The following is a 253892-nucleotide window of genomic DNA, read 5'->3' as shown; positions in this document are numbered from 1 at the left end:
AAGGGGCCTAGCACATGATCCTGTGCAAGATGACAGAAGAAAAAGATACCTCCTGTTGTCATTTTCATTGCTAGGTGTCGTATTTATTATCATTTGGTAATAATTTGGATGCCCATAAAGGCGAATTTGTTGGACCATGACTTGAACCTAAAGTCTTAGAGATTTTGTATGTTTCTAAAGATTGATTTGAAGGGCAGAGTCACAGAGATAGCCCTCTACTGGTTCACTCCCCTTATGGCCTCAATCTTATAGCTGGGCCAGCCTGGTGCCAGAAGCCCAGAACTGCACCCAGGCCTCATGTCAGTGGTAGAGGCCCAAAGACCTGGGCCATCCCCTCCTGCTTTTCCTGGCATGTTAGCAGAGTTGCATCTGGGGTAAAGCAGCCAGAATTTGAGTTGGTAGGAACTTGGGTCATCTGTTGCTACTTTTCCTGACACTTAATAGGTGGGAGCCAGAACTGAAACCCTGCTCTTAGAGATGCTGATGTGAGATGGCAGCTTAACCTCTGTACCACATCAACCCCCTTCCAAGTCTTATATGAACAACTAATGAATTAAAATTAGTGGTTAATGGGGGAGAGAGGGTCAGTTGTCCAGAATTTTCACAGAGGTTTAATTATAAAAACCAAACTGAGGGCCAGGTATGATAGCCAAGTGGCTAAATCATTGCCTTACATCTCCTGGGATCCTATATGGGTCCCCATTCATGTCCCAACTGCTCCACTTCCCTTCCAGCTCCATGCTTTTGTAGCCTGGAAAAGCAATCAAGGACATTCCAAAGCCTTGGGACTCTTACCCACATGGGAGACCTGGAAAAAGCTTCCAGCTCCTGGCTTCGGGTCAGCTCTGCTCTGGCTGTGGCAGCCACTTAGGGAGTGAGTCAGTGGATGGAAGATCTTTCTCTGTCTCTCCTTCTCTGTATTATCTATTTTCCAATTAAAAAATTAATATTTAATTTTTTAAAAAGCTTAAGTGAACCTTCCTGGCTTACCATGTGACCATGTGACTTCCCTCGGCATGTGACCTGCTGTGTCCTCCAGGCTCACAAAGTGCTGAAGCATGGAGGTCCACCTCATCTTGGACTCTGATCCTCCAAAACTGTGAGTGAAAATACACCTCTTCCTCCCCAAGTAATTCCTCTGGTATTTTAGTCGAAGTAACAGAAAGATGACTCCTAGAGAAAGCTCTTACCAGAGAAGTAAGGTGGTATCTGCTTTTTTAAAAAAAAAAAACTTATTTTTGTTTGAAAGGCAAATTTTATAGAGACAGAAGGAAAGACAGAGAGAGGTCTTCATTCACTGGTTCACTCTGTAAATGGTCATGACAGCCAGAGGTGAACCAGTGCAAAGCTGGGAGCCAGGAGCTTCTTCCAAGTCTCCCACGTGGGTGTAGGGGCCCAAGAACTTGGGTCATCCTCCACTACTTTCCCAGATTACATGCAAGGAACCAGATCGGAAGTGGAGCAGCTAGACATAAACTGATGCCATATGGGATACCCCCGCCCAAATGGAGGATTAACTTAATACACCAGCACACTGGCCCATGAGGTGCTTCCTGTTGACTGCCTGCAAAGATGAAGAGTCAGGGGCCCGGCGGCGTGGCCTAGCTGCTAAAGTCCTCGCCTTGAAAGCCCCGGGATCCCATATGGGCGCCGGTTCTTATCCCGGCAGCTCCACTTCCCATCCAGCTCCCTGCTTGTGGCCTGGGAAAGCAGTCGAGGACGGCCCAATGCTTTGGGACCCTGCACCCACGTGGGAGACCCAGAAGAGGTTCCTGGTTCCTGGCATCGGATTGGCCCGTACCGGCCCGTTGCGGCTCACTTGGGGAGTGAATCATCGATGGAAGATCTTCCTCTCTGTCTCTCCTCCTCTCTGTATATCCAGCTTTCCAATAATAATAATAATAATAATAATAATAATAAAAAAAGATGAAGAGTCAGGAGGAGAAGGACCCAGTGCTACTTGGAGTGTGGATGGTGAAGGCCTGGTTGATGAAGACTTACATGGAACTGAAACTTCTATTTGAAATGGGGACTTAGACCCCCACTCAGATGTCAGGATGTTTTGGACAAAATGGAACCCCAAGAAAGGCCATAGGGGCAGTCATTATGAAAGAGCCTCTGCTTGGATAATGCCAAGTAGAAATATGCGCTGCAGGGCAGCCACAGAGATCCCCCACCAGCACAACACCCAGTGGAACCGGAGGGGTGAGATTCTGACTTGTTGGAACCATAGTGTCAGCTACAGCCAGCAGAGCCACAAGGATAGTACTCTCAAGCTGTAGGGATGTTGGCCAGCCCAACACAGTATGGGATCTCAGGCTGGCTTCGTCTGAACTAATCCTTTTTTATTATTTATTTTTATTGCAAAGTCAGATGCACAGAGAGGAGGAGAGACAGAGAGGAAGATCTTCCATCCGATGGTTCACTCCCCAAGCAGCCGCAACAGCTGGAGCTGCGCTGAGCCAATCCGAACCCAGGATCTAGGAACTTCTTAAGGTCTCCTACGCAGTTGCAGGGTCCCAAGGCTTTGGGCCATCCTCGACTGCTTTCCCAGGCCACAGAGAGCTGGATGGGAAGCAGGACCGTCTGGATTAGAACCGGCCACCATATCGGATCCCGGCGCGTGCAAGGCAAGGACTTTAACCACTACACTATTGCGCCGGGCCCTGCCCCATCATTTTATCTTGGAAGTGCATAGCTTGTTTTTGTACAGCTGGAACAGTTTGAGCTTCAAACAGAATGATAAAGTTTGTTTAAAAGGTGAGGAAGAGGCCCAGTAGCTAAATCCTCACCTTACAAGCACCTGTGCTGTTTGGGTGCCGGTTCATGTTCCAGCTGCTGCTTTTCCTGACTTTTAGCCTAGGAAAGCAGTAGAGGATGGCCCAAGGCCTTGGGACCCTGCACCCAGGTGGGAGACCTGGAAGAAAATCACAGCTCCTGCTTCAAATCAGCTCAGCTCCAGGCATTGCAGCTATTTGGGGAGTGAACCAGGAAATGGAGGATCTTTCTGTCTCTCCTTCTGTCCCTAAATCTGATCTGCCTTTCCAATAGAAGGAAGTGAGGGAGGGATGAGGGAATAAGGGAGGGTTAGGAAACAGACACACATGGGCTATGTTCAGGTGTAGAGTGGGCCAGGCCAAGTCAGGAGAGGCACATCCTCGAAGAGGAGTCATTTGATTGACAGGTATTATATGGGGGATTTTATGGAGGAGGAGAGGTGTGGTTTTCAGCTCCTGGCTCTACTTCTCACTGCCTTACCACCTCAATGATTTCCAGCCCTTAATCTTAAAGGACTGCTTAAGGGTGTACATTCATCATACTTCTGTATCTACTTCCTGCTGCTCAAGAGCTGAAGCTTTGGAAATCTCTTGTCTAGTGTCTCCATCTTGTGAACAGGAGAATTTTCAGTCACTGTCCCCTCCATGGTCATTACTACTCTGAGAAGTTGTCAGATTCTGAAACAGACAGGTTTATCAATCAGCAAAATTGCGAAAAAAAATTCAAGTCAAATGCTCTTTAAGAAGGAAGAATATATTTTGTTTCCCAAATAGTAGGTGTTGCTACACTGTCCCTATGCGCATTATAAAACCATCTAGCCTGAACATGGGGATTTTTAATATTTCTTAGTGAATAACTGAGGTGACAGATTCCACTCATCACTGCCCATGCTCCTCTTTGCTCTGTCTAACCCTTTGGACATTTTACTGTAGAAGTTGGACTGAAATATAGACCAGGTTTTTAAAATTAGCTTCTTGCAATAACCAGAGAAAATACAGCAGCCTTGCTATGACAAAAACAAAGGCTTATTTATTTATGCCTTCGAAAAGTTATTTGAGGACTTCAGTTAGTTTACAGGAGTGGGCAGGCTTATCTTTCTTGGTGCACCTGTGAAGATTCAAGATGAGGTAGTTTACTGCCTGGCTTAGGATGCCCCTTAGCATCACTGAGTTTGACTTTTTAGAGCAATGTTGGGTATCCCCCAGTGGCTGGTGTGTTGAAGTCTTAACTCCCTAAATTCTCTTTTTTTTTTTTTTTTTTTTTTTTTTTTTTTTTTTTTTAGATTTTATTGTTATTGGAAAGTCGGATATACAGAGAGGAGGAGAGACAGAGAGGAAGATCTTCCATCCGATGTTTCACTCCCCAAGTGAGCCGCAACGGCCGGCACGCGCCAATCCGATGCCGGGACCTGGAACCTCTTCCGGGTCTCCCACGCGGGTGCAGGGTCCCAAAGCATTGGGCCGTCCTCGACTGCTTTCCCAGGCCACAAGCAGGGAGCTGGATGGGAAGTGGAGCTGCCGGGATAAGAACCAGCGCCCATATGGGATCCCGGGGCTTTCAAGGCGAGGACTTTAGCAGCTAGGCCACGCCGCCGGGCCCAACTCCCTAAATTCTTCATGGATTAAGGATGGTACTTCATGAAATGATGGTGTCTGAAGATGGAACCTTGGAAAATGATGAGGTTAAGTTGGGTTGTTGGGGTGGGGTACCTGTGGGCAGATCACTGTGGCTAGAAGGAGACTCATGGGTGTGGAGGAAGAGTGCTCCTGTGGCGTCTGTGCTTCCGGTCTCACCATGAGATTACCCTTCTAGATACACTGCACCCTCACCAAGCTCAGATGCCAGACTAATGAGGGCTTGATCTTGACCTGTGAACCTCCAAACCATGAGCCAACACTACTCCCCAAGGAGCTCCTCCCTGTCATCTCATTAAAGTAACAAAAGACTGAGCAGTACAACATTCATCTGTGGAGGTGCCTCAGAAGGAATAACCTATTTTTGAAAATGACATTGATTAATAATTTAAGAACTTGCATAAAATAGATTTGTGTGCCTGCTATAACTACAGAAATACATAAGCATGTATAATTAAAAATCATTTATAATTTAACATTTTTACCCTCATTAACATTTTCTCCTGGTAAGTCTTTGACCAGAATTTTTAACCCATAAAAAATAAATTAATTTCAGTTTCTCGTTTCTCTTACTGGTGAAGATGCGTATGAGCATTGGTTCAGTAAAAAGTCCTGAAAACTAAGAATGTGGTCAATAAATGCCTACTGTGTGCTAAAGTGTTAGACACTAATAAGGAGCAAATAGGATCCATTTGGAAAGATCGTGTATTTATTACACATCTGACAGGAAAAGAAATTACAGTCTAACAATCTACAAAATAGATTTAAGGTCAGGAAAGTAGGAAATAAGCCAGATTGTATCTGAGCTTCACCTTAAATTACAAATGGACTTGGAGTAGGAAAAAAAATAGGGGTAACAGTTTGAATAAATAAATGTATTCTATTCATAGGACATAGGAAGCAAAGACCAGCTCTAGTAACTCCGCTACATGGTCCCCAGACAAGTTCTCTCCATCTTCCATGTACCGTCAAACCAAAAAGGCACAGCATTGGGGAGAGATGAGTTTTTTGGGCTGCATCACCAGCAGTCTCAGAGATAAATTCTACTTCGTGGGGTATGGAAGATCTTAGGTAAGACAGAATACAAATTAAATCGCAATGGATTCTTACCAAAATATAATTTCCCAGTTATGTCACAGCCGTTTTCTTCTCTTTTCTGTTTGTTTATATTAGCATCGAAAGATGTGCACGGTGCCTAAGAAGTATTTTGCGATGTAATCATTCAGAGGACCCTTAAATTTGTATATGCCGACCCTAGAAACATATGCAAAATGAGTCCCAACACAATGGCAACTAGGTAGAGAGTAAACACTGGAATTGCAATAAAAAGTATAAAGTGCTAATAACATTTAATTCTAATCCTAAAATATTAAAATTATTTGTAAATGATTTTCATTTATAAATTTGATATTGTTATTTTATCTTTTCATAAAATAAGATTATTATACCTTTCATAGATAGTTTTCCTAGTATGGAAGAAAATAATGTTTTGGGGAATATTGATTTTTATTTTTTTATTTATTTACTTCAGCTGTTTTTAGTGAAAATGTATTCAAATGATGCATACATTGAGTGCTTACTTTTGAGCCCTGATGTTTTGACTGTTAGTCAATTAGAGGTTGTATGAAAAATTTTTGACTAGTGATGATATTGAAATCAAGAGTAAATATATCCCATGTTATAAAGTTTGTATCCTTAATTTTCTCATGTAAGAAAATGTTGAACCTTAAAATATCTAGAATACATGGCAATAATTTTCAAATAGTCATCTTTGTAGGGTGACTTCAAGTCATGGAAACTAGCTTTATGTGATTGTTGTTTTGTCATTAAGAAATACATTTATCAAGGCAGGGGGTTTAGACATTGTAGTTTGTTAGCTTAGCTTATAACTGTAAAATATTTAGGCAGCTAGTCGATTTTTCTCCTTTTGTACTCGAGCCCCAGACCTCAGAAGTGTTAAGGTGAGCTGACTTTCCAGGCACCAAATTTTGAGAAGATCCTCATTCCCTTTCATATTTGTGCGCAAACTGATCAGTTCTCATCATCTTGAACATCAGTTGAACTCTTGAGGATCCCAAACCAGCACTTTCGTGTTGTAACTCAGAGACCACCAATGTGATTTCTCAGTCTAACCAAGAACTTGTTGACCCAGCCAAGAGGATAGAGCTGGGAAAGCTGATTAGTACATTATTTTCCTATTTTATGGAAGAGACAATGAAACTTTTGAGTAACTGAGGTTCTGTGGTGACATCAACAGCAGAGTCAGAATCAATCCAGATGATTGGGTGAGAAGCCGTTACCCAGCACCACTGTGCTGATGGATCCAGCAGCGTGAGAAAGCAGGATGTGCTCTGAGCAGGTGCAGGGGGCGGTGTGGGGGGAACCAGGCATCAGCTCAATCTCAATCTGTGCTCAGGGACACAAGAAGCTCCCGGTGAGATCTGAGTCATGTTGCCAGTGTTCTGACCCAAGAGTTCCATGCCAGCCACATTGTCTTCTGTACATTGTTGTAAAAGGCACCAAGCAACTAAAAATCCAAATGGCTCTGGAGTTCATTTCCTCACCCTCCTAGCAAGAATCCCATTCCTGAGGTGTAAGATAGTTGAGTAGAACAGGTACTATCAGGTGCTAAGCTCCAGAGACTCGTTCATCTTTTTCATCTTCCTTAACCACGAAGCCCCATGTTTTACCCACTGAGTCTGCCCTCCCAGCTCCTCTATTCACTATAAATGTAAATATACAGGCAGTGTGAGGGCTCCCTGCCCAGGACCTGGTCCAGATGTATACAGTCCAGCCGTGTTACCCCCAGATGTGTGGAATAATGGTGCTGCTTCTCTGTTCATTTCTCCCTATGTTTAATTATATCACATGGCACCAGTACCACATGTACTCTTCATTAGAAGACATATTTATGCCACACATGTGTGTTGCCTCTAAAAATCTGCCCAGAGAAGAAAAAACAGAATATGTAACTCATCAAATAGGAAGTCCTGTATATCAGAAAGAGTTGTGAGGGGGAAACAAAGAAGTAACCAAATGTATAGTTAACTCTGAATGATTGATATGCCACCCTGGGTTTAAGTGGAGCAGTTTAAAGAATTTTTAAAATATGACAAGCATAAAGTCCAAAATCAATGATCTAGAACAGAAGTTCAAAATGATTTTAACTAACCTTGAAAGGTATGCCGTGGTGTACAGGGAGAGAGTAATTGGGCTGAAGTTCTCACTCAGTTCTGAATACTTGTAGTTGTCCCCAGTGTTCATTCTTCCTAAATATCAATAGACTTTTTAGTGGCTACCCAACTGCAAACTGATTATCACATAGGGTCCAAATCAGATCGGCGGAAGCCATACTAGGTACTTAAATGTAGAATATAGGTAATTAGGTTAACGTGTGAAGACTGAAAAATCAAAGCAGACACCTTGAGGTAAAACTGAGGTAAGAGCCGCAGGAGGTAGCCAAAACTCCTGGAACTGGGGGAACAAAGCAAAGAGATCAACATTGCAGAATCTGCAGGCCCAGCACACAGGATCCCACAGAGCCCCGATTCAGACTGCAGATCATGCAGTAAGTGCCAACTAAAGCTGATCCCTGGAGCCAAATGATGCTCCTGGGGTGCAGGACCGTGGCTGGGGCGATGTGTCAAGGACAGCCAGCAAATAGGGAAGAAATCACCCATGCCCTTGTTCCTTTTCTTTCCTTCCAGTGGCCCTTTAGAGCCCCGTGTTGATGGTACTCCCAAGTACCCCCAAACAACCAGATCTGGACCAGACCAAAGCCAGGAGCCAAGAACTCCATACAGGTCTGCCATGTGGTTGGGATAAGGAGCCCATCGGCCACCTGCAAGGAGGTTAGCCAGAAAGGGACAGGAAGAGGAGATGAGCCTCAATCCAGGTACTCCAGTATGAGATGCAGGCATCCCAGGCAGTCACTTCAATTGCTGCACCACAACTCCTGCCTCCCACTTTTGGTTTGTAGCAAAAGAATTTTGTTAATGGGCTTGCAGAAAAGTTGCTTTATCTAGTGTAGCAATGATAGAAAGTGTTAAATAAGGGGATATGGTAAGTACTGTAGGTTGAACAAGGTTTGACTCCTGAACTCATGTAGACGTTTACTCCTCCCAGAGACATAATGCTGGCTGTGTTGAGAGGATGGAGGCTTGCTATCCTTACGGTGTTCCAGAGATAGCCTTAGTGAGTGGTGCCTAAGGCCCTGGGGTGTGCCCTGACAGCTCTCACAAGAGGTTGAGCCTAGCCTCTCAACTTGCTTCCTGGCTGGCTGTGTGTCCCTCCACATGCATGTGGAGGTTCCATCTGCCAGGCACAGAGTGCTGAGCCAACAAGGACACCTGACCTTGGACTTTGAATCTCCCAAACTGTGAGTCCAAATGAACCTCTTGCCTTCCAAAGCAACTTGCCTTAAATACTTAAATGAGGAATGATGAATGCCATCAGTATCTTTAGTTTTTATAAGACTTTGACTTTGAAAGCAGGATATTTTTAGTTTAAAACAGTAGTCCAAGAATTACAGATAAAAAAACTATGACTTGGGCAAACATTCATACTTCTCTGTTATTCAAAACTTGTCTCTCTCATCATTCCAATCTCCTGATTTGTTTAAAGAGAGAGAAGGAAATACATAGACATTTCCATTTCTCTTTTAAACAAATAGAGCAAGGTAGAACACTTGAGAAATGCACTTTTCATGGACACCATGGCTGGGCGGGAGAACTGGACCTAGTAAATATTAAGATTGAACTGCATGCAGCAGGGAGCATGCTTGCTTTCTGTGTCTTTCTGACACAGGATTCAAAAGAAAGTTCAGTTCAGATTCAACTAACAAAGCACCACCTAGTGGACGTTAAAAATACTTCTAAAATGAAGAATTGGTCATATCAGCTTACTGTATCAGATCACTATAAGCAAAATATTAAAAGAGGTCACACATTTGGGGAGAGGTTGGTATATTGGTTTGATTTCATGTTGGTAACGTCAAGGAGCAGGCAGATAAAACCCTCCTACCTTATTGTCCCTTGCAACCAGCCTTCTTTTCAAAGATGTCTGCATTTGCAGTGTTCAACTGCTCATCAGCTGCTCGTTCCTTTACTATGTGGAGTCTGCTTGTGAGGGTCTCCCTGCAGCATCCACTTCACGTGGTCATTCACTTCTCACTGAAGTGACTTTGTATCCTGATGTCTAAGAAATCCCGCTTTCCTGACCTTTCCCACTGCAGGCCATGAGGTCCCTCTCAATCAGCTTGTCCATTAAACATTGGCATACCTTGGTGACCTCTGAGTGTAGCACATTCTTCTCAAAAAAAAAAAATTTTTTTTTAAGGACAGAGACAGACAACCCACCCTCATATGCTGGTTCTCATCCCAAATGCTGGGCTAGACCAAAACCAGGACTCAGGAAATCAATCCAGTTCTCCTGTGTGGGTGGCAAGGACCTCTTCTAGTTTGAGCCATCACCTGCTACATCCTGGGGTCCCAATTAGGAGGAAGTTGGGATCAACATATAGGGCTGGAACTCAAGCCCTGACAGTCTGATATGGGACATAGTTAACCAGTGCCTAAACCACCACGTTAGGCACCTGCTCCCTCCTGGATATTTAATTTACTTCCACGGCCTAATCAAATGCATGCTCTGAGGCAATCTGCAACTATTGGTGCTTGCCACATACACAGCCAACTCTTTGTAGTTCAAAGTGTTCACCATACTCTCATTGTTCACTGATACTACACCTTGTTGCAGAATGTACCTGGTATGTAACTGCCTCCAAAGCAAGAAGGTTCCACGTATTGCAATGAATGCTTGACACAAACCATCTCCTTTAATCCCCACAACAAATTCCCAAAGCAGGTTGTTTATTTTTTTTTAATTTGCAAATGAAAATGTTGAAGCTCTGAAAAAATAAAAATAATTCATTCAAGGTCACCCAGAAAGTAACAGAACAAGGCTTCTGTGACGGGGTCATGTTTTAATACTACATTTTGCAGTTGTCAGGGACTCACCTCAAGCACTAAACAGTAATGGTTCTCTAAGTGTATGACCTACAGAGGCATAACTGGAAGAGTCTATTTTGCCATTCCAAATAAACATTTTTAAAACCCCTGGTAGAAAAGTAATAACAAAAAGTCAGCTTTCTACTGTAAGAATTAAGCCCTCAAGTGAGGTGAGGGTTGTGATTTTTGTTCTTTGTTTCTGTTTTGTGCTATACCTCCAAACTCTGAGAATTAAGCATAGAAAATTCATCACAGAGTGATGAATGTAAAACTCTGGGGGGAAAAAATGCAACACGTGACATTTAGCTTCACATTTCCTGGCTGGGAGTGGATTTGGAGAGAGCTGGGAAGGCATATTTCACATGCTTGTAGGCCAGTCTTTGACGTGGCTCCCCACCCTTGGGGCCACGTGCTGGTGTAAGGAGAGGGCTGAGGACAAGCAGATGGGCCTGTTTGCTTCCCTGCTCTCCATTCCATGGCAAATCCTGGCGCGTCCCTGTGTTTGGAATGGTATCCAAACAGCACAATTCCAGGACTTGGATGACCAAGTAAACGAGAGGGCAGAATGCAGTCTCAAATGTAGCCAAGAGGTATGGGGTAGGAAAGCACGGAGAGACTCCAGAGCCTGGAAGGGCCCTAGGCTCAGGACAACGAGGCCTCGGAAAACCCCGAGCTCACAGCCGGAGATGGGCCGGTGTCGACTCCAAACCCCTGTGAGTCCTCAAAGGCCACATGAGGGCCAGCCCTCGGAGGATTCCTGCAAGGACACAACGAGAGCCTGGGGACGGAACTATCCATCCTCACTACCCTCAGCCTGGATGTGACTCAGGAAGAACACGATAAAGAAGGAGCGAAGCGCCTGCACGCAGAATACTGACACCAGGACAGCCGCGCAGGCTGAGCAGAGGCCGGAGCTTGGAGCATGAGACACGAACCCCCAGGCCATCGGTGTGTAGAGCAGTTTGTTTTTCTGTTTGTGCCTTGGAGTGACTGACTGGTCCTGCACATGTTTGGAGTGGGACTCTGACCCACAATTTCTTTAGTTTGTTTTTTGTTTGCTTGCTTGCTTTTTCTTCCTTTTCATCTTTGGTAGGTAGAGGATCAAGAATGGTTTTTGTTTTTGAGTCATAAGAAATAGTTTTGTTGCTAGTTGAAGAATTAACATACTTCTGAGAAAAAGAGTAGTAAGGAAAGTAAACAATTGGGGGTAGTAAGAAACTTGACTACTTTGTAGATATTAAGAAATAAAATCAGTTTTTCTAAAGCTCAAAATTTGATGAATTTGAGACTGGTTGTGAGTTGGTCTTTACTGAGAATTTCCAACAACCAGGGGTTCAAGTGAAAGGCACAACCCTTCTCTTGGGGACCCTTGAGCTCTGCCCCCAGAAGGCTAAGCTTCGCTCCTATTTTATGTTCTGTGATATCCTTAGAAGTGCACTTGACCAAGGTCATGGGAAAATGGAATTATGAAAGATGAGCAGAGTGGCCATTTAGCCTAGCAGTTACAATCAGCTAAGATGCTCACATCTCATGTTGGAGGACTAGGTTGGCTACCGAGTTCGGACTCCTGTCGCCTGCCTCCTACTGATGTGTGCCCTGGGAGGCAACAGGCAATGGTTCAAGTCACTGGGTTCCCACCAACTGTGTGAGACACCAGCTTGAGGCCGCAGGTTCAGCCCCAGCGATCGCAGGCCATCTCCAGCATGTCAGAAGGAACACATCCCCTTCCTCAGGTGGGAGAGCAGGCCCTGCAGGCCTCCCCTCTGTCTGGCGCTGGTTTCCTTGAGCTGTCAGGCATGTGTGTTCTTCAGAGAACACACCTAAACCAATCACTGTCACCCCAGGCCAGCTGCCAGGGATTCCTTGTCTTGCCAGCTTGACACAGAAGCACCACTCATCTGCCCAAGAACAGTTTCAAATTGGCTGACACTTCAACTGGACAGGGATGACCTGGAGAATATGTCGTGGGGAGCACTCCAACAAATAGTCACAGCTCCATGAGACCTTGGGGGCTGCATGGTGGGGAAGAGCCACTGGGCATGCGGGCAGCGTTCCCCTCCCAGTTCTCCGTGACTGCGCATTCGCCAGGTAGGGCTCACAGTTGCCGACAGCTGGCAATCAGCAGGATGGATCGCATGTGCTAAAGCTGCAGCTGGTGGTCTGAGTGAGAGCGGCAAGGGTGGGGAGTTCACCAAGAAGGCAGGTCCTGGAGCCCTCGCACGCAAGCCTGGAAGACGGGTGAGTGTTGTTTTGTGCATTAAGGTCATATGAGGAACCTCCGGGACGAGGCCTAGAATTACTTTGGTTCTGAGACTGAGAACAACCGACACCCGGGCTCTCGGGGGGCTTCACCTTACCCTGTGGTCCAAACCATGGTCCGTTGGCTGCCAGGGCTGTGGACCACTGGCAAGGCCCTCCGCGACCCGCGTGCAGCAGAGGAGAGGGTGTGCTGGTTGGCCTGCGCACGTTGCTTGTGTCCGTCACGGTTTGGCAGCGACTTCTCTTGCCTGATACATGTGTCCGAACAGCTGAATTTAATCTCCACAGCCTTTCTTCCTTTGGTTTCCCTTCTCCAGCTCAAAGTACTGGTACTCCCGTCTTTCTGCCCCTTTGGAGTTCACTTCAGGGCTTGCTGTTAGCTGTGCCCCACGATCCAGAGCTGTGCCAGGCTTGATGTGGCATGTGTAGAGGCCATTGCTTGGGGATGAAGTCGCTGCTGAGCAGATCTGTCAGCCCCTTTGTTCTTGCCGCAGACTGAGCTCCTTGGCTGGCCTTACCGCGGGTGCGTCTCCTTCCAGCAGGTTCAAGAGTGCTGGTTAGACCACAGTGCTGCCCCTGGTCCCACCGTTCTTTCACCATTCACCAGGATAAGCGGAGCTCCAAGCAGCTTTGGGGGTGGAGGGGCTGGTGTGTGTGTGTATGTGTGTACACCTAGGTTAAATACAGTAAATGTAGAACCTGGATGATTTTATAGCTGCCACCCCAATCCACATACACTCCATGTGATTGGAGCCCACGAGTTTGAGTCAATTAGAGCCACTTGCCTTGATCAGGGGCAACACCTGGGCAGTGACCCTGGACTTCAGTGCACATCCCACTCCGAACTTGTTAAGTGCAGGTCACTCCCAGGTGACGCTGATGCTGGAGGCTCAAGGACCACACCTGGAGAAGCCCTAGATCTCCAGAGAGCCAGGAAGGGTACATGGAGTAGCCCCTTGCTCACAGTCTACAGAAAGCGAGCTTATTAGTAGAAGAGCTTGAAAAGCTTTATTGAAAATGAATTGGCCACAGGTTGGACTGATGGTCTTTATATTCAGCCCCCCTGTTGTCTCACCCCAAATCCTTTAACCCAGTTGCTGCATGCAGCAGAATATGCCACAAAGTTAGACCAGGAGAGAGACGGAAGCCAATTACCAGTGAATTAACCCAGGCCTTGCACCACAGTCTGCAAGGCTGGGTAGCAGTTAAGGCCTGGGAGACTTCCAGAGTGGGAAGACCACTCTTTCCATGGTCCGAGAATTACTCAAAGGGAAATTTAACAATTATCACCTATTATCGGGGCATTTCATAGTTAAAAACAATTTTTCTGTGTTGTTTTTCAAAGATTTTTTCTATTTGAAATGCAGAAGGACCAACATTGAAGGATAGCAGGTTTTACTACAGCCTGCAGTGCCGGCATCCCTTACGGTCGGTCACTGGTTCAAGTCTTGACTGCTATACTTTTTTTTTTTAATGATTTCCTTCTTATTGCAAAGTCAGATTTACAGAGAGAAGGAGAGAGAGAGAGAAAGGTCTTCCATCTGCTAGTTCACTCCCCAGGTGGCCACAATAGCTGGAGCTGAGCTGATCCAAAGCGAGGAGCGTCTTCCAGGTCTCTCGTGCAGGTGCAGGGTCCCAAAGCTCTGAGCTGTCCTCAACTGCTTTCCCAGACCAAAAACAGGGAGCTGGGAAGTGGAGCTGCTCAACTTCCATCCAGCTCCCTGCTTAAGAATCTGGAAAGGAAGCAGGAGATGGCCTGAGTGCTTGGACCCCTGCATCCATGTGGAAGACCCCCAAAGAAGCTCTGAACTCCTGACTCCAAACTGGCCCAGCCCTGAATGCTGCAACCATTTGGTGAGCGAAGCCGAGAACGGAATCTCTCCCTCTCTCGCAATCTCACTGCCTTCCCTTCTCTCTCTCTCTCTGGATTTCCAGTAAAGAAACCTTTTTTAAGATGAAAAAAAAAATGAAATGCAGAATGAGAGAAAAAGAGAGACAGATATCTTCCATTCACTGGTTTACTCCATAGATGGCTGTATTGGTTAGAGCTGGACCAGCCTGAAGCATCTTCTGGGCCTCCCACATTGATGCAAGGACAAAACTCTATGGCCATCTCTGCTGCCTTTCCGGAGCCCTAAACAGGGAACTGGATCAGAAGTAGAGCAGCTGGGACTTGAACTGGCACTCTGATATCAGATGCCAGCATTGCAGGCAGCAGCTTAACCCCACTGTGCTATGTTAAATCTAGTACATTTGTAAGTAGCATTTCATGGGACCTTTGGACCATGTACCCACGTGGGAGCCCTGCAGGAAGTTCTTGGCTCCTGGCTTCGGTTTGGTGCAGCACCGTGCGTTGTGGTCACTTGGGAAGTGAATCATTGGACGGAAGATCTTCCTCTCTGTCTCTCCTCCACTCTGTATATCTGACTTTCCAATAAAAACAAAATAAATTTTTTAAAAATACGGAATGACACAGAAGGCATGCGACCCAGGTGTCGTGCAGGCAGGAGTCCAGACAATGTTCTGGCAGTTTTGTCCTCGGGCCATCAGCTCCAACAGCACAGGGCAAGGCGAGCATCCTCTTGGAGAGAGGGATCTGACCCTAGCCGGGCTCCTGGGGTGTCAGGTGCATGTGTGCAAACCCCCTCCCATCTTGCAGCCCAGCTCTGGCTGTCCCTCACCCTGCCCTGTGTCTTGCCAGCTTTGCTCTGTGCTTCAGATCCCACAGCGTCGCAGCCTTGCTCTACTCTGTCTCTGGTCTGGGGCCTGCTGCCAGTCCAAGGGCTCAGCAAATGCTCCTGAATGGTGAGTACCATGCCAAGGACCCCAGGATTGTCATCTCCCCCAGTCAGGTCACCACTCCTGGCAAGGCACAGTCTTTGACTTTCAGAGTTTTGTAACAGCCTCACCATTCCACTAACTCAAAATGAACATAGGGTCAGCTCATCCCAGGCCAATTCCCCAGACTCAGGATCTCAGTCACACGAACTTCTGGTAAACCATCTCATGTCCAGTTAGTTGGGCCAGAACACGGGCTTTGTTAAATGCCTGGTTGAATGGCATGAAACAGATTCTCCGGGAAGGTGAGCATTTCTTCTTAGTACCTGAGCTAGTGAGTTTAGTTTCTTGAAAGCAATCAAGGTCTTTTTCAGTCTCGACTCCTTCATGCACACAGTTAGTAGCAGGGGCTGCCTTTCGTGCAGCAGTTAATTTGCCACTTGGGATATCAAAGTGCCTGGGTCGAGTCCTGGCTACTCCACTTGTGCTCCTGCCTCCTGAAAATGCACACCCTGAGAAGGTAGCGGTGATGGCTTAAGGACAAGGGTCCCTGCCACCCACCCAGAAGACCCGGATTGAATTTGGGACTCGTGACTTTGGCCTGGTCCAGCCCTGGCTCTGGCCAGCATTTGGGAAGTCAATCAGCAAATGGAAGATCTCTCTTGCTCTCCCTTTCAAAATTTAGTTAAATAAATAAATGACTAAATTAGTGTGGCTCTAAACACACCTGTGAATACTGAAGCACACCCCAGCACTGGTAAATATGAAAATAATTAGTCAAAAACATTAAACAGTGTATAACTCAATTTATATAAAATTAAGGCAAAGTAACCTAATGATTAGATTATTAAACTAATCTTGTATACTGACAGGAAGGAAATCAATGGTTTTCTGAGAGCTGGCAGCAGCTGGAGAAAGTACAGATGAAGACATTCTGGGATGATGGATGAGTTTATTATTTTGACTGTGGTCACAGTTTTACTGTATTTGTGTCTGACGCGACAGATCATACTGCTTAAATAAGTACCACTAACCCTGAAACAACTGCACTTCTAAAAGCTGCTAAAAAGCTTCTCTATAAATTCTCTAAAGAACTGGGAAAGCGGCGATAACTCCTCTCTTCTTCCAGCCCACACCCTGTATTAAGTTATGCCTGTCTTATAAATTGTATCACAATATAGCAAGCTTGCTTATATACAAAATGTGGTTTATATCACACAGAATTATGTATGTGTTGAGACAGTTGTTGAGCTAATTTATTTTTTTTAATTATGATACACTGAAATATCTCCACCTGCTGGTTCTCTCCTCAAACACCCTCAACAGCCAGGGAACTCCATCTGGGTCTGCCACTTACATGTGTGGTAGGATCCCGCTTCCCTGAGCCCTCCTCTGTAGCTGCCCGCAGAGGGCGCTCACCTGAGGCTGGAGCAGGGATGGGGCCAATGTGGGCATCTCAGGTGGCCGCGTCCCGGAAAGGTCAATTGCCCAGCCTGGTTGATTCTTAGTTGAGTTTTGTATATAGTGGAAGACACAGGCCTACTTTGATTTGTCTGCATATGGATGGCCAACTTTTCTAGCACCATTTCTTGAAAAGATGATCTTTTATGTGTATTCTTGGCACATTTTCAAAGATCAGCACACTGGGCCTGGCATTGTGGCCTCATTGCTGAATCCTCACCTTGCCAAGTGCTGGGATCCCATATGGGATCTAATTCCGGCTGTTCCACTTCCCATCCAGCTCCCTGCCTGTGGCCTGGGAAAGCAGTGGAGGGAGACACAAAGCCTTGGGACCCTGCACCCACGTGGGAGACCCAGAGGAAACTCCTAGCTTCAGATCAGCTCAGCTCCAGCCGTTGGAACCACTTGGGCAGTGAAACAGCAAAGACTTTTCTGTCTCTCCTCCTCTCTGCATATCTGCCTTTCCAATAAAAAATAAAATTATTTTGGAAAAAAAAGATTAGCAGACTCTAGATGCTTGGCGTCATTTCTGGATTCTCTATTCAGTGAGCTTTTTGTCTTGTGTTTTCCTTCTGCCTGTTACTGTCTCTTTCTGTTGGAAGAACTCCCTTTAGTGCACCTTGCAGGTCAGGTGTGATGTTGGTAAACTCTGGAGGATTGCTTCTGTGGAAATGTCTCTCTCCCCTAAACAGAAGAACAGCTTGCTTGGCATTCCCGGCAGATTCTTCTTTCCGGAGTTGTGAAATCTTCATCGCACTCTTTCTTGGTCTGAAAGCTTTCTCTGGAGAAGTCTGCCATCAGGGGCACGGAATACCCTTGTGTGTCATTCATTCCTTTTTTCCCAGCATTTTGAGAGGCCTCTCTTTCTCTTTAAGCTCAAAAAGCTCAGTTTTCTGTCTTGGGGTCGACTTGGTTGAACTGATGTGACCTGTTTCTGGGGTTCGAAGGTTTTCAGTCACAATCGCTTTGACTAGGCTGTCACCCCATCACACTCCCAACTCCCCTGAACCCATGCAACTCAGATATTTTCTCTCTTAATGCTCTTCTAAACCCTCCCTTTGGCTTTTTCACTTCTCTTTATCTCCTCTGTGTTTTCAAAAATAGCCTGACTTCGAGCTTATTTATTATTTCTTCTGCTTTACCTTTTCTGTTGTAAATAGCTTCCATAGTGCTACGTTGTTCACTAGGTGAGGTCATTGTTCCCTGAAAGTTCCTGGTGCTTCTCGACTTGTGATGTCACGTGAGCAATGAACAATTAGGGACTTTTTTCTATTTTTCCGTCCTCTTGTTGGAGTTTGCGGACACTTCCATTATGCTACCACTAGATGGTGCTCTAAACAGAGGCTTGCTGCAAGTTGGCGTATTGGTGTATTGTCACTATTTGAGCACTAGAGGGTGCCCTACCCCAGACTAATGCCAGGTCCTCGGTTGTGTCATGGGGAAAGAACTGCCAGAGGCTTCAGGTTGGAGCCCTGACCTGGAGGTGGAGGCCTCTGAGCTTGACCCAGTGCCAGGTTATGCCAGAGACTCAGTCTTGCGCTCCAAGGCCAAGTCCTATACTGACTTTCCCAGCAGCTGCGGTCAGGCTTCTCGTCTGTTAGAGGTTGGGAGGGTTGGCCGCTTGGATAAAGAGGGTCTGAAAAACTTCCGTGTGCAGGTACTGGCTGGAAGCTTGTCTGTCATCAGATTTTTTTTAAGATTATTTTTATTACAAAGTCAAATATACAGAGAGGAGGAGAGACATAGAGGAAGATCTTCCATCTGATGATTCACTCTCCAAGTGAGCGCAACAGCCGATGCTATGCCGATCCAGAGCCAGGATCCAGGAACCTCTTCCAGGTCTCCCACGCGGGTGCAGGGTCCCAAAGCTTTGGGCCATCCTCGACTGCTTTCCCAGGCCACAAGCAGGGAGCTGGATGGGAAGTGGAGCTGCCGGGATTAGAACCGGCGCCCGTATGGGATCCCGGGGCGTTCAAGGCGAGGACTTTAGCCGCTAGGCCAGGCCGCCAGGCCCATGTCATCATGGTTTTACTGTAATGCCTGACACCGAGTTTTAAGTCTGAAGTTGGTGTTCAAGTCCTGCCCCATCCCTGCCAAGCAGGCAGCATGGAGAAGTACTGCGTGGAGCTGGGGGAGGGGACAGCATGACAGCTCTTTCTTTCCTCCCTGCTTTCCTGGAGGTGTGTTTACCAGAGACTGCCACCTGGCCCCTGAGGAGAGGGGTGGGTTCGAGCTGGTGTCTCCGCTGGCATGGCTTGCTCAGCTGGCATCTGGGTGGGTGGTTTCAGTATTAATGTGACAGAGACTGTTTGTAGTCAAGCTGTCAACATGATGATGGGTGCAAGTATGTGTGAGGAACCCCGCCACCTGCCGGGCGGCCCCTCAGATGCCCAGGACTTGGTCAACCTGAAGCTGAACTTAGCCCTTTGAGCCAATGGCTTTTTCGCCGGGGAGTTTCACACCCACGATGGCCTTGTGGTGGCTTCTGTCTCCTTGTATTTATACGTGCTCGGGAGAGCAAGCCCATTTTTCTGATTCTATCCTTTGGCTTGTTTTTCTTTTCTTTTTTTATTTGTAACAGCAAAAGGAAGACAGAATAACAGAAAACAAAAGTCAGAGAAGTCTCTGCCAGTAAGATCAATATTAGTTGGATAGCGCTGGCTGGCCAAATATTTTTCAACAATCTAGGTAAAAGGCATCTGGTTTGTTTCAACAGCAATTTGGGCACAAGCTCAACTCTTTTATTCTATTTAATTTGGGGGACAACTGGCTAACCTTTTCCCATAAAATGTAGCAGAGAAGACGATTTTTTCTTAAAAGTATACCTTACACAAAATTGATTTCAGATGTATGGAAAGTCTAAAACAAATGAGGGTTGCATTCCTTATGGCACATGCTCAGCGAATGTCTCCTGTTCCCTTTGAGAACAGCCCCGCATGGTGACCCCTGGCATCCTGCGCCTCTTGCAACAGTGCGTGTGAACATGCAGGAGCAACAAGGAGGCCCTGGACTGGCCAGCGTGCCAGAGGGCCCGAGTTCACTAGCTCCTTTTTGCAGAAAACATGGCTGGAGCACGGAGATGCTAAACCACTTGTCAGTGGTGTCTGGACTTGGGGGTGGCCACATCAGAGCCGTGTGTGTGAATAAACGACCTGTCGGATGGGGAAAGACTGGAAGAGTGAGGTGCTTGTGTAGAGAGAAGCAGAGGAGGAGGAGCAGGCCAGCTTGGAAATCGGAGGCAGAAGATGCTCCAGTGCCACATCAGCCTTTGGGTCGTGCCTCCAGGATCTCAGGTGGCTGAGCTCGATCTGTGGCAGAGGGCCTGCTGGAGGGTGAAAGTTACAAAGGTTGAAAGGCAGAGTTACGGACACAGGGGTGGGAGGTCTTCTGTGCACCAGTTCACTCCCCAAATGTCCATAACCACCAGAACTGAGCCAATCTGAAGTCAGAAGCCAGGAGCCTCTTCCGGGTCTCCCACGCAGGTGCAGGGTCCCAAGACTTTGGGTCGCCCTCGACTGCTTTCCCAGGCCACAGCAGGGAGCTGGATGGGAAGTGGAGCTGCCGGGATTAGAACCGGCACCCATGTGGAATGCTGATGCTGCAGATCCGCAGTACTGGCCCTAAGAAATTTTTTAACTTAAAGAACATCGTACCCACAGGAATTCCATGATATAGCTATAGATAATATTTTGCCAAGATGATTGTTCTCAACTAGGCTTTTTTATTTACCCAAAAATGAAGCTGGCTTAATTGAAGTAAAATTCATTAAGTATGTGAGATTTAACAATGAAACCCTGGGATTGACACTTTGGCATAGCAGGTTAAGTCAGTGCCCGCAGGCTGACATCCCATTTGGGTGCCAGTTCCAGTCCCGGCGGCTCCACTTCCCATCCAGCTCCCTGCTAATGTGCCTGGGAAAGCAGTGGAGGACAGCCCAAACCCTTGGGTCACTGCACCTGCGTGAGAGACCTCAACTGCTTTAGTGGGGGATGGCCCAAAGCCTTAGGACCCTGTAACCATGTGGGAGACCCAGAAGAAGCTCCTGGCTCCTGGCTTCAGATTGGCTCAGCTCTGGCCGTTGTGACCACTTAAGGAGTGAGTGAACCAGCGGATGGAAGATCTTTCTCTCTGTACCACTTTCTCTCAGTGAATCTGCCTTCCTAGTAGAAATAAATAAATCTTTAAACAATAGTATAAACATGAAATTAAGAGAACAACTAGGGACAGGAAGTATACATGTGATAGAGAAAAAAAGTAGTTTCAGTGTCATTGAAAATTCATAAAAGAGGTAGAGAAATCAGCAAAGATAGGTCATTCCCAATAGAAGAAAAGCAAGTAAATAATTTATATGTAAAATATCCAAATGCAAGTACACACGAATGAAATACTATATTCAGCCTACTACACAGGCAGTTTCCCACCAGACTAACCCAATTCTACTTTCACAATATAACCTTTTCGTAACCCAGCCACTAGGGGGGGCACCTTTTCTTTCTTCCTTTCCTTTTTTCCTCCCTTTTCTTTCTCCTCCAAGCTCATCTGAGAGATATCTCGCCCTCAGGGGCCCACAGTGGCTGGTTCAGGGCTGGGCAGAAGCCAGGAGCCAGGAACTCAGTCGAGGCTCCCCAGGAGGTGGCGGGCACCCAAGTATCTGAGCCATCCCCTGCTGTTTCCCAGCGAACCAGAGCCAGGAGTAGAATCCAGGAACTTGGGTGTGGAATGTGCAAGTCTTTACCACCAGGCCTGACACCCACGGGAGCACTTTTTTTTTAAAAGATGTATCACTATTTTTATTGGAAAGGCAGATACATAGAGAGGCGGAGAGACAGAGGATGGTCTTCCTTTCGATGGTTCACTCCCCAAGCAGTCGCAATGGCTGGAGCTGAGCCAATCTGAAGCCAGGAGCCTCTTGCTGGTCTCCCACACGGGTTCAGGATCCCAAGGCTTTGTGTCTCCCTCCACTGCTTTCCCAGGCCACAAGCAGGGAGCTGGATGGGATTAGAACTGGTACCCATATGGGATCCCGGTGCATTCAAGGTGAGGAGTTTAGCTGCTAGGCTACCTTGACAGGTCCAGGAGCACTTGTTAAGCCACTGGTGAGAACGCAGCACCCTGCAGGTGCCTCCATGGCCTCAGGGTGACCTCTGCCCTCCCACCTGCTCCTGCCTCAGGCAGGTTCTCCCTGCTCCTTTGCTACATTGCAGCCTCTGCTGAGAAGTCTTCAGGAGGGACTATTGTCCATCAAATGGACACTCTTCCCCCTTGCACCGCCGGCCGTGTGCCTGCCCAGCACCCACACTCTTCTTTCTGGTACGCAGTACAGGGGACTCACTTGTCTGGGTCCCATCTGTCCCTTCACCTCTGGGACATGCGCTCCGGCAAGGTCAGGATTACCTGAGAACAGGCACTCCAGCGAGAGCTTCCTTCGGTAGTACAGTTCTAGAAGTGTGAGCACTTGGTTGGTGAGGACCTCATAGCAGACAGACATATGGTGCCTGCCAAAGAAAAGTGTGTGCATGAGGAAGAGCAAGGGGAACCTCCAGCTTACCTTCTAACCACCTGTCTGGTGATGCCAACCGAGCATCGTTCTCCTTAGCCTAAGCACCAGTCAGTGGTCCTGCCAGCACTGCAGGCTGCTCTGCCGAGTGCCAAGCCACAGCATGGTTCCTGTGGGGGCAAACTGCATTCACAGTCCTAGAAGACGGTGACTTTCCGGTCCTGGAATCGGAGAGTATATCTGTGTAGAGGCTCAGAAGCATCATGTGGCATTATAATTCCAAACTCTTAAAAATATATCCCTTGGGTAACATCCATTGTTACTGCAAAAAATGGATCCTACACAAACACTTTATTAGTTACACTTCAGTTGCAAATAAGAAGCCACTTAGCTGGCTTAAGCGATAGTGGTGGAGTGGTTTATTGCGATGCATTACAAGCCATAATGCATTCTGTGCGGCGTTTGGTATTTAAGCCAAATACCGCAGTTCTGCCCCCACTGGACTTCTATCACGTCTCCCCAGGAACCTGCTGCAGACAAGCATTTGCACCGATTTGCAATGCTGTTGGAATCAACCCCTGTAAGGAAGTGAGGGGACCAGGAGTGAGGAAGGTCAGTCTGTAGGCAGCCCTGGAGTTGTTTGTTGTGGGGGAGGGAGGGCAGGGCAAGTCTGAATGCCCACAGGTCAACCAATCAGTGGTTAGATATAGGCTGTGCAAAACACGTGTGGGGGATTTTGTCCCCGCAGCTCCCTTAGGCCAGGGCAGTGCCATCAGCCACAGACTCCCCTGGCACCCAGGGGATGGGCACCCAGCACGTGTTGCACAGCATCAGCCCAACTTCCAGATGCTGGAGGAAAGGAAGGCTCCTCCAGGCCCCGGGATCATGGAAACTGACACACACGTCCTGCAGGCCTCTCTCTTGTCGATTTCCTTTCTTTTGAAAATTGTATTATTTGTTTAAAGACTTACTTGTTTGAAAGCCAGAGTTACAGAGGGACAGAGAACCTTCCATGCCCTGGTTTAGTCCCCAGGTAGCAGCAGTATCCAGGGCTGGGCATTGTTAAAGCCGGGAGCTTCTTCGAGTCTCCCACGCAGGTGCAGGGACTGAAGCCCATGGACCATCCCCAGCTGCTTTCCCAGGCCACAAGCAGGAAGCTGGGTTGGAAGTGGAGCGGCTGGGACATGAACTGGTGCCTACATGGGACGCCAGTGTTGTAGGCCCCTGTCTCTTTATGCATCTCTCTCACTCTGAACTGGTTTCTCAGTTCTTATTCCATGGAGTCATAGGTCATTTCCACGAACTTGTAGCTTCAACATTATGTCTTGATCCTCAGAAAGTAACTCTGTCTAGTCCCCCACGGGTTACTGTCCATCCTTGGCCCTGCCAAGCAGCCCCCATAGAGAAGACAACACCCACAGGCCACCTGTTATAATCGTTTCAATTCCAGGAGGAAGAGAGAGGCAAACCCATGCTTGTGTGTGTCATAGCTAAAGATCAGAGAAGACATTGCAAAGAACATAATGAAAACATTCATAGGTGCTAGTTTTTTTGAAGTGAGAGTAGCCATAGTTTTCTCTTCACAAACATATCTTTGTGAATATTTCATGTGGAATAATGGGGGAGGTTGTCTCTTTTTTCAAAAGATTTATTTTGGTCCAGTGCGGTAGCCTAGCAACTAAAGTCCTCACCTTGCAAGTGCCGGGATCCCATATAGACACAGGTTCTAATCCCAGCAGCCCCACTTCCCATCCAGCTCCCTGCTTGTAGCCTGGGAAAGCAGTTGAGGACGGCCCAAAGCCTTGGGACCCTGCACCCATGTGGAAGACCTGGAGGAAGTTCCTGACTCCTGGCTTCAGACTGACGCAGCTCCGGCCATTGCAGTCACTTGGAGAGTGAATCATCAGATGGAAGATCTTTCTCTCTGTCTCTCCTCCTCTCTGTGTATGACTTTGCAATAAGAATAAATAAATCTTTTTAAAAAAGATTTATTGGAAAGGCAGATTTACAGAGAGGACAGAAAGATCTCCTATCCACTGGTTCACTCTTTAAGTGACCAAAACAGCCTGAGCTGAGCCAACTTGAAGCCAGGAGCCAGGAGCTTCTTCCGGGTCTCCCACAAGGTTACAGGGTCCCAAGGCTTTGGCCTGTCCTCGACTACTTTCTCCGGCCACAAGCAGGGAGCTGGATGGGAAACAGGGTAGTCAGGACATAAACCAGTGCCCATTTGAGATCGTGGGCATGTAAGGTGAAGATTTAATCACTAGGCTATCATGCCAGGTAGAATAATGATTTTTTAGGAACTACAAAGAGTTTTTTAAAAAGAAAACAAAAGGTGTTTGTTTTTACCTTCTACTAAAAGGGCCATTTGCTGCAGGCTACACAAAGACCATTCATGTTAAGCAAGATGGGACATCTAACTAACGTGAAACTCACATGCAAAACAATCTCTCCTGATCTTGTAAAGCTCATTCCACAGAACAGCAAGCAAATGAAACAGGGAAAAACCAGACACTTGGCAGTTCTCACCAGCCCGCTCACAGCCCGGTCGGTGCCCTTCACACTAGGTCGTGCCTCCACACTTCAAGCAGCAGCTTCCTGCTTTTTGCCCAAATGTTGCCTGGAGCAGGGCCCAGAATGTTCTTGCTGAGTACCTGCATGCTGGGAAACAAACAAAACCACACCAGTCCCCCACTGTGACTGAGCTAAGGACCCCAACGCTAGAAATATGGAAAGTGTGTGTGTGTGTGTGTGTGCGCGCGCGCGCGCGCGCGCGCTCGCGCAAAATGTGTATTTGCACTGACAATTCAAATAATCCTGATAAAATGCATGGAGAGCCGCCCTTGATTAATTCTTAGAGTTAGAAGAAGGATGGGGTGCTTCTTCACAGTGACTTTATGGAAGGAGTATCAAGTGAAATTATTTTTTTTTTAAGATCTCAACTAAATCCTAGCATCATTTTGTGGTGTTTTAGCCATAATCTTTGTCCTGACATGGACTACCCATGCTTGGAAATTGGGAGTAAATATTGAAGGTTTCTGCCAACCTCTGGTTTTTCCAGCCCTGTGGAGCGGCGGAGTGGGGTGGGGGTGGGGGTCGGGGGTCGGGGGGCTGAGCGTGGTGCATGGAGGCTTCCAGATCAGTGATCTCTCCTGGGAGCCTCCCTACCTGATCCTGGCTGCTGGAAGCCCGGCAGCTGCCCATTCTTGCTTATGGAAAATTGAAAGCGGAGTAGCCCTCCCATCAATCATGGGATAAAAATGCGCGTTGAGCGGTAGAAGGCGTCGCCTTGACGTCATCGTTAGGAGAAGGGCTTCGGGGACTGCGGGAGGCCGGTGGAGGTGAACCGCGCGCGGAGACGGGAGGAGGGCTGGAGGGCACTGGGACAGGCAGGGCTGAGGGCAGACCGGATGCCCGGGCTCTGCACGCGCGTCTCGTGGCTTTACTTCCCCTGACTCCGGAGGTCATCTTTCTCCAGCCCCATTGTTCCTCAGAAGAAACACAGGAAGACATCCGTCAGACAGCTGGCTTCCCTCCACCGCACAGGAGGTGCCCGGCCCTCCACGTGCTGCCAGAACCCAGGAGTCACACTAAGGCGAGAGTTATGAATGGACTCATTCACGGGGACGAAGAAGCACGCCCCGGGAGATTGTGTGTTTTACCTTAGAAGGCAGCTTTAAATAATCTGACTTCTCAGTGATAAGTGTGGCATCATGTCACTCTTTTGCAGAGGAACCTATGCGTGACCGTTCTCACCCCGGGGTGAGCAGTGCCTGGCTGCTGTCTGCACTGAGGGTCCAAGGACAAGCAGGTTTGGGGGACACCCTCCCCTTCTTCCTCTCCTCTGCTGCAGAACCAGCTGTCTCCCACCAGTGGCTACTTTCCAGAGAGCTTTAGGGCTACAGCAGCTGCAGTTAACTCTTCTCTGGCATTTAATTTTTTACAAAACATACATAGACAACAACAGGTGGGAAGACACGGAGAGCTCTCCTCACCTGCTGTGTCATTCCCCAAATGCTTGCAGTGACAGACAGGGCTGGGCTGGCCTGGGTCCCGGCTGAGAGCCAGGACTGTATCCGTGACTCCCACATGCCCGGGTGTCAGGGACCCAAGGACTTGAGCCATCACCTGCTTCCCAGGGTCTGCATTCAGGGGGTGCTTCCGTCACGGCGCAGAGCCAGGCATTGAACCCACGTACTGCCAGATGGGAGCTGGGTGTCCGAACTGCCAGGCTAAGTACTCCCCAGCAGGGTTTTTTTTTTTTTTTAATTTCTCTTACTCCAGTTATCTGTGTATTTCTTTTAAAAAAAAAAAAAGATTTATTTTATTTTTACTTGAGAAAGTTATGGAGAGAAGGTGAGAGAGATCTTCCATCTGCTGGTTCACTCCCCGAATGGCCAACATAGCTTACCTAATCTTAGCTGATCTGAAGCCGGGAACAACTTCTGGCTCTCCCACGCGGGTGCAGGGTCCCAAGGCTTTTTGGCCATCCTCTACTGCTTTCCTAGGCCACATGCAGGGAGCTGGATCAGAAGTAGAATAGCCAGGAAATGAAGTCATGCCCATGTGGGAAGCCGGCACTTTTAAGTAGATTAGCCTGCTACGCCATAGTGCCAGGCCCAGATGTTTCTTTCAATTTGTTTGTCCAAAATATACATATAAACATCTTCAGGCAAAGCACTGTAAAGTATTGAGTTTGTGTTTACCATGTTTTGTAATTGAAGGTTGTTTGCTTTGTTTTTGAATTCCATTTTTCACGTATTACCTGAACACCTACTACGTTAACATCAGTGAACGTCTTAATCAAAGCACTCGAGGTTTTATTTCTAAACTGGATTCCAATGGAAGCATCAACCCTAAACTCAAGTTTGCAGCACAACACTGCTTTACAGTGATGAGCTTCCTTTTACGGTAACAGATGTGCAATGCGAACACTCTGCCAGTATGTGTGAATATGCCCATGGCCAAAATGTATCTAGGGAGAACCCCTTCCATGTGGAGAGCTGGTGGGCTTACGCTAAGCATGCCATGGTGGTTGGAGGCTGAATTTGTGGATCCCAGTCCTACCTGTAGGGTTGCTGTGAGAGTCAAATGAAAACGGTACAGTGCAAAGCATTTCTGGTACTTAGTTTCAGCTGGGGAGAAAATTTAATGGAAATTTGCCAGGACCATCTTTCTTATCATGACGTCTGTCATTTTAAAAACACCATACTTGGTGGTAGAGTGAGGTTTGTGGGCAGCGTGCCTGAGCTCCTGAGCAGGAGGAGTGGAGAGAGAAAGGTCCTTCCCTTGAAAACCCATTAGGAAATGGCAGAAGATTAGGACGGCAAACAGAAAGCCGGAAGACGAATCTCACTAATGAAACCCAGGGAGAGTGGCAGGAAAGTGACAGTGGCTGAAGGGCGACAGAGCAGGTGGGGCTTTGAGAGTGCCCTGCTCCAGGATGGTCAGGGGTGGCAGAGGAGGAAGTGTGGACCACCTGGTGTACCCACAATAATCTTTTTGAAATACAAGGAAAAGCTGTGATTCCTTTTTAACTATCTGTGTCAGCTGGACTCTTGCTCAGCATGTAATTCAATGCTGAGATCAGACCAATTATGCACATAATTAATAATTACCCACCCTGTCTATCACTGTATGTAAGCATGCGCCTATAAAGCCCAACAGTTCATCATATACAATCAGACTTGGAACCAAATGGAGTCTTCGAGGAAATCCTAAACATGTAACATTTGATTCTCCTGCTTTTGAATCCATTAGGTTTGTGAAAGACATAATTATTTTGAAATTGAAAAATGTAAGCAAAAATGATTTAAATAAAATCAGTTGGTCAAAACCCACTTTGCAAAACAAATTATAACCTTTGTTTCGGACAGGCTGTTTTGGTGGGTGATGACAGCGTAACTGAAGATACCTTGGGGAGCAAATATCTCTGAGGTTAACAGAGGAAGGCCAGGCTCTGACATTGAGAAGAAATTGCTTTTTAAAGGGCCAGCTTGTCACAATACTTGGGTCCCTACCATCAGAGAAAATTTGGCTTTTACTGACAATTGAAACAGATAATGTTCGTGGCAGAGGAAAACAAGATTCATTGCTGGAATTTTTTTTCTTTTTCATTTATATACTTGAAGGGCAGAGCACCAGCGTGGGAGGGAAAGAGAAAAGAGAGAAAAATAATCTTGCATCTGTAGGTTCATTCCCCAAATGGGTCTGGGCCAGAATGAAGCCTGGAGCCAAGAACTCCATCCGGTTCTCCCATATAGGTAGCAGGAACCCAAATATTCTAACCACAGCCTGCTGTCTCCCTTGTGCATTAGCAGGGAAGTGGGTCTGAAGGGTGGAGTAAATGGGGCTAAAACAGGTACTCCAATATGGTGCATGGGCATTCCAAGTCTGCTGGCCCACAGCACTGCCCGTCTATTGTTAAATGTCTACTCTGTATTTTACTTAATAGCCCTTAAAGGCAGTTACGTGCTAGCTAGTTGCATGTCTAGTCCTTCCTCAATCCCACGTTACTCAATGGCTGTCAGTGGGAGAATTTACTTTAACCCTGAGGCTTGAGATGATTAATCCACTCAGGCTCAGGATGACATCAGATTGGCCTGCATTCACCCCATTCCCCAGCCACAGACGTGATTCATGGATCGGCACATGGCCCGTGTCAGGCAGCGAAAGAGAGACAGGACAGGAGTGTGTCAGAGATTGATCCCAGGACTTGTGCAAGACTCTGCCCTTGGTTAGAGATGGGGCCGTGTGATATGTAGACACTGAAGTTCCTGTGCTATCACAAGGGAGGGTCTGGGGAAGCCATGAACTGGAGAGCCTGTGCTATACAAAAATAGTGACTAGAGAAAGTAGGTCCCAGTACATGCTGAATTAGCCTTCTTTAAAACTCAATATGAGTCTGAGCTTTTCCGTTACAGAGCAGGTAAGGTCCCTTTGGGTTTTTTTAAGCCTATTTAACTTTTCTACCTGTTGCAGTGAAAGGGTTGCAAACTAACTGATGGTTCCTCTTTACCACAGAGGAGAAAATGCAAAGCCAAAGGTTTTAAACCTATTCCAAGTCACATAGGTAGTGAGAGCTGAAGTTTTTCTGGTTGGGTTTTTTTCAAGATACACTGTGGCATTCTAGAAGGTCTAGGGAGGTAGCACAGAACAATGATGAACTTCATCATAAGGATTTATGGTGCTTTACGTTGTTAGCCTACAACAATAATCCAAGTGTGTGAGTGTGTGTTTGTGTATACCCAAAAAGGTTCTACTAATCAAAAATGATTTGCTGGAAAATAGAACCTTAATAACAAGTGACAGCAGAATTTGATGTGAGAAATCCACATTCCAGGCAGCCCCAAGTACTTGTAGTGAGCACTCAATGATCAGAGCACAGAGGAAGCATGTGCTACATGCTTGGTGCACAAGTCGCCTGACACTCCTTACCCATACACTAAGAAGTGACTCTCATGACCTGGTCCACACTCTGGTGGAGAGGAGCACTTGAAACAAAGGATCCATTGCATTGTTGACAATGTTTTGTTGGTTTTATACACCAGGACTTGTTTCTATGTCATCATCATGCTCGTTGCTTGAGAATAATGTGGCTTCCCATGTCACATCTGGTGTCGTTTTGGACAGGAGTAGGTCTGGGAGTGTTAAACTGATTTTCTCCTGATGTTTTCTCCTTGTATTATTTTAGGTTTTCTCAGCAGATGTCTCTTTTGAAAGTGAAGACATTAGAAAATTGACCTAATCTGCATTCACAGATTTGTGAATTATCAATGTATTTATGAGGAACTGGTACCTGCAGGGCAACAGTTTGTATAGGTTTTTTTTTTTAATTTATTTTAAAGGCATAGGTGCACATAGAAGAGAAACAGAATCTTCCATACACTGCTTCACTCTCCAAATGACTGCAAAGATTGGGGCTGGGCCAGTGGAAGCCGGGAGTCTGAAGCTTCTTCTGGATTTCCTGCGTGGATACAGGAGCCCAGGCTCTCGTGCCATCTTGCACTGCTTTTCTCAGGTTGGGAACAGGATCAGACGTGGAGTAACTGGGACTCACACTGGTGCCCATTTTGGATGTTGGCATTGCAAGCCATGGTTTAACCCAGTTGACCCACTGTGCCACAACATCAGCCCCACCCCTTGCAGGTGGCGCTTTACCTGCTATGCTACAACACAAGGCCTCCAGATTGCCGTTCATTGTGGAAATCCATTTCCCCTCTCAGCTGTTATTTAGTTAGAGACTGCATAAGTCTCACTCAGAGATCACCAATACTTTGCTGATTTTTAACTGACACTGTAATCAGCTTGAATGAGTCATCCCTATTTTGGACATGGACATTAACCAGAAATAGTACAGCCACATTAGGGAGATTTGACTTGCAGCCAAGTTCCCTTATCTCCTCTTGAAAACAAAATCTGGCAGAAATCCAACTGCTCAAGTTAAATAGGCATTTAGCCACACTGTGCATTAGGCGTGCCTGATGACCTCAGTAAATCACACTCGAACTGACGGGCTGGGTTAAAAGCACTGGAATAGGACTTTAGCTCTGAGTAAAAACTTTCCATTGCTATAACACTAATGTGTATCTGAAAACGTGTTTAAGACTTTTCCAAAAATTCTAAAAGATTATTCTTTAAAAGTACATATTCAAACCAAATTAAAAAGAGACCTTTCCGCTACTTGCCTCTTTTAATGACCACCCCAAATCAATGGCCATTTTGACATTGGTTCAAAATAAATTTATCACAAAGTTTAGAAAATCAGACTTGTGATTTTTATGAGAGTCTAACTTGGCATACGAAGTAATATCTGTGGTACCTATGAAAACCAGATTTTCTTTCTGTACTAAGCAATTAAAAAGAAATAATTATCCTAGGTCAAGGAAAACTTACTTTCCGATGTTGAGTTCCAATTTCTCTTCCCTTCACACCCAAACAATGTATCTTCTATAAACATTTCTTTTGTTTAATTGTATTGTGCAATCAGATATATAGAGAGGAGGAGAGACAGAGAGGAAGATTTACCACCTGTTGATTCACTCCCCAAGCAGCCACAATGGCCAGAGCTGCACCAATCTGAAACCAGGAGCCCAGAGACTCTTCTGGGTCTTCCAAGAGGTCCCAAGGCTTGGGGCCGTCTTCGACTGCTTTCCCAGGCCACAAGCAGGGAGTTGGAGGGGAAGCGGGGCTGCTGGGATTAGAACTGGCATCCATATGGGATCCTGGCATGTGCAAGGTGAGGACTTTAGCCACTAGGCTACCGCACTGGGCCCCTATAAACATGTCTAACAGTGTTTCCTCAGTAATATTCATTTCCATGTTTGTGTCTGATCACGTAACACCTCCCCTTTTACTATGATTTTGGTTGGAATGTCTTCTGCTACTGTAGAATGTACAGTCCTGCATGCTGTCCACAGAGGGTTGCTCCCAGAACTGACTGGGTACTAGAATCTGCAGATGCTAAGTCCCTTATATAAAAAGTAAAATATGAGTATTTGCATCCTCAAGCCAAAGGTTAAGTTTGGTTTGCTCTGGTTTTTTTCTAGTTCCTTGAGGTTCAGTGATTGGTTGCTTGAGATTCTTCTCCTTTTTTTTTCTTGAAGTAGGCACTGATTGCAATATACTTCTTTGTGCCACTTTTAGGGTATCTTGAAGGCTGTTGTATGCTGTGTTTTCCTTTTCATTCATTTCAAAAAATCTTTAAATTTATCATTTGATTTCTTCCGTGACACTTTGTTCAGAAGTAAGTTGTTCAGTTGTTTAGTTTCCATATAGTTGTATGGTTTCCAAATTGATCAGAAAAGATACTTGATATAATTTCTATTCTTTTAAACATGTTTAGACTTGCTTTGTGTCCCACCAAATTCAAAATTGGCAGAAGGAAAGAAATGGTGAAACCGGAGCACAGGTATATGATAGTTTAAAACTAAGAAAAAAAAACAATAAAATCAACAGAATTCAAAAGAGAGAGAAAAAAACCTTAATGTAATGAAGAGTATATTTCTTGAAAAGACTAATCTGAAGAAAATATAAAAGGTTCCAATACATAGAATGAGCGCTGAGAAGGAAGACATTGTGATGAACGCTGTAGAAACACAGAGGCTTGTTAGCAGTTGCTGTGAGTAATTAGATCACAGCAAGTCACCCACCTGGAAGAAATGAGCAAGTTCTTAGATTTATATACTTTGCCAAATTGAGCCATGAGGAGTTAAAATACCTAAACAAACCACTAATGAACAGTGACATTAACACAGTAATAATAATGATAACAAATCTAGCCAAAAAAAAATCCAGGATCTTATGGCTTTGCTGCTTAATTATCCCAAACTTTTTAAAGATTTATTTGTTTTTATTTGAAAGGCATATTTTTAGAGAGAGAAGGGGGAGAGGGGCGGGGGGAGATGTCCTTCTATTTCCTGGTTCACTGCCCAAATGGCTGTGATAGTCAGAGCTGAGCTGATCTAAAGCTGGAAGTTGGGAGCTTCTTCCAGATCTCCCATCTCTTGGACCTTGCAGGGGTCCACGAATATGAGCCATCCTCTGCTGCTTTCTCTGGTCATAAGCAAAGAGCTAGGTGGGAAGCGGAGCACCTTGGATAGGAGTCAGCAACCATCCGGAATGCTGGTGCTACAGGGTGAAGAATTACCCTATAGCACCACTGCAATGGCCCCACACCAAACTTGTAAGGAAGGATCAAAAAACAATTCTTAAATTGTTTCAAAAAATTGAAGAAAAGAATATTCTTCCAAATTCATTCTATAAGGCCAACATGATTCCAAGTCAGGCAAAAAAGAAAGGTATAGGTTGAAGTCCTTGATGAATATAAATACAAAAATTGTATAATAAAACTAGCAAACTGAAACTAACAGTTTCTTAAAAAGTTCACTCACCAGGATCAATTGGGATTTATCCTAGGAATACAAGGACAATCGAATGCATGTATATTGATAAATGTGATACAAGACACCAATAAAATATAAAAAAAGCAGCATGATCCTTTCAACAGAAGCCAAAAAGGCATTTGAAGAAATTCAACATCCCCTCATCTTAAAAACTCTATCCAAATAGGCAAGAAAAGAACAAATCTCAACATAACGAAAGTTACAGTTAACAAGCCAACAGCTGACCTCAGGTTGAAAGGGGGAAAATCTGGAGGCTTTCTAGTATCTGGAACAAGACAAGGTGGCCCACTTGGATAATTTTTATTCAAAATAATACTGGAAGTCCTAGGAAAGGCGACCCTGCAGGAAAGAGGGAGCATCCAACTTGGAAAGGCCAAAGTCAAAGTCACTCCTGGCAGATGACATGATGCTACTCACAGAAAACCTCAGAGACAGCACTATAAATGCGAAGAACGAACTAACAAATGCAGCAGATTTACAGGGCGCAACGTCAACATACAAAATCAGTAATGTTGTTAGCAACAGTGAATTATCTGAAGAAAGAAAATGGGGCTGGTGCTGTGGCTCAACAGGCTAATTCACCTTCAAGCACTGGCATCTCATATGAGCATTGATTTGTGCCTTGGCTGGTGACTTCCCATCCCACTTTCTGCTTGTGGCCTGGGAAAGCAATAGAGAATGGCCCAAAGCCTTGGGACCCTGCATCCACATGGGAGACATGGAAGAATCTCCTGGTTCCTGGCTTCAGACCAGCTCAGCCCAGCCCCATTGCAGCTGTTAGGGGAATGGACCAGTGGATGGAAAATCTTTCTATGTCTCTCCTCTCTCTAAGTCTGCCTTTGCAATACATATAAGCAAGTCTTTAAAAAAGAGACAAAGAAGAAAGTAATTACATCTTTAATAACTACATAATACAGTACAATATAATGGCAGGAAATAAATTTCACTGAAGTGAAAGATTTTTATAATGAAAAGTATAAATCTGAAAGAAACAAGATAGCAGAATAGGGTAAGGACACATTTAAAGAGATGGCAAATCATTGGCCAAGGTGAAGCAGAGAGGCAGTGATTCCGGGAAATAGGAGAGGACAGGCTGATGGCAGAGGAACAGCTGGGGAGATCCATGGACATGAGGAAGCAGCAGCGGTAGCAGAGTGGTGTTGCAATTACCAGATAGCCCAGCAGTGGCGAGGGACTGGCAATCAGAGCATGACCAGTGGCCAGGTGGAAGGGGAGTTCACCAGGAGCTCAGGAGGTATACCCAGGCATGCTCTGCCCCTCCTGCTGATTTGCTTAATTCGACTATGAGCAAAAGCAGAGTGGCAGAGTCCAAGCAGGGTGCAGAAAAGGGTGTATGCCCACCAGTGTCACATTGGGCACCATTTTGTGTACTAAGGGAAAGGCTGTGGTCTGGAGGGATAACAGTGAGCTACACATGCACTAAGCCAGGAGTGAGCTCATTTCCGGCTTGACACGTTGCTCGGTCCCACAGGGAAAACAGTGCAGACTTGGCATCCTACAGATAGCATTCAAGATAGATCCCAGTAGCCTTCAGAACTGATGGCCAGCAGGCCCAGACACCCACCAGTGTCACATTGGGCAGCATTTTGAGTACTGAGGAAAAGGCTGTGGAGGAGTGGTGGTGCTGGAGGACCAACAGTTAATTCCATTTGCACTAAGCTGGGAGAGAACTCACATCTGGTTCAACACGTTGTTTTGGTCTGTGAGGAAAAATAGCACCAACGTGGCATCCTATGGGTTCAAATAGGTTCAGGTGACCTTCAGACCTAACAGCCAGGAGGTTCTGTTTTCTTTTCTGTCTTTTCTTTTCTTTTTTAAGGGTTTATTTTTATTTTTATTGGAAAGTCAGATATACAGAGAGGAGGAGAGACATAGAGGAAGATCTTCCGTCCAACGATTCACTCCCCAAGTGAGCGCAACGGCCAATGCTGGGCCGATCCAGAGCCAGGATCCAGGAACTTCTTCTGGGTCTCCCACATGGGTGCAGGGTCCCAAAGCTTTGGGCCGTCCTCGACTGCTTTCCCAGGCCACAAGCAGGGAGCTGGATGGGAAGTGGAGCTGCCGGGATTAGAACCGGCGCCCATATGGGATCCTGGGGCGTTGAAGGCGAGGACTTTAGCCACTAGGCCACACCGCCGGGGCCGGGCTGGGCTGGGCTGGGCTGGGCTGGGCTGGTCTTTTCTTTCTTCCTTTCTTTTTTTTTTTTTTTCCCCACTGAGTCTGGCATGATGGTTCCATTGGCTAATCCTCTGGCTGCAGGCCCTGGGATGTATATAGGGGTTGGTCATGTTCTGGATGCTCCATTTCCCGTCAAGCACCCTGCTTGTGCTCTGGAAAGGCCGCGGAGTGTGTTCCACTACCTTGAGACCCTGTACCCGCATGGGAGATGCAGAAGAAGCTCCAGGCTACTTGCTTCAGATCAGTTCAGCTCTGGTTGTTGTGACCACCTGGGTAGTGAACCAGTAAATGGAAGATCTTTCATTGTGTGCCCCGTTCTCTCTGTACATCTGCCTTTCCAATCAAAATGATCTTAAAAATAGAAATGTATATGAGTTGAAACAATTTGCTGATTCAATGTAATCCTTATAATTCCAATGATTTTTTTTCAGAACTATAAAAAATACTACTGAAGTTTATAAGAAACCACAAAAGATCTTGAATATCTAAAGTAATCTTGAGTAAAAGAACAGAGCAGGAGGCATTGCACTACCTGACTTTAAAATGTATTACTAAGCTACACTAATCGATGCAGCATGATATTGGCATAAAAACAGATCCTTAGACTAATGGAGTAGAATAGAGACCCTAGAAGTAGACCCACACACGTACAGCAACTGATATTTGACAAAGCTGCTAAGAACATGTGCAATAAAATGGCCAGTCTTCAATAAATAGTACTAGAAAAGTTGTATACCAACATACGGAAGAATGAACTAGACAACTATCTCTCATCAGATACAAAAATCAACTCAAAATAGAGTAAGTGCCTAAATATGAGACCAGAGTCTCTGAAACTAATAGATGAAAACACAGAGGAAACACTTCAGGACATTGGAATGGACATGGATTTTCTAGACCAGACCCCAAAAGCATAGAAACTAAAAGGAAAAATAAATAAAAATTGATTCCAAAGCTATAGAACTGATGGACATATGGGTCATGTCTTGCGATGTCTTTTTATATTTTTCAAAGTGGGTATTATTTAATTTCTGAGTCCCAGTGTTACTCCTATGGATATAATTTAGGCACCCTCTGGTGGCCAATAAAACATAATTCTCCTAAATAATAATTTACACCCAAAGGCCAATTTTTTCCTAAGTAGTTTTATGGTCTAAAATCTTATGTTCAATGCAAATGTTGCTTTCGTTACTTGCATTCATATGGCTTTGTCATGTAAAAGTGCTGTTTATAAATCATCAAATGTGTTAAACTATCTGTAAGGCCTTAATTCAGAAAGTCTGAGGTAAGGGAGGAGAGAAAAAAACTCATTTAGACTCAGTGCCGAAAGAAAACATCATTAAAACAGACTAAATTCACAAATTCATACAGTAAAAACAAATACTTCAGCTGGTAAGTTGGGGGATAGAAGAAGGACACATTGTAAATAAGTAAAGAATTTTAACTTTCTCAATTGTGAAGCTGATGAGTAGAATATGATTGCAGAACATCAACAAATATGTAACTGGCTCATTTCTTCTTCAATAGCAAACTTATGTGTGTTGACAGTTGTGCTAATAACACTGATATCCTTGTGTTTAAAGCTGTGTTGACATGATAAAGCGCCATAATTTTAACTTGTTATTATGAGGCAGAAAGCACCTCATTAATTTCTGCTTCATTCAGAACTGAAGAACAAATCAATGTTTACCAATGGGAGCAAAGCTAAAGGAGCAGCAAAAAGAAAATCCAAAACACTTGTGATGAGTCATGATTTTAAATTGTAGGAAAACAATGTTTAAAGGGTTGTCTAGGCTCTATTTAGATAACAAAACTCATGTAAAAATGAGAAACTGTTTTAGCAAATTTGGACTCGTTTATTGGCTACATACTTTTCAGATCCCCTGAACCTGAAAGGGGTCGCTCTTCATATAATGCATGTAACATTAGTAGCATAACATCTTGTAGATGAAGTTGCTTTAATAAACTAGGACAGCATTACATTGGGTATTTATGAACTTCAGGTACAATAGCACATTTAATATATTTAAGATTTAAACAAAGATTTCTTTTTATCTGCAGTTAATTTAACGATTTAAAAACACCATGGAATGACAGATAAACCTACAAGGAACATTAGAAATAATTCAGTCCTTTTATTTTGCAAATGAGTTAGATAATACGCAGAAAGAGGAACACATTTGTTTAAAAACCCAACAACTAATTAGTAACAGAGCAAACAAATCTGGCTCTTCCATGCACTTGTGTAGGAAGCACAAAATTAAAGCTTTGAATGAAAACAAATGCTTTGAAAAGTGAATTCATTCTTTGCCTTTTTTTTTTATAAACAACCGAAGTCACCAGCCATAATAATCACCTCCAAGCAGTGAACGCCCTTCCTCCCATTGAATCTGTAGCTGAATGGTTATTGCTTTATTTACAGCTGAGCAGAGCAGCACACTCTCTATTCCTTAGGATAATGCAATATTCTAGAAGTCAGTGCTATTTGCAAGATCATACTCTTCTCTGTACTGGCAGGAGACATCGCTTTGTCAGAGCATCAAACCAAAGAGTCCCTTAAACACAGATGTAGCGGGGAGCCGTGTGTGTGTGTGTGTGTGTGTGTGTGTGTGTGTTTGCACTTTGGGATTTGGGAGTACCTAGGACTTTTGTACTTAAGAAGGGAAGGTTGCTATAGTTGTCACCAGGAGTAGCTCTGTGTGGTCACACCAATAGGGAATGGAAAACTGGTCCATTAGCTAAAGCCTCCTTGGACAATAGGAGGGTGAGGCCAAGCCCAGGGGCATTAATTCCTTCTGACTCCCAGGACCCAGCCCCAAGCGACGGGGGAAAAATAGCACCAAGCTGAACTGTAGCAAGCAAGCTAGCCTGGATACTCCAGTATTTCTCCCAACAGAGCTTCACTAAAACGAGAGAAAACCACGTTTGCTTTCTTAGCCCGATGGGACACTAAGTTCCTGGCAGAAGAGCAGGTGAATAATAACTCCTGGAGTCAAACGTGACTTCCTAAACCCTAAGAAGACTGAAACATATCGAAATGGCTGAGGATCAAACGCTGTGCTTCTAATAAATACTAAGCAGATTTTTCTCTTTCAAGTCAGATCACTCAAGCTGTTGATTGGGGAAATCTGGAGGGTGGGGAGGTGGTCAGGCAGAGCCTGCTGCTGATTTTGCCACTGAATAGGTGCACGGGGCTGGTGGACAGCTTTAAGCTTCTGGACCCTCAGCTTTAAATGTGTTACTTGGGGGCATTTGGTCTCTTCCTCCTGAAAATTCCACAGTTCTAGGCGAAAGGGCATTTAAAAAAAAATTATACAAGCAAAGGCTGTGTGAGACCATGAGGGGCATCTTGGGTAGGCATTTCAAGTACAGACCTGGGTTTCCTGAAGGTCCACGATGACCAAGCAGTGGTGGGGAATGGTTGTGTGTGTGTGTGTGTGTGTGTGTGTGTATGTGTACAACAGCACTTGTCTTGGAAGAGGGACACCTGTTTTCATTGTAGTCTCCAAGGCAAGCTGGATTCCTCACCCCACCGCCCATCCCCCAGGCTGAAGCCCAGGGGTTGAGATGACACATGCAGGCTTTGCTTCAGGACTTCTGTGTCCCCCCATCCCATTCCCCCGCAAAGACTGCTTGCGTTTCTCATTTATCTTCATGAACAATATGGTATCATTTTTTTATGGGCAAAAAGACTGTTCGAGTCCTTTTACATCGAAGAAAGAAAATGCTAGGAATTTCAGGATGTACTTTAATATTAGTGGCCCAAGGAAAGCCATTTTATATTGGACATTTTCAAGCACATCACACCTTGAATATTTGCCCACTCGCGTTGAATTATGTTCCCGTTTCTTCCCTTTTCGAGTTAACTGATTTGAAACAAAAGGCTTGGCTCCTCCCTCCACACCAGCCTTCTCTTCGAATGCTCGAGTCTGCGGGGAAATGATGATGAATGAACTGTGGTTCTTACTGGAGAATTCTCATTTTTCAGAACAATCTGATTCCTCAAATACATCAAAGACAAGATATCCACAGAATATCCTGATAAGACTTGGCTGAAAATTAAAAGAGAAAAATGACACTAGGGAACCTGAGGACTAAAAGATGAAAGATGCCTGTAGGAAAAAATGAGAAGCAAACAGGACAATCCACATGATTAGACACCAAAAGGTTATCAATTCCCTAAGCAGACAAAGAAAAAAGAAGGAATGTCTTAAACAGGAAACAAACAGCCACTGGAGAATACGGACTTTCTGAATAGGTTAACCGGGAGCCGCGAAGTCGGTGGCTTTCTAAGAACACCTCTTGACTGACACGCCAGGGCTGCTCACTGACTGAGGTGGAGGCAGGGCGGAGGGGGGAGCCCTGCAGAGGACAGACGGACGCTGCCAGGGACTGTCAGATCTACCCAAAAGGGGGAAAGGAGGGGCGCCCATCAGCGCGTAGTCCTGGGCATTCCTGAGACGTGGTTAGCAAACAGGTTCAATGTAGAGGAAAGCAAATTAGGGTTTAGGGAATCCTAGATGTTTTATGAGCGGCTCCCGTTTCCTCACGCAGAACCACCTGAGGAGAAATAACCGGTGGCTTGGTTCCGCCCCATGGCCAGTGGTTTCACATTATGGGTTCGTCGCTTAACCCCGAAGATGCCAGCAACTGGAATCTATCCTCAGATGAACCCGGTCCCCACACGACCCGGCCCGGGCGCTGGCATCCACAGAGCATCCTCCTGCGACGCTTCCGTTTTCGAGTAACAACTCCGTTTTTCTCCCTCTCTACGTTTCCTCTCATCCCATTCAAGAGAAAGCTGGTGGGGTGGGGGTTTGGGGGGCGTAGGGTGTTTCGGCTGAAACGCAGGGCGCCCTGCCCGGCTCCGGGTGGCCACCTTCAGCGGGGTCGCGGACGGCTCTGCGCGGCCAGGGAGGCTGAGGGCGCGCCCTCTGGCGCGCGCCCGTTGCCATGGGAACGCACTAGGCCAGGCGGCCCTTAAAGGGGAGGCGCGGCGGCCCGGCTAGTGGGAGACGCTATCGCAAGATGGCGTCGGCGAGGCCGCGGGATGCGGAGTGAACGCGCCCCGCCGGGGGCTCTGGGAGGCTGCTGCGCTCCCCGCCGCAGCCAGCGCGGCGCCGCCTCTCTGCCTGCCCTCGCGCCGCGGCCAAGCCTCCCCGCCTCGCAGGTACCGCCGCCCGCGCGCACGCTCCGCGTCGTCGCCAGATGGCAGCGACAAGTGCCGGCTCGCTGAGGGCTAGCGGGGCTGCCCTGGCCCAGGTGCGCCCAATAACGCGTCCATAACTTTTTCTTGCAGCGGCTCCCCCCGTCCCGGCCTGCAGCCTCCCCGGGCGCCGGCGCCGCCACCACGCCCCTCGGGCAGCGCACTCCAGGCGAGGTGTGAGCGCGTCGGGCCGGTGCGGTGATCTCCGGCCCGCCTGGGAGGAGCGCGTGGATTGGCGGGCGGCGGCGAGCGCCTTTACAATGGCCCTGACCCTGTTTGGTAAGTGTAGCCCGCTCCCCGCGCCGCTGCAGGTGGGCCTCGCCCCGGGAGGACTGGGGGTGAGGGGCACGGGGCGGTAACCGGGGTCCCCGGGAGGGCTAGGCGGGCGCGAGCCGCAGCCGCCGAGTTGGGGCGCCCGGAGCGCCGGGCTCGCTCGCTCGCTCGCGCCTCTTCCATTGTTTCCTCTCCAGGCAGGGCCGATGGGCGTGTGCTCCCTTGGCCAATTCTGGGCTGGGCAGAGTCTAGGCTCCCGGCGTATGTTTGCAAACGCACGACTGTTTTCTAAAATGCCAACTTAGGAGTGAACTTGGCTGATTGTTTCTAAGCCCGCCTTTCCTAAGTTGGTAAATAAAGGTCTCGGAAAGTTTATTTTCATCAGGATGTCTGCATCCCCAGCATAAGACGTCCCCTCCTAGGATTTGACATATGCGTGTGTTGCTTTCTGCTGGATTGTTGGAGATTTTTTTTTGCATTTGGCATATTCCATTGGAAATAGGAAACAATTTAAACGTAATGTTAGTTAAAATGGAAAATATTTGCTCTACCAAATGAGAACAGCCCCCTGAAAGTTTGTTCCTGGCGGATAACCAGGTGAACGTCTTTTGAGAACTGATTGATGAGGAAAGCCTGTTTCAGGGGTGAGTTAGGTGTTTTTCCTTGACGGCGATGGCGTGAGTTGGGAAGGGCTGAAAAGAAAGCTTATTTCCCTCTTTTGCAAAAGCAGACTTCGGGACACATGTACGTGCCTTGCTGCTGGAAGGCTCAGTGTGTGATTTAGCTTCTCAGAGACGCAGAGTAAATATGTAACTGGTGTCTACAGAAAGTCATGCACAGGATCAAGTTTTCAGCTGCATGTTAGTTCTGTCGTTGGATGAAGCACACGGGTGCGCACCTGAAATGTTAGATTTCTCACTGCTTCAACGTGTTGAAATAAGTACTGGAATCAGGAGGCTATTTTGATGTAACCATTCTATTTTTCGAAATTTAAGTTGGACCCAAAGAGATTCTTTCCCAAAGGTCTTCCGCCTGACCCTTTTGTTGTAAATCTTCAGTCTGGGCGGTGTTCATCCTGCCCAAATGCTCGGCTTACTAGAAGGGGCGTTTCTTACTGGATGTTGATTCTACATAGGTACTTGAAGACAGATATTTCTTCTTTGGAAAATAATACAGTGTCTGTTTTCCAGTAAATTGTATGTTATTTGTATTTAGTGGCTACATTTTTTTTCCTTAAATGGAATCTTTGCTATGAAAGTTATGGTGGATGTGCGTAGTTGATCATTTCGTTGGAGGAAGCTGTTGTAGCTGATGTGTGCATAAAGATTTTCAAAAGTAGGATGCTCTTTCACACTGTTTGACAGTTCATTTTGCTTCCTGAAAAGCTGTTCTGTTTTTCCCCAAGTAACATCTACAAGTTACCCTAGTTCAGCATACTGGCCATAAGTTGGTGAGATAATGGCCCTTTCAAAGGATTCCTCCCTTAGTAATATTTACCTGTGGAGGTGGAGATAAGGAAAGCTTGAGCTTGGAATTTAGCACCAGACACCATCCCCAACCTACAGAAGGCACAAGAGTTCACTCGTGGGGATTTGGTTTACAGGATTCATTTTGGTGAAAATGAAGTATGCGTGTGTGCAGGAGGCTGTTTAATATGTACAACAGCAGCAGCTGTTATATAAGTCTAGTTGTAGACCACTCATCAATCATTGGGCTGCCTGTTGGAAAGGCAATTTCCTTTCCTTCAACAGCGCTCCCCCGCCCCCCCTCTCCTTAATTTATTTCAGAGGCAGAAAGAGGGAGGGAAAACTCCCATCCTGGGGCTTGGTCAGCGCAGGGAGAGAACCCAGTACCCATCTGCCAGTCTCCCACCTGGGTGGTAGGAGCTGGCTACCAGAGGCAGTACCTGCTGTTTGGAGGCTAGCAATGTGTCCTCCTATTTTCTGATTTGTATTTAATCAGCTCTTTGAAAGTTCTACAATTTTTGTGCTTAAATTTACTCGAAAGCTACACATACACACACTCTTACACTGTTACACTTAGCAGCCACAGCAGGCAGGAGAAAGCCAGGTTCCTGGAATTTAGTTTAGGTCTCTCAGTTGGGTGGGAGAGGCAGCTACTGGAGCCCTCATCACCTGCCGCTTCAGGGTGTGTGTGCATTGGCAGGAGCTGGAATCCGGAGCAGGAAAGTGGGAATCTAGTGTCAGGGTAGTGCGAGACCACCAGCCTAAATATCTGCTCCTGAAATGACACTTACAATGTAAATTTGTTTAATCTTAACCAGAAGAATCAGAGCCCAGTCTTTCAGGGTAGTCTATTCTTAGGTCGGAATTGGAACTATGTATCTACAGGTTCAAGGATTTGTAACCATTTTTTCTTACCTTTCAAATGGATGGGCAGAACTTAACCCAAGGTAGCCACACTCATTGCCTTGCTCTTTGTCCAGCAAGCTTCTCCTGCTGGCCCATCGCTCCTTGTGCTCTCATTCTAATGGACTCTTTTTTTCTTTTCCAGAACTATAGCAGATGCTCTTAAGGCACTCAGTACTTCATTCCACAGAAACTGTCAGAATTTGCTAGTCAAGGAGTGCATGTCCTCTATGGATTGCTTTTTTCCAGTAAAGTCCTAGAGCTGTACAGTAAAGTCTGAGCTGTATACACGGCAGAATATCCGGATTGGCCACATCAGCAGGTGCCTAATTGGCGGAACCGGATAAATAAGCAATCTCCTAGATCATCCCTTGCATGAATTTGTCATTTAATACAGCTTAGTGGGGCTGTGGTTTGAGAATGCCTTCAGCCAACCCAGCTGAACCTTGAATGTTGCTGTCAACTTTCTGGGGTAGTTGGCTTTGGCCGTGACCCACTTCTCTTTGCTGTTACTATGTCCTGGAAAACACTGTGCTTGCATAGATCATTTCTATTTTTTAAAGACTTTATTTATGTACTTGAAAGGCAGATTGAAAGAGATGGAGACAGGTTTTTTTCATTCGGTGATTCACTCCCCCAATGGCTGTAATGGCTAAGCCTGGGCCAAGCCAAGGCCAGGAGTCAGAAACTTGTCCTGACCTCTCACTTCGATGTCAGGGACCCAGGTCCTTGGGTCGTCTTCTGTCGTCTTCCCAGGCACATTAGCTAAGTGCTCAATCTGAAGCTGACTGGCTGAGATTCAAACCAGCTCTGTGATAATTGTTGACCTTGCAAGCAGCAACTTATGCTGCACCCAGTGCCCTCCCTGGATCTTTTCTAATACTTCACAGTGGATTTTACTATAGTCTCTTACTGATTCTTTATTAGACTTTCTGCCAAAGAATCTCTCATTACCTTTGTTCAGTACCGGTCACTGCTTTGATATACCTACATTAGGGCATTTTTAAAGATTATTTATTTGAAAGATAGGGGGAGGCACAGAAATCTTGAACCTGCTGGATTACCCCCTGATGGTTGCAGTAGCTGGGGCTGGGCCAGGCTGTGGCCTCCCAACTCTCTTGTTAACCACTAAGCCAAACATCTCTCCCTCCGTTTGTTTTAAATTGGTTTCTCACTCTCTCTTCTCTTGAACAAGTCACTTTCCTGAGGGTCTGGAGTGGTAGCCTAATGGCTAGATCCTTTCCTTGAATGCTCCAGTATTTCATATGGGTGCTGGTTTGTGTCCACATTGTTGCACTTCCCATCCGCCTTCCTGCTTGTGGTCTGGAAAGGCAGTGGAGGATGGCCCAAGTGTAGAGACTGCACTGCATTGGGAAACCTGGCTCCTGACTTTGGATGGGCTCAGCTCTGGCTGTTGTGGCCACTTGGGGAGTGAACCAGCAGATAGAAGAACTCGGTATCTCCTCCTCTTTAAATCTGCCTTTCCAATAAAAATGAATGAATCTGTTAAAGTTACCCTCCTGAAACTTTTTTACATTTTTCTCCTTGTTCTAAGATTCAATGCCAGTGATACACTGTGTGCTATATGTGCACTGTGTAAGATTGCAAAAGTTCTGGGGAAAAATAGAATTAAAAGATAACTAAACATTTTTGAAGCCTGCATAGTTTTTTCCATAATGTATCTTTTCCATTTACTTTTTAAAAAAAATTTATTTTTACTGCAAAGTTAGATATACAGAGAGACAGAGAGCAAAATCTTCCGTCCGATGTTTTACACTCCCCAAGCAGCCACAACGGCCGGAGCTGAGCCAGTCCGAAGCCAGGAGCCAGGAACCTCCTCCAGGTCTCCTGGAGGAATGTATGTTTATAACCATTTTGTCAAACATGCATGATTTTTTTTCTGTTGTGTACAACTTTACAGTGTAAAATGTAGTCACACTATTCTGGTTTTGGCATTTGCTTACCTCCCCAAATGTCCACAGTAGCCAGGCTGAAGACAGGAGATCCAAATTCAAGTTTCCTATGAGGGTGGCAAGTATCTTAAGTATTTGAGCAATCACTTGCTAACTCCCAGAGTATACATGAAAGTTTAGCTGGGCCTCTAACTGGGTGCTGTGATCTGGGATGCAGGCAGGCTTAACAGCTGTGCCAAATTCCAGCCCCCTGGACTGGAATTCTTAGTAGTGGAACAGGGTAAGCATTTTCATGGGGGGCAGTTACCCCATAAAAGAAAGTGGCAGATGTTTTATTTAGTTACTGGCTCATAACTAAGAAGGGAGTATAGGAGGAAGCATAGTAATCAAATATTAAAAACACATGCTAGGGGTTGGCATTGTGGCACAGCAGGCTTAACTGCCACTTGCAATGCCAGCATCCCATATTGGAGCATCAGTTGAGTCCTGCTTGATCTAATTCCTGCTAATGTGCCTGGGAAAGCAACAGAAGATGGCTCAAGACCTTGGACCCCTGGCACCCCTGCGGGAGACCAGGATGCAGTTCTCGGTTACTGGCTGTTGTAGCCAACAGAGGAATGAACCATCAGCTGGAACATCCGTCTCTTCCTCTCTCTGTTGCTCTGAATTTCAAAGAAATAAAAAGCAAGCATTGTTGCCAAGTAGCAGCTGAGGCTTGGCTTGTGTTTTCCTATTTTGTGATTTGTTTACTTGCATGTTTGGTAAGTGTTTGTTTATATTCACTTGAAAGACAGACAAACATCTTCCATAACTAGAACTGGGCTAGGCCAAAATCAAGAGCCAAGAATTCTGTCCGGGTTTCCCACATGAGTGGCAAGAACTGAGGGACTTAAGCCGTCACCTGCTGCCTCGAAGGGCATGCATTAGTGGCAAGCTGAAATCAGGAGGAGAGCCACGACTTATTTTTTTTTTCCCTAAACAATTCTTTATTTGAACAGTGTTTATGGTGCCTGGAGTCGCTGGGTCCAGTCTGTGCTATGCTTTTGTGAAGGAGGAAGAAATTGACAGAAAGATGGGGGGAGAGGGGAACTAAAACGGAGGACAATGACAAACCTGAGCCCATAAACCCGTCTCTTACCCCTTATAAAAACGGGGAGCCCTGGCTGTCTCTGAAAACCTGTAAACTTGACAGGCACTTAGCCCCAGCCCCCACAGGGAAGGGCTTTAATCTTTGGGAAAACTGGGAGAAGGCCCATGCTGTCACTAAGTGAGGGCTTGAGGCCACACCATCCCAGCTGAGTTCCTTTGACCTCACTATGCCCCAGGCTGGGTCCCAGGAGGGGCCAGAACTAACAGTTTCATGTTTGGAATCTTCTGATAAGTAACAACGGAGAGCCAGGACTTAAACCTGGCTGCTCTGACATGGATGTGCCTGATGCAAGAGACTTTTTGAAAGACAGTTACAGAGAGACAGACCTATGATCGGGCACCTGTATGGGATCTTGGGGAGCCAGTGCCCAACACAGATGAGTATTCGTTGAGTGCCTAGTATGTGCCAGGTATATATTAGTTGTTCTCCTCCAGATATGTGTATATGCAGTGTAGGGGGATAATTATTTAAAAAGTTTGTGGGAAAATGGCATTAAGATTAGTTTGGGTACAGTTTCGGAATCTGTTTGTTTTTAAATGCTTATTTATTTAAAAGGCAAAGCTAGAAGGAAACAGATCTTCCATCTACTGATTCACTTTCCAAAGGGCTGCAGTGGCCAGAGCTGGGCTCGTCTGAATCCAGCTCATTCCAGGTCTCCCACATAGCTGTAGGGGCCCAAGCACTTGAGCTATCTTCCACAGCTTTTCTAGGCACATTATCCTGGAGCTGGACTACAGTGGATCAGCCATGGGGCTAATGCAGTGGCTCCGCAGGCCAGTTCTGCCCTGTAGCACTGGCATCCCATAGGGAAGCCAGTGTGAGTCCTGGCTGCTCTGTTTCCGATCCAGTTCTCTGTGATGGCCTGGGAAAGCAGCAGAGGATGGCTTTCTTCTGTGTGAGATCTGAAAGAAGCTCCTGGCTCTCAGCTTTGAAATCAACTCAGTCTGGTTGTTGTAGCCATTTGGGGAGTGAAGCAGTGAATGGAAGGCCTCTGTTTCTTTCTCTCTGTAAAATCTGCTTTTCAGGACCCAGCATGATGGCTCAATTGGCTAATCCTCCCCTGCTACCGGGATTCCATGTGGGCACCTGTTCGTGTCCCAGCTGCTTCACATCCCACCCAGCTCTCTGCTTGTGGCCTGGGAAATCAGAGGATGGTGCAAAGTCTTGGGACTCTGCACCCGTGTGGGAAACCTGGGAGATGATCCTGGCTCTTGGCTTTTGATCGGCTCAGCTCCGGCTGTTGTAGCCCAAGTGGAGTGAATCAGTGGATAGAAGATCTTTTTCTTTGTCTCTGCTTCTCTCTGTAAATCTGCCTTTCGAATAAAAATAAATGTTTAAAAAATAAAATCTGCCTCTCAAACAAATCTTTAAAAATGTGGACCAGCTGGGACTCGAATCATTGCTTATATGTGATGCCAGCATTGCAAACAGTGGCTTTATGTGCTATGCCACAACTCTAGCCCCTTTGTAAGCATTATTTTTCATGAACTTTTTGTTTTTAAGATCTGTTTCCTTAAACCTCAGTTACATAGAGAGGAGGTTGATCTTCCAACTGCCATGCTGAAGCCAGGAGCTTTATCCTGGTCTCACATATGGGTACAAAGGCAAGGAACTCTCCTCAAGTCTCCCAGGTGGGTGACCATCTTCTGCTACTTTCCCAGGGACATTAGCAAGGAGTTGGCACCACAGGTAGCAGTTTAACCTGTGCCACAATACTGGCTGGCCCCTTTCAATTTAAGAATTTTAATATGGATTACCTAATTGAACTTTGCATTTATTTTAATAAACCTGTTGACCCAAAAGTGCTTCTGGGGGCTAGCATTGTGGTGTAGCAGGTAAACCTGAGCTGCTCGTGCCAGCATTCATGTGGATGCTGGTTCCTGATCCAGCTGTGTACTAATGGCCTGGGAAGCAGCAGTGGGGATGACCCACGTGATTGGGCTCTGCCAGCCCAATAGCCTCTGAATAGCTTCAGGCTTCGGCCTGAATTGGACCTGGCCATTGGGGCCACTTGGGCAATGAATCAGTAGATTGAAGATTTTTATGTCTCCATCCCTTTGTAACTCTGACTTTCAAATAAATACATCTTTTAAAGAAGGGAAAGAAAAAGTTGTTCTACAGAAGTGTAAGTGGCTCTGTGTGTGCCATGTGTCATTGTTGACTGAGTGCTCTGGAGGAAGAGACCTGGTTCAGGTCACTTGGAGTGCAGAGCAATGCATGGCTGTGATAGTCCTGGCAACAATGCTGCATCCCATGGCAGGCAATACTTGTGTGTCCTTTGGGAGGTAATCCAGAATTATGACCCTTTACCCTCATGACGTGAAAATGTATTTTGAAATCTAAACTCAATGGATGGCACACAGTGGGTGCTGCACCAAGTTCGTTGAGTGAATACATGAAGGAACAAAGAATAAATTTAACTATGTCTGAGACACATAATCACTGTGTTCACACCAGCAAACAACCTTGAATCAAGTATTTGCTGTCATTGATCTTCTTCCCGCCTTTGTTTGGTGTTACTTGTTAGATGTGAATCTAGAATTGAAACCTTACCTCTCAGAAGCTAGTTAGTTTGGGATGGGCGGTTGGTGTAGCGGTTATGATACTGCCTGGGATCCCACGTGTCGTGTCAGCAGTGCTTGAGTTGGAGTCCCAACTCTACTCCTGGCTCCAGCTTTCTGCTGATGCAGTCCTTGGGAGGCAGCAGGTGGTAGCTCAAACACATGGGTTACCTGCCACGCACACGGTGTCCAGATCGAGCCCCTGTCTCCTGACCTTCGCTGGGCTCCAGGTGTTGCAGGTACCCGGGGAGTGAACCAGCGGTTGGCATCTCTCGCTCACTTGCTCTTCCCTCTTTCCCAGTCCCTCCTTGTCCTGGTCTGTTCCCTTCATCTTTTTCTCTGTGTATCTCTTTTTGAGATAAACAAGATTCAAAAAATTGCATCAGCAGTTCACTTCTCTACTTAAAAATCCTGTAATGGCCCCAGTTGCCGTTAAGTCAAATTCCCCAGCATGCGAAAGAGATGGAGAAGACAGAGCAGCTGCCTACCTGTCTGACCACCTCTCTCATCATCTCTGCCTTTGAAGCTGTACTTCAGCTGTACGAATCCCAGGCAGGATTCTGCTAAGTGTCCCTTTGCCGCCAACATTTTCTTGCCTTTTCTTTGCCCTCAGTTGACTCCATATACCCTGTGTGACAACTTCCGTGCTCACCTCTTCTAGGCAGCCTTCCTGTGTTTCTTGTCCTTTGTGTCCTTAGTTGCACGTAAGCTCTAGCCATGTCTGTCGAGTGCTTGTCACATCGTGATAATCTAATAGGTCATTTACATCCTGCTGTTTCCTCCTCGGGTGACACTGCCTAATGGGAAAGCTGCAGGTGGCTTCTCTGTATCCTGTTTAACAGCATTTACAGTGTCTGATGCAAACCAGCCACTCGGCAGATGTTCAGATGAATGTTGGATACCCCTCTCTTTAAATTCAGTGAATGTGTCCTTCTGTCTATCCTTTGCTTTGTTACTGTATTATGGAATCCCCAAATGCAAGTTCACAAAGGCTTAAATAAAATGGAAATCTTTTGGGAGCAGGTTTTTTCAGGTTTAACTATAGTATTACTCACTGCCAGCAGATGTTTCTAAATTATTTGGCATAATTAGATAAGAAATTCCACTTCATTAGACTATTGTTCATTTTCATTTCCGTAGTACAAAGGAATTGTACATAAATTAGCTTGATTTGTTCATGTTTTACCCTCCCAGTAGGGAACATAATCAAATTGAATGGCAATTCACTATGAAAATGGCTAGCATAACCTTTTAGAGGTTTGAAAATAAAGAGTACAGTCTTTCATGATAACAGATTTGTGTGCTACATGAGCATTCCTGCTAATTTTCATAGTTATCAGAAGGACAGGTACTCCTGTTAACCAAAGTGTATTAGCTATGTTTAAAATATCCAAGAAAGAAAAGGACTGTTTCAGCTCACACTTGGAGGACACAGGCTCGAGCACCACACAGTCAGGCATTTGATGGAGGCATCATGGCAGGTGCAGGGGCAGGATCACATGGAAGGGCAGAGACAAAGGAGGATAGCCTCAGCAGAACTGGAACTCACGTCGTCAGATTTCTTTCTGTCTGTCTGTCTGTTTGTTGCCCCGCTGCCTGCCTGCCTGTCCCCAGCCTGCTTTGGGATTTCCCACTTGCGGTGCCACAGAGCAATGTCTCCGCATACATTATGAGGTGTTTGTGGATGTCATTCATCTCTAGTGCATAGAGAGGTGATAGCTACCGAAGAAGAAACTTCTGCTTACTAAAACAGCAAGGGAGATGCTACCGGTGATGATTGTGAAGGTGTCAAGCCTATTGCCATAGCCGGAGAGAGAGGCTGAACTCAAGGTTGAATACAAGTAGGAATTTATACCCAGGCAGCCAATCCTGGAGTTTTGGTGGTCAAAGGTTACTAGGAGGAGACATCATGGGTATTGGGGAATTCCTGCTCACTGTGGTAATAAGATTTCTTGCTGGGGCAGGTTAGAGTGATCATATATCAAGGTTTCGGAGTGGACTTGATTGGCTATCAAGTGATCAGGTATCCGTGAGGAGTAATCCCCTCTGAATTGCCTTGGCAACTGCATGCTAACGCAACTGTCAGGCCTGCTGAGAATTGGAGTCACGGTCAAGGCCTGGTTGGGAAGAGGGTGTGGAGGATACCTTCTACAAGCAGAGCACCTTGAGTTGTGCTTCTGTTTGGGGTGTGCTGTCAGCGAACAGCCTGCATCCAGTGGCTTTTTCTCAGTTCTCACGTTTGAGCCTGCCTCACTTCTTGACATATTTGATCTTTGATCAATCTTGCTTTTATTTCCTCTTGTTTTTCAAGATCTGTTCCAGTGTTAATCCTTTCCCTGTCCCTTGTTATTCCTTAGTTTCCTCTGCTGCTGTGCTGGTGCTTGCCATGGGTGAATGTTGTCACTTGGAAGTACCAGGGCTTCAGAGTAGCTGTGTAGATGGCTCCCAGTCTGCTTCCCCAGCGCTGTCCTTCCCTGGGCTGCACATCGCTGCCAGGCTTTCCCACAGACACTGCAGACTGCACGTTCCAGCTGCTCCCAGGCCTGGTCAAACTCTTCTCGCTTCCCTTGCCTTCAGTGGCCGTTCGGCTGCTTACTCATGCAGATGGCCTTTGCAGGGACTCGAATTCAAAGTCTGCTCTATTTCCATTTCGATTGTTCTGCATTTCAGTACAACCCTCTGCCTCCACATTCTCAAACACGCACACCTGCCACGCATCAAAAAAAATTCCTTCATCTTCTGCATTCTTTGTCATTGTGTCTGTGAATCTCCGTTCCGTTCATACTCCCTACATGTGTATCTTGTCTTTTCTAGGCTGATGGTTTCTTTAAGAGTAATTTCTTATTTCTGTGTTTACAGTACTTAAAACTTAGAAAAAATTCTTCATACATACTAGGTGCTTATGGTTGATTTCTTAATAAGTATTTCTTAAATCATTCTGCTAGTTTTCAGGGCAGAAATACAAAGCATTTGTTCAGTTTTTCTATTACCTTAAGATGCTTTACCCAAGTTAGCAGTGGCTAACATCCTAGAATCTCTCATGTGCTTGTTGTGTTGCCTAGTTATCTATTTTCAGCCTTTAAAGGAGGAAATGCATATATTTCCACGTTGTTGATGCATGTCAAGCGTAGTTGGATCATTTACCTTGGGATTCTTTGCTTTTGTGAGCATAACTACTTCAAAAGTTGCTGGTTAAGTTAAGGTGGGATTTATACCCCTTTATTAACCTGTTAAAACATCCTTTTAACTGTTAAAACAGAAAAGGGACACCGACTGGAGTATGTGCAGGTAGGGCTTGTTAATCTCTGTTGATTTGCTGGCCACTGATGTTTCCAGGTGTCCAGTATTCAACTGGAGGTGAAAACCTTCTGGAGAGATCGAAAATGTGAAAAATGCTGGGGGCTGTCAGAGCTTGGCAGGTCAGCCATACTTTAGGGGTGTGTGATTGTTTCATTTAAATTAGGGGCTTGTCATTAAAAAGAATGCAGTTCGACCACTTGCAAATGGTCTAATGACTAGAGGTCATTATGCTCAGTGAAATAAGTAAATCCCAAAAGGATAAATACCATGTGTTCCCTCTGATTTGAGACTACTATATCCAGATGTGAAGATACAATGCAGTTTGAATCTGTATTTCCAAATCAAAGATGGACTCCCAATGAAGCTGTTGGATATATCTTGGCAATAGATGCTGGACTCTCTGCCATTGTCCATACCCGGAATGTCAGGATACACTTAAATGGCTGAATGATGGACTTATGATAGCTTATGAACATCTATACTTTTGTAATAATATGAGGAAAATCAATGGGGGGAGGGATTTGGGGGAAGGGGTAAGGGAAATCCCAGAGCCCATGGAATCGTATCATAAAATAGAAGGGCAAAAATTGGGGGCTTGTGTGTGTGTGTGTTTTAATTTGTTTGAAAGGCAGGATTAGAAAGGTTTGGGGAGCAGGAAGGAAAGATCTTTCATCCATTGGTTCATTCCCCAAATGGGTAGAAAGTTTGGCATTGTGCCAGTCTCAAGCCAGGAGCTTCCAGGTCTCCCACATAGGTGCAGGGGCCAGCACTTGAGTCATCTGCTGCTGCTTTCCCAGGTCACTACCAGGGAGCTAAACAGGAAGTGGAGCAGCCAGGACTTGAACCAGCACACATTTTAGATTTGTAATGCTAAGGGTGATAACTTTACCTGCTGTGTCACAATGCTGGATGCTATACTTACTGAATAGAAGTCACTGAGCAGGGGACCAAAAAGCATATGCTGGTCGTTGTTTTCCAGGAAATGCTGCAAATGTTAAACTGTGATTCTTAAAGTAGGATGCAGCAAATGAAGAAACGAACGTGAAGTCAGTGGTTTATTGGATATTTCGCTGTTTGTATTTCACTTATTTGTAGAAAAGTACTGGTAACATTGACTGTTACTCCTGTAATTGCTTTTCTGATAGTAATGCCTCTTAAGTCTGCTTAGGTTGGGATTTGTTGGTCTCAGATATGGATCTTGAACTCAGATATTAAAGATGCTGCCTATACGTGTGTATAGAATGTGTAGTTAAAGATGAGAGTCATAGAAACAGCTCATTTTTTCCGCCTTCATAATGGTTAAAATTAATCAAACTTTCAAACTGTATCCTTTGAAGTTATTTTCTGGGCTTGCCCATTGTTTCAGTGGAAGTTGAGAGATGGATTATTTCTAAAGGATGAGAAAAAGGAACAAAGTGAATCATAATGTAGTACTGAAAAGGAAGCAGGGAGCAAACAGTGCTCTGCAGTAGGGAGACGTACAGAATACTTAGAAGCTCATCCTTTGGAATTTTCCACGCAGATGGCTTTGCACATCTTTGGAGAGCTGCTGGTGTCCTGATCATGCTGTGTCCCTGTCTGCTATGCCTAGGTCTCTCCAGAGAGAGGAGCTCCTGCTCTCTGTTGGTGTTCCCGCGGCCAGCTGCCTGGCCCTTCCTCAACAACCACCACCATCAGGACGGAAGGGGGGGGTGACTGCGCCCACTGGTCCTAGATGGTCCCCCCACCCTGCCCCCCAAACTTATGCCGAGACCTCATTCAGCTCACCGGGCCACCTGGCTTCACTCTTAGAAAGTTTTTTTCCCCCTTTTGTCTGAGTGACCTTTAGGACAACAGAAGCATTTGAAAAATTTTTAACTCTTGGAGAAGATTTTTAGTTAATTGGAAGCGATAAAACTCCCTGGAAACATCCAGAGTTTTCATATCTTGTAATGGTGCTCTCCATTGTCAGGGTGAGAAGGAAGTTTGTCAAGATGTATTTTAAAAATAATACGAGATTATTTTAGGAAGTTCTGTCTCAGAGTAGGTGTTTATTTCATTAGCAGATACATTAAAAATAAATATGCAGTTTCAGGTTACAGTATACTTTTGCTGCTATAATTAAATGTCAAGGAACAATTTTTTTAAGTTGATGCATTTTATTTTGAAATGTAAATAGGCATTTGGTAACAGTTAAATTGCATTTAATTAATAATCCCTAGTTTGAGAAACCAAGACTTATTTCTTAATTTTATTTTTTATTTTATTATTATTATTATTTTATGACAGTTCCATATTTCCTTATTCCCTCCCCAATTCTCTCCCCCCCACCTAGTTCCTCTATAGCATTACTAACATATAGTTCTTCATACACAGTCATATGTCCATCATTGCGGGCATGGACAATGGCAGAGAGTCCAGCATCCTATCGTCAAGATACAATGAACAGTTTCATTGTAAGTCCATCTTTGGAAGCTGAAATACATACTACACTAAATCCTCACATCTGGATGTTAGTCTCCATTTCACAGCTACTGTACATTCCCTTAAATGAAAAGTCATAATACAAAATCAACAATAGAAAGAAAAAGAGAAATTTACAATGCCCTGAAGTTAAATGACATGTTACTGGATATGACAGTCTCCATTACACAGCTACTATACATCCCCTTAAATGAAAAGCCACAAAACAAAATCAACATCGGGGAGAAAAAAGAAATTAACAACACCAAGAAGTTAAATAACATGCTATTAAGTGACTAACGTGTAGCTGAAGAAATGAAAATCAAGAACCTTCTTGAAGAAAATGATGCCACTGTATGATCTATGAGTCATTGAATGATTTAATCAGAAGAAAGTGTTTTGAAGAGATGAAACCAACAAAAAAGAACAAAACCCATGTGATATAGTTTCCACTGATCTTTGTTGAAGTGTATCTCCTCCAGACAATAAGCAGATGGGTTTTGTTTTTTAATCCCGTCTACTAATCTGTGATGTTTGATTGAGCTTAAGCCATTTACATTCAGAGTTTAATATGTATGGGTGTTACTTTGGTCCTGTCATTTTAGGAATGAGTTGTTCATTGGTTTAGTCTTGTGTTGTCATTTTAGTGGGATGTTCTTCCCATTTGCCTTTGGTTTTGGTGGGTGCTATTCCTCTTCTCTGTCAAGAAAACATCTTGAAGTATCCTTTGTAGGGCAGGTTTGGAAAAGGCATATTATTTTAACTTTTCTTTACTGTGGAAGCATTTTATTTCATTTTCAAAGACAAAAGAAAGCTTTGCTGAATATGTTATCTAGGCTGACAATTTTTTTGCTTTTAGAATCTGGAATATGTCAGTCCATTCTCTTCTTGCCTGTTAGGGTTTCCTGTGAGAGATCTCCTGTGAGTTCAATTGGCATTCCTTTATATGTCAACTGATTTTTTTTTCACGTGCCCATTTAAGGATGTTTTCCTTGTGTTCAATTGAAGAGAGCTTGGTGATCATATGTCGTGGTGAAGATTGCTTTTGATCAAGCCTGTTGGGAGTTCTGTGCCCCTCCTGGATCTTGTTTCCCAATTCTTTCTCCAGATCAGGAAAATTTTCCTTTATTTCATTAAATACCTTTGCAAACTCAGCTTCTCCTTCTGCACCTTCTGGACTCCCATAACTCTTATATTTAGCCTCTTAATAGTGTTTTTCAATTCTTGAATACTTTTTTTGGCCTGATCCAGCTCTGCTTCCAGCTTTTTGTTTGCTTCCCTCTGATGACAGGAAATACCTTCTAATTCTGAGATTCCTTCTTCTGCTTGCTTCATTCTATTTTGGAGACTCTGCACTGTACTTTTAATTTGCTCTACTGTGTTCTTAATTTCTGATGTATCAGCCTTGATTTGCTTTATTGCTGCTATTGCTTGTGTAAATATTCCTTAAATTTTTTGAACTCTTGTATGTGTTTGGGTTCACCTCCCAAGCTCCCGGTGAAAGCCTCTTCCCACCTGGTTGCTGATGGAGTTCCAACTGCTGGTGGAGTTCAGATGGCCGTTAGCTGAATGCCACTGGAGTATCAGTCACTGCAACACTACACCGTTGTGTCCGCTGCTTTCCTGTGTCTGTTAGTTTCCAGGTACCCCTCTGCTGTTGTTTTATCCTCTCCTATTTCCTGGAATGTGTACTCTCTGATTCATCCTGGTTAAATGTTTCTCTGTGCGTTTAAACGTGTCCTTACCCTATTCCACCATCTTGATTCTCTGAGAGACCAAGACTTAAAAGGTGGTGATTTTCATCTATTAAATAAAACAGAAGCTTTTTATAGCCACAACTGAACAGTGCTTTTCAATTTAGCATATGATCTTAAGGACAACTTAGAATTTTAATGTAGGGTTGGGTGTTGTGACACAGAGCACTTGCTAGGTTCCAGTCCTAGCTACTCAACTTTCTTTTTGTTTTATTTTTTTTTTTAAGAGTTATTTTATTGGAAGTCAGATACACAGGGAGGAGGAGAGAGAGCAAGGATCTTCCATCTGATTGCTCACTCCCTAAGCTGATCTGAAGCCAGGAGCTTCTTCTGGGTCTCCCAAGTAGGTGTATGGTCCCAAGACTTTGGGCTGCCCCAGGCCGCAAGCAGCGAGCTAGATGGGAAGTGGGGCTGCTGGGACATGAACCAGTGCCCACATGGGATCCTGGCACATGCAAGGTGAGGACTTTAGCCCGCTGCTGTGCCGGGCCCGCTACTTTACTTTCTTACCCAGCTTCCTGTTAAGGTGCACACTGAGAGGCAGCAGGTGATAGGTAGCTCAAGAGCTTGAATTGTTGCCACCCTGGTGGGAGCTGAGGCTAGAGTCCCATGCTCCTGCCTTGGCCTCACCCAGTACTAGTTAGGGTGGACGTTTAAGGAATCAACTAGAAGGAAGAAGGTAGTTCTCGCACTCTGTCACTGTCGCAAATATAAACACTAATAAAATTGAGAAATCTGAAAAATACTGTGAATGAACCGAAGTTTGCTGTTTTAAATCCGAATGTTCTGTATTTCATATCTACTTCTCTGAATTATAGCTATCTGAAACTTCTAATTGTAAAAATCATACATTGTTAATGCTGAAACCTTGGCTAAACATATTTTAATGCTATATTTATCACTTTTTTATAAAGAGTTTAAATCAATGATAATGTTTAATAGGCTTAGCATTTTATCTTGCAATGCCTTAATCTAAAAATTTATAGGCCCGAGTAAGGTACTATAACATATATCTGTCATATTATCACAAGACAACTTAACATATTGTTAGTGTATTATAAATAACCACTTTTCATACATTAAGAAAAAATTATTAGTGATACTTGCAAAATGGTCTACTCTAATTCTATTGTAGCAGATGTGAGAAGTTTTAGACTGTTGATATTATAAGCAAAATTTTTTTAGTTTTTTTCATTTCAATTACAATTTTTTAGAGATTTATTTGAAAGGCAAATTTATGGAAAGAAGTGGAGGCAGAAAACTAACATTAAGTGGCTCAGCTCCCCAGATGACTACAACAGCTGGAGCTGAGCCAATCTGAAGCTAGGAGCCAGGAACCTCCTTGGTGTCTCCATTGTGCATACTGGCCAAGCGCTTGGGCCATCCTCTGCCTCTTTTCCAGGTCACAAGCCGGGAGCTGAATCAGTAGCGGAGCAGCCAGGACTAGCTAGAATCAGTTCCCACTGCACCACCAGCTCCTAGGTTTTTTTTTTTTTTTTTTTTTTTTTAATTTATTGTATTCATTTGAAAGGCACAGTTAGAGAGGTTGTGGGGAATGTGGAGAGGCAGGGAGTGGGGAAACAGATCTACCATCCACTGGTTCACTCCTCAAATGTCCATAATGTCTGAGGCTGGGCCAGGCCAAACTCGGAAGCCAGAAGCTGTTTCTGGGTCCCCTACGGAGGCACCAGAACCCAGGCACTTAGGCTGTTCTATGCTGCTTTCCCAGACTGGAACTGGAGCAGCTGGGACTCAACCAGAGACTTAATTTACAACCTCCCAGCTCCAGCCCCATGATCAAATCTTAAACCAACTTAGACCTGGCCAGAATATTTACCCCTTGTTTTCTTCCAAGTATTTGTCCTCTTTTCCCTAAAGGAAAGTGTCCAACTAGAGTGGATCTCTGTTCTTCTGATCAGAACCAAGCAAGGCAGAAAGCTCTGTCAAAGTCTGGCATTTCAGAATGCGAATGAGAGGCTGTGTTGTGGCTCTGAGGGCTGAGCCCCTGTCTGCATGCCGCGTGAGTGCCTGTTTGAGACCTGGCTGCCCTGCTTCTGATGTGGTTCCCCACTGATGTTTCTGGGAGAGCAGTGGAAGGTGGCCCAAGAGCTTGGATTCCTGCTACCCATGTAGGAGAACTGGATGGGCTTCCAGGCTCCTGGCATCAGCCCTGGCTGTTGTAGCCATTTGGGGAGAGAACCAGCAGGTGGAAAATCCTTCGGCGTCTTTCCTTTTCTCTTTGACTCTTCCTTTCAAATAAATAAAACCTCTAACTCTGCTTTTAAGATAAATAAAAATAAGTTTGTAAAACAAAACAAGAATGTAAATCAAAGCAAATGAACTGCAGGCACTTCCAGGATTGCTGCCATAGTCAGCGGCAGAAATGGGAATTTCTGAGAAAGCTGGCCAGAACCTTGGCAGTGAAATATCTCCGGATGTCATCAGGCATGGTCTTGGATGTCACAGTGTGATTGTTTTCATTTCCCTCCACCCTGGAAAAAGAGAACTTTGAAGACAAAAAAAAAAAAATCAGGGCCACCCCTGTGCTATTGAACAATAAGGAATGTTGAGGAATTTCCTGGCTGTAAATGTTGGTAGCTTAGGCTTTTAGAAAAGCTCTGGGGTGAGTGGGAGGGGGCAGGGAAAAAAAGTAATGTGTGCGAAGAAGACATAGCTTTGCAATGGAAGTAGGCAACTCCAGGCGCTGGTTGGTGGCTCTGCTGACCGGGTCCTGTTGGAGTGGTACCCAGGAGGACTGATTTGTCCTCTGGATGACACCTGAGTTGGACTGAGGAGCAGTGAGGCGGGAAGCCACGGAGCCCGAGGGCTCCAGCATGAAGACGCTGCTGGTGTCTGGAGGAGGTAGTTGACTATGGGATACTCTGCTTTCTCCATGTTTACTTGTGTGCTTTGAATAGGATGCACTGTCCTCACCCCAAGAGATACTACACAGTGACCCAGCCGGCCTCTCATCTCCTTTCACTTGGTGTCAGTGCTCACAGGCCGGTTTTACTCACTGCAAAGTTGAGTAATGTGTTGGCATATTCTTTTTAGCGTGTGCCTTGTTCTGGAGGTTTTTGTTTTGTTTTTGGTGCTGCTCAGCTGAGACCATCATCACCCTAATTACCATTTACTTTCTCTTGTCCTGATTGGATAAACTGCCGCGAACTGGATCCAGGAAACTGTTATGTGAATATGAAACTGTTACCATCAAAATACTTGTAAAAGCTGAAACATTGTCTCCGATTCTTCAACATAAAGCAGGAGGTGGAAGCAGTTCCCCTTGCTGACCGCAGTAGTGTGAGCAAGGACCTGCACTCTGAGCCTGTGACGCGTGGCCGTGCCTTGTAAATACAAAATAATGCTCAGTGAAAGAAAGCTGCACGTTCTCAAAGGCTGAACAAAGTTTGAGCATTGTGGCCCTAGGATTTTTTTTTTCCTGTTATTGGCCTTTGGGTCTTTATATCTTTAATTTGTTGGGTTTTGCTCATCGGGCACATACAAACACAGCAACTCTACAAATGTATCTTTTCCTTAGTTCCACTGTATTTTAAAGTTCTTGATAACTGTTTTGGCTTAGTTCTTAAGAAAAACGAAGTACCTTTTTCGGGGGGTGCACTGAGGTAGCCTTGATGTTATACTCCAAAATTAGGAGAATCATCCTGATTTCTCTGGTATTTAGTGCTTTTTAATTTCCCTTGGTATGTCAGATTCTCTTCATTGCTTAGTATATTTTCTAGCCTCATTCCTGAAAATCATGTGAGAATCACATGTAATGGTTTGGCCATAAGCATTTCAAGTGCTTTAGAAAGACTTGAACAAACTCATCCATGCAGTTGATTCTGATAATTGGACCCTAGAAAATCAACCATTTATTTAAAATAAACTAATATGCTTTTATTGTTGGGACTATTTCTATAATTTTTTTTCTGGAAAATGTACTGAAAGTCAAAGCATTTTCGATAGTGTCCACCAGGTGGCACTTGCCAACCTACTTCTTAAAGACATCCGGCAGCATTTAAGAAAGCGTTTAAATATTTGCTGTGTTTAAAATGCCAGAGTTTAGATTTCCAGAAACTTGACTCAGGACTCATTGCAGTCGATGAACTTCAGCGTAACATTTAAAAAAAAGTGTTCCTTTCCGGGATTGGAGCAAAGATCTTTTGTGAAAGATTGGGCAGTTGTTTTGAAAACACACTGAAATCTCTGTGCTACAAAGGACTTCTCTCCATTTCCCTTTTGAGCACTGCTGTTTGATGAATGTATGCGATTTATGAGACATGAAACCTGTGCACATGGCTGATGGACATTAACATTTATAAGGACCATGGCTATTAATCATTGTTCTGAATCAACTGTGTTATTTTCTAATGATAATAATAATAATAAACCCAAAGGAGTTATATTTGGAATGTAGTTTGAAATCTCTTACTTTGATAACTAGGAAATCTTAATTTTGTGTCTGAGGCTTAGGGGGTGGGACAGTAACGAAGGACAGAAGGAATCTCCCCAGGATGAGTTGCATAGGGCTAAAATCTGAATTTAACCTTTAGTACTATTTTTTGGCTTCACTGTTTACTTTAGGGAAAGTAAAATGTGAAGGTTATGCTGGGATTGTATTGCTTTGTAAAATCTTGTCTATTTCAGTGGGAAGAGCCACATGTTCCAAATTCGGTTTGAGTCGAGCAATAGAATAAGGTACATGTTATGGAATAAAAACAATAAAAACAAAGTTTTCTGTTAAACTGAGTCAGACTTGTAAAAATCTTTAAAAAAAATTTAAGCTTATAACCAAGTATTTTTTACAAGGTTGTGAAAATACTCATTCTAACCTCCCCCTCCCATTCTTAGGAGGTTTGGTGATGAAAGAATCTATTGTGAGTGAGGAAAGAATCAGTAAAGATTTCTTTCTTGAAACAATTCCCGCATGTGCTGGTGGCTCAGGGTGAGTGTTGTGCGGGCAGCTGCCTGGTGAGCCGAGGCTTCGTCAGCGTGCCCTCTGCCTGTGTGAGCCGTTAGTGTTTGCTTTGAGTTGCCGTCATTTGCATCACATTGTTTTGCAAAGGATCTCCTTTTCAAAGCTTGTGAAACAAAGCGTCTTTCAAGTTCACTGCTTTCCATGGAATTTGTACAAATCTTGAGTTTGAGCTAAATCAATTTCTTGTTTGTGGAAGTTCTTGAACATTGGTCAGAGAAATAAAATGCAGGCGTGGATGGAAGGGGCGTTGGTCAGACAACCCACTGGGCCGATTCTTTCCGAATCTGGACTCTGAAGACTGTGTTTTTTAAAGTGCCTATATTTTTCTGTTGATTAAAGATTTTGCTTCCAATTATACCTACTTGTGGTTATTTTTTTTCCAGAATTAAATTATACAAAGCTTCTAACAAACAAACATGCTAAATCTTTTTGCCTCAAGCAATGGAAATGCGTCCTCTTTTTTTCTTTGACATTTGTAGTCCACAGTGGAGACCAAGTGAAAGTTAATTAGTTCAAGCTGAAATTTATTCCTTGAGCTTTTCCATTACCCTTTGTGAAAATGCATGTATCTGCAGTTGTTGAGAAATGATTGGTTTTTAGTTGCCTCGTTGCTGGACCTGTTTCATGTTTTTATTTTTCTCTGAATGCATGATTCTACACTCAACATACAGTGTGTTTATTTTTTCTTCTAACCTCTGTTGTCATGTTAAAATTTGTGTAGCGACTCCTGGGCTTTTGGGCCCATGGCAAGCACTATTGTTGGGTCCGGAATTTATCCCACTGCCTTGAACAGAGGAGTTCCACACGGGTAATGCAAAAGCAGAGGAACTTATTGCTAGCACGCTAGGGTCCAAGTCTCATCCACCAAGGTGGAGTCTTGACAAGGACCCCGCCATACATTTCACATAGTTCATACAGGGTTTTGGCTGCAATTCAGGAGTGGGCCACTGATTCTATGAACAGGTATTGGCAAGATTGTGGTTGGTCAGTTTTTAATTGCCCATGACCATTCTGGTGGTTAGTCTCTTATCAGTGCCCACCCCAGTGGTCAGCCTCTATCGCCATGACCACTTGGTGACTAGGGACCTTTGAAAGCTCCTCTGATTGGTCAACTCTGTTAGGTGTGTGGCGGTCCACTTCGGGGAAGCTGGTACCTCAATTCTAGGGACTGAAACTTAGGCCTAGCCTGTCCGGGGACTGCCTGAGGCCTGTCATGGCTTTATCTTGGTTCCTCTTTGCAGCAAGTGAAGCACTTATTACAGAGGCCAAACCTATTGGTTAGCTTAGCAATTAATCAGCATCATTCTAATATTATTTATCCTATATTCTAATTACCATTACTCATCTAACTCTCTTAACCCTAATCTCTGCAATCACCTACTGTTACCTTTTAACACTTACATATTTTTGCCGTTAACTATTTTCTTTATTGTTAGGCATTCATTTATTATTGAACTATTTCCTTTTTTTTTTTTTTTAAGATTTATTTATTTTGTCACAAAGTCAGATATACAGAGAGGAGCAGAGACAGAGAAGATGATCTTCCGTCCAATGATTCACTCCTCAAATGGCCTCAATGGCCGATGCTGCGCTGATCTGAAGCCAGGAGCCAGGAACCTCTTCCAGGTCTCCCATGCAGACGCAGGGTCCCAAGGCCCTGGGCTGTCCTCGACTGCTTTGCCAGGCCACAAGCAGGGAGCTGGATGGGAAGTGGGGCTGCCGGGATTAGAATCTGCACCCATATGGGATTCCCACGTGTTCAAGGCGAGGACTTCAGTTGCTAGGCCACCACGCCGGGCCTGAACTATTTCTTAATACTACTCCCTAGTACTATTTCTTATTGTTATCATTCTAGTATGTTTACCTACTGCTTAACACACTACTCTGTTGATTCATCTATCAGCACACTTTAGTACTACTAAGCTCTTACTGTAGTTCCACAATCTCATACTATTTTGCTTTACTTCTTGGTCCAGTGTTGTACTTAGAGCAGTGAAATTGCAGAGTCACTTATCTAGTCACCTTCCATTTGAAAATAATTCTAAAATCAAAGTGTGACAGACCTAGAAATATACAATGTCTGAGTATGATTAAAATATACAAGTAAGTAAATAGGTAAAGTACAGAAATTTTTAGTTTAGTAGAGTATTATTAAATGAGCTGTGTCGGTCAAGAAATAAAACATTTGCAGCATCCTGGATGTTCCCCATGCAACCCCTACAGATACTATTCAGTTCTGCTGGACTCCAATGTTATTAATCTGACATCTAGCACCATAAATCACTTACATGTGTGTTTCATTTGCATATATTGTGCCCCACTCACTCCTCCCCCAGTTTGGAAGTGTTGAAATACTTTTTAAAGTTGGAATCTTAAAGTTGAATCTTTGATCCAGTTTAGCAAAGCAACATGCTTCTAAATTTCATTGAGAGGTAGAAAACTGTATGTGAGGGAACATTGTGTTTTTAAAATATATTTAACATTTTAAACTTAAAAATAATGACCACAGTATTTCCTGAATAAGCTGTATTTTAAACTGCCGAGGGATATTAGTAGCAGGTGAAGGTATGTGCTGTCGCTTCCAGAATAGATGACCCACAGGAACCTAGCCTGCATGTTTTTACACTTGTCACCGAAGGTGGAGAAGAGGGAATGGAAGGGATTAGGGACTGCCAGGAAGCATTTCTGGGTCACAGATAGAAACTCCTCACTTAGTTATAAGTGTTGTAGGCCAAAAATTGGTATGGGTCTGTTACTGTATTCCACAACTTGTCCATTCTAAATACAACTTTATATGTCACTACTGCTTTCCTAATGAATTCAGCTGTAACTTAGGTGGCTTTAAATTCAGTGCAGCTTTCCCTATTGGTGCCCACAAACAGGCAGGGTTTTTCCGTTGCCTTGTGAGAGGTTTAGGCAGACAGCAGGAGGGATGTTCAGTAGCTTGGAGAGTTTTCCAGGGCGATCCAGATAATGTTCCAGTAGCTGTGTCAGTTAACATGGAAAATTAAACACTTATTGCTAAGTTAACAATCTTTCTGTGTCTCAAAGTATTTATTAAAGGAATGCTTTTAGTGGCAAAAGTTAATGGTTTTGTGAACCATAAACTGACTTGTGGGATTCTTGGTGGCTTTGATCCTGATAATCTTCAAATCTTGCACATTTTTTTTTTTTTAACTAAAGACTTATTTTTATTGAAAAGGTAAACTTACAGAGGAGAGAGAGAGGAAGATGTTAATGTCTGCTGATTCACTGCCCAAGTGGCCGCAGCTGCCGGTGTTGTACCCAGATTTTGAGATCCCCAGAAATCACCAGGAGTCTGAAGTCGATGCAAGTGCGCAAGGATGGTTGTTTACTCAGGTTTGGCCTGTGAGCTCACACCGTTTCTTAGTAGCAATGAGCCCTGAACTAATGGTTGGGATTGTGATTCTCAGGTTCCTCATCGGAGTTGAGCCGATCTGAAGCCAGGAGCCTCTTCCGGGCCTCCCATGTGGGTGCAGGGTCCCAAGGCTTTGGGCCATCCTGCACTGCTTTCTAAGGCCACAAGCAAGGAGTTGGATGGGAAGTGGAGCAGCCAGGACACAGATAGACGCCCATATGGAATCCTGGCGTGCAAGGCATGGATTTTAGCCACTATGCTACTGTGCCGGGCCCAATTTTGCATATCTTGTATTTGTAGCCAAAAGTTTGTGAATGTTTCAGTTTATCTCAAATCTGTTTATCATCAGATACTTAGAAAACTGTCTGCATAATTTTTTTTTACAAAATTAAAATAGGAAACTGTTAGGATACATTTAACTTGAAAGGGCTACATTAGCTTCCTTAGTTGCTCATATGAGATTTTTCTTTTTTTTTTTTAAGATGTATTTTTTGTTTTTGTAAGGTAGAATTGGAGAGGCAGAGACAGATCTTACATCTGCTGGTTCACTTCTCAAATGACTGTAAGGGCTGAGGCTGGGGCAGGCTGAAGTTGGGAACCTAGAACTCAGCTGCAGGTCTCCCCATGGGCACAGGTCTGGGCTGCCTTGTGCTGATTGGGAGTGGGGCAGATGGGATTCAGAGCAGTACTCAAAAGGGGTACAGGCCTCACTGGGTACCCCTTAATCTGTTGCACCACAATACTGTTCCTTTAAAAAGGACTCTGCACAAGATGTCATTTACTGATGCTGCCTTTCTTCCTTCTGTCTGATAAGAATTACACTACATCTACAGTATGAAAATTGGCCGCATTCTCTAATTCTCAAACTGACCTTTAGGGACGCTTGCAGCATTTTTGGCATTTGCATATTGGTTTGAGCTTGTCACTTTGTTTCTATTCAGGATGTATTTTCTGTTGAGTTGTAAATTATCTTTGAGGACTTTTTTTCCCCTCAAAGTTGCTTGACGGAAGATCACTGGAATACCAGTAGTTTCACTGCTGCTTTCTACTTAGATATTCTAATACGCAGAATACCAGGTTGTAGATGCATTCACAAATTGACAACCTATTTAAAAACAATCACATTTTATGATGTTAAGCTTTTCAGATGGCTGCTGTCACTGATGACTAACACATGAGTTATGCTTGAGAAAAAACAGCATTCTAATCACTAGTAGGAATCAGGCATGAATTTCCTTTTCAAAATTACTTGTATTTCCAGTTGTATTGTTTTATTATTATTTTATTTTGATCTTTATACAGTTGATTAGGGTACAGGAAGGTGGGTGAGACCATTGTTTCCACTTTCTTTTTTTTTTTTTTTATGTATCTGGGAGAAGGGGGACATACAGGGAGAAGCCCCACCCAGCTTTCCACCCATCCCAGGGTCCCTGATGTGGGGCGTGCTCCAAGGGCACTGCTCAAGTGGTTTTGATAATTCAACTGTTCTGAATTGCTGCCAATCTCACCATTCCAAGCACGATGATATCTGTTCAGAATCCACTGGCTGACATGGTCCACCTTAGGGTCTCTGGTTGCCCAGATTTTCACTGCCAACACATGGCTACGGTAGTTGATTGATTTGTTCTGTCCTCTGTTGTGGTTTCCATGTGTCTTCTGCAGGTTCCGATAGACAGCTGTATCCTCAATGTGCACCTGAGTATGCTGTCCACTGCTCCATCTGAGCCACTGAGGAGGCTCAGCTTTGACACATGCGCTTCCTGGTCAGACCATGGAATCCGCACTTCTCTTCATGGTTGAGGTTCTGAGTTCAGCAGTTAAGTTGGAGGGATCCCCGAAGAAACTTCATCTGAAATGATCTAGTTGTGTTGTTTTTAAGAGATTTATTTGAAAAGACAGAATTCCAGAGAGCAAGAGAAGGAGAGACAGAGCTCTTCCATCAGCTGGGTCACTCCCCATATGGCCACAATGGGTCAGGCTGAAGTCAGGAGCCAGGATCTTCATCTGGGTCTCCCATGTCGGGGGAGGGGGTCCCCACCCGAGGCCCATCTTGAACTGCTTTTCCTAGACGTATTGCGGGGACTTGGATCAGAAGTGAATAATCAGGACTGAAACGAGCTCCTAAGCAGGAGGATGGCATTGCTGCTGCCAGCTTTTCTCACTCCTCTGCAATATTTCGGCCCCCAATTGTAACTTTAAGCTGAATTTTTGAACTTTGTACTCTGATTTAGAAAGTTTTAAGCCATAATTTTAAAAGACAAGTATCACTGTAAAATCATGTGTGAATAGGACTCTGGACATTTGTTTATGTGTCACTCATGGTGGCAGAGAAGTGGCACTAAATAGAATGTTTAAAAGCAAATACTTGATCAAATGCAGTTGTAGGAAGTTGAACTGGCTTGTGGGAATTTGGGTTTTTGATTTTAGTTAGTTTTCAAGTAAATAGACAAACTAGCAAACTAAATACTGGCTATTAGAGTGAAAAGTTGTTTTTCTTGGAAATCTTACATGAGCCCTGCATGCTTTGTGATGAAATAGAGACAGCAGAGGTGGTTGTGTTGGTCAGTGTTATTCATCTTATCCTTTTCTCAAACATTACTTTTTGTTGCTCATTCAGATTTGACAAAGAATAATACCCTGATAGCATAAAACTGGCAACAGGTCCAGTTACTTTTCGTGTAGAAGCATGTCTATTCCTAGGGCTTCCCAACCTCCCCACCTCGTATAGAAAAGTCAGATGGAGAGTACAAAATCCTCAATTTTAAGTCTTAGCAGAAAGTTGGTATTACAAAGATACCATGTTAACCCTTTTTACATCCTAAATATTGCTTCGTACCCCAGGGTGCAAACAGCCAGTCAGCAGCTAGGTTTCCTGGGCTGACTAGAAGACCAAAATTCTGACTCGAGTCCTATTAAGTTAATTTTTCCCTCTTCTAAAGACTTGGATAATTCAGAAAAATTTCCACTGCTCATATTTATCAAAGGAGAATATTCTGTGTAAGAGTGTTAATAGTGATAATACTTCTCATTTTCCTGTAAATTGATAATGTTATTTACAGAGTGCTTGGAACCTATGTAAAATATGCTGACTGCTCATCAAAAATAGTGAATGGTGAAGCTTAGATTTGAAATCGGCTTTCCTTCTGGTTTGCATTAGCAACTGTATTCCCACACTACATTGAGATAATTTAGTGTGCCTTTCTTCAACCCTAACATGTAATTCTCAAGTATGTTCTGCTACCTTAGGGATTTTTCCATAGAATGTATTTGCAGATCCCTTCCATTGTTGGTATTTAATGTGTTTGAATAAGTGAATGAGTGCAGTTCTACCTGATAGATGCTGACCTAGATTTTAACTTTTTCTTCAGAGTCCTGGAACTTTGGCTATCATTTTTGTTTTCTAGGGCATTTTGAGAACATTTAAATTATTGGTTTGGTCAGACTAGAAAGATTAGGTAGTGTACAAAAGTAATTTGAAATGATTGCTTATCACTTGTATATTCCACACTGCCAAAAAATTTATTAGTTGTATTTGAATTCTGAATGTATTATATTTTGACAAATTCAAAAGGAACCAAAGGTAATAACAAGTAGGAGCTGATCAGAGCTACTTTTGAAGCCTAGAAGTATTATTTGCAAATGGGTATGTTGATGTGATTCAGGAGGAACTATGAATCATCTGTGTTGTTACTTGCAGAAAGGGTTAACTTGAATCAGGACTGGCTTCCTGGGCATGTGGCCTGTGTAGTTTTGAAAGCCCCATACTGAAAAGGATGTCATTTTATTTTTAAGATTTATTGATTTATTTTGAAATTGGAGAAATCAATTGATCTTCTATTTGTGGGTTCATTCCCCTGCTTGCAATTGCCAAGTGGGAACTGGGCCAGGTGGGAGCCAAGAGCTTCATTTGGGTCCCTCATGTGGGTTTCAGGGGCCAAAACACTTGAAGCATCCTCTGCTACTTTTTCCAGACCATTAACAGGGAGTTGTATAGAAGGTAGAGCAGCTGGGACTTGAACCAGCATCCATATGGGCTGCTGGCATTTTATGCAGTGGTTTCACCCTCTGTGCCACGAGGGCTATCTTCTGTCGATTTCCTGGATGCATTAACATGGAGGTAGATTGGAAGTAGAGTAGCCAGGAATTGAACTAGTGTGCATATGGCATTGTGGAAGGTAGTTTTGTTTCAGCCCATAGTGGCAAAGAGAAACACTTTGACAGGGGAACACTTCCCATGGTTATTAGGTAAATCAGAAGAAGGGCTGGCAATAACTTCAGAGATCAATGTGAAGTGTCAGATGGTAACACCCTGGGTCTGGAGTCGGCAGGTCAGCCAGAAATTTTCACTGGGAAAAGCCATGTCTTCTCGTTGACATGTCTGTGAATGCTCTCCTACTACAAGGCAGAGTTAGGTACCTGAGACAGTATTTGGTTTACCAAGCCTAATACATGTCTAATATTTTATAGAAAAAGCTTTGAGCCAGTGTTGTAACAGGTAAAACCATTGCCTGCAATGCTGGCGTCCCATATGGACACCAGTTTATATCCCAACTGCTTGACTTCCAATCCAGCTCTCTGCTAGTGGCCTGGGAAAAGCAGCAGCAGATGACCCAAGGGCTCGAGCCTCTGACACCCATCTGGGAGACCTGGGTGAAGTTCTTGACTCCTGGCTTTGGTCTGGCCCAGCTCTGGCTCTCGTGGCCATTTGGGGAGTGAACCATCGGGTGAAAGATCTGTCTCCCTGTAACTCCTTGAAATGAATTAATAAATCTTAAAAACAAAGTTCGCCAGTGTGCTGAGGTGAATTTTATCAAACTCATTTGTTCCCTGTATGTAGCATATGCCTGAAAGAAAGCAGCATCACATATGTATGTTAATCATCTGAAGTTGTATTACTCTTCGCTTTATTTTGAGTATCTCATTGTTGCTAGACATAAATTGAATATAAGCATATTTGTATCAAATTTGAAGGGCGTGTCAAATATTTTTTTACTTTATTAATTATTTTGTATTATGTGACAGTTTCATAGGCTCTGGGAATCCCCCACCCCTCCTCGCTCCCCTCCCCCCTGGTGGATTCCTCCACCTTGATGCAGTATTACAGTTCAAATTCAATCAAGATTCTTTCCTTGCAAACGTATACCAAGCATAGAGTCCAGCTACTTATTGTCCAGATGGGTTGAACAGTTTCTTGGGGAGACCATTTCTGGTCCAAAGTTAGAGCTGGTAGAATATCATCCCAGTCAATTAAGAGTCCCAATTTAACATCAACAGCAATTTGCCACATTATAGAATTGACATGGTTTTAAGTAACCAGTAGGGCATGTCAAATATTTAAAAGCACGTGAGAAAACAGTTTTACTTGTGAATTGTAAAGCTTTATTTCTGTCTTCCTGTGGTACACTGATTTTGTCTTATTAGAGGCACATCATTCTTTCACGCAGATTGATGAAAGCGGGTGACAGTGTTTTTCCACTGCCGTCATTCGTCTGTGCTTGATGCTGCTTTGAATCACATGGCACTTGTTTCGTTTTCCGCTGACACCAACCTTTTCCAGTCCTTACACTCAGTATCCTGGAGGGCAGTCTAACAATGTCAGTGCACGAAAGCATGCAGACAGTATTCTAAGCAAAATACTTGCTCACAGCTGCATGACATAAATCACTCAGACTGCTTTTTGGATCATGAATAATAATGCTTATTAGAAAGCTCTGGGGCCCAGCGCAGTAGCCTAGCTGCTAAAGTCCTCACCTGCGCCAGGTTCCCAGATGGCACCAGTTCTAATCCTGGCAGCCCTACTTCCCATCCAGCTCCCTGATTGAGGCCTGGGAAAGCAGTGAAGGATAGCTCAAAGTCTTGGGACCCTGCACCCACATGGGAGACCTAGAAGAGGCCCCTGGCTCCTGGCTTTGGATCGGCACAGCTGTGGTTGTTGCCGTCATAAAGGGAGTGAATCAATGGACTGATCTTCCTCTCTTCCTCCTCTCTGTTTATCTGACTTTCCAATAAAAATAAAATGTCTTATCTCCAAACCTGAATTCAGAGCTTTTTTAAAAGATGACTATTTAGATATTAAAAAACAGATTATCCTTTTGATTATGATAAACGTGAAATATCTCATGTGAAATGCTTGGCATTGACAGAGTATTCTAAATCTTTACAATGAAAATGGGGAAAAGTGTTATTTTAAAAATAAGGACATTTTGGAAAATTCTTTAAAGTAGGTATCTTGAGAGATCTAAGTAGTCTACTTGCATTTTAGTCCCTGCTTGCCATTAGCTACCAGGAATTCACTGAGTTTTTGCCATGAAGTTGTACCTATGTTCATATACTATTTGGATTCACTTGTGTCTTTATGGTTTTAACCGGTGCCTGTTTTTCCACTGTGTCATGTTCCTGATTGTGTGTGTATGTGAGTGTGTGTATATAGTCACTTTTGTACATATGTGCGAGTGCCTGTACAAATGTCAGGTAAGTATTGACTGGAGTCCAGTTGGTCAACATTTTCTGTGAAGTCTTTTGATTTTGCCTATTTATGCCATAGTAGCTTAGGGAATGTACATTGCAGAATGACAAAAGGAATGTTCCTGTGTAAGCAGCTTAGGTTATGCTGTCACAGATGTTCTAAAGATGGTGCATCAGGATATTTCTGGTGAGACCTGTTGTTCTCTGGAGAAATTTATTTTAATGTCAGGTACCTTTAGGAATCTAGATTTTTTTTTTTGGTAGCAAGAACAGCTAATACTCATTGACTTGCTCAGGGTCAGATTCACAACTAGTAAGTGCTAGTAAAGGCAGCTTTCCAAAAAACCCAGGACTCCAGCATTAACAAACAAAAACAAATGAAGTTATTTGGAAAGTAGAAAATAGAGAGGTATGGGGAGAAAGAGAGCTTCTATCCACTGCTTCATCCGCTTAAATGCCAGCAGTGGCCGAGGTTGAAGCCAGGCTGAAGTCTAGAGCTGGGAACTTAATCCAAGTCTCCCATGTGGATGGCAGGAAATGACTTGGGCTATCACCACCACCTCCCAAGGTTTGCATTGGCAGGGAGCTAAAACTGGGAGCCGGCTTAGGGAATCTAACCCAGGCTCTCTGATACAGGACTCCGGCATCTTAAACTTGAATCATTAAGCTCATCTTTAAAGCTCTACTTTTGTAAAGATTTATTTTTTTTTTATTGCAAAATCAGATATACAGAGAGGAGGAGAGACAGAGAGGAAGATCTTCCGTCCCATATTCACTCTCCAAGTGGCCGCATCGGCTGGTGCTGCACCGATCTGAAGCCAGGAGCCAGGAACTTCTTCAGGTCTCCCAGATGGGTGCAGGGTCCCAAGTTTTGGGGCTGTCCTTGACTGCTTTCCCAGGCCACAAGCAGGGAGCTGGATTGGAAGTAGGGCAGCTGGGATTAGAACTGGCGCCCATATGGGATCCCGGGGCATTCAAGGCAAGGACTTTAGCCACTAGGCCACTGCACCAGGCCCAGAGCTGTACTCCTAACTACTGCCCTTTCTTTCCAAAATGGGCTGCACAGAGTGAGGCAGACTCTCCTGGCCACTCTTGAAACTCATATTAGCCTAGCAGAAGAAGTAAAGAATAACTCTTCTCTCTGTTGAGCATGCAGAAAGGAAATGCCCAGGCATTCTTGTCTTGTGTGTAGTCAGAGAAATATCCCAGAACTTTCAATGTTTGGTTTCCCTAACCTTGATGTCTATTTTGTTAGCTTTTCCTTCAAATTTCTGCGCCTTCCAAACAAAACCACGTTTTGTGATTGGGCTTCAGCAGCATGACATGGTCCACTAATATGCAAGAAGATCTGTGGATTCTAGAATACTTAGTGACCGTGTCTCATGTTCTGTTTGACGCAACAAAATGTCCAGTCACTGCAGCTGTGCATACCATATGTTGGCATGTGGGCTGGGGTAGAAAAGAGGCATAGAAATTGGATGGCAGCCTAGTAACTGGAAAATAACCATGACGGAGTCATGGTTAGCAAGCTTTCTCTTTGTACACTTACGGCTTTTATGTTGATAACCCCATGTGCAAGAATTTATGGCAGAGGTGAACCATTCAAGGCTAAAGTAGTTCTAGGATGATCTGAGTCATTAGAAAAGCTGTGAAAGCCTTCATTAATTTTTCTTTATCTACTGATGTAAAAATGAAGATAAAACAGTAAAACATTAGATTATTAATGATTCTTTTTCAACCTTTGCATACTATAAGATTTTTATGGTTTCCCTCATTTTATTTTTTCTTAAAGATTTGTTTATTTGCAAGGGAAAGTTAGAGAAAGGGATGGAGCAAAAGATTTTCCATCTACTGGTCCACTCCCCAGATGGCCACAATACTGCGGCTGCATTATGCAGAAGCCAGGAGCTGCTTCTAGGGGCCCAAGTATTTGGGCCATTTTCTGCTTTCCCAGGTCTGTGAACAGCTGGATCACATAGTTGCAGTCAGCAAGTTCACTCATTACATCAGAACTGTGTTTTTCTGGTGTTTTGTTTTGATTGTGTGTTTGGAAAGATGATTTCCAGAGAGAAGGTGAGACAGAGATGCTCCACCTGCTGGTTCCTTTGCCAAATGGCCACAATGGCCAGAACTGATCCAAAGCCTGGAGCCAGGTCTACCCAGGTGCAGGGTCCCAAGGCTTTGAGCCACTACTGCTCTCTCAGGCCATAAGCAGGGAGCTGGATGGGAAGTGGAGCTGCTGGAACATGAACCGGTGTGCATATGGGGTCCTGGTGCATGCAAGGATTTAACCACTGAGCCATAACTCTGGATCCCAACAGTGTGTTTTAACTTCATTTTGGCCATGTTATGTTTTTCTGTTTGTTACCCTACATGCATAGTTAACTCCAGTTTTCAAATTTCTTGATAGCGTAATATAATTTTGATCTCTCACGTGATATGTTCAGCTTCAACATGGGACACAGTTTTTTCTGACACCATGTATTCGTATTGAGTTAGCATCCTTTTCCTACTTTATTTTTTTTAAAGACTTATTTGAAAGAGTTCTGGGGAGAGGGCTAAACACAGATCTTTCGTCTGCTGGTCCCTTTCCTGCAGAATGGTCAGAGCTGGCCTGGCACAGCCAGGAGCTTCATCTCTGTTTCTGTTGTAGGTTCAGGGTCCCAAAGAACTCTAGGCCATTCTCAATGCTTTCCCAGGCCATAATCCAGAGAGCTGGATCAGAAGTGGGATTCTGGCACCACAGGGCAGCTGATAAGCTTACTGTGCCACCATACCAGTTCCTCCGTTGTTTGAGGCCAATATTTGTCACACTGGTTAGTCTCAGAGCACATTTATATTCATATAATATTGAAAATCCTATGGAGTATTGCTATTGGATTAGATGGTATTTGTTCTATTTCTAATTAAAGATACTTAGTTAATAAGTCCATTACATATTAGGACAGAATACATCTTGTGAAAAAAAACAACTACACGTTTAGAAAGGGTGAGAACATTGTTCTTTTACTTTTTTTTTTTTAACCATTTTCTGGCAAAAGAATTAGATTCTTTTGTTCAGTTAACTCTTGCAATGTTTTGAATTTTAGGAAGGGGATCTGGCCTTGTGCATTTAAGCAGATTCTTTGCTGGTGTGGATATTTGTTTATTTGTTGATACTACCTAAAGCTTGAAAAAAGTTCTTTTTTTTTTATTGGAAAGTCAGATTTACAGAGAGCAGAGTCAGAGAGGAAGATCTTCTGTCTGATTGACTCCCCAAGTGGTTGCAATGGCCACAGCTGCGCCAATCCAAAGCCAGGAGCCAGGAGCTTCTTCTAGGTCTCCCTCGTGGGTGCAGGGTTCCAGAGCTTTGGGCCATCCTCTACTGCTTTCCCAGGCCATAACCAGAGAGCTGGATGGGAAGCAGGGTTGTTGGGATATGAACTGGTGCCCATATGGGATCCTAGCACATGCAAGGCGAGAACTTTAACCACTAGGCTACTGTGCCTGGCCCAAGTTTTAGGTTCTTAAGTTATTTGAAGTGTAGACTGAAACCACAGCAGTATACATTATATAATTGAGTGGGTGTTTTACCCATTTATGATACTATACTATCATTTGTTTGTCAGTCGGAAGATAAGCTCAGTTACACAGAGCTTCTAAATATGAACAAATCTTACTATATTTAAAAATTGTCTTCAATATCACCATCTATCTCACCAGAAAAATCTTTAAATACTAACAGACTGAAGCTGATGGTGGTAGATAAATTTCCTAAAATGATTTCTCAGTTGAAAGCTTGAATTTTATGGCTGACAATACATGCTGTAAGATATTCTTACAGAAGTGACAAGTTCACTTGGTTCATTTTTGAGAATATCTGCCACATGGTTTTGATGTTTTTTATTTCAGTTTTATTTATTCCAAATACTTTCTTTTTTCAAATTCATTACTGGCTCATGGATTGAATGGTGGCATCATTTTTCCTAAGAGACTTTTGTGTGTTCTTTTTGTCACCCAGGTGTTGGTTACTCAGTGGTACATTTTTTCATGGTGCTGTGATTTGTTGTTGAGGCTGTTCTGACTCATACCAGTTGTTGACCTTATTTTATGGCTACTCAATTATGGAAATGTATAGTGATAGAGTACGGGGGTCTACCATATCCAGATGTGGGGGTATAATGCAACATGCATCCCTGATTCCAGGCAAAAGATGGACTCCCACTGAAACTGTTGGAAATGTGTAGACAAAGGGATCCTGGACTGTCTGACACTGTCTGTACCAGCAATGTCGGGGTACACTTAAATAAGACTGATGGAATTATGATTCCTTATGAAGGACTATAACTATATCACTGTAGTAAAATGAGGAAAACTGTTGGGGGGTGGGAGTTTGGGGGGAAATTCCAGTCTATATGAAATTGTACCACATAAATCAAAAATTCAAGAAGTATACATACATAATGTCTATCACATGTCCACATGCGCTTAGTCATGGTCAGTCCTGCTTCCAGGGGAGGTGCCGGTGAAAATGGCAGCTGGTGCGGCTCACAGTGACGGTGATTTCACAAGTGCCCGTCACACTCCGACTGCAGTGGGTGTGCTTCTGTGCTTCACAGAATATTAACAAGACACACTCTGTAGAGTCAAGATTTAATACAACTAAGTTAATTGCTGCATCAGGAACATCCCTGGCTGAACTGGATCTGTGTGGTTCTTTGTTTTGCGTATGTGGTAGCAACAAGCACAGTGGCAACTAAGAATTTGTTAGACTGTTATGCTTCTTGCTAAGGCACCAGTTTTCCATACCATAGGATTGGCTACACCAGTACAAATGCCAATACAGTGAGAGGGATAATAGCTTCCTGGTATTACTATTAAAATAGTTTTGATGGGCCCAGGATGGTGGCTCAGCACATTAATCCTCCACCTTGGAGTACCAAAATGCCATTTGGCCACTGATTCATGTCCCGACTGCTCCGCTTCTGATCCATCTCCCTGCTGATGGCCTGAGAAATGGATGACTTGGGTACTTGGGGCCCTGTACCCACATAGGAGACCTGGCTCTGGATCAGCTCAGCTCTAAATGTTGCGGCCATTTGGGGAATGAACCCAAGGTTGGAGACCTCTTTACATCTGTCCTTTTCTGTAGATCTGCCTTTCAAATAAAAACAAATATTAAAAAAAAGTTTTGATACTTTGCATGCCCCTGAGAAGGTCTCAGCAGCTCACAGGTGTCAACGAACTACACTGACAGTTGCTGTTCCAGGCTCTGAAGATAGAGCAGTGTGCAAAATGGAAAAAATCGCTGCTGTCACCAGCTGCCACTCCAGTGGATGAAACAAAAACCAACACAGGAGCCTAGCATGTTGTGTTTTAGCTAGTGGTGTTAAGGCAGAATGTCAATGAGCAAGTGACATGTTGAATTTTGAACGTTTTAGAATGTTGGGGAAACTTCAAAGATTAAAAAATTGAAGCCATGGAGAGAGTGAGGAAGGAGGTTGGGGAGGATACTCCAGACAAAGGAACAATTAGGTGGAAGTAGGCCCTCGTGTTTGAGTGAATAAGGAAACTGCGGAGTCTGGAGGAGAGTGGGCAAGGGACAGAGCATCAGTGTGTCAGTGAGCTAAGGAGGACGGATCAGCTGGGTTCAGGTGGACCAGTGCACATGAAAATTCAGCATGTGTGCGTATCACTTGGTCTTGGGTAAACACTAATTCTGTTGCACCGTTGGGAGCTGAGTCCTGCATTTTGTATTTCTAAAATGTTATCAAGGTATGTCCATAACATCATTTTTTTGAGATTTATTTTATTTGAAAGATAAATTTACAGAGACAAGGAGAGATGCAGAATAAGCTCTTGCATTTGCTGATTTCACTGCCTGAATGGCTGCCAAGGCCAGAACTTAGTCAATTTGAAACCAGGAGCCAGGAGCTTCTTCAACCTTCTCCCATGGGTGCAGGGTCCCAAGGACTTGGGCCATCCTCTACTGCTGGTGGGAAGTGGAGCATCCAGGACACAAACTAGTGCCCATATGGGGTCCTGGCACATGCAAGGTCAGGGTTCAGCCATTGAGCCATCATGCCAGGCCTTCATGGTAGTAGCCCACAGGCAGTTGTGTTCTAAGTGTCACAGGGCCCCTTGGAATAGACTAACATGGTCTTGAGGGGTATGTTTTAACACGATCACTTGTAAAGAGTAACAGCAGTAGCAAAACTCAAATTCCTGTCCTCAAACCTGGGGGATGAGATGTGTTGGATTCAGAATATTACACATTTCAGATGTTTCATATATATATATGAGGGTGAACTGGGGAATTAATGGAAAATGGATTTAAAAGATGTTCCTTGCAACTGACATTGTGATGTAGCTGCCTGTGATGCTAGCATCCATATGGTGCTGATTCAGGTTCAGGTTGCTCCACTTTTAACAGTTTATTTTTATTGGAAAGGTGGAATTACAGAAAAAGGAGAGAGATCTTCCATCTGCTAGTTTACTTCCCAAATGGCCACAGTGGCCATGTCTGGGCTGGTCTGAAGGCAGGAGCTTCTTCCAGGTCTCCTATGTGGGTGGTAGGGGTCCAAGCACTATGTGTGATCTTCCAGTGCTTTGCCAGTTGCAGTAGCAGGGTATTTGGATTGGAAATTGAGCAACCAGGACTTCAACTGGTACCCATATGGAATGCCAGCACTGTACATAAAGGCTTAGTCTGCTGTGCAGTACTTGCTGTCCCTGCTTCACTCCTAATCCAGCTCCTTGTTGATGCACCTTGGAGGGCAATGGGAGATGACCCAAATGCTTGAGCTCTTTTTGTTGTTGTTGTTTACATTTTATTAGTATTATTATTACTTTACGATACAGTTCCATAGGCTCCTGTTATTTCCCTTATCCCAGCCTCAATTCCCGCCCCCCCCCCCCAGTTCCTCTATATCATTAATAAAGTATAGTTCGTGGGCATGGAGAATGACAGAGTCCAGAATCCTATTGTCAAGATACAGTAAACAGTTTCTACTTATAAGATGGACTTACAATGAAATACATACTTCATTGTGTCCTCACATCTGGATGTTAGTCTCCATTTCACAGCTACTTAAATGAAAAGTCATCATACAAAATCAACAATAGAAAGAAAAATAAAAATTTACAATGCCATGAAGTTGAATAACATGTTACTAGATATGACAGTCTCCATTACACAGCTACTATACATCCCCTTAAATGAAGAGCCACAAAACAAAATCAACATCAGGGAGAAAAAAGAAATTAACAACACCAAGAAGTTAAATGACATGCTATTAAGTGACTAATGTGTAGCTGAAGAAATGAAAATCAAGAACCTTCTTGAAGAAAATGATGCCAATGTATGATCTATGAGTCATTGAATGATTTAATCAGAAGGAAGTGTTTTGAAGAGATGAAAACAACAGAAAACAACAAAACCCATGTGATATAGTTTCCGCTGATCTTTGTTGAAGTATGTCTCCTCCAGACAATAAGCAGATGGGTTTTGTTTCTTAATCCAGTCTACTAATCTATGACGTTTGATTGAGCTTAAGCCATTTATATTCAGAGTTTAATATACATGGGTGGTACTTTGGTCCTGTCATTTTAGGGTTGTTCATTGGTTTAGTCTTGTGTTGTCATTTTACTGGGATGTTCTTCCCCTTTGCCTTTGGTTTTGGGAGGAGCTATTCCTCTTTTCTGTCAAGAAAACTTCTTGAAGTATCCTTTGTAGGGCAGGTTTGGAAGAGGCAAATTCTTTTAGCTTTTCCTTACTGTGGAAGCATTTTATTTCATTTTCAAAGACAAAAGAAAGCTTTGCTGGATGTGTTATCCTAGGCCGACAATTTTTTTCTTTTAGAATCTGGAATATGTCAGTCCATTCTCTTCTTGCTTGTAGAGTTTCCTGTGAGAGATCTCCTGTGAGTTTAATTGGCATTCCTTTATATGTCAACTGATTTTTTTTTTCACATGCACAATTAAGGATGTTTTCCTTATGTTCAATTGAAGAGAGCTTGATTATCATATGTTGTGGTGAAGATTGCTTTTGATCAAGCCTGTTGGGAGTTCTGTGCCCCTCCTGGATCTTGTTTCCCAATTCTTTCTCCAGATCAGGAAAATTTTCCTTTATTATTTCATTAAATATATTTGTAAAACCAGTTTCTCTTTCTGCACCTTCTGGACTCCCATAACTGTTATATTGGGCCCCTTAATAGTGTTTTTCAATTCTTGAATACTTTTTTTGGCGTGATCCAGCTCTGCTTCCAGCTTTTTGTTTGCTTCCCTCTGATGACAGGAAATATCTTCCAATGCTGAGATTCCTACTTCTGCTTGCTTCATTCTATTGTGGAGACTCTGCACTGTACTTTTACTGTGTTCTTAATTTCTGATGTATCACCCTTGATTTGCTTTATTGCTTCCTTAAATTCTTTGAACTCTTGCATGAGCTTCTCGTTGTTAATCAGAATCTTTAAAATGAGTCTTCTGGATTCTGTGTGCCCCATTTTCTCGATGTCTTCCTCAGTTAACTCTGAGGTTAGCATAGGGTTTTGATCCTTTACTGGTGAGTCTTTGGTAATATTCATGATGCCTTTGACTGTTTTTTTTTTGCTCTTGGCCATTGTACTTGTGGTTAGCAGAGTCTTCTCCTTGGGGCATGTTTCTAAGTTGTGTCACCTACAGGTCTACTGTTTGATTTTACTTGTTGCAGTTGGTACAGCTCTTTGCTTACAGCCACTTGTGCCACAACCTCCAGCGAGTTCCAGGTCTGGGTTGTTGTGTCAGATTTCCACCGTGGTCTCCACAGCCCCAACTCTTGGCTCACTACTCTCCACCTCCTGTGGTACTGTGCTGAGACTGCACTGTTGTCTCTGCAACCTTTCTCCCACTTCTGGTTGGAGCAGGTCCCAGGATTAGGGAGACGCCGGGTGTGCTATATACCTAAGTTGTTGGTGGCACTGATCTTTTCGGAACCTGTTGGACCTTAGGTCTGGGTGCCACACGTACCTATTTTGACCCGTACAATGCCACAGTCAGTATTATTTTCCTGCGGGACCAGTGCAATCCACGGAACTCTCAGATTTCTCACAAGCTCAGCACATGTGCAGTTCACTGTTGTCCCCTGCAGTCCTAAAGCTTTTGTCACAGTGTACAAAATGGCGCCGACGTACCACTACTAGAGTTCTTGATCTGCTGGCCGTCAGATCTGAGGGCTACCCAGACCTGCCTTGGGTGGAACCTGTAGAATGCCACGTTGATGCAGTTCACTGAGTCAGAAATAAGTTCAGTCCCAGCTCAGAGTATGCTCAGTCCTTTCCCTTGCCTTTGCCTCCTAGGTAAAATGGCGCCCAATTCAGCTCTAGGGGGCTGACTGGGCTATGAAATCCACCCTGTTCTTGCACTGTCCGTCTGGGATCTGCTGTTCTGTCTCTGCTCCTGGTCAAGTCAACGGGACCAGCAGGACGGAGAGTTCTTTGTCTGGGTTCACCTCCCAAGCTCCCAGTGAAAGCCCCTTCCCAGCTGGTTGCAGGTGGAGTTCTGGCTGCTTGTGGAGTTCAGATGGCTGTTAGCTGAATGCCACTGGAGTATCAGTCACTGCAACACCACACTGTTGTGTCTGCTGCTTTGCTGTGTCTGTTAGTTTCCAGGTACCCCTCTGCTTTTTTTTTTATCTTCTCCTATTTCCTGGAAAGTGCCCTCTCTGCTTGATCCTGATTAAATGTTTTTCCGTCCGTTTAAATGTGTCCTTACCCTTTTCCACTGTCTTGATTTCTCCATGCTTGAGCGCTTGTATTAGTATGGAAGACCCAGATGATACTCCTGGCTCTTGGTTCTTGTCTGACTCAGCCATGGCCTGCAGTAATATGGGGAAGTAAACTAGTGGATTGAGGATGTCTGTTTCTCCTTCCCTCTATCACTTTTTTCTTTCAAAAGATATTATTTTTTTGAAATCTATGCCACCTTGTATATAGTATATTTCATAGCAGCTGCTGCAGTGTCTGTAGTTGTCATTATAATCCCATGTAAATATTTCTGTAGTGAAGTGAATAATTCATTATGCTCAGATAAATTAAGACTAAATTTTCTCACATCCATTCAGGTGAGGTTTTGCCATCAAGTGAATGATAGTTATAGAACTACTTTCAGGCTCAGGTCAAACCAGGGTTTACTGCTAAATCAGTTAGAAAAACTACTTAGATTTTTTAAGCATTTGAAATTTATACCTAAGAAAATGTGGGTCTTTATTGCTGTTTACTTGCAGTTGTTCATGTCCCCACACTGTGGGGACTTCGGTATGACGTGTTCATTGTAGGACTTGTTGGATGCAGTTGTTGGCAAGAGGCTTGACAACCCCAGATCTTTGATGCCCTGGCTTTGCTCTCAGAGGCAAAAAAACAGGTTCCTATTAATTTGGAACACAAGTTCTCATTTCCAAAGAATTTTTGTATCTTGGCAGCCTATGCTGTCATGTGTGGTCAGGGCATAGTTAACTGAATCATGCCAAGCACTTTATTATACTCTGGGACAGCTAGCATGTGCTTTGAATTACTCAGCTCTGCTCATTTGTGGTTTTCCATATCTGACTTTGGTTCCTCCCTTGCAGCTGTAAGCTGCCTTATTTCGCATTTAAGTCTGTAGCTTGGAATACAGTATTCTGTTTGTTAGATCCACTTGCCCTGCTTTTGGTTTGTTTCATTGTTTTTTTTTTTTCCTGAGTAACTGGTATTCCCAGCGATCCTATTTTAAAATAAGTTTGAAAATTACAAATTAAAAAGTGAAGAGTGCTGTGTTCTGTTTGTGTCAGTTACCTTCCTTGTAGTTGCATGTAAAATTTGGTGTAGCCTGTTTTCTCTGTGCCTGTTCTGTTGATAAGGTTTGGAAACATGGATGTAGAGAAGAATGGAAAGTTCTAGTGCTTGCTGGAAGCATGGCATACTGATCGTTGTTACTGGGGAACCCTATTATGAGTCCATGTCCGAGAGTAATGATGTAACGATAAGCCCCTGAATTCTGTATATTCCTGGACCAGAGAATATGATGGTCAATTGCTACTTCAAGGGCAAGAATTCAATTGGGTCCTTGCTGTAAAACCATAATAAGGAAAGAGACTATCGCTTGGGTTAGGAATAGTTTGTCCCAAAGCATGGCTAAAAACAAAGAGAAAAATGTTTATGGTGTGTCCTTTAAGAAAAGAACAAGTAGAGCATGTACTATGCCTGCTGAAGGTGAGGGCGCTGCTAAGAGTGCTTAGCTGACTGACTCAGAATGGCTCCTCTAAAAGTAGAGCTTTAGTTGGTTGTTTTCCAGAACTTGTGTTTAAAATCCTGTGAATAGTATCTTGCAATTACATTCTTCTAACGGTTGGATCTTCAAGTGCTGTAGATAGTTTCAATCTTGTTCAGTTTAGAAAAAATGTTTAGCAGACACATATCGTTATTATAATACAATGTATTTAACATGGTAAATACTTTCAAGGTTGAATTACAAGCACTATATAAAATTTATTTGCACTCTAATTTTCAACATGTGAGATGCAGGGAAATTGACAGATACATTTTACTGTCATTGTTGAATTTGTGTGTGTGTTTTAAATATTTATTTTGTTTGAAAGATTTACAGAGAGGAGGAGAAATGGACAAGGAAAGATCTCCCTTCATTGGCTCACTCCCCAAGTGGTCACAACAGCCACAGCTGAGCTGATCTAGACTTAGGAGCGTGGAACTTCTGGATATCCTGCATGGGTGCAGGGACCAAGCACTTGGGTTATTTCCTGCTGCTTTCCCAGGCAGGGAGCTGGATGGGAAGTGGAGCAGCCAGGGAATGAACTGGCGCTGAGGGACACTTACGCTGCAAGGTGAAGGATTAGACTGTAGAGCAACCCCCAATTTTATGTTCTTACTCTGCTTTGGACGGTAAAGGGCTTCAGGAAATGTTATTAAAGGCCGTGTGTGTGTGTGTGTGTTAATGTAACCAACGACATGTAAATGGAAGCCATCTGAGAATGTTGATTTTTATGGAGAGGCTTGGCAAGAGGTAAATGTCATCATGAAATTTCCTTTTAAAAACCCTTGCCTAAGTCGGTCTATGAGGGCATCATGAAATGTACCAACATTATCGAATTTACCGAATCTTTTAAGGAAGAAGCCTCAGAAATACAACTGACTGTTTAGAAGAAATAGCAGGTTGGAAAATGATACCCTTTACCTTTGGATGGAGTCGAGTGACCCAGTTGCTGTGTATAAGCTTTTTGTTTAAGAGCATAGTGAAAAGTTTTTAGTAAGCACAAGGACTTTGTTGTAGTCTGTTTTTCTAGGTCTGCCAAGATGGTTAGAGGAAGCTTTGCTTAAGTCTTCAATAAAAGACCAAGCTTGAGTTTTACACAGCAGAAGCTTTCAAATTTGAGTCCCATTTCATTTAGGACATTCTGCTTGTCCAGGCTGGTGGGTTCATGGGCAAGTGCTGGGTACTGTATTGGCAAGAATGTTTGTTCCTGGAGACCTTGACACAACATGTGAATACTCAAGGTTGCACAGCCTCAGGAAGCTTGCCCCCTCATATTAATGGTTCTAGGTCACTAGTCTCTAAAGAATTAAAAATAATTATCTTTGATTTTAAAAATATGTGTGTCCAAGTTGAATTATGACACACCAGTTCTGAATTCGAAGTAGTTTTCAGTGACTTTGTTGCCTCAAAGGGTGGATTTAACTGACCTCATTCAGCCATGACTTTGCAGAGTGAATTTTAACTATCTTAGTTGAAATGACTGGTTTTCCACATTTTGAAGCACTTTCTAGAAAAATTTAGTCAGGATATGAAGTCCCTAGAACTTTCAGCAAATCTGTTTTGTTTGTTCTTTAGTTTTGAATTATGTGTGCTACCATGGGCCTTTTAATTTTTACTGTGAATTATTTTCTAAGTAACAAACTGCTTTTAGAGTAAGAAACCTGGGTGATGTTCTTCTCCATTCTTCCAGATATTAAAAATAGTGCTTGTGTGATTTTTATTGTTAAATGCTCTGTTCTTCTAAAAGACTTCAATAAGTGCATCATTACTTTGGTGTGTCCAGGTCCGTACAGAGCCATTAGCAGTAGCTGGTAGGGATTCATCATTAATGCCTTGTGTTTGGGGATTAAAGCGATACAGGGAATCTGCTGTCTGTTGATTGAAAGGTGCACCTCTTTTGAACCTCATTTGAAGAGAACATCTTTCTGTTGTGTATAAATGTTATTCCTTCTGCAAAATCTGAAATGAATGTGCATTAAAATAGTAAACATGTGCTTTTTGTTAGCTTGCCTGTGAGAGAGTGTGCTCCTGTTCTCTGGTTCACTCCCCTGGTGCCTTCGGTGGCTGGGAAACCCAGGAGCTTTGTTACTTCATCCTTCCCTGCATTTTACCTGCTAGACTAAATGCCAACTCCTAGTCCTTGAATTTTTATATTCTTGTGTATTTCCTCTGAAGTGGGACATAATTAGAGCTGGTGTTGTCGCATAGCAGGTAAAGCCACAACCCATGACACCAGCATCCCATTTAATGTCCCAGCTGCTCCATTTCTGATGGAACTTCCTGCTGATAGCCTGAAGAAAAGCAGTAACAGATGGGCCAAGTGCTTGGGTCTCTGCCACTCATTTGGGGGACCTGGAGGAAGCTCTGGCTTCTGGCTTCAGCCTGGTACCCTGGGTGTTGGGGCTATCTGGTGAGTGAACCAGTAGATCCAAGATCGCTTGATCTGTTTCTCCCCCCCGCCCCTTCTGTAATTCTGCCTTTTAGATGGATAAATCTTACAAAGTTAGCTTTTTGAGAAAACCCCAACCCTTTTTGTTTAAAAGATGTAAGCTTAAGCCTAAAACACCAAATATCCTAAATTTAACATTCTAATCTGTTCCAGAATGTACTATTTATCTTTTAAAGTAAAAAGTTAAGCCATTTAAAAACTCACCAGAAAAGTATTGCAATAAACCACAGAATGTGTAAGATGTAAATGTACTTATGTAAAGATAAAACTGTAATGAAAAATACTTTTGGTTTTCATAGGTTGGTCATTTTTAACAACTGTGGATGTAGTAGATTAAAATAGGATTCATAAGAGAAGGCATAAGGATTTATTTGGATAATGTTCTAAAGTTTTTTAAGAATTGGGCCTTGCATAGTAGCTCAGTGGCTAAAGTCCTCGCCTTGAATACTCCGGGATCCCATATGGCCAACGGTTCTAATCTTGGTGGCCCTGCTTGCCATCCAGCTCCCTGCTTGAGGCCCAAGCCTTTGGGACTCTGCACGTGCGTGGGAGACCTGGAAGAGGCTTCGGGTTCCTGGCTTCGAATTGGCGTGGCTCTGGTTATTTGGGCTGCTTGGGGAGTGAATCATGAGATGGAGGACCTTCCTCAGTCTCTCTTCTCTGTGTATCTGCCTTTCCAATAAAAATAAATAAATCTTAAGTTTTCTAAGAATCAAGATATTAAGATGTAATCTTTCCTGGACCCTGGGGCCCGCCTAGTAGGTGGATGTTGGATTCGTGATTCTCAGGGGTGGGGGATGCTTGGGGCACCTGGCCCAGATACTTGGACTCACCTGCAGGAACGTATCCTACTGAATAAAAAAGGTGGAGCAGTGGACACAGACCCTGTTGTAAAAGGAGAATATGGCAGCACATTTGGTGCTGTAGCAGAACAGAACTGGACTACTACCCCAAACAAATGACAGCAAAAAATCTCAATGACCAGGGACATGGGAGGGTGACATCATCCTTAGATCAGTGAAACTGGCAGCACTTCCGAACTATCCAAACCACTTGGACAGAATCCTTGGATTACGTACACGTTGATGCTCTGGGTTGTGAGGTGGTTCTTCATCCCTGGGTACTGGGATGTATGGAAAGTCATGAGTGGCTCCCCCTGTCCTTCCCCTTCCCCTAGAAACAGTAAGAAGAAATAGCCAATTTGGAAGCAGTGAATTCACCCAGTTTTCCCTAAACCTCGATCCTTCCCACCCTGATTAGCCATGTAATCATTATTAAAAAAATAAAATTTATTAAAAGGTGTAATCTTGTCAGTTACTAAATAAGCACTTTTTAGTGTCTAAATAGTCCTAATCATGCAAAGTGTAATGTATTCTAAGGTATTATTCCCATATATATTTTATGAGGGATTTTTCACCATTGAATAAATGCATAGGTCAGTATTTTTACTTATTTTTATTTTAGTTCATAGCTGTTCGCCAACTGTTCTTGCCAAAAATTCTAAAGAAACTGATTTCTGAAACCTACAATTTAATTTTTTTAATTTGAAAAGCAGAATGATAGAGACAGAGTGAGAGACAGATATGTTCAGTCTGCTGTTTACTTTCCACATGCCCAAAAGAGCTGTGGTTGGGTGGTCTCCCATGTGGGTGGCAGGGAATCGAGTACTTAAGCCATCATCTCCTGCCTTCCAGGAGGCACATTAGCAGGAAGCTGGATTGGAAGTAGAGGTAAAACTCAATCCTAGGCAATACAATATGGGATGTGGGCTTAGCTAGTTGTGCCAAGTGGCCACTCTGTATTAATATTTCTTAAACATGCTTAATTGACTGTTTTCTAGTAAGTTCCTAAAAGTAGAACTACTATGACAAACAATAGGCAGGAAGAATTGATATCACCTGTTAAGTAAATTCAGGGATCAAATGCACTGTAATTTTTCTGTTAATCACTGTCCCTTTTAGCAGGAAATTCAGTTAACTTACTATCAGGACAGTCTCAGGAGGCCTGTTCAATCCCAGAGTTACCCAATCTTGCAGATGCCAAAAAGAGAACTGCAGTACAGTAGGCGATTGAGTTTGGCCATGTGGCGTAGCAGGTGAAGGCATCTGTGATGTAGGCTTCCATATAGGCATTGATATGTGTCTGGCTGCTCTACTTCGAGGCCAGCTGCCTGCTGCTGGCTTGGAAGATGCAGTGGAAAATCAGCCAGGTGCTTGACCGCTGACACCACATGAGACAGGGATGAAACTCCTGGCTTCAGCCTGGTACAGCTATGGCCATTGCAACCCCTTGGGATTGGAGTCAATGGACAGAAGACCTGTCTCTCCCTTTCTCTCTGTAACTTACTTCCAAATTGATTGATAAATCAGTGGTGCACTATTTTTATTCTTTATCATTATTGGTGTTGGAGAACAACCCTGCAATGTTTGTTCGTGGTTCCCTGTCTCTGCTGCTAGGTTTCTGTTCTGGTCAGACCATGGTCCAGGTCACAGTAGTGACCCCGCTTAGAGATGAGGATTGTAGTTTTTTGTTTTGCACTCAGTGATTTAATGTCCTAGGGAGGCAGCATCACCAGTGTTGTCAGCATCCTTCTGGGACTGTGCTGGATCCACTCCTCAGTAAGTGTAGAAGCCTCCTGTGTGGCCCCAGCTTGCCTGTTTCAGTTCATCCTCCCCCAAGGCTGTTGAGTTTCAGGAGTGTCTGTCTTATTTTGGCAGTGGAACTTGCTTTAGGTGATGGGTATCTTCTGTGATAGAATTTGGCAAATAGTTTTTCAAGATTAATTTATTGGAAAGGTAGATTTCCAGAGAAGAGGAAAGACAAAGATTTTCTGCTGGGTCACTCCCCAAATGGCCGCAATGGCTAGAGCTGAGCCAATCGGAAAACAGGAGCCAGGAACAACTTCTTGGTCTCCGATGTGGGTTCAGGGTCCCAAGGCTTTGGGCTGTCCTCCACTACTTTGTCAGGCCAGAAGCGGGTTGCTGGTAGATGGGAAGTGGAGCAGCCAGGACACAAACCAGTGCCCATATGGGATCCTGGTGCTTGCAAGGGGAGGGTTAGTCAATTCAGCCATTGCGCTGGGCCCAGAATTCTGTAATATTGAATTTCAGAGATCAAAGATTGAGATGAAATTTCTTCTTTTCTGGGAGGACTTACGATCTTGGAAACTTGGTCTCCTTGACTTTGACAACTAGTTGTGCTTAAGCAGAGGCATAGTACCCTAAGCTGTTCACCTTCTCTCCCATTCTCCATCCTCAGATCTTGAGGCCAGTGGTGCCTAGCCACGTCTGAGGGAACATTCGGGAAGGTTTGTGTTCAACAGAAAAATTTGTGCCAATATGTTTGAAGGTCTCTACTCTTAAACATAAGAAAGACTGACTTAATTTTTAGGTGTTTGGTTTTGAACAGTATTTTACTTAGCAAAATATTGCACACTTTTAAAGACTGGTGGTATATGTCGCCAGCAGCTTTCCAGAAAGGTTGAGCTAGTTGACACTTGAGCAAAAAAACAGGTGGCTGAGAAAGGACTTTGAAAACTCAAACTATACTCTTAAATGTTGCTAATAGTTACAATTGTGTTATTAAAACTTCTTACGTTTTTCTCCAAGCATTTGTTAGCAGTTTACTTAAGGTTAGTTTTATTAGATTGCATGATTGTAAACTGCAGCAATAGGGTCTCTGTAATTGAACAGATACATGGAAGGGGTAGCATTGTAGCTCAGCATGTTAAACAACCACCTGTATTTCTGGCACCCCATCTGAGTGCTGGTTCAAGTCCTGGCTGCTCCACTTCTTGCCCAGCTCCCTGCTAGTGTGCCTGAGAAGGTGGCCCAAGTACCTGAACCTCTGCCACCCATGTGAGAGGCCAGGATGGAGTTTGAGGCTCCTAGCTTCAGCCTTGCCCAGACCTAGCTGTTACAGCCATTTGGGGAGTAAATTCATAGATAGAATAAGCCTATCTTCCCTCTTCCATCCATCCCTGTCTGTTTCCTCCTTGCCCCTGAGAATAGTGCTGAACTAGTTAACAGTGGCTTGAGGCTACTACAATAATTCTGTGTTTTCATTATTAAGTTTTTTTCATTTTGCTTGTAAGGCAGAAAAAAACCTTAAGACCCACTGGTTTGCTCCCAGCTGGCTACATCAGCCAGGGCTGAGCCAGGTAGTAGCCAGTAACCTGAAATTCAGTTCAGGTCTCCTACGTGGATGTCAGCGACTTAATTACTTGGGACCATAATCGACCTTCTAGGGTGCACATTATTAGGAAGTTGGATCTGAAGGGAGTAGCTTGGACTTAATTTTATCCTCACAACAATTTACTATTTGCATTTTAAGTGATAATTTTATTCCATGAAGAAATTAAGAGTTGGATGTGGACTTTTGGTCAACTTAAGGCACTGATAAGGATGCCTTTGCCCCATATGGGCATCTGGTTGTCTGCTAGTTTAGATTGTTTGGGGCAGTGGTTTTGATTCAAGTAATTGGACCCCTGCCATGGCCATAGGAGACCTGGATTGAGTTCCTGACTCCTGGTTTCTGCTGGACCCAGGCCTGGTTCTTACAAGTATGTTGAGAGTGGGAAACCCACACTCACTCTCACACCATCTCTCAAGTCAGTCAATACCAAGTTAAGATTCAGATGTAGCAACATTTGTGAAATCATGTATCAGTATCAATTGGCATTGCTCTAAGAAAGCCCTGTTTAGCTATAGATTCAGAACTGCCAGAGTCAGGACTGGAATATTAGCTTATTTTTCTTGCTTCCTCAAAGATCAAAGCTATTGGCAGGAGTTCCTCAACGATCATAATTTCAAACCTTTTTTTAAAGTTTTTTTTTTTTTATCGGAAAGGCAGGTTTGACAGAGGAGGAGACACAGAGGGGTCTTCCATTGGGCTCACTGCCCAAATAGCCACCATGGCTGGAGCTGAGCTGATCAAGAGCCGGATCTTTCAGGTTTCCTACGTGCAGGGGGCCAGGTGTTTGAGTCATCCTCCTGGCCCCTGTAGCTGGAGGATTAGCCTATTATGTCACCACACTGGCCCCAAATTTATTAAGATTTTTTTTTTCACTTGAAAGGCAGATTTTACAGAGAGAAAAGACGGGGGTCTTCAGTCCACTAGTTTACTCCTTAAATGACCACAGTTTGAAACCAGGTCAGACCAAAATTAGTGACCAGGAGCTTCATCCCAGTCTCCAATGTGGGCACAGGAGCACCAGCATTTGGGCCATCCTTCTCTGCTTTCCTAGCTACAATATCATTGAGCTGGATTGAAAATAGGACAGCGAAAAAAGAACAGCGAAGTCTTGAACCATAATCAGCTACATCACATTAGTCCCGTTACCATAAACTTTGCACAGGCTCTGTGAGGGGTTGGGGCTAGTTACAAACTTGGAAGTCACAGTACACAGGAGTATTCTCATTTCCTCTTTTAAAAATACATATTTATTGGAAAATTAGGAAAGAGGAGATGGGGGAAGGAAGGCAAAGAAGAAGAGATATGTGTATTCATTTATCTGAAGAAATAGTTAGATCTTCCATCTGCTGTTGTGCTTCCAGAATGGCCAGGTCATGTTGGAGCTAGGGAGTGCCATCCGGTCTCCCATGTGGAAAATGGAAATTAATTTGATCATTAAAAAAAAGATTTATGTCTTTACATGAAAGGAAGTTAAGAGAAAGAAATAGAGATCTCTTCTATCTGCTGGTTTACTCCGTGAATGGCTGCAGAAGCAGGAGGTAGGCCTGTCTGGAGCTGGCAGCTGCTTTTGGGTCCCCTGTGTAAGTGCATGGGCCCATGGAGCAAGCAGGACAAGAACCGGTGACCGGAGGGCTGCGGGAGAGGACGTCTAGCTCGGATCCCGAACCCAGTCCACCATGTGCCCATGGCTCATGGCGGGCTGGGCCCGGACATGCCAGGGTGCGGGGCCTGCTTCCTTCCGGGGTGAGTACGCCGAGGGGGGAGGCCTCCGTGACTGGGCATGTCCGGGGCCCACCCGCCACCCTCATTGGGTGGTGAACGGGATTGGGGAGGGGCGCAACCTCGGGCCTGCAGGATTACACCTCCGGCTGCCAGAGGCGAGCCGAGGGCTGCGGGAGAGGACGTCTAGCTCAGATCCCGAACCCAGTCCGCCATGTGCCCATGGCTCATGGCGGGCTGGGCCCGGACATGCCAGGGTGCGGGGCCTGCTTCCTTCTGGGGTGAGTACGCCGAGGGGGGAGGCCTCCGTGACTGGGCATGTCCGGGGCCCACCCGCCACCCTCATTGGGTGGTGAACGGGATTGGGGAGGGGTGCAACCTCGGGCCTGCAGGATTACACCTCCGGCTGCCAGAGGCGAGCCGAGGGCTGCGGGAGAGGACGTCTAGCTCGGATCCCGAACCCAGTCCGCCATGTGCCCATGGCTCATGGCGGGCTGGGCCCGGGCGGCCAGTGTGCCATTTGGCGCCAGGCTGAGCCTGCTGGCCGCCCGGCCGGGGAGCTCTGGGGTATTGGACGTCTGAATCGCTGCTGAGATAGCTCTAGAGTGACCCCACTGTTTCTGGGATCTGAGTCAATCCTAAAGATTCCCAATACCAGCAACTCTTCCTTTGAAGAACTTCCAATCCCTTAATAAGGCTGAGCTTTGAACACCTATCAAGTAAAAGATAAGCTCCGGCTTGTCTAGCAGGCTGGCACCTAATGGTCCTTGGAGCAGCCACGTGCAGGTGCGTGATTTACGGCTAGGAACGGTCCCAATCTGGGATGCCACAGCTGGGATGAGGTTCCCACCAAGGGGTGTATGTGCTGGAATGGGGGCTGCGTTCTATCTAGAAAACAGTTGCAGTCACCCGAGGCACTAGTGTGGGCTGGGATTGGATGCACCAGGCCGGTTCAGATCCCAGCACCATCTGGTGTTATGGAGAAACAGGGTAGATGTGGGACTGACTAGGCTGGGTCTCAATCCCCTTCTGAGCCATGTGTGAGCTGTATGTGGGTATGGACGAGCCATGGCTGGGCTGAAACATCCAACAACAAGAGTCAGAATGGGGTGAAAGCCAGCCAGGAAAAGCCACTGTTCCTGCTAGCACAGGAGGTGAACTGAGTAGGGTTGGCTCAAGAACCCCCTGGCAAGCGCAAAATCTGGCATTGGGAGGGGTTCTGATGGAGGAGCCTGGGCAACTCCTCTGGCAGGACACAGTCCCTGCAGGTAAGCGCGAGAAGCATGATTGGAAACAGCCAGAATAGGCCATGGAAAGTTTCCCACTGGCATGCATTCGGCATGGGTCAGGAGCAGACCAGGCTAAATCAGTTCATGTCATCCTCTGGCAAATCCGATCACCAGAACAGAGTGTGGAATGGGCCGGGTTCGGTTGCGACAAAACCAGTACACATTATGGAACGCCAGGGCGTGGTTGCCTGTACTGGATATGAATGCAGCACCCATCCAGCACACGTGAGATCCAGGAAGGGAGGGGCAAAGCTGGCGGGGGTGTTAAGGGGCTGGCCCCCTCGCTGGACAGCCACTCCCACTGGAGAGCGTGGGCTGGGATAGAGACAGACACGACTAAGCAAGGCTAAAACACCTGTGCGCTGCATGTGGACTAGATCAGGGCCACAGCTTCAGCTGGCAGAAGCTGGCACTGGGGACTAATTCGAGTCAAATCACAGGACCACCTAAAGAGTGCATAAACCGGAACAGAGAGACCTGGGAGGGAAAAAGTAGGTTCCCCTTCTTGGGTCACTATTCCCGTTGGAGGGCATGAAAACTAGGACGGGGGCTGGGATGGCTAGATAGAGAGGTACTCAACAATATCTGTGAGGGCTGGATGGTTGAGTTGGTTAGATAAAACTAAGCTTTAATACCCATTGACAAGTACCAGAGCCAAATGGGATGGGGGACAGATTGGTCTTCTGCTACACATACTGGCAAACCAGGATGGGGGCGGTCTGGTGGGGGTTATTGTGGGTCGCCCCAACTAGGCTGCAGCTCCCACTGGTTGATGTAAGGGCCGAACCAGACTGGACTGCAACACCCATTGGTTCCAGTGCAACTCGGGACTGAAAACAGAACCAACCCAGCAATTGCAACCACCAGCTGATCAGGGTGATGGACTGTGCCGGGCCCTGTGCTTGCTAGAACACACAAGAAACTAATCTGGGAATACCTCAAAGTATCTTTGGAGATCTCCCCACTTGAACTGCTGGACTCAGAATTCTAACCAAGAAAAGACAGAAGACAGAATAGGACAATCATTCATCTCAGCTACATGTTGGCAGCGAAATATGGGACAAATGGAGACTTCATGATGGACCATATCAATCAGTGGACCACCTCATCGAGCGAAACTGGCAGTGACTCATAACTGGAGAACTATTAACTCCACTTGAGCACATATCTCAGAGCATGCCCCACATCCGGGACTTGGGGTGGGCGGGAAACCAGGTGGGGCTTCTCCCTCAATATCCTCCTTTACCTCAGATACATGATGGAAACAATATGGACATAATAGCATTGCCCACCTCCCTATCCCCCTGAACCTTTTTTTTTTCTTTTTCTTGTTTTTCCTTCAACTATAGTTAACTATGTAAAGATTGTCAACAACAATACAATAAAATGGATTAAAAAAAAAATAATAAAAAATAAAAAGAACCGGTGACCATGTGGGATGCCGGTGGTGGCAGCTTTACCTGCTACAACACAGCGCAGCCTGAGTTAGGATTCTTCTGTTTGAGACTAACTTCCGTCTAATTAATCCTGCAAAGCACATACACACACCAGCAGTGGCAACTCGTATGTACATCTGTGTCACTAAGTCAGGGCCGTATTTGCTCCCACCTTGCTTCCCTCTCCAGGCTCACCTGAGCAGGCAGCTTGCCTATATAATAGCTTACTATTTACAGTCAATTTTCATTATTGGCAGGTTGTATGTTTATAAATTTGCCTGTTAGCATTTATTTGTAACCGTAAATAAAGACTTCATGGCGCTTAGAGAGTTATTTGCAAATAAAGAACAGCAACAAATTTGAGGCATGAGGCCTGCACGGTCCCAGCGGTGGTCAAACAAGGCAGCATTCTGCCTTCTTGTTTGAGCTCTCCCCCTATACACAATTATGCTTTTCATGGCCTGTTTAATGCCACATTTTTTCCTTTTTTTTTTTTTTTGTGGGTTTTGTTTTTGTTGTCGGGATTTTGCTGTTTAAGAATGGCCCCCAAGGATAGTACCAAAATGCTGTCTGCTATTCCTCAACCCGAAGAGCCTATAACATACTTTATGGAGAAAATACTTGCATTAATGGAGCTTCATATAGGTAAGAGTTCTTGTGCCACTCTGAGTTCAGTGTTAATGAAATAACATAAAACAAGGTTCTGTATTGTTGGGTGAAAATGTGGCCGGAAGCACCTGGGAACTGAACCCTAGCAGCAGTGGCTCAGCACTTCCTCCTGAATTCATTGTTTCAGATACGAGGTTACAACAACCATGAACAATAGCAACCAACTCTGCTGCATCACTTCATTTTGCCATCTGTGTAATCTTTCATTCAAACGAATATTCTGCAAGCAAACATCTTAATATTTCTGGGTGCCAAGCAATATCCAGATGACTTAAAGTTTCCTGTTTATTTTTTTAAGGCTTAGGCACTTTGAAAGAGAGACAGATCATTCATCAGCTGGTTCACTGCAGAGATGGCTGCAATGGCCAGTGCTGAGCCCTGCCAAAGCAAGGAACTTCATCCGGATCTCCCGTGTGGGTGGAATGGACCCAAACACTTGAACCATTTTCTATTGCTTTCCCCAGGTCATTAGCAGGGAGCTGGATGAGAAGTGGAGCAGCTGGGACTCGAATTGCTGCCCCTATGGGATGCAGCATGGCAGATGGTGGCCTTACCTACTGTGCCACAATAGTAGCCCTAATGTTCTTGAGTCTATTAATAATGTTGCTGCAGGCCTCTGACTTAACTTATGTAGTACAATAACACTCCAAAGTGTGAGGCTGTGTTTTTTCTTTGAGATCTATTTTTATTTGAAATGTGGATTTCACAGATAGGAGAAACACAGAGGTCCTGCGTGTGCTAGTTTAATTCCTGAGTTGAGCCAAGCCAAAGTCAGGAGCCCAGAGACTGCTTAGATCTCCCTCGTCAGCACAGGAGCACAGGATTTGAGCCATCCTCTGCTGCTTTCCCAGGGCACAAGCAGGGAGCTACAGCAGATGTGGAGCAGCCAGGACACAAAACATATGGGATGCTGGTACCGCAGGCTGCTATGCTACTGTGCCAGTCCTGACGTTGAGTTTTAAAAGTTGGTGACTAGGAGCAAATTGTATTGCATCTATAACCATTTTCTTGAATGATATAATTAGTTTTCTTGATAAACTTCCCAGAAATTGTGTATTTGGAGACCAAGATTTTTAGGAGCAGATTCCTGCTGGCTTCTTGTTGGGTGCCATCAGCCACTTAATCAGCGTCTTGATAATGTGTGCCTCCATACTAGAAAATTACGTGCCTGTTGCTTCGGCTGCACAGTCCCATGGGCAGAGCTTTTGGCTAGTCCAGTTACTCCTCAGCCTTGCTGTGCTAATGAGAAGGCAGACCATGTTGGCCCTTCTCCTTTTTCCCGTTCCTGCATCTCCTGCCCCCTCAGCTCTTCCCCCACACGTCCTCTCAGCTCTGCACACTGTGTCAGCAGAGGGACCAGATGTTCACCTCGGGTTCGCCGTGCATCACTTGTGGTGTTTCCCTTTACTGAGATGTTCCTCATTTGGGTAGAGATTGTCCAGGGTGTAGGAGGGCCATCCTGAGGGCATAACCTGCCTCTTGATAAATACCACTTCCCCTGGAAACTCCTACTGTGGCAGCAATAGAGAAATGCTTAATGTTTACAACGAATCAGATTGTTCTCCAATTAGTTTGTCCAAAAATAGAAAAATTCCAGTATTGTCAAGGATCTTTCAGAGAAATAATCATGAAGCCAAAGAAACAAAAACTTACCCTTGACTCTTGATGATGAGACATGAGAGCCAACAGGAAAAGTGAGCCTTGATGTTTTCTTGCGATAAGAGATTAACTACAGTAACTTTCCTTGGACATCCTTGTAGAACTGAACTCTAAAAACAGGCCACGTCTAAAAAACCTTTAATGCCTTTGTGTGCCTACCATAGTACTTTGGGCAAGTAGGCCTCAGTAGATATGTTAAATGAATTAATGATTAAGCCATCGTACTTAAAATACACGTACTCACTAATCTTAATGTTATTCTTTCAGATACGGATGAATATAGACCCCCTGTTTGGAAATCTTACCGTGAGTATCCAAATCAATTTTATGGGGTTATAGTGCTTTATAATTAATGCAAAAACATTGGGATTGTTGGATATAAAAATTCTATCTTGTATCCTTTATTGAAAAACTCTATAAAGTTTGAGAATAGCTTAGAAGAAGTAATTGTGGCAGAATGAGTTAGTTGCATGAAACTGTAGCTTGCATGGCTGGAGTATGTCTGACCCCTCTGAGCTTGTGTGAATTCCATGAAGTAGAACTTGAGATCACTGGTTAGAAATGGCAGATGAAACAAGTTCACAGTCAAGACAAACAACCATGCAGTCTAATGATTTGGATCCTGATCCTTTATTAGAAACAAGGGTTATATGAGTGATCACTGAGGAGGCTATCTCAATAGGATGGGTGGAAGGAGGCAAGGAAATGTGGTGTGTAATGATTGCTTTCACATTAAGGTAAATATTTCTTTGGCAGACTCTAACTTCTTCATGCTTTATTTTCCCTTTCTTACAGACTAGAAAACTATTATTTGTAAAGAAATAACCCTGAGAGTAGAAAGAGAGTTAATACAGAGTGGTTAAAGATAACACGTCCTAGTGCGGAAACAGTACTGTGTGTGTTTTCACTCGAGTCAGGCAAGCAATCTAAGAAAGCCGCGTTGTAAATGTAGATCATTGGCATCTTCGCATGTTGAGAGTCCCTCTAAATTTTGATGTTTGGAAGTTGCTGAAATTTACTGACTTAAATAAGAGCAGTAATTCAGATTCTCACTGGTATTTATGTTCCCAGAACAACAGAATTTATTTGAATAGGTTGCCCCTTTGGACTAATTATAGCAAGTGAACATGAATAGTCTCTGAAAATATTCTCGTGATGTCCTGCCTGTCCTGCTGATGTCTCCTTCCCAAACTCCCCGGGGGGTGGGGGGCAGGGTGTAGTTGTAAAAAAATTTGTGAAAGTCACATAGGGTCTTGACCTTTTAAAATTTTCACCTCATGGTCTCATTGACTGGAAATGTATTTAAAATTCTCTGCAGGTTACAGCTTTCTTTTTATTTTTCCTCCCCTTTTGCTCTATGCTCTACACATTTTAAATGTAAGAATATTTAGGAAGCCCCTGGCTGTTAGTGATTTTTTTCCCCTGGAAAAATATTGCTTAGTAAATATAGTATATACAATTTACATTTTTTGTGTCTTCATATCTTACAGTAACTACTACTTGAACTTTGACAATTTTATTAGTCAGGCTTATAGTTGGTAACAGGTTTTTGTTCTTGCTTTTTTTTTTTAATTACAAATCTGTACCTGAATTTTATAGCTTTCTTACTGATTTAAATTCTGGAGCTCCTGACTGTCATTTTACTAATAGAAACATAGAAGATATTAATGAAATAGGCTTCTTAACATCTGACCTTCAAATGAAGAAAATTTGAGATTCAGGGAATTTTAATGATTAAATATGTTAAAGCCAGGTGTAAAGATCCCTTTAAAAATGGCCATATGAATTTTTATTACAAAATTGCTGTTAATCTTCTACAGTACAAGTATGTGAATCTTAAGCAGTGAGCAAACATAAATATTTCATTCTTACAATAAATTGTTGTAGTAATTATATGGATTTTTAAATATGTACCTTAATCATGTGTCCTCTTTTGAAATTAGGTGCTATATGTTTGGTAAATCATTTAATGATTGTGCTGCTGAAAATTGAACTGAGGTTCAATTCAAATTACCTAAATTTCCAGAGAATGGCCTAAAATAAGTAGACCTTGAACTATATGTAACTTTTAAATGATTTTTTGCTCAATTTTACCTGCACCAAAATTTTCTGTTTTTAAATAAAATACTCAGGGCTCTCCCTCTTCATACTTTATATGTGACTTATTTTTAAGTTTTTATTTTTAAGTATTGTTCACATAGTTTAGAGGGATGCACTCCCATGTGGACCTCTGGTTAGAATGGAGAGAGTCAACTCTGGAGGAAGTTGGGTGGGACAAAAGTTTAATTTTCTTTTTCTTCTTGTGTCTGCAAGGGAGTATGGGGAGATGGCCGTTCCTTGCTGTCATACTAAACTAGTACCTGGGATAGAAGATGGCTATTTGATGTCACCTTAGAGACCACAATGTGGAGGAAGAGTGCTCAAAGGGTATTACTTGTGTGGTTTTGATAGTTCTGAGAAGCTGCTGGTTTTGTTGCTCCAGGGTTAAGAAAATCTTTCCCAAGTCTTCTGGCTGACCGAGTCTGCCACAGAGCATCCTCAGAACCAGGAACATGTTGCAGAACTTGGTCTAACCTGTTCTGCTTTCCATCCTCTGATGAGGCAGGTAGTTGACATCTGTCCCCTGCTGGCCTAGATGAGCTGGCCATCATGTCCCCTGTGTGCATCTGGGCATTCTGTTCCCTGGCATAGGCATCAACAACTGAGGAGGCCCAGTCCAAGGTCTGATTACACATCCTATGATTTTTCCCTGTGTCCAGGGTCTGAGTTTAGCAGTCTAACTGGGGAGTCCCCCAGGGAAGCTCGCCTGGAGTGACCTCAGACTTATGTGCACCAGCTAGTACAGGGTCAGGTTCGGTCTGTCACCTGCCCCAGCCAGTGCACATATGGGTGGATACAGCTACCTGACCAGTTCCCCCTCAACTGCATATCTCACATGAACCAAAGCAAGAGGTGCTGCAGACAGAGCCCAGCCCAGCCAGATCTCCATAGACCTGATCTTTATGTACAACAGTGGATGCTGCGGCCTAGTTAGAATGGCCCCCAATAACCTCCACCAGCCCTGGTATTTGTACATGCCAGCCTCTACTGTGGCATAACCCATCCCTTTCAGCTCTCAGGAATACCCATGGATGCAGTGGTTTAGCTAAGTTTATCCTATCTCCAGACATGGCCCTCATGTATGCTGATAGGTGCTATTGCCTTATTCAGGTTGGCCCGCCCCTAGGCCTGGTTCTTGTGCTTTCCAGTGATAGGGACAGCCTAGCAGGGGATTGCCCACAGTTCCCCAACCAGGAATGCTTGGGGGTACTGTGGTACAGCCTCACACCCAGTTCTGACTTCAGCGTGAGAGTCCCAAAGGTTCCCCTTTCAGGCCCGCTCCCAGCCCTGGCTCTTGAGTATGCCAATGAGTGCTGTGGCTCAGATGGCCTGCCTCCAATCCGATTCTGTAACAGGTGCTGTAGCCTGGCAGTCCCCAGCCCTAGCTCTTGTGCTCCTTGACAGCTGTTGAGTTTCCCTACCAGTCCTGTTCCTAGCGCTGAATCCCATGCTTGCCAGTGGGTGCTGTGGACCTTCTTGGCATGGTCTGCCCTCCATTCCAACCTTTGCATGTGCTGGTGGGTGCTGCAGTTTTGTAGTTGAGCCTGACTCAGCCTGTCACCACCCCTCCCCCCAGCTCTTGACATAAACTGGTGAGTGCTGCAGCCCCACAGAGGCAAGCCCACAAGTCTTCTACAGAATTTCCCCCAGATACGGTTCTCTTGCATACTGGTGGGTACTGCAGCCTAGCCTGATGTGGTCCACCCCTTAGTCTAACACTTGCAGGTAGCTAACTGTGGCTTATCCCAGGCAGACATCTCTCCACACCCATCCACATATATACATCCTGCTCCAGCTTTTGGGTGCTCCAACTTTTGGGTGGGCCAGTTGATGCTGTTTAGCCCAGCCCAGATGTCCTATGAGGGCAGGTTCTTGGCTTGACCCAGACATGCCCTATGGTTTTCCCCCTATAAACCATTCTTACCTACCTGAATGGACAGTCCATGGAAGACCCCAGAAGTCATTGCTCCCCTGCCAAACATGCCCTTAGCTGCCCCCACTTCAAAACGTCCCCAGAGCTCTTACCCAGGCAATCTGCAGCACTCCCTTCTGGTAGCCAGTGTGGTGTGTCCTGGTCTGGCATTTTCTGCCTTCCCCACATATCTTTAAAGGAAAAAAAAAATGGAATAAGCAGCTAAGCTGGCATACCTGTATAGTTAACATAGATTTAGCATTAACCAGGCTCAGAATGCCCGTCTCTGCTGGCTATTTTTCTCCCAGAAATGCAGCACTTACCTAGGATAAGGCTAGGCACTTGCATATATAGCTGGGATATGAAATGAGTCCAATGGAAGGAATAGGCAATCAGGAGAGATATGTCTAAAAACTTCAGAAGTACACCTGTTCAGACAGTTACAAAGATAGAAAACATCAGGGGCTGGGGCAATGGATAGTTGGTTGATCCTTTAAGCGCCAGCATCCTATATGGGCACTAGTTTGTATCCTGGGTGCTCTGTTATGAATCCACCCTTCCACACCCTCCACACCCCTGCTATGGCCTGGGAAAGCAGCAGAGGATAGCCCAAAGCTTTGTGACCCTGCACCCATGTGGGAGACCTAGAAGGAGCTCCTGACTCTTGGCTTCAAATCGACTCAGCTTAGGTCCAACTTTTGCAGCCACTTGGGGGAATGAACCTGCGGGTGGAAGACCTTTCTCTCTTTTTCCTTGTAGATCTGCCTTTCCAATAAAAACAAATATTAAAAAAAAAACTAGGCACACCTGAAATATAAAATGACCTTATATGAATTTGTGTTACAAAATCAAACAAAAATGATACCCTTAGAAACTCTGAAAACAAAGTGTGGACCCAGACTCAATTCTCATATTAAGTTGTCTTCTTTATGGTTTATTTATTTTTATTTGAACGGCAGATCTTTGACCTGCTGATTCACTCCCCAATAACTATGACAGTCAGAACTGAGCCATCTTAAGCTTCCTCTGGGTCTCCCACATGGGTACAGAGGGCCCAATGACTTGGGCTATCTTCTGTTACTCTTCCAGGCCATGAGATTAGCAAGATATGCCACACAGCAAGCTCCCCCTCCCCATGTTGTCTTAATGTTTGCGTATCGAATCTGTCAGTATTCACCTCTGATAACTAGTTACTTCAGTATTTGCTTTGAATCAAAATAAGCATTAAATGTTCTACGGTAACTAATATTCTTGTTCATTACCATCCAATTCTCAGAATAAGTTTTTGTAGGTGATAGTACTTTCCAAAGCATTTTCTTGTTACAGCAACTAATCTTGAGACCCATTAACTTAACCAGAAATGGGGGCTGAACGTTCACCCACTAGTTACTGATATGGGGGATTGGAGCTGAAGACTCAGCTTCTAGATCATGTTTGGTTCCTCATAAAGAGGACTGACATGTACAGATATCTTTTGAGTGATACACATGAAATCTCACTATGAGCGCTAGACACATTTAATTTCAGCGTTTTCTCCCCTTCTCTGTCTCAGAAATTTTTATTACATCATCTGTAATAAAACGATACTAGAATGTTTTTGATAAAGTAACTCATAATGGGGTATGCATATCTAAGCATATTTTACTGCCTTTCTCAGGAATGTTTATGTACAGGAAGAGTTCACTAAGACTTCTGACAACACCGAGAATTGTCTTATCTTTATAAATAACAAAACTGGATGTTCTCAGCCTCCCCCCCCTTTTTTTAAGATTTATTTATTTTTATTGCAAAGTCAAATATATGGAGAGGAAAGACGGAGAGGGAGATCTTCCATCTGATTCACTCCCCAAGTGGCCGCAACAGCCAATGCTGTCCTTATCTGAAGCCAGGAGCTGGGAACTTCTTCCAGGTCTCCCCATGTGCGTACAGGATCATCTTTAAGAGCTTTTGTTGTGTAGCAGGGACTATTTTTGACCTTTTACAAATAGTAAATTATTTAATCCTTACAGTAATTTAGAAAGATCTTATTATTACCTTTGTTTTACAGATGAATAAAAACCGAGGCACAGTTGCAAAATTGATGGAGTTGCAATGTTCAGGCCTCATATAGTTTGGTTCAGGAGATAAAATTCTTTTTGTAAAAAAATATTTTTATTTAAAAGGCAGACAGCAAGAAAGATCTTCTGTGCAATGGTTCACTCCCCAAGTTGCTACAACGGCTGGAGCTGAACCAATTTGACGCCAGGAGACTGGAACTTCTTCCAGGTCTCCCACATGAGTGCAGGGTCCCAAGGCCTTGGGCCTTCCTCTGCTGCTTTTCCAGGCCACAGCAGGGAGCTGGAAGGGAAGTGGAGCAGCTGGGATACAATCCAGTTCCTATATGGGATCTTGGAGGATCAAGGCGAGGACTTTAGCCACTAGGCTACTGTAGCAGACCTGGAGATGAAATTCTTAACCACAATAACACTACTGTGTGTATCTGTATGTTTTCAGTATTCATGTGTTAAATGTATACACACATATACATAATCAGTGTAATTGTGTCTTAGTGTCGTATAATATATGGTCTGGTTATATGTATTTGCGCATCTCCCCATGACTTGTTTGAATGTGGTCAGAGGAAGAGTGTGCACAGTGACATCCAGCCAAAATCTGAATCATTCATTGACAGTCCTGGATATCCAGGTAGTTTCATGTTATAATGACAAAATGTCTTTAATGTTTGATAGGATTAACTTTAATTTAATTGTGTATGATTTGATATATACAGAAACAGAAAAAAACTTCAAGAGGCAAATTTGGACATGCAAACACACATTTTCTCTAACAATTGCACATGCTGTTTATTTCACACTTTCTAATTTAAGATGAAAAAAAAAATAAGGTTTGAAGGAGAATATAGTATAATTTCCACGGATCCATTTTCACATACTCTTAAAAATTATCTGCTCTTTTGGCACATTTTTTTGGTATCTGAGTTTTTTCTGTATTTGTGCTGAGTAAATGGTAGTAACTTTATGTTCACAATTTTTTTTTAGCAGTGATTATCTTCGAAGATAGATATTTGCAATACAAACATGGGAAAAAGAATTACTTTTAGCCTACAAATCCTAAATTTAGTTTCAAGTCTAACTTAAAATTATGTATGTGTACACATATGTATCAAAAAACCCATTATTGCTGTGTATCAGAGATAAGCAAAGAATTAGTGAAGGAATGAGCAGATACTGGAGGACAGAGCTAAGCGTCCAGCCTTGATGTGTTGTAAGATGTAAGATGCAGACTGTCCCGTGGACTGTGCTGTCTGTGTGCTTGCCCTGGGTTTCCATGGACTTGATTGAGTTTACTTGCTTTGCTTTGTTCATAACAAATGGGATTGTACCAACATCAACATGAAGATAGAAAGCAGCCGTTTGTTATTCCAGAAACATTGCTAAGTCCTGTATCTGGTAAACTGACACCTTTTTCTGACTTCTCACAGTGTACCAGCTGCAACAGGAAGCGCCCCATCCTCGGAGAATTACCTGTACTTGTGAGGTGGGTGCAATGAAATCATTACAGTGAAAGGCCTGTGGGGTTTGTTTCATAGACGTTGACCTTTCTTGGTGGCTTTGTTATTGGTGGGGCTAACCATTTATTCTAGTTAGCATCATAAAATTGTTACCTAAATGTTTTTTCTTAACATTCATCTCACATGACATAGCTTCCACTTTTTCAGGGAAATAATCTGTTTTGGCACAAAGCATAGGAGATAACAGTATAATTGTAACTGATGAAGGTATTCTTTTTCAGTTAATTTGTGTATTGTTTTATGTATTGTTCCTTTTTTAAATTAACAGATCTTTTTGAATTTTATTTCCATTAAAAGATTTACATAATGATATAAAAAAATCAGTAAGACATGAATAGTTTACCAGAAAAAGCTATGGCATGTGACAGTATAGGAAAAGATATTCAGTTTCACTGATAATAAGTGTAAATTAAAACTTGCACGTATGTGATTTGCATCTTAGAGATTGGCAGAGGTTCAAAGAAGGGAACATACTTAATTGGTAAACCTAGGAGGAAAAAGCACTGTCATGCCCTGCTGACGGCAGTGGTGCAACCTCCTCACAGTTCTGTAATACCTGTATACTTGGATTTACCCTTTGATCGACCAGTCCAAATTGCAGATTGCTTTTAGTTGCCCATACAAATAACAGCAAAATGTATGCTTTCGTCAAGATTTTCACTTTAGGATTATTAGCAGAATTTTGGAGAAAATCTGAATCTTTAGGCGTTGACTGACTAGTATAGACTAGGAAAAAGAGTGAAGATTTCCGTGAGCTGATAGGAAGTTATTCCCTGATGGAAAGTATGGTCCTTTTTATAATAAATAATAGAAAAATAAGAGAACATAGTTTAATTTTGCAAAAGCGAAACAGAAGAAAGATGAGGCTAGAGACCAGTGGTAGCATGTCGGGGGAAGCACTGGGGGAGGTGGGGATTTCCCTGAGGAGAGGCTTTTGTACGTGTGGCTGTGACTCCTGAACTGTGTATTTATGTATATTCAAAATTTTAAAAATACTAAAGCAAATCCTAAAACTGAAACAAGTGAAAAAAGGAACTTAATAATCACCCAAAAGCTAACTTAAATGGAGCTTAGCAAATCCATAATCACCAAAAAAATACCCGCCTAACTTAAATAGCTTGTAAATATGATTCCAGTTGTACGGAATTTTAAAAACCCTTGCCCCTGGGCCCGGCGGCGTGGCCTAGCGGCTGAAGTCCTCGTCTTGAATGCCCCGGAATCCCATATGGGCACCGGTTCTAATCCCGGCAGCTCCACTTCCCATCCAGCTCCCTGTTTGTGGCCTGGGAAAGCAGTTGAGGACGGCCCAAAGCTTTGGGACCCTGCACCCGGTGGGAGACCTGGAAGAGGTTCCAGGTTCCCGGCATCGGATCGGTGCGCACCTGCCTGTTGAGGCTCACTTGGGGAGTGAAACATCGGATGGAAGATCTTCCTCTCTCTCTCCTCCTCTCTGTATATCTGACTTTGTAATAAAATAAATCTTTAAAAAAAAAAAATCCTTGCCGCTGATCAAAGTTAGAGGAAAACATTTTCAGGTCAAAAACAAGCACAAAAGAGCGCACGGCACGGCAGCATAGCCGCTAAAGTATGGCCTTGCACGTGCTGGGATCCCACTTTGGCGCCAGTTCAAATCCTGGTGGCCCTGCTTCCCATCTAGCTCCATGTTTGTGGTCTGGGAAAGCAGTCAAGGATGGCCCAAAGCCTTGGGACCCTGCACCCGTGTGGGAGACCTGGAAGAGGGTCCATGCTCCTGGTTTTGGATATGCTCAGCTCTGGCTGTTGCAGCTGCTTGGGGAGTGAATCAATGGATGGAAGATCTTCCTCTCTGTCCTCTCTGTATATCTGACTTTTCAATAAAAGTAAGTCTTCAAAAACAAACAAGCACAAACGAAATAAGCATTGTGGCAGTGCATTAAGCTGCTGCTTGTGACCAGACATCCCATGATAGAGTGTAGGTTTAAGTTGGCTGTTCTGCTTCTGATCCAACTACCTGCTGATGTGCCTGGGAAAACAGTGGGTTATGCCCCGAAAGATTTACTGCTGCCAGTAATGCTGAGAGACCTGATGGTATTCCTGGTTCCTAGCTTTGACGTGGCTTGTATGGCTGTTGCAGAAATTTGAGGAGTGACTGCAGATTGAACATTAATTCTATATCTCCCTCCCTATCACTCTACCTTCACAACAAATAAACCTTAAAAATTGCAAGAAAATCTTTAGCCACACACAGATTTGTCATTGGTAGTTGTTCTTGTGTAGTAGTCTTGAGGTTATTTCATATGTTATGTAAGATAGAGAAAATTGGATTTTGAAGAGCCATAATTATTAGGGAACTTAATTGGGGAATGAGGCAAAGCTAAGACGTACTGAATTTGCATTGGAAGTGCTGCCAGTTTGTTTGTTCCCTTCATGCTTAAAGAGTGTTTTCTGTACTGGATATTTCCAGTCCTGCATTTTCTGCTTTTATCATACTCTCATCAGGGTTTTATGAAAGTACCCCTCTAGCAAAGTTACCAGTGACTTCCTTATTTGTTTATTTGAAAGGCAGAGTTAGAGACAGATAGACAGGTATCTTCCATGCAGTGGTCCATTTCCCAAATGGCTGCAGTGGCTAGAGCTGGGGAGGTCCAAAGCCATGAGCTTTACTCTTTATCCCATGGTGCCGCATTTCCCCTACATTAAATTTTTTACTTTGGGCTCTTCCTCTGCAGCTCACTGCTTCACGTTTGTCCTTTCTGCTGCAGGGGGAAGGGAAGCCCGTGACCATGGTTCCCTGAAATAAAGGCCATCTAAATTCTTTTAATTCTTTTCCAAAAAATTTTTTTTCTTCTTTGAAGAGTTAGAGAGACAGAAGGTGGGACGGTGATCTTCCATCACTTCCCAAATGGCTGCCACAGCCGGAGGTGAGCCAGGCTGAAGCCAGGAGCCAGAAGCTTGCTCCAAGTCCTTATGTGGGTTGCAGGAGCTCAAGAACTTGGTCCACGTTCTGCTGCCTTCCCAGTGCATCAGCAGGGAATTGGTTTGGAAGCAAAACAGCTGAGACCTGAAGCAGCATTCTGACATGGGACGCTAGTGTCATAAGCAGTAGCTTTGTGTGCTGTCCCACAACAGTGGCTCCCAGGAGGGAAGATTTCCTGGCCTGTTGTTTTACCAGGACTTCATAGGTGCCTTGAACAGTACTTGACCTATAATAAGTACTTAATGAAGTCTTCAGTTTTTAAGTGATTGAATCGGAGGTACAGTGAGCTTTTTTTTGTTGTTGTTAAGTACTCCATTTTAAAGGGAGCACGAATTACTTCATAAGTTTGTGGAAACCTGAGAAGCTGTACTTCTGGTTTGAAAATCCAGCTTACATTCAAAATGGATGTATAAGCAACACTAAAATGCAGAAGTTTGCTACAAATTTTAAACAGAAATGAAAAATGACCATTTCAAAAGTAAAACATGGGAAGAAAAGTGGGCTTTTGACTGACAGTTCGTAGTTGGCTTCAATAATTCAAAAATGTCACTCAGCATTCAAACAATGCCTTAAGTGGTAAGCGGCATGATCGCGGCACTTGAGACAGCAGAGCCTGACAGCCTTTATTTCACCGGAGCAGAAGTTGAACTGTGAATGGTGTCAGCATATAGAGACAAATGGTGGCAAAAGTACAATTAGAGTGCTTGTCTCCCACTCTCACACTGAATCTCACAGCTCTCACCTGAATACTGGTAACTTCAAAATGTTCCTGGAACAAGTCGTGATTATTTTGATTCAGAGAAGTTTTTGAAATCAGTGGGTATGAGGTGCTTCAGAAAGTTTATGGAAAATGCATATTGTGTAAAAAAAAATGCATAGATTTTGAAAATTTTGTACAAGGTCCCCATCTCTCTCCTCACTCACTCATTCTATCTGCTGATGGAGCCTGCATGTCCCAGATGTTCCCCCTTCCTGTTGTCCCTGTGAGCGATGCTGCCCTCTTCCTGAGATCTGTCAGTTATGCATTGCTTCTGCTATTTCATCTGCTTTATCATGCTTCCTTCTCTGCGTTTCGCTTCACTGACATATCCAGACCGAAGTAGTCCCCTAGTTAGACCTCTCCCAGAGATTGGCTGTGTTGGATGGACTAACGCTACTCAGGTCAGACATTTGCCACAAGGTTGTCGATCATTAGAAACGTTTCCTCTGAGAGAAGGTTGGACACTCAGGCATTCTGTGTGCCATGATAAAGTAGCTGCCCACGGAAGGCACATCCTAAATATCCATGACCACTTTCCCTGAACTATGTCAAGGCTAAGCTGGAGTATGTAACCACTCCCCAGAGAAACAGACATCCATATTAATCAGGCAAAGATGGCCATTTTCACAAACAGTTGGAGTAAGGTGCTTGAGAATAAAATTGGTAACACCTTTGGGTAGATGTGTATAGAAATGAAGATTGCCAACATAATTCCCCAAACACTTACTTTATTGGTTACCTGTAAAATCTCATATTGGTAGTTTCTATTAGTTAACCCCTTTTCTTTAGATGCTACTTAAATCTAAGGTTAAAGTACTGAATACAAAGAAATTTGTTTTGTCAAACTAACATTGTTTTCCAATGCAGTTTACAGATGAAAGAAAAAAAAACTCACAAATCTTTGCTAAGTTGAATGACTATTTTTTTAAATCATTAAACCAAATATTCCTTATTTTACTAAGATAACTAAATAGAGTTACGCCTGGCATAATGTGAGGGTTAGTGGTTTTCTTGGAGAATGACTAGAACACAATGAAAAGCAAGCTGTTTTCTTAGTGCCTAAAGCTTCTTTCTAAGCATAATGGAAAATGCTACAGAAATAGGTAGGAAGAGACATACCTGGATGTTTAACTGTTATTGGGGGAATAGATTATAACCTGTGTAAGTCCAGTAGCATTTTTGAGTTTCATTTTACTCATTTCCCTACAAATCATTCCTGGCTCTACGTGGGTTGTTTCTTCACTGGGCCTGTATGTACCTTCTTAAAGTTTCAGACATTTTGTGTTTATTGATTTATTGATGCTCAAATACTATCCACACGGGTAATTTTCATGCTGTATACATATTTCCATGGCATAAAATGCAATGAGAAACTTAAAATTACTGAACTGAGTGCCTCAATAGAAGTCTGTGCATTGTCCCCAAGTGGCACATCTGATTTTAGTTTTTCATTCTTTGAGCTGTTGTGCAACTCTAGCTTGTACATAACCGTTGACATTTATGGATGCACACATTTTCTTTTGACCAGTAGAGATGTGTTCTATTTGTGGAAGCAACTTTGCCTCCATTGGCACATTCATCTTAAATTTCTGATATATAGATATGTCGTTCTTCAGAACGTCTTCCTTTTAAAGATTTGTTTATTTTACTTGAAAGAGTTACAGGTAGAGGGAGAGACAGAGTGAGAGAACTTCCATCTGCTGGTTCACTTCTCAAATGGTTGCTATGGCCAGAGTTGGGCCTGACCAAAACTGGGTGCCAGGACCTTTTTTTCTTTATCTCTTGAGGGTGCAGGGTCCCAAGGTCTTGAGGCATCCTAATCTGCTTTCCCAGGCCATAAACCAGGGAGCTGGATTGGAAGTGGAGCAGTCGGGATTCAAACCGGTGTCCGTATGGGATGCTGACACTGCAGGTGGAGAATTAGTGTACCAGCCTCCAGAATGTCTTTTGAACTGGCTTATAACATCTTCCTGGTCCCTGCATTAATTACTGATTTAAGCACATTTTGTAGAAGATTTACTTATTTTTATTGGAAAGGCAAGTTTAGAGAGAAGAGAGAAAGATCTTGTGTCTGATGGTTCACTCCCCAAGTGGTTGCAGTGACTGGGCTGAACCAATTCAAAGTCAGGAGCCGGAAGCATCGTCTGGGTCTCCCACGTGGGTGCAGGATTCGAAGGCTTTGGACCATCCTCTAGTGCTTTTCCAGTCCACAAGCAGGGAGCTAGATGGGAAGCAGAGCATCCAGGACACGAACTGGTGCCTGTATGGGATGCCAATTTGTTCAGGGCAAGGATTTAGTCACTAGTCTATCACACCAGGCCCTTTAAGCACAGTTTTAACATTTGTTCTTTTACTTTTACTTCAATATATCTATCAAAGTCAGTTTAGTTTTTACAAATTATCTTTTAGCAAGTCAGAGCCCTTTGAATTTTTTAAATAAGTTTTTCCTAATGATAAATAATTTCTTAAAAAAATTTTTTTTATTGGAAAGTCCAATTTAAAGAGAAGGGGAGACAGCGAGAAAGATCTTCTATCTAGTGGTTTACTCCACAAGTGGCTGTGATGGCCAGAGCTGAGCTGATCCAAAGCCAGGAGCCTGGAGCTTCTTCTGGGTCTCCCACATAGGTGCAGGGTCCCAAGGGTTTGGCCCGTCCTTGACTATTTTTCTCAGGCTGCAGGCAGGGAGCTGGACGGAAAGAGGAGCTGTGCCCATATGGGATCCCAGCATATGCAAGACAAGGACTTTAACCACTAGGGTACCTGCACCAGGCCCGGATAAATAATTTCTAATGAGAGGCTTGTAAGTATTTCTGTTTCTGTTTTTGTTTGTTTGTTCTTAAGATTGTTTTTCTTTGAAAGGCAGAGTTACAAAGAGTTATGTTACATCCCCTGGCTTACTTTCAAATGGCTGTAACGAATGCTGTGGGCCATGTGGAAGTCAAGAGTCAGTAACTTCATCTGGGTCTCCACATGTGTGGCGGAGGCCAAGGATTTGGGTGATCATGTATGCTTCCAAGGACATTAGCAGTCAGCTGGACAGGAACTGAGCAGCCAGGGCTGGAACTGGTGCACTTGTGGGGTGCTGGTATTGCAGACAGCAATTTAAACCACTCTGCCACAATGTCAGTCCGTTTCTAATTTTGATTTAAAATATTGGAGGAGTGTATATACAGAATTAATGACTGTTTTTCTAAGTCATGAGGCAGTGGCAACAGCTTCTGTCCTCCTTTTCTTCCTCCTCATTGTTCTCCATTTTCGTCCTGCCTTATTTTAATAATATAGGAAATTATTTTGAAGTGTTAACTGATTCAGTAGACTTTAATTCAGAACCATAATCATGGGAAACCAATGCCACATATGTAGCTCTTTGCACTAGCAATCTACAGAGCAGTGAGCTCTTTTGAGAAAACAATACAAACAACGACTTGATACTTGAGTGTTTGCTTTATGTACTACCTGAAAAAATATACATAAAATGATTCCATAGCCCATATTCATATTCTGCTCCAGTTTGACTATTGTCCTAAACTCTTGAAGGAATGTTGTCTCCAGAATCTTACATTAATGATACTAAAAAGGTGGGAACTTATCCCAGGTATGGTGATTAAATGTGGGCCCTTTGGCGGTGATCAGACTGAACTGGATGGTTAGGGTGGAGCCTGACTGGCTGCTGGTGTCTCTAAGGAAATGGAGAGAGACCACCACAGGCAGGACAGAGATCCAGGCATGTTCCCACCAGATATGGTACAGCCTGTGGGGTCCTTGCCAGAGATGGCACCATGATATTTGGACCTTATATTCCCAGACTGTGGACTAAAATAAACCTCTCTTCTTAGTAAAATAGCCTGCTCCAGATAACTTGCTGTAGTCATGAAAAGCTGACCAATACCTAATACCTACTATGGTAGGTGCTAATGTTTCTTCCATATTCCCCGTACACCTGCACTGTTTTTTCAAACCATGCCTGTTATTTCCCCTGGTGGCATGTGTTTATTTTTTTCTACCTATTTTATGTGTTTTGATGCAATTTTTAAAAATTTTTATTTCCATGATATAGTTCCATAGGCTCAGGGATTTTCCCTTCCACCCTCCCCATTCCCCCATTTCCTCCACCTCACTGCTTTCCCCCATATAATCACATTATATTTCCCCCTGTAGCAACAGTCCCAAGCCCATCATTCTGCTATTTAAGTATATCATGACATTGTAGATCTACACAAAGATAGAAAGTCCCCAAACAGTGCCCAAGTGAAGTTTCTTACATGTGCATGTGCAAGAATCCCTCTGAAGTAAATACTAAGTCTTTATACATTTTTAGTCTGATAAGCACTGCTGGATTGTTCTTCTGAATAACATTTTTTCATATAATATTCTAGACTTAAAATTCTTAGTTTTAAACTGAGTTTTTATCTCAAAAGTGAATTTTTTTGTCCAGCAGATGCTTGACCCCACTAAGTTCTGTACCTAAAAATAGTACTGCAGTCATTTATAGCTGTAGGGACCAGGCCAGCTGGCCTATTTTTAATACAGTGAGTTTTATGAACAGATTATGGAGTAAGGCCAGTCAGGTGGAACACAATTGGAGAAGATAATAAATGATCTGAGAACAACATCAAGTGACAACAAAGTGTTCCTGAAGGATGAATTGCTGAAGTCTAATTGTTAGTAAAAGTTAAAATCCTGATTGTATTAAACATGTGTCAAAATTTTGTTTCCACTCATTGGACATGAGAGCACTAGGAGGAAGTTGTAATTCAGGCAGATGTATAGTTGGCAAAGTCACAGCAGCACAAATTTATATGGATTCAAGCAATGTTTATTAAGATTTCTTTATTTGAAAGACACTTACATAGAGATGAGAGATCTGTCCGTTAGCTTACTCCCCAAATGGCCACAGTGGCCCAGGGCTGTACCAGGCCAAAACTCACAGCTGAATGCTTCTTCCAGGTCTTCCACATGGACACAGGAGCCCAAGTTGGGCCATCCTCCGCTGCTTTCCAGGACATTAGCAGGGAGCTGATTGGAAGTAGAGCAGCTAGGTCTCAAAGTGGTGCGTGCTCATCATGAGACGATCATCATTATATCGTGGGCTCCAAGGAGTATTGAAAAGCACGTGGAGCCAAAGCTAGTTTTTTTTTTCACTAAATGTGGGGGAAAAATAAACCAATTTAAAAGAAATTTGTCAGTTTCCTGCAACATGAGTTACAATAACTCAAAGTGTGCTAGACTAGAATCTGATAACCTATAAGAATTGATACAGGTCATGCGTAGTTCTTCACTGAAGCTTTTTTTTCATGTTAATGATTATCTAAAATTTCCTAGAAACATTGTCATATCTGACTAACATGGCAGCCAGGCTGTGGGTAGAACTGAGGGAAGGAGATGATTACCCAACAGACAGGCCTTGAGTTGCTATGGGAACTGCTGCCGTATTCAGCCTCACTTAGGTGAGTCAATGTAAATTACCCAGAGGGTTTAGACCCTTCTTGCTATTCCTGAGTAAGAATTCCAGAGAGTTCTACTAGTTGAACAAAGTTACCCAACTTTGATGCTTGAATGAGTTACCCAACTTCCTGATGCTGTGTCTTCACTACCGAATGATGCAGCTGTTGTACTACTAAGTATATACCTGCAGGGTCTCCCCCACAGATTCCTTTAGTACCCCGTTGCCGGAGGAGATGAGCCTGCTGCCCGCCACCCAGTTTCCCAGCCTGCAAGAGACAGATGGACAGACAGGGGTTCTGTCTAAGCAGTTCTGATTTATGGGAGAAATTCAATTTCTTATATAGGGAAAGGGATAGCGTCAGGCCAGAAATTTCGGAAATTCCAGGAGGGGAGAAACTCAGAGCCAGTAACTAGGAGAATGACTGTGGAAGCCACCTCCCATAGGCCAGGGGTAGGTGAGCGAGATGGCCCTGGTCAATCAGTATTTCCTTGGAGCTACGTGACTCCTGCCCTGGTTCTCACCCAGGGCTCTGTCCTTGGCCACCATCTTGCCCACCAGTGACCTGGACTGTTAGTCGCCATCTTAGTGACCTCTTTGCCCCCGAATCCCACATACACCCATGAGAATAATTATCAGCATGTTGGAGAGATCTGTACCTCCATATCCATGATAGCACTATTTCAAAGCCAAGTTATGAAATCAGTGGAGGTTGATCCATTATGAATGAATGGATAAAGAAAATGAACCAAGAGTTCTGTTTATATATGCTTGAAATATTGTGTGATCTTAAAAGTTTATGGAAGGTATATGATGAAAAAAAGAATAGTGTTCAGAAATGTTTTTGCACTGAAATCATCTTTCTAATTTTTTTTAGATTTTTATTTTGTATTAATTGGAAAGCCAGATTTACAGAGGAAAGACTAAAAGATCTTCCATCCACTAGTTCAATCCCCACGTGGCCACAACGGCCAGAGCTGAGCCGATCTGAAGCCAGGAGCCAGGAGCTTCCAGGTCTCCCATGTGGGTGCCGGATCCCAAGGTTTTGTGCCATGCTTTAGTGTTTTCCCATGCCATAAACCGGGATCTGGATGGGAAGTGGAACAGCCAGGACACCAGCTGGTACCCGTAATGAGATCTTGGCACCTACAGGTCAGGATTTAGCCACTGAGCCATCACACTGGGCCCGAGTAATTTTAAATTCTACTTTTTCAAAAGATTTATTAATTTTTATTGGAAAGTCAAATATACGGAGAGGAGGAGAGACAAAGAGGAATATCTTCCATCTGATTCACTCCCCAAGTGACTACAATGGCAAGGGTAGAGCTGATCTGAAGCCAGCAGCCCAGAGCCTCCTCCAACCAAGTCTCCTATGTGGGTACAGAGTCCCAAGGTGTTTGGCCATCTTCAGCTGATTTTCAAGGCCACAAGCAGGGAGCTGGATGGGAAGTGGTGCAGCTGAGATTAGAACCAGTGTCCATATGGGATCCCTGGCACGTGAAAGACAAGGACTTTAGCTGCTAGGCTACCATACTCAACCCTAATTCTACTTTTTTATAGTATTTTTTGTAGTACCCTCAAGTGCTGTGTATTCCAGATTGGATGCAGCTTTTAAAAAAGAAAATCATGTCATTTGTAAGACAAAGATGTACCTATGGGACATTCTATTGAGTGAGATAAGCCAGACATGGAAGGATAAATGCTGCATGATGTCACTCAGCTGTGGAATCAAATTCCAAACTTCTAGAAGCAGAGAATAGAAAGTGCTATATTGGGAAGTAGTGGTGGGATGGGGATTGGGTAGATAATGGTTGAAAAATACAAAGTTTTACTTAAACAGGAGGAGTAAATTAATACGGCATGATTAATATAGTTAATAATGGATACCTGAAAATTGCTGCAAGTAGCTTTGAAAACTTCTGATCCTAAACCTAAGATGATGAGATACGAAATGTATGTTTTTTAACAATTCCAGTGTTGACATATCAAAACACCGTGTTCTACACATAATATGTATATATATGTTACACTATTACATAGCTCATTGTAAACTTAGGTTTCCTTATTGTCATGATTTGAGCATACTTACTATGAATTGTTTTAAGATTTAAATTGAGAGAGAATGGGCCATTTTATCAGGAAAAACATAGTTGCATAGTATGTGTGTTACAGGGCAGCCACCTGCAAAGCCAGCATACTTCCGGGGTGCCAGTTCCAGACCTGGCTACTCCACTTCTGATACAGCTCTCTGCTCATGTGCCTGGGAAAGCAGCAGAAGATAGCCTGAGTTCCTGGGCTATTGCATCCATTGGGAAGACCCAGAAGTGGCTCCTGGCTTTGAACTGACCTGGCTCTGGCCACTGTGGCCATCTGGGGGTGTGAACCAGTGGCTGGAAGTTCTCTCTTAAAGATTTATTTATTTTATTTGAAAGGCAAATTTTTACAGAGAGGAGAGAAAAGATGATCTTTCCTCTGCTAGTTCCCTCCCCTAGTTGTCTCAATGGCCAGAGCTAAGCTGATCCAAGGCTGTATGCCGGGAGCTGCTTCTCTCTCATGGGTGCTTCTCCCTCTGTCTCTCTGCAACTGCCTTTCAAATGAATAAATCTTTTAAAATGTGTTACATCGGTTGTCTCATATACTTTTTAAAAGATTATTTGAGAGACAGAGTTACAGAAAGAAAAGTACACATAGAAGACAAAGATCTTTCATCTACTGGTTTATTCTGCCAACGGCCATACGACTAGCACTGGGCCAGAGAAGCTGGGAGCTTTTTCAGGGTCTCCCCCTTGAGTGCAAGGATTCAAGTGTTTGGAACCTTTTTTCCTAGTCCATTATCAGGGAAGTGGGTTGGAAAATGGAGCAGCTGGGACTCTATGAGATACTGGTAATTTAATCTGCTGTACTGTAACTCTGGTCCCAATATGCACACAATTTTTTCAATTAAAACTAAATGCAAACTTGGCTCTAAGAATAACTGACAGAGATAATGCTGTCTTATCAGTATGAAGTACAGTAATCTTGTCTTACCGTGATGACTAAATGACCTTTAAATACAGTCAAAATATATATCAAACACCAAGAACTTGTTAGATGGGGATTGTGGTATCACTAAAGTACCTCCTATAGACAAGATTATTTTGCTCCTCTGATTTCACAGAGCTGATTTCTTGTCATGCAGTACCAGTTTAAATGTCATCTCAGCCTTTCCTGACCACCCAACTCCCTCTCTACCCATTCTTGTCTTCCTTACCACTCCCTGTTTTCTCCTGATATCTTTTAAAAACTTACCGCCCATCTTTCACCATTGCAATGTGAATTCTAAAAGTCCATTTTGGACTTACGCAGTGATATTTCCCCAAAGGAGGAAAAACGCCTGACAGGGCTTTGCCTTCGAGTGGATGAGGCAGTGCTGTCTATCTTCTTGTGCACCCCAGTGAAAATGCTTCAGAATCTCTTCTGCTGGAACTTCCCTTAACTATAGCCTGCACATGTGGTGTGAAAATCTAGATTAACTGGGGAAAGGAAAGAGCCAGTGGGAGAAGAGGTCAAGGTTATGTCGAGATGGTAACAGGACTGGAGAAAAACTACAGCCTGCTGTGACAGAGAAGTGACATCAAGCTTTTTCTTTAATCTATTTTACTTCTTGAATAAAGTGCTGCATTTTTCATAGTATTTAAATTTGAGAACTGTAAAGTTTTAGTTTAATATAAGCCTTTTAGTATGTTCAGCATTTTACATACAAGAAACAGGTTTGGAGTGCAGACTTTTGATATAGTGGTTAAGTTGCTCACAGCCCATGCTGGATTCAGATTCTGCCCCTACCAAGCACAGAAGATCCGGATGGAGTTCCAGACTCCCGACTTTGATCTGGCCCAGCCCTGGCTTTGAAGCCATTTGGGGAGTGAATGAGCTCCCCAAAAGACAGTTTCTTTCTTCCTCCCTCTGTGCCTCTTTTGTTTCTCTGCCTTTAAAGTGAAAAAGGAAAGAAATGAGTCTAGAGAGAGTAACAAATCAGTTCAGATGATGCAATTAAGATACTGGTAGGAGTAAGAATATAATTCCAGTCCTGTTTTCCTAAAAAAAAAAAAAGAAATGCTATAGTTTGTCACATATACAAAATGTTATGTTCAGCACATTTGCATTTTTACAAATCTGCTTTTCTTTTTCTTTCCAATAGGTAGAAAACAGACCAAAGTATTATGGAAGAGAGTAAGTATGGATTATCAGAAACTGTTTATAGATTGGCATATGTAAGAAGCAAATGGATACTTGCAGTAAAAATAAAAGCAAAATAAAGAAAGTATTTAAATTTCATAAGTGTTTTTCTTAGATATGATGGTTTTATGTAGTGATGAAAATATACATATAATAAATATAAAGATGAAGGAAATAGCATGGAAAATGTATGTGAAAAATGTTAAAGATGCAAACCATTTGAGAATGTAAATCTTCTTGAATGCATTTGAGGAAACTGTTTTCATGTGTGCATGTGTTTTAGGTATCTGGAAAAATCAGGGAGCTAGTGCTGTGATTTGGCAGATAAAACCTCTGCTTGGGGTATTGGCCTCCCATGTGGGTGTTGGTTCCTGCCTGCCCTGCTTCCTATCCAGCTCCCTGCTAATGTGCCTGGGAAAGTGGTGGGAGATACAGATGTCCTCACCAGCATCTTAACCACTAGGTTAGATGCTGGCTGCTCATGAATTGTTTTTAGGCTTAAATTGAGGGTGGCATCATGGCATAGCCAGGAAAGCTGCCAGCTGCAGTGCCCGCATCCTATGCGGGTGCCATTTGCTGGCTTCTCCACTTCTAATCCAGCTCCCTGATTAATGTGCCTGGGAAAACATCAGAAGGTGGCCCAAGTGCTTGGGCCCTTACACTCACGTGAGAGACCCTGAGGAAGATCCTGGCTTCCCTGCCTCTGTCTCTCTTCAGCTTTGCTTCTCTGCATGTACTTCGCCTTTCAGATAAGTAGATAAATCTTAAAAGAACAGCCAAACTTGAGTTTAGGGAGACCAAACCTTTTGTATTAGAAAGAATGTCAGAAAATTGCCACTTGCTCCTTAGAAGATTTGTAAATTATCAATATGCCATTTCAGGACCTTAAAATGTCATTTCAGGGTAGCCTATATTTAGATGCCTGAAAAAATGCTCATTAAAGAATTAAGCAGAGAAGTCAGTCTACAGAATTGCATGTATTGAATGAGCGTTCAAGCCGTGTAGTTAAGGTGCCCATATCGTAGACTACCTAGACTACCTAGATTAGCTCTTGTAGCTCCTGACTCAAGTCCCTGGGTTCCTGGCTCAGGCTTCTGCCTCCCAGCCACTGGGAGTATTTGAGAAGTAAATCAACAATGGAAACTCATGTCTCTCTGCTTCTAAGATGAGTAAATTAAAGTATGTATATTTTAAAATAGAAGTGTTTAATCCCACATTCAGATGACTATTGTTTCATTCATGCAAGAAGTTATGGTTTCTTTTAAGCAGTGAGGAAAGATTTTTCCCTGTACCGAGCTAGGTTTGAAAGCTAGATCTATGACAAAATGAGCAGAATAACAGAAAACCAAATAAACTCATTAAGTTTTAGTATCCACACAAGGATATCATAGAAAAGATTAAAAAAAAACTGGTGAAAATTGAGAGCTTAGTACCTCAAAGAGAGATATTCACCACTTATGAAAGAGTAAACAATTGTAGCAAAGATGAATGGGCCCTTTGAAGAATAGGAGGTATGCTAATTTGTGATCAGAGTGTGTAAGATGTGAACTTACAATTTCTTTTCCTGTAACAATCTTTGCAAGCTTGATCAAACTCCCAGAGAGGATATGGGTGACAGCTGAGTTCTTTCAGAGACTCTCTGTTTAGGCAGATGTAAGATTTCAGATAAAATCTCTCCCTCCATTTGCTATTTTTCAAGCCCTTTGAGCTCAAAATAATGAATACACCAAAACAGTATATTTTGGGGCAGTGTATTACCACTGGCTTTTCCTTCACATTCTTTATGTCAGGTTGTTAAAGGTGAATCTAACATGCATGTGTGAGGAATGTTATTGGTTACAATATTTATTCTTCTTTTTGCTTTGTTAATCAAAGATAAGATTTTAGCAGAGATTGAAGGCCAATTATTCAGTTGTTTGCTTTTGGCTTGAGAATTCAGTAATGCAGAATATGCACATTATTGGGTAATCATGCCAATTAAGGACTACACAGAGTTCCAGAAAATTGCCAGCATAAAGTTGAGCCAAATTTTGTAGGAATGCCACTAGTGGGAAGGAAGCAACTGGACATTTCTATGTATTTTTTGTAACAAGTCCATATGGTCAAATGGCTACGTAAGGACAGAGCTGTCTTCTGTTGAGAGTGGTAGTCAGGCTTTCCTGAGGTGGATGTGAATTTTGGTTGGTTCTGAGGTTGAGAGCTAGATTGGATTCGACCTTGATCTGCTCTTAAGAAGCTGGGCAGTGGTCCAGCAGAGAACAACATAAGCACAGTTAAACCCAAGTGCTGTGCTTGTGTTCCGTAGGTTCCACGGCATGATCTCCAGAGAAGCAGCTGACCAGCTCTTGAGCGTGGCTGAGGGGAGCTACCTCATCCGAGAGAGCCAACGGCAGCCAGGAACCTACACTTTGGCTTTAAGGTTGGTCTTGGACCTGCAATTACAGCTGTACTGCATGTAAAGCCCTCTTAATAGAGGGCTTTAAAATTTTCAAGTATCCAACATTTAATTGAATTGCTTCTTGTTTATTTGGGACTTAATTACCATTTTAATAGCTTTGAGACCCTTTAAAAATGCCTTTAAGAATGGTAGTGTGCAGTAATTACGAGTTGAAAAACTTCCAAAGCATTTTTGTTGTAGCTGCTTCCTGCCATCCCATTCTATCCCTTCTCTCGTTTGTTTTATTGTTTTGGCTTCCATCTATGTCTAAATAAGGCAACAGACTAATAGGAAAGAAAAGTCTTTTGTTAAATCATAAAGCCAAACCCAAGGTTATTTCTCTTAGATTGCCTCTTTGTGGAAGCAGCTTTTCTTGGGAGCTCTGGGCTTTTGCTGTCCATAGGACTTTGCCCATTCCTTTTGACTATTCTTAACCTTAGACTGCAGTGCTCACAGACAAGTATTTCCACTGAGCCTGCAATAATACCCAATAGCAAGAAGAATACAGTAGTTTGGTTATCCTCATGAACAACTCTGTAAAGTTATCCACACTTTAAAGGTGAAGAAGTAGAGGACCTGGAAGTTGAGTTATCTGGTCAAGGTCATAGATTTAGTAAGTTGTGGGCCTGGTATTTAAACCCAGACATTCTGGCTTCTGAGTGTGTTTTGAATTGACCTGCTTTGCTGCCTCTCCAAAGGTTTAGAATCGTTCTCCGGTAACTTTATTCATGCCTTCATTTGTTCATAAATACGTTTGTCTGTTCTTTGGAAACATGTAGTTTCCAAACATGTAGTAACTTCCTAAGAAACAGGTCAGACTGATATAAAAGCATTCATATAAATTCTTTTGATAGCTAAAAATGAAAGATGGAGAAAATGTTCATTTTTGAGACTAACATATCCATTCCTTCTCTGAGATCACTTAGACTTGCTCTTACTCTTGTCCACAAGATTTAGTGTTATTCTTCCTGATAAAAAGAATAATAAGATCCAGTATTGTTTCATATTAAATTATGAATCAATTGCATACTTAGAGATTTTGCAGTTGTACATGGGAAGTTAGCTTTCTATAGCAAATTATAATTGTCAGTCTGCTTTCTTTGACTTAATTGTATTAGGCTCCGGGTTTACCTTGAAGTATCCAGGAGAAAGAAAATCTGGCCCAACAATTGAATTATCTTTTGGTATTATCACTACTTGAACTCAAAGACTACAGTTTTTTAATGTTAGTTTTGACACCTTTCTATTCTGACATTCTGTAATTTTAAAGTTGTTCCAAAAATCTACAGTGCTCATTTCCACGTAGTCTGGCCATCTCATCGTCTGGATAGAAACGCTTTCATGTAAAGGCTGGTAGACCAGAATAAGGGCCAGCCAGTGGTATACAATGAGACAGAATCCTTCACAACACCCTCTTTTTCTGCCCTTTCTTCAAGATCACACATAAATATAATAACTGGAAGTTGAGCTTAGCTTTGCCGCATTGCAAAGTTCGAGTGGTTTCCATCACACTGTACTGCCTGTCACTTTGTAAGGTGGACATCACACTGTTTTGCCTGAGTGACAACAAATATTCCCAACTTCTTACCCTGTTGCATTCAGCTCACAACTTTCAATTTAATAATCACTTCCTATCCACTGTGATCTAGCAAATCTTGGAATAAGAATTGGAAAATACTAACCATTAGCTTGAGGGGCGTATTTTCAATTCATAGGTGCGTGGGGGGTATGCAACCTTTGTTGTTGAGTGTCCCCCTAAAGATACTGCTTGGGAAAGAAATAATAATGAGTAAAAGGTGATAAAGTGGTATTAGGTAAAATAATTTGTGCATATGCATTTTGAGTAATTCATGTGCTGAAATACTGTATTTTCCTTAAACTAGATGTAAGGCAGGAAAGTGTCAAGCAGAATATGAAATTGAGTTTGTGTTGGTATATGTATTCTTTCCCAACACTCCAACTTTAGTGATGATTTTTCCAATTCATATCAGTTTGTTTGGTTTTTCATGTAATGTGTTAACAATCTGGGGATGGCCAGGTTGGTTTCTGGCCATCTGTGTTCATTATGCATTCATCGTGCTGACCAAGGCCTCTAAAATTAGCAATAAATCCTTAAACTTAAATTCTTCAGTACATCCTGCAACTTCAATAAATCCGAAATTGAGCTCGTCACTTTTACTCCCAAATAAGCTTTAATGGTTCTGTTCACTTTATTCACTGGTAAACACTATTACTTAGTGCTACAAGATAAAATCCAGGAAATCATTTTATTTTTTCTTTTGTCCTTTTTTTTTACATTTTTATTATTATTGCTATCATTTTATGATACAGTTCCATATTCCCTTATATCCCCTCCCCAACTCCCTCCCTCCCACCTAGTTCCTCTATATCATTACTAACATGTAGTTCTTCATACATAGTCATATGTCCATCATTGCGGGCATGGACAATGGCAGAGAGTCCAGAATCCTATTGTCAAGATACAGTGAACAGTTTCATTGTAAGTCCATCTTTGTCTGGAAGCTGAAATGCATACTACACTAAATCCTCACATCTGGATTTTAGTCTCCATTTCACAGCTACTGTACATTCCCTTAAATGAAAAGTCATAATACAAAATCAACAATAGAAAGAAAAATAGAAATTTACAATGCCATGAAGTTAAATGACATGTTACTAGATATGACAGTCTCCATTACACAGCTACTATACATCCCCTTAAATGAAAAGCCACAAAACAAAATCAACATCGGGGAGAAAAAAGAAATTAACAACACCAAGAAGTTAAATAACATGCTATTAAGTGACTAATGTGTAGCTGAAGAAATGAAAATCAAGAACCTTCTTGAAGAAAATGATGCCACTGTATGATCTATGAGTCATTGAATGATTTAATCAGAAGGAAGTGTTTTGAAGAGATGAAAACAACAGAAAACAAAACCCATGCGGTATAGTTTCCGCTGATCTTTGTTGAAGTATGTCTCCTCCAGACAATAAGCAGATGGGTTTTGTTTCTTAATCCAGTATACTAATCTATGACGTTTGATTGAGCTTAAGCCATTTATATTCAGAGTTTAATATACATGGGTGGTACTTTGGTCCTGTCATTTTAGGGTTGTTCATTGGTTTAGTCTTGTGTTGTCATTTTACTGGGATGTTCTTCCCATTTGCCTTTGGTTTTGGTAGGAGCTATTCCTCTTCTCTGTCAAGAGAACATATTGAAGTATCCTTTGTAGGGCAGGTTTGGAAGAGACATATTTTTTTAACTTTTCTTTACTGTGGAAGCATTTTATTTCATTTTCAAAGACAAAAGAAAGCTTTGCTGGATATGTTATCCTAGGCCGACAATTTTTTTCTTTTAGAATCTGGAATATGTCAGTCCATTCTCTTCTTGCCTGTTAGGGTTTCCTGTGAGAGATCTCCTGTGAGTTTAATTGGCATTCCTTTATATGTCAATTGATTTTTTTTCACATGCACATTTGAGGATGTTTTCCTTATGTTCAATTGAAGAGAGTTAGGTTATCATATTTCGTGGTGAAGATTGCTTTTGATCAAGCCTGTTGGGAGTTCTGTGCCCCTCCTGGATCTTGTTTCCCAATTCTTTCTCCAAATTAGGGAAATTTTCCTTTATTATTTCATGAAATACCTTTGCAAACTCAGCTTCTCTTTCTGCACCTTCTGGGATTCCCATAACTCTTATATTAGGCCTCTTAATAGTGTCTTTCAACTCTTGAATACTTTTTTTGGCGTGATCCAGCTCTGCTTCCAGCTTTTTGTTTGCTTCCCCCTGATGACAGGAAATATCTTCCAATTCTGAGATTCTTTCTTCTGCTTGCTTCATTCTATTTTGGAGACTCTCCACTGTATTTTTAATTTGCTATGCTGTGTTCTTAATTTCTGATATACTTTGATTTGCTTTATTGCTTCCTTAAATTCTTTGAACTCTTGTATGTGCTTCTCATTGCTGATTAGAAGCTTTAAAATGAGTCTTCTGGATTCTGTGTGCCCCATTTTCTCAATGTCTTCCTCAGTTAGCTCTGAGATTGGCATAGGGTTTTGCTCCTTTGCAGGGGAGTCTTTGGTAATATTCATTGTGCCTTTGTCTCTTCTTTTGCTCTTGGTCATTGTACTTCTGGTTAGCAGAGTCTTCTTGGGGCAGGTTTCTAAGCTGTGTCACCCACACGTCTACAATGCGATTTTACTTATTGCAGGTTGGCACACAACTCTTTGCTTGCAGCCGCTTGTGCCACAACCTCCAGCGAGTTCCAGATCTGGGTTCTTATGTCAGATTTCCACCGTGGTCTCCACAGCCCCAGCCCTTGGCTCACTGCTCTCCACCTCCTGTGATACTGTGCTGAGACTGCACTGTTGTCTCTGCAACCTTCCTCCCACTTTCGGTTGGAGCAGGTCCCAGGATTAGGGAGACACCAGGTGTCCTATATAGTTAGGTTGTTGGTGGTGCTGATCTTTTCGGAACCTTGTGGACTTTAGTTCTGGGTGCCACATAGACCTATTTTGATCCATACAATGCCACAGTCAGTATTTTTTTCCTATGGGATGGCGCAATCCACTGACGTCAGCCAGTTCTCACGAGCTCAGGACATTTGCAGTTCACTGTTGTCCCTGCAGTCCCAAAGCTTTTGTCACAGTGTACAAAATGGCACCTGACGTACCACTACTAGAGTTCTTGATCTGCTGGCCGTCAGATCCGAGGGCTACCCAGACCTGTCTTGGGTGGAACCTGTAGAATGCCAGGTCATTGTAGTTCACTGAGTCATAAATGAGCTTACTCCCAGCTCAGCATATGCTCAGTTCTTTCCCTTGTCCTTTCCCCCTTACGCAAAATGGCGCCCAATTCGGCTCTAGGGGGCTGACTGGGCTGTGAAATCCACACTTTTCTTTCACTGCCTGTCTGAGATCTGCTGCTCTGTCTCTCCTTCTCGTCAAACCAAAGGGACCAGGAGGACAGACAGTTCTTTGTCTGGGTTTACCTCCCAAGCTCCCAGTGAATGTCCCTTCCCACCTGGTTGCAGGTGGAGTTCTGGCTGCTTGTGGAGTTCAGATGGCTGTGCTGGAGTATAAGTCACTGCAACACCACACTGTTGTGTCCGCTGCTTTGCTGTGTTTGTCAGTGTCCGGGTACCCCTCTGCTGTTGTTCTGTCCTTTCCCATTTCCTGAAATATGTCCTCTCTGCTTCATCCTGGTTAAATGTTTTTCCGTCTGTTTAAAAGTGTCTTTATCCTATTCCGCCATCTTAATTCTCCAATCTTGTCTTTTTTTTTTTTTTTTTTTGGTGAGGTTTATTTATTTTATTTGAAAGAGCTGCAGAGAGGCGAGGAGAGACCTAATGAAATGTCTTTCGTCTACTGGTTTACTTCCCAGAGAGCCTCAATGACCAGAGCTGATCCAGCCACGAGCTTCTTCCAGGTCTTACTCGTGGGTGCGGGGGCCCAAGGACCTGGACCATCCTCTGCTGCTGTCCCATGCCATTAGCAAGGGGCTGTATCAGAACAGCTGAGACTGAAACCAGCATCCTTACAGGATGCTGACTCTGTAGATGGAGGCCTTATCTAGTGTGCACTGCTTTTTTTTATCTCTAGTAAAATGTGTGTAGGTTCTAGCACTGTTATTTAGAGCCTCTTGCAATATCCTATATCAAATACATATTTTTGATGTTAAAATTGAACATTTTTTACTGGAAAAATATGAACTGGTTTTGAAATCCCACCTTGTAGTTTTGCTTTTGTGTTTTGGAGCCATGCCTTTCCTTTTGTATTTCATACCCTTTCATAGCCTTTGACTGCCCTGGGTACTGTACCTATATTATCTGTTGATTCAGAAGACTTTTTTCTTATACTCATCACATATCCATATCCAACAATCTTATTCCTTATGTATTTCTCTTACTTTCCCTGTGTTTTTTTCCAGCTGTTAGAAAAGGCTGCTTTGTGGACTAGTTCAGTAACCCTTTTGGAAGAATCCCTTGGTCCAATCTCATTCCTTCTAATGCATCCTGTGTAGGATTATTAGTGATCCACCTTACAATCTGATGTAGTAGCTGTACGGTTGTAGGGTTGGCCAGGGTGCCGTGTTTGCTAGGACATACCTCCTGCTCACACTGGCATGTATCCTCTGCTTGCAGGGTCTTGCTCCCGCCCTGATGAGCTTTGTGCATGCCTTGAGGTGGTGTTCAGGGGCATGTGTTATTACACTTACACTAGGCCAGCACTAACTTTCTGTAGTCAGCAACCAAGACATGGCATGACAGGTCTCCTGTGTGAAAGGCTTCCTTTGCTTTTCATCTGTGTTTTCTCCAACTTCCTGTGTCTACCTGAAGTTTAGACCAGGTTCTGTCTAGCTTTTCTGTTGATCCTTCATTCAGGAATAATGACTTACCTGGTGAGTGTTTTTGGTATTGGGTGAGGAGGGGTACATATCATACAGGTGAAGAAAAGACACTATCCTAGCCACTGGATCATGATTCATAAAGTATTTCACAGGAATTTTAGAGTTTTCTGTATGTTGATTTTTATGGCATTTTGATTAGCAATAGCCTGAACTGACGTAGCAGATGTCAAATAAGCATACTAGAAGAACTTTAAGATTTTGGTGGAGGGGCCTGCATTGTGAAACTGTGGGTTAAACCAGTGACATTGCCATCCCAAATGTGTGTCTGCTCCAATCTCAGCTGCTCTGCTTTCTTCTGCTCCTTCCCAGTGTGCCTGAGAAGGCAGTGTGAGATGGTCCAGAGGCTTGGCCCCTGCCATCCTATTGAGTTCCTGGATTCTAGCTTTGGCCTGGCTTGGCTCTGGCTGTTGTGGTCATTTGGAGAGTGAACCAGTAGGTAGAAGATCTGTCACTATGTAACTGCCTATCAAATAGGTAAATCCTATGGCCCAACCCAAAACAATTTTTTTTATGTTGAAAGTGTTTTTTTATAAGGTTTTTAGTACTAAGGGAAACAATCCTTTAGAAAATATATTTTACAAAGTGTGATACAATTCTTCTCTCTAGGAAAATGTTGCGTCCTTTTGGACATTTTCCTTCGCCTGTCTTCTAGTTCTGTAACTGTCTTCTAATTTGTCAAACCCATCCAGTGAGTTCTGATTTTTAGATAACTGTTACGTTTCAGAATTTTCATTTGCTTCTTGGAAAGTTAAAAAAAAGTTAAAAAGACTAGTGGAGAGGTAATAAGCGTGATCTTATGAAATGATGTTTTAAATGCTTGATATCTATTTTCTCATCCTCTCCATTTACCTGATAAAATGTAAATATTTCTGAGTATAAGTAGAACCATAAGCATTCAGAAATAATTTTCTACTTTTTATCAGAAATTTCCATGTTATTTAATGGATTTGGTTTAAATGTACTAAGGCCTTGACTGACTCAGGAAATATACTCATGCCGTTTTCATCCTAAAGATTGTTTATTTCCTGTGTTATCCCGATGGTATAAATTGGTGATTCATAGCTGAGCGTTGGAGTCTCACTGTTACTCCTCCTAAATCATCCATTTAATATAAGGTACACTTGCATGAGTTTTGTTCAAACTGGAAATATTTTATAAAATCTCTTTATGGTAATGCTGCACATTTACTAGGGCATATGACTAAAGTTACACATTAATATGACATGTTGGACCTGTCAACACTGATTTTGGGGTGAGATGTGATCTGGGATATTGGAAGGAAAACACTTGAAGTGTTGGTTACATATTAATCCTTTCAGTGCAGTTTATAGAGTGAAAGAGAAAAAGATCAGAGAGAATAAGCAATTGAAGTTTTAAAAATTCAATCACAAAATAATTGCAGTTATCTCCTCTCACATTGGAACTTTGGAAATGAATTGCAATATGGATTTCAGAATCTGACAACCCTGAGTTGTCATTTCCTGACCTTACTTTAAATATGGAGCCTTTTCAGACTTTAGTTTTGAATTTCTGCAGTGGGAATGCTAACCCTCAGGCTTTTCACAAGAGATCTTGATCCAGTCTGTGAGCACAGCATCCCACTCTTAGAAATCATATTCTCGGGCCCGGCGGCGTGGCCTAGTGGCTAAAGTCCTCGCCTTGAACGCCCCGGGATCCCATATGGGCGCCAGTTCTAGTCCTGGCAGCTCCACTTCCCATCAAGCTCCCTGCTTGTGGCCTGGGAAGGCAGTCGAGGATGGCCCAAGGCTTTGGGACCCTGCACCCGTGTGGCAGACCCGGAAGAGGTTCCAGGTTCCCGGCTTTGGATCAGTGCGCACCGGCCTGTTGCGGCTCACTTGGGGAATGAAACATCGGATGGAGGATCTTCCTCTCTGTCTCTCCTCCTCTCTGTATATCTGGCTTTGTAATAAAATAAATAAATCTTTGGAAAAAAAAAGAAATCATATTCTCTGTCAGTTGAGGGGCTCTCGGCTGCAAGTATTCTCTGATGCACAAAGTAAACAAACTCTGTTGGCTTAACTATAAGTTTTTAAAGGAAATATCTCATGTAATAAAGACTAGAGGAATGTACTAGCAGCATGGATGATCAGTATCCTGTTGGATATGAAGGCCTTATGATTGTTGGGTTTCAGTGCGTGGGCACTGAATGCATCAGTGTTAGCTTAAGGCTGTTTTCCCTTGCAGTCAGAAAGTGACTGCCACAGTGGTCAGAGTTGTACACTTCCTTTCTTAGGTTTGGCAAGAGAGTCTGAGGGAACCCATCCCCTGGCATGCTGTGTGCATTCTTGCTTCTAGGCTGATAGGGTCAGTTGGGATCCCTGTTTCTGCCCCCTATTTGTATAGTGAAATGAATGTACTGTTGACTTACCTAATACCTGCTTCTAGAGCTGAGAAATAAGGCTAGCTGCTTCTGAAGGATAAGGCTTTGGAAGGAGAACTTGGTGACCAACATCTGGCAGTAGGGCGGGAGGGGACATGGACACCAGTTGGGCAGTTGACTGTGGCCAGTCAACAGTGGAGGCTGTAGTCATGTTAGACAGGAATATCAGCTTGTAGCATCATTCTCAAATCTTTCAGTCATACTCAACTTCTTATTATAGTAACTTATCCAGTGTTAATTTTGGTAAATAGTAACAAAATGAAGTATATGATCCAAGGAAAATTATATGCAAGACCATGCATCAGAGTTTTGTGGAATGTTTTGGTGATGTTCTTTTACATATAGTATTTGAAAAACTTGGCTAAAATTTTTTTTCAGATTTTTAAACAAATCATGCTTCAAAAGTGATACAGTAAACCTAATTATGTTAATGATTTGAGCACACAGATATTCTTATTTTGATTAATATATGAGAGTACTTCAAACAGTGGAAATCAAAATGTAAGTCAATTTAGTGCAAAAAAAAATTCGAACTCTTTGTGTAGGAAGGGCATCTCCACAAAGTTAAAATGAATACTCTGAAAAAGCCATGCATGGATTTTAAAAGTTTAATGCAAGGCCGTGATATTGACATATGCAGTTTGGAAAGGTTGTCACTGGAGCTATAAAATGCTGGGTTAAGAAGATGATGGTAGCTAAGCTTTTTAGAATTACTTAAATCATTAATTTAGTAAACAGTTTCCTTTTGGGTATGAAGAAGTGATAATTTTTTAAAAGATTTGTATTTGAAAGCAAAAGTTACAGAGAGAAGCTAAGACCACAATACAGAGGGAGGGAGAGAGGAAGAGAGAGAGGTAGGTAGATAGATAGGTAGGTAGGTTGGTTTTCTATCTGCTGGTTCATTCCCCAGTGGCCAAAGCTGAGCCAGTCCAATGCCTGGAGCCAGGAGCTTCTTCTGGGTCTCCCACATGGGTGCAGGGACCCAAGGACTTAGGCTACCCTCTGCTGCCTTCTCAGGCCATCATCAGGGAATTGGATCTGAAGTGGAACAGCAAGAACTTCAACCGTTGCTGGCACTGCAGGTGAAGGCTTAGTCTACTGTGTCATGGCGCCAGCCCCAAGGGAAAGTGATCTTTAAAAGTCTCAAGTTATTTTATAGATTTTAAAGGGCTCAGTTGAAGGAGAAGTGTTAACTCTAAATTTAGCAACCCCAGAGAAATTTGTTAATCTGATTCATTTTAGCTTCTCCAGTGTGGGAGAAGAAAAGGTGACATGTTCAAGAATCTTGACTAATCCCCAAATCCTGTGTCTGAATATTCAGGATGGATTTGGGTGAGTTTTCCAAAATGTCTTACAGTCAGAGTCCTTGTTCTTCCCTATAGATTTTGTTCTACACATCAAAACAGGAATTATTTAAAAATTGTTTTAATTATGGTGACCAAGAAAATAGTATTCTGAAAACATGAGAAGCATGTTAGGATAAATTATATATTCTTTAAAAGAGATTCTATTTGAGAAATTCTGAAATAATATATTCCATATTAATCTGAGAAAATACACGAAACAGTATGTGCAGTATGATACTGTTTAAAGTTATGTAAGTGGAGGAGTGTCTGAAAGAAGAATCACTAAAATGTTTAGTGTTTATCTCTGGGTTACGTAATTTCTTATTTCCGTGTACCTTTTGAGTTGCTTCTGTTTAAAAATAATCCTTAAACATATTTTGTAATCAAAGGAAAAACCAGTAAGGCTATTTTTATTTGAAGAAGAAATGGAGATGTTAGTTTCGACCTTGGATCCAAGTAAAGAACAATGCATCCCATGTCTCTAAAGATGTGTCTGTGGACAGAGTGGATCGGCACTTTGAAATGATTGGTCAGAAGAAGGATTTCTGTTAAACAATAGAAAGAGAAGTGACAAGGCCGCGCCCCCGCCCCCGGGACTGCAGGAGGCGAGCCTGGCTCTGTGCTGGCAGTGCTGTGTCCTGCATGAGACCAGTGCCAGGAGACTGCCTGCCATCACATACCATCAGGTGGATTTATTTCCTCCAGTACTTTCCCGAGCCTGAGAGTGTTGTTAATAATACCGCTTTACATTTCCCCAGCAGCTTGAGTTAAAATTAACTTACCAGTTTACCTATTTGAAGTATTCATTTCAGTGGTTTTTAGTACATTCACAAAATTTTTCAAAAACATTTCGTCGCCCTAAAAAGAAAGTAAACGATGTAAATCTTCATTCACTTCCAATTTCTCTAGTTCTCCCAGCCTTAGCCAACCACTAGTCTTTCTTCTGTATAGATTTATACATACTGGATATTTCATGTAAGTGATATATGTGATCTTTTGTGATGAAATTATTTCTGATCATGATTTTTCAAAGTTCATATTGAAGCATGTGTGGTTACTCCTTTTTATTAATGATCAGTGTTTGAAAGTATTCCTGTGTGTAGGTACCTTACATGTTTTTCTATTCATCAGTTGATATTTGAATTGTTTCTGCTTTTTGTCTATCATGAATACTGCTGTAAATCATGCTGTTACCCAAATACTGTAAATTTTGCTAGCTGTAGGTATAAACCTATGCATGACATTGTAACTTGAGTAATCTCTAATTTTTTTTTTTACCTGAAAGGCAAAGTTACAAACAAAAGGAAAGAGAGGTCTTTGCATCCAGTGGTTCACTGCCCGAGCAGCTGTAATGGCCAGAGCTAAGCTGTTCCTAAGAGCCAGAATCCTCTTCTGGGTCTCCCCACGTGAGTGTAGGAACCTAATAACTCAAGTTGTTCTAAGCTGCCTTCCCAGGCTATAGGCAGGGAGCCAGATAGGAAGTGGCAAAAACCGATGCTCACATAGGATGCTAGTGTGCTAGCCCCAGGAGTAGTCTTTTAAAAAACAACCAAATTGTTTTCCAAAATGGTTATACCACTACAATCCCATTAACAACAAAAGAAGGTTCTGTTTCCTCACATCCTTATGAGCATTTGTCTTTTTGGATATAGACATAGAGTATATGAAATACTATCGTAATTTTAATTTGCACCTTTCTCTTAAGTAATAAGTAGTTCATTTTTCAGATTGTTACCATCACCTTAGTTTTAATTCAGTGATACTCTGTCCATTCCAACTTCGGTTCTTCGGTTGTCTCTCAAAAATATGTATAGCAGTGGATTTAAAGCAGAAGAGAGAGGAGAGCTGACCATGTGATTTCAGAATACTGTTTTTTTTTTTTTTTTTTTTTTTTTTGAGGTATAAGCCATGGATTTTAAGGCAAAGTCCCTCCAATATTTCCTTCAGGTTGGAGATGAGTTTCAGATCCTGTGAGGGCTAGTTCACAGGACCTCTGATATGGAGGGATGACTTGGCTCTGTCTGCTTTGTAAAGGTAGACTGGACTCTGACTTGTGGGTGTGTTAGAGTCTCTTAATAAGGGTAATTTTTCTTATAACCAGGTACAGCCCCAGAATATGTTGACTACTTTTCTGGGAATGGTTTGGCACACCTAAATCGTATATTGATGGACTTAACAGTTTTGTAAATAAAATAGCTAACGTTTACTGAATATTTCCTTTTCAGGCATCTTGGTACACATTTCATGTGAGTTACCTCTCAGTGTTTCCCATCATTAGCAAATGATGTGTTTGAACAATACATTAAGCTAAATCAATGAGGGGTTATCATGGTCAGTCATAACTGGTCTTAGATATTCAGTTGTGTTTGTCCTTTGCTGGCCTCTGAAAGGGACTGAACAGGCTTAATACCCTGAAGCCTGTAACTTCTTGTTGGTGGCATCAGATTGGAAAACTCAAATTTCAGTTGCAGAATAGTCCATCTGGTAGCTACTTCTATTAGCATCATTTTACAGATGAGAAAAGCAGCGTTTAACTGTCCAAGATAAAAAAGCTAGGAAGCAGAGGAAGACAACTCGTTAAAAACAGCATCCCCAAACAACAAAACATCCAGGATCCTGTATAAATTGACAAGGGGTATGACACAAGAGTAAACTTTTAGCTTTATAGTCAGTGATACTTTTATAATTAAGGTTTTAAAGTTATTAATACATTATTTTAAAAATCATATGAAACTTTAAAGCATTGAAGAATGAGACTTTTTCTGGCTAATCCTCAACAATTAAGTTGCCACTGGCAGGGTAAATATACTTGAAGTTTACTATGAAGTAACCTGGTGATCATACGTTTTAAAAAATTATCTTATAGTAAATGTGGATAGCTTGTCAAAGAAAAACAGTAATTCTCCAGAAAAACAGTAGCAGATTGTCATTCATGTTAATTTATTGCATCTTTATTGTGAAAGCAACACATAAATGTGACTAAAAATAGTCTAAATAAGCCAAAATTTACTATGTTAACAAACTATTGTGCTGTCCTACCACTTGCTTTTATTTTCTATTCCCTAGAGGTAATACCATCCACAATTACATCCACAATTACTTATCTGACCTTCCAGAAAGCCATCATGCCTAAATGCACCATGATTTTTTATGGCATGTCCATATAATGTATTTGTTTTTAAGTGAGAGTTGTTAGGAAATGACTGTTCATAACAGCAGAAGATCCTCAATCTTTGCAGAGGCTTACTATATCGTCTGCATGGGTACACACTTCTGTAATAAACACAGGGAATGCCTGGCAAAAGCCATCATTGCCTTCTTGATTTGGTTTCGCCGGGTGATGAATAGTTTAAGAACATCCTGAGTCAGATCCTGTGATTGTGGCTGTACTGCCTGTGATGACAGTGCTGATTGGTGATAGGATGGACACAATGGTAAAACAGGGCTCCTCCAAATTCTGTAAACACAGTTGTGATTTTAAAATAGTGTTTCTTTGGGGCCAGTGTGATAGCCTTAGTGGCCAAATCCTTGCCTTGCATGCGCAGGGATCCCATATGGGTGCCAATTCATGTCCCATCCAGCTCCCTGCTTGTGGCCTGGGAAAGCAGTAAAGGATGGCCCAAAGCCTTGGCCCCTGCACATACATGGGAGACTGAATACTTCTGGCTCTGGATCAGCTCAGCTCTAGCCATTGTAGCCACTTGGAGAGTGAACCAGTGGATGGAAAATCTCTATCTCTTCTGTGTGTATCTGCCTTTCCAATAAAAATAAGTGAAATCTTTTTTTAAAAAAAAGTGTTGCTTTGAATTCAGAATGCTTATGAAATTATATTAAACATGGAACCTTGTGAGAACATTAATCTTCCTAATGTTAAGATTTAGCATGAAGAAGCTATTGCTACAACATTAGAAAATGCTAAAGTACATTTAAATCAGAAACATAAATTTGCTGATTACAATAAACCAATAATTCTCAATGAATTTTGGATAATAGGTCCACTTTTAAAGTAAAATTGGCCAAAGTGTTCTTGAGTTAAACCTTATGCTCATACTGCATGCCGGTAAAGGGCTTTACATTGTTTAGAATATGAAAATAGGTTAATAGCTTTTTTTTGTTTAAGAATAAGGATCAAACAGAACTGGGAAAAGATTATGCCAATAGTGGGCGTTGACATGTAATGTACTGTGTGTTCTGATCTGATAGCTCATGATAGGTTTAGCTAGTTACCATGGTTTCGTTTCATTTCCTGCAAGCCTTCTTGTTGTACTGTTTGGAATAAGTGGAAAATAACGTTCTATGGAGTAATTTTTCAGATTTTTTTTCCTGCTCTTAAGATTATGAAGCACTTTATGGGAAATTTTCTGGTTATCAGAGCAGGTGATAACACACGTGATGACAGAATTTAGTAGCTTGAAATATCAGCAATTGATACTGATAAGCATAGCATAAGTGATTTTAAAATGCCAAACCATATTGTTTGTGCCAGTCTTTAAATACATTATTGGTACAGATTGAGTATCTCTAAAATGCTTGGGACCAGTTTCAAATTTACAATTTTTCAGATTGCAGAATGTAAGCATATACATGATGAGATATCTTGGAAGTGAGACCAAAATTTAAACCTGAAATTCATTCATGTTTCATAATCACTTTAAACATGTAGCTTAAAGGTAGTTTTATGTAGTTTTTGTGTGTGTGTACCTGAATTTTGATTTGCAACCTGTCACATTGGGCAGGTGTGGAATTTTTTCACTTGTGGCCCAAAGCCTTCCCATTTTGGAGTATTTGATTGTTTTTGGGTGAAGGATTTTCGGTGCCTGTAACATTTTCAGTTTATAGGAAGCACCCTCTGGGTTAGATGTGCTTTAATAGAATAAACTGCATAGGGTAATTGATGTAGCACAGTAGGGGGTTGGTAGGTTAGGATAAGGCATCGCTCATACTTGAAAAAACAGGTGTGTTCCTGAAGAATGTGCTGCAAGTTGAACCATATTATGAATGATTAGGAGGAGATAGCTATTTTGAAGAGATAAGAATTTCTTCATATATTTTTAATACAGAAAATACTAACAGTGTAAGAAGGCACAGAGAATATAAAAACCATGCCTCATACCAGTACCCAGAGATAATTGCTGTTAAACTGCGGTATATGAAATCCTAGCACTTTCTGGAGTGTTTGAAAATTATTTCATGCCAGGTACACTATTTATGGTATGCTTTTTTCCTCCTAGATGCATATCATGAATATTTTCCATGTCAATAAATATATGGGAAGATTGTTTTAATTTCTCCTAAGTCCAAATTTTACCTTTAGTTTTTTTTTTTTGACCTCTGATTTTCATATATCATAACTTATTTGCCTAAATTTAGGTTCATCCATAAACTTTTAGTTTTTGTTAACGAAATGTAGAAAGGGTAGAAAAAGAAAATTATCTGCAACTTTACTGCTCCCAAAGGCAAATGTTATTTTGCTGTTTTTAAAGATTTATTTATTTAAAAGGCAGAGTTGGAGAGAAGAGAGATTTTCCAAATGCTGGTTCACTTCCCAAATGACCACAACAGGCAGAGCCAGGCTGAGCTGAAGCTGGGAGCCGGGAGCTTCGTGCCAGTCTCCCTGCTGGTGCAGGGGTCCAAGCCCTTTGTTTCCTCAGGTCACAAGCAGGGAACTGGATTGAAAGTGGAGTGCGCTTTGGGATGCAGGCAGTGCACAAGGAGGCTTAGGCTGCCACAGCACGACACTGGCCCCTGTTGCTCCTTTGTTAGAAATTTGTAGTGGTAGTCTTCTGTGTGCAGAAGATGCAAGGATAAGCAAAATAAGATAAACACTGGCACTATCATCGGCTCGACAAAGGATTAAACTTTAATGAAACTGTCCTACAAATAATAACTAAAAACCCAAAGGGCAAGCACAAAGAACTGTGACCACTCAGTTGAAAGGGGAGGGGTCATCTCAGCACAGAAGGGTCAGGGGACTTTTCTGAGACAGGTCTGGTGGGAGATCTGAACACTGTGTGGAAATGACCAAGGAGAAGAGATGAGATGGGACAGGCAGTGCATGCCAAGATGTAGGAGCCAGACGCGTGCCTCTCAGCTAGAAGAAAGGCATGGTTTGGGAAGGAAGGAATTGGAGAGTGAACGAATGAGACTGGGCCATCTGCTTTCTCTAGGCCTTGGCAAGAATGCTGCTGCTTTATCCTAAGCATTGGTTAATGATTTTCTTGATGTCAGCAGCAAAACAGCACAGGGAATCATGGATACATACAGAAGGTTGCTTGCTACAGTTTTTTAGTAACCTGTCCATGTTCATTGTCTTGTAAATTTTGTATATATTATGCATGCAACCATTTATTATAATTAAGGTGCTTGATTTTACTTTATTTTTTATGTTTACGTAGTTGAGAGGGATGCATACCCATGTGGGCCTTTGATTAGGGTGGGGAGGATCAGGTATAAAGGAAGGTGGGTGGGATACCATTTTAGTCTTTTTTCCTCTTGTGTGTGCAGAAGAGAAGGGAGAGGGCTGCTGCTTGCTGTCAAACTAAATCAGCACCTGGGGATGGGGGACGGTCCTTTGATACCCTCGAGATCCTGATGTGGGAAAGTGTTCCAAGGGTGTTAAATGGTTTCCTTAGCCCTGAGAGGTGGTTGGCTTTGTGGCAACAGGGTTGAGAAAGTCTTTCCAAGGTCTACTGGTTGACAAAATCCACCTTAGTGCATCCATAGGAACATGCTACAAAGCTAGGCCTGGGGAACTGTCCAACCTCTTCTGCTTCCCATGCTCTGACGAGACAGTTGACATCTGTCCCCCGGTGGCCTTGATGAGCTCGCTCTCATGTTGCTTGTGTGCATCTGGCATGCTGTCCACTAGCACAGGCATCAGCAACTGAAGAGGCCCAGGCTCCATCCATGTACTCCAGGGTCTGAGTCCAGCGTTCTAGTTGGGGAGTCCTCCAAGAAACCTCGTTTGGGATGTCCTCAGACCTGACTCTGATGTGAGTCAGCCAGTGAAGGGTCAGATGTGGTCTATCCTCTGCACCAGTGAATGCAAGCTGCTTGTTTTCTATTTTTATTCATCTGACATAGAAATATTTTAAACTTGCAATATGAACCAGTGAATTGGAGCTCTTTATCTCTCAAATAAAACTGAATTTAAAGATAAGCAAAGTCATACACTGCACACAGAAGCCAAGTTAATTTGGTATAAATAAGTTTCAAGTCTTAGAGTGAGGTGTTTGTGTAGCAGTTGACATTGCCAGGTAGCTTCTTCATCCAATATTGAAGGGCTTGAGTTCAGTCCATGTTCCTCCACATCTGACTCAGTTTACTACTGACATGCACCCCAGGAGCAGTAAGTGATAACTCATGAGCTTCAGGTCCCTGTCACCCACCTGGGACACTTGGGCTGGATTCTGGGTTCCTGGTTTTGATCTGGCCCAGCCCCAGCTGTTACGGGCATTTGGAGAATGGATTAGTGGATGGAGAAACTTTCAGTTGTCGCTCTGCTTTTTTAACTAAAGGAAAATAAAAATCTTTAAGATATTATTGAAAGCTATAGAAAATAGTAGTTTTATGAAAAAACTACTTGTGGATTTTTGAAGTATCCTTGTATACATGTATTGATTCCATTCTATTGTGGGACTTCTCAGGGACTTTAAAAATATTCCCAGGATAGGCACATAGAATGCATCAATACCCAAACTGATTTTTGCCTTACTTCCCTGGCTCACATACTTTCGAGAAAATATTGTGTAGAATATAACTTAGGAAACACTGATATGACATCAAAATTAATCAGTGGTGATCCTGAAAATTAAATGTATAAACCTAGAAGAAAATCAGTCTGACAGACAAATCTTGAGTGGCATTGTGGCACAAATGGATTAAGCTATACACTGCAGTGCTGACATTCCAAGCAAGTGCCAGTTCAAGTTCTGGCTGTTCCAATTCCAGTCCATCTCTCTACAGTGAATTTGAGAGAGCAGTGGAAGATGACTCACATTTTGGGGCCTCTGCCACCCACATGGGGGATTCTGAAGAATCTTCCTGGCTCCTGACTTTAGACTGGCCCAGTGCTAGCTGTTTCAGCTGTTTGACGAATGACCCAGCAGATGGGGGAAAATAGTCCTTTTTCTAACTGTGCCTTTCAAATTAAATCTTAGGACAGAAAAATCATAGGGTTAGTGCTTTCTGAGTTGAACAATAGAAATCATTTTGAAAAAGATTTGGCTGAAAGCTTATAATTTCATTTTTTACTAACTTACAAACAAAAGCCGATAGTTTTTCTATAAAGCATTTTGCTCACTGTTTATCTCCAGTAGCACATGCTTACATCTCAGAATACCATACAGAATAGTAGGAAGTATATTTAGTTAATGATTACTCAATAGTTTAGATTTAGTCTAGGTAGTCCTTTCTTTCCCAGTTACGGGGGGTGGGGGTGGGTTATTCTTACCATCATTATGCTGCTGTTGATGTTGACAAACTCCTGCTAGAAAGATGTGTTTATTTTCCCTTTCCTTAATACTCATCAAAATGGCAAGATTAGGTGGTGGGATTTTAGCCTAAAGACTGAGATGTCTGTGTTCCAAAGCAGAGTGTGCGAGTGATTGCTGCCTCCTCCTGCCTCCTGCTGACCCTGGGAGGTAGTGTGAAGGCTCAGGGAGTTGTACCTTGGGGACCCATGTGGGTGATCTGAATTCAGTTCCTGGCTTCCCACTTCGGCTGCCCTATCATTGTGGATAATTGGGGGGGGGGGGGTGATCTGGTTCTCTGTTTCTCTCTCAAAAAAAAAAAAAAAAAAAAAAGCAAAAATGGAAAAAAAATCAGATATGATCACGTAGTTCAAGTGTTGGAAAGCATGCAGTTAGTACCTATGTTAGGCTTTGGAAGCCAGTTGAGAAATATTAGATTATGCAGATTCTTACGTAGCCATTTAAAACTCAATTTTTAGTTTGTTTTTTGAACAGAGTTGGCAGTGGACTAATGCAGCTTGCTGTTGTCAGTATTGTATTTGGCTGATCTTTACAAACTCCACATTTTGTTCATGGGCACACAAAGAGGATTATAGCGCATTAATGTTTTTATTTTCAAGTTTTTATTCATGTAGAACTGCTCATTCTAAAGATGTGTTTTTGAGAGGTTTATCTTATAGAGCAGTTCTTCCATCCACTGGTTCACTCACCAAGTGGCTCCTATGGCCGTAGCTGATCTGATAACAAAGACTCTTCCAGGTCTCCGATGCAAGTTCAGGGTTCCAAGGACTTGGACGGTCCTCTGCTGTTCTCCCAGGCCATAAGCAGAGAGTTGTATTGGAAGCCAGGACATGACTAGCACTCATGAGGGAATGTTGGTGCCATCACCGGGTAGGGGATTAGTCTGTTGAGCCACTACGCTGGCCTCATTTGCTGTTAATTTCAAATCAGTGATTCTTTTATACACTGTGACTGTTTCAAATTTGTATTTTGTCTTCTCTTGAGCCCGACTGATTTTGTTAGGTAGCCTCTGTAGTGCTTTGCTCACCCAGAAAGACCTACTGCCTTCAACTGTACGCTTAAACAGACCTGAAGAAGGGTGCAAGATGATGGGAGTGTGTAGAAATCAATAAAGCTGATCCCACTGGCTTGCCAAGAAATGTTAAGCTCTGTGACTTCCTCAGGATTTTCTAGGAATTTTCCAAAAAGTTACAGTCCCAATAAAAACAACTAAAATTCTCTCCATTTTTCGTATATAACATAGATAAAAGCATATTTGGGGAAGGTAATACTCAAGAAATGGGAAATTTTAAGGCATTTCTGGCTTGCATATTTTTTAAAAAATTCATTTTGTTATGGTGGAACTCTTAGATAAGGATAGCTGGCAGCAAATGTTGGGGAGAAATTGTCATGTCACTTTTAAAACATGTGCATATTGTACTCAGAAGGGCATGATCTCACGGAACAAAGCATCAGTGTAACAAACAAGAGTGAACTGCCTTTGCAGTAGTCCTGAGAGTCGGGCACCCACCTGAGAACCCAGGCTTCTGCCATTGAGGGCAGGGTGCTTGGGTGTTAGGAGGCTCAGCAGTCTCCATTGGGTTTTCATAAGATTCCGCAGGTTGTGAAGACTTGCCATTTATGTAACAAAATACCCGACGTTGATTCTTTGCCCCTCCCTCCCCCTTTTGTCATCACACAACTCTCTTGATTGATGGTCCCAGAAGAGAATAGATTGTGAATTAATTCAAAGGGCTGTTTTCTCTAGGTTATCCAAATGATCTTATTGAGCCAGTTTTCAGTTCCATTTTAGTTTGTGTGTGTGCATGTGCGTGTGTTTAGGCTACGGGTTTTTGTGTTTTTTTAAAGATTTATTTTTATTGGAAAGTCAGATATACAGAGAGGAGGAGAGACACGAAGATCTTCTGTTTGATGATTCATTCCCACAAAGGCCACAATGGAAGCCAGGAGCCAGGAGCTTTCTCTGGGTCTCCCATGTGGGTGCAGGGTTCCAAGGCTTTGGGTTTTCTTGACTGCTTTCCCAGGCTACAAGCAGGGAGCTGGATGGAAAGCTGCCAGGATTCGAACTGGCGTCCATATGGGATCCTGATGCATGCAAGGAAAGAACTTTAGCCACTAGGCCCTAAGGGTTTGTTTCTAATATGAAGATATATAAATACACAAACCACTCGATGGATGGAAGAAACTACATTGCTTTGATGAGCTAGTGTAGAAGATGGGGTATTCTTTTACTGCATAGAACTAAACTTTGGAGTGTTTGTACTTTTCACCTTTCCAATAGAACTAACCTCTCAGAAATGTCAAATTATGTATGCATATATATGTATATAATGTATGTAAAACAAAGATTTTCTGAGATGATTCTGTCATTATCTTAAGGCAAATATTGATCTTATTTATGCTGCCAACTATTGAAGAATAGGTTTCTGTTCTGACAAAACAGAAAAGCATAAATATATTCTCTCTAAGATTATAAAATACAAAGTATTGAAAACTCAGCCAAGTATACAGAATGATTAAGATATTGCTTATTTCATGAATAATTCTGCTTTTAAAATTAGTCAGTTTCGGAAAGTGGGACTTCCATTTTGACTGGGAACAAGTACAAGTTTCCAAATCATTATCGAAACTTTTGCACAGATTTTGCCAGAATGCCAAGATTTCAGAGCCGCCAATTTTAGAGTTTTCCAGAATATACCAGTTTAGACAGTGGAAAGAAATCCCTCCTCTGCATCCCATTCTTTCTTATTTTTTTTCAAAAAAATATTTACTTATTTTTATTGAAAATCCAATCTACAGAGAAGAGGAGGAGACAGATCTTCCGTCCACTGGTTCACTCCCAAAATGGCCTCTACAGCCGGAGCTGAGCCGATCCAAAGCCAGGAGCCAGGAGTTTCTTCCTGGTCTCCCACATGGGTACAGGGTTCCAAGGCTTTGGGCCATCCCTCAACTGCTTTCCCAGACCACAAGCTGGGAGCTGGATGGGAACTGGGGCCGCTGGAACAGGAGCCTGTGCCCATATGGGATCCCAGCATGTGCATGGCGAGGATTTAGCTAATAGGCTGTCATACCCAGCCCCCTTCCTCTAAGTTTTTATGTTTACTTCTCTTCCCCAGTATTTACGTTTATTCACAAGCCATTTCACTAAAGTTTCACATATACACACACACACACACACACACACACACATATGTATAATTTGAAGTTTCACATATATACGTATATATGTACATATATAATCTGAACTTTCATGTATATGCATATATGTACATATATGCTTTGTTAATATCACAAGTAGATGAAAAAGTAAAGGATGAGTGTATAATATATATCAGATGATATACATTACAAACTAATTAGTGGGTTGTGACATTTGAACAAAAAGATTTTGAAGATATATTGGTAAACAAAATTAAGTATGGTGATAAATGGAAACGGGAAAGCTAGAAGCACCAACACATGTAACAATTGCAGGTTACATAAATGTTTACTGTAGTTGTCTTTACAAGTCGTGACAGCTTTGCAGATGGTTAGGGTGACTAGGATGTATAGAATGTGCGGTTCTGCATAATAACGTCTGCATGTCTTTCCAAAAACCATAAAAGCAGCTTAGGATACTGAGTTGGACTAATTATCATATTTTAACAGATACATTAATAAAGTGCTCTCATTGGAAGATACTTACTGAATTCATGTACTTCCTATTTAAACTGCGCACACTGACACAGCCAAATGTCATCATATGCTTCTTTTTTAGAAAATTAATTATATTTTGTTTTAACGATGTTGGGGAAAGATGACAGGTACCATCATACCTTGAAAATCATTATAATCGAGTATGGACTTAAGATTAAAAAACGTAGCAGCTAAAGTCCTCACCTTGCATGTGCCAATATCCCATATGGGTGCCAGTTCGTATCCCAGCTGCTCCACTTGCCTTGCAGCTCCCAGCTTTCTGGCCTGGGAAAGCGGTCGAGGATGACTCAAAGCCTTGGGACCCTGCACCTGTTTGGGAGACCCAGAAGAGGCTCCTGGCTTCAGACCAGCCTCAGCTCCAGTCATTGCAGCCACTTGGGGAGTGAGCCAGCAGATGGAAGATCTTTTTCTGTATCTCCTCTCTGTAGATCTGATTTTCCAATAAAAATAGATAAATGTTTAAAAAAAAAAAAGTTCTTGTGGGTCCAGCATGATGGCTCAATAGCTAAATCCTCACCTTGCAAGCGCTGGGATCTCATATGGGTGCTTCTTACAATCCTAGCTGCTCCACTTCCCATCCAGCTCCCTGCTTGTGGACTGGAAAAACAGTAGAGGATGGACAAAGACCTTGGGTCCCTGCACTCGTGTGGGAATCCAAGAGGAGTCTCCTGGCTCCTGGCTCCTGGCTTTGAATTGGCTAGCTCTGGCCATTTCTGCTACTTGGGGAGTGAATCACCAGACAGAGGATCTTTCTGTATCTCCTCCTCTCCATGAATCTGATCTGCCTTTTCAAAAATTTAAGAAAAGAGTTCTTGTGTGTATTCTTAATAATACCCCTTTATCCAATGTAGTGTATACAAATTCTTTCTTCCATGATTGTTTCTTTTGCATGCAAATGTCTTCAAGTTTGATACATTGATGTCTATTTTGTTACTTGTGCTGTGGTCTCATATCCAGGAAATACTTGTCCATTCCAATGTCGTGAAGCTTTTTTTGTTTTCTTTAGTAGTTAAAGCTTTGCATTTTCCATTTAGGTCTTTAATATATTTTGTAGGCAGCTTACTATCGCAGTGTGCTTCTTTCTTATTCTGTTTGTTTTTGTTTTTTTTTTTAAAAGATTCATTTTATTTTTATTACAAAGTCAGATATACTGAGAGGAGGAGAGAGAGAGAGGAAGTGGAGCTGGGGATTAGAACCAGCAGCCATATGGGATCAAGGCGAGGACCTTAGCCACTAGGCCACGCTACCAAGCCCCATATTCTGTTTATTTGTAAAGTAAAGTTAGAGAAGGATCGCAATGTGCTTCTTTCTTATTCTGTTTATTTGTAAAGTAAAGTTAGAGAAGGAGAGACAAATCTTCCATCTGTTCACTTCCTATGTGGCAACGACATTCAGCCAGGCCAAACCTAAGAGCTTCATCTGGGTCTTTGATATGGAAGTGTGGGACCCACTCAGGTCATCCTCTGCTATTTCCCAGACCATCAGCAGGAAGCTGTGTGAAATGTGGAATGGCTGGGGCCTTGAACCAGCACCCAATGGGATGCTAGCACTGCAGGGTACGGCTTAACTCACTGTGCTGTAGCACTGACAAAGAGCTTGCTTTATACATTCAGTGACTGTCTCCACTGGAAAGTTCAATCCAATTACATTTAAAGTAATTTACCAACAGGGAATGTCTTAACCGTTTACATATTCATTATTTTCTGTCTTGTGGCTATTTTGTCTGTTTGCTTTCTTTTTTATTTCATTGATGTTTTTTTTCCTTTTTGTAGCCACATGCTCTGATTTTTATATTTTCTCTTATATACTGTTCCAGACATTTTAAGATTTGTGACTTGCAGAGGGCAAAGGTAAAATACATTGCAGTTATTTTAAGTAAATAATTTGAGTTATGTACAAAGCTTTTTTACATCTCCTCAGTGATAAACAGCGGAATGTTTGTGATTGTTGCTGAATGACTATCCTGTTTGAACAGTATGGCAGAAAGCAGTGGGGTGGAGGATGGGGGAGGAGACAAAATCCTTGTGCCAATGGAACAGTCATTAAAAATTTTTAAAAATGAACATATATTGCAGTATTATTATTTTAAGATAATTAACTTATGTACAAAACTTTTTCACATCTCTTCAGTACTTTTACTGATAACACACAAATTGTATCTTACATATTGCATATCCATTAAGTCATCTGTAGTAGTATAAAATGCCCACAGTTTTGATATTTGAGAATTCTATACCTGCATTTGCCTACATATTAAACAGAGAGCTTTATATTTTTACATGTTCTTTTGTTGTTCAGCTTCTCTGTTTGAGCTCTGTTTCAGGACTCCCTTTACCATTTCGGCCAAGGCAGTCAGGCGTTGTTGAAGTCCTTCGATGTTATTTTATCTGGGAATCTGGGAAAATCTTTGTTTCTTCTCCATTTTTGAGTGGCATTTTTGTAGATATTGTACTGTTAGTTGCCAGTTTTTGTTAACACTTGGAGTATATCACTCCATTCTCTCTGGTCTGTAGCATTTGTCATGCATTCTGTAGAACATTTAGTGGGATTTCTCTAAGACTTTTTTTTTCTTTCAGTATTTTTTTAAATCATCTTTTTCATTCACTGTTGTCCCTCTGTGAAATCTCTATATAAATGCCTAACACCCAGCTTTTTCCCACTGATTTCCAAAATCCAAAGATATAAATCCCTCATCTAGAACTAGCTGTCTTTTGTATTGCTGCTTTCAATACTTTGGGCAGTTTAATTAAAACTTGTTTCAGTGTGGGCCTCTTTATGTTTTTCCTGCTTAGAGTCCTTTAAGCTTCTTGAATTGTGTTGTCTATTTGTTCTGGGATGGGAAATATTTAGCCATCATTTCATCAAATAATCTCTTTGTCCCCTTTTCTGTTGCTTTTCCTTCCTTCCTTTTCTGTTGCTTTTCCTTCTGTGCATATATTGCTCTACCTGATGGTATCCCTTCAAGTTCCTTAGGTTTACTTCATTCATTTTTCACTTTGCTGCCTCGACTAAATAGTTCCAAGTGATCTGCCTTCAAGTTTGCTTATTTTCTTCTCTACTGTTGAACCCTCTAGTGAATTTTTCCATATGATTATTGTATTGTTCAACTATAGAATTTTGACACACTTTCCACCTCTATTGGTACCATTTTTCATGCATCCTTTTCATATTTTTTTTTAGTTTTTAATCATGTTGTCTTGTAAGTTGAGTTTTTTTTAAACATTTAGTTTTGGGCAGGTCTTTCAATAATATTTATATCTTTGGGATTGATTTTTGAGAGATTTAGCTTGTTCCATTCATTGAGCTATGTTTCTCTGTGTCTTCATGTGCTTTATAATCTTCTTGTTTTGTTTTCCTGAATTTGATGTATTTGATAAAACAACCACCCTCCATCTTTCTGGGTTGGTTTGGTATAGGAAAGAGCCTCCATTAACCAGCTATATAAAGACTGTGAACATCTAAAACTTGTTAAGGGGACGTTATTTCTCTGGGTTTGTAAATATTATCTCCCAGTTAGAGAAATCAGCCTGTTTCCTTTTCAGGAACTCTGAAGTTTCTTTTGTGCTATCTGGTATTGCAGCTTCTGTAGGCATCTGGTACAGCCTGCCCGTCCCATTCTCTCTTCTGTTCTCAGGAACTTGCAGCAATACAGTCAGCACTCCATATCCGGATTTCCCATGTGCAGCTTAGATCAACTGAACCTAACATTGTTCAAAAAATAATTTTTCCATGGGTATGGAACATGTACAGGCTTTTAGTGTCATTCCCTAAATGATGCAGTGATTACAGTTGACAAAGCATTTGCATTGTATTAGGCAACACTGAGTAATCAAAAGGCAAATTTAAGGTATGTGAGAGAATATGTATAAGTTATTTGCAAATACTACACCATTTTATTATATAAAGGACTTGAGTGTATCTTCAAATGTTGGTATCCAAAGGGAACCTGGAACAAGTCTGAAAACTGAGGGATTGCTGGATGCCAGCCATCTGCCCCCTCCCCCAATCCATTCCTGAATCAAGTGAGACAGGTACTATTCCCTTAAGCATTTTTCTGAAAATCCAGGAGACCAAATGCCCACTTTGCCCTTCTGCCTCTCTTCTGAGAGAGCAGTCAGGAGCGGGCACCTTCTGCTGAACTGTGCCTTGGCTTTACAACCCTACAGTTGCTCTCTGCTGCTGCAAGCCGCTTTCCTCGCTCTCCACTGCTCCCAGACTCCAGATGTAGCACTCTGGGGTAGGGAGACAAAGACCAGTCCCTCAGGAAACCCTCCAAAAGCTGAAAATGCAGGGTGCCTGTTCCACTCTTCAAACTCCTGGGAAGTCAAAGGTAAAGTGTGCCAGCTTCAGGGACAGGTACTGCTGAGGCAGAGAAATGCCTCTTCAGCTTGCCCTGTGCCCCTCTGGGTTTGGCACTTGCAGGGAGAGCAGCAGTTTCTTATGTGGTTACCACAGTACTCATCATGGTTGATGCTTTTCTTTAATCTTCTTAAATAAGTCTTCCCTTTCTTTTCTGCTGTGCTCCACCCCCCTCGAGTCACCCTGACTTCCCTGAGTCTAACGGAACAGATCTCCTGTAAATGCCTCCGCAGGCTAGATTCACTACCCTATGGTTCCTGTCAACCTTTTGGACGAGTGTTCCCACCGCTTCCTGCTGCCCATCTGCTCTTGTCTCAGACAGTTGCCCTAGCGTTTGGCTGTGTTTCTGCTCTCAGTTGTGGTCATTCTCCAAGCTACAGATTGACCCCTCTGGCTGGAGTTTTCAGAATTTTTGCCAAGGGTTCAGACAGCTGTTTGCTGCCAGGTATTTTGACTTTTAGGGATGATGCCTCATATGCAGAGTTGTAAGTGAGTATGTCTTGTCCTTTTGATCATATGATTATTAAGTTGCTATCTGAAAAGATCTTAAAATGCTGTGCCATTAATAACCTATCTACAATGTAGCACTTTCATTAAAAACAAACAAACAAAAAAACCTTTGAATGTAAAAATGAACTAAAGTCGTCCAGGGAAACAGTGAGGTGTTACTGATTTTTGTTCCCTTGAGCTTTGTGCAGTGCTTGACATGTTAGGGGATTGTTCAGTAAAATTGCATTAGATAATAAATTAAGACATTTGGAGCATCCCCTGTGATTTAATTTATTGTATTTAAGAAAATGCAGAAAGGCATTTTTCATTCTCTTTACCACTTTAGTCTGAGGATCTGTTTAGGTAAGCAGATGCTCGTCATTCCTTTGCTGTGTGGCTCTAAAAGAGACAGGCTAATTGTGGGCAGAGCCAGTGTTGCTGTCCTTTTTCAGGTCTTGCGATTTTAAATTAATATAGGCGGTTTGGGACCAGTGCAGTAGCATCTCAGGCTAATCCTCCGTGTGCAGCACCAGCTTCCCAATCGAATGCCAGTTCGTGTCCTGCTGTACCATTTGCAATCCAGTACTCTTCTTATGGCCTGGGAAGGCAGAGGAAGATGACCCAAATCCATCATCCATAGTGGCCATTTGTTGACTGAGCCAGCAGGTAGAAAGACATTTCTCTCTGTCTCTCCATCTCTCTCTGTGAAGTCTGCCTTTCAAATAATATAAAAATAAAAAGCAACCAAGTAGTCCTAGATTCAAACTCTGGTTACTGGATGCTCTGTTAACTTATGGCATTTTTTTTACATCAACATAAACTGTAAATTTTGTTTTTCATGAATCCATTGAAATACCCATGTATTTATTCCCAATATAAATTCTTGGTTTCATGTGACAACATTACCACTCTGTCCGTGACAGAATCTTTTTTGTGGTGATTATCACTTTTTAAATTATACCCACTAAGACAGTAGTAATCTGATGATATTGTGGCAGTTTGGTGTATCTGACATACATTTTAAAAAGATCTTGCTGCTGTTCCATCCAGTTGGCCAGCTTAGGGGATTCGGTCAGTGAATCCTTTACAAGGCCTTTTGGGAGCCAAATGCTTAGGGCGCATTAAATGCCAAGAACTACACCTCTCTCTGGTGATAGTAGCAGTTATAATCAATTCTCCAGGACTCAAGATTTGCTAAAATGTTTGGATTTTTAAAAATTTATTTTTTTGGGCCCAGCGTCGTGGCCTAGCAGCTAAAGTCCTCGCCTTGAAAGCCCCAAGATCCCATATGGGCGCCGGTTCTAATCCCAGCAGCTCCACTTCCCATCCAGCTCCCTGCTTGTGGTCTGGGAAAAGCAGTCGAGGACAGCCCAAAGCTTTGGGACCCTGCACCTGCGTGGGAGACCTGGAAGAGGTTCCTGGTTCCCGGCTTTGGATCGGCACAGCACCGGCCAGTTGCGGCTCACTTGGGGAGTGAAACATCGGATGGAAGCTCTTCCTCTCTGTCTCTCCTCCTCTCTGTATATCCAGCTTTCCAATAAAAATGAATAAATCTTAAAAAAAAAATTTATTTTTTTGAAAGTCAGAGCAGCAGACACGAATAGATCTTCTGTATGCTGGTCCACTCCCCAAATGATCCGAATCGCCAGGACAGAGCCAGGTCAAAGCCAATAGCCCTGCATCCAGGTCTCTCACATGGGTGGCAGGGCCAACCACGTGGGCCACCATCCACTGCCTTCCCAAACACGACAGCAGTCTTGGGTCTTTCCTGACCAGCAGGCCCCAAGGCAAGGGATGGGTGAGGTGATGCTGTTCTTCGGCCTGCAAGAACCACCAGAAACAAACTGGTGAGAGATTGTTTTTTGAAGATTCATTTTTATTGAGGTATTTTTTTTTAATTGGGGAGAACTTACAGGGAAATAAAAGGAGAAAGGCAGAGGGGTGGTCCCAACAATACTCTACCCAGCAATCATTGCGATTGGCTAATAAGGGTGGCCTTCCTGTCTGGACCCTCCAATCAGAGGTCACGTTCGGCTCGTGGGGGTATAAGCACTGTTTCCAGCCAGGGGCAGGTAAGATTGATAGGTGAACAAATGCTAGCACCCAGAATGAAAGCTATGCTTCGGGCATATTAATCACACATGGCTGATGAGCAGAATTAGGATCGCATTAACTTCTCAGTTACTCATCAAGAAAGTCCTAGCACAGCTTGCACAAGGGCAGAGAAGAGAGGCTGGGTATAGCCCACTGCTATCGCTGCAGCTGCATGCCCAGTGAACAGGCCAGGTTCAAGTCTTGGTTAGCCAAGACCACTGTCAGGGGTTTCCTCCAGCGTGTGCCTAAGGCCTCCCACAGGGGCTAAGCAGACAGAGATACAGGAACAATCTCCCACACAGCAGGAAGCTGGATTGGAAGTAGAGCAACCGGCCCTCAGCTTGGTAGCCTAGTAGCCTAGTAGCTAAAGTTCTCACCTTGAACGCCCCTGGATCCCATTTTGGCACTCGTTCTAATCCTGGCAGCTCCACTTGCCATCCAGTTCCCTGCTTCTGGCCTGGGAAGGCAGTCGAGGATGGCCCAAAGCCTTGGGACCCTGCACCCGTGTGGGAGACCCGGAAGGGCTCCTGGCTTTGGGTTGGCGGCCGTTGTGGATGCTTGGGGAGTAAATCATCAGATGGAAGATATTTGTCTCTCCTCCTCTCTGTATATCCAGCTTTGCAATAAAAATAAATAAATCTTTTTTAAAAATAAAATTTATGCTGTATACTTTTTCTGCCTGTTTTGTTTTACGTATTCAGTTATCTTTATAGCATCCTAATATTTCTTGGCTAAATTCTATTGAAGAATTAGAATGTGAAACATCCCATTTTTATTTTTGAGCATGCAACTTGTGCATGGTTTGTTTGCTGCTGTGCAGTATGACTGCTGTACTCTTGTCTTTCAGGAGGGCATTCAAATGTCAAGGTGCAGTGTGCCGATGTTTAAGTGTATTTGGCACTTAAGAGTTGATTGATAGTTCTGGGAGTATGATGAAGCATACTGTATGGAATTGAGGGTCTTAATTCTTTTCATTTGGATCGATCAGATTTCCTAGAGAAGAATCTTCCAGTCTCTTGTGAGGACAGGTATAAGCCTTTTGAGAATTTAGGCTCAAGAGAAATGAAGTCTCAATCTTCCAGTTGGAGGCATTCCCTGTTTTCAGGGTACGCCTGCCTAGTGTTCCGCAGCCCACAGTTACTCTGTGTTAGGCTTGCAAGGAACGGAGTTGAAATCTACCACAACGTGGAAGGTGTAGTTAGCCAGAGATGCGATGGTGAAGTTGGGGGGAAAGTCAGACTGCTTCTTTGGCTTTCTGATAATCCTCCCACTAGTTCTTAGCAGGGGTTCTGCCTTCTAGGGGTACCTGCTTTACAAGTTTATTAGATTTACCACTTCACTGAAAATGATCTGAAACTGACATTTCCCAAAATATTTAACTGGTTTTTTTTCATCCAAACTGCAAGATAAATAAAACTTACATCCTAATAAAGTTTTAGATGGAGAAGATTTTCTTAAACTTATCTCATATGATTATATCCTCTTTTTTTTTTACCCTTCTCTTAATTCATAGGCTCCATCTCATTTAATTTTTTGGTATTTAATTGATTTCTTCATCGTATTCTTGTCTCTGCTTTAACTTTTCTCCCAATAATATTTTGATGAAGGGAAGAATTTATGAAATGTTTGTTTCACCAGCAAGGTAGCTTCTCTGGCAAAACTACACAAATATGTATTTATGGTTAACAAAATTTTTTGTTAGTTTCTGGAAGTACTTTCAACATTTTATTGTTAGCTTAGACAAATGTGTTATATGTGTTTTGTTTTCTATTTACTAATAGAAAACATCTGTTAGCTTGGAGCATTCTTTGAAGAAACACTTCCAAATTACTTTGGCCTCAAGTCAAAACTAATTCTTGGTTTTAGAAAAAGTAAAGTAAAATTACAAAGAGAATTCTTTGTTTTTATTATTTTCTGCCTTTAGACTGAATTTTTTGTAAGTATAATTCATTTGCTAAAAAATAGAAAGGGTGATATTAAGGGTTTTGTTTGTTTTATAAAGCTAGACGTTAGAATTATATATTTTCGAATTCATTGGAATGCAACTGGGCACAGCATTAAACAGTTATTTAAAATATGAAAACCGAAACATGAAATCACTGGGGGAAAAGATTTTTTTTTTTTCTAGAAAGTGGTAATTATGTACAACAGTAGTCATTTCAGGCATGTTATCCCCTTCTTTTTTTTTTTTTCTTTTTCCTCTTTGTTAACTATAGTATGACTTTAGAGAATATGGTGATTTTCTTTGTCGTTCTCCCGCCCTCTCTCTGTCTGTCTCTCTTTCTCAGAAAGGGTGCCCCTTATGCCCACAGTGGTGGGTCTGGATACATCTGGGTGAGACCAACTGGGAGCCTGGAAACTCTGTTGGGTTCAACCCCAGGGATGGCAAGAGCCCCATTACTCAGGCCTTCATCGCTGTCGCCCAGCATCTTCATCAGCAGCCAGTCAGAGTCAGGATCAGGAGCTGGGAATCAAACTAGGCACTCTGGTGAGGGGCCGCGCATTTTAATGGCTAGGCTGAACACCTGCCCTGAGAAAGCACTTTTGCATTTGATTGGATTTTATCTAGGTGAGAATTGTGTCTCCACAGTTTCATGCATTCTCACAGGGATCAGGCAAGAACACAGGCAGAAGTAAGTGTAAGAAAAAGTGAAAAGTAGATTTTCCTATCATGAAAGGAAGTATAACTTTAATGGTTTTATAAATCAGTACTCTGCAGTCTAGATTTCAATAGTTGTCATTAGATCCATTAAAATATGTGTTGCATTCAGTATGAGTGAAGTTACTGGCCCTTCACAGTTATAGATTGAGTGAATTTATTCGCCAAGCACAGTGGAAACTCCCTCTCCTGTCCCCACCACCACAGTCACCACCACTTTGCACTCTGTTGTAGGCCCACTCTATTTAACCAAGAAGTATGAACTAACCCAGGGACATCCAGAAAAATTACAGATATTTCTACTTGACTTCAGTGGTCTGTAAACGAAATCAGTACAGAGATGACCGTGTACAGTCACTGTGCCTCTTACCTATTCAGACATCTCCCTTTTGTGTTTGTACTGAATATCTTTTGTTCTCTTGTTTGGTAATTTATTCTGTTATTCTTTGCAAGGACTAAATCACCAGACAAGAAGCAAAACTACCGTTTATTAGGCCCATTAAATATTTAGCTTTGACTAAAGAGTGACAGTAATCCTCAGAACTATATGGGCTTGGGTAACATTACTCCTACTTTTAAATGCAAAATCAGAACAGTGATTTTTTTCCCCAGATCATCCAGTCTTGGAGGTGGATCCAGCATGTCAGCTCCTGTCTGTCTGATGCTGAAGCCTGAGTTCTCTTTGCTAACCCCTGTCTCAAGAGTGCAGGGATGTTCTCATCCTTGGACAGAGCAGTAGCTCTGGACCATAGAAGCATAGCTGTTGCCCAGAGAGCTGAAGAAGTAGTGAGTTTCCGGATTTTCATAGGCTAAGGCAAATACTTGGGTTTGCTTGATTTTAGGTGCCATTTTGCAGAAAAGTAGTTTTTTGCATGAGAGCAAGGTTATTCCCATCTTTGCTAGTCATTTTGAAAAAGTCAGAGGATGACCTTTTCAGAATTCAAAATTTCATGTCTTTGAATTGGCCTGTTTTTATGTTTGGTCCCCATTGGTGTTGCCAAGGGAACAGGATTTTTTATTATCAACTACTGAATGCATAACAGAGCACAGCACCTGTCTGTTTTGTTAAATATTTGTTGATCAGTGATAGTTTGAAAGCCATGGGCTATTATGAGGAAGCTGTCTTTGCTCTGAGGTTTGGCACCACCCCTTGTGTAGCTCTTCTCTCATAGAACAGAATCCATAGCTCACCTTTCTCAAAGATTTTCAGTCGTCCCTCTTCTCTTCCCAATCCATCTGTGTGCCTTCCAGATCAGATCTTGGAAGTGGAGAAGTCTCTGGTGGTCTGTGCTGTTTTTGACAATGTCTGAATCAAAGTGTAATTCAGAATATCAATGAAATCTTTCAGATCTCTTAGTAAAAATCATGCAATTTATTTTTCTTTTCAAAGTCAATCTTTATTCCAAAATGGAAATTCTCTTTCTGTCCTTTGAGGCTGTGTTTTAATAAAAGCACACTGTGAGTGACTTTAGTTATCTGATCAGCTCCCCAAAGGCTGCAAGTCTGATTGGACCACAAGGCTGGAGCAGCCTTGCAGGCTGAAGAGGAATTGCAGACTGTGTTGGGAATCCCTTCCTGTATAACTGAGTGAGGAAGCAAAGTGGACAGACTTCAGTCCCTGTCCCCACCCCCCAACTAGTCAGACCTGCATTCCCTGGAGAGACTAGGAATAACTCCTTGGAAAGTGGAAGCAAGTCAAGCTAGATTTCCAGTCAGACCATTAGCAGACCAGGGGAGGCCAGCTCAGCCCAGCTCTCCTTCCTGTCCTGGGCTTCTTATGCTTCTCAAATCACAGAATATAGCCAAGTTGACAAAGGACTAGCACTGCTGTCTACTGCACGGATTGTCTTGCAGCACCATAGCCTCTGTGAAATCAGAAGCCCCAGCAGTAGTAAAATGGTCTGGGCCCTCCGTGAAATGCCTCTGATAGCGGTGAAATATAGAAGATTTCATGGAGGCCCCGCTGTGCTGCTTCTTGTGCAAGCCTTATGAAAACTGCAAAGTGGCTTTCCATGTTTGTTTGTTTTTTTTTAAAGATTTATTTATTTATTTATTTTTATCACAAAGTCAGATATACAGAGAGGAAGATCTTCCGTCCGATGATTCACTCCCCAAGTGAGCCGCAACGGGTCGGTGCTGTGCCGATCCGAAGCCAGGAACCAGGAACCTCTTCCAGGTCTCCCACGCAGGTGCAGGGTCCCAGTGCTCTGGTCCATCCTCAACTGCTTTCCCAGGCCACAAACAGGGAGCTGGATGGGAAGTGGAGCTGCCGGGACCAGAACCGGCGCCCATATGGGATCCCGGGGCTTTTAAGGCGAGGACTTTAGCCGCTAGGACACGCCGCCGGGCCCTCCATGTTTCTTGATGGTAGGCAGTGTGTGTTACCTGGAAGGAAGATGATAAAAGTAGAATTTGAAACTGGAAAAACTTTTATATTTAAGTTAGGCAGAGAAATTTTGCCTGCTTTGTTTTGAAAACTTAAGGCATAAATAAAATTTATTTGGGAGGAATGTGTGTTTAACATAGCAGGAAAATGGAGAACAGAGAAGATTGATTAATTATAGTTAATTTACCTAAATGTAAACAAAAATTTGATTGTTTTTAAGGAACTAAAAAAAACTGGTTGTATTATGTGTTGGATCAGTTTGGAGAGTACTTTGGGTTCTGGATTGAATAATTAGTGAAGTCTAATTTGACCTACAGAAATAGACTTGACTGTGAGCATTGTGAAAAGTACTTTTTTTTTTTTTCATTTTTCATGATACAGTTTCATAGGCACAGGTAAGGATGCATTAAGAAGTTTCTAGCTCCTAACCATTTGGAATATATCCTGTATCAGAATCATATTGTTACATAACAAGTTTACTATCCCATTTAACACTTGAACAGCAGTTATTATACTTCATCTCTAATCTTTGTGCTTTAATGATGAAACATTCTTGTTGATTGTTTTTACTTAGGATCCCTTTTGATTACCTTCAGGAGACGGTTATGCTTTTCAGCAGCAGCTTTCTTTGAAGTTAACCTACTTTCTGCCTGCGTCTTGTAGGGGCGCTGGTGCCGGTTTTGCCAACTCAGATCCATTTCTGAGATTGTTAGGGGAAACAAAATACTGAAACCACCATAAAAGGAAAGCATTATTCTCCAGTTGTTAAAGCGGGTCACCAAAACATGAAAATTGTAAACAGAATTTCTGGAGTCTGAGAGTTGATGTCTTCTATGTAATGTATGTTATGAACATCTCTTGCTCACACTTAACCAGCACACAGAAAAGACTGTGTAAAAGGCTGAGTCTGGAAGTAGGGAGAATGTGTTTCTATGCCATCCTGCCTTGCGTGGCTTGGGTTTTGAAGTTGGCTCCACTGTGCATAGTTACTGGCATAATTTAGTGAGCCTAAATGAAACTTCAACATTAAGAGACATGAATACTGGGGTCTAAAGTGCATTGACTGTTTTTATTGTGATAAATTTGAAGAAAAAAAGTTAATGTGAAACTTTCATATATTAAGAACTGACCAATTGAATATTGAATGTGTTTTCATAAGAGAAAGTTTCTTCTGTTTTTTTCTGCAGGCATGATGAAATGGCTTAAAGATAAAAATTTTCTCTCTAGGGTAGTCATGCTTTTGGCTTGTTATCCATAGTTATTGCAAATGCAGTCTTTGTGTTTAAAAGTTGAATTTTATATATTCCAGACAATTCTCAGAGATTAGCCACAGCTTATTTAAACAAAGAAGACACACATAAACAATGCAATCGTTTTTTTCTTTTTTCCAGAAAGAATTAACTTGCTTATTTTTCTTAAAAACATCTTTCCCATTTCATTGAGGCAGATTTGGAAGTCAAACCAGAAACTTCAGGCTCTACTACGATGGAAAGCACTTTGTTGGGGAGAAACGCTTTGAGTCCATCCACGATCTGGTGACTGATGGCTTGATTACTCTCTATATTGAAACCAAGGCAGCAGAATACATTGCCAAGATGACGATAAACCCAATTTATGAGCACGTAGGATACACAACCTTAAACAGCGAGCCAGCATACAAAAAACATATGGCAGTCCTGAAAGAGACACAGGATGAGAAAGAGTCTACAGGCCAGGATGGGGTGTCAGAGAAAAGGGTAAGCTACTGTGAAACCACACTTTATCTTTTTTCTGTTTGGCTCCTTTTAAGAAAACCATTGTTGCCCAAAGCGATTGTTTTCTCCACAGTGCGTTAAACATTACATGCAATTTTTCTATGTCTAGTTTCTATGGTATTAAGTTTTGCTTCTTTAGTTGAATTATGTCAGGTATATTTCTGTGCTCCTAATTGTTTTCTATGTTATCAATTTCATAATTGTAAAAATGTGTTGGGTAGAGGGAAAGGCCTTAGCAAAGGAGTTCAGGTGATTTGGTCAGAAGCATAAGTTACAATTAAGAAAAAAAAGTTGTTACTTTATAATGAATTAAGGAGTAGTCATGTTATCCATCAAAATTACTTTTTTGCTTTTTGTAAAGTTGATGTTTTATATATATATATATATAAATAGTTCTACAATTTGCTGAGGTTTATTTATTCTGCAGTGCAATTGATTCAGTTAAGCCTGTTATTGATGGTTATACTGTGTTAGTGATCAGTCAGTCTTAAGTCAGGCAAGGTTTATCCTTTATGGACTATTAACAAGTTACCGAGCCAGTGAATCTACTCTTCTTCATCTATGGCAGTTAAATGTTTCAGTTGTTATCTTTTCATTGTGTTGGATTTTAGGTTATCATCTAAAGATTTAATTCTTTGGCATTAAGATGATTTTGTTTTTGAAAATTCTCTCTCCCATTCCCCACCATGAAAATGTGAGACTTTTCTGATAGTGTGTAGGATTTCGTTGGAGAAATTTTACATATTCCAATAGGAACTGTTTATATTTTGAGAACTTCCAGTTGCTAGAATAAAGAAATTTAGCAGATTTTGAGCTTGAATTTCAAAGCAAAATAGATTAGTTCACAAGTTTTGTAATTTTTCTGTGCTTAGATTGTATTTGTATAATTGCAATAAATTGTCTGGAGGACTGAATGAGATGAAATAGTTAAGTGTAAAATATTCACAATGCTTCGCATTTGGTAAGCATTCAATATAAGTTTGGTAGTAATGTTTTTGAAGTTGCTGTGTTACCTTACGGTTGTATCCTAAGCTACTCCCAGTTTTTATCCCAGTCAAATGTTAGCTTGTGGCAGACCTTTCTTAGATTGGTTTTCTGTGGCTGCAGAGAAGCTGTTATTTCAAGCAATAAAGTAAGAAATTTGTGAACAATGGGTTTTCACATACTTGTTAAGAACCACAAATCTTGTTTAAAAATAGTCAGAATTTGAAACCTAAATGCAGACTATATTTGATTTTGTTCTTCTACTGCCTAGTTCCTATTTTTGAATCTTTGTTGATTTCATCCATGCATTTGAAAATACTTGAACGTAAATATTTAATGTTGACATTATATTCTAGATGGATGTACAAGAATATTCTGTAAACATTTGTGAAGTGTTTAAAATGTGTACATCTCAGTCTTTCAAAGTTGATCAAACTAGAAATAGTCTTTGCTAATGGGTTCTGTACATACTTTTCCACACCAAGGGACTTGAGCTGCAGACGTTTAGCTGTTTAACATTAGGCTGTCATTCACAGGGCCTTGAATGTCTGCCCTGCAGAGTGGAGATGGTATCCACAGAGGCAACAGACCCAGGCGGATACTGCCAGGTGCCCACCTTTAGCCTGGGGAGGCGTGATTCCCAGGGAGTTCTGGAAAAATTGCAGGTCATAGTTCTTGGATTCTCTTAAACTAGTGGCCAGTGATAGCTATTTACAGTGAAAGAGCTGGCACTGGAAAGTCAGTGTGTGTGTGTGTCTCTCTCTAGTAGTACATAATTAAGAAATTACATTTTAAGAATAATTTGCATTGAGAATATAATTTAAAAATTACTCTGTTTTAAGCTGCATGCTTTTTACATCTAGTTGGCTTAAAATCTACTCACTCAAAAATAGGTTTATTTTATTTACAGGTGTCATCCAACAGGACAGGGATGATGACCTGTTGAACAGCTTGAAACATTGATTCCCTGTCACAGTGGATGACATTTGTAAGTAAAAACAGCTATATTTAATTGATTAATAAAAACTATTGACACAAGCATGGTTTAATAAATTTTGTAGTGGGTTCTTGCTAGTTAAAGCACTTCCTGTCCATGATTCCTTCATTTCAGAGGCAAAAAGCATTGGATTTACAAAAGGTAAATCCTTTTGTAGAAGTTACTAGTGTTGGAATTAAGAACTAGGTCCTAGTTTCTGTTACAGCAATGGATTCAATATGTCATCTTGGGCAAATTGATTTGTTTCTCTATGTATCTCTCCATCTAGAGAGAGGTGAGCTAGATGATCCACAGATGTGCCTCTTGCAGTCTGTGACCCTTTATGGAGTCTAAGCATTGTAAGAGAGAGGGTAGAGGACTAAAAACAGAACTCAAGTAGGGTCTGAGGTCTGCAAAGAGCAGCTTGGATTTTGGTTGTCCACCAATTAATTGTGGGACCTTGGGACAATCACCTAGTCTATCTGCAGTTGAATTTCTTCATTTGAGATAAGAAGTTTCCTACAAAACTTTAATTCCATGTGATTTTAATAAATACTGCAAAACAGGTTCTGTACCCATGTAGGTATGATAAAGATTCCTTTTAAAATTATTTATTTATTTGAAACTCAGCTTGATACAGGGAGAGTTCGATAGATCATCTGTATGTTGGTTTGTTCCCCAAATGGCCGCTATGGCCAGAGATGGGCCAGAGCTGGGCCAGGAGCTTCTTGCACATCTCTCTTGTGAGTGGCAGAGGAACAAACACTTAGGCCACCTTTTCCTGTTTTTCTTGGGACAGTGACATCTGGATTGGAAGTGGGGCAGCTGGGGAACAAGCCATCAGCCATGTGAGATGCCGGCATCACAGGTGGCGGCTTTACTGTAGTAACACTACAGTGCCAGTCCTAAAAGTTAGATTTTAAAATAATTTTCTTGTAGGCCTTCTCAGTTTTGCTAATGACCTCATATGATTTTGGTACAAGAATACTCCCAAACTTATTTGAGTCGTGTCCTTTTCTTATGAACCTTTTGGAAAAATAATCCTTCCTGAAGATGACTTTGGAAAATTTTGAACCAAATAATCTTTGAATGTATTTTATTTAAAATTGAATTTTGAGAATTCCAAATGTTTTAGCTTTTTTGCAGTACTTAAGATGCTGCTTTGTGTCTAGGCTTTTGTGAAAGAGCAGCAGAATTATTTTATGACCATATGAGGAGTTGTTTAGCCACAGAAAGTAAAATCCAAATGAATTACTTGTCCCCAAAAAAACTCATGGCCCACTGTGAGGGAGAAATATTTTTTCTAATCAATTCTTAAGTCATTTAGTTTGCTTGAAATACTCATTAGAAACTAACAAAAAGTTGTGGTACATTTTATTCATAAAATTGTAGCACATTGGAAAGTCAGAGTACCTGTTCTGCTAAAGTGGCTTGATGAGCACTCCAGAGTGAGCAAGATCCCAACCTTATCAGTTACTTTTTGAAATTTGTCTTGGAATTGGATTTGAGTGATTTCTTGGTTCAGATAGTAAATGTTTGTCTCAATAGATGGCATGGCTGAATTCTGTGGTCCTAATGATAATCTTATACTCACTAACAGTTATCAGTCTCCCCAGACTAAGGATTTAGAAAATATAAACTGTCAAAGTACATGATTTTCATTTCAGAAGCCATACCAAGAACCAGAGGTCTGAATCCAAACCAGAGGTTTCAATCTAGGCAGAAAAGTCTTTACTTCTGGGTTGAGTGACCTAAGTTCCCAGCCTGTCCCACATCAAAAAGATGTCTGTGGTGGCAGAAGTGTGTAAAATGAAGTGTTTGGTTGTTTAGCCACTAGGCCACTGCGCCGGGCCCAAAGTGTTTGGTTCTGTCGAACTTTAACAACGAATAACTGTGTGACTGTGTGTGTATAAACATAACCTTTTTCTTCCTTTATAAGTTTGGAATGAATACAGTACTTTACATATTACCCTGTTTATCACTAAGAACTTTTTTTTACATGTAAATTTCTTTTTCTGGGACCTCCATTGGCTCAGCAATTGAGCCATTGCTTGGATGCCTGTGTCTCATATGAATGTCCCTTGAGTTTGAGTCCCAGCTCTGTTTCTCTTCTAGCTTCCTGCAAATGCAGGAAGAGATCTTTCATCTGGTGGGATTTAGCTGGTGACAGACAGCTCCAAGTACTTAGGTTCCTGCCACCCAGGTAGAAGGCACAGGTTGAGTTCCAGCTCAGCCTGGCCTTGCCCTGGCTGTTACAGGTGTTTGGAGGATGAACCATCAGGTGGAAGATGCCTTTTTCTCTCTCAGCCTTCCAAATAAAACAATACATTTAAAATTTTGATTTTTCTAAAGACTTTTTTAGGGATTGCCAGACTACATGCCTACAGGAAAACCTCATGAAATCTGAAGTTGAAGTGTGATCAGGGCACTGCCAAAACCTGCCATTGCTGTTGACATTCTTCACCTTCGTTAAATGCTGTCTTTGTCTTGTACAGTACCAGAAAGGGCATGAGCAGCCCATGGTCTGCTAATTGGCTTAGTCTCTTACAAAGCAACCATTATAGATGTTTTTACTTTGCTTAAAAAAATACATGCACAACACATTGTCTGATCCAAATAGTTAATCTTTATGGAGAAATCAGCAGGAAAGCCATACTTTAATCCTGAATAAAAGAACACTGCCAGAGGCGTGGGCGGCATGAAGCGATCCGCAGAGCTGTGCTGGTTTATTTTGTGCCTTCCCAGTCCTCAAAGGCGTTTTCTTCTAGAGTTGCTTGTTCCTTCTCAGATTGTGCTGCCTTTTCTCGTTTCTCTTAGTCTGCCTTGCTCTCTCTCTCCCCTCTGGTCAGATTTACATCCCCAGGTTTCCCTGTGGTTTTCTTTTTCTTTTTTTTTTTTTTTTTCTTTTCAAGGTTAAGATCAGTTGTTCCGGGGTGAATAGGTCTTTCCATGTGTACAGGGTCACTGATTTGCGTTGAAAGACTACAGCTTCTGCACAGAGTTTCTGATAGTGGGCTGGTCTTCTGTAAACATCTTTCCTTAGGAAAAAGGCCTTCATGGTTAGCATGTATCTTTGTCTTCATGTGGTTTATTTTGTTTTGTTTTTAAGATATTTATTTGAAAAAAAGAAAAACAGAAGTCTTGTGTCTGGTGATTCACTAACCATCACCCAAATGGGATGCTTGTGTTGCAGTTGGTGGCTTTACTTGCTGTGCCACAATGCTAACTCCTGTGTGTGTGCCTGAACAAGCCCCCCTCCTCCCCTCCCCACATCTCAGTCGGCCCCAGTCTCCAAAATGGGGGTTATGGATACTATGGCACTGGCTTGGAGACGGAGGAGTTTTTGTAATAAGATCTTGCTGGTGAACACAGTGCAATGCTCAAAGCATTGTTGCTTTCTGGGATCAGAGCAGTCACCAGCCAGATGCCCCTTCAGAATCTGAATGTTTCTGATCAGCCTTTGCTAGAAACAGCATATTCAGTTTCTCTTCATGATCCATGTTTTCAGTACTTGAATTGCGCTTGAAGTTCACAAGATCGTATCCAAAGGTTCCTAATTGCTTCAAGAAAATGGAGTTTCTCTTACAATAATAACATGCTACTCCCATCTCTAATGTGGAAGTGAGTCTTCTTACCCAGTAATGGTCTAATGACTGGTAAAGCTGACAGTGGTGTTTCAGTGTTGGTGTGGACCAGTGTTGTAACTCTGCTCTCTAGGGTATGATAAGGAAAACATGCTGTGCCTGCCTGTGACCTTTTGTTGAGCATGTGTTCTATGTTGAACTCTTGAAGGTCTTTCCAGGTTCCACTAAGCCCTATTATTTTTTTAACTCCAGATGGGTAACCGGTGTCCTTCCTTTGACTTTAATATATTCGTACTTTAGTGCGTCATGAGCTATCCATATAAACAATCCATTGTTATTTAAACATGGTCTTGGGATTTTAAACAAGAGCAAGGCAGGAATATTGCTATTTTTTTCTCTCATTCCCTGAACTGATCTCTAATCAGAGTTGATTGCATTTATTTCAGCATTCATTGTATATCTCCTACTTGCAAGGAAATAGGGTGGGCTCTGAAAAGAAAAACATGCATATAGAGTAGAAGTCCACCTCAAAACGCACATTTTAATGTTCCAGTATTTCTACCTGTTTAATGAATAGGACCTTGAGAGTTGTTTGTATCATCCATCTAGTGCTGTAGGAGTTCAACACACACTAAGTTGAACTCACATCTTTTTTGAATCTGCTGCTATAATGTCCCAGCAGGTCATAAACAACACTTTTGTAGATAAGAATATCTACTTTTTGTATGTTTTTCAAAATCATGGATCAGAAATTATCATGAAACACTGGCACTCCATCCCCGTTTCAAGGCTTTCACCCCTCAATATTATTTCTTTTTTTTATCCATTAATTACATTGTATTATGTGACACAGTTTCATAGGTACTGAGATTCTCCCCACCCCTCCCCAAACCCTCCCAGCATGGTGGATTCTTCCACCTTGTTGCATAACCACAGCTCAAGTTCCGTTGAGATTCCCTCATTGCAAGCATATACCAAACATAGAGTCCAGCATCTTATTGTCCAGTCAAGTTCAACGGCTTCTTAGGTATACCCTCTCTGGTCTGAAGGCAGAGCCAGCAGAGTATCATCCCGATCAATTAAAGCTCGAACATACCATCAGCAAAAATTTACATCATTATGGAATTAATTGACATAGTAATGAGTAACCAATATGTTAAAAATAAATGCGAGATCTTAACCACCTCCCTCAATATTATTTCACTTCTCATTCGCCACCTTGAGTTCTGTCTAAATAAATATTGACCAACTATATGGATAAACAAGTAAATAAGTACACCTAATTAATTCCACCAAGTCCAAAGCCCTAATAGAAGTTAGTCCTAAGACTGCAAAAGTATAGTAATTCAGTCTGGCTCACTAATGTGTAAAGTTCCCTTTAAGAACTCAGGATCCTTAGCTGCCCCTTGGGAGATAGAGAGGGTCATTTCTCATTGCACAGGTGAAGTATCTGAGATGCAAAAAAAGCTGTCTGTGAGGGTGGTGGCTGGATGTACCTCTCTGGACATGAGTTCACAGAAGCGAGCCTGCCAGGGGCATCTCTTCAGGCTCTTGGCTGTCAGTCATGTGAGACCCTCTAGACCCCAGCCACAGAGAATGCCAGGCCATAATGATTGAAGAAAACACAAATGGAGGCTGGGAAGTTATTTATGTGACTCTCCTCTGTCCTTCCAGCTTATCACCCATAGAGACGATTAGTCACTGGAAGCCATTAGGGACAACCAGATGGAAAGAAGATGGAAGATAAACATCAGTTCCTCAGCTCCACTGAACCAGGCCAACAGAAGACCAAATTGCATTCCCTAAACCAGCTGCAGTTTTGGGAAATTTCTGTGCCTGGGCCAATGGAAGAAATAAATTAACTCTTAAATGGCTGATTTGAGATCTGGGAAGGAAACTATTACAAGTTCTTTCACAGTTGCTGTTTCAGAATCCTAAGCATTCTGGTAGGGAAATAATAATTAGTGGTAAAAATCTCCAAGCATTTAAATCTTTGAAACATATATCAACTCTGATTACTTTAACAGAGTAATACCATTTTGGAGCTGCAAAGCCAGATAAGACTATCCAAGAGTGGGCTGGCCCTGCCATGTTGCTTCCCACCTCATCGTGAGCAAATTGCAAGGAGTCACTCTCCAGCTGCAGCACATCCTTACCTTAGATCGCATGCTCAGTGGTTTGGAATGGTGATTTCTTTTTTTTTTTTAAAGATTTATTTATTTATTACAAAGTCAGATATTTAGAGAGAAGAGACAGAGAGGAGGAGAGACAGAGAGGAAGATCTTCCATCCGATGTTTCACTCCCCAAGTGAGCCGCAACGGCCGGTGCGCGCCGATCCAAAGCCGGGAACCAGGAACCTCTTCCAGGTCTCCCACACGGGTGCAGGGTCCCAAAGCATTGGGCTGTCCTCAACTGCATTCCCAGGCCACAAGCAGGGAGCTGGATGGGAAGTGGAGCTGCTGGGATTAGAGCCGGCGCCCATATGGGATCCCGGTGCGTTCAAGGCGAGGACTTTAGCTGCTAGGCCACGCCGCCGGGCCCAGGAATGGTGATTTCATCTTACACTTTTTGGTCCACAATATTTTTCTTTTCTGGGAATTATTTCTTATTCTGCTGGTCTTTGGACCTCTTCGGGATTGGAGCAGCCATGTCCCTGAGAACTTTATTGTTTTTATACGATCTCATGAATTAGTGCATCACTCTCAGGGGGCCTCTATCAGCTTACTAATACTGATCACAAATGCCCAGACCTCAGCAGTATATTGCAATCATTAGATTCTTTGCGCAAGATGTTACAGTGAGCCTTCACGGCTGCTAATCTGGTATTTGTTGGTAGATCTCCCTTTAGACATGCAGTAGACCCTCCAGATCTGCAGGTTCCACACTTAAGGAATTCAGCCAATTTCAGTACAAAAAGTTTGTACTGAAAATGTGCAGATTTTCTTCTTAATACTACCTAAACAGAACAGTGTCACAACAATTGACATGGTATTTATACTATATTAGGTATCATGTATAATCTAGAGATGGTCAAAAGCATATGGGAGCATGTGTGTACATTTTATCTACATATAATACCATTTTATGAGCGAATTGAGCACTCTTGGACTTCAGTATCCTGGCAGGGGGTTGTGTCAGAATCCATCCCTTGTGGAAACAGAGGGGCAATAGCACTGCTACATCATTCTTACTGTGGTTTCCCAGTAATTTGAGTAAATCAAAGAAAATCCCCTCTTTAAAAGAGGATTTACTTTTGTTGGAAAGGAAGATTTTGCAGAGAGGAGGGACAGAAAGGTCTTCCATCTTCTGATTCACTCCTCAAGTGACTGCAACTGCTAGAGCTGAGCTGATCTGAAGCCTGCAGCCTTCTCTAGTCCATGGGTGCAGGGTACCAAGGCTTTGAGCCATACTCTGCTGCTTTCCCAGGCCTCAAGCAGGGAGCTGGATGGAAAGTAGAGTAGCTGGGACATGAGCCTACATCCATATGGGATGCCAGCACTTTCAGGTAGAGGATTAGCCAATTGAGCCATTGCACCAGCATTCCATCTTTTCTTTAAGATTTATTTTATTTTCATTTCAAAGGCAGATGATACAGAGAAGAGAGACAGTGATTTCTTCCATCCACTGATTCACTCACCAAATGGCAGCAGCAGCTGATCTGAAACCAAGAGCCTGGAGCTTCCTCTGTGTCTCTAGCATGAAGTAACGTCCCAAGGACCCAGGCTATTCTCCACTGCTTTCCTGGGCAATAAGTAGGGAGCTGGATCACAAGCGAAGCAGACAGGTGCTGGAGGCCAGCTCCAGCCAAGTTCGGAGCTCGGGAAGGGTGCGTGGAGTCGACGATAAAGACAGACATGGACACTGTCTCTTGGTGCCCTCTTGTAACAGCTCAAGAAAAAGCTGTCCTTTTTATTTACTCAGACACATCACAAGGCTCTGCACAATTGTTTGATCTATTTTTACTTCATGACTAAATGGGTATGCACAGATGTTTTGTTATTTTTTATTACATGGTCAACCAGGTGCTCTTAAAGATACCATAATCATTTTCTTCAAAGCAAGCCATTATTCATTTTTCAGTAGTAGCCATTGGGTGACAGCCAGGACTCCAAGGCCAAGGCACATGCTAATTAGTATTAGTAATATATTCCAACTACATTTCTTTTTCCACAACTTGCCCATCATTTAATGGGAGAAATATGTCACAAGGAGAAAAACGTCAAAATCCAAAAGTTTCAAAAATTCAGTCCCCCTACAATTACAGGCTCTATAACTCCATAAACAATCCAACAATAATCCAAAGCATATCTATGATATTAATAAAATCAAGCTATAATTCTTCCAGTTAAAAAATTATAAAAACAGCTGAAACAGCTACATTTTCTATGCTTTAAAGAGTCGCAAGGACAAGCTCGCCTTTAGGGTCACAGTAACTGTATTTTTTGCCATATCAGGCTAGCCTTTGGGGTCACAGTAAATATATTTTTTGCCATAGCAGTTTCCGTTCATACTCCCAATCACTTCCATTAGTTTGTAAGATTCTTATCAAGCCATTTCCCAGAAGACATGGTACATGTCTGGGCCAGATTCTAGGGCAATGGGTAGGCACACAATAAGGTGTCCAGAAATGGCATGGGCTTAATTGTACTCCTGTGTGTAGTTAAATGCCCATTCACCAAGCTCACATCAGTTACAAAAACCATCTCTCAGGGGCAAACAACAATGCCTCAATAGATTACAGAATTCTTAAGTGGGGTGGTTGAGTGTCCATGCAAAAAGGGGGTGAAACTGCATCAAGGTGATCAGAGAAATCTGCCAGGCCAGACCAAACAGCTGGAATTATGCTTCACTCCCCAAGCAGCCACAATGGCTGGAACTGAGCCAGTCCAAAGCCAGGAGCCAGGAGCTCTTCCAGGTCTCCCATGCAGGTGCAGGGTCCCAAGGCTTTGGGCTGTCCTCGACTACTTTCCCAGGCCACAAGCAGGAAGCTGGATGGGAAGTGGGGCCGCCGGGATTAGAACCGACAACCATATGGGATCCCGGCAGGTGCAAGGTGAAGACTTTAACCACTATGCTATCTGCTGGGCTCAAGCTTGTCCTTATTTGTCAGCAATGTTTGGTAAAAGGTCACCTTTACTGTAAAATTTCATTCCAAAGCAGCTTTTTATACAGACCATAGATTGCTTACTACCTCATTAAGAGATTTACACCTCCCTTTCACCTACTCAGCAGGAAGGAATCCTTTTTCTGAATGTAGTTGGCTTGTGAACTTTAGAATTCCTTTGGGCTACTGTGGACCAAATTCACAGTGAGGGGAAAAACTGAAATCCATCCTATACTTGAGAGAGTTCTATTTCCTCTTACATTGGAGGAAACTCTCCAAACTTATATCTCTATTTCCAAGAAATTTTTAAAGTTAACTTTATTGAAGTATAATCTACATGTAGTAAAATACGAAGTTCTATATTTTTTTTCAGTTTTTAAAAAATTTTTGTTAACTTGGAAGAATTAGACATGGAAAGAAGAAAAGAGCAAGGAAGGCAGGAAGGGGCAGAGAGAGAGACTGAGCGAGAGCTTCCCTCTGCTGGTTCATTCTCCTTGTGGTTGCAATGGTCTGGTCTGAGCCTGGAGCCAGGAGTCTCTTCCAGATTTACCACTTGTGTGTGTGTGTGTGTGGGGGGGGGGTGATCCCAAGGACCTGAGCCATCTTCAGGCAGTAGCTTTTGCTTGCAATGCCACAATGCTAGCACTCCAGTTTTTCAGTTTCAACAAATATATGTAACCTGGAAACCACTGCTGCAACAAAGATGTAAAACCCCATTATTCCTGAAAGTCATTAATTTTTGTAGAAAATTCTAGATCTATAACTGGCTTCCACAGGAACCACTGATTGTGTTGGGACAAGAGCTTTTTAAATTGCTGTTTTGTTCCTTTCCTTCATCTTTTCTCTATTACAAAATATGTTTTGGGACTACTGTTACCAGAGAGATTAAAGCACGCCTGTGATGCCAGCATCCCGTATAAGTGCCAACTAGAGTCCAGGCTGCTCTTCTTCAGATCTAGCTCCCTGTTAATGTGCCTGACAAAGCAGTAGAAAAGGGCGCAAGTGCTTGGCCTCTGCTACCAACATGGAATGCCCAGGTGGAGTTCCAGGCTTCTGGCTTTGGTCTTCCCCAGCCTTGTCTGTTGTGTTCTTTTGGGGAGTAGACCACTAGATGAACAATCTGTCACCCTAATTCCCCCTTTTCAGTAAGTAAATCTTTAAAAAGCAGTACCTGGTATTGACCTGGTATTGCATACCTGCTGGAACGGTGCACTCTCCCCATTAACACACACACCACCACCACCACCACCCCTCCAAATAACATCATTTTCTCTAAATCTGTGATGTAAAATTTCTCAGGTCTTAGTTATTAGGGAAATGTGAATAGCAAAGCAATAATACACCTGGAGTGGTGGTTGCATGGCACCGTAACTTGTTAAAGGGATCATTCCTGTCATCAGAAATGTGTCACCTTTAAGTCCTTGCTCTGGGCTTCAATAAAGTTGGTAGCCAAGGAGGGAGCCTTGCTCAGAACAGAAACAAAGAGGCAGTTTGCTCTTGTGAGATCTTGGCCATAAGGCAGCTGTGCTTGGTCAGCCAGAAAGGAGCAGGTTCTTCCTAACTAAGGGGCTGTCCACTGGCCATTCCTCTCTGGCTTGGAGTAGGCCTCACAGCAGGTGTCACACATACTCACAAGTGATGGGAAATGGCATATACTCTGCTTGTGAACTGTATCACATTTTAGCAAGTATCACACTGAAAAACAACCATTTCTGCTTCTTCTGATACATTATGACAGGGATAGGATTGCAGAATTCCAAAGGGCACACCACCACAGCATTTAAGTCACTCTTTCTGCATTCCTTGAAACTGTTTAGATGCTGTGCTCTCCAGGTTTCTGTAGCCAAGGGTTCATTCCCACCCGGTCCCAGGTAAAGAGGGATAATCTTTAAGATCACCAACTCCCTTGGGTAGACTAGAAGTGGACAGAATTCCCAGAGACATGGCTATAACTTTGATTTCCAAGAATGCGAGTGAATTAGAATGTTAATATAGGCAGAAACTTGACTTCACTCTACTTTCTTCAAAACAGATTGATTTGTGTTTTGGCTTTAGTCACTGATGGCACATTTTGCTGACTGGGCTCTCTGGTGATCTGGAACTGTTCTGTAAACACACGTGCCTCTGTGGCCTCCAAAGCCTCTTCCCCTTCTGGAATTCTGTGTAGTTGGAGGGCCATGTTCTGCAGGTACATTGCTACCGACTGATTCACCATGTTCTGCCAATATGTATAAGGTATTCATAGCCAAGCCTTATCAAGCTACCTAAAACTGTTCTTAAGGGAAAAGAATCCATTTGTATATTTAATCCATGAATTTTCTTTTTTTTTTTTTTTAAAGATTTTATTATTATTGGAAAGCCGAATATACAGAGAGGAGGAGAGACAGAGAGAAAGATCTTCCATCCGATGTTTCACTCCCCAAGTGAGCCGCAACGGCCGGTGCTGTGCCGATCTGAAGCCGGGAACCAGGAACCTCTTTCGGGTCTCCCACGTGGGTGCAGGGTCCCAAAGCTTTGGGCCGTCCTCGACTGCTTTCCCAGGCCACAAGCAGGGAACTGGATGGGAAGTGGAGCTGCCAGGATTAGAACCGGCGCCCATATGGGATCCCGGTGCGTTCAAGGCAAGGACTTTTAGCTGCTAGGCCACGCCGCCAGGCCCTAATCCATGAATTTTCAAAAATTTATTTGTATTTATTTGACAAGGAGGGAGGAAAAGAGATAGACGTTTTCCATCTGTTGGTTCATTCTCCAAATACCTGGGTTGTTGAAAGCCAAAATCAGACACCAGGAACTCCATCTGGGTATCTTTTGAATGGCAAGGACCCAAGTACTTGAACCATCACCTGCTATTTCCTATGGTATGCATTGGAAACGGCATTGGAAGGCAAAGCAAGGCTCAATCCTAAACGTCTAAAGCGGTGCTTAACTCACTATGCCACAGTTCCTTCCTCCCATCAACAAATGTTCTTTATTTAAATTTTTGAAAAATGTGAAAGGGAATTATTCACTCTTTGACCCTTTCAACTATGTTATCACGTTTATTTCAAGAGATACAAGTAATACTCCATAGTGTTTATGTACATAATCCTAATAACTTTTTATTCATTTTATAACTGTTTCTTAAATAGTTTATTGGAGCTCCAGTGCCTGTTACTGAACAAGAAAAAGCATAAATAGATTCATAAAGCTAGTTCTGTATCTTGTATTCCAAAAAATTAAAAAAAAAACCTTAAAGATGATCCTCACTGTTTTGAAAAATGAAGAAGCTGGGATATAGAGAAGGGAACCTTTTTCTGGGACATCTTGTTCTTTTGTAACTGCTTCCCAGCGATCTGTTTTCCTGCTCACTGCGTCTTATAATAAATCATCTTTAAATAAGCCTTTTAAAACAGAACATTAAGTAAATATAATTTTTCAGCTTAGTTCCAGTTAGGATTAGACAGATACCATTTTAATACAACTTAAAGATTCAGGATTTTATTAATTCTAACACACTGGCTTTTTTTGTTCAAAGAATTTTGTTTCCAGAATACTTAATGCTCTAAAAAAATCAATAGTTAGTTTGGAATAGAATAACACAAAACTTTGAGTTTATAAATTAATGATGTGAATTTTTTTAAAGGTGTTTTCATCCAATTGAAAGAAAAGAAGAGAAAAAAGATCTTACAGACACCATTTTATTCTCCAAATGCTGGCAACATTGAAGAATAAATAGACAAGGCCAAACCCATGAGCTGGAAACTCCCCAGAGTGTCCCACATGGTGACAAAGGGGGCCGAGGCATTGAGCTACAGTGTGCTGTCTCCCGGGGTGCATTAACAGAAAGCTGAACCCAGAGCACAGTAGCTGGAAATAGAAACTGCACTCTGATGGGGGACACTGTTGTCCCAAGGAGCTGCTTAACCTACTGCATAATCCCTGTCCCCGGGCTCTACTTTAAAAAGGCACTTAGAGGGGAAAAGATTTCCACAGTTTCCAACCAGTGTGTACAGGAAAGCTTAGCTGAAGTTAATATTGAAACAAAGTTGTATTGCTATCCTGTGGCTATGGTAGCCTTATTACTACTTGTTTCAGTGTAAATAGTGCCTGTCAGATAATCTCCTGACCCCAACAAAGTGCCTTTACTAATGAGAAATGCTTTTATGCGAAAATGATGCTAATAATCACTGCAAAGGCATTGTTTTGATTTCTGTTTAACATTTATAGTGATATTGTACTAAAACAATTGATTTTAGTATATTTCACTTTTATTTTCATGTAAAAATACTTAATTTTTTAACCTAATCTTTCTAGAACAGTATATTTATGTAGTAATGAATCTTTAACATCTTCTTTAGTATAAAACTCTTAAGAGAATTTATGTAGTCTCTTATGCTTGGTCCAGACTTTGTAGTAATCCGTAGTATCTGCTTCAGAAGATCTCTTTATGCTGTTCTTTCCCTAATTTTTCTTTGTAATTTATGTATCGAGGCTGGCTGTGACGTAGTGAGTGAAGCCACTGCCCACAATGCTGGCATCCCATATGAACACCAATTTGCATCCTGGTTACTCTGCTTCTAATCCAGTTCTTGGAACAGCAACAAAAGATTGTACATGTGCTTAGGCCCTGCCACCTACATGGGAGACCCAGGTGGAGTTCTGAGCTCCTGGCTTTGGTCTGATCCAACCCCAGCTGATGACAGGCATTTGAGGGGAGGGATAAACCAGCTGATGGGAGATTCTCTAGCTCTGCCTTTCAAAGACATAACTGAAGGATTTTTATTTTAAAAAGAAAAAAAAAGAAGTACTCTGCAGCAAACATTGTGACCCTGCAGGTTAAGCCCCATTTGGGACAACTGCATTACTTATCGTAGTGCTGGTTCAGGCCCTCGCTGAGCTCATCCAACCCAGTTTCTGCTAGCACATCCTGAGAGGCAGCCGATGATGGCCCAAATCTTTAGGCCCCTGCCACTCAGGCAGGGACCTACAGTGAGGTTTCTGACTCCTTGTTTGGGCCCGGTGCATCCCTGGCTTTTGATTTGGGGAGCAAACCAGCAATGACAGATCTTTCTTTTTTTCCCCTCACTCTTTCTCTCAATTTCTCTACCTTTCAGGTAGATTAAAAAGAATTACATGTTTTTTTTAAATCTGTAGAGTTAACAGTATTTATTTTTCTATTGTCACTTTTATGACTGATTGATTTTTTTGAACGAGTTACAGAGAGCGAGAGGAAATGATGCTTCTTCCCATCCAGCTATTCACAACCCAAATTGCAAAAGTGATCAAGGCTGAGCCAAGCCAAGGCCAGGAACCTGGAACTCATTCCAGGTCCCCCATGTGAGTTGCAGGCGCCCAAGTACATGAGCCATCTTCATCTGCTTTCCCAGGCACAGTAGCAGGGAGTTGGACCAGAAATGGAGCAGCCAGCACTCATATGGGATGCCAACATCACATAGCAACTTAATCTACTGAGCCAAAACACTGGCCCCAAAGATAAATAAATATTTTAAAAATCATTTCAAGAGGTAAGTCAAGCTGAAAACATGTGGATTTCAGAGTAGAGTTGGCTCTGAGACTAGGATTGTTGAGCCAGTCAAGTGATTGCCTTTGGCCTCTGAGACTGAAGGCCTCTTCTAATTCCCCCATGTATGTTTTCCAGGATTGTAAAATTAAGAATAACAACAGAACCCAGATTATCTCCTTTAATCTTTACAACAGTCTTGTAAGAAGGAGTATTAAATGTAATAGTATGTGGATCTTTGGAAGTGACAGGCTCTGGAGAGTATTAAGGAATTCTAGGGGTGAGTTTTAATAGCTTGTTCTTTAATTTTTGAGAGTAAATTCACACAAAACTGACCATCATCGTGGAAACTGAACTTTGGAGTATGCTAGGATTTAGACTCAGTGGATCACTCTCTTAAGTCATTGAGCTTCACTCAAAAGGCAGAAGTTGGAACCTCCCATAATTGTCCAGAAAATTTGAAGATTGAGTCAGATGGATCTTCACCCATTGAGACTTCTCACTCTAGAGCTACAATGGTCATGTTCGGTCTCTTAAGATAAACTCTTTCCAAAGCTAGAATAAAAACATTCCAATTTATAGAATAGGAAAACTACAGCTAATGAATTTTAAATATAGAAAAATAAACATATCCTTTCCTGTAGTGTCAGAGTTTTTTAACGATAGCTTATGCCACACACTATTCTTTCTTTAAATTCAGTCTTCCCTTCTCATAGAGCCAACTTAAAAATCAGTATTTCCTTTCATAGAATCAATAAATGAGTGAAAGGGATTTATACTTCAGTAATAATATACAATTGCATATAAAGGTGCAAAGCTGACAGTAATTCAACGTGTGAGTTTAACATTATGCTTAGTTGAATGAGGTATCGGTAAATTTAATCAAAATTTTATGATGGAACCATATTAGGTGATTAACATGGATCTATCTGCACAGAACTGAAATTTATTGATAACTATACTTTGCAGCAAAGTAGATCGCACTTACTATTTTTAACATCAGTCAGCATACTTCCGTGTTTTCAATAGTTGCTTTGAATTCATGTTGACAGCTTCAGGTTCTCATCATTTCAGCCTTCAAAGTGTTCATTAGCATTTCATTGTCAATGCTAGAAGTTACTTGGCTCTTTGAAACTGACAAAAGACCTCTGAGTTGACAGCCACTTCCTGAATAAACAAGATTTTTTTAAGGCAGTTGAAGTGCTTTTCAAATCATTACCCTAGACACTGTATATAAAACTTACTGTAGAGAGTTTAATTTGGAAGGAGAAAGAAAAATCGGAAGCAAACAAACAAAACCCTCTCGGATATTAAGCACAATTTGACAATTCATCACTTTCCATATCAACTCAGGAGTGGGAAATCAACAATGAATAAGGAATTAGTACCTCATAACCACTGAAGAAAATTAAAGATGTTATTGCTAGTGGTAATACTTTTTAACAATAAGAGGAAAATGAAAAGTGTAATTTTAGTACAAAATAAATTTTGTGAGGAAGATCTAAAATTCGCAGTGATAGATAACTTTTTATTAAGGAGTTAAATCCAATCACACTTCTCACCAATGAAGTGATTGACTTTTTATACTCAGGACCCACTTAGACTTGTAAAATGTGCAAACTTCAAAGAGCTTTTAATTATAATTTTTATCTACTACTGTCAATTAAAACAAATTTTTAAAGATATACACAAACAATAGGAATCACAACTAAACATAGCATTAAGATAACCATAGTATATGAAACACAATTTTTTTTTTAAAGATTTTATTATTATTGGAAAGCCGGATATACAGAGAGGAGGAGAGACAGAGAGGAAGATCTTCCATCCGATGTTTCACTCCCCAAGTGAGCGCAACGGGCCGGTGCGCGCCAATCCGAAGCCGGGAACCAGGAACCTCTTCCAGGTCTCCCACGCGGGTGCAGGGTCCCAAAGCTTTGGGCCATCCTCAACTGCTTTCCCAGGCCACAAGCAGGGAGCTGGATGGGAAGTGGAGCTGCCGGGATTAGAACCGGCGTCCGTATGGGATCCCGGCGAGTTCAAGGCGAGGACTTTAGCTGCTAGGCCACACCGCCGGGCCCGAAACACAAATTTAAAAGCGGAATTTTTAAAAAATTGTTTTATGACACCATTTAATAGGTACTGCGATCTCCCTTTCCCCTCACCAAGCACCCTCTCCTCCCCTCCGTCCTCCCCTCCAGTCTTACAATGGATGGATTTTGTGAATTTGGGGTGTTTCCCAACAATGTAGGACATTATCAGCCATTTTTGCTGTGAGTCCATCCTTGTACTGCATGCACAGGGACATACTTCTGTTTCCACTTATGAACATATTAATTTCCACTACACTTCCATTATGCATCCCCTTGAGTACATCCCACCACAGGGAGAAAAAAAATTAATCTTTATACACATGAAGTTGACGAACATATAACAAAGGTATCCATGTGATGCTAGGGTGGTGAAAGAGTGTCCAACATCTTGATGTAGGAATAAATGCCAGCGTGTGTCCCGTGTGGCACTTACGAAAGTACAGTAAGGACTTATGGGTAAGAGCAATAACAGTGTTAAAAGGGACATTGACAATCTCAGGTGATTACAAGCAATCAGTCTCTTATGGATGATTGATTAATGGGTCACATCTATGAAGGGTACAAATAACTAGGAAGTGCAGTAAGGTAGAATTTATAGGTAAAATCTTTAGATTTAATGTTATATTGTATTGAGGCAAACATATGATATCTGACCTTTTGGTATTGGCTCATTTCCCTTTGCAATGGTCTCCAGTTCGGCCCATTTGGCTACAAATAATTGTATTTCATTTTTTTAATAACTGAGTAGTATTCTGTAGATTAGATGAATCAGTTTCTTTATCCAGTCCTCTGTTAATGGGCATTTAGGTTGCTTTCATGTTTTTGCAATTATTGATTGTGCTGCAATGAACATAGGGGTACATGTTGCTTTCTCATGTAACAAGTCTTTTGGATATATTCCTAAAAGTGGTGTTGCTGCTTCATATGGCAGGTGGATTTTCAATTGCCTAAGTATTCTCCATATTGACTTCCATAGTGGTTACACCAGTCTGCAATCCCACCTGCAGTGGAGTGGAGTTCTCTTTGATATATATAGCTTAATATTAAGAAAGCTGGATTCTTGCTACAGTTCTTGTATTCAGTCTGTAATGATTGGTTGCTTTGGCTGAAATCATACAAAGAAAATCTGGCTTCATGAAAATAATGGAGGTGCAAAAGAGAAGAATACCTACTGCCCTTTCGGATAACTGTAGCTACTCTTCTGTGATACCATACCGATTGCCATGCGGAATCTGCAGCCCTGCCACTGATCATTTCTTACTCTGCCACATTGAAATCCTTTGAGTGGGTCTTTCAACTATGCAGGATTTTGTTACCATATTGCATTGATCATTTGGAAAATACTGATTTTCTGAGTTATGTAGTTCTTGCAGACATTGGCACATTTTATGTATCAAAAATCATTTTTCTAATATCCTAGAGGACATGTAAGTAATAGGAATCCATCAAGTTTAGAATACAAGATGTTCCTTGTCCAAAACTTGAATTTTCTCTTGAAAGTTTTGAATTTTATCATTGTCAGTTATTTCCTTAAGGTAGCAACTTCACTTCATTGATTTCTTCAGAAAATGCCAAACATTCAGATTTGAATAACAAAAACTTGTTAGTCATTCTTTCAAATAAAAATGATATTTCATGGAAACTCAGTGAGCTAAGCTTACAACTCAAAAAATACTTTTCCTTATCTCATAACCGGATTCCAAATACCTTATACATAATCTCCTAATGTGGTTCATCTGTTGTGTTTTAAAGAGGATTTTAAAAAAAATTTACTTATTTTTATTTGAAAAGCAGAGTTACAGAGAAGGAGAGTTAGATCTTCCATCTGCTTGTTCACTCCCCAGATGGCCACAACAGCAGGAACTGGCCCTGGCCAAAGCCCACGTGATTGCAGGGCCCAAAGACGTAGTCCATCCTCTGCTGCTCAAGCCATTAGCAGGGAGCTAGACCAAAAATGAAGCAGCCAGGACTCGAACTGGTACTTATATGAGATGCTGGTGCCACAGGCAGAGGCATAACTAACTAAGCCAAAGAGCAGGCACCTTAGAGTTTTTGAATGGGGAGATTACTTAGATATGCACTTGAAAATAATACTAGAGGCAATTTCATCTTTTAATGTTAGTATGGGTCTGAATTTCTGGAAGAAAAGATGATCCAACTTTTTTTTTTAAGATTGATTTATTTTATTACAAAGTCAGATATACAGAGAGGAGGAGAGACAGAGAGGAAGATCATCCGTCCGATGATTCACTCCCCAAGTGAGCCGCAACAGGCCGGTGCTGTGCCGATCCAAAGCCGGGAACCAGGAACCTCTTCCAGGCCTCCCACGCAGGTGCAGGGTCCCAAAGCATTGGGCCGTCCTTGACTGCTTTCCCAGGCCACAAGCAGGGAGCTGGATGGGAAGTGGAGCTGCTGGGATTAGAACCAGCACCCATATGGGATCCTGGGGCGTTCAAGGCGAGGACTTTAGCTGCTAGGCCAGGCCACTGAGCCCAATCCAACTTTTAAAATAGTCTTCCTAATGATAGCTACTGCCCAGATTTCGTTTCCACATTTTCTTGGGACTCCTTATTGCAGAGGGTTTTATTAATACAAAAAATGTTATGGTACTTTGCACTGTTCCTCCAGTAATAGTTCTTTTGATCCTGCAGATTAATTTAAACCACAGTGAGTCCCTGTCTTTGGAGCTGAAGGCCATGGTTAGGAATCCCAGGCATCCTTTTTTTTCAGGTGACATATATTCGCTCAGCACAGCAAACACTTTTAATTCAGTGCCTCTTTTAGTCAGCTACGTTGCTAGGATACCTGTTATCCCAAATTTTCCCTCTTAACAGGTTTTGCATTCATATTTTGCACACATTTTGGCTGTGAAATGAGGAAGCAATATTTAAAATGCCTTTCTTCCTTGTGCTTCAGACTAGCTATTACTTTTCTAGTAATGTAATTATAAGACAGAAGCTATACCTCTTCTGTGTGCCCAGTTTGTTCTTGACAGCACAGGGGCAGGAGACTGGAACCATTCAGGGAGACACTCACCTGTAAGTCTGAAGAATTCCAGGAAACTTTTGGGAATGTGGTAGGAAATCTTTCTGTACATTCTTTTGACATTTAATCATTACCTACTTTGTAAGTATGAGGGTTCTTCCAAAACTTCATGAAATATATATTGTGAAAAAAACTATGTATGAAATTCCAAATATTTTTGCACCAGAATAAATGTGTCTTAATTAGCTCTTAATTAGACTCCTGTATTGTTAAGTGATAAGGTCAGTGTTTGGGGGCCAGCACGGTGCTGTAGCAGGCCAGGCTGCTGCTTCAGACAACAGTATCCCATATTATAATACTGGTTATGATCCTGGCTGCTCCACATCCAATCCAGCTGGTGTATCTGGGAAGAGCAGTGGAATTCTTGGGCCCCTGCACCCATGTGTGAGACCCAGATGAAGCTCCAGGTTCCTGACTTTGCTCTAGCCATTGCAGCCATTTGGGGAATAAACCATTCTCATTCTCTTTCCTTCTCCCTCAATACTGCCTTTCAAAACAATAAATACATCTGTTTATTTTAAAAAGATGTATTTATTTTATTTGAATGGCAGATTTACAGAAAGACAAAGGGAGAGAAAGATCTTCCATCCATTGGTTTACTCCCCGGATGGCTGCAACAGCTGGAGTTACGTGGCCATCTGAGGCCAGGAGCTTCTTCTGGGTGTTCTACACTGGTGCAAGGGTCCCAATGACTTGGGCCATCTTCTGCTGCCTGTAGAGGCCATAAACAGGGAGCTGGATGGGAAGTGGAAGCAGCCACGACACAAACTGGTGCCCATATGAGATGTCAGCCCTTGAAGGTTGAGGGTTAGCCTGCTGAGCCATGGTACCAGCCCCACAATAAATGAACCTTTTAAAAACAAAACAAAGCAAGTAATAGTAACAGTATCAATACCAAAACAATCAACTCATTTTTGAGAGTGTTGAGACCGCCTACGTTAGGTACTAAATGTCTTGTCTTGTATATATATTGGACACACACTATCTCATCTTCCCAAAAACCATGTGGAGTTTAGACACTAGCATCATTCCAGTGTCACCTATTAGGAGAGGGGAAGAACCTTACCAGATGCTATTATTTGAAGTATATGTCTCCTGAACTGATGCAGATGGTTAAATCCCAAAGTCATGGACTGATGAACAAAGAGGCTTGATCCAGTTATCCTGTCCAGGATCATGGGAGGTCCTTAGGTCACCTGAGTCATGCCCTTGGAAATTAACCTTGTGGGGTTGGTTATAAAAACCTGAGTGGGGCCGACCCTCTCTCTGCCTCTAGGTTTATCTCATGGTCCTTCCTCTGCACATATTCTGTCGTTCTTATCCTGTAGCCTCACTGAACAGCCAAATCCATGCACCTGCCAGTCTTGGACTGTGCCTCTCCGAAACCATGAGCCAGAATAAACATCCTTCCTCCATATTTGGCTTATTCTAGGCAACATATTGTAGTAATTAAAAAATATACTGACTGATACCCCTAGCATCTAGTTACTGGATCTGAGATTGTTTTACAGATAATATTGACTTTTTTTCGTACTTAGGTTTTGATACCAGGGCCATGCTGGTCTCTCTGAATGAGCTGGCAAATGTTTGATTCTCTTCCATTTGCTAAAAGGACATATTATTTAGAGAAAAGAAATCAGTAAACTACAGTTGGTATACAATCAAGCAGATAATGGAATTTTCACCCTATTTTAGTTCCAATACTAAAATATGTTATAAAAGAGGCTGCATTTATCCATGACACTTATATTTACACCTCTTATGGGTCTCTGGGAGTCAACAGGTGACTTCCACAAGGTAGTTCATAATCACTTCATAGTCTTTTTTTTTTTTAAATAAAAAGTATTCCAGATCAGAAACTGCAGATTATGCACTTTTCTCCTAAGTCTGCCCAGTTTATTCCTTTCAGACGAGGCAGCCTGAGAGGGCCACATGCTTCTCCGGTGGTGAACACCTCAGGTGTTTGTGGCCAGGGCTCCCTGTTTGCCCTGTTCCCACCAAGCAAAGTCCCTCTTGATTCAGGTTCCTCCAGCAGAGGGATAGCAGCTCGTCTGTGCTTGGTCCCCTTCATGAGCCATGGCACAGCTCCCTGCTCCACAGTGCTCACTTTCCTCCCCTGCTCTCTGGTGAGTGGGGTCGTCTTCTAGCCTGGGCTACCCAAAACTGGGAGACATAGTGGTGACAGCCGTGCCTTGGCCACCTGGCTAACGTGACTTCAGAGCCTCAGTTCACTTATACTGGCATGGGGGCAGGGACCAGGGAACTTGGCCTGGCACTAGATTTCACTGTGGTAGACTTGGTACCAAGGACTGGACTTGCTTCCCACTGAGGGTGATTGGGATGAGGGTTAGATTATCTGTCTCCTTGCTGTGCTGTTTGGAAATCAGGGAGGAGTGAGTGACACAGGCAACTCGGTTTCCTGCCTTATTCACTATGCAAACCAGTCACTGTGTTCTCTCATATGATAATACAACTAATTGTTCAAATTGGCATTTCTGTGGAGAGGTGGCTGATAGAGAATCTTACCCGACTGTCATTTTGCTACACCTCCTGCTGAAATTACACATTGTATTTAGAATTGGGACAGATTAAGAATGTAGTTATAGAGCCCAGTCTATGCTACAGCATGTTAAACTGTCTCTTGTTGCTCTGGCATCCCATATCAGAGCACTGGCTTTAGTTCCAACTACTCCACTTCACATCCAGCTACCTGGTAACAGATCTAGGAGGCAACAAGAGGCCACAGTGTTTGTGGAAGACCAGGATGGGGTGTCCGGCTGCTAGGTTCGCCCTGACCCAGACCTGGCTATTGCCGCCATTTGGAAAGTGAGCCAGAAGATTGTGGATATCTCTGTCTCCCTCTCTCCCTCCCTCCTTTTTCCTTCCCTCTCTGTATTTCTGTTTCTCTACCTTCCAAATAAATAAGATACTCATGTTCTGTAATTGGAGTACTTGGGCTTAATACCAATTTCTGGCTTCTGATTCCAGTTTCTAATTCAAATCCTGGAAAGCAGCAATAATGGCCTAAGTAATTGATTCCTTCTGCCCGTGTGGGAGATGTGGGTTGAGTTTCCGACTTCTTGCTTCAGCTTGGCCCATTCCTGGCCATTTTGTATATTTAGGAAGTCAACCAGATGGGAGCGCCCACTCACTCTCTCTTTCCTTCACTGTTTCTCTTTCTGCCTCTCAAATAAATACATATTCTTAAAGATATATATTTAATATCTGGCCCTTAGAAAGATTTAAAATTTCATTGGTGCCGAGAAGTCCAAAGCCCATAGTAGATATTCAATAAAAAAATTTGTACAAAAGCTGTGAGAACTTAGATTTATGCATGTACACTTTGGCCGTTTCAGATTTTCATGTAATAACTTTGTGGAGTATATAAATATTTATGCTTTCGCAAACCATGTGTCCAATATCCCAAGTCTGTATCTTTTTAGTGCTGCATTTGCTTTTATTTTTAAAGATTTATTTATGTATGTATGTATGTATGTATTAGAGAGTCTCAGATTTTACAGAAAGGAGAGACAGAAAGATCTTCTGTCTGCTGGTTTACTCCCCAAATGGCCACAACGGCTGGAGCTGAGCTGATCCAAAGCCAGTAGCTTCTTCTGGTCTCTCACATGGGTGCAGGGTCCCAGGCTTTGAGCCATTCTCTACTGCTTTCCCAGGCCACAAGCAGGGATATGGAAGGGAAGTGGAAGAGCTGGGACATGAACTGGTGCCCATTTTGGCATCGTGGTGCATGCAAAGTGAGGACTTCAGCCAATAGGCTACTGCACTGGGACCGTGTTGTATTCTTCTAAAATAAAAGTAATTATATAACTACTCATTGCATTGGCTAATATGGAATCTCCGTTATGAACATGATTTCATTAATTTTCTACCCAAGAGATGAGGATGGCTTTCTACTTTGTAAATTATATATGTCCGTTTGGCGGATTTTAATGGAAAGCTTAATTACCTATTGGTACAGTTTAATTCGTTGCTCAAGAGACTACTCTCTCAATTCACTGGTTAGAGATATTGATTGCTTTTATTTGAGAAACAGGAAATGCCAAAGCAAAACAAACAAAACCAAAAAGGCAACCTGCCCAGTTACTCTCCTTGAAGCCCTGATGGACTTCTGACAAAAGACTGCCTATGGGGAAGTAAGATCAACTCGTCCCCTTACCCACTACCATCGGAATAATGAAACGGGCTTTTAAAATGTCCACAAGTTAATCACTACGCTGACCTCACTTCTCTGTACATGTAATCCAATGTTAGAACTGAACTGGGGGCTACATTTTCAGTGTGAACACTTCTGCTGGCTAATGGTCCTGGGGCTGTTGGACACCTGAGCTTTCTTTAGGATTAATAGTCTTTCTCATCAGATGTTCAGCAGTCATAAACTCCAGCAAATGGACAGAGGACTGGGTACATCCTCAGGGGGCCCTGGCCTTCCATAATAATGGCTTTGCCTTCTGATGATCAGCCCCCCTGGCAAGCATCTTCATATCAGTGAGTTTTCTTCTTCAAAACAAAGTGAGGTGGCAGAGCTCCACATAAATGCTGCTACTCTGGGGTCAGTGTAAAGTCTAGGCCTGGATATTTTTTTTAAAGCCAAATGGCAGGTGAATGCAATAATTGAAGTTACTGTAAAGTAGGACTAGGAAAAGATTATTAAGCCATATCTCACACATTACTTAATGCTACATAGCATGTTATAGAGTCAGGCCTAGGAATGGAAGAGATTTTTCTAACATGTCCTCCAGGCACCCAGGCCTGTTCTCCTGAAGCAAGATAATGCATTTCTGTGCTGTCAGAGATACACTAAGCCTGAAGAGAAATACAGTAGTCTCCTAGAACATCAACTTCATTAAGTAATAATTAAAAACGTTTTTAGATGAAACAGGTGTGGCACCCCAGGGTGCCTGCCCATCCCTGTGTGCTGTCTGTTGGTGTTAGCAGTATTTTGCCAAAAAAGGTATTCAAGCGCTACCTTCAGCTGGAAGGATAACCTTCAGTAGCACTGACTTGGTCAACTTAGATCTTACATTACTAAATTATCTCCTTTTTTCCTGTCCTTTGTGGACAAGATCAGTACGTTGGGGTTTTCTCAATGCCATTCAATGCCACTATACTAAGTCACCCTTTCATCTTTTTCTTCTTCAGAATTGCCCAATGTTACAGTCTGACTTTGTCATCTTCTATAATGCACTGATGCTCACTTGTACACTGTGTCCAGATGCCTCAAGTCACTTTTTTTGTTGTTAAAATTTATTTGAAAGGCAGAATCATATGAGCCAGGGCTGAGCAGAGCCAAAGCCAGTAGCCTCTAACTTCATCCCAGACTCCCACATGGGTGGCAGGAGCAGACTTCAGCCATCTTCCTCTGCTTTCCCAGGCACACTAGAAGGAGCTGGATTGGAAGTGGATCATCCAGGGTTTGATTGGTGCCCAAATGGAATTCTGACATTATAGGCAGCAACCTAAACCACTGTGTCATAACACTGGCTCTTCAAGTCACTCTGAAGATGTTCAGTTCCATTTATGATACAGTATATTCATTTTTTTAAAAGTATTGATTATCTCTGACATGAGGGGAAAAGTCTAAGTTTGAGATTGTTAACCTTCTTTGTCAAGTTCATTAGGAGTGGGAATCAATGGAAATGCATCAAATGAAATGCTGTGGACATGATCAAATAAAAGTTTTAGAAATTGTCCCATGACAGCCCTTTTCTTTTTAAACTTTTTTTGAGAGTGTGTGAATAACATGCAGAGTAGAAGTGTCATTACAAAGAAAAGACAAGTTGAGCCTGCACTGTGGCATGGCACGTTAGGTCGCTTCTCATGATGCTGGCATCACATGGCAGTACCAGTTCATGTCGCAACTGTTCTACCTCTAAACCTGGTGTTTAGGACATCGCTGCCCACAAGGGACACCCAGATGGAGCACCTGGCTTCAGCCTGCCCAGCTCTGGCCTTCACAGCTATCTGGAGAGTGAACTAGCACACAAAAGCTCTTTCTCTCTCTCTCTCTCTCTCTCTCTCTCTCTCTCTGTCTCCCCCTCCCTCTCCCTCCCTCTCCCTCCCTCTCTCTCTCTCCCTCTCTCTCCCTCTCCCTCCCTCCCTCTCTCTCCCTTGACCCTGTAACGGTGCCTTTCAAAATAAATATATTTTTTTAAAAAGTCAGTGCCTGGCAGTAAGGGGTATACAGTTAATACATCTGTGATTTTTGCTCATGCTTAATTAACTTACTGCTCCCAAACTGTGAAAGTGCAATCTTTTGCCTTCAGGCCACTATTGCCATTTTCAAATAATAAGAACAGGTTTTCAAAGAATTTCACAAATGTATGTCATATCATGTCAACATTTATCTTTAATGAATTTTTAATAAATTACAGTTGAAATATTCAAATCTTTTTTTTGCCAGATATAGAAAATTAGCATTTGTAACTGGAGTTTAAATAACTAACAAGTCTTTCAAGTAACCAAATCATGTAGGCTTCCTCTTCGCCTAATGAACAGAAGTCACTGGAGGGATGAAAAAACTAAAAATATAATGCTTAGCTTTTATTCTGACACACTGGATTGCCTCTGTTAAATTGGCGAGTGCAGAATGTTCACTGAGGTGCAGTAACTTGAAATAACCCCATCTGACATTTTAAAATCTGAAAATACTCCTACTCGATAAAGCTGAACCTGGTTTTTAGTTGCATTTTTTCAAATATACATTAAAACTCTAAGCTTTTTTGAAAAAGTGGAAATGCTTACAATTCGAGAGTTTTGTTCTGGATGTAAAGTCTTTATTTGTTGCAGAAGTGTTAGAGCTTTTCTAATTTCGCCAGTTACATTATTAGAAAGGAGTAATCATGTTTAAGTCTTGAAGGTATTAGTTATCAAAAGTTTGATAAAACAAAAAGCCTAAATGGTATGACCCATCTTCTCATGTGGCCTCTCAGGGTCAGCTGGTGACTGGGGGTGGAGGGATGGAGAGGCAGTTGCCATGGAAACCAATCAGTGCTTCTTCCTAAGATCAGCCTCTTTCAGCCATCACTGCCAGTATCCCCATGTGTACTGGGGAGTTTTAGACAAGATTATGTAAATTTTAATTATTAACACAAGGTTACATAATTCAGGATAAGGACAACCTCTTCCCTTTCTTCATTGCAGACACTTATATAAATTATTAATACATCAGGGATACCACCTTCTGAGAATTTGCAGATGGAAAAAAAGACTATGAGCAGAGATATGCAAAATCACAAGTACATACTGAAAAGAGGAGACTTAAAGAGGAAGTTATTGCTTTGCTCATTTAAGCACTCACTTCTAGGGTAGGAGTGCTGAATTGATGCCGAGTATTCCCATCCATTAGCTAGCCTAATTATTAAGAATTCAACATGTCTTAGCTCTGTCATTAAATACTCAGTTCATCAACCCACTCCACTGGTTCTGCTTCTGTTCTCACCAACTTCCTAATTTGGGGTGTGGGGGGATTTCCAGCCATAGGTGTGTTACCTCCCCGCCTCCAAAAAAGCATGTTGGTTACCCATTTCACGATGGTAAGGTCTTTTTCTGTCTCATGGCAAACTAACCAGCTCTCATTCTGATTCTACCTCTCAGTTTCCTGAGCTTGAGATCTTGTCAGTCTCCCTTTAGAAATAGATAAAATCTCCAGGTGCTGACAAATTCCGTTTCTGAGCCTACAAAATTGAGGGCTAGACAAAAGCCCCTTTTAAATTTGTCAGAACTACCTTGGGAAAACTCTCACTGTAAGGCCAGAGGCCTTTCTCACAAAGACAGACCCAGATCCTTTTAGGACCTCCCTGTGAACTCAATGAGTATGAGCCTTTCTTTTTCCTTTTGAATTTCTGTTAAAAATGTAGAGAGGACGATAGAGTTTGTTTAGTCTGACTGTGATTTGGATAAATGAAGCGCTATGGCCCTTCCCCCTAGATGTGAGATTCATTTAACGTGAAAAGCTCTCTCAAAACTGTCTCAAAGAATTTGTCATATTTGTTGTTTCTTGAAAAGAAAGGATATACCAGAGCTATAATTTGTTTGCATTGTGTTTTCAAATGTCTTATGTTTATATGTTTAAATATTAACTGTGTATGAGTTTGTCAGGGAGCACATCATAGTATTCAATATTTAGTAGTGGTAGTGTTAAGATACTGTAATTTATTATACACTGAATTGAATGCATTGATGGGTATTGTTATTCATTTAGACAGACATTATGTTAATGCTAGAGGGACCGTGTGGTGAAACTGACTTAGGAATTACGATGTGACCGTTGGCAGCAGCATTAAAATTTAGAGCCATAGCAGAATGGAAGAACTTCGTATGCAACATAAAAGTTTATTTATCCCAATGTAACTTGAGAAATTTGAATACTGATACTGAAGTCTCTAATGTTTGGTTTAAAATACATTTGGAAATCTTGAGTAAGTGCTGAATCTGGCAGATGCTATAAATTCAGATATAGCAGTACTAAAATGCCTGGTGATCTCAGAGGCACTGGAATATAAGTGATCCAGAAATTTATTCAAATGATAACTTTTCGAAATTGCCTATTAACAATAGATATATGAGAGACAGGGTAGTCTAGTGGAAAGAGAATTTGAAGTCAGATAGACTGGATTCAGGTCCTGTTTTTCACTAAGTACTGGTTACAGACCTTTGCCCAAACTTTTCCTCTGAGTTTGTTTCATCACCTATAAACCATAAGTTATCATATCTACCTTATTGATTCCATGACAGCTAAACTGCTTCTTACATGTAAAACTCCGACCAGTGCAGTGCCTAGTGGCTGGAAGCTGACCTATTGTTACTACTTTGGTCTATATCCTTCTATTCTTGGCTAATGAGGAAAAAATGGGTTACCAATTACTCCTTCTTTCATCCTGTGAATTGTAATCTGTACTTGAGAGTGCATTGAATTTGCTTGGACTCACAAAGCTTCAGTTATAACTCGATATTGGAAGTTTCAGAAATGTTTGCATTTTCCCCCAATTGTTGTATTTTATAGAAATTTTTAGAAAAATTTCTAAACCAGAAACTCTAATTACCCCAGAGTTAATCCACATGCTGCTCATCCGCAAGACCCGGGACAGTTGGGACATGGATCTGTGGTGCTTTCTGGATAGAAAATGGGCTTAGTTTAGCTAACTGGAGCATCATGCTACTGTCATTTTATAAAGGAGGGCGCTGTTTGGATTGCAGGAGATCTCCCAGTTTCCTAGAAGACTTACATTTTAAAAAATTGATAAAAACATTTTTTAAAGCCCTCACATTCAGCAGCTGGGGACTTATTTCTTTGGTTTAAGTCTGGTCCTGTGTGCTAGACCAGATGCCTGGGCAAAAGGAATTGTCCTTCATGTAAGTAAACTGGTTGTAAGCAGTATTTAATGGGATGACTTGACCTGAATGTAGGTGTTTTCTCAACTATGAAATTACCAGGGCAGGGTCAGGTAAAAATTGCCAGTCATGCTTCTGTAGTGCCCCTGAACATTGGCTACAATTCTACTTGAAGCTCATATAACATAGGGCGGTGTCTTCAATCAATATTATAGTTCCATATAATACTAACCCTGATCTTGGAAATGTAAGTGCTTAGATGCAAAAATTACTATCTGGAAACTCATTGGTTAATGACTTTCTGTGCCAGAAATAAGGCAGAACGTTTCCCACCTATTAATTCTTAACAATTCTATATTGTATTTAGCTATACTTTATACTTAAGCAGACGAAGACCAAAATAAATTAGTGGCTTGACCAAGGATAGGCCACAGAAATGACAAGGTTCAAGTTAGCACTTGTGTCTGGCTGTGGAGCCTGTGAGTTTATTATAATTGAGAAACCTCAGCGCAATGCAGAATTATTACTGAACAGACAGAACAGTAGGGTCAGTGGAAATTTCTTTATTTATAGAACAGTGGATGTGTTCCTTTGCAGGGTCTGAGAGAGATGAGTGGAATCAGGTCTGAAAACAGGCCAGGATTCCCAGTCAGCATGTAGCTGAGGGTAGGTGTTTGATCTAGTGGTTCAGGTGCATAGTCATTCACCCATGTTGGAAACTTGGATCGAGTTCCTGGCTCCAGAATTCTACCTGATTCAGCCCCCATCCATTGTAGGCAGATGGGAACACTGTGTGTGTCGCTCAGCCTCTCAGATAAATCTTTTTAAAACTTGGTGGTATTTCAAGAACAGCCTTGTAATATGTACCCTTCCAGTTAAGACCTCTGCTCAGTGCAATCATTTTCTCCAGTTTTATTGAGCCAGGATAGAAGAGGTGCTGTATTTCTAATACTTCATGTTTACCCATTAGTTTCCTTAGAAATTAGCAGAACTGTCAGGCATTGCAGTTAAGCCATGAATTCAGGTGTGTCTGTCCACATTCTGACACTTTGATCTTGAGCAGGTCACCCTGTGAGCTTGTTTTTTCATCTGCAAAGTGACCAGCAAGCCACATGCCTCTCAGCTGGTTTGAGCAAAACCTAGGACAACTGCGTGATAACATATGCAGGTGATCTTCTTGACACCCCCAACCAACATACGTGTCATTATGCTTCTTTGTAAGAAACAAGACTCAAGCTCAAATATGTGAAATTGTGCAGAGACCAAAGTACAGAGGGGTGGGCAGTGTAGCCCAAAAGCAGGTGACAGGCTCCTCGAGGGCAGGCACTTGGGCTTTGTACCTACACTGCAAGCATTTGACACAGCATACCCAGAATGCTCAGATTGATTGAACAGTGACTTCACTTTTACATGTCATCAACTTTGAACGTCTCAGCAACCTTTCAGGTACACAGTGTAATCCATAAACTATACACATCAGGTAACCTAGGCACCCACCAAGCAAATCTCCAAAAGCAAAACATTCAAGATTGTTTGTCTGATTGCAAATTTTATAACCCCACAGTAAAAATAGTTGTCTTAGTTTATTTTTCACTCAATGCTATATAACTAGCTACACAGATAAAAATAGAAGACTAATATGTCTTATAATTAATGAAAAATGGAGGTTCCCAGCTGAGAGCATACCTAACCAAAGGCTTCCTGAAGGAGGGCACTTTGAATGAAGCCACAAGAGCGGAATTTTACTTTGTGTTTTTTTTTTTTTTTTGAAGATTTATTTTTATTAGACAATCATTTACAGAGAAGGAGACACAGAGATTTTCCATCTGCAGGCTCACTCCCCAAGTGGCCACAATGGCCAGAGCTGAGTGAATCTGAAACCAGGAGCCAGAAGCTTCATCTGGGTTTCCCACATGGGTGCAGAGTCCCAAGACTTTGAGCTGTCCTCTACTGCTTTCCCAGGTCACAAGCAGGGAGCTGGATGGGCAGTAAGGCAGCTGGGACACAAACCAGTGCCCATATGGAATCCTGGTGCATGCAAGGCAAGGACTTTAGCCACTACACTACTGTGCCAGGCCCAAGGGCTGCAGTTTAATCACAGGTGCTGCAAGCTAAACTTGAGATCTTAGGACCCAAGTTACTGTGACTTCTTCCTACCATCCATTGTTATTACTGCTATGTCACTATTATGCCTTTACAAAATTGTACAGGAGTTTGTGTTACAGCTCAGATTAAACTGCCATTTGGGATGCCGTATTCCATATAGGATTGCTGGTCAAAGTTCCAACTATTCTGGTCCAGCTTCTTTCTGATGCATCCCGTATGTAGGCCCCTGCTAACTGTGTGGGAAGCCCAGATGGATTTCCTGAGTTCCTGACCTCGTCCTGGCTCTGGTGGGCATTTGTGGGAGTGAATCAGCAAAAAGAAGATACTTCTCTAATTAGGTGAAAATAAACACTAAAGAAATTTTGAATGGAGCAGAGTAATGGGTAAAATGAGATAAAAATGCCACTCCGACTTCCATAGTTCCCTCTTACTTTTCACACCTGCTGCCAGCTGTGCAGTGTGGTAAGGCTAACTTCAGTAGGCCTCAATGCCCTCAGCTGTGAAATGAGGATAATATTAGGTTTATCTATGGAGTTAATGGAATTCTATACGTAAAGTGTTTATCTGGGGGCCTATAATTTGCTACTGAGTACTTAACAGAGTTTGTAACTAAGAGAATAGATCTAGTTATATAAATGTAAACATAACTAGTATATATTTGAAAATTAAAATTTGGAAGGAATATCAGCGTTCTAATGTCCTAGAGTTAGCAGTTCTGGTGATTTGCAAGGTCTCCAAAGTGAATGCAGAAATGTGGGTGGAGGTGTAATAGTGGCCACACTCATCACTATTTGAGAGTAACTAAAACATTTTTCAAAGTAGAAAAATTCCCTGGGAAAGCACAGCTCTACAGGGTCTATAGGCGATTTTATCTCTCAATGACAAAGTGTTCCCTTGTATTTGGCTATGAATTTTCTGGATTATTCAGCTAGAAACATACTTTTAAGAGCCTTACTAATTTGAAAAGCTGCAAAGTAGGAATCTTCTGTCCACTGGTACACTCCCCAAATGTCAACAATAGCTAGGGCTGGATCAGACTGAAGCCAGGAGCCTAGAGCTCCATCTGGGTCTTAGAAATGGATGGCAGGGGTCTGGGCACATTGGAAGGGTTCTGGATAAGAAGGGGGGTATCCAGGATTTGAGTTGGTGTTCTGATGGGAGATGTTGTGACTGTGCTACCATGCTCTTTCCTCTAGGAGGACTAATTTTATTTGTGGCTGAGTTAGAGCAGCTATAACAAGCCTGGGGTTTCTCTTTAATGTGGGACTTTAATCAGACATACGCAGGAAAACAAAAAAGGCTACTTGGGTTAGATTTTTTTTTTTCCTTTAGTAAATTGGTATTACATATTATTGAGGGGAAAAAGTGATCCACTCATGGTTGAGCTTGACTTGGGAATTTTTTTTTCTGGTTTATACTGAGAATTGGATAAATTTCACTTGAGATTGTACATGTTGAAAGAGTTGGTTGACCTTGGTATTTTTAGTCCTCATATAAACTTGCTAGAGTAAGGTAGGCTGGCCAAGTAAACTTTTTTATTACATTTCCTGTTGAATGGAACACCTGTCTATCTCAGGAGCACAAAGTTGTGAAACTAGAACTTCTGTAGATGTAAATACTTTCCATCTCTTGGATGGAAATTATATACCCAAGATCAATTATTTCCATTAACTAGTTCAGTTTAGGCACTACTTGATGCCCAAATGAAACTAGAGTATGCACTGGACACATAATCCCTACAGATTATGAATTGTGGGTGAAAATATTTGTGTTAGCAAATGGACTAAATTCATTTAAATGCAGAGTTTTGGATTCTTTTTAACAAAACTGTAGTAGATTAAACTTAATTACTGTAGCCTTGAGGAATCAGGCAGTGATGGTTCAGGAATCAAAATGGGAAGATTTAGCCTCTGATAGCAACTTGGTGAAAAAGATGGGATTGTCCTTAGGCAGAGCTAGCTTTGACACTCTCACCCAGATCCCTTCCATTCCATGTGAGTAAACGAAACAAACACAAAACCATGTAGGGTGCCCTGGACACAGTTAGAATAATCTCTTAGGTTCGAGATGCAGCCTAACTCCCACTTGGCTTCAATGCCTCTGAACAACAAATAGTTACAAATAGAGAATTTTAAGTGTAGATCAACAGGAAACCCACTCATAGTAGAGACACCTTGACCATTCCAGGGTGTTGGAACTGATTTATCTTCCCTAACCTGTGTGAAAACAGAATGTTAAATTTTTAATCAAAATTGCCCATCAGTTTTTGCTTGAACATTGACTTTTAGTTAACCTAAGTCCATAATACACAAAGGATATAGATCAGGCTTTCATAACTGACCTGAAACTCCTGTTAAAAACTGATGCTGCTGTGTTCTCCTTGTCTTTTTAAAATAGTTTTCTTAAATCCTCTTTGTAATAATGCATGACTCGTTCATTGCTCATTATCTTCCCACTGAATTTTTTTTCTCCCTTTTGCTTTGAGCCAGCAAGAAAATCTTAAGGAGAGGAGGGAGAAACTGTGAGTTGGGGAACAGTACTTAAACACTGCTGCTTGACTGCCATTGGTTCTCGCCTTTCCTGCCTGGGCCAGTCTAATCCAGCCTCCCTGCCATCCCTCCCTCCACCCGCTCCCTGCCAGGGGCCTCACGGGGTGGCTGTTGCAAAAAACTGATTGCAGGCAGAATGTAGGCATCTTTCCTTCAGAATGGACACTAACACGTTGAATAGAGCAGGAAGCTTTTAGAAATGCATCATTTGTCAGAATTGCCTGGCTTTTTAAAAAGGAATAGTGAGAGATGTTGAATGTTTTGCATGTTAGCACCGACTCTTTTTATTTCTGTACAGACTGAGTTTTCAGAAGGTTAAATATAGAGTCCTTTAAAAAAAAAAAAAAAAAGAAGAAGGAAAAAGAAGAATTTGCCTGGTTAGTCGACCTCTTTCTGAGAAGTGCTTCATCACCCTCCTCCACTTTTCCGTGGTGTCTCTGCAGCTCTCTGTAGGTTAGGTCTGTGCCGGCTGGCAGAATGCTCATGTGGTAGCAGAGAAGAGAGTTCACCGACAGACAGAGATCAATATAGGGTTTCCTGCTTCCCTGTGAATTCCAAAATGCCATCCAAAGAGTCCTGGTCGGGGAGGAAAACTAATAGAGCTGCAGTTCACAAATCAAAACAGGAGGGCCGTCAGCAAGATTTATTGATAGCTGCCTTGGGGATGAAACTGGGTTCTCAAAAGTCGTCTGTGACAATCTGGCAACCTCTGAAACTCTTTGCTTATTCGCAGTTGACATCACTTGTTAGAAGAGCAACTCTGAAAGAAAATGAACAAATTCCAAAATATGAAAAGGTTCACAATTTCAAGGTAAGAAGATTTTGTTTTTAGCCTGCTCTTATAAGAAGTGTTCATTGCTTAAAATATTCAGTATTAAAGGAATGCCTTCTCATGTCTTTTTAAAACAAGGATGACTTGACAAAAATGTTCTTGCTATTTAAGAATGATGCATTCAGTCTGACTTAAGGAACAGCTGAATGAAGCTAACAGAAATCCAACCCCGTTTTCTCTAGTGCTGTTTTAATATTTAATCAATGTGTGCTTACTGATAAAGTCTAGAGTGTAAGAAAAGAAAAAGTGGGGTCCTCATTTAATGATTTTGGCTTTATTTGTGATACAAATATATCTAAATACCTTTGTCAGCTATTTCATGGGTGAATTAGATATTATCTCCATTAATTTCTGGTAAGAAGCTGTGGCTACAAGAGGTATATGCTGTTGCATCTGGATGGAGCAGATGGTCTGCGTTTCCCATAGTTTGTCATTTCTCCTCTGTTAATGAATTGACCGTAATGAAGACAGGACGGCTGCCCGGGGACGGCTGCTGATGCTGACACTAGCACCTTCTCCTCACTTGGGAGAAGTTACTTTCACCTTGTGTGTGTTTCATCTTAAGTTGTGTGTTCATGTGTTTCATCAACTGTACTTGAATCTTCCCTGAGGCTGATGTATGTATTCAAGCTGGCTGAAGTTCTTGCCTGCTTTTATAGCCTGATGTTAAGGCCTTGAAGTTCTGTCCTTTGTAGCGTAATTCAGAAACTACAATGTGAAGTCATGCATAAGAAAATCCAGTTACACTTAATACACAGATGGGCTGGCATTTATATAGAAACTTCTTAGTAGTTAAGATAACTTTCATACATTTCCTGAGACCTGAATATTTGCAGTTAAAACAAAAAAAAAATTTTGCTGTTAATTTCAAAACAGGATATAGTTGAAAACTCTGACCTTGAATTAACTGGCTTTTTACATTGATTCAGTATATAGAACATACCAGGCTGTGTACTAGGTGAGTTCATCTCAAATTTGCAATTCATCTTGATTTTTTCAACACCAGCATTTTACTCAGATACTAAAATATCAAAACTCCAATATGCTCAGCATTTTCCATAGTGAGAAACAGACCCTTATGATCCTCAGATCATTTTAGGATAAAGAATTTTTTAGAAAGTTTCTAAAAGACATGGCCTATGCAAAGATTGATTTACCTTGAAATACGAGTAAACAGCATTTTCTTCCTTTTTTAAACATAGTGATGATTACATCTTTCAACCACTATTGATTGAAAATGAGATCAGTTGTGGATGAAATACTTAACAGAAAGCCAAAATTGTCTGTATATCCAGTTTTAACTACCTACTTCATGTATAAGGCTAAATACATGCAGGCTACTAGGCCTGAGTTTTTGTTTGCATGAGATACATGCTTTTTATCAGGAAAATGACCCTCAGTCCTTTTGCAAATCTAAAGCTATATGTGTGTTAGATCACAAGCAGCTGCTTTGGTTTCCTAAATAAGAAATTATATGCATACTTTGTTAGAAATGAATCTTCGAAGATGTACGCCTCTTATTTGTTCAGCAGACCTATTGAGGATGCCATTTTAGTGCCAAGTTGGTTGGACTGGTTTCTTCAATACTAACAGGCCTGTTCAAGGACTTGCAAAGCATATTGTCTTTTTTTCTTGGTTGCATCTTCCAATTATTTCTCCATCTTAACTGAACTCATGACTGTAATGAACAAACCCTGTAGTCAGGAAATGTGATTGGAACAATTGTGACTCTTAATTTAGTATTCAAGACTGCTTTACAGATACTGTTTTAAAAAGCACACGAAAACGTGGTTGGCTTCTTCCTTCTTTGGAGCTAGATAAGGTGAAACTTAGCTAGAGCTTGCTGTTTAAGAAAGTTCCTAGCTCATGTTAGAGAATTACATTACATATTGTTATAGAGGTGCTAAGAAAGTCAGAAATCTTATTAGAAGTTTCTCTGTGGTGGCATTATTAAAAACAAGAAAAGAAAGGCAGCGGGTGGGGGAAAAGTCATACTTGACTTCCGAGAATGTCCCAAGAACCATTCAATCTGTGGCATAGCAGTTTCTCCCACACAAACGCCTTTAGAAGGGCGCTGCTTGTGGTGCAGAAGGGGGTGCTGCTCAGACTCTGTGGGAAGAACCTGGAGCATTTCCATGATGGTAATGAGTCACGTGGCCGTGCCAGGGACCATTTTCTGTTAGTAACAAAGCATATTCCGTTTAACTGCCAGCCCACTCACCACAGCCTCATTGCAATACGGGTTTATCTTACTTTTTGAACAGCCTCGTTACATAAGATTTGCCAGCTGTTCAACACCACCGAGCAGCGTTATTTCAGGGCTAAAGCCAGGAGTGGCTTTCGACTTCTGGTGAAAACACTCAAGGTGAAAGCCAACCCATCAACTGGACCTCGCTGCAGACCCCAGAAGCCCTGGGGGTCCTGCATTGGGTGTTTTTTTTCTTCTACTGAGAAACAACAACAAAAAACAGGACAGCTTGTTTTTTGTTGTTATGTAATATGATCTTTTATAAGAAAGATGGTCAAAATTATATCACTTAGGGAAGTTATAATCACATAAATGCACTACATTGTTTCAAAATTAATATGTAAGGTGTCAGTATAAATTAGTGAATTTTAACTGTGTCCTAGATCATTCTCTTCATTTTAAGAAGTATTCCAGAGGGAGAATAAGACAAAACTGATCAGAATAAAACACAGGATCCACCCCCATTTCCCCTCATCAAGTACATCCTGGGTGCTGAGGCTCTTCAGGGATGGAGACCCAGCCTTCTACCCTTTGGAGCCAATCCACACAAGAAAAATAGAATTTCCAGTCCATCTAGGTATCTGGAAGATACTATTTCCTTATTGCTAACTCCCCTAAAGTATTTTTCTTGTGAATCAGCACCAATGAATGTATTGATCCTAAAACCCCATTTTTCTTTGTGCAGGGCATGGTGAATAGAGAACCTTGGCATGATTGTGGGGGATGAAGGAAGCTCTTGCTTCTTTGCTAGCTCCCAGGCAGAGTCAGGTGTTATGTAAGAGTGGTGGCATCTTTCATGCATCAAAGGACACAGTGAAGTCCTTTTTAACTCTTTCCAAATTCACCTATGAAATGTTTCACATAGTCTGTTGCTTCACTTAGAAGGCACTTCATCAATTCAAGGTTAGATTAATAATACAGAAGCCTGGCTATTTAGGCTAATCAAATACTTAATGTTTTGAGAATTATAAAAATTCAGTTTAGAATCAGATTTGTTTCAGGTACTTGACTTCTGCATTGCCATGAAAAATACAGTATCTTAATAGAATTAATGTACCCAGGATACTATGCAAGCAATAAATCCTGAAGTTTGAAATGATGATGTAATTAGAATAATGCTACAACATGAATCTACAATGTTTACGAAAAGTATTGATTCAGGAAACTACTAGAACTGGCAGCCCTGTCCAGCAGAAGAGAAGTTCTGCTGTTGGAAAAGCTGCAGGGTGGCCACAAGATGCAGGCAGTTCCAAGCCCTCGGCTTCTGCTCCTGATTCACGTTTGGGAATAACTAGGAATTAACCAACAAATAAAAATTAAATTATTGAGCTATATAATTTCTTTAAGTTCTGTTACAGTTCTGAAATTCTCTGAATTATATTGTGTTGTATTATAATTACTGCATGTTTGATGATCAAAGCTTAAGTCCATGTAGGGACAAATTCCAGTATGCTTATTTGGAAAGTGAATTGATACTCGAAAAACTGTTTTAAAACATTTTTTTGAAACTGATTTAACAGCAATACAGTGTCATATTCAGGGACCATGCCTACCACCTCGCTATGTTATCCTCACCAGTCATCACAATACCACCTTCCTTTCCTTTTCCCAAAGCCAGTAAAATGTGTAACTAGTAGGTTAAGAAGTGTCTGTTAAATGAGTGCATCTTAGATTTGTTACAGAATCTTTAAGCATTTTTTTTTTTGAGAGGCAGAGCTCCTATCTGCTGATTTACCCTGCAGGTACCTCAGAGTCTGTGGCTGAGCATGCTAAAGCTGGGAGCTCAATCCAGGTGTCCCCTGTGGGTAGCAGTTACTACTTACTTGGGCCATCAACATTTGCTTTCATGGTCTGCATTGATGAGAAGCTGGAGTTAGGAACCAAGAATCAAAACTCCAGGTACTCCTATGTAAGGCAAGGGTAAACTAACTGGTAGGCTAAACACCCATCCCTGTGTGAACATTTTAAATGCTGAAAATCATTTTGAATGAGTAGTGTTGTAAAAGAAGGTAAATGCAGTGTGACAAAATGAAACTTCTGCAGTTCGATTACTTTTCATTGTTTCTGCCATGGCTGTGAATGTGCGGTATTCAATATAAATGTTTTAAAATCATGTTTTCCTCTAAGAGATTAAGTAAAATTATGTATTTCTATTATAAACACACATGCACTCACATTCTCCTCAGTTCTCAATGTAGGCCATTTGGAAGAAAAGACAAAAATAGCAAAGACAAGTGTATAGCGTGAGTTCTGTCTCCCTAGGGCATTCAGACTTGGGGAGAGCTGTTGAAGTATGGAGATGGACTAGTAGATTAGACAGGATCATCTGTAAGCACTTTCGATTGCTAGCTAACATAGTACTTACAAGATACCGTGAAGCCAAAAATGACAGGTAACTAATCTGCTTTTTACCTCTATCTATGCTATTGGAAATGAGAACCATAAAGACTGATGGTGCCCTTCCGTTCAGGCATTTTAACACTACTAACATCATGGCTCTCTCAACCTCACTGTCTATCCTTTCACAAAATGGCTTTGGAACTGATTGTGACATTTCAAGTGCAAATTTAGATCATTAGGGCTATTGGAAACATTAATGCAAAATATTTCATGTGATTTTTGTTTATATATTAATACATGAAGGACTTGAAGAAAAAAATTAAGATTTAAAAATATTTCTTAACATGTTCCATCAAGTTCAAGACTTTTGTTCAATGGTGATTTCGGGTATTTAAGCTATCTGTAAGGGGATTCTGTAAACATAACCACGTCAGTGCAGTTAAAATGGGTACCTTCAAAGTAATTCAGGGCTGTAAGATGATGTCTGTCAATTTCCCCATCAAGTTTTTACAGAATTGGTTTTGTTTGATGGATGAGCAGGACCTTTGTCATGGGGAAAGGACTTTCTGGTGAAGCTTGCCTCAGTGTTTTCCTCCAACTCTGGCTTTCTCAAAACATTCTAAATTAGGCATGCTATTTTTTGGCCCTCCAGAAAGTCACCAAGCAAAATGCATCAAGCATCTAAAAAAATAAAACTGTTGCCAGAGCTTTGATCTTGACCACTGCCACATCTTGGTAGCCATTGCTTTGATTGTTGCTTATCTTCAGGATTCTATCAAAAAGCTGTGTTTCTGCTCTAGTTCTTAAATATTTGTTGCAAGTTTCTGTTGAAAGCTTTCTTGTTGTCTTTAGCATACACATCAAGCAGAAAGTTTATTCTGCAGGCTTTATCTTCATCATCTCGTCCCTTACTAAAACTACACATTTGTAAATTGTTGATTTGAGGTACTGTTTTTTGTTGTTTATTGAAAGTCAGGTACGCAGACAGGAAGATCCTCTGTCCACTTAGTCACCTCCCTCCTAACCCCCAAGCAGCCACAACAGCCAGAGCTTCCTCTGGGCCTCCCACATGGATTCAGGGTCCCAAAGCTTTGGACTGTCCTCCACTGCGTTCCCAGGCCATGAGCAGGAAGCTGGATGGGAAGCAGGGCTGCCAGCCCGCAAGGCGTCTACTGCACCATAACCTGGAGGAACTGTTTTTGTAAAACATCAGTTTCACCATTTTTTCCAATGTTGTCTGTGCTCCAATTCTAACAGAATTCATGTTGCTCTCATAGGAATTATTTTCAAACTGGTGTTTTATCCTTGGTACTGCCTCCAGTTATATCTTGTTCAAATGTGCTTTCAGGTATGTACAAGGTTAGTTTAACGCAAAAAATGTTTTAAATCCCTGCTTTGAGTTTGTATGAACTTTCTAAAGATGATTTGTAAGCATGGATTTCAATTTTTGTTCCAGCTTTTCAAGCCCCCTAGTAGTTTTTTAAATGCCCGTTTGGATGAACAAAACATTACTCCTCAAGTATCACAACTTTTCCATAATAAAGATAGATTTTAAGAAATAGTTGTGGTCTTTGAGAGTAGTGATACCAAAGGTTTGCCTTGAGTTAAGAACAATTTATTTCCATCTTATGAGGCTAGAGAATTTTTAAAAGAGTACAAGTATGAGATGTTCAAAATACACTTACATTTTCCTGTGAACTTACAAAGTACCCTCATCTTTTTCCATGGTGGTTGTAACATTTTATATTCCTATAGTGTACAAGGGCTCCACTTTCTCCACATCTTTCTCAGTTTTGCTTTCTAATAACATCCAACTTGTCAGATTAATATGATATTCTATCATAGTTTTGATTTGTATGTCCTGATTAGTGATAAACGTTCTTTTCACATACTTATTAGCCATTTATATCTTTGGAAGAATATCGTTTTTTTAAATAGGTATATTTGTGTTTCTGCTTTTGAGGTACAGCTTCTATATCTTGAGCAGTAACCTCTTACACAGCTGGTAAATGTTTTCTCGTGATCTATGGGTCTTACTGTTGATTTTCTCCATTTTAGTTTGATACAGGTCATGTATGTTTGCTTTTATTTCATTTAGGTAGCAATTTGTACATTTGTCCTTACCTAGGTGTCTTGTTTCTTTTATGGAATTACAATCAAACAAAACCTGAGGGCTGCCTTTGAAAACAAGGTAGAGAGGGTAGTCAAGTCACTTTGAGTGAAGCTCCCCGGTACCCTAGCCAATACTAATTCTTCTTGGCAGAAACATAATTGAGATCCTCTGGCACAAACCAGGCCCTAATGGAGTAACAGTTAGTTGTGGCTTCTGTGTCCATCTCTGACATGGTATCTTGACTGTTTTCTAGAAAAGCACCCAGGCAAAGTTCTTTCCCCATGACAAAGGTCCTGCTCATCCTTCTAGCAAACAAGGCCAATTAAAAAAAAAAAAGATGGAAAATTGATATCCTGATTGATAGGGGGAACACAAAATTTTTTAACTTCCTCCTGTAGTTAGGAGCAATGCATTTGATCTACATGAAAGAATTGTAAAACCTAATATACTTTTAAGACCCTATGCTACTCGGAAATGGGGAGGGAAAGCAGAAAACTCTTCCATCTCCTTAGAATGTGTGAGGAAGACGTGAAGTATAACCTATCAGGAACAAAACAGATAACTTATAGACAACAGACTCGAATCAGCATTAGACAATAGTAAAACTAGAAAGACATACAGGGGGAATCAAGAGCGATCCTGACAACCTCTTAACAGGAAGTCATATTTACAAATTAGGAGGGGGGGCCCCAGGGTGGAGCAGGTGGAGGAGGAGGCTTGTATCCCAACCCTGGCGACTCCCAGATTCTTGCCAAGGAGACCACGGGGAACTGGAATGCCTTCGGAGGCTAAGAAGTCTGAGGGCATCCACCCCCGTTTGGATCTACCACATGGGATGGAAGAAGCCCACACCCTTCCATGAAGGATCCAAGGTCATCGGAACAACAGCCAGGAGCCCTGAGCAGGTCCACAGAAACAGAACAGTAAACTTCCTTTAGGACTAGGGAGAGTAGCTTTCTCTGGTCCTCACTTAGTTCCAACTTTGGATCCCCACCTTATCTTGCAATGACCATCAGGGTCACTCCAGAGCCCCCCACCCCAAAACACACACACACACAAATTGGAATAGAGAGAGAACAACAAGGAAAGCTTAGAATCAGGCAGGAAACGATCAGTGTGGACTCACACATACCTCACTAGGTAGAACACAAAGATTAGTTACTCCTCACTAGGGTATTGAAGATTTCTCTGCACACCCCTCCTAAAACTGTTCTGCACTTCAACTGTTGACATATGCCTTGTTAGAATTATAACCCAGTTTAGACTATCCTAAAATCTGCCACGTTCAGCAAAATTAAGCTTCAGCACTATAAACTGCTGAGTGCTAAAATGAAAACAGACACGAGACAGCTGAATAGTACCCTATAGCCATTTTAAGGTGTATAGAAGTGAATTAAAATTGAAATGTCAGTGAGTAGTCACAGGATATGGTTAAGAATGTGCATTGTTTTAACATATTTGTTACTCAATACTATGTCAATTAATTCCATAATGTTGTAAATTGTTGTTGATGTTATGTTGTGGCTTTTAATTGATTGGGATGATATTCTGCCAGCTCTGCTTTCAGACCAGAGATGGTCTCCCCAAGAAACCGTTGAATTTATCTGGACAATAAGATGCTGGACTTTATGCTTGGTAAATGCTTACAATGAAAGAATCTTGACTTAATTTGAACTGTAATCCTGCAACAATGGGGAGGGGTTGGGGGAATCCCAGAGCCTATGAGACAGTTTTTTTTTTTAATTGATTACACTGTCTCAAGTCTTAGAAAATTATGAAAGTTAAGAAAAGATAATAACTGTTATAAAAATGAAGTAATTCTAAATGTTCACATAATATACTTTATAAACCGATAAAATTACATGCAAAAAAATTACATGCAAAATATGTATGTTGATAAGGTTAATTTAGGCATTCTACAATGTAATTAGATTTTAAAACAATGCTATACACAACATTCAGTTTTTGTCAAATTTCAAGCTACCTCTTAAGTTCTGTTCAGTTTAGGACATGTGTCCATTCATTAGCTTTTAGACTTTGATTTGAGGCATGGTGATTGCCTAAAGGCTACATTTGTATATGGTGTTTTATAATTCATTCCTCTTTTCAAGATTTAACTGAGGGGTGTGTGTTACTTTTGTTTTGCCTGTTTTGTTACAGGAGATGTACAAATGCAGCATCATGTGCCTGTTTATCAAACCCTGATTAATTGACAAATGGTGACCTACTCAGTAAGATTGTCCTCTCGGGAATACTTACAAAGGGTAGGGCCTACCGTACCTTGAATGGCATGTTAAGGCATTTATCTAAGGAATATGTACACAGCATAACCCTTAAAACTTCTGACACGGCTTAAACTGTCAAGTTCTCTATACTTAAGTGAACTTACCATCACTGGTCAGCATTCATTATGCAACACAAATATATAACAGTACTATATAACTATAGTATATACTATAAAATTATGTAACAATACTACAGAACACAAATATCATAGCCTTCCTTAGACAGCCCAAAGAGCAACAGTGAGATGTATCCATACCTCAGGAGAGTGGCATGGAGGCTACCAAGTAAGGGATGAGAATACATGCAACATACTACTGTTGCCTTGCCACAAATAACTGGGATCTGAGTAACCTTAGTGAATTATGTTTTCTGATAATCACGTTTTACCTAATCTCTTCTGAAGAGTCTTGTGTGGCAGAATAGGAAAACTGAGGCACAGGAGCACTAGCCCAGCCTTGTTACACTTCTAAAGAACACTGCATTTCTTGCTTATTTTCTGTGTTCTGATATTCTTTGAAATATAAAAATAGCTTCTCCCTAGTGGGTATTAGGTGTTATTCACACATGAAAATTAAGAAGGATGTACTCATTTCTTAGTCATGGAACCAGGGTTTTTTTGGTCACATTGGGGGGATTTCCTTCGGTCTGTTATAGATTGGAGACATTTGCGCTGTCCATGGGAATACCAAAGTCATTTTTTCAGTACTACATACCTTTCTCCATAAAGAGCCTGTCTGTCAGAGGCACTTCAGTTTGATAGTTTCTCTGATTATCCTTCAGTTGTTGTATGATACTAATTCAGAGTGCCTTAATTTTTAAATCTATTTTGAATCCATGAATGATGTTTACAACATTTCCTAAACAACTGAAGGAGCTTCCATCACAAATGGTCTGAAAGTCAGCCTGTGCTGGCTGAGGCAAAAAGAGTATACCATCACACAGTAAGAAAAAAACAACATTGAAGGACGTTTTCCTTTGATCCACCAGAACCCTAGCTCCCAACTCTGTCTTCACTTGTAAGCTGCCTGTAGCGACAAGAAAGGCCCCACCTGCTAGTCAGCCACAAATAACCTTATTTGAGTAAATGTTCTAAGCCTGTCAGTCGTCCACCCAGTTAATTTTATGTCCATCTCTACATCAGCAGCCAGAATCTGGAGAAAGGGGTGTGTTGATTAACTCATAACTAGGCCATATCCTGTAGCTACGGAGGTGGCCAGCTCCCTACATTTCACTTGGCTTGATGGCTGTTATTCAAAGCTAAGGAATTTATTCTAGGTGTCTTCATATTAAAAATTCCCTCTGCATCAGTAAGTTACAATCACCAATTGAAATATTCTAATAGACCATTGACTGAACACTGTATTAGTAGCCCTTTGCTTGCCAAGATGTACTTATGGCACTTGTACTTATTCACTTGGGGAGTGAATCAGTGGACAAAAGAAGTTTCTGTATCTGCCTTTCCAATAAAAATGAGTTATTTAAAAAATAATATTGTAAGGAACGTTCTTTGCTACTTCTTGTGGGAACTAGGAATGTCTGAGACTGAATCCTGCCTCCGCTTCTGGTCCAGCTTCCTTCCTGCCAGTACATCTGGGAGGCAGCAGATGATAGTCCAAGTACTTTGTAGTAATGGAGTTACTGGTTCCTGACTTCTGCCTGGCCCACTGTGGACTGCTGCACTAGGAAGTAAACCAGCAGACTGAAGAGACTAATCTGGACAGATTAATACAGACAATATAGATCTCTCTCTCCCCCGACTTTCCACATGTCTCTCTCCATCGCTCTCTTGCTCACACTCTCTGCATCTCATTCTCTATCTTTGAAAGAAGTATCAACTGAATTTCCAGGTAGTATGACCAAAATCAACAGCAGATTAAAGGCAGTGATGGGGGGAGAAAAAGGGAGGAATTGAAAATATTCAGAACAATCCAAATCAGATCTCTACAGGTGAAAAATGTATCTGAACTTAAAGTACCTTGAGTTTTATTTATATATGGGATACCACAGATTGGTCCAAACTCCACTTTAAATGTACAGGGTGGGTGTTCGACAAAGTGGTTAAGGTCTCTCCACATCCCATATCAGAGTGACTAATTCAAATCCACTTACTGCCAAAGCCAGGGAGGCAGCTGATGGCTCAAGTGCCTCCATCCTTCCTGTTTACCTCATGGGAGGCCCAGGTTAAGCGTCAGGCTCCTGGCTTTGGCCCTACACAGCCCTGACTAGAGCTATTTTAAGAGTAAAGCAACAGACTGAAGGGCTTTCTCCATCTATTTATCTGCCTTTCAAATATAATGAAAATAAGTGAAACAGGTCTTACACACAATTTTTTAAAAGTCGAAAGTCATGCAAAATTTCTGTCTTCCTAGTGGCTATATTTATATAACAGTTTTTAGACCAAGGAATATTACTAGCACTAAAGAGGGTAAAACTCATCAAGAAGACAGTTTATAAATTATATATTGAACCTTGTTACCAGGTACATACAAAGCAATGACCAAACTAAAAATGAAGTAGAAAAAAACAATTATAGGCTGAGGTTTCAATATTTCTGTGATAAAGCAGCAAACTGTTGGGATATGAAAGACTTGAACAGTACTAACCAATCTGACCCTAATGGAATATTCATAGTTTAAGTTAACATGGTAGATTATTCTGGGTCATACAATAAGCATCATCAATAAATGTAGAAAACCCAAAACTGTACCAAATGTATCCTCTTACCACAACAAAAATTTGGAATCAGTAATGGATATATGTAAACTTTCCCACCTGATTATTTAATGTACTGCTGAATAACCCATAGATTTAAGCAGAAATCACAAGAGACATGAAATATCTTAAGCTACTTCAATATCAATTCTTGGAGGGTGTCTGCAGCAATGCTTATAGGAAATTTTTTGCAGTTTAATGCTTTTATCAGAAATTCAGTGAGCTAAGCTACCATCTTAAGAGACTACAAAAAGAATTAGACCAAGTAGTAGCAGGAAGAAAATTAAAGGTAAGAGTAGTGATCAGTGAAAAAATCAATCCACAAAAACCAGGATCTCTTACACAGGGTTTGAAATAGGTTTTAACCGTATTTCCCATGCAATTTTCTCAAACCTTTTTCTTGATGCATTGTAGGAATGCTTCCATTCATACTGTAATGTTAGCGGTACTTCTTTAGATGACACTTTTCTAGTGAAAGCTAAGAAATTAAAACCTGATTGTGTAGAAATAGATTTACAGTGACTGGCTCCCAAGATAATACTTTTTTTTTCTTTTTTTTTTTTTATTATTTAACTTCATTAATTACATTGTATTATGTGACACAGTTACATAGATACTTGGGTTCTCCCACCCCTCCCCAAACCCTCCCAGCATGGTGGATTCCTCCACCTTGTTGCATAACCACAGCTCAAGTTCAGTTGAGATTCCCCCATTGCAAGCATACACCAAACAGAGTCCAGCATCTTATTGTCCAGTCAAGTTCAACGTCTTCTTAGGTATACCCTCTCTGGTCTGAAGACAGAGCTAGCAGAGTATTATCCCAGTCAATTGAAAGCTCCATCATACCATCAGCAAAAATTTACATCATTATGGAATTAATTGACATAGTAATGAGTAACCAACTGCAAGAACCTGAGGTTTGAGTGAGTTGGGTGGGGACAGTGGTGGGTTGGAGGCTTCGGGAGTTGGCCCCCCAGGGGCATGCACAGAGCCTGAACACAATTGGTGCTCGTCTCCCCGCCCCTCCCCCCCCCCCCCCCCCCCCCGAGACTCCAGCGTCTAGAGACACAGGGCGAGTGCCTTGAAACTGCCAAAGCTGTGTCTGGGAGAAAGGCAAAAGGCACACTGAATACTCCCCCGTGCCTTTGCGGTCTGGCACTCAGCTGGGCGGTGCTATCCCACAGGAACCCAAGCACGCCTCTGGGCTGGGCAGTCCCGTGCTAGCGCTGGGACGGTCGGTCCCCTGCAAGCGCTGGGGTGGGCGGGCCTGCGCAGGAGGCGCCTCCAGAGAGCACCTGGAACACCCCACGCCCTATAGTCCCGTGCTCCGAGCCTTGTGATCCTGCGCACAGGGGGCGCACACAGAGAGTGCCTTCACTCCCCCACGCCCTGTGGTAGCATACCTGTAGGGGACGAGCTGAGAGTGCGCTTTGAATCCGCTGGGCCCTGGAAGTGGCGCCCTGAGGTCCAGTGTTCTGGAGACGCACCAAAAGTGCCTTGATAATTCCCACACCCTGCTACTCCACGCCTGCAGACTCCGATCTCTACAGGATAGTGCTTGGAGACCCCTCAGCACACTGGTGCCTAGGTCTCTCAAAAAAGAAACACTAACACAATGGGAAGAAATACCAGAAAAGGTAACGATCCAGATGAGAGTGCCAACACTCTACCAATAAAGAATCAAAAGCCAATGTCTATTTCGGAGATGCGAGATGAAGACATAGAAGATCTACCAGACAAGGAATTCAAAAAAATAATGTTAAAATATGTCAGAGACAATGAGAAGAACTGGGAGGACTTCAAGGAATTCAAGAACCACATAACCTCAGAAATACAACAGATGAAAAGTAAAATCCTTGACTTAGAGCACAAAATTGAGAGCCTAACCAACAGAACAAATACAGCAGAAGAGAGGATCTCTGAAATGGAAGACACACAAAACGAACATACCCAGTTCATTAAACAGCTGGAGACAAGTCTGAACAAAGCCAATAAGACCATACAAGAAATGAAAGACAACCTCAGAAAATCAAATATTAGGATTATTGGCCTTCCTGAAGGAGCGGAAAAAGAGTCAGGAATGCAAATGGTGCTCGACGAAATTATACAGGAAAACTTCCAAAACACTTGGAACATGAACCCAGCCCAAATCCAGGACGGTCAGAGGACTCCCAGCAGATATGACCCAAAGCGATCTTCACCCAGACATATGGTGCTCAAGTTCCACTCCAATGAAGACAAAGAAAGAATCCTGAGACAAGTACGAAGCAGAGAAAAGATAATACTTTTTATCTGTGTTCAGTTTACATATTTAGAAATTAGAGGGATTTTCTGTCAGCTATAATTTGTAAAGTAACTTTTACTGTATAAGCAAATTGGCTTTTTAAAATTATGCCTAGGTAATACAACTTAAAGGGACTGATATTTTGAAGTATTGACTTCTGTGATTTTTTTTTACTACTGATACTTGAATGCCTTCTTTAATAAAACCCACTTTTTCAAGGTAGAAATAGTTTAACTGATGATATTTGATATTTTTAAATCTCGCCCTTGGTTCACTTTGAGGTAAAGCTATCAGAGGGGCAGGTGTTGTGGTTACAGTCCATTAAGCCACCGTTTCAGATGCCCACCTCCCGTAATCGAGTGCTGGTTTGGATCCCAGCTAGTCCACTTCCCTGGTATCCTCCTACCAGCTTCCCCTAGACAGCAGTAGTTGATGTCTCAACATATGAGTGTTGGCACCCCACCAGGAAGGAGCCCCCGGTTCCTATGCTCAGCCCTGGCTGATGTGACTATTTTGGGGTGTACCTGCAGAGGAAAGCTCTGTGTCCCTCCTTTGAAAGGGAAGAGTCAAAAACAAAAGCATCAGTAACTGGTGCTTGAAATCAGGAGAATAGGAGCCATTTAAAGTATAAATCTTACAAATAAGCTGTCATACACAATTATAATAAGTTTATAATACTTCTAAGAACCTTGTTTTGAAATGGAAATTATTTAATTACTGATTATATGTTTTTGCTATAAACCTGTGCCTGGCAACATACCAAAATAAATAAATAAAAAGCACTGCATTGAGAACATTGTTGTTTTCATTTTCTGATTCCTGAGTTTCAATAGATATTTCTACATGAAGGATCACTCTTCCAGCTTAGAATAGATGGAACACAGGTCTGTTTTCTGACCTTAACATGGTTATGGTTGGTAGGTTGACTTGTTGGCACTGCATTTACTCAGTTGCGATTCAGAGATACTTCTTTCACACATGGTCATGGAGTAAGGATGGCTGAGTGAGTTTTAAAGGAATTAAAGAAATTTAAGCTCCTTATAAGACCCTATGTTGAATTATGGTGAATTTACTATTCTGAACAGAAATGATCTGTTCTATTATTCATCAGTTAGGGCCCAGCGTGAGAGCATAATGGTTAAGGTCCTCGCCTTGAACACGCCAGGATCCCAAATGGGTGCCGGTTCTAATCCCAGCAGCTCCACTTCCCAACCAGCTCCCTGCGTGTGGCCTGGGAAAGCAGCTGAGGACGGCCCAAAGCCTTGGAACCCTGCACCCATGTGGAAGACCTGGAAGAAAGAAGTTCCTGGCTCCTGGCTTCGGATTGGCTTAGCATCGGCCATTGCGGCTGCTTGGGGAGTGAATCATCGGATGGAAGATCATCTTCTCTGTCTCTCTTCCTCGCTGTACATCTGTCTTTCCAATACAAAAATAAATAAATCTTTTTAAAAAATTATTTATCAGTTAATAAAAACCTTTGTGGAAGCAGAACTAAATTACAATATTGCCCTGGTACTACAGTAAGACCAGTATTGTTACTGTCTAACCATATAATATCAGCTTTTTCCAGTAGTCACTTCCCATAATTAAAAGGGCATCATTTGTGGTCTGGCCCGGTAGGTGTCTATTGGGCTTTTGTGGCTCTCATTTTTGAAGCATTCTGCCTCTTGAAACATTAGCTAGCGTGTTTTCTGCCATTCTCATCAAAAGTGATGTTCCGGACTCTACAAAGTACTTGAGGTTGACTCGAGCTCTCCCTGGCCCATCAGTGTGGCGCAGCTGCCTGCCTTGCCCAGCTCTCTGCCTCCCTCACTGCATCCACTGCTGCCCAGCAGCTGTGCCCCACCTCCTACCCTGGCGCTCACCAGCTCTGACCATTCCTGAGCGCTGTTTCAATGACTGCCTAGTGCATTTCTTTACTTTCCTACACATCCACTCCTTTGGAACAACAGGACTAGTCACAGCTAGCAGAACGTCCACACCGCTTTCTTAATTGAACCCAGATCTCACCGTTTCCTGTTGACTTTTCTTCAGCAGTTTAAAGCAACTAGGAGTTCTGACTAGACGTAACTGAACGAAGAAAGCATTGCCTTAATACTAGAGCTAATCTTACTTTAAGTACCTCTTCCCGACTACCTTTTGAACTCCTCTGGTTTAATACATTCAGTGCTAATGAACATAGCCAGTACTGTGCGTCGTCTTTTCACTGCATTAAAATTCAACTAAAGTGACTGATCTTGTAGCGCAGTGGGGTAAGCCAGGGCTGTGACACCAGAATACCAATTTGGAATGCCAGTTTGAGTTCTAGCTGCTCTGCTTTGGATTCAGCTTCCAGCCAAGGTTTCCAGAAAGGCAGCAGAGGATTGCCCACGCCCACTCATGGGCGACTAGGGTGGAATTCCTGGCTCTTGGCTTAGGGAAGGCCCACTCCAGTCTATATGAGCAATCTAGTGAGTGAACCAGGAGATAAGAAAACTCTGTGTATCACTTCCCTCTAAAAAATTGATCTCCAAAAAAAAAAAAAATACCCTTAATAGAAATGGTAACATAAGGACTAAAATTCTAAATTTCATGTCATAATGATCAAAGTACTGAAGATGATCTCGGTAAAAGTAACACTGCCTCTTTTTAAAAGAGTGCACTCCAGTTGCCCTCCAGATAAAAAGATACCTGGGGGCTGGAGTGGGAGGTGTTCTTGCCCAGCTGGCCGCCTACCCACGCTGCTATTGTTTTGATTGTATTCATCTGTTCTCTCCTCTCATCACCCAATACCATGCAGGAGAGCTGACTCATCAGAGCTTCCAACTTAAAAACTGCCACTGAAATGTCACTGCCACTTTTCCAAGCAAAATTTCATTTCCTCTCATGTCCTCATCGCCTGCAACATGGCTTGCATTAGCAGCAGGCTTCGAAGACATGCTCGTTAACCATTTTCCTTCAAGCTCGTTTCTAACGGTTATATATTTTGGCTTGGAGGCATAATGATGCTAGAGCTGAATCTTTCCTTATCTGCCTGTAGGATGGATTTTGTGTGTGTGTGTGTGTGTGTGTGTGGTTATGGCATTCAAGCTGGAGATGTGAATGCTACCAAATGTGATGTGTGGGTGTTAATTTTCTCGTGGAAGCCAGGGTTTTAGTCTAACAGCTGATCCAAATGAGTGTGCCTTCAGTTTTTCCCTGCATCACAGCCAGAAGACACCCAACTCATGACCTGTGTTACATGGATCCCTCAACAGCCCACCTCTCTCCCACCCTCTTTGTCTCTTTCATCCTGGTTTAACCAATGCCTTCACTGGATGAGACTATATTGGGATCCAGGAATTAATCCAGTCTGTGTTATCTTTTAGAGAAGTGATTAACTTGCAAAAACTTTTTAACAAGTGAAAAGCAGTTTTAACTGCCATGGCAAATAAAGTTACTTTATTCCAGTTACCAAAGAGAACTTTAAAAGTAGCTGACCATGCCCTTTGTTCATTAAGGAACAATTCATACCATGTATTCTGTCTATTTCAATTAGTCAAGAAAGACCAAGAACTTGGGAGGTGGCCTAGAAAAGTATCTGTGGCCCACTTACAAGGTTGCTTTTCTTGGGACGTCCTTGATTTTACTAATAATGTCCTATGCTAAACTTGATGGCTCCTTTAAATTGTCTTATTACAACACCTTCCCCAAGGAATCCTTTTTTGTAAACTGATCAGAAGATCAAATAAGGGTAAGATAGGGCTTCTTGAATAGGAAAGCCAGCATATGCCTTTTTGAAGGTCTTACAGTAAGAATGGACAGCAGAAGGCAGTATGTTTCTAAGAAGCGAGTAACTAACAACAGGATACATGTCATACAGATGCCCCAAGTGCCACTGCCCATCAGCCTAGATGATGAGAAATGGACTAAAAGGCAGAAATTGTTTCCTTTTCAAAAGCTTTCAAAAGGAGGTCTGATGACACAGTTTCTTGCCATATATCCCATACTAACAAAATGCTGTTACCTTGTTTCCTAGTCCAAGTCAAAGAATCAGTGATAAGGCCAAAGGGATTTAGTCTAATGGTAAGACACACACCTTCCTTTGACTGTCTGGGTTTTTCTCTGCCTCTTGCCCCAGATTCCAGCTTCCTGCTAGTGCAGACCCTTGGGGGCAATAGTGATTGACTCCCTGCCCACCCACATTTGTAAACTCTGAATTCCCAGCCCCTGACCCCATCCATCTCTGAATATTGTGTGGTCTTGGGAGTCAACCAGCAGCTGGAACTCAATTTCAGCCTCTGAAGTTAACTGGGAGTAAAATTATATATATGATGGTAATATATATGTGTGAAACAAATAGTAGCGATTTGAACCAGAAGAAAAGTAAGGAAGACAGAAAAGTAACAGTTTTGAATAAAAACTAAAAATTGAGGGCTGTTTAGAATAAAAATGCCATGTTTTAAAATGATACATGGAGGTTTCCCATAATGAGTACATTGGTTGTGTGTTGTGAATGACAGCAGTTCTTATTCCCTGGATGCTGACCATTGGAAGATTTTTAGTGCCCGTTGCGTGTAGGACATCTCGGGCAGAGGTGACTCAGATGTGATCGGGTTTTGGACCTAAGCCACTGTACCTCTTTTTAACCCTTCCAGGCCTGCCTCCCCTGATACCCCACCTGTTTGTTTCTCAGCATATATCCTCCTCAGGATATGAATAATTTCTAAGCCCAATCACTCAAATATAACCGTATCTGGTAAACAAAAATTTCAGCACATGTCAGTGCCTGTAGAATTGTCTGGAGAAGGCATTACCTGATTCGATTTCAGTACAAGTGAAGAACTATGTTACAGACATGACTGTACATATTTATGGGGGACAGTGTGTGCTAACTGCCTCAGTAACTGGTATAGCCATCACCTCCAAGACATTTCTTTACATTGGGAATACTACTCCTTACTACAGCCCCATACCCATGCCATCCACTCTTTTTAAAGATTTATTTGTTTTTATTGGAAAGGCAGATGTACATAGAAGAACATCTACAATTCACTCCCCAAGTGACTGCAACAGCTGGTGCTGCACCGATCCTAAGCCAGGAGCCGGGAGCCAGGAACCTCCTCCAGGTCTCCCAAATGGGTGCAGGGTCCCAAGTCTTTGGGCCGTCCTCGACTGCTTTCTCAGGCCACAAGCAGGGAACTAGATGGGAAGTGGGGCTGCCGGGATTAGAAACAGTGCCCATGTGAGATCCCGGCGCATTCAAGGCAAGGATTTAGCCACTAGGCCTTGGCACCAGGCCCCCATCCACTCCTACTGCCCTTTCTCTTCACCCTCCCCACCCTCTGGGAGCCACTGTTTGACTCCCCACTAGCATGAGGTCTCCTGTCCTAGTTTCTACGGGTCAGGTGAGAACATGCCCACAAAGACACAAACACTGCTCCATTTACTTCACATAACGTCCTCAAGACTGAGGAACTATTCTAACTCCTGTCATTCAGTTTTGTTTGATATTTTTTTCTTTGTTGAGTAGATAGTGTAAACATTATTGATACTATAAAACTACATTATAAAATGAAATACATAAAGCTCAAATACAGGTTAATTGCCCATTTAAAGAACTGGCAGTATTTTAGTGTTAAGCAGCTGAGCAATATGCTTACAAGGCCAGCAGTCCTGCTCAGTGCCTGGCCGATGCCAGTTCCTAGTCCCCATTCTTGTCGTTAGCTCCTAACTGCAGATCCTGTCAGGACTCTCTAGCTTGCTTGCTTTTGTGGTATGTGAGAAAGGGCAAGACACTTTTTGTTAATGTTAGTGTTGAAATTTTTAACAAACAAAATTACACATGAGATATCATGTGCTAATGTCCACTCAGGAAAAATATACTTATCTCCTCAAATATTGAACTTTTAAGCTGAAGACATTCAAAATCCTTCCTTTACATCTTCGTCTTACTTTGTTTTTATTTTCTTTACTATACAGCATGTGTTGTGGTATAGCAGTTAAGGTTACAGCCTGCAGTACAAGCCCACACAAGTGCCAGTTTATATCCTGGCTGCTCCACTTCCAATCCAGATTTCTAGTGATGGCCTGGGAGAAGCAGTGCAAGATGGCCCACCTGCCAGAGCTCCCAACACCCGCATCAGACCTAGATGAAGCTCCTAGATTCTTCCTGACCCAGCCCTGACCATTGCCGATATGTAGGGAGTGAACCAGCAAACGGAAGATGTCTTTCTCTCCCTCCCTCTGCAACTCTTTCAAATAAATAATTTAACAAAGAAAAATATACAGTAATCTATTATCTGTGGTCAGCCTACTATGTGATAGTTAAGAAGGATGTTTTAGCATTCTAAGCGTAACACCCAGTAATCCCCTTCTCCAACCCTATGCCCCCCCTTGCTGTCCTCAGCCTCTGGTAGCCACCTTGATACTTTCAATTTCTTTGACATCAACATGTTTTTAGATTCCACAAATATATGAGATCATGTAGTATCTGTCTTTGTGTGGCTTATTACCAACATGTCTACAGTCAGCTGAACCCTGACAATGGTGCTAATAACACATTGAGACAAAGACAGTTGTCCCAGTTATGGGGTGCTGGGAAAACTGGATATCCACACATAGAATGAAATTAGACCCTGTCTCTCCCCATGCACAAAAGTCATCTCAGACCTAAATGAAAAACCTGAGGCCTCTAGAGGGAAAAAAAAACATAAGGGAAATGCTTCAAGACACTGAAAAGGCCAAGGATTTTTAGGATCAGATCCCAAAGGCCCAGGAATAAGTAAAAGAGGAGATAAATGGGATTTCATCATATTAAGAGATTCAGTGCAAAGCAAACAATCAACAGAATTAAAAGCAAACCTACTAAATGAAAGAAAATATTTGCAAGCTCTACATCTGACAGGGTACCAATAACCAAACCATAAGTAGAACTTAAACAACTAAATAGCATCAAATAAATATCCAGTTAAAAAGTGAAGTGTGGCTCTAAGTAGAAATATCTCAGGGGAATACATACAAATGACCAACACGTGAATCAAAAAAGTGAACTCTGGCCCACTGTTGGCTGGGATGTAAATTAGTACAGGCATTATGGAAGCAGTGTCAGTTTTTCAGACTGAACGTACAACCACCACATGACCCAGCAACCCACTGCTGAGTGTATATCTAAGGTAATTGAAGTCAAGTTGTCAGGTATCTGCATTTTTGTACTTATTGCAGTGGTGTGCACAGGACTATAGGAGAGAAATAGAAACCACCACAGCGCCTTGTCAAGTACAGAGAAACTGGAACATGCCTACAATAGAATACTACTCAGCCATGAAAAGGAATGAGATCTCGTGCATGGTGGATAGAACTGAAGCTCATCATGTTAAGTGAACTCCCATAGTGTTCCCACTCCTCAAGTGGCAAGTGCAGTCATTCTTGTTATTGTCCCACCATTCCTGAACCTGCATCCTCTCTGCACTGTGACTCAAGGAGGGTAAAAGTGAAAATCCCTAGACCTGGCACAGTAGCGAAGTGGCCACAGACCTCACCTTACACACACTAGGATCCCATATGGGTACTGGTTCTAATCCAGCAGCCCCGCTTCCCATCCAGCTCTCTGCTTGTGGCCTGGGAAATCAGTTGAGGCCAGCCCAAGGCCTTGGGACCCTGCACCCACATGGGAAACCCAGGAGAAGTTCCTGTTTCCTGGCTTTGGATCGGTGTAGCTCTGGCCATTGCGACTGCTTGGGGAGTGAATCAACAGACAGAAGATCTTCTCTGTCTCTCATCCTCTTTGTATATCTGCCTTTCCAATAAGAATAAAATAATTCGGGCCCAGCACAATAGCGTAACAGTTAAGGTCCTCACCTTGAACATGCTGGGATCCCATATGGATGCCGGTTCTAATCCTGGCAGCCCCACTTCCCATCCAGCTCCCTGCTTGTGGCCTGGGAAAGTAGTTGAGGACGACCCAGAGCATTGGGACCCTGCACCCGTGTGGGAGACCTGGAGGAAAAGTTCCTGGCTCCTGGCTTCGGATCGGCACAGCACCGGTCACTGCAGTTCCTTGGGGAGTGAACCATCGGAAGGAAGATCTTCGTCTCTGTCTCTCCTCCTCTGTACATCTGCCTTTCCAATAAAAAATAATCTTTTAAAAAATGAATAAATCTTTTAAAAAATGAAAATCCCTTATTCAAAGTTAATCCTGAATCCTGTCTCCGTTTGATCCCTCAGGAGCCAGTTCCATTGCTGGCCTCCCTTTTTTACTCCTGCCTCACCTCCAAACCAGTGCTACTTTTATACCCTTAATGGCATCCTCCTCAGCCACCGGGCCCCAAGAATCTCTAACATCTCTGCCTTCTTCCCCTGTCCTTCACCTGTGATTAGGTACCAAGCCCAGTTGATCCTGTGCCCTGAGTAGCCAGTCTTCCACTGCTGCCACCTGCATTTACATCCACATCTCCTAGCACCTGCATGGCTGCCACAGCCTGCCTGCTCCACCACCTCCAGCCTTGCCCCTTGGACGGGGCCATGGACCTTAGAACGCTGGAGTAGCTCTGCACTGTTCTTGGGCAAGGTTGTAGGCATGGAACAGGCCCTGGCTGCCTCTCGCATCTCCATCTAGCTATTCCTTCCCCTAGCCACACACAACTTTCTTGGCAATTCCCCGATTACCATAACATTTCACTCACTCCCCGTGCCCGATTGCCTTTTCCCAACGCATCTTCCTCCAGCGAGTATGCACGCGTGCACACACACACACACTCTCCCTCTCTCCTCTGCCCCAGGCATGATCCTCTTATCTGACGCTTCCTCCGCTCACTTGTTGCATCTTAGGCCTGCACAGTGTCCCCAGTCCCAGTTCCCTTTCGCACTTCCATCAGTGCATTTTTCACACTATGTAATCATGTCCTTATGTTTGTGTCATTGCTAATAAATGTTTATGAATGAATAAAAATGATTAATGAACCATTTGTTTTGATGGCCTCTAAGAGAATAAGAACAGCAAAAGGCTATAACAAGCAACTTTTTACAAATGCAACTTTATATGAAGCCAAAAGTCATGAAACAAAAGGAAACTGAAATATGAATTTCAGAGGAAAAAGTTCTGAGGGGAATCCAGTTAAACGTCATTTCATAAGTGAAATGTTAATAAATTTCCAACGGTGCAATGATATAAAAAGTTTCCAGGAAAGCTACAGAATATGCTACCTTTTACATGATTTGTTAGATTTCAAAGGCAGAGTTACAGGGGGAGAGAGAGCTTCCATCCACTGTTTTATTCCCTAGATTGCTGTAACAGCCAGGACTAGGCCAGACCAAAGCCTGGAACTTCTTACACGCCTCCCGGCATAGCCATCCTCTGCTGCTTTTCCAGGTGCATCAACAGGGAACTGAGAAGTGGAGCAGCTGGGACTCACAGTGCTCATGTGGGATGCTGGGATCACAGGTGTCAGTTCAACGCACTGTTCTGTAACACCAGCCTCTCTAAATTGTAAAACATAAAAATGGGGGCTGGTATTGTGTTGCCTGTAATACTGGCGAGCAGTTCAACTCCTTGCCTGCAAAAGCAGAAGACAGGCCAAATATGTGGGACCCTGCTATCCTTGCGGGAAACTTGGAAGGAGTTTCAGACACCTGGCCCAACCTCAATCATTGTGACCATTTGAGGAGTAAACCAGTAGATGGAACAGTTCTAATTCAGCCTTAAAAATAAATAGAAAGCGGGCCCTGTGCGGTGGCCTAGCAGCTAAAGTCCTTGCCTTAAATGCACCAGGATCCCATATAGGTGCCAGTTCTAATCCCGGCAGCTCCACTTCCCATCCAGCTCCCTGCTTTCGGCCTGGGAAAGCAGTCAAGAACAGCCCAAAGCCTTGGGATCCTGCACCCACGTAGGGGGCCTGGAGGTGGTTCCTGGCTCCTGGCTTCGGATCAGCATGGCACCGGCCATTGTAGTCACTTGGGGGGTGAGTCAGACAGAGGATCTTCCTCTCTGTCTCTCCTCCTCTCTGTGTATCTGACTTTGCAATTAAAAAACAAATTTTTAAAAAAAATAAAAATAGAAAGCAAAAACAAAGCAGCCTGGGCTGACTTAGAATACCTTTAACTTTTTAAACTGCACAAGAATGAAACGTGATTTCTGAGATGCAGGTGTATGTTTTAACTAGAGAACACGGGACTTAGCTCTGATGGTTAAAGCCCTTTTTTCAGCCTCGGTCACATGAGGTGACCCCTTCTCCACTGCCACCCTCAGAAAGGCGAGGCATCATTTCTCTTGTACCATATCAGAACTCAGCGTTCTGCCAGAATCCCTACTGAGTATGAACAAACACCATCCACTCTGCCTGTGCTCTCCCCATGTGACGTTCAGATGTTCTCTCGTAAGGTAACTGGCCGTGCTGGGTCACCGTCTCCCATCAGAGTGGCACGGGATTGCAGACAAACCAGACAGCACCGAGGATCTGATTGGATGTGGGCTTGACCTCTGCTTGCAGGTTTCAGTCTGAGCTTCACTAAAGCTCCAGGCACACCTGGGTCTGCAGCCCTGACCCTTTTCCTTGAGAGAAACAGATGGCATTATGGCCTTTTTAAAAAAGATTTATTTTTATTGGAAAATCAGATATACAGAGAGGAGGAGGAGAGGGACGGGGGAAGAGAAAGAGAAAGAGAAAGAGAAAGAGAAAAAGAAAGAGAAAGATTCACTCCCCAAGTGACCACAATGGCTGGAGCTGCACCAATCCTAAGCTAGGAGCCAGGAACTTCCTGGTCTCGCATATGGATGCAGAGTCCCAAGGCTTTGGGCTGGCCTCAGCTGCTTTCCCAGGCCACAAGCAGGGAGCTGGATGGGAAGCAGGGCCGCCGGGATTAGAACCTGCATCCATCTGGGATTCCAGCATGTGCAAGGCGAAGAAGACTAGCCACTAGGCTGCTGTGCTGGGCCCATGGCCTACTTTCAAAATCAATGTGAAGTCTACTCAAGCCCCCTTGGTAGCAATGAGCATGACGCCTACTAGAATGAACCCCAATCACCCATGATAAGGCTGTTCCAAATTATCCTTACTTGTATATTTTGACCAGTAGTAATGTTTCTGAATTCTGATATAGCATATTTCAGTTGTTCTAACATACATTTTGCATCTCAACATCTCTGAAATTGGATTTTGTATTATTAGTGGCCTGTCATAATTTAATTCACAGTTTTTCTAAATGGAACATGTGATGTTATATCTTCTGTTTGTAGCATACTTACTAGCTTAAACTCATTTTCTTTCAAAGTCTTAGTCAACATATTAATATGATTGAAAAATGACAATCTTAGCTGTGGATTTCATTATTTGCAATAGTACTTTCGACAGATTTTCATATTGGAATTAAGTCATATTTTATGGTTTTCACTGTTTGCTGCCGTAGGAAATCATGTACATATATGTGAAATTATCTTAAGTAGATCTGAGTTATACAGATGACTTACTGGCATGTACCTTTTTATTTCTAGTGCATTTTCAGACAGTATAAACTATTCAAAGGTGTAGTTCTGTTCTTTATGTTTGAGGTTGGATTTATTTGCTTCTCCAATTTTTTTCATGTGAGCCAACGTATTTTTTCTATGTGGTTTTTTTTTAAATGAAGATATTCTATGTCTGTGTTATATTATGAATGAAGGGGAGAGTGACAAAGGAGGAGAGATCCTCTAAACATGGGTTCACTCTCCAAATGGCTGCATCAACAAAGACTGGGCCAGGCTGATGCCAGCAACTTCATATACGTTCCCATGGATGGTAGGGACCCAAGTACTTTCCCAAGGACATTAGCAGAGGATGGATCAGAAGCTGGATAACCAGGACTCAAACTAGCACTTTGATAGGAGATGCCAGCACTGCCTGCAGAGAATTAGCTCACTACCTCACAACCCCAGCCCCGTATCTTCTCATTGTTAAGCACAGGTATTTCAGAGCCAGCATCATGGCACAATGGGTTTAGGTGCCACTTAGATTAGAATGCCAGCATCTCTTATCACAGTGCTGGTTCAAGTGCAACCCAGCTTCCTGCTCCTGGGAATAAGAGGAAGTCAGACTTAATAAAGTTTAACTGTTCTACTCAGCTGGGGTCGTTCTAAACGTAGCTATATTTCATTTTCATGTTCAATATTCACTGTGGCTTGTATGTTAGAGCTCTGGTACCAAACAGTGTCCTCATCCATCCATCTCCCCTCTTCCTCACCATGCTTCCATTCTTTTCCAGGTCCACACATTCCGAGGACCACACTGGTGTGAATACTGTGCCAACTTCATGTGGGGCCTCATTGCTCAGGGAGTGAAATGTGCAGGTAAGAGAGCCTCCTGCGTCTCACCAAGTCTGTGATAGAATCATGAGGAGCAGAGTATGAGATGTGTTGCTGTGCATGCTCCACAGGCGGGGTCCTGTTTGGTCCCAGGCACACACAGTGCACGGGATTGGCAGGCAGCCACTTTGGAACACTTATCTGCCTGTAACCTTCTTGCATTGATGGGCAGCAAACTAAGGTCACTACAGAGAGAGGCTCACCTTTTTAATAAAAGTCTGATAAAAAAATAAAAGGCAGTTATATTTAATGCTTGCCTTTGATGTTATAGCAACTAAATTATTTTTTTTTTACCAAAGCAGTTTACAGGGACCTATGATTGTTGCCTAGGAAACTGAGTTTTAAAGGCCTCTTGTCAAAGTGAATTGTTCTCACTAAATCTTTATGGAATGTAATTGAAGCTTTAGAAAATTCTGTGATTTTATCTTCCAGCATGATCACCAAATTTTGAAAAAGCACTTAGTCACTGATATTTCCTTTGTGGTGTTTTGAGATCTTGACCATTCCAAATCCATTCTATAAATGTAATCATGGTATTTTAGGTTTAATTTCAGAGATGTTAAATCTGAAACATGGGACTGGCACCATGGTACGGCAGGCTAATCCTCTATCTGCAGTGCTGGCATCCCATAAGGGTGCCAGTTCAAGTCCCAGATGCTCCACATCCAATTCAATTCCCTGTTAATAGGCCTTTGAAAGCAACCAAGGATAGTCAGCATGCTTGGGTCTCTACATCTGGTTGGGAGACCTGGAAGAAGCTCCTGGCTCCCAGGTTTAGACCAGCTCAGCTCTGGCCATTGCAGCCATTTGGGGAGCGTGCCAGCCAATGGAAAATCTGTGTCTGTCCTCCTCCCTCTGTAAATCTGCTTTTCAGATAGAAAATAAGTCTTAAAAAAAAAACAGAACATAAAATACCCAACTCTAAGACTTACCAAAATACAGAAATAAGCTATTTGCATCCTGTGAAATTCATTTCTGCATTGAATACTAACCATTTGCCAAGTACCACGAATTCTGTCATAGCCTTAAAAAAAAAAAAACCTGAATTCTAAAGATACAGTTCATTAGAGGCTTTCCTGCTATTTAATTTGTAAAATTAAAATTTCTTGCATGTTTCTAGCATGCAGCCTTACACTAAAAAAGTATATTAAACATTTCAAAGTGGTAACTGTATTAACTGTCATATTTATCATTGCTTATATCCCCATGTTTCTTTTGTGACATGATTTTTAAGTGGAATATTTTTGTTGTCCATTATGCATACCCCTGTCAGATCTGACTTTTCCAGTTTCTAACTTATGTTTGCTTTGAATAGCAAGATGCAATATGCATCATTCTGAATGTTCCAAGTTCCTCTTGTTTGAATTATTCTCTCGGCATCACTAAGGTGCAGTGAGGCTCCAGGCGTTGTCTCCAACCAGACCCTCTGAGTACCTCCCCACTATAGGGAGGACTGGGGTAAGAATTCCACAAGCAGCAACTTGGAATTGTGCCGAGTTCCCCTGGGAGAACCTCAGCTCAGAGTCCAGTCCCAGAATGTCAATAGGAAGAAGCTCAGTGAAGGACACCCGATATTGTGGTTTTTCAGTGGCCCATAGAGTGTCCTGTCCAAAGCACAGATCACCTGCTCTAGAAAGAAGGGACTCACATGAGCTGGCTTTACTGAGATAGCCTGGGCCAGCGTGTCACACATCTTATGACTGTCACTAATCATTTATGTTTTTCAAGAGTGAAGACCAGCTCAGTAAGAATTCTGAGTCAGTTATTATGAGAGCACTTGGGAATAGTCTTTGGTAATATGTGGCAATCCCAAATCATGTTTGAAGGAAATGTTTTGGAACATTTATTACAGTAATAGTGTGAGAAAAAAGGAGAAAGGAAATGATTCACTCCCATCCTTGCAGCCACCCACATGAGTAGCCTCCATCTCTTTCTGAGAATAAAGGTCAGGAATAGAGAGAAAGGCCTTGAGGACAATTTTTTCGTTGCATGTTTTATCCTGTCCTTAGAAGCATTATGTTCTGTGTGATTTGAACCAGATTAATGTATAATATAAGCACAATTTACCCTTGGGGTTAGGGGAGAAGATGTGGAAGGTTAGGATTCAAATTAGTTTGGTTTTCTATGACAACTAGTTAAATCTGGATTGACAGGACAATGGATTCTTAGGAGCAAAGTGACTCAGGCTCCCGTGGCCTTTGAGCCATCTACTTTATCTAAAACAGGACAGAGTGAAGAGTTGAAAGTATGTGTTTAGTGTGGAAGACCGAGTCACACAGCCAAGATGTCCACTGCCCCATTGGGATCAGGGGGGTTATCCTCCATTGTTCCGGTGAGCCCAGTATGTTCACACAAACATGCTTGTGAGACAAAGCCAAGAGGATGAGAGCCCTGGCAAGATGCAAGGACAGAAGCAGAGGCCTGAGAAGAGAAGATGCCACACTGCTGGCTTTGAAGGATAAATGAAGGGGCCACGAACTAGGCATTGCAGGAAGCCGTTAGAAGCTGGAACAGGACAAGACAGATTCTCCCCACCGCCCCCCCACCATAGCACCCAGAAGAACATCAACTTGCTAAGCCCCAATTTTAAAGCAGTGACACCGATTTCGTCTTCGAGTCCCAGGAAATGTGGGATCATGTATACATGTTGTGTGAGACACCAAGACTATGGTTCTTTGTTACAGCAACAGTAGGAAACTTATACACTAGCCAAACAGTAAAGACACTTCCAGAGGCAAATGGTAGGCTCAGAAAGAGGGGGAGTTCTCTCCTTTAGATTCCCAAGGCAGAAAAGAGCATCTCAGGAATTTTTAAGGTTTATTTGCTAGATGAAGCCATTTTGTATCACTCACTCAGCCCCTCTTCCCCTGCCCAAGTTTTTTTTTTTAAATCATTTGTGAAAATATTGAACGGTGTTCCAACCACTACATTAGCAGAGTTGATGAGGAACTGAACTGATTCTAACAGAGAAGCTGTCCCTTCTGTCCTGCTATTTCAAAGTTTCAAGCAGCTCCTTTTACTTGAAAGCAGTATTTTCATACTCAGAAAAACAGACTATTCGCAATTTTTCATAGGAAAATGGTGACTCCTAACACATGTTATGGCATTTCTAGAGGGAGACATAACCAAGAAGTTTAAAGACAAGACATATTTCCAATTAGAATATGAATACTCATAGAAAAAGTGATTGTCTTAGAGACAGCAGGTAATATAACAGGTAAAACCACTGCCTGAAATGCAAAATCCTAGATGAGCACCAGTTCACGTTCTGGCTGCTCCGCTTCTGATCTAGCTCTCTGCTGATGTGCCTGGGAAAGCAGCAGAGCATGACCCAAGGGCTTGGGCTCATACCAACGAATGTGAGAGATTTGGATGAAGCTCCTGGTATCAGCCTGGCCCAGCCCTGGCTGTTGAGACTATTTGGGGAGTTACTCAATAGAGGATATGGCTGTGTGTGTGTGTGTGTGTGTCTGTGTCACTCCCTCTTCCCCCACAAACTGCCTTTCAAGTAAGTAAGTTTTTTGGGGGAAAAATGTCCTACCTTTCAAAACATATGAGCGTAATTGTCATCCATAATCATGTCAATAGAGAATAGTATCAGCTAGTCATTCAAGACATAGGTTTCCTTGCTTCCTAGGTATATAAAGCATCAGTGTGCTTTAGAGAAATCAAGACTTCGTAAATGAGAATAAAGTTAGTAGTATGAGTAGAACAAATATGTTGAGAAAATACAGACTAGATGTGAATTGATTTTCTCATTCCTCCTATATATTTATCCTTTGCTTATTAACTTGAGAAATTGAGATCCCTGGGAGTATGCTGTAAAACTAACAAAAAAGAACCTACCAAAGCAAGCTGTGGAGAAAGCCGACTGTTTTATGAGCATCCCTCCCCCACCCTCCCTCACAGTATAGGACTTCTCTGGGAGAAATGGAACCACACAGGGATTATATGACTTTAATAAATAAGTGTGAAAACCAAATAAAGTCTTAATGGAAAAATGAAACATTGATATACTGCTAGTCCTTGAAGCAGCAGTTTTGAGAAAAAGCTCAAGGCTGGCATACTCCACTGTGAGCTTCTGGAAAGATGCCTTCCTGACTTTGCCACTTCCTTTGGTCTTACGCGGGGCTTCATATGCATTCCTGCTAAAAATGTGGCCTTTGCCATTTACTGGTAAAATTAAATATATTTTCCATAGTCCGGTTTTATTCAAATGCAAGACAAAATAATGCTTGAAAAAATATTTACTTGTTCTTTAAATACCTAACTCTGACTTCAGCCATGACTTTAGTTTTCATCAAGTAACAAGGATCCTACCAATATTTAAAATGAGAAAACTTCAAACTCTCAAAGCAAAACAATAAAATTAAAGTTTTACAAAAAAATTTTTATTAAAAAAATTAACACAAGTGGTATTCAGACATTTAGATATTATGAGGATGCATCAAATTTTTTTGTTTGGCTATCAGATTTCCATTTAGAGTTTATACATAAGGAAAGAATATGATAGAACAATATAAGGAGCATGTTTTTTTGCTGCTTTTTAGAAGTCCTACCAGGTCAGACATAGATTCATTTGAGCAAAATGCAAGTGTTGTAAAAACCCAAGTGTATGTAAGTAATAAATGATGCAGTACACTTTACTGAATAAGAGACTGAAAAGAGAAAGACAACAACAAAAAACCCCTCCGAGTACCACGTACTGCTGTGTGCAACTCAGGACTCAGGATCCAGTGAATCTCAACTCTCCCTCTTCCTGGCCAAGTAATTAGGAGTCATAGCACTACTGTGTCATGTGTGAAATGAACACTTACTACCTGGAGCGCTTTCTACCTGAGTGTGCAGCCTGTGTGTACACCTGTGAAACAAGCAGCACATCAATGCCTTGATTAGAGTAGGGAGAGGCACTAAATACCTGACTTAATACACGATGTGAAGTTTCTTCTAGTTCTGGACAAGGTATGTTTAAAGATGCTTCCTTTTATTCTTCCCAATAACTAACAAAATACCCTCAAAAAACCTGAACATCAGAGAAAAGGCAGGGTGGTGATTTTCTGGGGGCTGGGCGGGAGGGGTGGCACAGCATGTATGTACTTATTTTACCTCCTATGTATCCCAGCCTGGGCATTACAGAAAGCAAAAACTGCTAAAAGCCAACAGGCAAAGACACAGCCTGAAGAAAGCCTGCTTTTCTTAGTTTAAGCACTGAGGAAGGACAGCAAAGCAGGATGGGAACTTTAAGTCATGCCCTCTGACCTCAAAGTAGACACCACAAGAAAGGCTGTATCTCTACCCCTTCACATCAGATGTTGCTAAAGCAGAGACTGTGGGTGCAGCCTGTTGCCACTCCTACCCTGCAATAAGCAAGGGATTAGCTCTCTCCTGTGAGTCTATAGGCAGAGCCCATGGCTTCCAGCCCTACCTGTAGCAGTAAAACTGGAGCATCCCTATTCGGTCCTCATGTGGAACCCCTTGGCTTTACCCTATGGGAGAAGCAGCATCCTCTTGGCCCATGTGGGTGAGCAGAGTCCTGTTTTAATTCCTGATCTGCATTAAGGGTAGCTACTGGGACCATCTTCAGAATGGTCCTTTGTGCCTGCCTGCTGCCAGGTGCAGAACAATGTCTCTCCCCAAGGCTGTGGGCACAGCCCTAATTATCAGTCTACATGCAGCCTCTAGGCTGGGACCCTCTGCTTGCCACACGCACCCTAGAGAAGGGGCAGTGGGGTTAGCCGCCTGCCCTTTGGGTAACACAAGGAGGGGATGCCAGCACCACCCCCCAGGGTAAGCGTAACAACGGCTTTGCAAACCAGGTTGCTATTTGGGCCACAGTCTGCAAAAGTGAGCCAGGTCATGGCGTCCTAAATCTAAAACAGGTTGACTTTCTGCTAAAATTGAAGATTTAAATAGGAGCCATAGTCTTATGACACTCAAAATATCCAAGATACAGGTCAGAGCTACTGAAACCACACCAAGAAAATTTCAAATTTAAAAAGGCAACTAGGAAACATTAAGATGGCATAGATGTTGGCAGGTATCATATGGAAGTACTCCAGTAAGCTAATACACTCTTCAGACAAATGGAGGGGATGGGGATCAAAAACACAGTTTAAAAAGAAAGCCAAAGGGAAGTTTCAGAAACAGAATGTGTGATAGTCAAATGAGCTCAATGAGTGGCAGTCTCCATAGCAGCATGGAGACAGAGGAAAGGGGTGAGCTTACAGAGAGGTCAGCAGAAATTAGCCAATTCGGACAAGCAAGAGAAAATACTTTTTCAAAGTGAACTGAGCCTCAGGGAGCTGTGAGACAGCAGCAACAGATTTAATGTTTGCATTTTTGGAACTTCAGATGGGGATGGAGAATAAGAGACTAAAAGCTCCTCCAGTGTGGTGTGAGCAGTCAGCAATGGTACATTCCTCATGCCTGGGGATGGCTTTATATAAACTGAATGCATTAAGAGCAGTGTAAATATGGAAGTATCTGCTGACCCATTTTTGCAGGTCCTTTTCAGGGCCTGACACTCACAGTGTGCGTGCGCGCGCACACACACACACACACAACTGGCTTCAAGCTCAACTTAGATTCTGACCTTAAACCGATTATGGCCATGGCATTCAAATAACCATGTATAGCATACACATCATACAGGTCTCTCACAATGTTTTTTCATACTTCTAAACAATCTACTATGTATGAGCATTTTACGCATTTTAACATTAAGGCCTCACGTGAACCCCAGTAAACATTATTTCTGCTTTGCATTAAGTGCGGTGAAGTTGAGTAACTCAAAATCACAGCTAATACATTCAAGGTCAAACTAAAGTTGAAGAGGTAATCCAAGACAGTATTATCTTTTTGAAGGGAGCATTTTGCCATTGATTTGCTTTATAAATAAGTCAGAAATATTTGTATTCAAGAGGAATTTAAGTTTATTTGGACATTATTTAGCTATCAAGAAAAATCATTGAGTATCTTTTCAGATAGCATAGCTTGAGCTCTTTGCCCCCGAGGCTGCTCTCACTCAAAGGAGCCATTATTCTCTAATGACTGTGATGTCTGGACATGGTCAGCACAGAGGTAGCCATTCCCAGGGTGTTCCAGTGTTCACACATGTGCACACACAGCTCCCTCCCCTACATCTGGCCTGTCTTTGTTCATGGACGGTACTCAGTACATATGAACTCCTCCCTTAGAACTTACAGCCTGTGGGGTGACCCTATTTCAAGTTGGCAGTGTCTATGCACGTATTGAATAAAGGAGTGTATTGGTGTGCTGGCTTACTTCCCCATCTCTGCCTAGTGACCACCCTTTGTAACTAAACTACAGTTGTGAAGCTTGACCAAACGTCACAAGAGTGATGATGACCACCGGCATTTCTCTAACAGTTTGTCACATGCCAAGCCTCGGTGCACAGGCTCATTCTTCAACCTAACAGTTCTGTGAGGTGAATAGGATGCTCTCCTTTCTGCCAGACTGCAGGAACAGCTGAGGCTGACCCACAGATCCCCGGATAACCACCATAGCCTTGCCCAGTGCTCACATGGGTTTCCTGAAGACCACTGACCTTACATAAACCACACATTCCACTTAGACTGGATTTGCAACAAGTCAACATCATGTTTCTTGAGCTTTAAGACTAATGGGTTGTGCTTTTTAAAGCAAAGATTACATTTCTTTTGGTTGAATTATTAGTTGTGGTTTATCCTTTCATGTAATTGCTCCAGTCTAATTTAACCAAGTATTTGTATTCTCTATTCCATTTAAACTGTTTTGGTGCTCCCTTAATGGGGAAAATGCTGTCTCGAAATAGTGACTAAAAAAATGTTTGGATGTTGACATCTTAGAATTTATAACACAGCAAAATTACAGAGCAAATAAACTGAGTAGATAGAAAACCACCCAAAAGCTTAAATCCCATGTCTGTGTACATTGAGGTAAAGTGCACCTGATTTGCTCAGTTGTAAAACCGTAAGTCTTATTTCATGGAACTTTGCCAGTTTAAATGAAATAATCAATGTCTAGACCTTGGACAATGCCCAACACTAGTGAGCCCTTGCTGACTGGTGATAGTAGGAACGGGTAATACTTGAAAGCTGTTTGAGGGTACTGGGTAATTTTTCTATTGTAGAAAGGCTTATATATAGACCCAAGTATGAACATCGCTGCTTTAAGAGGGTCTTAGATTCTGTTACTTTAGGATACAGATTTGTATTTCTTAGCAAACATACTGAATTACTTCTCACATTAAGTACAATTTTTATGTAACTTTACAGGAAACTGATTTTCAGTTAGCCACCTTAGTCCATTTTGTGCAGTCACAACAGGATTCCACAGGCTGGGTGGTCAATAATGAACATAAACATATTCACAGTTCCAAGGTTTGAGAAGTCCTTCTTGGGATGGCACGACCTGCCGTGGCTTCCTGCCATATCCCCACATGGCACAGAAGGAGGGAGCCACTCCTGCGAGCCCTGGGGTGAGGCTGCAGAGCTCTGCAGTCCCAAGCACTTCCCAGACCACTGTTGTCATTGGAATTAAGTTCCTGGCACATGAATTTTGAAGAGAACAAGCACGAAGCATAGAATTGGCTCTTTGGCATAATACTATGTGATAGAAACATTTAACAAGGCACTTTTGTAATGGGAGGGAGTATTCTACAATCCTACAGTAAATAAATGATGAAGCAACATAGAATTCTGGTATCCTAGCTTATAATAAGGATTTGAGAGAAAACTTGGCTCTACCCTGAAGGAACACTGGAGGCTTAACTGTTTAAAACCAAAGTCATGCTGCAGTGTCTTTAGCTAGAATACAACGCTCCAGGAGGCTCGAAATCCACAATATCTTTGTCTCTATTTTTGCAGATTGTGGCTTGAATGTTCATAAGCAGTGTTCCAAGATGGTCCCCAATGACTGTAAACCAGACTTGAAGCACGTGAAGAAGGTGTACAGCTGTGACCTGACCACGCTCGTGAAAGCGCGTATCACCACACGGCCAATGGTGGTGGACATGTGCATCAGGGAGATCGAAGCCAGAGGTGAGCAACCTCCAGGGCGGGCTGTGGAACTCTGGGTCCCCCCACCCCAGTTCAAGACCTGCTGCCTCTCTGCACGACACCATTGTCTTTCTCTGCAGTTTTGTGGGGGGAAATGGCTTCCAGTGTGACATATCTCAAGTGAGAAGCATTAGTTAACATAAGCAGCTTGATTTTGAGGCCGATTTAACCAGTTGTAGAAAATATACTGGTACTTCCATTCTGCAAAGGCTGGCATGTAGAGACAAACACCAGTGTTTGTCTTTCGTCCAGGAAGCAAAGCTGTAATGACTTCTCCATGGAGAAGCCACAACTGCACCTGATTATTCTTGCCCTCTTGGGAAAAACTGCTGCGACTATTAATACAGCTCAACTGAGTCATCTGTTACATAAAGAATTTATGGTGTCATTGAGGTGATGAACTGTTTTCCTTAATATTTAATATATTTGCTTCTACTTAGAATAAGCCAAATTATACATGCTCAGGTGACAAAAGGTCAGAATTAAAGAACTGTGAATGAAATTGTTTTGTTTTAGGAAAATGTGTGAAAAGGCTTCTAAACATGTCTATTTTCTCATTTGAGATTCACTTACTCCTGGCTTGGGAAGGCCCTGTAAATGTAAAGAAAGGGATAATTCTAAAAAAACCAATTTGTTCCCATGCTTACTTTTTACAGGTCTTAACTCTGAAGGACTGTACCGAGTATCTGGATTCAGTGACCTAATTGAAGATGTCAAGATGGCTTTTGACAGAGGTATGTTCTTCTACATGTTCAGACAGTCATGCTGTTTGCTACAACATCAAGTTATTTTTTGCATTATCTAGTTTTTTTTAAGATTTATTTATTTTTGTTGGAAAGTCATGTACAGAAAGGAGAGATGGAGAGAAAGATCTTCTGTCCACTGGTTCACTCCTCAAGTGGCCACAATGGCCAGAGCTAAGCCAATCTGAAGCCAAGAGCCAGGAATTTCTTTCTGGTCTCCAATGTGAAAGCAGGGTTCCAAGCCTTTGGGCCATCATCCACTGCTTTCCCAGTCCACAAGCAGGGAGCTGGAAGGAAGTGGAGCAGCTGGGACACGAACTGGCACCCAAATGGGATCCCAGCATGAGCAACACGAGGATTTTGCCCCTGAGCCATTGCACTTGGTCCCTTTTGCATTATTTAATCATTCATTGATGATTCTTATATCCAATTAAAGGACTTATGGTTGCTTATTTTTGTGCTAGTTTTAAGTATTAGATTTCAGAATCTGAATGAAAAAGAGGCATAACATTTAATTATATTATCAATATTTGACTATCCAACACTGGATCATTTGCCAAAAGACATGCAGAGAAATGCTATTTACCAAAGGCATTGAGTAAAGATGAGATGGAGGTAGAATCTTATTACATGCCTCAAGTTTCCCACCCAGCTCTGCTGTCCTATGGCTCCCGGGCATCCTCATCGCAAGGTGCAACTCAGCCGAGAACCAAGTCACGGCCAGGAGATCAGAACTAGAAAGCAGAGATGAGTTGAGGACCTCTGCTTAGGTCATGCCCCACTGGGGAAGGAGGAGCCCAGCCAAAGGCAAGTTCAGTGGATCTAACACTTTGTTCTAACCAACATCTACATTAGGATTTGTTTGCATGGGTTCTCTATTTTCTCTTGGCTTTAAGTGCAAGATTAAGCTGGTACCACAGAAAAGCAACAGTTTTGAATGCAGAAAATGGAAGAGTAAGTAATGATCTTTTAAAGAGCCTTCCTTTTTTCCAAGTCTGTTTCTAGTTCTGTCACACTCCTTTCCCATTCACGAACCTCTTACAGCCATTTGAAGGCAAAAGTAAGTTAAATATTTCACTAACCTGACCTAAGAAAAATCTAGGCCAACCCAGGCGTTTGAGGAGAGTAATACAGTGAAATAACAGTATGCTAGATCCAAATCAGTTAAGAAAAATAGTGCAGAAACCATGCAAAATGGGATGTCAAGGGGCATCTCTTTCTCTGGAAGCTAGGAACCAACACATCCTTTCCCAGCCCCCGGCCACAATTCTCAAACAGTTCACAATGTCAAAGAAATAGAATGCTCCCATGGACTCCAGAATGCAAACAGATGTCAGTTCTCTTTCATTAAAAATAAAAGACTACCTTTTGGTGCCCTGGAAGCACAGCTGAGACTTTTTAACTCCCTGAGCACTCATCTTGTCTCCCTGCAGCCACACCCATATGTTCCAGCAGTTGTTTGTAGGAATGGCAATGAAGAACATTAACCAGAGTGTGAAGGAAACCAAACTGTCAGTTCTGCCTGCATGTAAGTATATGCAGAGTGTCAGATAAACAGAGCAAAACAAGTATGAAGGAATTAAGGGAGTGATCATTTCTGGAAGTCTTAACCCTCAAATAATGAGATTCAAGAAGGAAGACAGGATCCATGGAATGCTGGAATTCACTTTTTGTTCAAACGTCAAGGTAAAGAGTAACTCTGGGAAAGTCTTCCCTAACTTAGCAGGTAGCCCTTGCCTGGAGGACCACACCAACATCAGTACCGCCGTACCTTTGCTCAGAGCACTTATGTGATGAATGAGTGAAAGCAAATCAATGTCTTCGAGCCGTATCCCAGGACAGAGATAGGCTGTTTCTAAAATCAAGAACTGATGGTGAACAATCCATCAGGAGATTCTCCAATAAGGCTGCAAAGAGATGCCAAACGTTCATCTCCTCTTCCACAGGCAAGACCAAGAGTGACAGTAACAGCATTTCACAGCGAGTGCTCATGGGAGAGTGCTGAACTCAGCAAGGGCAGCACGGGAAGCCTAAGGCCAGAAAGACCTGAGGTGCTTCTACAACCTGTCTCTGCAGGCATTAAGTGGTCTCCACAAAGTCTCCCAGAAAGGTTTGTAGGGCTGCTCTGGACACTGCCTGGCCTTGCAGAGACTCAGTCCTCTCCCATTTGGATGGGCACAAGCATGTGCACAAACTTGCTCCAGCCTTGAACCTGGCACTGCCACACCCCCACCAACAGCCACCAAGACCCACATCCCTTGCTGGGACTGAGAGGACCCCCACCCCTTGCTCTGCTCCCATTGCCACTGAATACAGTGGAGGAAGATCCCAGCTGGCCCTCAGCATGCAGCTAAAGCTCAAGCCAGAGCAGCCACAGACTAGAAGCTTGCCAGAGGCTGCAGGAAAAAGCCTTCCACCCATAGGAGCCACCCTTTGGAAATGATAGAGCCGACTGATCTGCAGGATGCTCAGGTACCCATGGAAGGACACAAGTAGCACGAAGACGGAAGCAACAGAAAATGGCCCAAGTTCTTGGGCCCTGCTATGCTTGTTGGAGACCTAGAGGAAGCCTCTGGCTTCAGCTGGTCCAGCCCCAGCCGCTGCAGCCTAGGTCTAGGGAGTCAATCATTGGATATAGGATCTCTGTCCTGTTCTTTGTAACTCTTTCAAATAAATATGTCTTCTTTAGACAATGGCATGCTGGATAGAGGAAAAAAGTAATTTTATGCTCTGGTTTATGGAACACAAGCCAAACTAGTACAGCCATAATGGGGAACAGTATACAGTTTCCTCAGAAAACTGTTAGTTACGTGATCCAGCTATCCTGCTTCTGGGTATAGAGCTGAAGGTCACTTCGTTGGCCTATGAAAGAAACACCTGCCCTACAAGTTGTTTGCAGCACTGTTCACAACATCCAGGTATAGAATCAACTTGGGTGTCCATTAGCAGATGAATGGCCAGAAACATAGTGTATGTATACACAATGGAATATTCTTTGGCCATAAAAAAGTGAAATCCTGATATTTGTAGGAAAATGGATCGAACTACAATCATCATGTAAAATTAGATAAACCACAGAAAGACTGATACCACACATTCTCCCTCACACAGGAAAACTTTACCTGGATCCCTGCTGCTCCACTTCCTAATCCAACTCCCTGCTAATGCACCTGGGAAAGCCAAGGAAGATGGCCCAAGTGCTTGGGAGCCTCTGCATCCACATAGGGGGTCCACAGGAAGCTCCTATAGCCTTGCTCAGGCCTGCCCATTGATGCCATTTGAAGACAGAAGACCTTTAACTTTTCACTCCTCCCTCTAACTCTGCCTTTCAGATACATGAATAGAATAAAAAAAAATACAGTGGGCCAATAACTCAGTGGAAGGATATCAAATCACCTACTTGAAGTCAGTCTGATCAGTAGAGGCTCAAGAGAGAGAGGTGAGGATTATAGAAGGAAATTGAGTAAGAAGCGCCAAAACACAAAATTAACCAAGTGTGGTGTTGCACATAGTGATCTGACATAGTTCACAATAGTGTATTTGTGTAAGAACTGGAAAGGAACTCGTAGGTTCCAAAGGCAAGAGTGAGGAAAGGGAGACGTGAGTTGCCTGGTTTGATAGGCTTACACTTACATAACAGTGCACAGGTTAACCAAAATTTTTAAAAAGCAAAATAACTTGGAAGAAAACACATTGCCCATGCAGTGCTTTTAGGCCCAAGTCCAGTGAGTGCCTCACTCAGCATCATGCTCCCGTCTGAACTGCCTTTGCTCTCTGCCCTGGTAGATCCATTGTCACTGCAGCTCATGAATGTGGGACCTCTCTTCGAGGATGTGCAGTATTTGCACACGTGTGACTCCTGATTTTCAAGGAAACTTGTGTGTGATTTGTTGACTGAGGTGGAGAGAACTCCTAACAAATGAAGTACATTTTAACTATGCTAGATGAAGTTCATAATGTAAAATGACAATTGGGCACAAAAATGTTACAGACTGCTGATATGCAATAGCCTTGCTTAGAATGCAGTATCTGGATATTCAGTCCAGAGTATAGAACAGAAACAGATGGAAAAGAATCTATATGTATTTTTTAACTAAAGACAGGATTTAAAATAACAGGTTAATAATAGCACATAGAGCAAGTCATACAGTGTGAATCGTTAGGCTATATTTAAAATCTATTTTATTTCCTCAAACATGTTTTATGCAGCTGCTTTAAAGCACCATGTTCCTTAGGTACAGCAGTCAGCCATGTACACTCCCACACACAAGTCCTTGTGTTCATGAAAGGCTCATGGTCTATTACCAGAAAATGGTGATTGTCTTTGTTTTTGTGTTTTAATAAATTCCTTGAAATAAAGGGTGGGTCCTAGCAATGGGAGAATGTCACACTCCAGCAAAGCAGGTGAGGGTAAAAAGAAGAAACTTTATCCAAGAAAATATCTGTACTCACTCGTAGTGAAGCTTTAAGAATTAACAGGAGCGGACAGAATCATGATGGCGGAATAGGGTAAGGACACGTTTAAACAGACGGAAAAACATTTAACCAGGATGAAGCAGAGAGGACATATTTCAGGAAATAGGAAAGGACGGAACAACAGCAGAGGGGTACCTGGAGACTGACAGACATAGGAAAGCAGCAAACACAACAGTGTGGTGTTGCAGTGACTGATACTCCAGCACAGCCATCTGAACTCCACAAGCAGCCAGAACTCCACCTGCAACCAGGTGGGAAGGGACTTTCACTGGGAGCTCGGGGGTGAACCCAAAGAACTCTCCGTCCTGCTGGTCCCTTTGATTTGACCAGGAGCAGAGACAGAGCAGCATATCTCAGACAGGCAGTGAAAGAACAGGGTGGATTTCATAGCCCAGTCAGCCCCCTAGAGCCGAATTGGGCGCCATTTTGCATAGGAGGCAAAGGCAAGGGAAAGGACTGAGCATATGCTGAGCTGGGAGTGAACTCATTTCTGACTCAGTGAACTGCAACGACATGGCATTCTACAGGTTTCACCCAAGACAGGTCTGGGTAGCCCTCAGATCTGACGGCCAGCAGATCAAGAACTCTAGTAGTGGTACGTCAGGCGCCATTTTGTACACTGTGACAAAAGCTTTAGGACTGCAGGGGGCAACAGTGAACTGCACATGTGCTGATCTCGCGAGAACTGGCTGAGGTAGGTGGATTGCACTGGTCCTGCAGGAAAATACCGACTGTGACATGTACGGGTCAAAACAGGTCCGTGTGACACCCAGACCTAACGTCCAACAGGTTCCGGCAAGATCAGCGCCACCAACAACCTAACTATATAGGACACCTGGTGTCTCCCTAATCCTGGGACCTGCTTCAACCGAAAGTGGGAGGAAGGTTGCAGAGACAACAGTGCAGTCTCAGCACAGTATCACAGGAGGTGAAGAGTAGTGAGCCAAGGGCTGGGGCTGTGGAGACCACGGTGGAAATCACACATAAGAACCCAGACCTGGAACTCGCTGGAGGTTGGGCACAAGTGGCTGCAAGCAAAAAGTTGTGTACCACCTGCAATAAGTAAAATTGCATTGCAGACCTGTGGATGACACAGCTTACAAACCTGCCCCCAAAAGAAGAATCTGCTAACCAGAAGTACAATGACCAAGAGCAAAAGAAGAGACAAAGGCACAATGAGTATTACTGAAAACTCCCCTGCAAAGGAGCAAAACCCTGTGCAAATCTCAGAATTAACTGAGGAAGACAGAGAAAATGGGGCATACAGAATTCATAAGACTCATTTTAAAGCTTCTGATCAAAAATTAGAAGCACATACAAGAGTTCAAAGAATTTAAGGAAGCAACAAAGCAAATCAAGGCTGGTACATCAGAAATTAATAACACAGTAGAGCAGATTAAAAGTACAGTGGAGAGCCTGCAAAATAGAATGAAGCAAGCAGAAGAAAGAATCTCAGAATTGGAAGATATTTCCTGTCATCAGGGGGAAGCAAACAAAAAGCTGGAAGCAGAGCTGGATCACACCAAAAAAAGTATTCAAAGTATTCAAGAGTTGAACGACACTATTAAGAGGCCAAATATGAGAGTTATGGGAGTCCCAGAAGGTGCAGAAAGAGAAGCTGAGTTTGCAAATGTATTTAATGAAATAATAAAGGAAAATTTCCCTAATCTGGAGAAAGAATTGAGAAACAAGATCCAGGAGGGGCACTGAACTCCCAACAGGCTTGATCAAAAACAATCTTCACTAAGACACATGATCACCAAGCTCTCTTCAATTGAACATAAGGAAAACATCCTTAAATGTGCATGTGAAAAAAATCAATAGACATATAAAGGAATGCCAATTAAACTCACAGGAGATCTCTCATAGGAATCCTTCACAGGCAAGAAGAGAATGGAGTGACATATTCCAGATTCTAAAAGAAAAAAATTGTCGGCCTAGAATAACATATCCAGCAAAGCTTTCTTTTGTCTTTGAAAATGAAATAAAATTCCACAGTAAAGAAAAGCTAAAAGAATTTGTCTCTTCCAAACCTGCCCGACAAATGATACTTCAAGATGTTTTCTTGACAGAGAAGAGGAATAGCACCTACAAAAACCAAAGGCAAAGGGGAAGAACATCCCAGTAAAATGACAACACAAGACTAAACCAATGAACAACCCATTCCTAAAATGACAGGATCAAAGTAACACCCATGTATATTAAACTCTGAATGCAAATGGCTTAAGTTCAATCAAACAACATAGATTATTAGACTGGATTAAAAAACAAAACCCATCTGTTTGTTGTCTGGAGGAGACACTTCAACAAAAATCAGCGGAAACTATATCACATGGGTTTTGCTGTTTTCTGTTGGTTTCATCTCTTCAAAACACTTTCTTCTGATTAAATCATTCAATGACTCATAGATCATACAGTGGCATTTTCTGCAGGAAGGTTCTTGATTTTCATTTCTTTAGCTACACATTAGTCACTTAATAGCATGTTATTTAACTTCTTGGTGTTGTTAATTTCTTTTTTCTCCCCGATGTTGATTTTGTTTTGTGGCTTTTCATTTAAGGGGATGTATAGTAGCTGTGTGATGGAGACTGTCATATCTAGTAACATGTCATTTAACTTCATGGCATTGTAAATTTCTATTTTTCTTTCTATTGTTGATTTTGTATTATGACTTTTCATTTAAGGGGATGTACAGTAGCTGTGAAATTGAGACTAACATCCAGATGTGAGGATGCAGTGTGGTATGCATCTCTAGTTCCAGACAAAGATGGACTTACAATGAAACTGTTTACTATATGTTGACAATAGGATTCTGGACTCTCTGCCATTGTCCATGCCCACAATGATGGACATATGACTGAGTATGAAGAACTATATGTTAGTAATGATATAGAGGAACTGGGTGGGAGGGAATTGGGGAGGGGATAAGGGAATATGGAACTGTATCATAAAATGATAGCAATAATAATAAAATGTTAAAAAAAAATAAGAATTCTGACAAAAACTTAAAAAAAAAAAAAAAAGAATTAACAGAAGCTGGCAAAGGCTCCTGGTTTCTATGCGCAGGTCCTGAGGCCGATCTAAGGCCCTGAAAGGTGCTCAGGCAGTTACAATGACAGGAGTAGATTAAGATGCAGTGAACACTACCTTACCATAAAAAGAAGGGTCTGAATAATAAGAGGTTTCCAAGACCGACCTCCCAGATTGTTTGCCCCTTCATGTAGCTGAACTCTGAGAATGAGGAGTATGTTTTCCAAACCAAAAACTGGACATATACCCTATGATGAAAATAAGCTACTTGGGATTTGATTCTTAGAAGCCATGTTGCAGGGAAAAGGAAATGTGACAGAAATGATGCTGGCTTGCCTTGCTTGTTCTACCTTCCTTCGGATCCTGATCCCCTTTCTTGGGGTTCATGGGGCCCCAGTATATACCCTGTTCCCTGAAGAGGTCCCCACTGAAGGACTCTACATTGCCTTTTCCTTCCAGAAAGCACTCTGTCGCAGTTTGTACTGCCACTGCATAGAATGCAAAACCGTGAAAGACACTGATGATCAGTTCACAGTGGAAGGTGTTTGAAAGGCTGAGTACTGGCATTTTCAAAGTGGCTGCTTTCCTTGTTTTTAATGGACTTGAGTAGTTTTAGGTTTCTGTTCTCTGTTTGAGCTTTTCTAGGTTATAAATGGCATCACATATTGGTGAGCCTTTTCAGGCTGACTTTTAAGGTTCCACCAAGTCTCTTTGTAAGTTGAGAATTCATTTCTTTTTATTACTGAATAATATTCCAGTGTATGGATATACTACAGTTTGTCCATGTATCAAAGGCTGATTCTAAGTTTTAGCAATTATGAATAAAGCTGCTAAGATTGTCACTATGTAGGTATAGACATGCATCTTCATCTCATTTGAGTGAATGACTTGGAATACATTGCTGGATTATATGGAAATCATATTTAGTGGCCACACCCTTGGCCCTCCTACCAGCAATGAATCAGATTCCTACTGGAGCCCTTCAGAGTTCCTACTTCAGCCATTCAGCAAGCTGTGCATATAAGGAGGCTACCTTTTTAATCTATAGAAATCATTACCCAAACTCTGAGGAGACACTAACCATCGGTAGATGAAAACTTGAGTGTGTGAACCAAGCAAAGTCCTGCATGCAGGCAAATGCAGAAGGGAACTTCAGATGGAAGCCACCTTCGTCTGAGGGTCCTAGAGCATAGCACCTGGAAACTTCTCCATGTTTAGAATGTTCCCTCAACATTCTGAAGTTGTGTTTCGTTGGGTTTTTGTCACCCTTTCTACCTCCCCTACCTCCTACATGCAGGCACATTCAAGATGTAGAGTCAGAGTGCCTGGGGAGAAAGAGGCCCCGTGGTACTAGTAGGCTTAGTTCAGAGTGCCTCTGTATTATCTTTCACACAAACTGTTTATTCACAAAGATGCAATCCTGCATCATCCCCCACCCCTGAGTTTCAATAGGAAGAGCTTTAGGAAGTTGAAAAATATTGTTGAAGTCATGCTCTCTTGCCTCTCCCTTGTGTAATTAGACAGAATATTTAAGTAGCTTTAGCTAGGAAAATGCAAAACAAGGTGTTGCTTTTTCACAGGAAATTGGACATTCCTGGGCATCATGAAGTGTTGCTAATCTCTCCAATTTGACTGTATACAAAATCATGTTATTTACTAACAATGATGGGAATTCAGATGCTGACTTGTGTTTCTTTTAACATCCTCCAAAGATGGCGAGAAAGCAGATATTTCCGTGAACATGTATGAAGATATCAACATTATCACTGGCGCACTGAAACTGTACTTCAGAGATTTGCCAATCCCACTCATTACGTACGATGCTTACCCCAAGTTCATAGAGTCTGCCAGTGAGTATGAATGCCGTGTCCCCAACAGCCACCAGACACTCTCCCTGTCACTGCTCCTCCAAGCTTTCCAGCTGGGTCTCGAATGTGTTTTACAAACTATTCCCCCTTCACCTGTCTCTACAGTTAGTCCCCTTCACAAGCATTTCACCCTCTCTAGCAATTTCCATTTGACTTCTGCCATCTGAACTTTCAGGATGTACCCATCCTTGTTTTCCAAAAGAAACAAAAAAACCCAACACCTGCACTTTAGTTGCAGTTTACCACTCTCGGAAAAGTACTAGTGACTATCTAGGAAAAGCAATATAAAAATATAAGAGGAACTGTAATCCTTAGATTTAGCAAACATCAAATCTGTTGTCAGATTGTTGAAAGTTTCTGCCTTCTTATCAGTTTCTGTGCATGTCCAAGTTCATGCAGACCATTCACAAACATTGCACAGATCGGCACTGGCTCGTGGTTCTTTTAAGTTAGCACTGTTTTAGATCAAATGTCAAACTCAATCCTGGTTGAAATGAGAATGAGAAAAGCGCTCATTTGCCCAATTTTATTTATGCGGCCAAAAATTATACCTGTAATTCACACTTCATTTTTTTTTAAAGGGAATTCTTAACAGATTTTAAGTGTTGGCATTACTTTTTTTTTTAAGATGGGCTATTTATCATTTTGCTTCTGCCTTTAAAACCAAATGCTGTCTTGATCTTTACATACTGACATCACTTCCTTAGTTACTCTGATTTACCCTTTTGACTTTAAAATCTCACGTAGCACAAATTCTCTGTTCTGACTTTGTTTCCCTTTCAGTACTTTGGTTGAAAAGATGTTGGTGATTATAGTTCTATGGAACCCTGACTGCTCAAGGTCGTGTAGAGAGAACAGGCAGGAGGATTACGCTGGCTTTAGAATGGGCACAAATGATTTAACAAGAGAGCCTGAAAACACAAAACAAAAAACAAACAAACAAAAAAGAGCCTGAAAAGTTGAGGTCCCACCCGTAGGAACAGAACTCCCCTCCCCTGGAGCTGGCCAAGGACACTTCCAGACCATGTCTCGTGGAACAGATGTCATCTCCCCAGAGTGCATCACTGCAACCACCACTCACATGCGAAGTATTTTCCATACACGGTCTCGAGCACTGAGGCCAAGTGGACAGATGTGCTGTCCCCACAGTGCCAGGGAATGGAGTGGAGTTTGCCCTAGACCTGATCCATGGGCACCCAGTTAACAGGATAGAGAAGCGACTCACTACAAGTTCTGAACTCCACACCAGCACCAGCTCGAGGCCAAACCCAAGCCTCTTGTTGGATTGCAGGCCCTTGGGCCCCCACTCCTCCAGAAGATTTCATTACTGTTCCCTTCCATGGAAATTAAAAAGAAAAGTCTCCCATTTTTCTTCTTTTTTCAAACCTTTTTCACATGAGTTTATTTCTGAAACAGCTTTCCTCTAAGAAATCAGCTAGACCCGTGATTCAGAGGGCTTCTTGAAATCGCATAGTAAGAAATGTCCCCATATCTCAGTATAAATGCCACCTCCACGCAAGTTAACTAGATTGACCCAGGGTTCTGTGGTACCAGAGACCCCGTCTGCTTAAACTAACATTCCTCTATGGTGGTGGTGGTGTTTGCCAATGACAGCATCACTGGTGGTCCTCGCACACAGTGTTCGCAGCAGCAGAATAGTTTGCTGTGTGGATACACCTGTCTTCTGAAGGGGCCCGCTGAAGGAAGAGCAGGGTCATTTATGTTGAAGGCACCTGTACCAGCTGTCACGGATCATGCGAAGCACTTGACATGCATGCTGTCACTTCACAAGTGCATGTCGTAGAGCCTAAGTAAATTGAGCAGGGTCACATCCCTACGGGAAGTGGCCTTAGCATTCAAACCCACATCTGCCTAATGTCAGAGCTCTTGCTGTCTCGCCTCAGCCTCACTTCCTGCCTCACGTGATGGAGCAAGGAACAGAAGACATGCACAGAGAAGAGCTAGAGGACCTTTCCCAATGCAGCTTGTCAGCTTTTTATGTCATCATCAGTTCTTAAAAATGTCTCTGGCCAAGAAGAGTCAGAGTGTGTCCTAAAGCCCCCCTCTGTAGGAACTGTCTGCGTGGAGCCTGTGGACCCCCGTATAGGAGAGCAGACGTGACCATGAGTCACATCTCAGGGAGTCTGTGGGGACATAATTCAAGAAGTGTCTTTTACCACAGAAACTTTTTTTAAGTTTGTGCGGTTTTTTTCTAATATGCATTTCCCACAGACTTTTGGGGCAGAAGTGACTACAAGGAATAAAAACGGGACACATAGGGGAAAGGCCAGAAACACTTGCAAAGGGCTGAGCCACCTGCCTGTGCCCTGCAGGAGTTCAGCTGTGCCCACTCCTGCTCTCTCACTCCTCTTCCCATAGCTTACACATTGCTGCCATAGAATACGAGAGCTGCAGAGACAGCCTGCACACCCAGCCCTCCCCTGTCCCCCAGCCACACGGGAACAGCTCTGCCACCCAGAGCTCCTGGTGGGCCTGATCCTAGCCGATCTGCCCTGGGCAAGCAGCCTGGGAGCTGTCTTCCCTGAAGACCGTAGAAAGGCCACAGGGCTCGCTCAGTGTGTTGCCTTGGCTAAGTCAGATCAAGTAAAAGTGACAGTACTGCATCCCAAAGGCATAGTTTCTAGGAGAGAATGCTGGGAAGGCGAGTTTGCTGACTTTTCTTCTCGTCTGCCACCAAGCAAGTCACCCTTTTTTTGTTTGACTGAATTCTAGGTGCCTCCTTTGTGACAGTCTATTCAAAGATGTAACAGGACATGCTTTAGGAGCCCTTCCACTTGACTTGGAGACAGTCCCCAGTGCTCATTTCCCGTTCCCACCAGGTCCTCATTGCCCAGACTTTCCTCAGATGCTGTCTGTTCTCTGTCCATCTTCTTTCCCTCACACTACTAAGGTCATATGAGGACACTTGCAAAAATCCATGGAAAAGAAAAAAGGTTGGGTACAAAAAAATTTAAGTCCATGCATTTGGATTAATGGAAAATGCATAAATGAGAAAAACTGTGCATGGGTTTGAAAAATTTTTGCACCAACATAAACATCTTTTAATTCCACTTGCACAAACCTTTTGAAGTCCTGTCAAGGTCAAGTCTTGCCATCTCCTCCCATGGAATTCCTCTGAAGGTCGCAATTCTCACACAAGTCTGTTTTCTCACAGTGCCTATGGCAGCCTCTTGCTTGTATAACAGCATTCTCCCACCCCATCCCCCTCTGAGGGGTCCCTCCACACTGAGGCCTTGCGCATTTGACAACAGCCAATGACACCCATTCATCTCCAAATGCTTGCCATTGTGTCTGCCTCCCTCTGCTTTTGTCTGGGGAACTATACCCTCCAACAAACCTGTGATGAGAACCAAGAGCACTTCTGGAAGTGGAAGGAGGAGAGTGACAGACTCCGGGAGGACTGTTCATTAGATAGCAGTGTATCTGATGCATGTCATGTGTTTCCTGAGGTCTTTCTCAGATGTCCTCTTTCTGATCACCAAACTGACCCGGGGTCAGCTGGCTCACTGGGCTGCCTGACGGACCCCCCTCCAACCTCCTCCATGCTCCATCTTTCCTGTTGCAGTCCACAGATGCCCCATCCTCCATGGGGTCTAAGCCCAACACCATGGGGCCACCTGGATGTTTGTCTTCCTCACCCAGGCAGTCCCAGGCACGCTCCCTTCAAAATCTACCCAGAGCCCAAAAACCTCTCTTCATCTTCCCTTCCACTAACTGTCCCTCTGCTTCCATCGTGTCCTTCCACAGCCTGTTTTCCATAAGGCAGTCAGAGGAGTGTTAGCTGTGAAAACTGAATCAGTTCAGGACATTTCTTCCCAGTTCTTTCAGTGAATGCCACATGCTTACAAGGGCCTGCAGCCTGCAACACCACTCCCCACTTTTTCATAAACTTCCCTCTGGGTTCTGGGCACAGCTAACCTCTGCCAGGAGCCAACTGCCCCCTGCCCAGACTTCCACATGGCTTATTCTCTCTCCCTCCAGGTTGTTCCTGGAGACTTTGTTCCTCACTCAGGCCTATCCTGACTACCCTATTTAAACTTGCAACCCCAGAACCCCTAGTCCTACTTATCCTGGATTTTTTTTTCCATTCCATAGCACTTGCTGCACTCCGATGTATAATACGCAATGGGGTTTCATGGTCAGTCAATGCCCAGTACATAGCAAGCTTTAGTGAGAAGCACATTTTGTTTTCTTGCCCCCACTAACACCACCCTTCATTTCAACTCTTCACAAGGTTCTCCCTAAGATTATTAGCGTAAGCTGAAAAGGCAACGAAGTTCCTCTGTTTAATTTTCAGAATTGTGTGGATTCAATAACTAGTCCTGTGCTAAAACTAAGTAGTAGTTTTCCATAGCAAATTGAAATTTCCTTCCCTTATCTCTGGAAATTAAAGCCTTAAACCTGAGCACTGCACCTGGGCTGGTACCCTGTCGTTGTCGAAAGACACCCCTTAGAGACCCCAAGTCTCAGACAGCATGCTTTACGTACCACAGCAAGAGGCAAATGACAGGTTCTTCATTGGGAAGAAATAAGCCAGAACCCTGAAGCAGCTTTGCACAGAACGTGTAAAATCAGTTTCCTTTAATGAGAAAGCTGCAGTCACCATTCACATTATGAAATTTAGTAAATCTGTTCTGCTTGTGCTACAGAACTGTCCCTTTCATCTTAGGCTAGTTCTTAACCTGAGTCTATTACACTACCATTAAGTTGGTTTGCTTGGTGAGTTAGGAAGACCAGGGCTTTTTTTCCCCTCGCATGTTACATTAAACCAGATGTTGCCTTCCCAGCCTTCCCAGCCCTCCCAATTACGGTTGAGGAGCCCGGGGCCCACTGTGATTGCCCAAAACCCCACCCCACCTTCCCAACACCCATCTGTATGGAGCAGGAATGCTCTGCGGTACTCCCGTAAAAGGCACAGAACTCCAAAGGCCTGTGTTGTCTGTGACTGTAGAAGTGAGAGGTAACCTTAGTGGACTCCACATCCTTGAAAGGCCAGTCCGGGTCAGTCCAGCTGGTCTGTGGCTAACACAGGAGAACTGAAATATCCAAGTGAAGATGCCTCCCCTTCAAAGCTTGCACTGCGGAAGTCACAGCTATTTCAGGGAGCCCGCCAGCACATGCCACACTTAAAACTGCCCTCAGGCTGCAGTGCGTTCCGAACACCCTAAGTATAGAAAATGCCTGTGCTTTGAGGGCAGATCTGATTTTTATAGATAACACCAAGTGCTTAAGGCCAAGTCTCCTAAATAACCATTGGATGATAGCAAATCTTGATCTAAAACATATGTTTGAAAAAGTTAGGATACATACATATGCTTATAAGATTTCAAGATCTTAAGGAAAAAAATATATATGAATGTCAGTTAATAAGCCTTAACTAGGAGTCACGTGGCAGCGGGTGGCACAGCCTGTATTCTGTCACCAGAAGGGGCCTGGCAGAGTATCTGAGTGGCACGCCATCTCTGAAGTATCTCTGTGGTGTTGTAAGAGAAGCTCACTTGAACGCGAGTCATTCTCTGGGTCCATGTGTCTTCATAGTTACATCTCCTATTTAACATATGCTTTCTGCAGTTGCCAAACTCAAGGACAGCTGAGTATTGCCCCCCACCAAAGCCCAGGCGAGCAACGTTGTGCCTTGAAGCAAGGCCCCTTTAGAAACCTGAACCTTGCCCCTCAGATTGCTCGAACGCTTGGGCAGCGACTGAAAGGAAGCAACTCAGAGACCCGTTTCAGATGGCCACAGAACAGAGGGTGGGGGACCATGTGCGCCCACTTTCTGTAAAAGCTTTTCTCTGTGGTGTTCTGCCTGCCCTTTTAGAAATCATGGATCCAGATGAGCAGCTGGAAACCCTTCACGAAGCCCTGAAACTACTGCCCCCTGCTCACTGCGAAACCCTCCGCTACCTCATGGCGCATCTTAAAAGGCAAGTTCCACACTGGGATTCCCACCCCATCACATCCCACCGTTTAAGGCTCACGCAACAACACGTGAAGGACAGGACAAGTGACCGATGGAGGAAATGAATAAACATGCAGCTGCGTTGCCTTCGCCTGTGACGCTGCATGGGTTGAGAAAGGACACTAAAAATAACCTGTCCTGGGATGGGACCAAGGACACGGTTCTGACATAAGCAGGATTTGCAGTTCCGGTGTACAGTGGCAGAGGAATACTGGTGTCACGCCAGGGACATGCATTGGTCTCTGTGGGAAGGACATGCTTGGGGCTTTAAAGGCACTTGCGTCATAAAGCAAAAGCAAAGCAGCTGGCAAGACATCTCCCTTTCCTTATCTCTGCCTCAAAGCAAGCACTTCAAGCTCTGTGAGATTTTTAGATTACTGAATTAATGTTGCCATCAGCAAAAGCTGGCATAAAATGAGATGAAATACAGGGTTAAGGGAGGAATGGAAAACCAAATGTCTCAATTAGTTTTGATTTTCCAAGCAATGCGTAGTAACATAACATCATTTCCCTTGAGTCACTCTTGGTTCCTATCAATTGATGCTGTTTTCAAAATTCTCTGACCAAGTTTTAGTGGTTTTAGCATTTCAAGACAGAAAACCGATTGGAAAATAATTGAATGTGCCCTAAGCCTCGACTTCCCAACAATGAGATCTGAGTCATTCACAGATGTTTACATTTTCCCATTTTAAAAGCACCAGAGCTAAAGACTTTGTTTAACATGCATCATCAGCCTCCCATCTGAGTGCTTCACATTTGCATGTAAGTCATCCCCACCAGAACAAATAATCCTCTGTTGCTGCAGTAGTAACAAGGATATGAACATTGACTGCCTGATGCTGTCGCTTAGCCCCAGCAGCTTCTCACTGCTGCTGGGACTGTCTGCCTTCCCTGCGCAGTTCTGCAACAACCCCAGAGTAAATGATGCGGCAGACGTGGAGGGGGAGGGGAGCGGAGTAACCAGGGCGCCCTTGGCAGGACAGCCCAGCCCAGGAACCCTGCCTGACCATCACCAGAGCTCAGATTATTCCAGAGAAAGCCAGTTCTTTGAAGTGTGGGGAAATACAGTGAAACAGCCCAGCAGGTTGAGTGGGAAATTGGACCCTGGCCATTCTAGTCTTTGGCTAACTCTCAGGCTCGGGGAGGACCCCTGCAACTTCCAGGAAGTCATGTGCTGCTGCCCTTCTGTGTTTTTCAGAGTGACCCTACATGAAAAGGAGAACCTTATGAATGCAGAGAACCTTGGAATTGTTTTCGGCCCAACCCTCATGAGGTCTCCCGAGCTGGACGCAATGGCCGCCTTGAATGATATCCGGTATCAGAGACTGGTGGTGGAGCTGCTAATCAAAAATGAAGACATTTTGTTTTAATCTTTTAATTTGAGGGGGAAAAGAGATGTTTTACAGATGAAGGAAATGTTTTATAGTAACTTAATTGGCTCCCACAGCCAAAGTATTTCTTGGTTCAAGTGTGGGCACATTACCAGATAAAAATGAAGGAACTTTCTATTGTTTCTATAGCACTACTCAGCTGTCCGTGTCAAACAGTGAACACATGCTTTCCAGTTCTAGTAAGCCTGGGTGTTTATCATGTTAAGAGAAACTCCAGCTATTGCATGACTAGCCCCCCTATCTGGCAACAAAACTCACATGCCAAGGAAACCACACACCTGCACCTGCACCGCATCTCTGTCCCGGGTAGTCTGTGGTCGTAACCCAGCATGTTTCACACTGTGAGCCTCTTGTGACTTCGCTTTAGGGTCTGTGTCATGGGTTTGTGATGCTCGTACAAACATGCACACGTAGAACAGCGCCTCTGGCTGTCGCATTCCCAGAGACCATGTCATGTGCCTACCCTTCACAAATGGCTGACTTTCGGTTCCTCTTAGTTAGCTACATAGTACTTTCTTTCCAGCAAAAGCAAAATGTGTCCTCGGATTTGTTATCTTTATTAAATTAGCTCTACCAATAAAAAATGCACAACACAGCCATTTTCTGTTACATTATTATGGGTTTCGGGTTCTAAGTTTGTATTTTAATCCAGCAAGTGTTTAATTTATTAAATTTAGCCCTTGGAAATAAGAAAGATTCATAACCTGTTTTTCCTCTCAGAACTGAGATTGGGGAAAAACAAAATGTTTGGTAATTTACTTCACTTTGAGTGCTTCCTCTCACCTCTTATGCTTGTTATTAAAAGTTTTGGGGCAGGATCTTGGCCCACCGGCTAAGACTGGTCAGGATGTCCATGTCCCATATTAGAATAGCTGAATTTGGTAACCAGCTCTAGTTCCTGACTCTGTCTGCAAAAATAAAACCCTGGGGAAGGAGCAGGTGATGACCCAAGCAGTTGGTTTCCTGTCACCCACATGGGAGACGTGGATTGAGGGTCTTGGCTCCCAACTTTGGCCCAGTCCAGTCCAACCCAGCGCCAGCCTTTGCAGGCATTTAGGGTATACACTAAATGGGAAACATACACATGTTCTTTCTGCCTCTCAACAATGTTCAGTTTTGTGATGAGCTCCTAAAATAAAGTGCTAAGAAATAGTACACTCAGCCATTGGTTTTATTTTCTTCTTGTATTGTCCTGGCCAAGAGCTAGAATGTTTTCTTGACTTTTGGAGGTGGTGTCAACAGGAATTCCTGTAGGCAGCACAAGAAGCTAGCTAGCAGAGTAACTCTTTCACATCCTTTTGTTTGCTCCAATGTGTGCTGGAAGAGGAAGGGTCTGTAGCTGGATGCCTACACCCTCGTTTAGGGCTGGACCTTCACCACCCACCCAGAGAGCTAAGGGTTAATCAGGACCTGTGTCCTTGTGTCAAATCAACACTCTTCTAAAGTTCGAGCCAGCTTTTCTTTCTTTTATTAATTACGTTGCATTATGTGACAGTTTCATAGGCTCTGGGATTTCCCCAACCCCTCCCCGTGCCCTTCCCCCATGGTGGATTCCTCCACCTTGTTGCAGGATTACATTTCAAATTCAGTCGAGATTCTTTCGTTGCAAACATATACCAAGCATAGAGTCCAGCATCTTATTGTCCAGGTAAATTCAACAGTTTCTTGGGGAGACCATCTCTGGTCTGAAGGCAGAGCTGGCAGAGTATCATCCCGATCAATTAGAAGCCCCAGCACAACATCAACAACAATTTACAACATTATGGAATTAATTGACATGGTACTGAGTAATCAGTGTTAAAACAATGCAAGTTCTTAACCACATCCTATGACTACTTCATTAACATTTCAATTTTAATTTATACACAGAACCGGCTGCTATTCACCTTAAAGTGGCTATAGGGTACTATTCAGCTGTCTCGTGTCTGTTTTCATTTTAGTATTTAGCAGTTTATTGTGTTGACGCATAATTTTGCTGAACTTGGTAGATTTTAGAATAGTCTAAAGTGGGTTATAACTCTAACAAGGCCTTTGTCAACAGTTGAGGTGCAGAACAGTTTTAGGAGGGGTGTGCAGAGTATCTTCAATACCCAAGTGAGGAGTAAAAAATCTTTGTGTCCTGTCTAGTAAGGTATATGTGGATCCACGCTGATCATTTCCTGTTTGGTTCTAAGCTTGCCTTGTATTTCTGAGTATTCTATTTTTTTTGGGGGGTGGCTCTGGAGCGACCCTGATGGTCACTGCAAGAGAGGGTAGGGATCCAAAGTTGGAACTAAGCAAGGACCAGAAAAAGCTCCTCTCCCTAGTCCTGAATGAAGTTTACTGTTCTTCTGTTTCTGCAGATCCCTCAGGGCTCCTGAGCCAGCTTTTCAAAGTGAAGCAGTATTGAAGACATATTTCTAACCTTTTGAGACTCTCAAATAGAAGGACATAGAAACATCTTTAGTTTTCCCTGGTTTTGCCCCTAAGTAGGAAGTGTTAGGCTTCTATGCTTCCTGTTACTATGGAGAAAGTGCCTTATTCAGGAACGGCTGTCCCCCAGCTCACTTCTCAGGCAAAGCACCAAGCATAGAAATGGCTAAAGTGCAAAGATTTGTTTCACAGAACATGGCAATTCTCTCTCCAGTGGAGGTCACTATAAGGCACTGGACACAACTGCTTTTGACCCAGAAAACACGTATGTCAGACAGGGCTGATCCAGTGAATCTGCCCCTGGGTTAGGTAAACCTGGAATTCCATGTGTTAACTGCTGGAGTTTGTCTTGTATGTGGTCTTACTTTTAGAGGAGAAATTCAGTAGTAAAGGAATACGCTTCACCTGAGCATACTCGCCCTGCCCTTGCCTAGAACAGAGAGGGTTGGCAGGGACTGGGGAGCAGAATTTTGGAGTAGGGACTATACCTGGAGCAGAAGCGTGGCTCCAGAGGAAATAACCTCCCTGCTGCATCACAGATGCCACACTCTGGGGCTGGCTTTAGGCAAGGTTATTGCTGACTAGTTGTGTGAGAGCATCTTTGGTGTTTGGTTTTTTGTTTTTGTCTTCTGTAGTTAGCTATATGGTGGTGGGTTTTTTGTGTGTGTGGTTTTTTTTTAGATTTTTATTGGAGAGTCATATTTACAGAGAGAAGGAGATAGAGATCTTCCATCCACTGGTTCACTCCCCAAGTGGCCCCAACAGCCAGAGCTGAGCTAATCCAAAGCCAGTTGCCAGGAGCTTTTTCCAAGTCTCCTAAGCAGGATTACCCAGGTTGAGTCATTCTCTACTGCTTTCCCAGGCCACAGTCATGGAGCTGGATGGGAAGTAGAGCAGCCAGGACATGAACTGGCGCCCACATGGGATCCTGGCTGTTGCAAGGCAAGGATTAAGCCACTAGGTTATGATACTGGGCCATGGTGTTGTTTTTAAGGAGTCGGAAGTGTGGGTCATGCCCTTAGGGTGTGCAAGACACATTCTTGGCTATGAACATGCTGGGACAGTTGGGTGACACTTCCTTGAAATGAAGAAAGAATTCCCAGACACTTAAGGCAGTTCCCTCAGGAAAAAAACAGAACTTTTTCCATGCCTTTCTCTTAAGTGGAAGACTTGAAGTCAGTGCCCTCTATGCTGAGGCAGGATGCGGAGGAGGAGCCAAGTAGTCTCCTGGTGGCCAGCCACACACCACCCCCCCCACACACACGCACAGCCCTCCCTGCAGAGTATCCAGGGATTTTCCATTTTTCATCTAGGATTTTCAAAGAGTTACTGAGAAGGTTTGCAGGTAAAGCTATAGCCTGCTACACTGGCATCCCATGTAGGCATTGGTCTGTATCCCAGCTACTGTAGTAGGGAGCTGGATGAGAAGCAATGTACCTAGGAAAGCAGAATTGGTGCAGGAGACCCAGATGAAGCTCTAGGCTCCTGCCTTGCCAAGCCCAAGCCATTGTAGCCATTTGAGGAATGAACCAATAGATGAAAGATTCCTCTAGCACTCTACCTTTCAAATAAATCTTTTAAAAAAGAACAATTGAAAAATGAAAGGTTTTTCCTTCCTAGTTTTGTTTTGTTTTTAATACCAATAGGCCAGCAGACCACAGTAGTACACCACTGAACTGGATGTAAAAAGTGCCTTTCGGTGGGGAAACTGATGCTTGCTGAAATTTTTTTGGTTATATGAACATAAATATAAGACCCTTAAATAACTTTGTTTAGGGTTCCAATCATTACAAAAAATACTTTGGAGCTTATCACTACAAAGTTAGGTATGACTTGCAAGTCTATAAAGCAAAAATTTGAAATCACATTGGAAAAATCAGGGTACCTAAAACTTTTTCATTGGAAAGTCAACTTCTTATGGGAATCTAAGTTTATATGACATGGTTGGCCTCTAGTAACACTAAGGTCTTCATGTTTGTTTCCTTAGTATTCCATCCAAGGCATCTCCTTGTAAGAAGGTGAAGCACCTGTGTCCTTTCCCCATCCCTCCTGCTACACATTGCACTTCCCTGGACTCCCGGGTCGCTCTCGCCTTTGGATGTTGTGGCCGGTGCTGAAAGAGAAGGCTAAGAAGAGTTCACCACTGTTGGGGTCTCACAGGGGAATTCTCAGAGGTCATGGTAATGACCTCATGATATGCAAGTTGAAAGAAGACCTGCATCCACATTTCCTGTGTGCTCCCTGTGCACCATGCACTGTGTTAGGACTTAAAACGATCTTGGTCTCAGCTCTCAAGCAACTTTCTAGGACAGTGACCTCATTATTTCTAGACTTCTCATTGTGCATCTTGTCACTTGTGAGTCCCAGAACTAGTTATCAAGAGAGCTACACGACAGCACTCTCTAGGTAAGGGGAGCTCTCAGGTCATGGACTCACCAGTTGGCCCCAACTTCCCTGCATCTGACATGGCTGCACGATGTGTCAGTCCTGCTGCGTCCTGCCACATTTCCTTTGTTTCAGTCAATTCTTAGCACAGTTGGTGTCACTGAAACAAGGAACAGTCTCACCCTAACCACCCAGTCTTCTTGTGGGATACGGAATCTCTCCTTGTCAGTGAAGGGCTTACAACCAGCACTGGTTTTAGCACTGTTCCACCTAGTCAGAGACATCAGGACTGCTCAGCAAGTGCAAACATAATTTTAATTTTTTTCTATCTGACTAGTCCTATGTGTCACAACTGGGAATGACTCGGGTGACATTTGTATATTTAAAACAGATCAAGAGAGCGCTAAGCTAAAAAAAAAAATGTAAGGAAAGTCCTGATTTGAGTTGTATTGTTCTAATCCTAACATTTCACAATGTAGATGTTTTCTCATATTGCTTATTTATTCAGTTGAACAGCACAGAACACTACCAAAAAGGTAGAAGGCACCACGTTGCTGACTTCAGTTTTGGAGTTCTGGTAAATCCTTGGAGGTACTGAGAGTTGCACTGTTTCTGAGATACACTCTGGGTTACCTTGTGACAGAAAAAATCAGTGTATGGAGCTAGAAATCTTAGGATTGTTTTCCAGTTCTAGAGCATAACCTTTCAGCCATCCATACCACTGGGTATTACAAAGCAAAGATGATCACAGTGTAGAAACTGAAGACTCAAGGCAGTTAGCAACAAAGGCCTAATATTGATAAAACTCCTTAAGCCCGAGATGCCATCGACACACAGAAATTGTTCAACTGCCAGCAGAGCAAACTTAGAGGAGCTGGTTTCCCTTGAAGTGTCTTTGAGGACAACCTGTGCACTGTCCTAAGCTTTTACAGACAAAAAGAGCAAGTTTCAGCATGAGTGAATACTTTCCTGAAGGAGTTTCCATTCTTACCAAAGAAATGTAAATAACAGGAATAATTTGTCCAAGGTTCTGTGGAACTATATTGAGGCTATGAGGAGAGGGCATGGGCACACAAAGGTTAAATTCAGCTATATCAGCATCAGGTTTCTATCCTGGACTTCTAGGAACAGAAGCCATCAGCAAGCCATAGAACAAAGCATGAATTTAGCCATCATGGGAAAGCGTCAAGCCTGCTTCTAGCCTGCTTCTCCAACACTACCCTGCTCTGTATAATGGTTTTCAAACTCTAGCATCTATAAACACCAGCTCAAAAACTTGCAGAATAGTTTGCTGGGCCCCATTTCTAGAACTTCTGAATTAGGTTCAGAGTAGAGATCAAGAATTTGCACATCTAACCATCCTGGTGATATCACTGCTGGTCCCAAGGTAACATTTTGGGCACCACTGGCCCAGGGTGTCCTCCCCTTGATGCATGTTAGAACGCACGAGTCCCTTCTGCAGGACAGTGAAACTGATGGCTCTACAGGCCAGGCCTGAACAGACAGCTTCTCAGGGGATGCTCAAGAGTTGCCCTTGTGCGGATTAAATTCAACTTTATATCCTGTTGCTGATAGAATGTACTCAGGTTTGTGTAAGTATGAGAAGACAGAAATGACAATCATGACAAGTTTATACTCACAGACCTAAAAAACTCAAGGCACACAGAGCTAGATGAGGAAGGACCAAGTAGGGTCAGTTTGGAGGTACAGTGCAGGCCACAGCTTCCTTGGGGTTCCCAAGGGAAAGGGTGAGTGAGGCAGGGAGATACAACTGAAAGTGTGGGACTGGCTGCTCTGACCATTCTGGTGGCTTGTCGGCTGTAGGGGTGGTTCCTTGCCCGATGCCCAAGCCTGGGGTGACAGGCAGAAGGGAATGTTGGCTGTGAGTCACTGGTTTGTAGTTGGAAGTGCACTCAGAGGGTTCTCTGCTGTTGCTAGAAACTAGGCAGCTCCTGGAGGCAGTGTCTGTCCCCAAGGTCAAGCCCCCAAGTGCCAGAGCTTCGAGAATCCAAAAATAAGAAAATATATTCAGTAACTCACAGCCCCCACTTCCCTTCTAGCCATCTGCCACTTTACCATCTCAATATGACTCTATCCTCAATACTTTCTTATTTACATTTTACACTAAATTGGGCCCAGCACGGTAGTCTAGCGGCCACAGTCCTCACCTTGCCATGTACCAGGATCCCATCTAGGCGCCGGTTCTAATCCCAGCAGCCCCGCATCCCATCCAGCTCCCTGCTTGTGGCCTAGGAAAGCAAATGAGGACAGCCCAAGGACTGGGGACCCTGCACCTGAGTGGGAGACCTGGAAGAGGCTCCTGGCTTCAGATCGGCTCAGCTCCAGCCACTGCAGCCACTTGGGGAGTGAATCAATGGACAGAAGATCTTCCTCTCTGTTTCCTCCTTTCTGTATTCCTGACTTTCCAATAAAAATAAAATCTTTTAAAAAAAGATTTACTTTTAAAAATATACACTAAATTGCAGGGCTTAATCTAAGATGTTGGAGAAAGGAAATGCGAATGTGTCAAGTACACACACACACACACACACACAGAATGAATTACAAGAACATCCGCTTATTAACCAAAATTCTCAACTAGGAAGATAAAGGCTGGCTTCATGAAAACCAACAGGTACTAAACTAAGGACTTGGTCTCCCAACAAGTAGTTTATGTTGGAAGTATCCTATAACCTCAAGGGGGATTCGGCATTGCTCGGAATGCATTTGATGAGAGTAACAATCACCAAATAAGAGAACTGTCCATTGTTCTGAACACTGTGGAGAAAACAATACCCACCCCAAAGTCTGGCGCTTTGACGGGCTGAGGCCACAGGAGCTGCCTGCCGATCAAGGCCCCTCTAACCTGGTCTGTGTCCACCCAAGCTCAAGGAGAGGCTCTCTGGAACACTTACCTACCTGTGGTCTTGGGCAAGACACAGAACACAACTGCCTTCTGTCCATACCTGGTCTCGCTATTATAAGAAAGACTGGGAAGTGAACCATGCCTGGAGGGCTTCCTCTCTGGCTCAAATTCCACAGGAAATCATTCACAAGTAATTTCTGTCTTCTGGATTCCTAATAACCATTTACTATCTCTCTAGCATTGCTTTCCTTCTTTCACGTGAAGAGGATATTTAAGCATCAACTATCTGGCTGACCCTGAGTTTCATACCTGGCGTGTGAGCTGGGTGTTCACACACATTAATAACACTGTGAAGGCCTGTCTGCTACAGATCTAGGGACAGCTCATGTCGATTACCTGCAGGTTCTGAAAGGGCAGCCTCAGGTTCACAGTATGCATCCACCTGACACAGCTGTGAAGCCTGAAAACCGAGTCATCCTGTGTCAATGTCACTTGGCCGTTTATTCCAGGAAATGTTGCCCGAGGAAGAGAAGCCCAGGAACCAATAGGCATTTTTGCAACAAGTACTTTCTGGAGGTGAGTTTACCTGAGGCAGCAAAGAGCTTGCTTACCAAAAGTAGCTCGCCTAGCCAAACTCCCCACAAGGCTCTGCTGTACTCCCTAGTCTGAAGTGATTAGATTCTCTGCCTTGATGGACACATTTTAACCAACTAGCACCAAGGACCAATACTACAAAACCCTCCTCTGATTTAGCAACCAGAGACAATACTTCCATGCTGGTTTTCTCTGACCACCCTAGTCCTGATTAACCTATTTTTGCTCTATGAGCAGGCGGTCTGGTAGGGTACTGGAAACTCAGTTAATTCCAGAGCAAAGGGCCTTGTAATCAAAACAGCCTGGGAGAGATGCACCATCAGTTCCACCTTTGTGGAAATTTCAGGCTTGTCAGCATCTCAAAGCTTCAAGATTGTGCATTAACATAAATTTAAGGGATTAACTTGGGCTTGGGAAGATTTTTTCCTGCACACTTACAATAAAAGTATTCTGGCATGTTCTAAATTTAATTAGTAGGGCTGGAGAATGGAATGGGTAAGAAATGTTTATCTTTTAAGAAATTTACTTGAAAGGCAGAGCAACAGAGAGGAGGAGAAAGCTCTTCCATCTGCTGGTTCACTCTTCAAAAAGCTACAACAACGCCTCAAGCCTGGGAACACACAGTAGCTACCACGTACATGTGGTGAGCTGCTCCCAGATTTGCCGGAACCTTGATGGCTACCCCTTTTCTGGGTGAGTCCCAGGGGTCTGTGTAGCGAGTCTGGGCCTCCCCTACTGCTCGCCATGTGGCTGGAGCTGGGGGGAGGAGCCAGGTGGGGCAGGACTGGGGCCTAAGGACTTGAACCTCTGGCAGGCAGCCACCTTGGTGCGTGCCGGGGGCCTTGGGATGGCCACGCCTCAAGCCTGGGAACACACAGTAGCTACCACGTAAACGTGGTGAGCTGCTCCAGTGCGGCCAGTGCGCCATTTGGCGCCAGGCTCCGCCTGCTGGCCGCCCGGCCAGAGAGCTTTGGACTTTTGGTTCTTTGACCTGCTGCCTGGGAGGCTCCCTCCTGAATCCACAGTGCTTTGGGGCGTGAATGAGTCCTAAAGATTTTCCATTGCAGTAAATCATCCTCAGAAGAACCTGTAATCACTTTATAATGCAGATTATCCAACACCAGTTCATTCATGAACCAAAATCTGGACTTGTCCAGGATGCCCCCCTTGCCTAACCAGATGAGCGATCAGCAGAGGGGTCACAGTAGGCAGGATCATGACATTGAC

The 253892-nt window shown here is 42.5% G+C and overlaps 1 protein-coding gene across 1 annotated transcript; it reads left to right on the top strand.

Moving 5' to 3' along the window:
• The first annotated feature begins 40475 nt into the window (after positions 1–40475).
• On the top strand, positions 40476–245004 carry CHN1 (chimerin 1). Its single transcript, XM_058664659.1, has 14 exons — positions 40476–40685; positions 40815–41000; positions 96250–96288; positions 103476–103531; positions 116902–116933; positions 119245–119358; positions 155155–155443; positions 191488–191565; positions 217762–217846; positions 226729–226902; positions 227577–227654; positions 236882–237019; positions 242877–242982; positions 244216–245004. The coding sequence occupies exons 2-14, from the start codon at positions 40982–40984 to the stop codon at positions 244385–244387; spliced, it is 1380 nt and encodes a 459-aa protein (XP_058520642.1). The 5' UTR covers positions 40476–40685; positions 40815–40981; the 3' UTR covers positions 244388–245004.
• Positions 245005–253892: the final 8888 nt, after the last annotated feature.

Source organism: Ochotona princeps, chromosome 5, assembly GCF_030435755.1.
Source record: "Ochotona princeps isolate mOchPri1 chromosome 5, mOchPri1.hap1, whole genome shotgun sequence".
NCBI lineage: Eukaryota > Metazoa > Chordata > Mammalia > Lagomorpha > Ochotonidae > Ochotona > Ochotona princeps.
Note: the sequence above shows the minus strand (reverse complement) of the source record. Positions and strands in the feature narration are given on the sequence as shown.

Excerpts from the sequence above, each read along its gene's own strand:
- CHN1 (XM_058664659.1), top strand. Across the intron at positions 226,903-227,576 it reads CAGGGAGATCGAAGCCAGAG|GTCTTAACTCTGAAGGACTG; the intron begins GTGAGCAACCTC and ends TACTTTTTACAG. Across the intron at positions 227,655-236,881 it reads CAAGATGGCTTTTGACAGAG|ATGGCGAGAAAGCAGATATT; the intron begins GTATGTTCTTCT and ends CATCCTCCAAAG.